The sequence below is a fragment of the Eupeodes corollae genome, chromosome 1, assembly GCF_945859685.1.
Source record: "Eupeodes corollae chromosome 1, idEupCoro1.1, whole genome shotgun sequence".
NCBI lineage: Eukaryota > Metazoa > Arthropoda > Insecta > Diptera > Syrphidae > Eupeodes > Eupeodes corollae.
The window spans coordinates 293937279-294225636 of record NC_079147.1 but is presented as its reverse complement, the minus strand read 5'-3'; the positions used below and the strand labels follow the sequence as shown (position 1 = coordinate 294225636).

General features: G+C 35.1%; 9 protein-coding genes across 16 annotated transcripts in view; 7 read left to right on the top strand and 2 right to left on the bottom strand.

Moving 5' to 3' along the window:
* The window catches only part of LOC129940526 (tyramine/octopamine receptor), a 239966-nt gene extending 207749 nt beyond the window's left edge, over nt 1-32217 (top strand). For both annotated transcript variants that reach the window (XM_056048891.1, XM_056048890.1), the window contains one exon: nt 29688-32217. In XM_056048891.1, the coding sequence (XP_055904866.1) occupies nt 29893-31446 (1554 nt within the window). In that variant the 5' untranslated portion in view covers nt 29688-29892 and the 3' untranslated portion in view covers nt 31447-32217. The remainder of the gene's footprint in view (nt 1-29687) is intronic.
* Nucleotides 32218-95063: 62846 nt separating this feature from the next.
* On the top strand, nt 95064-96068 carry LOC129940528 (uncharacterized). The gene is made up of 2 exons (XM_056048894.1): nt 95064-95169; nt 95235-96068. Exon 2 carries the CDS (start codon nt 95271-95273, stop codon nt 95928-95930), a length of 660 nt encoding a protein of 219 aa, XP_055904869.1. The 5' UTR covers nt 95064-95169; nt 95235-95270; the 3' UTR covers nt 95931-96068.
* Nucleotides 96069-106248: 10180 nt separating this feature from the next.
* Nucleotides 106249-110307, bottom strand: LOC129940486 (uncharacterized). 2 transcript variants are annotated; one of them, XM_056048839.1, is made up of 5 exons: nt 110002-110307; nt 109250-109935; nt 107162-109072; nt 106541-107106; nt 106249-106475 (listed from the first exon to the last, which is right to left on the bottom strand). In XM_056048839.1, the coding sequence occupies exons 1-5, from the start codon at nt 110141-110143 to the stop codon at nt 106403-106405; spliced, it is 3378 nt and encodes a 1125-aa protein (XP_055904814.1). In that variant the 5' UTR covers nt 110144-110307; the 3' UTR covers nt 106249-106402. The 2 variants fall into 2 exon arrangements, with proteins under 2 accessions (XP_055904814.1, XP_055904815.1); XM_056048840.1 differs by having other exon boundaries at nt 106541-107103.
* Nucleotides 110308-112752: 2445 nt separating this feature from the next.
* On the top strand, nt 112753-117987 carry LOC129940485 (guanine nucleotide exchange factor subunit Rich). The gene is made up of 2 exons (XM_056048838.1): nt 112753-113094; nt 113168-117987. The coding sequence occupies exon 2, from the start codon at nt 113184-113186 to the stop codon at nt 117483-117485; it is 4302 nt and encodes a 1433-aa protein (XP_055904813.1). The 5' UTR covers nt 112753-113094; nt 113168-113183; the 3' UTR covers nt 117486-117987.
* Nucleotides 117988-125756: 7769 nt separating this feature from the next.
* On the bottom strand, nt 125757-144171 carry LOC129940476 (DCN1-like protein 4). Of its 5 annotated transcripts, none has more exons than XM_056048824.1 (6): nt 144059-144171; nt 143112-143497; nt 135562-135653; nt 135183-135436; nt 134904-135111; nt 125757-129576 (listed from the first exon to the last, which is right to left on the bottom strand). In XM_056048824.1, the coding sequence occupies exons 2-6, from the start codon at nt 143201-143203 to the stop codon at nt 129506-129508; spliced, it is 717 nt and encodes a 238-aa protein (XP_055904799.1). In that variant the 5' UTR covers nt 143204-143497; nt 144059-144171; the 3' UTR covers nt 125757-129505. The 5 variants fall into 5 exon arrangements, with proteins under 5 accessions (XP_055904799.1, XP_055904800.1, XP_055904798.1 ...); XM_056048825.1 differs by lacking the exon at nt 144059-144171 and adding an exon at nt 143616-143859; XM_056048823.1 differs by lacking the exon at nt 144059-144171 and adding an exon at nt 143623-143859.
* Nucleotides 144172-145849: 1678 nt separating this feature from the next.
* On the top strand, nt 145850-146974 carry LOC129939754 (protein FRG1 homolog). The gene is made up of 4 exons (XM_056047876.1): nt 145850-145995; nt 146050-146431; nt 146487-146686; nt 146763-146974. Exons 1-4 carry the CDS (start codon nt 145937-145939, stop codon nt 146908-146910), a joined length of 789 nt encoding a protein of 262 aa, XP_055903851.1. The 5' UTR covers nt 145850-145936; the 3' UTR covers nt 146911-146974.
* Nucleotides 146975-170523: 23549 nt separating this feature from the next.
* Nucleotides 170524-278069, top strand: LOC129940590 (uncharacterized). Of its 2 annotated transcripts, XM_056048974.1 has the most exons (11): nt 170524-172079; nt 172186-172516; nt 232937-233134; nt 238009-239190; nt 239257-239387; nt 264832-265059; nt 274402-274657; nt 274740-274877; nt 274942-275218; nt 275271-275589; nt 275850-278069. In XM_056048974.1, the coding sequence occupies exons 3-11, from the start codon at nt 233059-233061 to the stop codon at nt 276612-276614; spliced, it is 3372 nt and encodes a 1123-aa protein (XP_055904949.1). In that variant the 5' UTR covers nt 170524-172079; nt 172186-172516; nt 232937-233058; the 3' UTR covers nt 276615-278069. The 2 variants fall into 2 exon arrangements, with proteins under 2 accessions (XP_055904949.1, XP_055904948.1); XM_056048973.1 differs by having other exon boundaries at nt 170524-172516.
* On the top strand, nt 251389-253287 carry LOC129940591 (cilia- and flagella-associated protein 157). The gene has a single exon (XM_056048975.1). It carries the CDS (start codon nt 251491-251493, stop codon nt 253222-253224), a length of 1734 nt encoding a protein of 577 aa, XP_055904950.1. The 5' UTR covers nt 251389-251490; the 3' UTR covers nt 253225-253287.
* A 2176-nt stretch (nt 278070-280245) lies between the features above and the next one.
* On the top strand, nt 280246-281502 carry LOC129951483 (uncharacterized protein K02A2.6-like). The gene is made up of 2 exons (XM_056063641.1): nt 280246-280588; nt 281351-281502. Exons 1-2 carry the CDS (start codon nt 280246-280248, stop codon nt 281500-281502), a joined length of 495 nt encoding a protein of 164 aa, XP_055919616.1.
* Nucleotides 281503-288358: the final 6856 nt, after the last annotated feature.

Sequence of the window (288358 nt, the reverse complement as noted above, 5' to 3'; positions counted from 1 at the left end):
GTCCGTTCCCCTGATCGTCTATACAGGTTTCGGTTTGTCGCTGGTGCCCTTGATAGGTTTTTTGTACCTTTTGGTAAAATTAACGAACCTCATTCCTGTTGTGACATCCCTCTATCTCCTCGAACGTGCGCTTCTCATGCTCTCTTTTTTTCCATCTAAGAAGCCTGTGTTCCTCTCTCCTCTTCTGCTGGTAGAGCTCACAAGCAGCTCTAGTCCTTTTATGCAGCGTCGGCCGTTTTGTATGCCTGTTGTTTCGCTGCGTGCGTTTGCTTGCATTCGTCGTCAAACCAGACGTTTCGCTATGGTGGTCATGTGAAACCTAGCACTTCAGAGGCAGCCTCTCTGGTGGCTGCAAGGCAATGTTGCCACTGGGTTTCAATGCTTAGTGCAGGTAACATATGACTCCTTAAGAAGTTTTTAGAGACTCGATCGGAAAAACACATGGCAATCTCTTGCGATTGTACCCGTCTAACGTAGAAACTTCGCACAGTACTTTCTTGTTTTGGCTTCGATCGGGATATCCGTGGCCATACCTTGGCTACAACAAGGTACTGGTATGAGTTAATGTTGGTTCCTCGGAATGTTCGGCCATCCATGATGCTGGAAGTGTGTCTATCGTCGATCGCAATGTGGTCAATCTGGTTGACGGTTGATTGATCAGGAGATTTCTATGTCCCCTTGTGGATATTAAGATGTGTGAATTGAGTTCTAGCTACTAGAACGTCTCGCCCTGCAGTGAAATTGATCAGCCTGAATCCATTGTCGGAGGTGGTGTCGTGCAGGCTGTATCTATCCGTATCCGAGGCGGGAGGTGAGAGTATATGTTGATAGACAGAAGTGGGTTTTGAGAAAAAACCTGTGGACGCTTGTGTCCTCTTGAATACACATGTCTACCATTTGAACATCAAACTGTACGAACTGTAAAAGAATAAAAGTCCAACGACTTACAAAGCTCAAGCCCGGAAGGTATTCGAATCCATTGGCTAGGGACGGCGGCGCATTAAATTATGTCCCCGACTATGGTGGAGCTCGCAAGTGGGAGAAGACCTCAACCAACTGGTGTGCGAAACTGCAGACAGCTAACTATGGAAATTAAGGTAGCTGAAGACGCACGTTGGCTAGGGCCCAGGTCAACCCCAGACTGTATCACCAGCTTAAGAAATTATGTACGTTTCACTGCTATCAACCGAGAATGTTCTTTATGTCAACCAAAAAGTGTTTATGTTTTCCAAACCTCAATGCAAAATCCTCACCTAATTTTTAATACAGATATTATTTTACTAGTTAAATATCAAAATATGACATCTTCCAAAGTAACGACTGTGCATGTACCGGGATAATTTCTATAAATATCTATAATTTGTTCCGTTGACACAAGAACAACCGACTCCTTCGTGCATAAGTAAAAAGTAAGATTTCATTACATCTTTTATTCTATGATTTATGTGAAATATCTTTCTGTTTGACAGATTGACACATTGAACATTTTCCAATTTCCAGAACATCAGAATAAAATTTCTTTGAAGATAGGACTGCATGCATTTCAGCCTTATAAACACAACTCAATTTCCTATTAAATAAAACTATTTCACAACATTACCTGGAATATGATAAATGGCTTTTATTTGAAAAGAGAAAGAAAGAAAAAATGAACACCATACTTGGAGCTCAATATTATAACGGCGGCGGTGGTTCCAACGATTTCTGCTGATGACAGTTATCCAACGAAATGACACAAGAAAAACATGCTGCCTTACCAAAGTAAGGGAATTAAGCTTTGACTACATCACAAATGTGTGACATTATTATATGAGGATCAGCATTCAGCAAAAGCTCCATATGAAGCCAATTATTTTACACACAACCGCATTCGTGTGGTGTCAAAGAGCAAGCAAAATATAAAAATAAATGTTACATAGGTAAAATACCGTTTTATACATGACATTGCTCTTGTAGGTTTATAACCTCTGTAAACGACATTATAATGGTCTCAGTTTAAGTTCAATGATTCTTTCTAACAGCGCGAGACATTCACAGAATCCCATAACGGTGTTTTGTGGAAAGCAGCAGCAGGAAACAAAAAAAAAGAAACAAAATTCAAAACACGCCCCGTGGCAGAAAAATTGCTGGCATTTAAGAAAAACGGCACAGCGAACAGCGACATGCGTTGCTAACGGTTCTTTTCTGTTGCCTATATTAACGTGTCCCAATCCCAACCCGCAAGCCGCAACCGGCATCATGTAATGTTGATGTGATTTACTCCCGACCGACATGAAACCATTTGCACTTCATCGCTACACTTTGGGTGGTATATGTCATTTCTTCGTGTAGTCCTTAAAGCATTATGGTGGCACGGGTGCCCAACTCACTCTTCTAGCATGTTTTTTTTTTATAACTTTATTATGAAACATGTCTCTTCAGCCCACCGCACAGCACCGTACCGCATCTCATTGACACGACTGAGCCTTATTTGTAGCCCGCAAACATGCCTCAAGCGAGGCACTTGCTTCCGGGCGCGTTCTTGAGTCTCATCTCTATAATATGCAGCTTTTTTTGTTAGGTATGTATATACCCTTGCCATGTCATCGCAGATGCATGAGTAGATTTTTCTAAATGAGAGACAAATGGCAAGGATTCGAGGTTACTTCCGTTTCCTGCTGCTAACGTTACTCCCACTCCCGCTCCTAACTCCCTCTACCGGCTCCCGCCCTCCTCCGCGAGCTTCTTGAAACGGATCTCGAGCTAAAACAAATTTGATATCTGCCTGCACACAGTGAGTCGTGTGTCTACGAAAGTTAAAAAAAAAATGGATGTCATGTCGCGTTTCGGTCGGAAACGAATGTGGAAGTATACTGTCAATTATGGGAGTTGACTGCCAGCGCCATGTATGTTTGTGACAGTTTGGGTTGAGTCAGGCGTTTGGGGACTTTGTATATCCGTCTGTATCTGTAGGTATAACGGTACGTGCTTGAAGCAAATTATTTTTCTTCTTAAATTATCTTCTTCCTTTTGTTGTTGTTTTGTTTTTGCCAAGAATCTTCACTGCACTTTGTTGTGTACTTCAAGTCAAGTCACTCACTTAGTTGACACTTATATGTCACTTTTCAACGTTTTCAAAGAAGTGTTGGGGGCGCCATTTTGAACAACGTTTTTGTCACAAAACCCATATAAATATTCATATATATGCATATATAGGGGAGATACCTATATGTATGTATGTATTTTGTTGCACTTCGAGAAATGTTTACGGAAGTATGAAATTGTTTTACTTTTAGTACCTACTTGGTTCAATAGAGGGAGCAACAAAAAATGGTATACAGCAATTGGGAAGTGTCAAGACTCTCAACTTAGTATACTCGTACCATCAACCAACTGGGAAATAAATAAAATTAAGTGCGATGTCACTTATATACTTTACACATACATACATATGATTTATATTTATCTTTATATTGTTTTTTATTTGCGTGAAGGGATTTTTATTTTCCATTTAAAGTACTGCGACAAAGTAGAAGTCAAAGTACCACTTTGGGAGGTTGCATTTTTTATATTTCCCTTGAATGGCGTAAAGAAAATTAATTATAGCCTTAACCAATTTAAGTCAAATGACGATGGTATAGGATGAGAAAATGTATCTATATTTCTACTTTTACCATCAGGCGGTAGATATGAGACGTTTTTGGGCCATCAATTATGTACAAGGTTTATTTTTCGACTTCGAAAATAAAGCTTAATGAAATTCATAAGAATACATTTTTAAATGATAATTTTAATTTCATTCAAATGACGGCCGCAGGAAGAAGCAACTTTTAACCACGTGCGTAGCTTATTAGAGAAAAATATGATATGAAGTCTCTGACATTGTCTGCAGTCTTGTCAGACTGGCTAAAATTAGGTGCAGACTTCAAAGTGAGTGTAGTAAATTTTTTTGCTCATTTACCATTAAAAATGACTTTATGTTATCGGTTGAAGCTTCCCAAAGAATTCCTAGTTAATTTCTCAAGCTCAAATGGAAAGAAAGTAATGATCATCTATACAAATCTCGTTTAAATTACAACTGCATTTCCTTGCCTTCTCCATCAACATCCGAAATATATGGTACAATAACGATTGTAAGAGCCTACGAAAATTATCTTTTGTGTATCTGAAGCTTTTTAGGTCTACAGATGCCTTGTTTTTCAAAAATATCTACCTTCGGGTCAACAAGGAATACAAAGGGGTGTCCATCTAAAAGAAAAGAGTATACTTTAAACACCTAGCTAAAAAGCTATCGGTAGCAAAAAATTCAAGAACATTCTAGAATAACGTTCGTGAACTGGGTGGTCGTAATCTAAAACCTTGGAGCTGGAACGCTAGCAGCACATTTTAAGACTCTTTTGTCGGCTGAGGTTAATCATCATTCTTTTTCTTATGCTTTATCCAACGTTGCATATGATGAACTGGATTGTCCAATATCTTTGTCTGAACTCGATGCTTTACTTCATAAGATGAAAAACAATAAAGCTCTTGGCATAGATGGTATTCCATTAGAATTCTACAAAAATAGTACAGTTAAATTCAAGAATTACTTTCTATCATACCTCTATAGATTATACAGCAATTCTTATGTGCCACACAACTTAAACAAAGCAGTTATTTTTGCAATTCACAAGAGCGGTAATGTCACCCTACCAGAAAACTATAGAGAAATGTCTATTGTTAGCATTTTGAGAAAGATTCGAAAGGCTTACCAAATGAATCGAAGAGAAAAAAAACCTTTTGAGTATGTTCCAAGGTGATTTTCGGTAGGGCTTCTCAACCGTGGATCAAATATTTGCATTGACAAGCATCGCTAGAAAATCCATTAATAAAAAAGAAAAAACTGTATGCTTGCTTTGTAGATTTCAAGGCAGCATTTGACAAAGTAAACAGAAAGGCTTTGCTGTACAAGCTTTCAACGATAGGAATCTCCCGAAAATTTGTGACCATGTACTATAAATTCCTTGCTTCATTTAGTGCATCTGTATGGGATGGAACGGACTTCTAAGAACAGTTTGAAACAACTGCAGGTGTTCCACAGGGCTGTATTCTAAGCCCATTACTTTTTGCTTTGTTTGTTGACGTTTGTGATATACTTCCAGGAGCGATATCGTTTGCTGATATACAAATTAAAATTCTGTTATATTTAGTTTTTAGTATTTATTTATTTTCTTGATAAGCTTACACTTTAAGATACAATATCTTATTTATAGTTTAGCTTTTAAAATGTACAATGCTACGTACATAATTGATTTTAATTCAAGTTTTACATATTTTACATATTTGTGAATATATCTTAATCTATGCATTATTAAAGTAAAGTTTAAGTTCCTTTCCCATTTGTTTCGTGTTATTAATACTTTTTATTTCTCGCGGCAATGAATTCCAATTTCTTACTGAGTTGACAAAGAACTGACGTTCAGATGTTAGACGATGAAAACGCGGAATTACTAGATCACGACATCTGTTAGAGTTGAAAAAGTTTAATTCATTGTAAAGATCCTCAGGTTGGCAGGTTAGAAGTATGTCAGAGAACAAGGTTATTGTGCGGAATTTTATAAAATTCTCAAACGACATCCCAAGAAGTTGGGATGTATATACTGCGAAACTCTATAGTAACATCGCAGCCCGTGAATATATCTTATTGCGCTATTAAATGCAACCGTTAATTTCCTTTTACTCTCGAAGTCTAACTTACAAAATATTTCACAACCGTAAGTAAGCAGAGGTAAAATCAGCGTTTTCACTAGCAGAATTCTAATTGTTAAAGGAATAAAGTGCTGTGTTGACCATAGCATGCGTAGGACACCATACGATTTCCCAATTGTGTTGTTTATATGATTTGTCCAGGTAAGGCTGCGGTTAAAAACTACACCTACATTTTTAGCTGAGTCGACATAAGCAATAGGACAGTTTTTCAAAAGGATTGCCGGAAAGTAAGACACATCAATTTTGTGTTTTGAAACCACGAGACATTTTGATTTCTTGGAAGTAAGCTTTTATCAACCGACCAACGCTCAATCAAGCTTAAGTCCTCATTTATAATAGCTGCAGAGTGTTCAATACGTCCCAATGGGCAGCTCAAATAGAGTTGGGTGTCATCAAAATACAGACGTATTGAACACTGTCTTACAATTGAAGGAAGTTCGTTAACATAGATTGAAAACAACAACGGACCAAGAATCGAACCTTACGGAACACCCCTAACGACAGGTAAGAAGTTGGAAAGAGTTCTGTTAACCTTTGCTCATCTTTACTTATCAGTAAGGTATGAAAATAAGAGCCTGACTACGGAGGAAGAAAAGTTAAAATGACGTAATAGTTTTTGCCATTTGCTCAATACTGCAGGAAATCCGTCGACTCTATTTTGATGAGAGCTACATTTCTTTAAGCAGACTTTACGAAATATTAAACTCAGGACAAGGATGGTGTACTTTATATAATTATTGCAAACATGCATTAACATTCCGCAACAGTTTCGATATTTAAATCCTTACAAAATCCAATTACTACAGTTTAATGCATTATATTTTTGTGTTTCAAATCATTTAAAAATTGCTCTTATTATTAAGAAATGAAATTTGTAAACCATTTTTTGTTTAAAGAATTAATCTAATCTAATCTATCTAAGGCTCCAAATATTACGCAACCAGAAAATTTAACAAGCAATATTTGGTTCTTTTATGCACTTTGTTGAACCACATACATATATCATCTTAGTTATAGTTTTCAATCACCCCGGGAAAAAATAGTCTGTTATAAGTCGATTATAACGCCCCGAAAATGCGTGAAAAGTCGCCGTATTTGAACTATCTAAAGTAGTGTTCGATTTTTAAACAATATCAGTTATTCAACTTATGTTATGACACTACAAATGACACCTCATATTAAATAATTCAAAACATTCATTTTTAAAGCTTCACAAGTCATTGTATCCTTTAAAGCCTTTCTAAAACATGTTTTGCATGTAAATATAAGTTTTCTTTTATATTTACCAACTTTAACCAAATTTAATTTTTAAACACTTTTATGAGAAAAACTTACCTTGACTTTGTACATAAAAAAAGCGATAACTTTTATCTCAAAGCACCTTTGAAATATACCTACTACAATCAGTTTAAATGGTTCACAAACTTCTAAAACTAATTAGTTTTATTATTAACAGGCAACTTCTACACTACCAGTTTTTTAACTGGACCTAAAAGATTTGCATTTAATAATTACCTCAACATTCGGAAGACTTAAAATATAAAATTCCATAAATCATAGAAGTTATCATATTAAAGCTAACCAACCAGAAAAGTGATTTTTTTATTTGAAAAAGAGTAAGGAGTAAGACTCCATCTTTGTAAAGGATTTTGGAATAACCTTCCTACCTACCTACCTGCCTAATATTTTAATTTTAGGTATATTCAAATAGAATACGAAATTAAAAGAATTGAAAAAGGAAATTTTGCCTCTTTCATGTGCTTTGCTCATTTTAATTTTTGTTTTTAATTGAATAATGTATGAGTCTATGAGTATACTCGTATATCCAATGTTATAAGTTGGTATTTTTGTGTGATTTAAATAAGATTTTCTGTTTAAGGAAAAAAGGTACGAGAAAATGCCTTTGATCATTTTTCACAGCATGTGGTAAAAGGAAATCAAAATTAATAATGATGGTAATTATTTTCTTATATGAAAAGATGCTATTTTAACAAATAGGACAAAGATTTTTGAGTATATTTAAATTGCTTTCTATAAAATATGTACATATTTTTAAAAAGGATGTAACATATGTACATGGAGGTTCCTTACTTTTTCAATTAAAATTTTGAGTTCAGTAAGCCATCATATAAAACTTAATTTATAAATAAATACATAAATTGGATGGCGCAAGAGTCCGTTGAGAACTAGAGCCTAGTGATTAATAACTCTCAAACATTCCTGTGTGCGACCACTGTTGTCAGGGATGGAGGGGACCTACAGTTTTTTAATACCGAATCTGAACGGCTAAATTGAGAAAGCACTTTTCATGACAAGAATTATTCTTGGAAAATTTGTCAATTCCTCGCAAGAGGCAGTACCCTTGCAAAAAAACTTTAGATGGCATAGACAGGGATCGAACTTAAGACCACTTGCATGATAGTCCAACTCACTAACCATCATGCCACGGGTGCTACAGAAAACTTAATTTATAGACAGTTTTTTTTGTGAAATTTGTATATATAACATCGTATTTTAGAGCAATTACAGTCTAGAACTAAAATAGAGCACGGAACATCTACTTTAACAATCTCAGTCAATTGTAATGACCTCTATATATCCCATTTCTTAGAAGACGTCCAAAATTATCCCTATCCCAAAACAAGGAAAGAAAAATGAGTACAAACCCATATCTTTCCTTCCTTTTTTATCTAAGGCTTTTAAAACTCTCATAAGTTACCGATTAAAAAAATATTGTAAAGACAAATAACTCTTAACTCTGTAGTCAGAATTCCGTTCTGGACATAGTTGCATTTCAGCTTTGCTTAATGTGTCCGATGACATTGGACAGACTTTAAACAAATTTACTACTGTGATAACCTTATTCACTTTTTGATGGTATTAGATTGCGTGAATTCTAATCTTCTCTATGATAAACTGCGGTAGAATCGTGTAAGCTGATTTTTGATAGTTGATTATCAAAATCAAGAAAATAGGACTGTGTAAGCTGATAGTCATAGTTGACCATCAAACTTTTGTTGATTTTTTTTTGTTTCCACTGTGGGTTTAGCTTTTCCGTTGAAATGAATATTTTTGTGCAGGTTCAATTGTTTTTACAACCACGTAACAGTCAAAATACAAATCACACGGAAAACAAGAGTCAGGGTCATCCGCATTAAGTTGAGGAATAAATTAAATATATTTGATCTCCCAACAGCAAAGGAAGTAAATATGTACATACCTACACAGGAATTAAATGATAAAATGTGTTATACAACTATTTTAATAATAATTTGTGTTTTCAAAAGATTCTATTCAAATTTTCGAGTATCTTTAGATACTTTTACAACTATCCTACAACTTTTGGATTTGCAAACTGGAGTGCGTTCAACACGTATTCCTCCTGTCCTCCAGTTGGCAGTAACATTAAATTTTCTTGGGACCGATGGTTACCAAAGACCAGTTGGTTCGGACTGAGCAGCTCTTTTAGGACAAAGTACAGTTTGTGAGGTGACAACTTTAACTCTCAAAATCATGGAGAGGAAACTATGTCCACTAAAAATTAAGTTCAACCTCTGAGATTCAAAGAGGTAAGCATGTTTAAGTTAGGATTTTGCGGGATTCCTTATAGTTATTTCCCTTTGAAGATAAGGATTTGGCGAAGTCTGTATGCTGCTCCATGAAAGCCGTCAATATTTTCATTTGTGCATAACTTTCGTGCACCAAATTACATTAATATTATTAAATAATGCATTTCAATCCGACTTTTTTGTAATATTCCAATTCTTCCGTTTTTATTATTAAATAAATATGAATTTGACACAAAATTCAAAATTGAAGTATGTATATATTTTTCTGAAGTGATACCAAGCTTTGAGAAAAAATTTATGATTTCAAAACAATCATCTTGCGTAAAATTATAAACGTAAAATTATAAACGATCAAATTTGGTATTCAAAAAAGATGATAGTCAACTATCAGCTTAGCCGAAATCACCCCTGACTTCTTATTTTAACATCTTTAAAACAACTTAAAACCTTATTTATTCATATTTGGCCAATCGAATGTAATGGTAAACTGTCTTCGTTTCTTTCTATTTATGCTGTAGGTCCTCAAGGATCATTCCTTGGACCTTTACTTTTTTGTTGTTTATAAAAACGAACACCGCCGCAATGTTTCATGCCTTTCGTTGTTCTACCGATATTTTTATAAACAGTGTTCTATCCAATTAGAGAGTTGCATTCTCCCCTCAAATAATTCAACCGTAATACTCGTACTTCTAGGAATGCACATCAGTTTAACCTTGAGCTCAATTTCGGACGTACTGTCAAGTAGAGAGATTCTTTTTTAACCACACATTGATTATGTAAAATGTTTTGCCTAGCTATGTTTTTCCTATCGTTTTCATATTCAAAACTTTAAGACCAATGTGAATCGGAATCTTCTCTTTAATCCTTCCATATTTTCCTAAAGCTCGCACTGTGTTTAAACTTTTAACATGTTAATTCTTATGCAAAAAAAAAGTTTTCCTGAGGGCATGATTACCTGGAATGTCTCTATGGCATGGCACCCAGCAAAGGTGAATATTAAACTGTTGCGCCATCTCCATTAGAGAATAGAGATGCTCGACAGTTATGGACTGTTATAGAGTTTGTAGAGACAGAGTCCAGAGATTTGATAGCGGCCTGGCTGTCGGAGAAAATACGGATATCAGATGTTGATATCACGTTTTCTTTGAGCCAAGACAAGACTTCCTTAAACGCCAAAAGTTCCGCCTGGAACACGCTACAATGATTGGGTAGGCGGAATGAGAGACTTAATTTCAGTCGTTCAAAGTACACACCACCACCAACCCCTTCTTTGGTTTTTGAGCCATCTGTGTAAAAGTGGATTGACTCATCCTCCAAGAATGTCCTATCCTCCCAAAAAGATCTGGTAGGTATAGAAATCTGGAAATTCCTGTCGAATTGTAGTTGGGGGATGGTGTAGTCTGTGTGCTTTGGAATTGATTCTAAGTACCTGAGAATTACGGTACGTTGCGTTTCCAATTTAGTTTTTTGTCTAAGACAAGACCTAGGTATTTAGCCTCGTCTGAGAATTTTAATTGGATTCCTTTAATATAAGGAGGGTTGACAAATGGAATTTTGTATCTCCTCGAAAATAAGACCAGATCGGTTTTGTGTGGGTTAACACCCAGTCCACGACGATCAGCCCAAAGTATTAGTCTGTCTAAGGCATTTTGTAAGAGTTCTTTTAGGATATTAAGATGCTTTCCTGAAACTGCAATAGCAACGTCGTCCGCATAAGCTATCACTCTGAAACCCTCCGCATCCAGACTAGTTAGGATTTCATTCACCACTAGGTTCCAGAGGAGAGGGGATAGAACACCACCTTGTGGTGTCCCTCTACTAACGAATCGTCTGCAAGAAGAGTTGCCCAGTTTTGAGTTAATTATTCTGCTAGTAAGCATTAAATGAATTAACTCCCGAAGCGAACTCTCTACATTTAGAGATGTCAGTGCAGATGTGATTGCAGATGTGTCCACGTTGTTAAAGGCACCTTCGATGTCAAGGAAAGCAACCAAAGTGAACTCTTTATGATGGAGGGAATATTCGATGGTGCATACTAAAGTGTGTAACGCTGTTTCCACCGATTTACATTTACAGTATGCATGTTGAGACGAAGACAGAAGTCTTGTATCGATACGTGCCCTTAAATGGATATCAATCAATCTTTCCAGGGTCTTAAGAAGAAATGATAATAGACTTATAGGTCGTAGATCTTTAGGATTGACTTGGGAGCATTTACCTTCTTTAGGTATAAAAACAACTTTAACTTCTCTCCATGCCAAGGGAACATGGACCAGGTAAAGACAGCTGGTAAAAATTGCCTCAAGAATTGGTGCAATTATATCAGAAGCCTTTTGTAATTAGACTGGTATTATACCATCTGGTCCTGCAGCTTTAAATGGTTTGAAGCTGTTGAGAGCCCATTGTAGCTTATCCTTTGTGATTAGACCTTGTGGATATGTTGAATTTGAACTTGAACGTATAAAACTGTTGCAAGTTTCGGTAAGAGAACTACCAGGAAAGTGAGTGTCCAATAGTAAGTTCAGCGATTCATTACTTGAATTTGTCCAGGAGCCGTCTGTATTTTTCAAGCAGCTTGGCATAGCTGGATTAGTTGAAAAAATTTTCCGTAACCTAGAGGCTTCAGAAGTTTGTTCTATCATGCCACAGAAGGATAAAAAAAAAACATCTGGCCAACACTGGATTCAAAACGTTCAAGGTGCTTGCTCTCTCTAAGCAGATCGCATATAAGCTCGATAATAGGTGTCATAACCGGACACTGTCTAATAGGAAAGCACGCCACGAGACTAGGCGTATTCTCAAATGACTTTTGCAGAAGGTGTATGGACTAGGAAGAGGAAGAAACGGTTCTTCATCTTCTCTGCACATGCCCTGCTCTAGCTCAAAAACACAAGAATTACCTACGAGAATTCTTCTTTAACTATCTAAACGATCTAAATCATATCAGTATAATCAGCCTCTCACGTTTCGTAAGAGACTCTAACTGGTTCCATTGAGCTTAGGAGGAAGCCTCAAGATTCATGTGGTATCACAATGGGCCATTAAACTGGCCTAAGTGTGTCCGTTCCATCTTGGACAGCCACTATAACCTAACCTAACCTAACATTCTAATAATTCCATAACTGATTATATTACACAAGTCAAAAACTTCGGATTTCTCTTTAACAACAGACTTGGGATAACCACGCCGATACTGCAGTGTCAAAGATGTATGCTTCGCTCAGAAAAATATCTGCTATAAGTTCAATTCTAACCACTCATATTAATTTAAAGTCTGTTATGTCACTTGTTCTGCCTATAATTTCGCGTGTGTACGAGCTGTGAACAAACCTTGACTTTCATTCTGCTCAGAAGGTAAACGTAGCATTCAATGCCACTGATCGATTTGTTTTTAACCTTCGTTGACTTATGCTTCCTTTTAGGCTTGTAAACAGCTATAACCTGGGAGCTTTCTTGAAGTATCGGCTTGTATCTTACTCTTTAATTTTATTGTAAAAAAGACTCCAAGTTAGACTTAATTATTGCACCTGTCCACCCATACGTGATTGGCAGTGCGCAGACATGTCCTTGTTCTAGAATCAAAAACAGAAGGTTTCAAAATATTTTTTTTTAATATTTCTCGAACATGAACTCAAATACACCTTTTGTAATCTTATTTTCTAAGCTACGAGTATGTTAAATGTAATGTAAGAATGTACTATTTTACTTGATATAAAGCTACTTTATAAATAAATAAATATCATTTGACTAATATTGTTTTCCATTGTACAATGACATATACAAATCAATTGATTTTGTTTAAATCTGGTTTAATTTAATATACTAAAACAAGACCTTTTATGGGAACTCACTGTACATCTGCGACCTTGACTCTTAATTCTTTGAAACCTACTTTAAAACAAAATGATTAGATTTCAATGACTTTATTGTCTTTTGTATTACCTTCGAACCATGAAGGCAGAAGAACTCAACAGAAATGGTAAATTATGAACCATTCTAGCACGTTTGGAAAATGCTAGCATACAAATCGCTACATGCAAACTAATTGTAATGCAAGACGCTATGAAGAAGGCAAACATTAAGTAGAATAACATTACCACGTGTCATGTCATGAAAAACATCTGGATATCTCTAAGTAGAACTCATATAATAACGTATATGGCTTTCAAATTATGAATTTTTCCATCAATAAAGTTGAAAACGCTAAAAGTTTATGAAAATGTACCTCAAGTCCCTTCTTTATACAAATGAAAATCGAACTTTGCTTCCACCCTTTAGAATTTGTATAAAGCTTCAATAACTCTAGCAAGTCCTTAAGTTTGAAATCACTTCGTTGACACAATTATTTATAATCACAGTTGAAAACAGCTCACAAAAACCGAATACTTGTCAAAGTATTTAAAAAATAATAATAATAATAAACAAGAATAAAATGTCCAATGTTACATTTTGTTGATTCCAAATTTATACACCAAATTTTACAACTAAATTTGGTGTCCAAACTTGCTATAAAGAACTTATTAAATTATAAAGAATCTTAAATCTTAATTAAGTTTACTATACAGTTTTTTTTTTTTTGAAAGTTTATATTAAGATTCATAAGTTTCGAACTTAACAAAATTAAAGGTTATTACATTCAAGTATGTGAACCAATTCACAAATCTCAAAATAATCCAAAATATATTTCCTAACTTATAAAAGAAAAATCAACCCTCATCTATCTGACACAATTAAATTTGTTGACTTCCAAGGAAAATGTATATGTATACAATAAAGCTAAATTTTGCTATCTCAACATCATCCTCAAAAAAAGTCATCCCTTCCAATTGCAAAATCAATTTTACATTCAAATTCAGCAACAAAAAAAAGGAAGAAAAAAGTCACATATCTCATCACAAACAATCTACCATCATCGCATCGCCATCATCGTCATCGTCAAACTTTTCTCTGTCTCTCTTGTGTGTGTCCAATTTCCACTTTCATTCAAAAGACGACGAAAAAATACAAAAAATAATCAAACTGTGGAAGTTAAATTTGAAATCTGGCACCGCAGAGCGAGCTCCAGGCTTCAGGTAAGGTATGTCCCTACAACCTACTTCATAGAAACCGTAAAGTAATTTCTGTTGGTTATGAGCACTTGACGAAGATTAAAAATCAAAACCAAAAAAACAACCCTTGACGTAGTTTTCTCCATGGGAAACAGAAATATGTACCTTAAAAATCACAGGATCAGATCTCCATTCCTGTGATGATGAAATTGAATCTTTTTGAGGGAATGTTTGGTGTTTTTTTAAACTTTTTTTATTTTGGTAATGAAATTGTTATTTATTTTCGGATTAAGCCTTAAGTTATTTAAGACCGAATAATACTGAAGTGGGTATAACTGACTTCCCGATACCAATAGAGATGGGATATTTTTATTTTGTACCTTTGTGGATATAACAAATAAATTTATACGAATGTATGTGAATATTTGACAACCGAAATGAATATAAATGGTTTGTTTTGATGCTTATATTTTCATACAAAGTCGAATAAAAACAAAATAAAAAATACCGATATTATTGAGAGCAAAATATTCTTTGTTTTTTCGTTTGTATTTTTATTTTTGTGTCCTTCGGGCAAACTCTCTGAATGAACATGTAAAAAGATGTATAGCTCAGAAAATGATAGAAAAACAAAAGTCTAGAGAATATATTGACACAAACAAGGTGCTTCTTCGAATACAAATTAATTCAAAAGCTATAAATATCTGTCAACCAATATAAACCTTTCTTTGTGGTATTTTTGTCTGTTATTTTGTGTTTGGATCCTCCTTGGAGTGTTGTTATGGTTCTTGAAAAATAAAAAATATTTGTTTTTCTATGTTAATTTCCCAATAGCTTTCTAAAGTTCAACTCTATAGTATCAGGAAATTGAAAAAAGACGAGGAATATTGTCAAGTTTGGATACGAGTTCATTTTTATTTCTTCAAGAGAATTTCTATTCAGGGTTTTGATTTGGGTAAAAATAATAAATTTTTATTTTTGTTTCTTAGATGAATATAAGGAAAAGTTGTTGATTTTAGTTTTTACCTTTTGTTATTTATCGTTATTTTTTTGTTTTCACACAGACTTTATCTATGACATGACACTCTCTCAATACTTGCAAATCCAGTTCCAATGAATTTTATGATTCGACATAATTATATTTATCTATTTTTGATATAATAATAATAATCGGAAATTGGTTTCGGTAGAAAATTATGCATCCCAAATCTCATTTCACACAATATTCAACCATACAATCTCGAATCACATCACACCGTTTCAATACTAAATTAAGATAACTGCATGTATTTTTTTAGTCGTATTTATTATAAGCTCAATGATAATTATGTTTATTTTGTACAGTTTGTAGAAACGAGCCATGACATTGATAAGAATTTGCGAGCACAGAAGGGGCTCTGCTTATAGTTATTTAGTTAAATTTTAAAGTTTTTTTTTTTTGTTTAAATATTCTATCTGAGACTAACATTATAACTTTAATTAGTTTTTAATGATGATCAACTGCGGATGGTGTGAGCAGTACCATGCGTTTTTGTCGGTTGTTGTAGGGTAGAATTAGGGAACGGATCCGGGGATTCCGGCTTCTCTGATTTTTTCAGCATCAGTTGTGTCGCGCCTGGCGGTTACGGAAAAAGTTCCGAAGCTTTCGTTTGTCGATATTCCAAGTGGGGCATCCATTATGGACAGCACATCTAGGTATCGGTCGTCTAGTGTTGAGTTGCCTGAAATTAAATTAACAAGAGGCTTGGGATGGGCATTGGCGCAATGCCGGCAGCTTCGTAAAGACGTGTATTGCTATAAAAGCGAACGGAATTTGGTTTCCTATAGAGAGAAGTGCAACTTCGGAGAACCTTACGTTCCAAAAACTTGAATCTTCTTCATGTAGGTGGGACTTATTTTATACCATATAGGAAAACCGTAGGTTAGAATAGGACGACTGAGTTGCTTGTAAAGCAAGTGCTTCGTCCGGGTTTGAAAACCGCCTCTTTTGCGTAAAAGGGGGCGTAAGAGATAGAAGGCACGTTTGCCTTCGAAGGGTGTATTTAGCGTGTTGGTTGCATTTGAATCTCTCAGAGAAATGGATTCCAAGATATTTCACGCTTTGGGCCGTATTGTGAGCGAAGTTTTCTGAGGATCAGCTGTTCAAGAAGTTTGCTGAGGTTAGGAAGGGTAAAAGTCATTTAAACTTCTTGCCCCTATCTTTTTTTGGGACTTTGACAATTTTTGCTTTTTTTTATTTGTCGGGGAAATAACTGTTGTTGATACAGTTATTTAGAATTATTGTGAGGAAAATAAGAGCAATAGACGGACGTCTTTTAATGACAAAATTGGAAATTTTATCAGGTCCAGACGATTTCTTGGCGCTTCCACATTGGATTGTCTCAAAGAGATCAAGTGGATTGATAAAAGAGTCGTCGATAATCGTGAAGACCGACGAGTTATCCTCAGAGAATGTTCAAGTGACTGAGAAGTTAGTTTAGAAACCTCACTATTGACGTTAGCCAGGAAGTCGGTCAGTTGAACGAGAAGGTTAGGAGGGAAATTGCTTTCAAATTTGTTAGAAAAGGCAGTAACCTTTTTTTGTCACACGATAGGAAAGTGCCATCGAGTTGTTGTTCACCATTTAGAGGATATTTCTTTTTTACTATTTTATTTATTTGCTTGAACGTATCTTGACGTGGTTTAATGACGTTGAGTCTTTTCCCAAAATTGTGAATCAATAAATGAATTTGTACTTTAATTTATAAGTGTGGTTAAGCATTTTAATCGGGAAAGAACACTTTGGTATTCATTTCCGTGTGTACTCATAGTACGATGAAATATTTTTTGAAAAATTTTCCTAAGTTTTTGCCGATACTGAAACAAATTAGATGCTCGGGAAGGTCTTTGTATTTTGAGTAGGAAACTTGGGGTTGTGCTTGTTCAGCAAGAGTGTCTGTTATGGAATTTTCTAAGAAATTGGTACCAGAATCGATTTCTAGATTGTCTAAATTGGAGGATTTACTAGTGGATTGATTTTTCAATTTGTCCATTAAGAAACCTTGGAAAATATCCCAATTAATTCTGCTGAGATTAATAAAATCTGGATCTGTGGTAGCTAGTATATTAATTTTGGACAGAGAACGGATAATAAACTTGACAGCTAGATGACCAGAGTCTGAAACAATAGCTGTGCAAGCGAAATTCCCAAAAGAAGGAATAATAAAAATGATGTTGGGTGAACAAGTAAAGAAATCGAGGGTCGAGGGTGTACTAGGGAATGTAGGAGTTGGTTGAGATATTATCTCAAAGGAGTGAGCGTGGGAGTAAGAGATGAGCCACTCAGAAATAGCTGCTTCTTGATTGTTGTTTTGGGAGTCGAGCCATAATTGGTGGCGGGCATTGAAATCGCCGCCGGTTATAAATTTAGAATGGTTTTGGCAGAATGCGTTTAGTAGATTAAGGTCATGCTTAATGTCCGTTTGGGAAGCGTTACATCTATTTTAAAGGGACACAAGGAGAATATTCTCATTGTTGTTCAAAGTGTGGACTACGCAAGTCACTTCAAAGGTGGTTAGACCGGGAAGAATGAGTTAACTAAAATGGAAGTGCCTTTTTTAGTCGAAGTATCTCTATCCATTCGAAATAGAGAATTTTTCGAAAAATGGCCGATGCCTTGAGGCTAATATAGTCTCGGAGAGCAAAACGGCGTCGGGTTATTTATTTTCTATTCCCATAGCATAAGAGCGAAACTGATTTATGAGAATCAACAAGAACGAAGTTTTTCGTCTATATTACTTCAATATTCAGTGCGAAAAAGATTACTATTTTAATTTTAACGTTCTTTGATCGAGGTAAGACCTCATAAAAAGATAAAAACTTAATTTTGTCAGCTTTTTTAGTTAGTGGAGGGGGGTTGGTATTGCAGGTTGTGTATTTTAAATAATTTTAATAAACTTTAATATTTCTAACAATAAACACAATTTTTTTTTAATAACTAAATTTTCTGTGAGATATAAAGCAACTAATTTTTCTGTAGTAAGAACGGCTTATTTGAGAAAGCGCTTTTCATGACCAGTTTTACTCCTGACAGCCACGCCTACTTGAACACAGTCTAACCTGGAGGTCCAATTTTCGTCGACAACAACGCGCTAAATATTGACCTTTAAGTTGTCAATTGTTTTGATTTTGTCGACGTAGACTATCGAATTCTTATATTTCCACAGAAAATAGTTAACAGTGTTTAGTCGCACTATCTCGGAGGCCAATTCACAGGTCCGTTTTATAAGTCTAAGCACATGGTACATACTTTGAATTTTATGAAAAATGAATCGCACTTAAAATTTTATAAAAAGTACTAAGGAGCGTAGAAACAATATTTCAAAAAAACATGTTGTTGGAATTTTTTAGTCTTTCGGCGGAATTATTTGTATGATTTAAGTAAAATTTGAGTTTGTTAAATTGAACTATTCAAAAATTCATGCGAATTACAGATTTGATGAGAAATATTTGAATATTACTTTAAAAAAAAAACATACGTATGCCCACGATTGTGCAATTAAAGTGTTTGATGTTTCCCTATTTCTTCGGAATCATAACACATACAAAAATCAACTTATGCAAATTAAATAAACCCCTCCATTTATTTCTGATAAAAAAGTGATTTTATGGACTATTTATCAATCATATAGAAACAAAACTCCGTTATTAAATTGACTACATTATTTACACTGCATAAGCTTCCGCAAGTTTATTATAAAACTCGTATTATGCATCAGTACCTATAAAAAATACTCTCATAATAAATTACGTATACACCACCAAGAGCATATTTTACAAAATTGAATCCCTTCAAGCTTCAATAAAGTGGCTTAATTTGACTTATAGCTATTTTGTAAAAGCAATAGCAAGCCATAAGCATTCAGTGTATTTCATTGTTCATTGCACATTCTATAGTACAGTACATATTTTTAGAGTACAAGTACTTATCTATATACTTAGGTAACTCTATAAAATGAGGTTCCTACATAAACGTATGTAGAAGTAGATTGAAGTTGCAATATTTCTGTTTCAGAATAAATTTTATATTATACTCGATATATTTTTGAATTAGTTACATCCCATTGAACATTGAAATAAAGTCAAAAAATCTGCATGCGGACTTGTTTTTACGGTACATTAAATTCTGAATTTAATGTGAGAAGCATATAGAGTGAGTGGGATGATGTTTTGCTGTTTTGCGTTGTGTTTATTTTATGCTTTTAGATGAGTACTATTGGTTTGCCATTTACAAATTACATTACAGTTTTCTGTTTCTGTTTATGAATTTACATAAAATCAATTTCTATCAATTTTTGTTATTCTGAGGTTTTTTTAACAACATACGTTTCAAATTGATTGAAATAAAAGCTTGTTTAGGTACCTATTAAAAAAGCCAATATTGAATGTATCAAAACGTAGTTTATTTTAATGTGGTGGAAAATAGTTTTGAAACTTGTTATTTTCTAGGTTGAAATTGATAAAATTGATTTAGACATGAATTTACGCACATCCTTTTTAAAGCAATAAATATAGAAACAAAACTTTACAAGTTTTCAGTTCAAATCATAAATTTAACGTGTTTCGTTTTTAAAAACAGAGTTTTTTCAACTAAAATTTTTTGAAGTTTAAATACCTTATGGTAAAAAGGGTTTTTATATAAGATATTGATATTTAAAAGCAAACAAACTTGCGGAATTCCATATTAAATTTCTTGAATTATTTGTATGGCATTAGGATGCACTTAATATTTTCAAAGAAAAAAAAACTAAAGGTGAAAACCCTTTCAAAAATGTCCATTTAATTAAAGTTGAAAGCCGAAATGCTTAAATTGTGCTTATTACTTACAACATTAAAACTATACTGAAACGAAATAAAAATAAGACTGACAACCTTGTTTTTGCACCAAGTTTGATCTGTATCATAAGCAATCTCTGCAAAATGGTGAATTTTCGTCGGGATTTTTTTCTTTTAATTCTTCAAACCATTAATTTATTTTTTTCGAAAAGAAGTGATTTCGGATCTTAAGAATGATGATATTTCCCCCTTGTCTCTGAAATTTCACACAAAATTCAGATTTTTTTTAATTTCGAGATAAAAAGTCGTTAAATATCGAGTAGGATAGAATTCCCATACATTTTTAATCAAATTTTAGAAAACATCGTAAACTTCAAAGACTTATATTTTGAAAACTATCAGTTTTATCAGCGCTTGTTTTAAATGACACTCCTTTCTTAAGAGCGATTTATAAAACCAATTTGCTGCAAGCACAGTTTGCTGTTAGTTCGATGCTGCCAATAAGTGACTTGACTCCTTCTATGCTTGAAAGCGTAAACGATTCTATGGGACGAATCTTCTTTTGCTCACGTTCGGTTGCTAGAGTACTTAAAGATCTTGACATTCACGAATCCCTTGGCCCGGATAGTATCAACGCTATTGTTCTGAAGAGGTGTTTATCAACGCTGACAAAACCACTGAATATTGTACAGGTCTCTATCCTAGTGGATGGAAAACGGAATTTGTCCAGCCTGTTCCTAGAAAGTCCTTCTTAGCCTCTAAATATCGTCCAATGGCACTTACAACCCTTCTTTACAAGGTCATGGAAAAGCTGATCAATGTTCAGCTTACGAAATATCTTGAAGAACAAAAGCTTTTTAATGATCAGCAGTATGGAATTCGTACCAATAGGTTCACTGGTGATTTCATGGTTTGTCTTACGGAACAGTGGAACAAATGTTAACATCCTTTTGGAGAAAGTAAGATTATTCCACTTGATATTTCAAAGACATTTGATAGAGTTGGTAATGAACCAATGGTATACTTTAGAAACGTCTTTATTCGTCCGAGTTTCACTTACTGCTGACTTAATACTAAGTTACTTACTAGAATGTATGTCAAAGTACACATCACAACACCTCCCACTTAATTTTACTAAATAGTATCAGTACAAAAATTTTACATTTCTCATTTTTTTTGTATGTTATTCATTTCATTTATAAATTATATTTAGTTCATATAGCTTTAATTCATATTTTTATTTTGTTGTTAAATATTTAATATTTCTTTAAAAAAATATGAATTGTTCACTGTTGTATAAAAAATAAATATTCAATTTACAATCAAAATTTAAAAAAAATTCAGTATTCATAAATTCAATTTATAACAATAATAGTAAGTTAAACCCTGGACTGTGAGAATTTTTTAAAAACATAACTGAACTGTCTGTTTTACAGCTCTGCCATATCTGGTTCTATAAGAACTGTTGTCGACTTGGTCATTTTTTGTTGGAGAGTTATGTGACGTTGTCATTTGTTTGATTTGTTTGAGTATTGCTGTTGATGTTTTCTGAATTTTCATTTGATATAAGTTTAGTTTCTGAGTGTTAATGTCAATCAAGTTCTTCCGATAAATATTTCCCGTTTCATCCTGAAGCATATATGACCTGGGGCTTATTTGAGGTGATACTATTTTTCCCTTATACCATAAATTATTTGGCTTCCTAAATCTGATATGTTCTCCTTTTTTAAAACCTGCTCTCTTTTTGGCAGTTTTATTATAATGTTTTCTTGATTTTGCTTTATTTTTTCAGAAATGTTATGAATTATTTTAGGTTCTAGTAATTCTTTTTTATCGGTTACAGAGTTCTACACAGCTTACTGAACAACATATGAGAGGGTGAAGCTCCTATTGAATTTATTGGGGTATTACGATATTCTAGTAAGGCATGATACAATTCTGTCATAGACTCCTGAGATTTTCTTATATTTTTTGCTTTTCCGACAAATTTCTCTGCGAGCCTATTGGCTAGTGAATGTTATTTTAAATTAGAGTTGTTTTGACAACTCGAAAATATTTTGGAATTAAATGGGTTACTATCACAAACAATCTCTTCAGGAATTCCATGAGTGCAAAATAGATTTTTTTAATGTTTTATGATTTCTTGCATACTTTTATGTTTTAGTTCTAAAATTTCAATCCATTTGGTTAAATAATCTCCTATGACTAAATAACATACTGAGCCATATTCCATTATATCCTTTCCTAATTTAAAAAAATCTATAGCGTGGTATAGAATGAAATATTATTGGTTATTTTATGTTTTTTTCTACTAAACTTACTGCATGCATTACATGCAAGAATAAAATTTTCAACATCGAGGTTTATGGTTGGCCAAAATAATAACTCTCTAGGCCTTTGTTTTGTTTTTTGTATTCCACAGTGTGATTGATGAAGGCAATCTAGAATTTCATGTTTCATGCTGTCAGCTATTATAATTCTATTTTGAAAGAAGAGAATGCCATTTTCTAATGAAATATCACTTCGAATTTTAAAGAACGGTAGTAAACAACTTTAAATTTTCAATTTATCTTTTGGCCATCCATTTTTACAGTACATCATTACTTTGTTTAAAATTATGTCTCATTTAAGTCTTCGTCTTCATCACAAGATGAATCTTTATCAAATGACCTTGATAACAAGTCGGCAATGTGAAGATATTTACCGGGTAGAAACTCCACATTTAAACGGTATTTTAATAAATTGAGTCGCATTCGCTGTAGCCTAGTGCTGTAAGCTTTTGTCAATGCATTTTTAAATATCGAAATAAGGGGTTTGTGATCAGTATGAACTAACACATCCCGCTTATATATGTAGGAAAATAAAAGAGCGATGAATTTATTAATTCATTACAATTTAATATTTATTAGAAATTCGTTTAATTAGTATAAGAAAGTTGATTAAAAAAAGGAAATCGTATTAGTAAGTACGTATGTAAGTAAGTATTATAAGTAAACTGCTTGTTCTTTACTGTTTGACGGCTGGTTCGCAAAAGAGAAAAATTTTAATATTTTAATAGTCAGGTAAACTAAACGTAAGTGGCTTCAAAGATTATTTTAAAGAAGCAAATAACAAAAGAATTTGGAGATAGATAAAAGGATAACAACGTTATTGATTTAGGGTTGAAACAGAATGCAATGTGTCCCGCCTTCGACTCTACACCCGGCCATCCTGCTAATCGTTCGACTCGGACGATGATAAGTCTTCATTGCCATTAGTCCAAGGCTTCATAAACTCGCAACTGGTTCTTGTTATGTTTGGACCCTCTGAAGATAGTGAACACTTTTTCACTGAATACCTATTGCCTCTACCTTTGGATGTCACTTCGTAAGGTCCTAGAAAGAGAGAAGCTAATTTGTTACCAGTTACAAATTGTGTCCTTTTAATTGCAACAATGTCTCCGATGGCGTATTCTTGTGGTATTTTTCGTTTCTTGTTAAATGTTATTTTGTTTTCGGCTTGAATTTTTTCAATCTGTTGACGAACGTCTAATCGAATCTGCTCTCTGTTGTCACAGAAATTGTTTGTAAATTCTTGTTGGATTAGTTCTCTGATCTCCAGATCTTCTTTTTTGCGGATGGGTACTCCAAATAAAACCTCGAACGATGTTCGATTAATAGAACGATGGTAGGTGCTATTTATGGCGATTTGTACGCTTCCAACAAATTTGTACCATTTTTCTGGTGATGCGGCTGATAATCTTTTGAGAACTTCCAAAATAACACGATTTGCTCTTTCAGCTTGGCCGTTACTTCTGGGCATACCAGTCGTGATCAAAATATGATCGATGTTCTCATCTCTGCGGTAACTCTTAAAAACTTCTGAGGTGAAAGCACTTCCACGATCGGTGATAATACGACGAGGGTTACCGAACACTTGTTGCTGCTCCTTCAGTCTTCTTAGCGTTTCATCTGCTGCTACGGTTTTGGTAGGGAAAATCCATGTGTACTTCGAAAATCCATCTATAGCTGTTAAAATGTACTTGTACTGTTTTTGTGTAATGTCAATAGGACCTATATGATCCAAGTGGAGAGTGTCAAGAGGCTTTTCTCCTTTATCTAGTTGTTCTATGTAACCTTCTTGTTTTCCACATTTGCGATTAGCTAAAATACACTTAACACAGCTATCTATGCAACTCTGGATCTTTTGTCTTAACCTTGGGATGTAAAAATTAAAGCGAATGTTTTAGCAACACCAAAATGACCTTGTTCGTGTTTTAATTTAATAATTTCCTTTTCCATAGTACGTGGAATTACTAAAAGTTCATAACCTTTTTCTTCTTTAAATAAGAGCTCACCTTTTACTAAGAAATTATCGTACGCCTTCTGCTTAAGAATTTCCTTTATGGACTTTATGAAATCATCTCCTTCTTGGTTTTTTCTTAACCTTGTCAATAGCTCAGGTTGCACTGCATAAACGACTGGATATCTACTCAAGGTATCGACGTGTGTCATGCGCTTACCCGGTCGATGCTCTACGAAATAATCGAAATCTTGTAAGTACATTATCCATCTACTTACGGAACTTGGTAAATCCGTCTTTGAAACGGTTTGTCGAAAAGCGATGAAATCTGTGACTACTCTGAATTTTTTTCCTTAAAGGTAGACTCGAAATTTCTCACATGCTTTGTAGACGGCATACACTTCTAGAATATAGGAATGCGTTTTCTCTTCTGCCGGAGAATTCTTCTTGCTGTAGTAAAATATAGGATGCACTTTTCCGTTGTTGTCTTCTTGCATTAGTACGGCACCTATGCCCAGCTGACATGCATCCGTGTGAATTTCTGTTGTGGCATCTTGTCTGTAAAGGGCGAGAAGAGGGTTATTAGTTAATGCATTTTTCAATGCTGTGAATGCTTGTCACTGAGATGTGCCAAACACAAATTTAGTCTCTTTTCTTGTCAAATCTGTAAGAGGTCGAGCCATTAGCGAACACCCAATTATGAATCGACGGAAAAATCCACTAAGGCCAAGAAATGCTTGGATGTCTTTTACTCTTTTCGGCTCAGGAAAGTTTTCTATTGCTTTAGTTTTTTCTAATGATGGACGCACAGTTCCCTTTTCGATAACATGACCCAAAAATTCAACTTTTCGCTGCAGAAATCTACACTTTGGCCAGTTGAATATGAGATTGAAATCTGCTGCAACTTTGAGAACCATATCCAATTTTCTTAAGTTTTCCTCTTCAGTTTCTGCCCAAATAATAAGGTCATCCACGTAAACTTCTAAGATTTTCTTACTTACCAGTTCACGAAAAATGGAACGTGAAAGTAGCCGTTCTTTAAATCCAATGTAGTGAAGACTGTAGCATCTGACAAATTATCTAAAACGACGTCAATTAATGGAAATGGAAAACTGTCTCTAATAGTCTTAATATTTAATTTTCTAAAATCGATGCAAACTCTGTGCGATCCATTTTTCTTTTTGACGACGACGACTCGACTACAATAATGTGAATTAGAATAGCGTATCACACCTTCATTCAGCCATGTTTTCACCTGCTGCTTAACCACTTGCTTTTCGGTCAAGTAGACTGGAACTTCATCGTCAAGCAATTTGTTCATTTCGATGGGACAGCGTTTCGTTTTAATGGGAACATAGTTTTGTATTCGGCGATGAATATCTTCGGCGTATTTCAGTGGGACTTCTATCTCTGAATTTTCGTCAATGGCAACTTGCATCATTAGGTTTTCGGGTTCTATTTCATGAAAAGTCGGACCATTTTTGTCTAAAACCGTCTTCGCTTGTGAAATTATGTCATTTCCAATTATGGCTTCAAAACGAGAAGGGGAGATTTGAAACTTATGTGGTCGACAACCACATCTGCATCGAAACTGCCAATAGATTGAGACTTTGCTGATTCTAATCCCACAGGTTTAATTTTGGTGTTATGCAACTGTGTTTTCCCTAATTTTTTAAAAGCGTTTTCTCTCAAGAGGGAAACCTGGGCACCCGTGTCGATCAATGCTTGGAAAGAGAAATTATTGATTAAAATAGTTTTGCAATTTGGCACTGATATTGAATAAGTTTCCTTTCGTACGTAACCTGCATTTTTAGTACACGTGTTAGACATATGGCCTTTTCCATTGCACATCGTTTCTTCCATACCATCTTTTCTCTGATGATCTCTAGCTCCACAATTGAAACAATGCGCTGAAGAGCTCCTGCCGTTGTTCTTCTCTAAGAATGATTGATTTTGAGGTCTTGAGCTTCTGTTGTTGCTGCTGCTGCCACCGAAACTGCTGCTGCTCTCACTGCTACTGCCGAAACCGCCAAAACTTGTAACACTTATTTTGTATTTATATTTTTCGTGTATTTCGTAAAGCTCTTTTAACTCAGAAATTGTTTTTGCGTTATATAACATTACTTTATGCTCTTCGCGCCCTGGAATACCATTTATAATGTAAAAAATTAAAGACTTTTCGTCAACGTCTGCCAATTGGCTAATTTCTTGGATTTTATAAATATATTCGCGGAATTTTTCTTTTTTTGCATTCTTCGACGTTGTAATTGATTATAAACGTCAGCTTTGCACACTTTTGACTCGAATTCACTGCTGAGCTTAGCTTTGAAATCTTCATACGAGGTGCACACACATGTTCTCATAAAGCTTTGTGCGGATCCTCTTAACTGTTTTTTCCCAATTATATATTTCTCTATGTCACACCATTGCATCAATTTAGAGAGTTCTTCGAATTCTTTAAACCACGATTTTACTGAGAGATTATCGTCTCCGCTGAACTTTGAAACCAAGTTGTCTATGTCCTTCACAGAAATTCGACATGATGTACTCGCTTCGTCACCTTCAGTTTTTGCATCGTTCACTGGCATGATTACTTCTCTTGTTAATTCTTCTGCGTCTTCGTACCCGTCTTCTAAACTTTCTGAACCCTCTGAATCGTCTTCTTTATTTTTTGTGTGCCTTCTTAAACGAGCAATCAATGTAGCTTTGTTACCTCTTGTGTCCAACGGTAAACTAAATAATTTTACATTTAATTGTTCGACGGTCAACTTATTAAGCATAATCAACTGAAAGACTAATTAAATAAGTTAGTTGAGCCCCCAAATATGTAGGAAAAGAAAAGAGCGATGAATTTATTAATTCATTACAATTTAATATTTATTAGAAATTCGTTTAATTAGTATAAGAAAGTTGATTTAAAAAAGGAAATCGTATTAGTAAGTACTTGAAATAAATAAATAAATAAATAAATATGTAAGTAAGTATTATAAGTAAACTGCTTGTTCTTTACTGCTTGACGGCTAGTTCGCAAAAGAGAAAGATTTTAATATTTTAATAGTCAGGTAAACTAAACGTAAGTGGCTTCAAAGATTATTTTAAAGAAGCAAATAACAAAAGAATTCGGAGATAGATAAAAGGATAACAACGTTATTGATTTAGGGTTGAAACAGAATGCAATGTGTCCCGCCTTCGACTCTACATATATGTAATAATGAATTTTATTTGCGGCAAAAATTATGCCAAGAAGCTCTTTCTCTATTTGCGAGTAATTTTTCTCTGCTTCACACAGACTTCAAGGAGCAAAGCATATTACGATGCATCAGTTTGTATAGTAACTTTCTCATTTTCTTTGAACAGTTTTGAAGTTGTTATGTATTTGAAATTAGTTGTTTTATTTTTTTAAACTCGCTATCATGTGCCGATAACTATTCAACCTCAACATTATTTTTAAAAAGCGCTCTCATTCATCAGATAACTTTGGATGAGCGATGGACTGTCATGCGAGAGGTCTTGGTTCGATCCCTGATCCTAAAGTTTTTTCACGGGAACTGCACCTTGCGAGGATTTGACTAATTTTCCAAGAGTAATTCTTGTCATGAAAAGTGCTTTCTCAAATTTACCGATCGGATTCGGCTTAAAACTGTAGGTCCCTTCCATCCCTGACAACAATACTCGAACACAGGAATGGTTGAGAGTTGTCAGTCACAAGGCCCTAGTTCGCAGACAGACTGTTGCGCCACCCAATTTATTTATTTATTTATCAACTCTGTACTGGAATTTATTCATGTTAAATTTTACGTTTAAATGCCTTGCCCTGTCGAATACCTTTTTTAATGTTGCATCGTGTTCTTCGGCAGTTTTACCTATAACCAAAAAATCGTCAATATAGATAAACGTTCCCGGAATATTTCCAAATGTTTTCGTCGCATACTCTTGAAAAACATCATAAGCAACTATTATTCCAAACGGCAAGCGATTGAATCTGAAACTTCCAAATGGTGTACTAAATGTACATAGATCATTTGATTGTTCGTCAAGCTTAATTTTCCAAAATCCCTGATTCATATCTAAGACTGAAACAATTTTTTATCAGAGAGCTCACAAGTAAGTTCTTCTAATTTAGGAACTAGGTATCCTTGACGAATTAGGGCTTTATTTAAGTCAACTGGCTTAAGATCCTCATTTAGTTTTTCAACAATAACGAGATTACTAACCCAGTTTTTAGGATGCTGTACTGGTTGAATAAACCCACGTTTAACAAGATCACCCAAACTTTTTGTATCTTTTTTTAAATGCCTAAAGCAACCCGATGAGGTGGCCTTGTAGTGGGAGTAATGTTTGAATCTACATCTAAATGAAATTCTTTTGGGAAAAACCCAAGTCCCTCAAATACATCTTTATAATCTTTAATAAAACTACATCTTTCTTTAACATTCATAAGATCTATTTTTTTCGTGAGCCCAAAATCACGGCATGCTTGGAGACCCATAATTGGAACTGAATCTGTTTTGACAACGATATAATCTTGCATCAATGTTTGGCTGATATACCTACTATTGAGTCGCACTACACCTTCCGGAATTAATTTGTTTCCACCGTAAGTCTCAATAACTACACGACAAGGCAATATTCGTATGTTTTTGTTCCTATTCATAATTTAAGAATATTATAAGGTAAAACATTTATGGAGAAGAACCCGTGTGTCGAATTATCTTACCAGACTCAATATTATCGAACTCACATTTTTCTGTGGGCCCTGTAATTTTTAAGAAGTTGATAGAAAAAGTGAATTTCCTGAAAAAAAAAAACATTAGGCTTAGAGAAAAACCCTTCGCTGCGCAACATGATATTTCTAAGATAAGAAAACAAAAAAATCAAGAAGTGTAATGTTTAATTTAAATAAAATAACAGCATGCAAAATTAAAAACTTAAAATAAGGCGCATAGCCTTTAGGGTTATTTTTAATGCCAGGCTGAGACCAAATAAACAAATGACAAAATTTACATTAAAATCGTCAATCTTATATATTTATATATAACTTATATCAAAAAAAACTTTGGAACGAAATTAACTGTACTGAAATTAATGAAAAATGCAGCTAGGCCACTATTGCACTGGCCGCCCATTCCATTTGAAGTTAAGGTCTATGCAGCTCATTATATAAAGGTTTCCCACAATTGTTTATATCACATTAACACCGTACAAAATATTTTTTAATTAATATTTGATTTAATTATTTTAATTTCAGATGAACAGCTCTAATTACTAGAACGAATAATCATCACCATCATCATCAAATGAACATAGTATACTTAAATGCATTAAAAGACTTTTCTGATGTTATATCAAACCCATTAACACATTCCAAAGCACCTGGCAAAAGGCAAAACAACAATAAAACAAAATTAACAAACAAATATACATAGTTATACGTGTAGGTACCTTACTATATAATGGAAACGTACCTTCCCAATTCAACGGCGGAAGCGGCGGAAATATTTCCCATTACATCAGCAACAGAATCCGTTGCCATCACTAATGGCAATGGCAACAGCAATGGCAATGGCTGCACAGTTCCTCCACCTGTTTTCAATCCCAGTCATATTGGTATTGATTTGGCGGTACCTGAGTGGGAAGCTATATTGACTGCCCTAATCCTATCGATAATCATAGTACTCACCATCATCGGCAACATCCTAGTCATTCTAAGTGTATTCACGTACAAACCACTGCGGATAGTGCAGAATTTCTTTATCGTATCCCTTGCTGTGGCAGATTTAACTGTGGCACTTCTCGTTCTGCCCTTTAATGTTGCCTACTCAATTCTGGGCAGATGGGAGTTTGGGATACATTTGTGCAAAATGTGGCTCACCTGTGATGTTCTCTGTTGTACGTCATCAATTCTAAATCTCTGTGCTATTGCACTGGACAGGTATTGGGCCATTACCGATCCCATTAACTACGCACAAAAGAGGACCGTTGGTCGGGTTCTACTACTCATAGCAGGTGTTTGGATCCTGTCACTACTTATAAGCTCACCACCCCTGCTCGGTTGGAATGACTGGCCAGAAGAGTTCACCAGCGCCACACCCTGCGAACTCACCTCGAATCGAGGATACGTGATATACTCGTCGCTGGGCTCGTTCTTCATTCCACTCGCCATCATGACCATCGTTTACATCGAAATTTACATTGCCACTAGGAGACGTCTGCGAGAACGCGCACGGGCATCAAAAATCAACACAATCGTCACGATGAAAGGCGCCACTCCCGGCGGCGGCGGTGGTGGCGTTGGAATGGGTGGCAATAATGCCATTGGTGACTCAAACAATCGCAAGGACATACCAACCGTGCACCAAGACCAGGACTCCATTAGCAGTGAAACAAATGTCAACGAAGCTCATAATAATTCCTCCGATCAGGCGGCCATCAATCCCAAGGAAGCGCACAATGGCAACGAAAAGGCGGCGAAAAAATCCCGCCGTCCCAAAATCAAAGACTCCATTAAGCACGGAAAAAATCGAAAAATAATCCAGGAACGGCTGCTGCCACCGCCCGATACCAACCAAGAGATCTCCAATGTTAGTGATAATCCTGAGAATTCCTCCGAATCCGGCCCCAATGCCAATAACAGCGTGACCGTAAATTCCGACAAGCTCGAAAAGAGTGTTCTGGTGGAGAGCACAAAGGGCTCCAAGGCTCCACCCAAGAAGGCCACCGGGGTGTATCAGTTCATAGAGGAAAAACAAAAGATATCCCTGTCGAAGGAACGACGAGCCGCTCGAACACTCGGCATCATCATGGGTGTGTTTGTTATATGCTGGCTGCCATTCTTCCTCATGTATGTTATTTTGCCATTCTGCATGTCCTGCTGTCCGACCGATAAGTTCAAGAACTTCATCACATGGCTGGGCTATATTAACTCCGGACTTAATCCGGTTATCTATACCATTTTCAATTTGGACTATAGGAGAGCCTTTAAACGACTTTTGGGCTTACGGAGTTAAGGCAAATGACAGTAGGTGAATTATTATTATTATATAACTGTGTATATTCTTGGCTTATGATATTCAAATAAATACAAAAACAAAACAAAAAGACCGAACAAAAATATATATCTAACAAATTAAAAATAATTAAATATAAAAGATTTGTTAAATAAGAAGAAAAATAAATTAAAAAAATACAAAAATGTTGTTCTCCAGTTTTCTACTATTAAATTTTAAGACGAATATTTGTTTACTATATTTTATGAGAATACAATTAAATATAAATGTACGTAGTCGTGTAAGGATACAAACTACTCTATAGTTGTTTACAATAAATTTAAATTTAATATATTAAATAAAAGAAACAAGTTTTACTATGCTTAAAATGTTTCGTTTTTAGTTCATAAGTAGACAATTTATTTGTTATTTTAATGAAATGATTTATTAAAAAAAAAACAAGACCTTTTGAAAACAAAAACTCACGCACATTCAAACAAAACAAAAATAAAACAAATGTGGTGAATAAAACAAAACCAAAAACCTATAAAATACTGTATAAATTAAATGTTTAAAAACTTGAATTCTCAAGTATAAAAAATAATCTTAATATTATTATTAAATAATAAAAATATATTTCATAAAATATGTTTTCATTCAAATCAAAAATGTGATAAGAAATGTAAGAAAATAAAATGAAAAAATAAAATTAAATCAAATGTAAATAGTATACCTACGCCAAAGGATCAAAAAATTTAAACAAAATGAAAATAAAAAAGAGAAACCATTAAAGAAAATTTAATAATCGTGAAATAAAATTGTTTTTTTGAAATAAATTTGGGGAAAGGAAAATTAAATTTTCCTTAGAACGGTGAGTTTTAGCAAACATTTTAAGGTGTGTTTAGACTTTTTACACCTCACATTTCACTGAAGGTATTATGACAGATAATATGTCAAAAATTCAATCTTATGAATTCAAACGGTCTCCGTGTAAATTGAGCATTATGTTCTGATCACACTGATTTGATTTTCTTTCCTTCGGTTCGTAATCGGTTCGGACCCGGTTTCAGTTTGGGTGTATGGATAGGATATGTTTTTAGTTTGAATTAAGTTGTTGTGTTTTTAAAGTAAAAATACATAATATTCTTAATATCCATTTAAGCTTTTTTATGATATAATATATATGTTTTCCGGCTACAAGTACAGCAGTGCTTTAACTTCTCCTGGAGCAACAAGATCCTTCCATCTATCCCGATCCACAGCAACTGACCTCAGCTGTGGCCATGATTGAATACCTTGAGATCGAGCCTCCTTCAAAACTGATGGACTCCAAGTTGTCTTTGGCCTTCCAACGCGTCCATCACACTGGGGATTCCATTGGACGGATTGTTTTGCTATTTTCTCATCAGGTTTCCTCAGTGTATGTTGCTTGATGTCTACGTTCAATTTTTTCTGTCCGGTCCTATTCCACAGCTCAACATTAGATATGGTTTGCGGCTATCAAATCTTCAGAATAGAGCGCAGACAACGGTTAACGAAAGCACTGAATTGATGATGGATTCGAAGAGTTTCAACTTAGTGCGTAGCGATATTTTGCTAAAGTTCCACACACGAGAAAGGATTCCAAATGCACTACGGGTTTTGTTTATTCTACTGTTAACATCCAGGTCCGTTCCGCCATCGAGAGCTATAAAGCTTCCCAGATAATTAAACTGCTCGACCTTGTATGCTTTGGCTTTTGGTATTTACTTTGGTCTTATTTGCGTTAATCCTTAAGCCAGCCACCTCTCCATTCAATTGCAGCAAATGTCACATCTGATTTAAGTCTGCCGTGTTGTTTGCCTTGAAGCCTATATCTTCAGCAAAATCTATGTGGCTAAGCTTGTCAAACAGACCGATTGGATACCGTGTCTTTCATTTGTACCCACCGTGGCAGTAAACACATCGTCAATCGCCAACAAAAACAGAATTTTTGACAAGACATCTCCTTGTCTTACTCCTTGCAACACAAAACACCTTGCGTTGTTGTACGACTTTTTAATAACAGCTACAATTTTTTCAGGGATTCCTCGCGCAGTAAGCGATATCCAGATGCATTCACGATTGACCCGATCAAACGCCTTCTCAAAATCTACAAACATTAGGTACAGCGGTGATTGGTACTCAGATTATTGTTCAAGTATGATTTGCAAGGTGTTGATGTGGTCGGCACACGATCGGCCATTGCGAAACCCCGCTTGGTGCCTATTGAGGGTACACTCGATCCCGGACTTAATCCTGTCGAGAATAATAGTTGCCATTAACTTCGGAAAAACGGAAAGAACTGTGATACCGCACCACTTATTACACTTTTTGAGATTTCCTTTCTTTGGTAACTTTACAATAACTCCATCCTTCCAGTCCCCTGGGGTAAGTTTCACTCTGACAGACAGCCTGCACGAGTATAAACAAAATACGGGAAACTGCCTCAGGGTCTGTTTTCAAGAATTCTGCGGGAATACCATCAAGTTCAGCCGCTTTGTTTTTCTTTAGAAGATGTATCGCATAACTTATCTCTGCACTTGTTGGAGAACTGGTGTCAATACCCCTAGAAGATCTGCTCAGCTCATGTTGTTCAATTGTGGACTCAATTCTTATTCTTCTAATAAGCTGTGAGTGATTTATTTTAAGGTTGAAAAGGATCAAATAGGTTATCGCAAACTGGGGTTAATCAACGAGGGGAAACTTCCGGTTTTCAATTTAAAAATTGTTGCCTGGTAAGAGGCATGCTTTTCTTTTTCATGTTTAAAAGACTGCCTACGCCTTAGAAGCATTTAATTTTATATTCCAATCATTGAATAACTCTTGTGTTGTATTTAAATCAAATTGCAGGTTGGTTTCAATTAAGAAACCAACTGAGTCTGATTCGTAAATACAGGTATCGTCTGAAAAAATTATCTTTTCACAGTACCTTAAACTCGAAAAATCAGATGTGAATAAAATATATAAGATCGGACCAAGAACTGATCCTTGAGACACACGTGACAACAAAAATGTGAGAGTAATTTTCAAACAAATATGTTTATTCCGAATAGAGCTCCAAGACGCTTAGACAAACGAGGGGAACATTTTCTTAGTTAGCTTTTTTTCATTAAAAAAAACATTCTTTTGACCGACAAAGCTTACGACAATCGAATGTAAGACAAGAAACGTAAGAATGTTATACAAAACCAACCAATTTGATACTTTTATTAAGATATTTCATAGGATTCAATTTAAAATTTAAATATGGCAATAATGAATTTGGACAATTCTAATCTTTTGTTCAATCGAATTGAATTGAGTTGAATCATCTTTCTCAGACGGAATTAAAATGATAGTCATTTTGACTATCAAAAATATGTCGATTCCACCTCAGATTTTTAACACTTTTGAACGATTTACACGACTAATTTATCACCTCATATTTCTTATTATGACACAAACAATCGGTTAAAAATTCAATCATTCGCATTTTACTGACAATACCAGTGTTTTGTTGGAAAATCTATCAATAGTATAGTAGAACTTTACACGAATAACAAAAACAATATCCGTATTTTGAATACTACCGATAAAAGCTAAAGCAGAATCTTACTTTACTACTGAGTCTCGAATGGATTATATGTGATTTCGTTCTCAAATGTAGATACGATTGATATTTCATTCGTATCTCGATGGCTGTGTTCGTTGAGTAGTTGTGCATTTGGAATCATGTATTTTCCATTGGCAACAAAAAATGAATCTGTTACTGTTGATATTATTTAGTTTTGTTAATGAAAATGGACTAAATGGGCTCATTTTGCAAGAGAAAACAATAGAAAAGATAGTAAAGTTTTGCAATGTTTTCATCAAAAATTTCTCTGAATTTAGATTAAATAAATCTTTTTGGTGTTTCCATTTCACAAGAAGATTTAAACATGAATAAGTTTAACAGCACTTTCTAAACTGCAAATGGTGTTTTGGTTTCTTATGAAGTGCAAGTGAGATAGTTTGATTAGTGTTAAACAATGAAGAACTGAATAGTTCAGTAAAATATAAGAATACGCTACCTACTCCATGCGCAATTTTTTTTTTTTAATTTGATTAAAATAAAACTATATTTTTTGTACACAAACATGCAAATAAACAGACCATAATGCATTTTCTGTAAAACCAACTCCTCCACACAGGTTTTTCTTTACAAATTTTAAATCGACTCCGATCCCCGACCAGAATCGAGTCAAATCAAGCTCACTTCAATTCGATTCAGTTATATAAAGAATTGAAACGATCTTCAAGCTCACTTCAATACCACATGTTAATGAAGTAGTCTACGAACAAACCCCCCTCTTGAAGTTCTTATTTTATGTCAAAGCTGCAATTGTTAAATGAAAAATTTTTATAAAATCTCAATTTCCAGATGTTTTGTTACCATTTCTTCTTGAAAATTTTCCATTTTATAAGTTTTAGTTAGTCTTTTTTGCTGAAGTAAATTTTTAACTTTTGACATTTCTCGACGTTTCAAAGTCCCTAGAGTCGAAATAAAAGATTTTTAGAAAGATGTCTGTGCGTGCGTGTGTACGTACGTTCGTACGTTCGTACGTTCGTACGTCCGTACGTTCGCGACGTTTTTTTCGTCGTCCATAGTTTTTAGTTTGAATTTAACTGATGGATGTTTTTATGATTATAGACATGTTCAAATATTCTTAACTTTAATTTAAGCTAGCCTGTCAAATAAGTTATGAGTGATTAATTATAAACCTGAAAGAAATCTAATCTAGGTTATCCTTAATCGGGGTTATTTAACCGGGAGACATTTGCGAAACAGCAACAACAATATGTACAGATAAACAATTTTTGAAAACAAAATAACTAATGGGTCGTTCACACTTTTGACTGGTTTACACGATTAATCTGTAACCTCACATTTCTTATTATGGAATATAATTTGTTAAAAAAGGGTCAGTGCAATTTTTTTGTTATGCATATAGAATTTAAAGGTCCTCAAGGACTTATTAATACCCTATATATGTATGTTTATACTTATTTGAACACAGTGCAAGCGTTAGGAAAATAGGGAAGGATTTAAGAAGAGATACCGATGCAGACTGGTCTTAAAGTTCTGAATACCAAAATGGAGGGGAAAACAGGATTCGTCAAAGCATTTTACATTCTCGATGTGCGGTTAATAAAAGAATCTCTATAGTTGAGAGTACTTCCGAAATTGAAATCAAGGGTTAAAAAAATGAGTATGAGTATTTGATAAAATGTTTGTAGAAGTATTGGTAAAATATCGGAAAGGCATGAAACAATTTCCAAACCCCTTTTTTTGGATTATATCCAATAGATTTAAATTTTTGGGACACCAACCCAGATATGCGAGTTATATTCAAGCTTTGGACGAATGAAGGCTTCGTAAATTACAGTCAGATCAGAAGGAGTGAACAATTTTTTGCACCATCGGAGGAACCTTAAGCACCAAGCATCATTTTTGGCAATGTCGAATATGTTATCATTCCATAATTTGTGATCAGTGAGTGGCATTGTGGGTGGGTAACGCTATAAAGGCATGAGACAGCATTAAGTTTGTGATGCAGGGAATTCTACACGATCAGAATTTTATAAGCCTTACATACGCTGCCATTAAAGTTAAGCATCCGAAGGAGAACAACGTTAATCTAGAAACGAATATGAAAAGCTGAGGGCACTGCTGTCAGCGAAAGAGTTTCATGGATTAGAAGTGATAGAGAAGAGATCGTTTATGAATATTAACAAGAGAGTCGGACATAAAACGGAGCCCTGTAATCACTCAATACAATTCGAATTGTACCAGTGAAAAACATTGAAAAACCTAAGGCGTATGGCATGACAGTGACAAGAAATATTATAAAATATCCTCAGGCACAATTCTCATATGAGTTGTGAAGTAAGAAGGGATTTAGTATAGGCCTGAAATTAAGCACATATAAGATCCCTCACAGAGGTAACTAAACGGGGAAAAAACAAAGCTTACGAAACTAACACATAACTTCTATCAATAGCAAAGATACAAACTTTAAATTTGTGAAGGTTAACATTTAATTTAAACCGGTACTGACTTAAAGTCTGGGACTAAAATTTACAATACAATGTTCATGGAAAACTTCATGAGAGCAGTGACTGGAAATTAATTTTCTGTTCCCATCGGTTGACAACTTTTATGTCAATGTCCTACAATTGTATTGCCAGTTAACTAACTCGATTTTAAGTCCGTGCCGAAGATTATTTATATAGGGTTTTCAAATTGGCGCGGGTAGATTTTGGTACCCCTGGTGGCCACTTTGTTATGGCAAGATACACGATTGAATTCAAAATGATAAAAATTTATTATCAAAATGAGTGTTCGTTAAGTCTTCCTTCACAGTAGACTCTTCAACGTTTCTTGACCAAATTTGAGACGACCGGTTCAGTAAACAATCAGCCAACACCCGCACCTTCAAGGAACTCAAGATCGCCTGAGAACATCGACGCGGTCCATGCAAGTGTACCGCAAAGCCAAAAGCTGTCTATTCTTTGCCGCGCACAAGAACTCGGCCTTTTACAGATTTTAACTTGCCGCATTTTGCGTCAGGTCTTTGGCCTATATTCGTACAAGATGAAACTTACCCAGGAGTTCAAAGTTCATGACCATAGACAACGACGTTCGTTCGCTGATTGGGCTTCGAATCGTTAAGAAGAGGACCCCAATTTTGGCCGAAAAATCATCTTTAGTGAGGACACGCGAGGTCCATCAGGTAATTAGACATCCTCAAAACGTTATCGTTTAGTGTGGATTTTGGGCCGGCGCACGGCGTAATTAAAATAAAATAAATTGAATGGCGCAACAGTCCGTTGAGAACTACGGTATAGTGACTTACAACTCTCAACCATTCCTGTCGGCAAGTACCGTTGTTAGGAATGTTGTATGACAATATCTGACATTGAAGTTTCATAAAGAACTGTCACAGAAAATTTGGTAGTTCTCAAGATTTTATAGCATTTCGTACAAGCTCTTTAATGACAGGTCTTACATTTATCTGTAGCACGCAAATTTATCTAGAGCTTCGTTGCTCGACTCATTAAGTTACATAATAGACGGTCCTCAAATCCATGAAAAGATCGTTACTAAACACCGTTTTGTACATTACTTTAAACACTACGCTATAGAAAACTTAAAATCTCAATTAAAGTATTAGCTTTAAGGCATAGACTGTATTTTAGTCAATTAATATCTTGAGCTAATAACTGTGTCACTCAAAATTGTTAAAAGGCTTATTTTATCCTTGATCTTCAAATTTGTGTGTCAAACCTAAAAATTATCTTTGTAACTGTCTTTTTCTAAAAAAAAAAAAAAAAAAAAAAAAAAAAAAAAATATGCCTATATCCATCTGACACGGTATCCATTAGCGAAAATCCTTTTTTCTGTCTTAATAACTTCCAAGTTCCTTTATCTTTATACGAGTATACTGTTATGCATAACCCTAATTACAAAATAACGAGTTAAGTAAGAAACAACGAAAAAAATATTGTACAGCTGATTATGACACATCATTCCTAAAAAGATAAGAAATCATGAAGAGATTTCCCTTTTTTTTAAATTATAACTTGCCTTGAAAATTTTCCACTGCCGCCAGTGAAATTGCCAGTTCCGCCTACTCCCACTTCCACTGCCAGTGCCATTGCCACCGACAACGAAAACGTCGACGACGAAAACGTTGACGGTGAAGCCTGAACGACGCTCAAGTGACGTTTCAGTAATTAACATGCACAATTAATATTTAAAATTAAGCATAATACCTAAATACCGTGATGAAGGTAATCTACGTCATGCGCTCAAAATCTTCCATAAACACGCTGCCAAAAATGTGTACACCTTGTAAAAGTCTGCCTTATTTTTATGTCTACAAGTTTAAGAAACGAAACGAAACAACACAATTTTGTACCTTTTTCCTGCATATGAGATGTGTCAAAAAATTGTCTGTCATCCACCGGAAACCGAAGCCAAACTTTTATGAACTGATGGAAATATTATAACAAAGAAGAACTTTTTTACGTTCGTCATCTTTTAATTAAAAAAGTGGTTATGAAGGTTCTTGTTTATTTTGTTTATACATGCAATCAAATATTTTCTATTTTCTATTTCTATTTGGGTCTAGCCCTTATTTATTTTCCTTTTTTTTTTTGAAGTGGGTGGAAATTGTGTTAAATTCCATTAGTTCAGCATTAACATTCCTATTTCCTGTTTATCGAATTCGAATGATGTCGATGGAGAATTTGGTCGCAAAGGGTTTTGTAGACGTTTTTATGTTTTTTTTTTAGGTATTTGACAAATTATACAATAGGGGCTTGAGAATGGTCTTGGAATAGTACCTTCTTTAAGGAGCGAAATTCAATCCATTTATGGGTACTTTGTTTTCATATACTATAAAATATAAATAGGCTGAAGTTTTGGGGAAAATAAACTTGAGTTGGGAAATAAAATTTAACCCTTAAGGAACTTTTATATAGAACAGCCATATAGGTTTGTACTATAAAGTTTTTATGAAATGATGATAAGGAATTTTTATAGCAATTGACAAAGAGTTTGAATGTTTTGCACAAAAATAAAATCTAAGAATAAATAGGATGAAGTTAAATGTTTAAAGTTGAGAAGCTTAAGATTGAAGATGTTGGTTTATCTATTCGAATAACATTCTTTTTAAATAAAAGGAAATAAACGAATAAAATTCTTTTTAAATAAAAGGAAATAAACATAAAGAAAGTTTTAAAAAATTATCAGCAACTGTATGCTTTCTATAAAATTGTTTTTATTGAAATTTAACTGAAGTTTTGAGAGAATACAATTTCATCCAAATTCTTTTTGATAAGCCGTTTTATGAGAAATGCAATAAAACTAAATCAAAATCTGTGGTTATTAGCTCAAATTACGGATGGTTTTAAGAGCTTGAGAACTTTCAATAATAAAACATTTCAGAGATATTGTTAGAATTATTATTATCTGATTATTTCATGGCATTTTATTTAAAAAAGTGGTTATATGAGTTTCATAGTCCATTCCATTTGTATACTACTTTTTCCAATAATTTTGTCCTTATAGCGTCAATGGTGGCTTGTAAGTAGCTGGTTTATTGGCATAAGCCTTATATAAAATTATCGAGAGGCATTAAGTCCATTGAACAAGGGGGTTAAAGAGTTATACACATCTGGAAGAAACTTGTCACCAAATTGATTCTGCATTGACAAGTTGAGCCGTCTTGTTAGAACCAAATGCTGTCAAAATGTAGTTAATTTATTTTTTGGAAATAAGAAATCAATCGGCAAGGCTTAAAGTAAGGGAAGCTCCTACCCTATTTTAATATTTGTATTGGAAGAAATTAAAACATTGTTATGTCGAGATACATTGGAGAAGTCAAATAAATATAGTAATATTTTTGTAAGACCTTTAAAAGTTTTAAAATACAATGTCCTAAACTGTTTTAAAGCATTGGCAACAATATTTATTTGGGATAAACAAAACTTTGACGTGAGTATGTCAGTCAGTCTTTGTTTTCATTCATTATATTGAAGTTCATTTTTTTAGGAATTTTTAATTTTTTTGTTTAAATGTTTTTATTTTTTTTACAATTTTTTTTACAAAATATAAAGAACAATATTTCGTACAAAATTAAAAAAACGCCAGTCTCTCTGTTTGTGCTACAAAAACATCTAAAAAGGGGTAACAATTGATTTCCTACTCAAGACGATTTTGAGCAGATTTAAGTTCTCTTTATAATAAAAAATTGTAATTTAAATTTTTCTTAGAAATTAACTAAATGAATAATATTTTCGATAAAATAAAATTTTATCTCAAATTAATTACGTGTCATGTTGTTTGTCCGTGATAGACTCCTAAACTACTTAACCGATTTTAATCAAAATTGTATACCGTGTGGATTTTGATCCAACTGGAAAAATATGATACCTTACATATTAATTTATGATGGTAACATTATTCACTTCCCATAGGAAGTTATTGTAATGAGTCTGATTTTTCGAATTGAAAATATTGACATATCTCGACGTTAAAAGGTCACTTGAATCGAAATAAAAGATTTTTCCGTACGTTCGTGACGTTTTTTTCGTCGTCCATAGCTCAAGAAGAAGAGATGTCGACGGGCGGTTTTTTTAACATACCAGTTTCAAAAAAAGAGGCTGGGATCGGGATGCGACCCACACTGATAACTTCTCATCCCGTATGTCGATTTGTCTTGCTTAAAAGTTTGTCTATATGTACTTGTATTAATTTAATTTTTATGAAAAAAACAGACTCTTGGATTTTTATATAAAAACTAGCATACCCGACAGACGTTGTCCTGTCTACACGTCTTTAATTTGAAAATTTCAAACTTTTTTTAATAAGCTAAAACATTCTGGACCATTTTGATGAAAATTATTATTCAAATGTTATGACAATATCTAATGTCATTACATGTAAATTTATTACAGTTAGACTAATCGATAGCGTGTGAGTATGTGTAATGAAATCTTCAACTTGTTTTAATTAAAGGTAAAAAGGCTTACACTCAAACTATTTTATTTAAAAAATATACTTTTTTATTTACAAAAACTTAATTTATCGTAATGCCATTGGATGTACAATATTTTTGGTTAAACCCTGAGGTGTATAAATAAATAAATTCGATGGTGTTCCAACTCTGGAACACGCAACATATAATTGGCGGTGAGAAAAACATGGGTTTTCTAAATCTTAGCCACAAATTGTCATTGTTTGGCCTTGTGACTTATTTAAAGTCATAGCATATGCCAAGCGGATTGAAAATTGTAAAAGTTTGAATGGTATAGGCGAATCTGAAGGAATCATTATGATCCGTGGTAAAAGTACAACTTCACCTTGAAATTTTGCTCTCAAAATAGTGGCTTCAAGAATGTTGCCCATGATTTTTTTTAAAACTAATCGCGTGCCAATACACAATTTTGGGGCATTTAAATTTCGAAGCAAAATTATAGGTGAGCCGATTTTCAGTCGCAAATTATGTGGTGGCATTCCAGGTAAATCTAGTGAATTTAGAAAGTCTACAGGATAGTTGACAACTTCGTCAGGATCAACAACAGTGTCAATCGATTTAAATATAATTTCATCACCAGGCAATGACTGTTGTATTTAATTAAAATTGATGGCGTCAACATTTAATTTTTTTGCGGCTAAAATAGCTCGCTCTCACAGCCATTCATGATTAGTATAATTATGTCTTAAATCTGGAAAGATACTTGTTATTAACTCATCTTTGGTAGCCACCATGTTGCAAAAACTCTCTGGAAGTCGAATATATTGTGTATCTTCATACAATTGAATTTTACCGTTGCCAATGTCCAACAATTGTTGATAGAATCCTGACGCTAATGGATCATTTTGAAGTCGAACGCGCATATTAATAGTAAGGCATAATTTAGTGACACTTGGCCATAGATAAGATTCTTTTAAACATGCGTTTATTTCGTCTGCATATATCGCGCGTGGAATGACTGGTAATTTTTGTCTGAAAACACCAGACAGCAGCAATAGAGCACCACCGAAAAGCCGAGCATTATTTTTGATATCTTTCAGGGACCTGTCGAGAGCTTCAAGCGAATGCTTGTGGGCCATTGTACATTCATCCCAGATAGTAATTTTACATTTTCTCAAAACTTCAGCCATGCCTGAATGCTTCTTTATGTTACACATTGCTTCGGGATTTGTATGAACGTTCAAAGGTAATTTAAGTGCTGAATGCGCAGTCCGTTCACCATCAAGTAACGTTGCTGCAATGCCTGATGAAGCAATGGCCAATGCAATATGATTTTGAGATCGAATCCGCGCAAGTATCAGTGCGATAAGAAATGTTTTACCAGTGACACCTGGAGCGTCTAAAAAAATGAATCCACCTTATTGTGCTGCAATTGAAACGTTAATTTGATCATATACGTACATTTCGTTGTTCAGCAGTAAGTCACGTTGAACAGCGCTGTTGATGATGTCTACTGCTGGGCGATTCGGCGCTGGCATTCCAAAATGGATGAGCGGAATGTTTGAAATAAGAATACAAATATCCTCAATCATTATTGATGACTCGTTGTATATTTCGGCGGAGAATTCAATATTAATATTTTGATTAGTAATTCTAGTCCGATGCAAAATATCCTCACTCATTGAGTCTTTATATTTGTTCCACAGAGCAGATGCATCAGACGGAAAACACGTTGTCAATATTATCGAAAATAATTGACGAATTTGTTGTGGAGATGAGCTTAGTGCTGCATCTGCTAGTGTGAGATTCCAATGGTTATCATCCTCCAATAAATGTAACTCACGACACGCATCGAAGAAAGGGTCGTATGAAGTACCATTGACTTTTCGCAAATATTGGAAGGACGTCGGTCCAGGGACGTTAATCAGTAATAAACGCAAAAAAAACATTCGCGTTGCTTAGGATGAACTGTATATAATCGACCTAAAGTTTTTGTCATAAATATATCAGCGAATCCTGTTACTGGAATGCCTCGTTTCCGCTGTTCCCAATTCCTTGATGTAAAATTCCCATGTAAAAAATTTAGGAACATCAGTGTACATCAACGTCCTTGCGAATTGACCAACAGCATCTTGTCGACTAAAAAGGTTAAAAAATTGAGTAAGAGTTGTTTTTGGAGCCGTCAAAGCCTGTTGTAGTGCAGTTTCTTCTGTATAGTAAACACGCTGTCCGACCCATTTGATAACGTGTTATTTCGTCATTGTCGTTAACATTTTGAACAGCAAATATAGCTTTATCACTACCCTTGTGAACATACTTACAAATGTATTTGATAGACTTCACCGAACTGCATAGTTCAACGTTTATGTGCGCTTTGTAGGTTTTGCACAGCAATGGCGAATATGGAACTACCCAGCGATTATCAATGTCTACTCTCACACCATTTGACAGACGCAATTCATATGATTGACCACCATTGTCTACGTCTCTACGTCGATAAGATGTATAAAAGTCCATATTGGTGATAGTATCAGTTTCACATGGTTTTGGAAAACGTTTTGTACATTTTCCATTATCCATACATGGCAACATCATGTTTAGAGTGCCACATGGACCATGGATCATATTTGTAGTAACAATGTTAAACAATTCTGGATCAACATTCGGATCTGGAATTTCCGCTGAAATAATTTTGTCAATTTCTTCTGCGCGTATTTTATCCACCAACCAAATTAAAATATGCGCATGGGGTAAACCTCGTTTTTGCCATTCAACAGAGTAAAGCCAACAACGCGTTTCACCAAATACCGAGTAATGTGTAATCAAATTCATCAAAGATTTTAATTTTTGTTTAAAGACACGTGCAGTGACATCATGACGGTGCATCGATGTTTGACCTGGCAACAGTAAATTTTTGATTTAATGCCAGTTTGAATTACACGTAAATGTGATAAAAAGATCAGGTCGGCCGTATGCACGTACATAAGTCATGGCGTCTTGAATATATTCCTGCATATGACGCGGGCTACCAGTGTATGATGATGGGAGGATATATGCGGTACCAATATTGTTGATGTCATTCATTGCATCTACATTGCCGATTACGGCGTCATGTATTGTAAATGAATGTACTCCTCAGCACGAAGTTTCGCTTGATTAAATTTTATGTATCGTAATCTCTCACTTTCGATAAAATCAACAAGTACTAATAAATTAAAAATTAATTAAAAAAACATTGTCCAGCGGACAAAATTGTGAATCTAAACCATTCTCATATCCCCTTGAACATATACAAAAAATTTCATCAAAATCGGTCCAGTCGTTTAAGAGAAGTTCAGTGACATACACACTCACAGAAGAATTATATATATTAAGATATTGTAACGTGATACAAAACAGGTATATTTTTTGAAAAAAATCAATATAACGTTTTTTTTATAAATCAATAAAACTGAAAAAAAAATTGTAACCTCGAAAATTTTACGACTGAAATATATGATTTCATCTCTAAAACAATTTTGTGCAACGAAGAATAATGTTTTTGACATCTGATAAAATTTTGAGAAAAATCTAATTGACAGTTTTTTTTATAAAAAATAAAAATCTAAAAAAAACATTACTCAAAGCTCGTAATAATTGAATATCGATTCAAATATTTTTTCAAAAACTAGAAATTTAGGCTTCAAGCTTATTTTATCTTATAAGAAACATTGTTTTCCACATTTTGAAAAATGTTGAGAAAAATCGAATTGACAGTTTTTTTTACAAAAAATAAAAACCTAAAAAAAATGTGTAAAAGTTTTTAAAAATTGATTTTCGACTCAAATTTCTTTTCAAAACATTGAGATATTGGCTTTAATTTACTTTTATCTTTCAAAAAATCTTGTTGCCAACATTCGATTAAATTTTGAAAAAAATCGAAGTGACAGTTTTTTTTACAAAAAATAAAACTCTAAAAAAAAAACGATACTAAAACTTGGTAAAAATTTACTTTCGGCTCAAATAGCTTTTCAAAAATTCAAAATATTGGCTTCAAAATTATTTTATTTCACAGAAAATATTGTTTTCGATATTTAGTCATTTGTATATAAAAATCCAGCAGTCCGTTTTTTCATAAACAATAAAATCTACAAAAAAATAGTACGCAAATTTGGAAAAAATTGATACGAGTACATATAGACAAACTTTAAAGCAAGACAAATCGACAGACGGGATGGGAAGTTATCAGTGTGGGTCGCATCCCAGCCTCTTTTTAATTTTTAAAAAAATAATTGAGTCGGAAATCAGTTTATTCGTTTTTGTATAGGTTTTTAATTTTTTGTAAACTGTCAATTCGATTTTTCTCAAAATGTTACTTAATGTTTGAAAGAATTTTTTTTTAAATAAAATTAGTTTAAGGTAAATGTCTCAAAGTTTTAAAACGTTATTTAAATCGAAAACCAATTTTTACCACCTTTTGTTATTTTTTTCGTTTTTGTTTTTATTTTTTGTGAAAAAAACTGTCAGTTCGATTTCCCTCAAAATTTTACTGAGTTTTTATTTTTTATAGAAAAAACTGAAAATTCGATTTTTCTCACAATTTTACCTGATATCAAAAACTTTATTTTTTGTTGCACAAAATTGTTTTGGAGATGAAAATTTTCGAGGTGACAAATTTTTTCTTCAGTTTTTTTGATTTATAAAAAAAAAAGTTAATTGGTTTTATTTCCAAAAACAAACTGGTTCGGTATATAGTACCCGTGGCATGATGGTTAGTGCGTTGGACTGTTCCCAGATGGAGAAGTTTCGGGTGTTCGAGCGGCAGTGTTTACAACACTGTACCGGCTTATATCGAACAGCCGAATATTCTTATGTGCATTACTATTCCAACGAGGTCCTATACAACGGGGCTCGAATCAAAAGAATTGACAATTTCGTGATAAAACTCGTTCGAGGTCACATTGCAAGAGCTATGTCTTCGACCAACAATTTAATTTTCGGGGCGTTCTATCCGAACGACGAGTATTTTGAAAGTGCACGCTTGAGCGGGTTCATTCCACCAGAGGCATTCCTCTTTTTAGACAAATGCGGTCTGATACAGGATAGATTGGCAGTTCTGTTAATCTACCACGTCAGACTAAGAACCGTGGATAGGCGACTCCCGTACAGTCGGGACGTCATGGCACAAGGCGGAGCGGAGCTCCTTCGGTTCAGTAGGGCTGTGTCCGAACGGGACCGAAGTGATAGGGTGAAGCAGGAGAACCAGTTTTGGTGGCTTCAATCGGCACTTGATATTGGGTAGTCGGGATGGGGTTTTAAGCCTTGGCCGGTTACATACTTGTTTTATAGTTTTAGGGTTTAGTTTTAAGAAGATAGGCATGGTGGCACAAAAAGAAATAAAAAAAAAAACAATACAAAAATACAAAAATAAAATTTAAAAAAAAAAGAACATTAAAATAAAAAAAAACATGGAATAAAAAAAAATAAAAAAAAGACAACAAAATATGAAAAACAAAAAAGTTAGATAGTTAGATTTGCTGCTGTGGTTGTTCTAGTTTTAAGTAGTTTATAGGTAGAATAGGTAGTTTAAGTTAGTTTTAATTTTTATATTAGGACTGATTTTAAGTAGTTTGTAAGTAAAAATAAAAAAGGATATTGATATTAGTTTTTTTTTTCAAATTTTCTAATAAATACAAAAATAAATAAAATTTAAATGAAGTAAATAGATCTTAGGGCCGAAAGGCATTAGTTTTAATTGTTATAGTTTAACTTAGAGTGTCCGTATGGGACCATTAAGTTAGTTGTAAGTTATGGATAATTAAGCTAGTTTTATGAATTTTTGTCTAGCTTTAAGATAGGTTTAAGATTGAATAAATAAAAAATGAATTTGAAAAAAAAAAAAAGTGCAATGGACTGTCATGCGAGAGGTCTTGGGTTCGATCCCTGCCTATGCCACCTAAAGTTTTTTTCACAGGTACTGCCTCTTGCGAGGAATTGACAAATTCTCCAAGAGTAACTCTTGTCATGAAAAGTGTTTTCTCAAATTTTCCGTTCGGATTCGACTTAAAATTGTAGGTCACTTCCATCCCTGACAACAGTACTCGCACACAGGAATGGTTGAGAGTTGTCGGTCACTAGGCCCTGGTTCACAACGGACTATTGTGCCACCCAAATTAATTTTTAACAGGTTCGATATCACGTTACAATATACATATAATATTAAATTTAATTCAAGTCTCTTTTATTTCGATTCGACAAATCGGACCCATTACAATAACTTCCTATGGGCAGTTAATAAACGTTTCATATTTATTGATATAAAAGCTTTGAATCTCTTGAATTTTTTGTGAGTGCCACAAAAACGTATCTTCCCTAATGATTTGTTAACCTTTATTTGTTTTGATTGGATTTTTTAGAAAAATGATGTCCTTAAATGCACCTTTATCCTCAAATTCAAGAACCAAGAATTTTTCTCTCTACAGTTTTTAAGTTTTGTTGACTCCAATACGGTCAAAATACGAGTAAGCAGACTGATAGCAATAGTAATAATAGACTCCCGAAAATTGAACCCGAAAAAAATACATAAAAAAAACCCGACAGTTCTTCATATCAGATCCTCTTTCTTGAATTTTTGTAGTGTTCTTCACATTAATAGAAATGGAAACAAGAAAATATTTTATTTTTCGAAAAAAGCTACGTTTCAAAACGATTTCTTACATTTCTGCACGATACTATTGGGTTTTAGCTTTTAAATATGGCATATTTAAAAAACTGTTGGAGTCTTGGTTTGTTTTCATATGTAGGGAGTAATCCAAATTAAATACTTAGACCATACCTTGCTGGACAACAGTGTTCTAAAATAATTTGATAACCGAAGTTCCCACTTTAGCCATTGAAATCTGTAAATGTATGATAAAGATGCACATTATGTTATTTAAATTTTGTTTGCCTCCTTTACAAAACATTAAAGAACATTTTAAAGCGGTGAATAAAAACTCATTTAAATGTGTGATTAAATACTGGATCAGTCCTTGATTAAAGCCCTATACAGAAATTAAGTGTATCTCGAGTTTCTTCTCACAGATAATCTCATGAGACTCCAAGCTTTTTTTCTATAAACATATTTTAATTTGAAACCAAACACTTAAATATAATTGAAAACATAAACCTATTCCCCAAAACAATTAATTTTTATTTAGATTATTCCGCAATAATATTGTTCTCTCAACTATACAACACAACACAACAAAACAATGAATTCATAGGCACTTGATACCTTAATTAAAAAACTATATATTGGTTAGGTTTGTACTGATTACATGGAGGACAATATCCGGACAAAAATCCAATAAAAATCCCTTCAATTATTGCGAAAGCAAATTCCCTTTTGAAACAGTATTTCCACATTTTTATGTAACGTATCCGAGGCTCAGATGATAGCAGATGTCGAAATATGAAACTAGGTCAAGTGCAGAATCCAGTTAATTTGCCACGTAGTACGGACGACACAAAATGTCTTCATTTCTAGATTGTCGTTATAGGAAAAAGTTATCCTATCGTATATAACTTCTTCCGGCTGTTACTTTGGATACAGTACATCCCCAAACCCCCGACCGTGTCAATATAACCACAAGCCCAAAACCACTAACAGTTATGGAAGTCAACTTTATTTTTCCCTTTTACCAGATATAACTTGATAGAGACATCCTTTTTGGATAAGGAACATACCATAACCTTTTTTTCTTCTTTTTTCCCTCTCTCTCTCTTTTCTTTTATCTTTATTACTCTTAACTGTAAATCACTTTGTGTTAATGCAATTTTCAGTTAAAAAAGATTGGAAACAACGGTTTTGGCAGCCTTGTATGTTCTTCCTTGGAAAATGCAATTGCAATAAAGACAGACAGAACTTAAAAACGATGATGACGGCACATTCGATTGCTCAATTCTGTACGTGAGTACTCCTTAGCTAGTACTCCATCATTTTATCTGTCTCCTGGGGTCCTGAAACTGGAAGTCTGAACAAAACGAATAAGATGCACATCACGTTGATTCAAAGTGTTGCTGGTTGTGAACGTTACGTTCAGTGCACGCGAACATGTTGCACAGAATGTACTTTTGAAAAATTTATAAGGATCTTCTCATAAGAACCTAAAACAAAAAACATACAGTTCTCCAGAAGAACAGATGGTATAACGATAATGAACTCAACGATGAAAAAATACGACTGATGGGAAAAGATAGGAATAAAAATTATCCTTTCAACGAAAGTTTTAGTATCTTTTTCGGTTCAAGCCCAGATCTGAGACTCCTCGAGGCCTCGAGAGGATAAATTCTCATCTTTATTAGATTTCCTTCTGTACTAATTTGTTGAATATAAGATCCTTCTCGGGATGTTATGTACATGTACAGACACACAGATATACGAGACTGTTCAAGAATATAAAAAGAAACATTTACATTTGCTGCCCCATACTCCTTGCTCCATCAGCCAGCAGCTTTCAGAGGTTTGGATGTGGGATGATGTCCTTTTGTGGCCGAGATATGAAGTACTCGGAAGGAATTCGATTACAGAATCTCTCTCTCAGTCTCACATTTAGCACCATACCAACGGGGAATGCTGAGGAATAAGTTATAGAATTTACCACAATTATCATTGTGCAGTTAGAGGATTCAAGTCGAGTCGGAGCTGAGACTCTTGTCTCACTCGGCTTTTGCCACTTTGAATCCCTTGAGGTAATTGTTGTAGCTGAAGAGTGGATACGATGGGAGGAGGATGAGGAAAAGGAGGTTTTGTCAGGACATATAGTTGAGAAAGTGAATTGTTTTTTCTTTTTTATTTCTAGGTATTTAAACCTTAAAAGTTATTAGAACAAAATTGGTACAAGGGTCGGTTGAGTTGTTTTACTAATTGAAATTTGTGTGAAATTAAGTTCTCCGGTGCTGTGCTGTGCTTTTCAGTGCGGTGCGGTAAAAATCATTGTGGACATTTGTTGTTAAAGTAAAGTAAGTATATTCCCCTAGAAACTATTATACACTAGACGTACTGACTGCACACATGACTACACAGCAAGAAAAAAGTGCTTAAGGATAAAGTTTTTGACATTTCCCAAAAGGTTTTCTATATATTGTTGTGAAGCAAGCATAATATACTTTAAGTGAAATAATGTTGTTTTTCTTAACAATGTCAAAAGATGTTGACATTTTATTTTATTGTATTTTTATTTTTATTGTTTTTGAAAAGTTTTTAAATACGTAACGAACATACTTCTATTATTTTATTAGTTTTTATAAGGATACAATTGGATACGTCATTCTAAATTAGAAGGTAAGTACCCAAGTTTTTTCTGTATAAAACTTTCTTCTTTTTAAGGGTTTTTGTTCAGTTAAAATTTGAAAAGACAATAAAAGTAAAGTTACTAAAAGAAACTGAACTTTTTTAAGTAAAAATATGAATTACTAAAAATATCAAATGAGAAAGTTAGTATTCCAGTAAACAATGATGAAAGTGTGGGCTCTCAAGTTTGTACATTACAAAATTAAAAACAATTTTTCTAATGGGACTATAAGTTCGTAGGTTTTAAGGAAATTGTGTTTATGGTATAAGGAGCAGAGTTAGGAAAATAAGAGATTACAAAAAATTTAATTGAAATTACTTGTAAGTGGAATCTTCACACACTTTTTCAATTACTTATCTACAATGTAATTGAAGAATTTCAATTACTAATTACATCTTATAAAAGAAATGCAATTGAAAGTAAAAGTAATGGAAGAATAAAGCAGTAATTATTGTTTTTAAAGTAAACACCACACAAGTTTTTCTCATAACACACATCTGTCTATTATCTCCTACCCACACCTCCCCGCTGTCAACATCGGTTGACTTGTACCTCAACTGGAGATGGGGTTCTAACTCCGGCCCCGGTAAAAAGTTGTTAAGAGTAGCAAACGAGAAACTTATTGAACACCTTATAGGGCTACTACGGCATATTCGGAGCCCAGGTCTGTAAGGCGCGGTTATGTCGGCTCTTGCCCTTGGAATTAAATCATAGACCCTGTCTTTCAGGTTGCCAGGATGACTTCCTGACTACGTAAGGAAAATCCATTTGCAAAGCACGCAAAACGAATTAAGGACAACGAATTCGGAATTTGGTGGAATTTTAGGTCCCCTAATAGACCACGTGCAGCCGAAGAATTAGCGAAGGCCCTAGACTACTATATAGCAGACATCACCACTTTCCAAGAAATGCGATGTGATGGGCCTGGCAAGAAGAAAAAAACTGCGTTATTCTCTTTGGTTGCGACTTTGTTCTTGGAGCCAGGCTTAGAAGTTTTAAGCTATAGGTGCATCAACGTGTGCCTCATGACCATTCGCATCAAAGCTTAATGTCGCAACAATAGTTTAATATGCGCACATGCCCACACAGAAGAGAAGGATGACAACACCAAGGATTGTTCTTCGAGCAGTGTCCTTGCTACGATGTTAAAATTTGTCCTGGGCGATTGTAATGCCAAGGACAGAAGGGAAGACATCTTTGGTGGAATAATCGGGAAAAACAGCCTGCACGATAACACTGCCGACAACGGATTCAGGCTCATAGATTTTACTGCGGGTCAAACGTCATGGTAGCAAGTACGCGTTTTCCACACCTCAACATAGATAAAGGAACTTGGTGATCTCCAGGTCAATCTACCGTCAACCAGATTGACCATATTGCGATCGACGCCAGACACGCTTCCAGTATCATGGATGTCCGAACTTTCCGAGGAGCTAACATCGACTCGGACCACTACCTCGTTGTAGCCAAGGTAGCAGTTCGGGTGTCCAGGCTGAAGGCAAAACAATGAGATGCTGGGATAAGGCACAACATCGAACGGCTACAATTCCAAGAAATCGCCAAATCCTTTTTTTACCTCTATTAATTAACCTCTCTTGAAGTTCTCTGCCGCCAACACCACGTATCGAAAACCAGTGGCAACATTGGCAAGATGCAATCAGAGAAGCCGCCTCTGATGTGCTGGGTTTCAAACAGCCACCAATAAGGAACCCCTGGTTTGATGAGGAATGTCGGCAGGCAAATGCAGCCAAACAACAGGCACGCAAAGCGGCGCTGCATAAAAGAACGAGAGCTGCTTATGAGCTTTATGAGCAGAAGAGGTGAGAGGAACACCGACTTCTCAGAAGGAAAAAGAGAGGGCATGAGAAGCGTGCGGTCGAAGATGTTGAGAGGTTTAAAAGCAGGAATGAAGTTCGAAAGGTGAAACGAAATTACATAGACCTTAAACCAAAGGCTGCAAAGACGAAAGTGGAAACATCATAGTGGAACCGCAGTCAATGCTGAGGATATGGAAGGTCCACTTCTGAAGACTGTATAATGGCGACGACGAACCGAATTCCGCTGTCAGACAGGATCATCAATTCAACATAGACGACGCAAGCCAACAATCCCGCCCTCCTATAAAGCCGCTGGAACGGATGGCTTGAATGTCGAGCTCTTTAAAGTAGCTGGAGATAAGTTGGTTAGGAGCATGCACCTACTCATCTCTTAGACATGGTCGGAAGAAAGCATGACCGATGAATGGAAAATCAGTCCCGATCCTGAAAAAAGGTGGCACTCTAAACTGCATCAACTATAGAGGAATCAGTCTACTTAACATCGCCTATAAAATCTTCCCTGCGCTAATATGTGAGCATCTAAAGCCTATCGTCAACAACCTGATAGGATGTGTGTGGTTTTAGACAATTAAAGTCCACAGTCGATCAAATATTCACATTACGGCAGATCCTGGAAAAAACATAAAATCGACACACACCATCTCTTCATCGATTTTAAGGCCGCATATGACAAAATCTACAGGCACGAGCTGTATAGAGCCATGTCTAGTTTTGACATCCCTGCCAAACTCGTTTGTTTGTGCAGGATGACCATGGAGAATTTACGCTGCTCCATAAAGGTTGGAAACAACTGAACAGAACCTTTCGATGTCAAAACAGGTTTTAGACAAGGCGAGATGCGCTGTCATGCGATTTTTTTAACATCGTACTTGAAAGAATAGTGCAGAGCTCACACGTCAACACTAGAGGCACTATCTTTCAAAAATCTGTCCAATTACTAGCATATGTTCATGACATTGACATAATCGGAAGAACTCGACGTGATTTTAATGGGGTTTTTGTAAGGGTAAAAGTCGAACGACAAAGACGGCTGGGTGACGTAGAGCGCATGGAAACCAATACTCCGGCCCGGAAAGTTTTTGAATCCACACCCACAGGACAGTGCAGTAGAAGACCGCGGATCTGGTGGTGCGCACAAGTGGAAAGTGACCTCAAGTAACTTGAAGCGCGTAACTGGAGACATCTAGCTAGGGACCGAGCTCACAGTTCACACAGAACCGTAGCGCCACCTTAAATAAGTAAGTGAGTTTTATTTTATAAACAAGTATTGTTTTCAACATTCGGTTACATTTTAAGAACAATCGAACTGACAGTTTTCCTAAATATCTTTTAAGAACCTTGAAATATTGGCTTCAAATCAATTTTATCTCAAAGAAAATATTGTTCTTGACATTTAGTAATTTTCCATAAAAAGTCCAACAGTCCGCTTTTCATAAAAAAAAATACAATTTACAAAAAATATTAAGCAAAAAGTGGTAAAAATTGATGTCCGGTTACCGAATTCTCGTGAACAATAGTATATATTTACTTTAAATTAATTTCATTCATCCAAGTAGTGCTTCTAAAATTGTTCAAACTGTTTCATCATATGCAAAATACTGTTGGTAATTTCTAAATTTTTAAGAATAATCCAATTGACAACTTTTTTAACGAAATCGAGAGACGGGATGGGAAGTATCAGCATCCCATCTTAATACAATGTAATTGAAATACTTCACATTATAATGACATGTAATTAAAACCTGTTTAATAGTTCGTTTATCTATAATATAAAAATAAGTCGAGTTTTCGGGTTTTGCATTCGTTGGAATGGTCTCGGGCTCTGTGAGGTTTATAGCAAACAAAATTCAGGAAAAATTTTAACAGAAAAGCGTTGAACTCATAGAAAGCTCTTGTAAGAGTTCCGATTTGTAGAATTGAAAAATTTTAATTTTTTTGCCGTTTTAGGGGCCCTATATTCGAAACCAAAGCTTACTTTTGGGAACCTATTTTAGTCAACCATATCACTAGAAGCTTCAGAGATATCGACTTCAAATAACGATTGTTTTAAAGATAATTGAACAATATGCAAAAACGACTTTTAAAAAAACTTAGTGATATTTTTTTTATCATAGAGCAATTTAAGAAAAAAGTGAAAAATTTTGGTTGAGCCCAAATTCACTTATATAAAATTCTGTATTACACATTCTGAGCAAATTTAATATAATTTCAAAATAATTAGTTATCTATTAGTTAAAACTGAAACAAAATATTTGTCACGTAAAATATTTTAAGAAAAAAAAAACTTATAATACAAAATGCCTGTAGTCCGAGGTGTTAAACATCGGCCTCCGCACAAGACATGCAAGTCAGTCAACAAAGAAATTCCAACGTCCAAAACAAGGAACCCCAGTTCCAAATTAGTCATAGGTGTGATAGGTCACATGTACACTTTTCATCCCAGAAATTAAGATTGTTTTAATTTTCGACTGCTGTTGGTAAATGTACGAGGACCAAAATCATTTGCGCTTTTGAAAACTGTGAATGGCCACCAATGCCAAACATATCGAGAAGCATGTCAACTATTGGGTTTGCTGGAGAATGATTCTCATTGGGATTCTGTTTTTTCATCAAATGCGTACCAAATACGAACGCTGTTCGCAATTATCATCACGGCAGGTGCCCCCAAAACAAGTTTAAATCTCTTGGATAGAATTAGAAAAAGGGCTTTGAAAATGATAGGCGACAGAACTATAATAGAAACATTTACATCGCTAGAACACCGCCGCAATGTTTCATGCCTTTCGTTGTTTTATAGATATTTTTACAAACAATGTTCTGTCGAATTAGCCAGTTGCTTTCCAACCCTCGCACTTCTAGGAATGCTCATCAGTTTACCCTTGAGCTCAATTTCTGGCGTACAGTCAAGTATAGAGATTCTTTCTTAAATCGCACATCGAGAATGTGGAATGCTTTGGCCAACTCTGTTTTTCCCTCCCATTTTGATGTTCAGAACTTTAAGACGAATATTCACCGGTATCTCCTTTTATATCCTTCCCTTTTTTCCTAACGCTCGCACTGTGTTTTAATATAAACATATAAAGGGTACTAATAACCCCTTGAGTACCTGTGAATTAAAAAAAAACGACATGTTTCTCTTGACAACCAATTCAATCGCTTGCGCATTGGAACGAATAATCCCGACATGCAAATAGCCGATGAAATCTACAATGAAGAAATGAGTCTGATTGAGGATCAATGCTTGACTATTGCAAACAAGAAGAATGATTGCGCCAAATCGATTAATGCACGATGCATTGAACCAGGAATTTAATCAAGAGCTGCAATACAATGTTGATACATTGCAGGAATTCGTTCGAAATAATGTGCGTTGCTGAATGAACAGCAAAAACAAGCATACGAAACATTAATGCAAGCGGTGGACAATAATACTGGTGGTCTATTCTTCCTGAACGCACATGGAGGAACTGGGAAAATTTTTGTCATTTCATTGATTTTGGCCACTATTCGATCAAGATGTGACAGCTTTGGCGTTAGCATCATCTGGAATTGCTGCAACTCTTCTAGATGGCGGTCGTACTACACATTCTGCGCTTAAGTTGCCACTAAATTTAAACACAACTGATACTCCAACATGCAATATTTCCCGATCCAGTGCAATGGATGCAATGCAAACTCATTTTTTGGGATGAGCACTTTACTTCACACTAAAGGATCCTCGACGAAGTAACAACATCTTTAGCGGGTTGATGATATTGTTGGCAGGCGATTTCAGGCAGATGTTGGCAGTAATTTTTCGTGGAACGCCTGCAGATGAATTAAATGCTTTCCTGAAAGCATCAATTTTGTGGAATAACATTAAAACATTATCGCTAACCACTAATATGAGAGTTCAACTTCAAAATTATCAAAGTGCTGCACAATTTTCCAAACAATTGTCAACTGGATTAATTACTCTTACCAACGACTTTTGCCAATTTGACTCTCAATTAGCTCTTATGTTTTCCCAAACATTCGTGAAAATTATCAGAGTTATGCCTGGTTAAGTCAACGAGCAATTCTCGCTGCAAGGAATAATGATGTACACGCATCGCTGAATTTCACCATTCAATCAAAAAATCGCTGGCGATTTGTTACATACAAATCCGTTGATTCCATAACAAATCTCTGGAGTTACCAGGATTTCCACCACTTAACTTGCAACTCAAAGTTTGTTCAGTTATTGTTATATTGCGTAATTTGACTTTAAACAATTGCAATTTCCGGTTCGCCTTGCGTTCGTAAAGACATTAAACAATTCGCAAGGCCAACCGCTTAGTGTTTGCGAGATAAATTAAGAAAATCATTGTTTTTCACATGGAAAAATAATTGTTTTTCACATACGCTTCGTGTTCACCAGTTGGGAAACCATCCGCTTTGTTGGTATTAACGTCGGACTAAAAAACAAAAATGTGGTGTACCAAATACTACTTCAATGAAACGGATAATTTGCTGACAAGTATAACGCTTCGATTCAGTATTTACTTTGCTTTCACTTTCATTTTTTACTTAAAGAAGTTTAACTAAATTACACTTCATTTTTGTAATCGAAATGAATTCATTACTGTTGTGAAATAAAATAAAAATTTTGCTTTTCAAATATAAAACAAAAAAATAATTGGTCTCCATCTTTTAAGCCCCAAACGGAATGTTACAAAAAACGAAGCCATCTGATTGCGAAACGGAGTTCGCCGGGTTTGGTAGTTTATGCTATAATAATCATATATTTCATTTCATGTTAGCAAACAAACAGTTTTCAATTATATGTAATTAGTAATTGAATATTCTATTACAATTACGTGTAATTCTAAAAAAAAAAAACAAAACAGAAGGGCCAATTACTAATTACGTGCAATCATTATTTCCCAATTCTGATGATAAGTTTTGCATGGCATTAAGTTACTCCGATATGAATAAAAAGTAAGCATCGCTTTCCAAATGTTGTTTTATATTTCTTATTTTACGTTATAAAACTTAAAATACCAGAAACTTGAAATTAATTTTCATCAAACGATGTTTGTTTCCATTTTCAAGCTTTATATGTATATTCCAGAACATTTGTCAATAACTTATTTTTGTAAACTAAAAATAGAACACCAAGTTTCAACTCAAAGTGTATAAGTAGAATTTTTCATTTTCTTGAATTTTAAACCATCAATTGATTTTCTCAAAAGCTGTTATGCTATATGATGCAGGTAGGATCGTTTATAGCTATAATTTATACGATTGAACAACTTCGATTTGAAAATAATTTCCTTTTCGTCCACTCAACCAGTTAAAATGCAAAACGATGGAAAATCTCTTACTTCTTTTTTATTACTTCTTTTTTATGACTTTTAGGTTTATTATTTGAAGTTTTCTTTCTGTAATCAATCATTCGTTTTCAAAGTAAAACATTGATTTGGATTAAAGGAAAGTTTTCTCTTTCTGCAGAAGCAACAACAAAAAACAACAAAGTAAATATTTTCTTCTTAAGGTTATGTTAATATACATATATGAAAATTTATGGAAACTAAGTATAATTAAAATTTTCTGTTTACTCAATTCAAGGAAAATGTTTATAAAGCTTGACTTTTAGGTGAGGGTTGCATGGGAAATGAAGCTAAGCTATACAGGGTCAATCATTTTTCATTTTTTATAATAAGCGTAGACCCAATTGGATTTTTAAAAGTCTTATTAAGCCACGACACTGTGTGACCTTAAGGAAAGTAAAAGAGAGCTCGGAAGTATGTTGGAAGGTGTAGGTGTAGGTGTAGACAAAGTTGTTAACTACCTCGAAGTTAAAGCTGTCCATGGTGACGTTTTGTCCAAGACGTTGTTCAATGTCCTTTCTTCATGACAGCATAAACTTGCTCGTGCCCTCATTGACCACTTAACCCATCTTCTTCGCTTCCGTTGCAATGCTCAAAAACGTTCCACTAACATCACGCTTGGATCTTTCAATTATATCAATATCATCTGCATATCCGAGTAATTGGATGGACCTTTGGAAGATTGTGCCTCCAGTGTTAACGGTTGATTTTTGCACAATTCTTTCCAGAACGATAATGAAGAAGTCGCATGACAGTGCATCGGTGAGATCTAGACATTGAGCTCTTCCCTATAGATCCTGTCGTACGCGGCTTTAAAATCGATAAAGATATGGTGAGTATCGATTTTAAGCTCCTGGGTTTTTTCCAAGTTCTGCCGAAGTGTGAATATTTGGTCGATAGTGGACTTTCCTGGTCTGAAGCCACACTGATAAGGAGCTATCAGGTTGTTGACGAAAGGCTTCAGACGTTCACATAATACGGCAGAGAGGATCTTATATGTAATGTTAAGGAGGCTGATGCCTCTGTAGTTGCCGCAATTTAAAGGGTCTCCTTTCTTATGTATCGGACACACTATGCTGAGATTCCACTCATCGGGCATGATTTCTTCCGAACATATTTTACAGATAAGTTGTTGCATGCTTCCTACCAAGTCATCGCCTGCTGCTTTGAATAGTTTGGCAGTGATGCCGTCAGCCCAGCAGCTTTGTTTGACTTAAGTTAAGATATAGCTATCTTCACTTCGTCAATTCAGGTAGGCGGAATTGTTGATCTGCGTCGCCTAGGTCGAGTAGTTCTATCTCCCTTACAGCGTAATTCTGTTCGTAATCGCCGTTATATAATTTGGAGAAGCGGTATTTCACATATTCTCAACATAGACTGCGGTTCTATTACGATGTTCCCCTGATCGTCTTTAAAGGCTTCGGTTCGTGGCTGGTACCCTTGGGAGGTTTTTTTTACCTTCTGGTAAAATTTACGAACCTCATTCCTGTTGTGACATCCCTCTATCTCCTTGATCGCGCGGTTCTCGTGCTCTCTTTTTTTCAATCTAAGAAGTCGGTGTTCCTCTCTTCTCTTCTGCTTATAGAGCGAGCAGCTCTGGTCCTTTTGTGCAGCGCCGTTTTGTATGCCTGCTGTTTCGCTGCGTGCGCTTGCCGGCATTCGTCGTCAAACCAGGGGTTTCGCTGTGTTGACCGTGTGAAACCTAGCACTTCAGAGGAGCAGCATCTCTGTTGGCTGCAAGGCGATGTTGCCATTGGTTTTCAATGCTTAATGCAGGCAGCATAGGACCCCTCAAGAGGTTATTAAAGACTCGATCGGAAAGGACATGGCAGTCTCTTGCGAGTGTAACGTCCAACGTCGAATCTTCTCACAGTACTTCCTTGTTTTGGCTTGGATCGGGATATCAGTACCCGTACCTTCGCTACAACGAGGTAGTGGTCCGAGTGAATATTGGCCCCTCGGAAAGTTCGGACATCCTGTATACTGTAGAAGTATCGGTCGTCGATCGCAATGTGGTCAATCTGGTTGACAGTTGATTGATCAGGAGATTTCTATGTCCGCTTGTGGATATTAAGATGTGCGAACTGCGTGCTAGCTACCAGAACGTCTCGCCCCGCAGCGAAATCGATCAGTCTGAATCCGTTGTCGGAGTTGGTGTCGTGCAGGCCGTATCTCCCGATTGTGCCACCAAAGATGTCTTCTCTTCCTAGCTTGGCATTAAAATCTCCTAAGATAATTTTAATGTCATAGCGAGGTTACTGCTCATAAATATCTTGTCCAAGAGCTCGGATAATATGTATTGGTGTCTTCATCTTTCTCCTCTGTTGGGGCATGCGCGCATATTAGGTTTATGTTGGCGAAATTAGCATTGATGCGGCTTGTCGTGATGCACTCGCTCACACTGTTGAAAATCAAGACTTTTTGCCTGAGTCTAGTTCCAACAACAAATCTACACCCAAATAGATGCTGTCCTTGCCCTCGGTAGCAATCGCCGTAGTATACATCGGAGTCTTGTAGTTTGCATTTGCCCGGTCCATCCCATCACACTTCTCCGATGGCGGTAATATCTGCCTTGCAGCAGTTTAGGGCTTCCGCTAATTGTTCGGCTGCGTATGGTCTGTTAAGGGATCTAACATTTCACGTAAAGATCCGAAGTTCGTTGTCATTATTTCGTTTGCCTGGGTTGTCAACAAATAATCCGTCCGTATTCTAGGCTTGTTGGTGCTTCGTAACTAAGGTATTTTTATGTAGTTAGGAAGTCACCCCGACGGCACAACCCTCAAACCTATACTTTAGTATAATACCAAGGACATGGAGCCGGATAAACCGCTCCTTATAGGCCTGGGCTCCGAATATGTCAAAGAAGCCCTATAAGGTGTTCACTATAAGTAGTGCAACCTTACTGGAACTGTAGACGCCACTGTTGATTCTATCTCTAGAATTCGTCCACTGCCGTTTGGATAAGGAGAGGTGCCTTAGTGGAAACACCTCTCCCCCCTCTATCGTTTGCTGTGGAAACATTTTAACATCAGCTCTGAAACACACCAATAATTATTTTGTGTTTCTTAGACTCAAATCCATCCAATACTTCTTGTATTGAACGGTCCGAAAGTTAATTGATAATATAAAGAAGAAGTCGATAAGAGAGCCTAATGTCAAACTCTATGAAATGCTTTTGAAATATCAAGTCCAATAATATTACTTTCTCCAAAACGATGCATGCAAGAGATTTGTTATATTGTTCGCTGAGATAAATCATCAGATCACTAGTAAACTTGCTTTGAAAGACTTCGATAATTAAACAGCGTTTCCCTGATAATTCGAGGTGGGAGGAGGAATCGCTGTTGGGTTTTAGCTGGACACATTTTTTTGTACATCTACTCGGAACGAGACCTGAAGAGTGTTCAACTTAGAGAGCAGGATAATTGTTAAATTTGAATCATCAACAAAATTTGCACTTTCAGCAGCAAATATTCAACTAATACTGTGATATTTCAAATGACAACTGAGTTTGACAGGTGTCAAATGAACAAGTATATCGCTTGCTCTTTATTATAAACAAAGGGTTAATTTCTTTTTTAAACGTTTTATTAATTTTTTGTAGTGAAATTAGTCGTGCAAGGTTCACACTCATAAGCATGGTTTAAAAACTAACCCGTGGCAGGGCAACTTTAACTTGATGATTTCAGTATGTCAAACTGGGTTCAACCGCTGTTCAAAGGTTCGTATATATATGGGAAGCTAAGCTAATTGAAATTTTAATCAGTGAGTTGAAAATTGTTCAACCAATTATGAAAAATCAATCAAAAACTGTGCAATAAGCTTAATAAATAAACTGTGTAAATATATTTACATATACAGTAGAGGCAGATTGATAATTTTCTACAAAAATAAAATTAAAATCATGTTTGTAAATATGTAAGTATCGCAATTGTTTTAAATGATTTTATTACCCATTTTTCATCATGATTTTCAAATAACTTCCATCTATGGATGTTTTATCTGAATGCAGCAGGCTTTGAAATAAGCTTTTTCATAATTCCCTTCCTCCAAATGTTGAATTTCGTTGTTCATTTATTTTGGTTTGTTGAATTTGACGTCTAAATTAATTTAAGCCTCGACCAACAACACTGTCATTGAATTGATATACATATCAAATTATTATCAATGGCATTAGTTTTTTGCACATATTCTGTCACGTCAATGTCAAAAACAGCCAAAATACAAATTCTCTAAAACCCAAAAAACAGATGTATTCCTATTTGCATAAATAACAGACCTAGGGTATAAATTTAAAAGCGAGGGATAGTAAGTTGGTATCGTAACCAAACGTTTGAAGTTGGGGATCCCTTTTTATGATATATGAATATTCAGTTTATTTTGTTTTGAAGGCTGTGGGAATAGTTTGGGAAAGTTATACCTGCCTATACCCAAAAATTATTCAAGCCTTTTTTCCCTAATTAAGGTGAATGGAAGCGTGTTAGGCTGTGAGATTTTAACAAATGCAATTAAGTTAAGTGTACATAAAATCCAGTCAGACTATTTATATGGTTGTGGTTTTGTTATGGCAATTTATTTCAAAATTTTTAATTAGTTTGCTCATTTGTTGCGTACATCGTATAAAGTATAGAACTTTGAAATTTAGCACATTTAGAGGACGGTTATTGTTTGGATTAGATTGCACGAAAATTCGAAATGATATATGTTCGGTAACAAGAGATAAAATGAAATATACTATGTACAAAAGTTTAGAAAATGCGTACGTTGTGTGTGTGATATTGATTTTCACGCTTTAACACCACGAACCCTATATATTTTTCAGGTGAGGGCATTTAATACGTTCAAGAGAGTATAGCCTTAACATGTATTCTTTGACCGCTATAATTTACAATTTAAACAAACGTAACTTTTTTGCCCATATTTCGTTTCATCCTAGGTACCCTTAATGGTTGTAGGAAATTATTGTTTAACTTTGTCCGTCAGTTCTTCAAAAACCAGGGCCTGGTGACATACAACTCTTGAACATTCTTGTTTACGAGTAATATCAAGATGGAAGGAGGGGAGAAGTGGTTTTTTTATTATTTTTTTTATTTTATCAAAATCTTAAAACCATCTTAAAGCCAGACAAAAATTCTTTTAAAAAACTAGCTTAAATTTCAAAAACTGAAAAAATATCTTACTGGCCCTATGCGGGCGCTCTAAGTTAATCCATTATCTTATAACTCCTGCCTTTCGGCCTTCGGATAAAAAAACTTGGTATCTTTAGCATTATTTTCTATTTTATATAAAACTTAAAACGAAATACAAAAAACCGAAACCCATTATAATACTTAAGCTACTTAAAACTAAACAAAAACAATTGTACTACTTAAATTACTTAATTAGGTGGCACAACAGTCCGTTTGAGAACTAGGGCCTAGTGACTTACAACACACAGGCATTTTTTTTGTGCCACCCTGACTGTCCCTAACCTAATCCTTAAACCTATGTAAGCCGGCCAAGACCAAACGCCCTAGACAACTTTAAATGACATTCTCGATTAGAAGCCACCAAAACTGGTTCTCCTGCCTCAACCTATATCTCTTCGGTCCCTTTCGGAAACAGTCGTACTGAACCGAAGGCGCTCGGCACCTTCAAGTGCGAGGAAGTCTCGACTGTCAAGGAGTCGCCTCTCTACAGTTTTACGGCTGCATGGTAGATTAGCAGCACCGCCTCTCTATCCTGTATCAGCCCTCGATTTTCTAAATACCTAGAGGAAAGCTTCGGGCGGTATGTTGTCACTTAAACGCGCACTTTCGTAATACTCATTGTTGGGGTAGTAAGGCCCAAAAATTAAGCTTTTTGTCGGCGACATCGCGGTTGCAATGTGACCCTTACCAAGCTTTAACAAGAAGTTATATATTCTGTTGTTGTTGGCTCTGTTGTATAGAACCTGGTTGGAATAGTAATGTTTGTACTCCGACTCTTGTGTTCTGGTTCTGGGTAGTCCAAGGCAACGTCGTAGACATTGTCTCTCAAACACCCCAAACTTTTTTATTTGAGATGGGGCAACGTTGATACATATCGGGCACTCATAGGCAATCATTGCCTTTTAGATTTGTTCCACTTGATATCAGGAACAAGATTGGACGCAGCATGATTAGTGTCATGTCTTGCCCTTAAGCCGAACAGATTATCTGGAATTATTTTGTTGTTCTCAGCCCACTTGGACAGAGCTCTACCTATAACCTTCTCGAATACCTTACTGATACTCGGCAGACTTATCGCCGTGATATTCGTTGGTTTGGAGTTGTCTTTTCCCTTTTTCGATAGAGGATGTACCACAGCTGTCCTCCAACGGACCGCATAATATGCATTATTCACAACGTTGTTAAACAGAGGTAAATGTCGTAGTACAATGTTGGATATTCAATCGAAACCTTCTGACTACTTTTTCTTTAATGAATCGAAGATGAGCTGGAGCTCCATTTTCGTGACTAATAGGGTATTAGTCCGTTTTGCTCAGCGATGATGGCATTTGCCAAATTTTCGACATTGAAACTGTTATAACCGAGGTTCTCGGATCGCAACTGCGTTATGTCGCTACGCAGGTAGAAGTGGTGCTGTAGGGCTTTATTCTTCAGGTCCTGGTTAGGGCGAATGCTAGAATTCACCTTGTACACTTACTACTGGAAAGTAACCCCACCGCCTCTGCGTTCTCCTGTGGATCTTCGGCAACAAAGAAGTCATCGTCCAAGACGGCGTGTTCTGGATCTATTCCTGCTGTCTGAAGTACGTCTCTGTTCTCTGTCATCCTCTGAAGCTTAAGACAAAGAAGGTCGTTCTGATCATTCTTCCTAAAGATCTTGTTAATTTGCAGAAACATACTCAGGTCCCTAGAATTAACGGAAAAAGTGAACATATTTTTGTATGCATTGTTTTTGAACAGGGACGCTATAAACATAGAGCGACAGGGACAGCAAACGACGACATATTTCTTTCCACTCTTTTGACATTTCTCTTCAATTAGGTTTGCCATTTTATGAGAGAAAGATATACGAGCCAATAACGAGTCGAAATTATTAAAATTTACTACCGAAATTCGAGGTCAGTGGCCTCAACGTAAAAAGCGGAACGTCCAATTTATGGTCGTCATAATCGTCCTAACAGATCAAAGATCAACAATTAACCGTCTATTGGCAAAATTTGAATCCACAGGCACAGTACAAAATGTCCCCGTGCTCACTGGCAGCAATATTTTCGATACTATGGGCAATTCTTTGTCTCACTGGACAAAGAAGTGCCCAGTATCGAAGATATTGCTGCCGCTGAGGCTATAATTGCAAAAACAACAAATGTGTCTCTCACACGTCGTTCTCAAGCGCTGGGCATCTCTGTGACGTCGTTGTGGCAAATTTTGCGAAAAAATCTTGCCCTACAAGATTAAATTGACGCATAAGAACTGAAGCCATATGTTGAGCTGAGCAACAACTTAAAAATGATTCGCATTTTCATCGGAAAACCATCTTCAGCGGTGAGGCTCATTTCTGGCTGAATGGCCATTTGGAGAACGTGTTATCTCACGAAATGGTCCAGTCACTTGGCTGCATCGGTCGTGCTATTTCCTGGGGGCTACGTCCAGTCAATGGTCTATGCTAACAAACCAGCGATTGATGAACGTGAAATTAGAGCAGTAGTACAAGCGTGCCCGTGGTGGTCCTGCAAAAGACATAATGACATCGAACAGGAATAAAGAATTGATATCCAAAACCATGCCAAGAAAGGTTTTTCTCACTTCTTTCAGGATTGGGCACTTTCCGATGAAATGCATAGTTCCGTTTCGCACCGACATGTTGCAAAGCGTGCAAATTATTGGAAGATCGTCTCTGTGCGGCAAGAAGTTCAATCTTACCAACTTTCATATTATTATAGCAGATAATTTTTGATTGTAATCAATCTTAAAATAATTTATCTCGCAAAGTTTCCGTTGAAGAACTCTGTAACTGGCTCTATGTACAGATAAAGTCCCTTGATGGATACATTCAATCCTGTTTTTTTGTCTTCTTAAGCGATGAGATCATATTTTATAAACATTAAGTCTTTTGGTTTGGCAATAAGCCGTCTACCAGATTGCCATTTTTGTATTGTTTAACATAGTTTAAAATAATTTAAATTCAAAAAATTAATTTAGTTTTTTCCAAATAAAGTATATATTTTCAAAAATCACCTTCTCTGACTCGTTTTCTATAATTTAGAACACTTGTAATGTATCTATGACTTATGACACATCCGTAGCAATTCGCCAGTTCTTGCAATTCTTCGAAGTAATGCGCGTTTTTGTCTCGCATATGCTTTAGGACAATTTTCGGCAGGCGTTCCTCTTCCAAAATGTATCCTTAATGTTTCCAATAGCAGTGGTGGACAACCTGTTTCCAGATGGATAATGTAGTTTGGGGTATTATCAGGTAGCCTAAAGATGCGTTTTATGCATTAACGTTGGAACTTTTCCACTGATTCAAAGTTACCATATCCCCATACTTGTGCTGCATATAGAAGAATGGTCTCGGAAGTCGCTGGGATATTTTTTTTGACAGTATTTGACATTCTGTCATTCCATTATTTCCATTATTTGCCAATTCGATTGTAACCTCTAAAGGCATATGATTCGAGAAAATCCGAAATCAGGTTATGCCAGCCTCCAGTTGGAAAGCAGTAATCTATAACAGAGCATGATGTTCCTCTAAGAAAAGTATATTCACCACGTAAATATCCATCACTTTTGAATAGTATACAGAGCTATAAATTTTGACAATTTGATTGGGCATGTTAAATACTCTCAAAAGATAGTCAATATGTAGCTTAAGCGTTTTAATAAAGAGCGGAGACAGTCTAGTTACAATGATGAAATATAATGTGGCATGTTTTTCGGTAGTTGAAAACATCTTTTGGCATAAAACCCTAGTAATTTTTCAACCGTATAATATCATCAAGTTTGCGCCGCATATAGCGGCAAATTTGGAGAAAAAAATTGGTACTTTTACTTTTATTCCAGAAAACTCGGTCCCCCCAAATAAATCGTCAATGATGTCGTCGATAAACAAGGAAAACAGATACGGGCTCAATCCTTGTTTTACTCCCATTGCTGTTTAAAACCAAACCGACCGTTCTTCAGAATTCCACACCACAGTTATATTTCCTTCATAAGGGTTTTCTAACACTTTTACAAATTTTATTGACATACCCTTGTTGAACAGCTTGTAACACAAGGCTCTTCTATCGATAGTATCGAAAACAGCCCTGAAATCTATGAGTAGGACATTTAGTTTTTTTCAGCAATAAGAGTGTTTGCGCAACGATTTTTATTACAAAAATGCTGTCGTTAGCCGCTTCGGAAACCCGCTTGAAATTCCTTAAGAATTTTTATATGGTTAATCCAAAATCTTAATCAATTCCTTAGAAATAACACAAATACTTTATAAGATGAATTAAGAAAGTATATTTCTCGTTAGTTGTCTGGATCACATAAATCTCCTCTATTATGGATTGATTATAATATCGCTTCCTCAATCCGGCACGATTCCAGATTGAAGATGTTATTAAAGGTTTGCATAAGTTTTTTCATCAATAATGCGGATCAAAGAAAATAAAAATGGTAATTAAACTACTTAGTCACTACATGGGTGAATCCTGTCACTAAAACTCTGAAACAACTTAGTTAAGTAGCCATTTATATATTTTGACATTTAATTTTGAAGGAAATAAAGCGGAATTGCACTTCTACAAACAACTTTTTAAGTGTCATTGTCGACACCTACTTCACTGACCTCAAACCACCAATAAAACCAATACAGCACAGAGATCCCTTTGGCCCTTAATTATACGAGTAAGTTATACAAATTCAGATATTAGAATCATCTTATCGGATAAACATTGTGTTTATACCCAAATAAATCATGTAATTTGATTAATTGCCTGTTAAATACCATATTATCTTGTTTTACTTGTCAATTTTAATACATGTATACGTATCTATATACAAAATTGTTATGAAAAATAATACCTAATTGGCTAATTGACATCCTGCTCTTAAAAAGAAGAAGAACAAGTAATAAGCAAACCATAGCCATGTTCCTTGTTAATTTATACACATTATGCCAACCCGCCTTAAAGCCCCCTGCCCATCCGTCCCAGCTTCCCAACATCACCTCAAAAAGTCAAATGTTTTAACGGTAATTTAATGGTTTCCACTATATACACTGAGCTGAGGACTGAGGGTAGGAAAATTCTTAAAGCTCGCAGGATTTGTAATTATTTTCTTTTTTTCTTCTTGTTGTTCGCCTTTATTTCTGGCCTTCCGGCTGAGTTGGTGTGTGTGTATTTTTTGTTTTTTTTTTTTTAATAATTATAATGGAAGTTAAGGAACCCTATTTCCTGTATATTTTCAGTCAAGAGTCTTTTTCGACGGTTTGGTGATAATTTTGTTTACAACCAAGGATAAGCTCGATTATATAAGGCTGATATCAAGAAGGCCTCCAGAAACTTTGACTTGAACTTGGCAAATTGGCGCGGCGTACACAAATCAAATATTACCCAACCATGATAATCTTTTGATTTTGTTCAAAAACACAAAAAATTATTTTAAGACTTGGGACTAATGGTTAAGACATCACTCCTCATAAATCGAACGTCATATCTTAATTATGAGGTCGGTGAGAATTTATTTTTATATTGTTACCTAATCCTTAAAATAGGTATTCAAAATTAACATGAATTTTAAAATGTCAAAAGTGAAATACCTACCAAAAGGACTTATTTTGAAAGGTATAAGTATTTTCTTATGTTTTCTTATTGCTTGCATTTTACATATACAAAAATGTAAAATGTAAAAAAGGTTAGGTAAATAAAAATGCAAAATAATGTTCTTTTGAGCTTAAAAGAAAATATAAAAATGAGCCAAATTAGCATCTTAAAAAAAAATGAATATAAATAGAAAAACCTTGCTGAATAAATGCTTTGGGCATGTAATATCGAATTAACATTTGACCCCAAAAGTCTTTCTAATTTTTTTTTTTCAAAATGAAAATACCTGTACCCGCCTTTATTTATAGAAATGTCCTTCTGCACGAGAACAGATCTGTAATTATCGCATTAAATTTGTTCGTTAAATGTTCGTTAATTTTGGCATTCATTTTTACCTCGACTACAAAGTATTTGACATTATATTGCAATAAATTATCAGCTAAAAACTTTTGTAATAATATTTAAAGCTTAGTTATTTAAGGATTTGTAATATAATAAAGAGTTTTCCAATAGAAAATATAAGTGCAAGTTTGAATAACCAACTTCATTGGGACCAGAAGGGAAACGTCAAACGAAATGACGTCTTGTCTGTCATTTATGAGTGGAGGGCAACAAGAAAAACTTTGTTTGCATTTATTTCTTTCAAGAAGTGACAAATATAAATCGTTGTTCTGTGTAATAATGATAATCAAAAGTTATTAGTTATTAAAGGTAGTACCCGTGGCATGATGGTTAGTGCGTTGGACTGTCATGCAAGGGGTCTTGGGTTCAATCCCTGCCTGTGCCAGCTTAATTTTAAAAAAATAATTTTCGCGGGTACTGCCTCTTGCGAGGAATTGACAAATATTTCAAGAGTAATTCTTGTCATGAAAAAGTGCTTTCTCAAAATAGCCGTTCGGATTCGGCCTTAAATTGTAGGTCCCTTCCATTCCTGACAACAGTACTCGCACACAGGAATGGTTGAGAGTTGTAAGTCACTAGGCCCTGGTTCACAACGGACTGTTGCGCCACCCCATTTGATTTTGATTTGATTAGTTATTAAAGTAAATACCTTCAGTGTGTTGCTCTTTTTTTAACTTCCCATAGGAAGTTATTGTAATGGGTCCGATTTGTCAAATTGAAATTTTTGACATTTCTCGACGTTTCAAGGTTCCTAGAGTCGAAATAAAAGATTTTTAGAAAGATGTCTGTGCGTGCGTGTGTACGTACGTTTGTACGTCCGTACGTTCGCGACGTTTTTTTCGTCGTCCATAGCTCAAGAACCAGAAGAGATATCGACTTCAAATAAATTTTGTTATACAGATAATAAGGCAGAAAGATGCAGAAAGGGCTCTCAAGAAATTTGCGTGGGTGGTTTTTTTACCATAGCAGTTTAAAAAAAAAGGTGAAAATTTTGGTTAATCCTAAATATCTTACGAACCAAAAACGCTAGAGACTTGAATTAAATTTTATATTATATATTGTAACATGATACCAAACAGGTATATTTTTTGAAAAAAAATCAATATAACGGTTTTTTTTAAAAATCAATAAAACTGAAAAAAAAAATTTGTCACCTCCAAAATTTTACGACTGAAATATGATTTCATCTCTAAAACAATTTCGTGCAATGAAGAATAATGTTTTTGACATCTGATAAAATTTTGAGAAAAATCTAATTGACAGTTTTTTTTTATAAAAAATAAAAATCTAAAAAAAAAAATTACTCAAAGTTGGTAAAAATTGAATATCGATTCAAATATCTTTTCAAAAACTTGAAATTTAGGCTTTAAACTTATTTTATCTTATAAGAAATATTGTATTCAACATTTTGAAAAATGTTGAGAAAAATCGAATTGACAGTTTTTTTAGAAAAAATAAAAACCTAAAAAAAAATGTATAAAAGTTGGTAAAAATTGATTTTCGACTCGAATATGTTTTCAAAATTTTGAGATATTGGCTTTAATTTACTTTTATTTTTCAAAAAATCTTGTTGTCAACATACAATTAAAGTTTGAAAAAAATCGAATTGACAGTTTTTTTACAAAAAATAAAAACCTAAAAAAGAATTTATAAAAGTTTTTAAAAATTGATTTTCGACTCAAATATCTTTTCAAAACTTTGAGATATTGGCTTTAATTTACTTTTACCTTTAAAAAAATCTTATTGTCAACATTCAGTTAAAGTTTGAAAAAAATCGGATTGACAGTTTTTTTTACAAAAAATAAAACTCTAAAAAAAAGCAATACTAAAACTTCGTAAAAATTTACTTTCGACTCAAATAGCTTTTCAAAACTTAAAAATATTGGCTTGAAACTTATTTTATTTCACAGAAAATATTGTTTTCGATGTTCAGTAATTTGTATATAAAAATCCAACAGTCCGTTTTTTCATAAAAAATAAAATCTACAAAAAATAGGACGCAAATTTGGTAAAAATTGATACGAGTACATATAGACAAACTTTTAAGCAAGACAAATCGACAGACGGGATGGGAAGTTATCAGTGTGGGTCGCATCCCAGCCTCTTTTTTCTTTAATCTTCTCTGTTTGTTGTTTGTGTTAAGTAAAAAATGCCTTCAACGTGCTGTGTTATTAGTTGTTCCAAAAGAGCAGAACAGGATCATACTTTTCGTTTTTTTGGCTTCCCGGCCGTCCACAAAAAACCAACCGAGATTGAAATCTCTAAAGCAAGGAAAACAGCATGGCTAAATGCCATTAAAAGAAAAGATTAAAAAAAGAGCTCACTAAAGTACACAAGAATATGTTCTCAACATTTTGTTACAAGTAAGATCGTATTTAACTTTCAGTAAAGTAAAAATAAAGCAAATTTTTTGAAGGTCGTCCAGCTAAGCTCAAAGACAAGCTACATCCAGATTGGATACCTTCTTTAAACATGGGACATCCGCAATTCTCGAAACCCGGAGTGTGACGATACCAAAGGTCAAAAAATCGAACGAAATTGAAAGATGATGTTATCCCTGAGGTAGAACCAATAGTTACACCAACAGTTACTGAGGAAGTAGAAGTGGAACTTAGTGAGCTGGAACAACTGAAACTAGAATGAAAACCTAAAGATGACACAATCAAGGCATGTGAGGTTAAAGCGAAGAAATTAGCAGATCAATTAAAGAAGGTAGGGTTATTTATATAACTTAAGTGAATAATCTTGCAACATTAAATATAATTTTCAGAGTACTGAAATGTATGAGCGGAAGTTGCAACTTATAACGAAAAGGGAATGAAAGCAATATCTGGACAGCTAAAAGTAAGGAACATGAATTTCACTGATTCTGAAAACAATTATTCTAAGGTTTTATACTTTACCAGTATCCCAAACTTCACAACATTAAGTCATTTTTTTGACTTTTTAAAGGACTAAAGGACTATTATCGAGTCCTATGAAGCAAATTAATATGTTTGATGCCTTTATGATTACCTTGATGAAGACTAGACCTACCATTTACTTATCTGTCTTTTAAGTACGGGGTTACAATCAAGACGTTGTCAAGAATTTTCCATGAAAATGTAATTGTGTTCCAACCGAAACTATCTGCATTTGTTCATTAACCTGAAAAAATGTAATTGCAGCAATAAAACCGTGGTTGAGAGTTGTGGTTTCACCAACAACATTGAACAAGGTGATATAATACTCTCCGATCGAGGAATGCTAGTGAATCGTGTAATTGTGGAAAAAGAAGCAAATCTTTTAATGCCCGCATTCCGAAACGTTAGAGACCAAATGGATGCTGATGAACTTGAGAGGACAAGATACCTTGCCAAGATAAGGGTTCATGTGGAAAGAGTGATTGGTCTTCTCCGACAAAAGTACCTGATTTTAACAAATCGTCAGCCAATAACAGCGACATCAAAAATAAACGGCGATGAAATGTACTTTGACTACATTGTCAAAATATGCTGTGCTTTGACTAATTTAAGTCATTCCATAATTAATATACATAGCATAAACAAATGATTTGATAAGTGATTTTTTTGTATTGAATATAAATTCAAAAACTTGAACACAAAAAATTATTAACGCAAACAAATTCATATTCATTTAAATAAATAATAATGTAATTAATTAAAAGAAATAAACATAAACTTATCAACTAAAAATTCACATTTCTTTTATCATGTATGTATATGTATAAAACTAGTGGTAGGTATATTTATCACATTCTAAGCTAATTTTTCCTGTTGGAATAATAGCGTGCTAAAAGTTCAAGCAGTACAATATTTTTAAAATATAAGTGTGTTTTTAAGACTTCAGTATCAAAAAACAATTTATCAAAAGGAACTTTAACTATTACCTTAAAAAAAAGGGGCATATATACAAAAAATGCAGTAATCAGATCTTAAAATTGCACATTGCATTTCTATTTGCCAGAAATATTGGTGCTGTTTTGAAATCCTCCATTCACCGTTCTCTTTAATGATGGTTCAGCTAGATGAGGATAAATAAGTTGCAACATCACCGTCTTTGAGGCAGAAGGACACTTGACTTCAACAGGCATTTCAGGCAGCCTGCTTAAATACGGATGCCGTTATTCGTCCAATTCGCAGTTTATGCCAATAGTGACCCTAACCCCTTATATTAAATTTTGAAGACGTTGGCCATGTACATTGGTATCATTTCTCGTTCTTCTACACTCAGACACAAGTCTTGCTCCGGAACTAGCGCAAATCTCTACCACTTGGGCACATGAAGCAGGTTGAACTTTTCTTTTGCCCTTCTTCGCAGACTGACTACTTTTGATCCATTTAATCTTTTCACATGACACCTGGAGTTTGAGCTTACATGAAGGAACTTTCCAATAAGCTTTCATATCAGTGACCGATATCTGGAATCAATTCAATTCAAATTTACATTCAAAACAATTTACATTTGCTAGAAAAGTTTATTTGTTTTTCAATATGTTTGTGTTCATATGTTTTTTATGACATTATTAATCTCCTGAAAGTGTAATATTTTCGAAAAAGGGGCAATCACAATTTTCCACCGAGATGTTGTTATTTAAGAGCTTTATGTCCAATTTCATAAACGAACACAAAAAGAACTTTTGTCTAAAAGCTTTTTAAATTTTATCAGACCTTTAAATTTTGTCAGTTTCACCAAGCTTAAAATGGGATATTTTTGTAAAAATAGATTCCTTTTTACAACCCTGTAAAAATAAAACCCCTTTTTTCTTTCTATTAAGTAAATTGTGTGAGAAAAAATGAGAAAGCATTATATGTTGAAATAAATGACTAGAATCGCAAAATTTCGCAATTTTCTTGAGAAAGTCGGATCTAATTTTGAAGTCAATATCACCATAGTCTGAAAATGGATTCTTGTGAACGCGGAATACTCTTGAATGGCGAATAACTATGCCTATGTTGTTCTTCTTCGTCAGATTAAGATGACGAATCTAATATTCTAATTAAAAAGCGGCTGGGATGCGACCCACACTGATAACTTCCCATCCCGTCTGTCGCTTTGTCTTGCTTAAAAGTTTGTCTATATGTACTCGTATCAATTTTTACCAAATATGCGTACTAATTTTTGTAGATTTTATTTTGTATGTGATTAGCAATAATAGAAAAACTCAAAATTTCATCAACGTTATAATAACTTTAATTTATTGTACTTTAACAAAACTATTTCTATTATCGATCAAGCCAAAATTTACTTTCAATAGTTACTATGACAAAATTTAAGTAGAGAAGATGAGCTGTTAACTCGTTGGTGGTTGCTGGCAAAAGGGGCGATCGATTGCGAAACAAGTGTACTCGATGCATCATAAATTTTTCCAACCATACAAAATTCTATGTATAAAAAATTAACCTTGGAATAAGAAGTCTAAGCATAAAACATCTTACATGCAATCATATGAGGTGTAAAGATTAAAAGATTAAGTTGTTTGTTTTCTTAGAAGATTAAGAGATTAGCTTAAGAAAGTAAATACATAGGGTATAATATTCTATGTTTGGCAATTGAATAATTTTAAGTTTAAGTTAAGTTATTAAGTTTTATGAAGCAAAATATAAATTAGGGAATTGATCAAATTGAAATAACAAATAATTAATGATGATTATTTATGTGAACATAAATATCTATAATAAAGCAAAAATAATTAATTTCATTTCTGAACAGTATGAAAAAACGGACTTTTGGATTTTTATATAAAAGTGACTGAATATCGAAAACAATATTTGCTATGAAATAAAATAAGTTTGAAGTCAATTTCTTTTAATTTTTAAAAAAACTATTTGAGTCGAAAGTAAATTTTTACCAAGTTTTAGTATTGTTTTTTTGTTAGAGTTTTATTTCTTGTAAAAAAACTGTCAATTCGATTTTTTTCAAAATTTTATCGAATGTTGAAAACAATATTTCTTATGAAATTTTGAACTTTTCTTAAATTTTTTGTACAAAGACTGACAATTCGATTTTTTCAAAATTTTACTGAATGTTACAAAAATATTTCTTAAAAGACGAAAGTATTTTAAAGTCAATATCTACAATTTTTGAAAAGATATTTAAGTCGAAAATCAATTTTTACAAACTTTTATTAATTTTTTTTTAGGTTTTTATTTTTTGTAAAAAAAAACTGTCAATTCGATTTTCACAACATTTTTCAGAATGTTGAAAACAATATTTCTTATAAGGTAAAATAAGTTCGAAGCCTAAATTTCAAGTTTTTGAAAAGATATTTGAATTGATATTCAATTTTTACCAATTTTGAGTCATGTTTTTTTTAGATTTTTATTTTTTATAAAAAAAATTGTCAATTCGATTTTTCTCAAAATGTTATCAGATGTCAAAAACATTATTTTTCCTTGCACGAAATTGTTTTGGAGATAAAATCATATTTTAGTCATAAAATTTTGGAGGTGACACATTTTTTTTCAGTTTTTTTGATTTATAAAAAAAACAGTTAAATGGATTTTTTTCAAAAAATATACTTCTTTGATATCACGTTACAATATATTATATAAAATTTAATTCAAGTCTCTAGCGTTTTTGGTTCGTAAGATATTTAGGGTTAACCAAAATGTTCACCTTTTTTCAAACTGCTATGGTAAAAAAACAGCCACTTAATTTTCTTGATAGCCCTTTCTGCATCTTTCTGCCTTATTATCTGTATAACAATATTTAATTGAAGTCGATATCTCTTCTGGTTCTTGAGCTATGGAGGACGAAAAAACGTCGCGAACGTACGGACGTACAAACGTACGTACACACGCACGCACAGACATCTTTCTATAAATCTTTTATTTCGACTCTAGGGACCTTGAAACGTCGATAAATGTCAAAATTTCAATTTGACAAATTGGACCCATTACAATAACTTCCTACTTGAAGTTAAACCATTATTCCATTCTCTTGAAAGGCATTATGAATAATTATAGGCCTATTTCACTGTTGGCTGTGTTTTTGAAAAAGCAATCAAAAAAAGAATGTTGAAGTTTCTTAATAAAAATAATTTTTTCATTTCATTCATTTGTTGTGAATTCTGGTGTCCCCCAGGGTAGTCAACTTGGTCCTATTCTATTTGTTTTATTTATAAATGACTTGGTTTCGATCATATTCATGGTTTCATGATATTCATACATTACCACCTTAACCACAAAGAATTTCTCTTATAAATCTTCTTTCTTTGACAAATCATAACTTGCAGTTTTGTTTCATTGTTGAAATAATAAACGGACAAATTTCATCACCATCAGTTCTTGGTAGTTTAAACTTTAGTATTAGTCGTTCAAGTATAAGGCTAAGGTATACATAGCCCCTTAAATCAATTAATTGAAATCTATACTGGTTTACTTAATTTCTGACATCAACTCAGGCTTTTATATCTTAAGACGCCAGTTGCAGTTAATAAAATGGTATTAAGCAATAAAACAAAACTAATGTACTTTATTCTGTCAGGATCTTCTAACTTAGTTGATTGCGATATATTTTAACATTCGTTAGATTGCCAAAAATTTAAATTCAGTGTTAATGAATCTGATAGTTTTGTCTCTAGAGAGCCCTGTTCAATGAGTTGCTTTCAGGTAGAATTTGTGAATATCTTTAAATAACTTGGTGTAATTCTTGATAACCACCAACGAAAGAACGAATATTTGTCGATTTTGACATTTCTTTCACATGAGAGTTTTTAATTCGTCGCGAATAAAGTTTGACTTTGACTACCGAAACCAAAACAAGAATGATTTTTTTAGGTTAAGTACGCACGATTATTTTTTTCGTTGGGAGTGTGGATAATGTGGAACGCGAATAAAGTTTGACAGTTCGTATCAACTTCAATTTTTTTCGCGACGAATATATTCGTTTCTTAAATTTATTAATATATGATATTGAAAATTAAAAGTCAATCAAATAGAAACTATATTGCTATCGTTTTGTTAAAAAATTTGTGTGGAAATATGTCTTCAAACGTATATAAACTGATATTTTGTAAGTCATTCGTCGTTCGTTGGTCGCGCTTATGTGAATGCTGCTGTAGAGTATTGTCCATTTTCCTACAATGTCTAAGGTCATTGCTGTTTGGTTACGATCAAGTACATATTGAAACCTTATTATATCAATATGAGCATTCGCCACTAGCTCTAGCTGTAAGCTTTGTAAGTTTTGTTAGGGTTACAAAGAAAACTATGGTTATTCGGAAGATCACTATGCTTTTTATTCTTTATTATACATTTTTTGTTGTAGTAGTGCCTGTGGCATTATGGTTAGTGCGATGGACTGTCAGTCGTTCTTTGACTTTCAAAGTGAGAAGTAATAAATAGTTAATTAAATAAAGTGCATTTGTAGTGTTTGAGAATCAAGAAGGCAGTTTGCAGCTATTTAAAATAACTAATCGGTAGCCCAGTGGAGGTGCCGTCCGGAAACCGTAAAAGGGAAAGGACAACTCCAACCCGTCAAATCTTCGGTCGATAAGTCTTCTTCCGAGCATCAGCAAAGTTTTCGAAAAGATCATTAATAGGGCTCTGACTAAGTGGGCTGCGGACAACAAAATAATTCCGGATAAACAGTTCGGGTTCAAGGCGGGTCATGACACAATTCATGCTGCGTCTAAACTCGTTTCTGATATCCAATGGAATAAATCAAAACAACAATGCACAGTGCTGTTCTGGTTGATTTGGAAAAGGCCTTTGACACCGTATGGTTGGAGGGTCTTTACCTAAAACTGAGCAGGCTTGGCATAAGCAAACCATTGTTGTATATACCTTATGATATGCTTAACGGTAGAAAGTTTGTTGTCAAAAGTGGCAATGTAACTTCTACCACAACATTCTCAATTAAAAATGGTCTTCAACAGGGAGCGGTGAATTCGCCGATTCTCTTCAGCATTTACACCAGCGATCTGATAGGTAGTCTTACAAAGGCAATTGCGTACAAAACGGCCCGAAAGGTTGAAGTTATTAGAATTCTCTTGCAACGTGATTTCGACAAGATTCAGCTACATTGCGACGACTGGAAACTGAAAATAAATGTCCAGAAGTCGGAGACAATTCTGTTCCGGACTCCGTTGGCTAGGGCCACGAGGGATACGTGTAAGAATTGGCGCAAGATGGTCATCGTTGATCTTCACGGGCAGCCATTAGCGAGCAAAAGTGTAGTGAAGTACCTCGGTATCTGGTTAGATCAGTATTTATATTTCGACAGACATATAAATGCTGCTCTGACCAGGGCCAGAGGAGCCTTCGCTCTGACGAAACGGCTGTTTTTTAGCCGTCGGCTTGACCCCAGAGTGAAGGTAATTTGCTACATGGCCCTCATACGGCCAATGATCGTGTATGGTTGTCCTGTGTGGTTCAACGTTGCCCCTTCCCAGATGGAGGAGTTTCGGGTGTTCGAGCGGCAGTGGTTACGACGCTGTACCGGCTTATATCGAACAGCCGAATCTTCTTATGTGCATTACTATTCCAACGAGGTCCTATACAACGGGGCTCGAATCAACAGAATTGACAATTTCGTGATAAAACTCGTTCGAGGTCACATTGCAAGACCTATGTCTTCGACCAACAATTTAATTTTCGGGGCGTTCTATCCGAACGACGAGTATTTTGAAAGTGCACGCTTGAGTGGGTTCATTCCACCAGAGGCATTCCTCTTTTTAGACAAATGCGGTTTGATACAGGATAGATTGGCAGTTCCGTTAATCTACCACGTCAGACTAAGAACCGTGGATAGGCGACTCCCGTACAGTCGGGACGTCATTGCACAAGGCGGAGCGGAGCTCCTTCGGTTCAGTAGGGCTGTGTCCGAACTTGACCGAACTGATAGGGTAAAGCAGGAGAACCAGTTTTGGTGGCTTCAATCGGCACTTCTACTCTCACCTCCCCGCGGTGAACATCGGGTGCCTAGTACCTCAACTGGAGATTGGGTTCCAACCCCAGTGGAAAGTTGTTGGGGGCAGCAAACGAGAGAGGGGGGGGAGAGGTGTTTCCACTAAGGCACCTCTCCTTATCCAGGCGGCAGCGGACGAATTCTCGAGATAGAATCAACGGTGGCGTCTACAGTTCCAGTAAGGTCGAACTACTTAGTGAACACCTTATAGGGCTTCTTCGACATATTCGGAGCCCAGGCCTATAAGGAGCGGTTCATCCGGCTCCCCTTCCTTGGAGTTATACTAAGGATCTGGCCCTCCAGGTTGGGGGTTGTGCCGTCGGGGTGACTTCCTGGCCACGTAAAAACATCATAGTTTCGAAGCAACAACAAGCCTCGGATACGGACGGATTCACTGTTGACAACCCACGCAAACGAAATAAGGACAACGAACTTCGGATATGTACGTGGAATGTTAGGTCCCTTAACAGACCACGTGCAGCCGAACAATTAGCGGAAGCCCTAAACTGCTGCAAGGCAGATATTACAGCCATCCAAGAAGTGCGATGGGATGGACCGGGTAAACGCAAACTAAAAGACTGCGATATCTACTACGGCGACTGCTACCGAGAACAAAGACAGCGTCTATTTGGGTGTGGATTTGTTGTTGGAACTAGGCTCAGGCAAAAAGTCTTGAGTTTCAACAGTGTGAGCGAGCGCATCACGACAATCCGCATCAAGGCTAAATTCGCCAACATAAGCCTAATATGCGCGCATGCCCCAACAGAGGAGAAAGATGAAGACACCAAAGATATGTTCTTCGAGCTCTTGGACAAGACATATGAGCAGTGCCCTGGCTATGACATTAAAATTGTCTTAGGAGATTTTAATGCCAAGCTAGGAAGAGAAGACATCTTTGGTGGCATAATCGGGAGATACAGCCTGCACGACACCACCTCCGACAACGGATTCAGGCTGGTCGATTTCGCTGCGGGGCGAGACGTTCTGGTAGCTAGTACGCAGTTCACGCATCTTAATATCCACAAGGGGACATGGAAATCTCCTGATCAATCAACCGTCAACCAGATTGACCACATTGCGATCGACGCACGACACTTCTCCAGTATCCAGGATATCCGAACATTCCGAGAGGCCAACATTGACTCGGACCACTACCTCGTTGTAGCCAAGGTACGTCTACGGATATCCCGATCCAGGCCAAAACAAGGAGGTACTGTGAGAAGATTCGACGTTAGACGGCTACAATCGCAAGAGACTGCCATGTCCTTTTCCGATCGAGTCTCTAGTAACCTCCTAAGGAGTCCTATGCTTCCTGCATTAAGCATTGAAAACCAGTGGCAACATTGCCTTGCAGCCATCAGAGATGCCGCCTCTGAAGTGCTAGGTTTCACAGGGCCACCACAGCGAAACCCCTGGTTTGACGACGAATGCCGGCAAGCTCACGCAGCGAAACAAGAGGCATACAAAACGGCGCTGCACAAAAGGACTAGAGCTGCTCGCGAGCTCTACGAGCAGAAGAGGAGAGAGGAACACCGGCTTCTTAGACGGAAAAAAAGAGAGCATGAGAAGCGCGCGATCGAGGAGATAGAGGGATGTCACAACAGGAATGAGGTTCGTAAGTTTTACCAAAAGGTAAAAAAAACCTCCCAAGGGTACCAGCCACGAACCGAAGCCTGTAAAGAGGGGAAGGGAACATCGTAGTAGAACCACAGTCGATGCTGAGAATATGGAAAGATCACTTCTCCAAATTATATAACGGCGATGACGAACCGAACTCCGCTGTAAGGGAGATAGAACCACTCAACCTCGGCGACGCAGATCAACAATTCCGCCTACCCGACCTTGACGAAGTGAAGATAGCTATATCTAAACTTAAGTCAAACAAAGCTGCTGGAGCTGACGGCATCACCGCCGAACTATTCAAAGCAGCAGGCGATGACTTGGTAGGGAGCATGCACCAACTCATCTGCAAAATTTGGTCGGAAGAAAGCATGCCCGATGAGTGGAATCTCAGCATAGTGTGCCCGATACATAAGAAAGGAGACCCTCTAAACTGCGCCAACTACAGAGGCATCAGTCTCCTTAACATTGCGTATAAGATCCTCTCTGCCGTATTATGTGAACGTCTGAAGCCATTCGTCAACAACCTGATTGGTCCTTATCAGTGTGGCTTCAGACCAGGAAAGTCCACTATCGACCAAATATTCACACTACGGCAGATCTTGGAAAAAACCCAGGAACTTCAAATCGATACCCACCATCTCTTTATCGATTTTAAAGCCGCGTATGACAGCATCTATAGGGAAGAGCTCTACCGAGCAATGTCTAGTTTTGGCATCCCTGTCAAACTTATCCGTTTGTGCAGAATGACGATGGAGAATGCACGATGCTCTATCAAGGTCGGAAAAGATCTTACCGATGCATTTGATGTCAAAAAAGGTTTTAGACAAGGCGATGCACTGTCATGCGACTTCTTTAACATCGTTCTGGAAAGAATTGTGCAAAACTCAACCGTAAACACTAGAGGCACAATCTTCCAAAGATCCATCCAATTACTCGGATACGCAGATGATATTGACATAATTGGAAGATCAAAGCGTGATGTCAGTGGAGCGTTTTTGAGCATTGCGACGGAAGCGAAGAAGATGGGTTTAGTGGTCAATGAGGGCAAGACCAAGTATATGCTGTCATCAAAAAAGGACACTGAACGACGACGTATTGGACAAAACGTCACCATGGACAGCTATAACTTTGAGGTAGTTAAGGACTTTGTCTACCTAGGCACCGCTATTAATGCAGACAACGATACCAGCGCTGAAATCAAACGAAGAATAACTCTTGCAAATCGCTGCTTCTTTGGACTTAGAAGGCAATTGAGAAGTAAAGTCCTCTCTCGAGCATGTAAAATCACCATCTATAAGACACTCATCATCCCGGTTCTCATTTATGGCGCTGAGGCCTGGACCCTGTCAAAGAAAGATGAGAGCGTCTTAGGATGCTTCGAGAGAAAAATTCTTCGGGCGATTTTTGGTCCCGTACGCATAGATGGAGAATGGAGGAGAAGATATAACGACGAGCTGTACGGGCTGTACAGCGACACTGACCTAGTTAGCAGTATCAAAGTCCAACGGCTTAGATGGCTAGGTCATGTAGAGCGGATGGACATCAACGCTCCAGCCCGGAAGGTCTTCGAATCCAATCCCGAGGGACGGCGCAGTAGAGGAAGACCGCGACTCAGGTGGCGCACCCAGGTGGGAGAGGACCTCAACCAACTTGGCGTGCGAAACTGGAGACAGCTAGCTAGGGACCGAGCTGGCTGGAGACGCTTGTTGGTTGAGGCCCAGGTCCGCCCCGGACTGTAGCGCCACCTTAAGTAAGTAAGTAAGTAATCGGCACTTGATATTGGGTAGTCGGGATGGGATTTTAAGCCTTGGCCGGCTTACATACTTGTTTTATAGTTTAAGGGTTTAGTTTTAAGAAGAATAGGCATTTTGGCACAAAAAGAAATAGAAAAAAAAAACAATAAAAAAAATACAAAAATAAAATTAAAACAAAAAGAACATTAAAATAAAAAAAAACATGGAATAAAAAAAATAGAAAAAGACAACAAAATATGAAAAACAAAAATGTTAGATAGTAAGATTTGCTGCTGTGGTTGTTCTAGTTTTAAGCAGTTTATAGGTAGAATAGGTAGTTTAAGTTAGAGAGAGTTGTCGGTCACTAGGCCCTAGTTCTCAAACGGACTGTTGCGCCACCCAATTTATTTTTTAATTTTTTTTATACATTTTTTGTTGTGTTAATTTTCAAGTACCTACTAAAATCACTTAATAAATAATTTTTTGTTTTAAATTCTTCTTAAGTTTTTTATATTATTAAGGCTGGGTTATTATAATTTGCCTTAGAAGTTACCTATTAGTTTTAATTAATTGAGATCAATGCTATGTTAATCTCCACCGTCTTCTACTTATATTAAAATGTAAGCATTGTAAACCTACCAAAATGAATTAATAAATACAAAATACAATACAATGGTGAGAAACTTTAAAATTAAATGAACATTCCTTGATGTATATATTGTTTAAACATTTTTGTTTTTTTTTTTTAACTTAAAATAACATCTCATGTATTAGAAAACCCTTCAACAACTCAAACAAATGCAAACTTATTTTGTTTTTAAGCGAAAAATAACCCCAGATTTGGCTAGTTTAAATTTCTCAGAATTATAAACAAAATTTCTCATACAAATTACCTACTCCTTATTGTTTTCAAAACTCTGAAATTAGAATTTTATGATTCGATTTCTCAAGTATTCTCATTGCACAATTCAAAGAGTTAGAAAGAAATGCAAAGCAAGTTTTGTTGCTATAGATAACTATGAATAGTGATTTCTGTTTGTATTTTATTCAACATCGCATTTGTCAATCTGACTGAGAAAATTCCAAGAAATCTAAGAAATATAAACTGGCCAAATAATAATAATAAATTAACCCTATCAATTCGGTCCCGTTCGGACACAGCCCTTATGAGCCGAAGGAGCTCTGCTCCGCCTTGTGCCATGACGTCCCGATTGTACAGGAGTCGCCTATCCACGGTTCTTCGTCTGACGTGGTAGATTAACGGAACTGCCAATCTATCCTGTATCAGACCGCATCTATCTAAAAAGAGGAATGCCTCTGGGGGAATGAAGCCGCTCAAGCGTGCACTCTCAAAATTCTCATCGTTCGGATAGAACGCCCCGAAAATTAAATTGTTGGTCGAAGACATAGCTCTTGCAATGTGACCTCGAACGAGTTTTATCACGAAATTTTCAATTCTGTTGATTCGAGCCCCGTTGTATAGGACCTCGTTGGAATAGTAATGCACATAAGAAGATTCGGCTGTTCGATATAAGCCGGTACAGCGTCGTAAACACTGCCGCTCGAACACCCGAAACTCCTCCATCTGGGAAGGGGCAACGTTGAACCACACAGGACAACCATACACGATCATTGGCCGTATGAGGGCCATGTAGCAAATTACCTTCACTCTGGGGTCAAGCCGACGGCTAAAAAACAGCCGTTTCGTCAGAGCGAAGGCTCCTCTGGCCCTGGTCAGAGCAGCATTTATATGTCTGTCGAAATATAAATACTGATCTAACCAGATACCGAGGTACTTCACTACACTTTTGCTCGCCAATGGCTGCCCGTGAAGATCAACGATGACCATCTTGCGCCAATTCTTACACGTATCCCTCGTGGCCCCAGCCAACGGAGTCCGGAACAGAATTGTCTCTGACTTCTGGACATTTATTTTCAGTTTCCAGTCGTCGCAATATCGCTGAATCTTGTCGAAATCACGCTGCAAGAGAATTCTAATAACCTCAACCTTTCGGGCCGTTCTGTACGCAATTAGATCGTCGGCGTACGCAATTGCCTTCGTAAGACTACCTATCAGATCGCTGGTGTAAATGTTGAAGAGAATCGGCGAATTCACCGCTCCCTGTTGAAGACCATTTTTAATTGAGAATGTTGTGGTAGAAGTTACATTGCCACTTTTGACAACAAACTTTCTACCATTAAGCATATCATAAAGTATATACAACAATGGCTTGCTTATGCCAAGCCCGCTCAGTTTTAGGTAAAGACCCTCTAACCATACGGTGTCAAAGGCCTTTTCCAAATCAACCAGAACAGCACCTGTGCACTGTTGTTTTTATTTATTCCATTGGATATCAGAAACGAGTTTAGACGCAGCATGAATTGTGTCATGACCCGCCTTGAACCCGAACTGTTTATCCGGAATTATTTTGTTGTCCGCAGCCCACTTAGTCAGAGCCCTATTAATGATCTTTTCGAAAACTTTGCTGATGCTGGGAAGAAGACTTATCGACCGAAGATTTGACGGTTTGGAGTTGTCCTTTCCCTTTTTCGGGAGAGGATGAACCACAGCGGTCTTCCAATGCACTGGATAATATGCATTATTCAGTGCATTGTTGAAGAGTGTGGTGTAAATGTAAATTGCTTCCGTCGGTAAATGTCTTAGTACAACGTTAGATATACCATCGACACCTGCTGACTTTTTGTTTTTTATTGAGTTGAAGATGTTGTTAGTGACGAAGGTTGAGCTTCAGCTCATCTTCAACTCAATAACCAAACAATGAATTCAGTGATATGTAAATTTTTAGAGGTCATAAAAGTTGTATCTAAAAATTCACATTACAACTTTTGTGTACAGAATTTTTAGTGTCGGTACAAATATTCAGTACAGAAACCAAAATTCGTTATCCAAGTTTAAAAAGTTGAACGAACCTATAAACTGCAGAGCGATGAACACAGCTAAATACTTTTACAAAGGATCGCCAACTTTACAATGGTCTCTTCTCTCGAAACCAAGCAGCCAACCATTTAACTACTCAGATATTTTTTCTTCTAATAAAATTAAAATAACTTTGTAAAACCTTTTTTACATTCAATAAAACATAACTTTTGCTAACAGTATAAACATTTAAATATCTTACAAGTGATTTGGGTTTTACTTTTCCAATAATATGCCTTCAATGTTGGCTTCCAATACTTCTAGAATTGCTAGGTTTTCAGCTGCTCTTAACATAGCCCAATTAAAAGTAATGGAAAGACCTTAAGTCGCACTAATGGCTGAAACACAAACACGCTTCAGCTTCGGCTTCGCCTGACGTTTAGGAGTTCAGCCATAGGAATTCAATGCATGCTATCACAATGGAGCTTCGACCTCACGTTTCATTCGACAATCGTAAGGAAAAGAACGTAATGTAACGGAATGTGACTCCAAACGGAAGCTCTAGTTCAATTATCTGAACATTTGCTTTGTCTGACAGCTCATCAGCTGTAAAAAAATGTCAACAAACAAAATATTTGCTCTTTGGAGGGATGAAATAATAGAAATGTCATTCAAAGCAACCTCGAGAAGTCCTAACGTAACGCAGACGAAGCCGAAGCTGTAGTATAAGCTGTCAATAAAAACGCTCACTAATGTAGCAAAGGTCGACAACAATGGTGTAGCGCAGGAAATTTATTCGGGCATGTTCAACGCATATGAAATTTATATTTGAACTGAAATTGTGTGGTAGCATACTATAAAAAAGTTACAAAACCAAGAAAAATTCTCAAATGCATTGAACGCTCTCAAAAAAAAAAGTGAAAAGTCAAAGAATGAAATGGGTTTCCCCCATCTGTCATCTCAAATGTAGCTTGTAGCTTCGCCAAAAGTTAAAGTTGAGTCAACTTGTGCTGCAGCTACTGCTACAGCTACAGCTACAGCTTCTCATTGTGTCGATGTATACTATTTTCGTATCTTTTAACTTTGACAGTGCTACAGGCAACAGCTACAGCTGCACCATTCTGTTCAAGCAGTAAAGAAAGGGCCACATGACAGGACTACTTCCCAAATGAAACTTTAATTTTGCAAAGATCGTTGTAAAGTTGTGCTGTCTTTTTTCTACAACTGGGAAGAGACATTCTTTGTGAACACTGTTTGACATTCTCATCTGTCAAACCATTGACAACAACATTGGCTGCGTTCAAACGCATGTTGGATAGGGTACCTTGGATAGGTGGATTTTTAGATACCTTGTTGAATGAGTTGGATAGATGTATTGAGATGAATTGATAGGTGCGTTACAATTTAATAAATAAGACATAACCTTAATCTGTAATCTATGTATGTATGTTAAATTTCCTCTTAGCTCAATTACAATTCTATACGAAATCTCCGGTTTTAAACGATTTACATATGTATGTATGTACGTTTAACAGAAAACTATCCTAACAGAAACGAGGACTATTATGAAGTGGCAATATCTAGATATAGTTTGGAAGAATTTCGATCTCATTTTCGAATGAGCAGAAGTTGCTTTGCGGTTTTGAGTTGGTTTGTTCACAATAGATAAAGTTTTAGCTTAATGGTGGAACTTTTGTTGCATGATATATCCGTTTGGTTATTCAACGCTTCTAAACCATTCAAAGGACACCATCAACTAGAATAACCAATAAAATGTGAACAAACTAGTCTTGATTTCAATATTGAATTGCTTATTAACGATTTCAAATTATTTTTTCTTTGGATCTTTGGATCAACTAAAATTTTGTATCTTTTTGTTTACCAACAAATACAAAAAGCTTAAATCCATCTTTAAGTTTCTTGAAATTCAACCGTGTGTTGAATCAGCTGTTCTGTCAGATACCTACATACTCCAGAAATTATTGAATACCTTTGGATTCCTTTTTTGACATCACAGCTGTTTTTGATCAGGTATCCGGATACCCTAACTGTCTGAGATTAGACCCAGCCATTAAAAACTTCGCATACGTCTAAAAAGAACACCCTTTATATCTTCATTTCCGAACATTAATGTTAAACTGCCCATATACGGACTCAGTCAAATAGTCTACCAAGGAAATTTGCAGGTGGTACTTTGGATATCTAGAAAATGAGACATGGACTTGGAGTTGCTTTAAACCTTGTTCGTGTGTGGACAGCTTTACGTTTTTATTCATCCTGACAAAAATATGTGAGGAGGTTAAAAATTACTGTGCTGGCTACAGGTCGGTTAAATTGGTTTTGGACTTAAAGCGGGTAGCGTAAGTTGGAAGTTTTACTGAGCTAACTAGTGAAGTTGCTTTTTAAAATCACATTTCTCTTCCCTAGAATAAAGCCCCCCACAACTGTAAGCTAAAAGTAAAACATAAAACCCGAAAGGTGTACTTTATGTACATAATCCTTATTTCCCAACAATGAAGTTTATAGACAAACAAAACAGGTATGGGTAAGCCTCTAAACGATACTTAAAGTGCTGCGAACGCTCCAATAATAATCTCTGTACCTAACTGAGGTATACACCACATTATCCAGTCTCGACAGAATCACAATCAGTATTACCCGTTTCAGCATCAGCCTTAGAAGCCATATTCAAGTAACAAGGAAGTTACAAGCTATACCCATACCTTCACCATCCTGGGTCTACCTATTCACCAACAATCTGCGGCTGAGTGGCGATGATGGCGCAACAGATTCCCCTAACTATAAACTACGAGTATAAAGGTACATACATCATCAACATCCAATTACCATTAACTTTTAATTACATCTTTGACTTGAACACGAAATGGAGAGTAAAGCGACGAGGAAAGTATACTAAGGCACCTTAGAACGTTACCTTTAAGCAAAAGGCTTATAAATATTCCTTTGAATTGTACGGCTTCTTTTTTGTAATATCCGAGTGCCATGTCGCGTCGCTTATACAGTGTGCAGTGCACGCTCCATTCATTTTGTAAAGCGGAACTGAAAGAAATTATCATCAGAATGTCGACTTCCGGTTTTAATATTGAACAAACTATAAATTTTCTGGTGTGTATGTTCGTCCTTTTAGTTTTAAGCTATTATCCGAGAGGCGAACATTTTGTTAGAGCCTTATAAGTTATTGTCTCGTTGGGATAGTTTGTATTTAAATGAAGGAATGTACGACAGGATATTAATTCAATCGAAAATGACCTTCCCTCCAGCAGCCCTCATTTTATCACTCGTTTCTTCATTTCCATTCCTTTTATCATTCCTGCATGCAGGCATATTTTAAATTCCCAAACAAATAAAACAAGAAGCATGTTATGGTACCTATCTGTCCTTAAATAGGATTCGAGTTCGCTTTATTGCTTCATGGTGAAAATATATGAAGGGGTAGGATACGCACGCAATTAAATTAGCAATTACCGTTACGAGTCTTAAAATTTCCAAGCTCGTCCTTGAAATCCAAAAGAACGTACATTTATATATGAGTAGGTATGCGTTTTCGTTTTGGGCTTTAAAAATTAAGTTCGTAAAGGAAAGTTTAATTTTGTTTTGTGCTTGGTTTTATTAACGTGTGGATAGCTCTGTGAAAGTTTCTTAAGAAAATGTAAGTTTCTTTTAAGTGCCTCCAAAAACAATTATGAAAAAGTATCACGTATAAAGTTTATTTTTTGGGACCGAGTGTATAAGAGGGTTACGGTATGCTTCCAGCTTCGGCAGTTGGCGTCGATTTCAATCTGAAGCGTAATATAATTAAATGGAGGTCAAATCGTGTTTTATTGAAATACAAGGTCACACAAATCTTTTATACTATTTTTGCAGTAAGAGATTTGTATTGTTGCCTTAGAGACTTACATAATTTTTGCGTGACTTTGATATTTTAAGAATTTGACATTTGAAGTGTTTTAAGGATGATGTTCAGATTGAGGAAATCTCTCATTTTGATGTTTCGTCATCTTAACTCATAGTATGCCATAATTGAAAGGAAATTAAAACAATTGTGAAACTGTGTAGTACCCGTAGCATGATGGTTAGTGCGTTGGACTGTCATGCAAGGGGTCTTGGGTTCAATCCCTGCCTGTGCCACCTTGCGAGAAATTGACAAATCCTTCAAGAGTAATTCTTTTCATGAAAAAGTGCTTTCTCAAACTAGCCGTTCGGATTCGGCCTAAAATTGTAGGTCCCTTCCATTCCTGACAACAGTACTCGCACACAGGAATGGTTGAGAGTTGTAAGTCACTAGGCCCTGGTTCACAACGGACTGTTGCGCCACACCATTTGATTTTTTTTTGTGAAATGTCAAAATGAATCGCCTTAAAATGTTTTTTGTCAAACTTTGTTTTTTTTTTCTTTACTGAAATTACATAATTTGTAACGTGATTTAAACGGCAGTCATGTCTTTTATTGAAAGCCGTTATGTTAAATGTCATCGTCAGTAATTATTTTTGTTGGATATTCAAGATTTTGATTTAAAAAACAATTTCAAAGTGTCATTTAAACAATTTCAAAGCGTCATGTTTTAAGACAAAATATTCGTTAAATATTCTACAACGATTAAATGTTGTCAGTTGCTTAAAATGAGGTCATATTTAGTTCAAAAGTCGACCTGAAATATGTAACAATTTCGCTTCCTTTATTTAGATTTGCATCGATAATTTCTTTAATCATACGAAAAAATCCCATTTTGGATATTTTGTTTAATCAGTCTTTAAACACTGTCACACTAGTCTTTAAACACTGGTTCGCAGCTGTAAGCAAATTCGATAAAAATAAACTTGGGGTCTCCATTGAACATTTCTGATGACAGGACTACATATCTGCCTGTCATCAGATAATCCAATAGAGACCAACAATCCAACATCCAGTCCATGATCCGGTCATCGCAGTTTGGATTTTTCTATCGGATCAAAATTCTGTCATCAAATTCGACGTTTGTATTGTATGTAGTGGTGAGCGTCCATTTTCCACCGTCTTTTTGAAGTTAAAATTTAATTTCGTTTAAATTGTCGTCGAGCGCCTAAATTCATTAACTCAAAGTTATCAAAGTTATCTCCGTCCACCCAACATGAAGTTTCCTTACTTCGAGAAATGGATTAACCCAAAACCAATAACTACCGACACTAAAGGCAAATCAACAAAAAAGTAACCAACAGATTAACTGTTTCTAATGTCAAATGTGGCATTTGAAGTTGCTCATTGCAAGACATAATATGTAAAAAAAACAATTTTTTTTTTGTATAATTAGCAAACACTAAAAGGGTTTTTTATACCTTTAATATGCCAAAGACACAGTGTGAGCATTAGGAAAAGAGGGAAGGGTTGGATAGGAGGTGTCGGTGTACATTGGTTTTAAATTTGACAGGGAAAGATAGAACGTGGCAAGGCGTTCCACATTCGCGTAGTACGGCTAAAAAAAGAATCTCTGTACTTCATAGTACGGCCGAAGTAGGGCACAAGGGTAAACTGATGGGCATTCCTAGAAGCGCGGGTACTACGGTAAAATTGTTTAAGGGGAGGAATGCAACTGGCTATTTCACTAGAGCATAGTCCGTTAAAATAACGGTAAAAAAAGGTGAGGCAAGAAACCTTGCGTCGATGTTCAAGTGATGAAACTAGTTGATGATGTTAATATCACCAATCAATTTAAAAGCTCTTGTATTGAACGGTTCGAAAGAAAATTTCTAATCCAACGAATAAGAGATTCGTCGATACCGAAAGCACGCATTTTCGATAAGAGAGCAAAATGCCAAACTTTATCAAATGCCTTTGAAATATCAAGTGCAATAATCTTACTTTCTTCAAAACGATGTAAAGATTTGTTCCACTGTTGGGTGAGATGAACCATGAGATCACCAGTGGACCTATTGCTACGAAAGCCGTATTGCCGGTCATTGAGAAGCTTCCGTTCCTCAAGATATTTCTTAAGCTGATAATTAATCAACGTTTCCATGACCTTAGAAAAAGGGACGTTAGTGCTATCGGTCGGTAATTTGTGGGAGAAGAAGATTTGCCTTTTTTTGGATTGGCTGAACAAATGCAGTTTTCCAACTACTCGGAACGAGTTTTCCAACTACTCGGAAAAACGCAGTGGTTTTGCTAGCGTGGAAGAACACCTCTTCAGAATAATAGCGGGGATACCATATGGGCCAGCGGATTTATGAATGTTGAGATCTTTAAGAACTCTCGCCACAGTTATCGAGTACGAAAAAAGATTGGTCCCATAGAATCATTTACGCGTTCAAAAATTGGGGGAGTCATGACACTATCTGGTAAGGTTGAATTTTCGGCAAACTGTCTTGCAAATAAGTTGGCTTCATCAATAGAGCTAACTAAAGGAGTGTCATTGACAAAAAGCGTAGCGAGGAAGAGGAATAATTCCTCATGTTTTTTACAAATGACCAAAAAATTCTTACTGCCTTTGGGACATTGCAGTATTTTTCGCCGTAATTTTAGGTCATGTAAAAATTTAGTCCTTCGAATATAGGCATTGCAGGCCTTCCTTGCAGGTTTTCCTCAGTTGGGTTGGCTTTAAAACACCGGAAGCTCACCTCTTTCTCCTTGATAACCTCTTTGCAGCTCGTATCGAACCATGATTTAACCTTGGGTTTAATACTTTTAACCCCATTCGGGATAAACGTTTCCATTCTCAGATGAATCATACTAGAAATCATATCTGCACTGGAGTCTACGTCGCTACCGAGGAAGCATAGCGACCAGTTAAAGATCCTGAAGAAATTATTGAGACCGTTCCAGCTCTGGGGTCTTAATCTTCTGCGCTGTCCTGTGGGTGTGGATTCGAAGACTTTACGGGTCGGAGCATTGGTTTCCATGCGCTCTACGTGACCCAGCCATCTTAGTCGTTGTACAGCCCGTACAACTCTTCGTTTCATCTTCTCCTCCACTTCCCATAGGCCATGCTTCTGAACCGTATAGCAGGACAGGGAATAGGGTCTTATATAGCGACACTTTGGTCCCTCGAGAGAGGACTTTACCACAAAATTGCTTTCTTAGCCCAGAGAAACAGCGGTTAGCAAGAGTTATTCTGCCTAGGTAGAAGAAGTCCTTGACTATCTCAAAGTTACGTCTGTCGATGGTGACGTTTTGATCAAGACGCCGGTGTTGTAGGTCCTTTCTTGACGACAGCATGAACTTTGTTTTGCCCTCATTAACTGTTAACCCCTTTTTTGCCGCCTCTGACTCGATACTCACAAAAGCCCCATTGACATCACGCTGAGTTATTGCGATTATGTCAATGTCATCAGCATATGCTAGTAATTGGACAAACATTTGAAAGATAGTGCCTCTAGTGTTGATGTAGGAGCTCTGTACTATTCTTCCAAGTACGAAGTTAAAAAAATCGCATGACAGCCATAACCTTGTCTAAAACCTTTTTGACATCGAAAGGTTCTGTTAAGATGTTTCCAACCTTTGTGGAGATGTTTGAATTTTCATCATCCTGCATAAACGGAAGAGTTTAGTAGGGAAGCCAATACTACACATGGCTCTATACAGTTTGTCTCTGTAGATGCTGTCATATGCGGCCTTGAAATCGATGAAGAGATGGTGGGTGTTGATTTGATGTTCTTCGGTTTTTTCCAGGATCTGCCGTAATACGAATATTTAATCGACTGTCGACTTTCCTCTTACGGACCTATTGTTGACGATGGGCATTAGACGTTTACATATTACGACAGAGAAGATTTTGTAATCGATGTTAAGTAGAAGAGTTCTTCTATAGTTGGTGCAGTTTAAAGGGTCTCCTTTTTCCGAATTGGGCAAACAATACTAAGGTTCCATTCATCGGACATGCTTTCGTCCGACCATATCTTACAAGTAAATTGGTACATAACCAAATTACATCCGGCTGCTTTGAAGAGTTCGGCATTCAAGCCATCTGCTGCAGCGGCTTTGTTAGACTTCAGCTTAGATATGGCAATCTTTACTTCGTATAAGTTGGGAGGACGAGATTGTTGGCTTACATCGTTTATGTTGAATGGATCATCCTACCTAACAGCGGAATAACTTCCGCATTGACTGCGGTTCTATTATGATGTTTCCAATTTCGTCTTTGCAGCCTTCGGTTCTAGGTTTTAGGAAATCCGAAGTGCTACCTTGGCTACAACGAGATAGTTATCCCTCCGATGTCAGCTCCTCGGAAAGTTCGGGCATTCATGATGCTGGAAGCGTGTCTAGCGTCAACCGCAATATGGTCAAACTGGTTGACGGTAGATTGGATTGATCTGGAGAACTCCAAGTTCCTTTGTGAATGTTGAGGTGTTGAAAACAAGTACTAGCTACCATGACCACGGTTGCCAGTTTGGTCGTTTACAACCAAATTTAGTCATAATTTTCTTACTTGGTGGCATGCTCATTTCTTATTCCATTTGGTCCCTTTTTTTAAATAAGTTGAAAAAAAACTCGAGTCTATTGTTAAAAATAAAATACAAGCCTAAAGTTGGTACTTTTCATTTGTAAACGGTACATAAATGTATTTGATTGAACGCACACCATAACAAATGTGCACGTTGAATAATTCATTTCACAATTCATTGACATATGGCTCAACATCTCATTATCGTCACATCTCAAGATCAAAAGTTACGGATAAAATGTACATGTCAGAATTTTGGAAAAAGGTCGGTTATCATTAAACGGTCTAAATGAATATTGTTTTCGAAATTTAGGTAAGTTCGTTTATAACTTGATGTTACTTCCTCAAAGCTCAGCTGCTGCTAAGTAGACACTTATTTTTTATTTACTTTGATTAAAACTAAAGGCAGACTTAATTTTGATACCATTAATAATATAATGCTGGCCAAAGAGCTTAAAACCGATAAAAATAACTAAAGCGTTTGGTCTGCAAAATCATTTTTTTAAATTAATTTTATATAAATTTTACTAAGCGATAGTATTCGATATTCTGACATAATGTTAACATATTATGTTTTTTGGATTTTATTCTGCCATCTGTAATTTTTATTACATTTATTTGTGTTTTATTTTTGAATAATTTGCTTTTGCAAATTGTGCTAAAAATATTTTAAAACAAAATAATCTTATTCAAATACAGAACATTTTTTAACGAATTAATTTAAGTGTAACGTTTAAGCAGACCCTTACATAAGGTTCACATCTTTGCTTAAGATAAAAATATATCCATTTTCTGAACACTTCCGACTGACCACCATCATTTTTATTTTATTTACTTTTTTTTCTTTCTCATGTTGCTAGCCCTGCTTTTATTAACTGTCAAAAATATTAAATGCATTTTTCGAAAAAAATTTATTTTTATTTTCACCTTTTGGTCATAATTCTTCAATAAAAAAACGTAATTTACTTAAAATGCAATCAATGTATACACAAATAAATTAAATGTACAATTATTCATTACAGAGCTACATTAATTTGAACAATATTCCAGCCAAAACCATGACCAACAAAGACTCAAACCTGACCACAGGCGACAGCTACTCCCTCCAAATCTCCACAAATTCCTCATTATCCTGCGAGAGTGATATTTCATCGTTTTCATTCGATAAAGAAGTCGACAGCTACACAAGTCGAATAGGCGAAGATGAGCTGCCCATCTTCGAAATACGTCTGCTCTCACCGCTCGGCCGATCCCCATCGCCCATAGACAGTGACCTGGAATTTCTCTCGTCGCCCACCAAAAGCTGCATTACCCCGACCAGAAACCGAAAACCACATGGCCAACCGAAGAACACCCAAGACTTTGTAACACTTCACGACATAAACGCCCAAATAAGCCCACCGAGTGATTCCGAGAGCGTCAGCAGCAACAGTAACAACCAATCGATGTGTGATAGCCCACTGCAAGGCAATCTCGAAACAATATTCGAAGGTGTATTCCTTCACACACCACCGAAGAAGCTAAGTAAAATAAAGAGAATCAGCAGCGGAGGCACAACGACGAAGCTGCGCAACAGCTTGCTCGAGAAAATCGCAATCAATCGCCTTAATTTTGTTCCATCCTCGGATTCCGATGATAAGGAGAATATCGATACCAATGAGGATGGTAGTGATAATTTTACAGCGGCGAATAGCACAACACTCACAGACGATGGATAAAGATCGAACATTGAACTCGAGAACTAGAAATAAAAAGCTGTATACTTTTTAGTTAGTTTATATATTTTTTTTATATTAATTTTAAGTTGTATTCGTACAAAGGTCAATAAAAAGAATTTTAGATTTCTTATGAAGAATGAGTTGAGTTTTCTCTATACATTCAACAGGTTGGTAGAAGGAAAGGAGACTTTAACAGTCGTCGGAGGGTCTGCTCCGTGTATCTAGGTGTGAAATCAGTACGCATTTTAATTCTAGAATACTTTTTATATTCGCATTCTCTCGGGCGGAGCATTGGTTTCCATGCGCTCTACCTGACCTTTTTGTTGTAATATCTTAAACCCAAAGGAAGTGTTTTTCATCAGGTTATGGGCCCAGACAGCGTAGTAGAATAAAGAATACGTGCAATAATGAATACAAAATGGAAAAGTTTGCAGATTTTGACAAATTAACAGGAAGAGATAATTTCCACAAATGGAAATTTTCTGTGGTACATGCGTTAAAACTTCAAACGTATTGGAAATCAGTTTTAGGTACTAAAACCAATAAAGAAACTACCTATAGAGAAAGCTACATCAAGATTAGTTTGAACGTATATCGTCGAATCTTTATGGACATATTCAATAAGCTTAACTGTACATATGATGATTCTAGTTTAACAAGGCGTTCTGATTTGCTTAGCAAATTAGACACAATTCCAGCGGTTTGCCGGAACGATTTAAACCTATGATAATGGCACTAGAGAGCAGTGGTAAGGAAATTACTGGTGAAACAAAAATAATATATCATGATAAGCCAACTCAACCTAGCACAGTGAGTACCATCATTCGCTTTCTCCTCTTCTCGTACAGTCGCATGGCTTAGCAGAATCAAATTGCATTGTGTTTAATAACTAATGCAATTGATACACAGACTACGTCATCGTTGATAACAGATTGTTGTCAACAAAAAATTTACTGTTTTGCATTAACAAGGCCGGATTCGATTCTTGTCACTGCTAAGGCATAACACTAGTAGTGGCGTGTATGGAATAGCATTCTGTGGTTCAAGTCTCAGTAATATTTTTCTTAAAGCCTTTGTCTGTTTTGGTTTTTTTTATTCTTTTATTTGCAATGGCTGGAACTTCAGGATAGATTATTGTAATATTCGTGGGCTTAGAGCTTATTTTCTTTCTGTGTACTCCCATACTGCTACAGGCCAGCTGTATTGGCACTAAGTAAAACCCAAGTGGTGAGGATTCCGATCCCACTGAATTCTTTATTCAAGGTTATAAGTTGGTGCCATTATTCCTTTCCCACCATTGTCTCGCCATATACATTAGGAATGATGTTGCTTATCAGTTTTTGCCACAATATGGTCTCTGCAACAATTCTTTTTTCAATTTTATGTGGTTTCCTTTATCGAAGCCCCAATCTAGACAGAGTGTCAACTTCTCATGAATTTGATGCTTTGTCTGATTCCATCCAAAGACTTGTTTCGTCCTATCCTCGCACTGAAATCGTTGTTACGGGCGATTTCAATGTACGCAATAATTCTTCATAGCTTTCACATTCGGGCCTGTCAACACCAGAAGGAGTGTGTGCTGAGAACTTCACTGAGTTAAACCACTTAGCTCAGCTGGTCAACGAACCCACTCGAATATCGGACGTGGTAGGTCGAGCAGAAAACACTCTTGACTTGTTTCTTACCTCTGACCCTGGTAAGTACACTGTTAGTGGTCATCTCCTCTAGGCACATCTGACCATTGTGTTATATCAGCAAATTTCTCGTGTCAAAACTGTTCAGTTAAAGAAAGAGCTCCTAAGAGAACAATAGGAAGGAATCTGTTCAACCGAACTTCAAACATTTCGCCTTAAGAGCTCCATGGTCTAAACCTTAAAAGCCTCCTTATTATTAACATCAGATAACGCTTTTTCAAATGTAGCCTCTATCGCAAGAGCGGGTTAATAATGACATTGTCTTTATTCACCAACTCTTAACTGGTGTAATTAATGCACCTGATTTATTAAATTATAACGCTTTATTCACTTTGCGATTTCAAAAACAGTCCATATTTCTGAGTAATCGACACTTTCGGGTCTTCGGCAACACTTTCACTTACAGCAGCGATATTTTCAGTAGAGCTGTAGCAAACCGTATGTATTCGTTACTTAGTAACGGGTATTTTAGTTTGTACCGAGTAACGTTTCGGTACTCTAAAATAAATGTCGTTACTTTTATGATCTAGTTACTTTTGTTTAGGTAGTTATTTCATACTAAATGACGCATTACATACCAGCATAGAAAGTGGTATTACACCGTGTCATATAATGTATCATGTGATAGTGTGCTGTGTTTCGTTTTTCTGTGAACTGTGTGTGTCATATGTGAGTTGAGTTAACATGTATATAGCTAAGTAGTTGAGTAGTAAAAGTTAAGTGTGCGTTTTTATTGTAATGGTAACGTCTCTTTTCATTTTTCGTATCTGTTGTAGGTTGTAGGATGAGAGATAGACAATGCGGAGTTCAAATTGAAATGAGAAAAAACAACATTCCGCTGCACTAGCTTCTAATTGTAGGCAAAATTTATTTTGACAGTTTGGTTTTCTATCTCCCTTTCTCTGATATATGGTATTGATATTATTTTTTCTTTTTTTGGTGTTATTGTTATTTGTATGTTTTGCATCATTTACTTATGTTAACGTTACTTTGTGCCAGTATTGATATTTTTTGAATTTAGTTACTTTGAAAGTCGTTACTTTTTTAGTTAGTGGGAAATCTCGAACTGAATTTAGGTACTTTGGCGTCGTTGTTTTTTAAGTGGAAAATCTCAAATTTAAATTAGTAAGTGCATTCCAATGGAGCGAAAAAGAAGTAAACTTTGGAACTTTTTTAGTCCAATTCAAGACAGTCGTGAACGCGACAAGATTAAGTGTGATTTGTGCCATTCATGTTATTCTGTTAAAGGTGGTTCAGTTAGAAATTAAAAAAAAACATTTACTATCTAAACATCAATCACCGTATGAATCTATTTCAATCCCAAATGTGCAACCTTCTCCAATGCTTTCTAGAAGTATCCCTATCGAAACGTGCGAAGATGTCCATAAGAAATTCCAAATATATCAGGTAACGAATGTAATGCAAATGCAAAGCCAATACAATGGAAGTATAATTTATAATGACAAAAATTTAAATATACATTTTTCAATTCAATACATTTAATATCTTTTATTTAAGTTTCTCTCAATATTTACTTCATATTTTCCGCTCACTGTGCTGAGAAAACTAATATCCTGATATCAGCTGCATTCAAATTAACACATACACAAACTATCTTTGTGTTTATGTACAATTTTAAACAAAAATGTATAATTTGGCTTGTGCTCTTGTGCATCTGAAATATGTACCTAATACACTTTTAACGAAAATACCAATTTCAATGAAAGTAACGAAAGTAACTAGTAACGATACATTTGTACCGAATATTTATACCAAAAGTAACGTATACATACGGGTACTCATTTTAACGTTACTTTGACAGCTCTAATTTTCAGTGGTCCTAGTGAAATGACGATGCTTATGCATTACCTTACAATATCTTCAAATTCCTTCACATTTTTGACAATTGCTTGCGTAGTTGGACGATTTTGTAAACCAATAATCTCCTCTTAAAACACGTTATGCGGCTTTGGCAAAATAACCATTTTTGTAGTTGGTTTTAACAATTTGTATGCGTTATGCCATAGTTAAGGGATCGATTTTTGTAAATGTCAGACTTTCAATTGAAAACAAAAATTGGTTTAATATCTCAGTTCAACAGATGTCTAATTCCAGTCCTTTAATTTTGAAACCGCAAAATGGATAAACTGTTATAAGCTTAAACTATCACAATACTTGTAGTTTGCAATTAATGTATCTTTTCCAACACCTTTCTTACATACTTATGGCATGTTTAAGCCGCATGTCTAAAATGTTAAAAATGAATTTAATATGATAAAATAGTTGATTTTTGTTTTTGCACTTCCTAAGAACTTGAGATTTATTTATTTATTGAATTCGTTAAACAAACTAACCATAGAACTTAAGACTAATATTACATTTATTCTTATATTTATAGATTTACAAAGCAATTTTTATTCTCTGGGTTTAGAAAGCGATGGAAGATTTATGAACGTGAGCCTATCTATGATTGTACTATGGAAGTTCTAGCCTATTGGAAAATGGGAAGAAACGGAAATTCCAATATTGGTCTTACAAATGTTATATATAGAGTATTTTAGGAATATAAGGGTCGCAAAAATCACGTGAAAACCGGATTATAAATCCGAGTGTCTTACTTGCCTTTTTAATATTATAATCATAATGATTTGTAAAAGTTAATTTTGAGTCAAGAATAATACCTTGGTCAGAGAAAATAGAGATTTTAGTCAAATAATAACAGTCTTAATGATAATTGAAAGTCACAACATTTTTTTTCCGTGTAAAACACTTTGATCTGCATTTGTCTATGTTAAGTAAAAGCTTATTTATAAAACACCATTCGCGAAAACTATTTAGATCATCTTGTAGGAGTAAACAGTCGTCAAGTGAGTCAATACGTTTGAAAATTTTAATGTCATCAGCGTAAATTAAAACAGATGCTTGTTTTATAATAGAAGGTAAGTCGTTAACGTACAAAATAAACAGTAAAGGACCTAAATGGCTACCTTGTGGTACGCCAGAGTTGGTATAGTTTAGTTTAAGTTTAGTTTAATTGACTTCTTTATTTCTTAGAATAATAACATTTCATAATATTAATTTCTAAAGCCTAATTGGTATGGCCTATTTGGCCGTCTACCAGAGTGACATATTATAATATGAATTCATTAAAAAAATACAGAAATTATTAAAATTTGTTTTGTTTACTATTTTATATAATTAAAAATCGTCTTCAAAAATAGCTTTTCTATAACGCAGAACATAGTGTAAAGTCCATTCCATCCCTGGTCACCGTTGAGTATGCTAAGCATTTCTCCTTCTTCCAAGTTGCGTTTGTTGAAGTATCTCAACCGAATTTCAATCAGAACAGGACATATTGCAATAAAATGAAATGTATCTTCACGCGGTTTCAAGTTACATAGACTACACAGATCTATGATCTGGCAGATCTGGTCGGTGGGGTACAAAGTTGAGACTGAGCAATTCTCCTCTTGCTTTGAAAATAATATTTATTTTATTTAATAAGTTCTTATTTAGAACGTACGAGTTCTGTTGAAGGTTATAGTTAAGACGATTATAGTAGCATCTAGACAGAGAAGAGCTGGCTTCCGATGCATATCTCTCAAACAAGATGCTTCCAAACTTTTCGAGGATCTCATTGAACTTTCTCCTTAGCATTGACGGTTGTTCCCTTGAGGATATGTTCATGATTGTACCACATGTTTCGGCGAGGTTAGTCCATTCTTCGAACATTGATCCTTTTCCTTGGATAGCTGCTCTTAGAACTTTTTAACTTCCCATAGGAAGTTATTGTAATGGGTCCGATTTGTCAAATTGAAAATTTTGACATTTCTCGACGTTTCAAGGTCCCTAGAGTCGAAATAAAAGATTTTTAGAAAGATGTCTGTGCGTGCGTGTGTACGAACGTTTGTACGTCCGTACGTCCGTACGTCCGTACGTTCGCGACGTTTTTTTCGTCGTCCATAGCTCAAGAACCAGAAGAGATATCGACTTCAAATAAATTTTGTTATACAGATAATAAGGCAGAAAGGGCTCTCAAGAAAATTGCGTGGGTGGTTTTTTTACCATAGCAGTTTGAAAAAAAGGTGCAAATTTTGGTTAACCCTAAATATCTTACGAACCAAAAACGCTAGAGACTTGAATTAAATTTTATAAAATATATTGTAACGTGATACTAAACAGATGTATTTTTTGAAAAAAATCAATATAACGGTTTTTTTTATAAATCAATAAAACTGAAAAAAAAAATTTGTCACCTCCAAAATTTTACGACTGAAATATGATTTCATCTCTAAAACAATTTTGTGCAACGAAGAATAATGTTTTTGACATCTGATAAAATTTTGACAAAAATTGAATTGACAGTTTTTATTACAAAAAATAAAAACCTAAAAGAAAATGTACAAAAGTTGGTAAAAATCGATTTTCGACTCAAATATCTTTTCAAAACTTTGAGATATTGGCTTTAATTTACTTTTATCTTTCAACACATCTAGTTGTCAACATTCAGTTAAAGTTTGAAAAAAATCGATTAGAGTTTTTGTACAAAAAATTAAAAACCGAAAAAAAAATTAACAAAAGTTCGTAAAAAATGATTTTCGACTCAAATATCTTTTAAAAACTTTGAGATAATAGATTTTAACTAATTTTTTCTTATAAGAAATATTGTTGTCAGCATTAGGACAAATTTTGAGAAAAATCGAATTTACAGTTTTTTTACAAAAAATAAAACTCTATAAAAACAATACCTACTAAAACTTGGTGAAAATTTACTTTCGGCTCAAATAGCTTTTCAAAAATTAAATATATTTGCATCAAACTTATCTTATTTCACAGAAAATATTGTTTTCAATATTCAGTAATTTTTATATAAAAATCCAACAGTCCGTTTTTTTCATAAAAATAAAATCTACAAAAAATAGAGCGCAAATTTGGTAAAAATACATATAGACAAACTTTTAAGCAAGACAAATCGACAGACAGGATGGGAAGTTATCAGTGTGGGTCGCATCCCAGCCTCTTTTTTTGGTATCCGATCACCATCCATTTCAAATACCTTTACTATATAGTTGAAGTGTATTGCGAGGGTGTCCATAATCAAAGGTGGTGTACCTGTTTCTAGGTAAACCATGTAGTTTGGGGTAGTTTTTGGTAGTCGAAGTATTCTTTTCACAAAATATCTTAGGAATTTTTTCACAGATTTAAAGGAGGAATATCCCCAAACTTGCGTTCCGTAGAGCAGGATTGACAGGGCTTTAGAGCGGAACAACTTTTGCTTAGCACTGTGCTCAACATACCTGTTTCTGAAGCACCTTTCCCATAACGAAGAGATTGCACGCTTGGCCTCCGCCAATTTTCCCTCCAGATGTTGTCTCATATTCAGGGTTGAGGTTACCAAAAGTCCTAGGTATTTGTACTCGCTCACAATGTCGATTGTCTGTCCGTTATATTTCCACTGCTCATTTCTTGAATATGTGCCACCCCCACCTCTGAAAATCATCATCTTCGATTTTTGCAAATTAACTTCCAGATTCCATCGATTGCAATATATCGCACGCCTGTTTATCATCAGCTTCATGCCATCTACTGTTTCGGAGAATAGCACGATGTCATCTGCATACATAAGCGCTGGAACAGTCAATCCTTCTACAGTGATTCCACCTCTCACTTCATCAGTATTATCATTTATGAAAATTATAAAAAGGAGGGCGCTAAGAATACAGCCTTGCTTAAGACCATGTTACTGTTGCAAACTCCTCGGATATAGACTCGCCGTCCCAAACGTAAGCTAAGTTGTTGTCGTACATCGCTCTTAGCACGTTTATAACTTTACTTGACACCTGATGCAGAGAGCTTGTAAAAGAGAGCTTGACGGTCGACAGAGTCAAAAGCTGCACAAAAGTCTATAAAGAAAGCGTAGAATTTCTTCTGCTTCCTTTTATAAAGATCAGCAATGTTCAGCAGTGATAAAATATGGTCTAGGGTTGAATAACTTTTCCTGAAACCAGCCTGGAATTCCGGTAGAATGTTCTTGTCCTCCACCCACTTCGACAGTCTGTTGTGTATAAGTCCAGGAAATAGCTTAGCGCAGGTGTTAAGAAAAGAAATCCCCCTGTAGTTTGCTGGGTCCTAGTAGCTACCTCGTAGCACTTTCAAAAATTCGGCTGAATTCGGATGTTAAAAGAAAGATACATTTTTCCGTGGCGTGTTTGAAGAATTCAAAGGGGATTCGGTCATTCCCTGGGGCTTTGTTTAATTTTGCATTTGTGACAACTTCTTTTACTTCTTGGAACGAAAAAGGGGCATCTAAGTACTCATCGAGGACCGAGGGACCATTTGTTGAGCGATTGAGAAGGCTGATGAAGTAGTCTCTAAGATCAGATGCCTGCAAACCCAGAGCGATAGTATTTATTTTTCCATTAAGATGCTTAACAGCTTTCCAAAACTCTGAAGATGAGCGGGTGTTATTTATAACGGCAATATTTAAATTTTCAAAGGAAACTCTCTTGGCATTACATAATCGTTTGAAGTTCCTATTCGTATCCGTATATAATTTTCTAAAAATCTGTAGGTTGTGGGTTCTTAAAAGATTGAGGTAATTAAACAATTTTCTTGCTTTCATGCATTCAACATCAAACCATTTTTGTTTAATTAATGCTTTATTTTTTTGGGGATTGTTTTACGGGTTTGGTATAAAAATATTATGACCGCTCATCCCTAAAAACTACGCTGTATGATCTATTATATAAGTACGACGAAACCAAACTAACAAATTTATCGTTAAAGCCTTGGGATTTAAGTTTGGAAGTTAATGTTTTATGGCACAATTTATCAAAGGCCTTACTGAAGTCTGTGAAGACACAGTCAACTTGTTTCCGTTTTTCAAACGAATCTAAACAAAATGAACTGAAATGAAAGAGGTTAGTAACTGTTGACTTATTTTGAACAAAACCATGTTGACTGTCACAAATTATAGACCTACTATTAAACAATATGACTTTACAAATAATATACTCAAATAACTTAGGGATGACGGACAGTTTTGCACCGGGACGATAATTTTGTATTTCATTTTTACTGCCCTTTTTATGTATCGGTGTTATGAACGCACTCTTCCAAATTTCAGGATGATTTGACCGATTTATTGAAAAGATAGGATGCGCATTTTTTCAAAATATAAGAAGGTATACCGTTTGGACCAGGGCTATAACAAACGTCAAGTTCTGAAGCTTTGCAAACGATTTCATCTTCAGAGATCCAAAGACTTATTGAATTCAAATGAGGGAAATTTCGTGAGAGGGTCAATAACTCGGGCGTTTGACAGGAGTTTGCTACTTCGAAAGCATCTTTGATCCATGCTAAGTTCGTTGTTGAAAGAAATGCACTTTGGATACACGTCAGTATTTCTCTTAACTCCATAACTCCAAAAGTTTTGTGTGTTGTTTTTTATGTCGGTTTCAGTATTTAAAATAAAGTCATTATAAAGAATATCTGAATAGTCAATTAACATATTTCTTAGCTCATTGTATATTACCAAGTTATTATCAGCTTTTGCTTTATTACATTTAATACAGAATTTTAAAGTTTTTTTAAACAAGAGTCAAACCATGGAGGAGATTTAGAAATATTGCGCGGTTTTCTCAAAGGTTTGGTCCCATAAAAAAGGTTAAAGAGAATACAGTAGAATTTATAGCACATAGCATTAATCACAGTTCTCAAACAAATGATTCCAGTTAACTTTACATAACAGGTTGAAAAGTTCATTAAGTCTGCATTTTTTGAAGTTAAATTCGAGATTTTCTTTGAAGCAATTAGGAACATTACATACATTTAAATTAAAAGATAGGTCTAATGCTGGGTGATGTCGGTCTTCTTCAACAAGTAGAGTATTGGCTGAATTTACAGCATTGAGTGTGTCCGAGAAGAATATAAGATCCAATATTTTGTTGAAGTTGTTGGCAATCCCATTAAATTGGCTTAGTCCACATGAGGAAAGACCGTCAATTGTCAAGAATTCGTTGGTAGAGGACATGTTAATAGGAGATTGATAGTTCTCATGCGTCTGTTTAGTCCAGATCAAGTTTGGAAGATTGAAATCTCCTAAAACTAGTAACTCGTCGTGTGGCTCAATTTGATCGTTTATTTTGTCTATGCAATTAATTAAGTCTTCATAAACGTTGTTAGGAGAACTTGGAGGTATATATGTGGCGATAATGTATAGCAGTCCCGTCTCAGTTTTAACTTTTATGCAAATCATTTATACATCAGATTGATGAAAGTCTTCAACCAAAGTGCATATCAAGCAATTTTTTACGGCAAGCAGAAGTCCACCTCCTACAGTTCTGATTCCATTTCAACAGTGTCTATCACGTCTGTACACAGTTCCAATTTAAGAATGTCGTGTGTTAGAATATATATTATTGTAGAACTTATTGATCTTTGTCCGTAGTCCGCAGATCCTGCCCTTTTGCAATTGACCATATTCAAATCCACTTTGGTCAAACCTTTTTTTCGATTTCTAAAACTTGTAATTTCCTTTTGAAAAACCACATTGAAGTTCTTCTAACTTTTTGCGATCATCGGCTTAAGATCGACTGAAACCCTCTTCACAAAAATATAAATAATTATAAAATATTTTTGTATATTTATTAAGAACAATACAAAATAAAACTGCTACTGTTACCTTCTTAGACAAGAACAAACAAAAATAAAAAAGAATATTTCAATATCGTTTTCGGTTTCAAGCTATTTGTCTTATTTTCTACACTAAAAAAAGCTTCATAAATTCTTAGAGTACTTGGACGCTGAGAATATCTTCACTTTAAGCAAACCCGGATTCACCTCGCTCCATCTGAAAAAAAAAACATGGAAATCATTTAAAAAGAAAATCAAAAAAATGAAATAAATAAAACGCACTTTAAATTCCTTTCTTTGAGCCTACTCTTGACTCTCGTCTTGATCATCGAGACCCCACCGGTGCTGTGCAATCCTCGACCTGTTATTATGAACACGTACTTAAAGCTACGAAATATACTCCGTAGCTTGGCTATGTGGCGATCCACGAATATGTCCAAGCAAGCCACAGCTTCCACCACGTGAAGATAATGCAGATCAATGAAATCGGGGTTGTTCTGGGTGAGGTCATGGACTTCCATGATGCAGTTGGCAGCACGATGGTTATAAATGTCGATTTTCCGCTTGTGGAGATTTGCAATCTGCGAATAGTAGACCGCAACTCCGCTGTTCCCTCGTTGAATGGCCTCCTTGGCTTTTTGATAGCACTCTGCGCGCAATTGACAATGGTGGGCAGCATAGTTGCGGGTCTCTTCGAATTCGGAGAGAGCCAAGCGTTTGGCCTCCTCCGGAGAGAGAGATCTCTGGCGAGCGGAAGTTTCCTGTTGCTTGGAATGCATCTTTTGGAAGCTCTGACCCGCCGAAGTGTTGATCTTCGACTCCTGCCTGTCTGCTTCTTCGTTGAGCTGCTGAAAAAATAGAACACCGTAAACAAAAATACACACACTTCTATAAATCGCTTACCTTTTCATTTTCATTTCGGGCCTTTTCAATGAGCACCTCAGCTGAAAGCTGGTGATCGACTGTGGCGGGCTGTATTGAACTCTTCAGCACCTCGACAGTGTCGCTGAACTTGTTGTTATGGGCGGCAAGGATGTCCAAGAGTGTATCTCGCGGGATATTAGGAAATATCTCACACAATTTCATTCGCGTCAGATGTGAGGCCAAATCGTTCGGGTGCTTCGAGGCCAAGCCATTGTACTGCTCCTGTTCAGTCTTGTAGATCATCCAAGCATATTCCATGTCGAGGAGTTCTTTGATGTTCTCCGGTGGCTGCTTAAGGTTTTGATACTTTGGGTTCTTCAATAGACGGGCGAATTCTTCGTCTTCCTTGAGCAGACTTTGGCGCTGTTCCTCCTGCTGATTGTACACCGATTCCATCCACAACACATACAACTCCCGGGCGAGGGTCTTCGGCATGAATACGTTGGTTTTGTACTTCTCAGGTGCTCCGAGCAGTGATGTTTCCGAAATGAAAATCTCCGACAACTGACCAATCAGATCCTCGCCAAGATTTATTTCTATCACTTCTGTACCCTCACCACCATCCTCCTCGCTGTTATTATCATTCTCGTCCACGTCCTCGGTTTGTATTTGAACATCTATGAATACCTTTCTGCCATTCGATGATTCTTCGGCGACGTTACGTTTGTTGCGAATTTTCTTCACATGACTAGAATAGTGCTCCTCGCCGAGCACGAAACTCTTCTCCACTGCTTCCTTTACTTCGAGAACCTGAGCCGAGGTTGCCATGCGATTGCGAGCTGGTTTTTGCCGCTGTGGTTTCACATTGACTTCAGGCAGTGGTGACGAAACAGCAGCCGCCGCCGCAAGAGGAGAAGGCGAAGAGATCTCAGGTCGATCGCAGTAACAGTTAAAGTTGTCGCAATCCTGCAGAGAATCTTGAAGAGCATTCTTGTTGGCGATGGAGTCTTCGTCTTTGATTAGAATGTCCACAGCCCAATCGATGCTGCCATTGCACTTCACAAACAGATCCCATAGCTCGGCGTTGGGCTTATTGGGGTAGATTTGTCGGAAGGCAACGAATGACTCGTTCTCATTCTCACAGCCAACACGATGGCGAACTAGCTTCACAGATTCCTCCCTTTCGCTTGTTGGCTTCTCTCGATTAGGCACGTTTATTGACTTGACGCCCTCTTTGAGGAGCTGCAGCAGGCCACAGTCGTTGTTGCTGCTGCTGCTGGTGGTCTCATCCAAGACCATTGGTTCGGATAAAGAGGCAGCTGCTGATGCTGCACTCACAGGAATACCCCAAAAGTTCGTAGCTTCCTGCTCGTAGGCTTGCCAAACATTTGGAACAGCTGGAAAAAGTTGCGTGGGCATGATCATTTCACTGTCATTGTCGCATGTCTTGTTTGCAGAGGGTGAAGTGAACGACACTCCCCAGAAACTTGGTGCATCTGGATTAAGAGGCTTGGGACTAACAACTGGGGTGTTGTTTACTTCGCTTTCTTGGTCTTGTGGGTTTACTTGTAGTTCGTAATCGTCGTCCTCTTGCTCGATGATGTTTTTCTTACTCTTTCTTGGGGATCTTGGAGGAGGCAATAGCTTTTCGAAAGACTCAATGCCTGGCCACATGTTGCTCGGGTCCGCAAAGGCCATGGGAGATGAACTTTGCTCCCTTTCAATTTCGATTGCAGCTTCTATAGTTGTTAGCGGAATAAACTCGTTGTTCACAGTTTTTGTTGGGGATTTTTGCATTTGCGGTGGCGGTGTTTGTGGCGGCGGCGGTGGTTGTGCTTCTGGTTCAGGAGCTGAAATTTGAGTTGGTCCTAATGATTCTTCAGGTTCTGGAGGTGGCGGATAAGTTCTCATTTGAGGCAGTGCTACGGTGTACTTTGTTTCCTTTAAAAGCTACAAATTGATTAAAAAACATTTTTAAGAATAAAAACAAAAACAATTTTTTTTAGAAAGTTGTTTTGGTTACCAACCTAAAAAATACCAATTAAATTCCAGCTTAAATTTAATTAGCATTTAAATGTTTAGAGTAATTTATTTAATTGCTGGAAAAACCAGTTTTAGGGAGCTTACCGCTAGCAAATCATTGGTTGTTGCAACTTCGTATCTATCTAACATGCGTTGGATTTTCTGCTTTGAGACGTTGTGGTTATTCTTCGCAGCCAATCTGCCCGCAGAATTACGCCATGGGGTAGTAGGTTCCATGATTTCGATCATGTAGCCGTTTTCGACGGCTGCCTTAACATAAGGCATCATCTCCCACATCGCATTGTTGGTGTTGTCAATGAAAATCGGGCTATAGCCGAGTGACATCTTCTCGCGGGCTCTGGTCTGGCAATATTCGTGAGCGTTTGAGAGTCGTTCGACATTATAGCGATACCGTCCACGCGCATCGTGGAAGTAATCATCGGCGCCTAGTACAAAATCCTTATAATCTTTACCTGGCAGCAGCTTCTTTACTATGGACTGTGATAAGTAAGACTTCCCACTTCCTGGTTGGCCACGCATTAGGACGAGGACCTTGTAGCCCTTGACAATATCATTATAGATGTGCGTATAGACCGAGGGGAGGTCTTGAAACCGTGATTTTGCAGATGGACTCGACGATGTACCTGAAACTGCTTTTGGAACAGCACCATTTGTCTTCTGCAGAGTCTCACTGTAGTTCAGATCTTTGGAATTGAATTGTTGAGTAGTTTTCGAATCTTGATCTATAATATCGGCATTGACGCCTATCAGCTTATCTATGCACAAATCCACTAAAGGCGGGCGCAAAGAAAAAATCTTAATTTATACTGCGTAGATAGATAAATTAACTAACTTACTATTCCATAAGCATGCTTCGCAAATACCACGGATATAAACCAGAGAATATCCACAGAACATATCACTCAGTTGACGGACTATGTTCTGTTTTTCAATGCTCAAACCTAAAGTTGCATTTATGTCGTACACTCGTTGATACATTGTGGCGGTAGTTTTCTTTTATTTTTGTAAATTATTGTTTACGAACGACAATAAAGGTCGGTGCTGTTTTAATATCTAAAAATTTCAAAGTGAAAGCTCTCAAAAAAATAAAATAAAATATTACGGCCAAATTTTTGTTCTTTGTTCTTTGTTTTGATCTGTCATCCGTTGTTGGACTATTCGTTTCTTTTGCTTTTTTAATTTGTTTGTCATTAGGAAGTGATAATTGATTTTAATCCCCTTTCACACGGAGCACTGCGCAACTAGTCGGCAATGAGTGCTTTGTTTTAGTTTCATCGGAGATTTCCAAAATAATAATGCTGATGCAGGAATTGGTAGGAGTCGGAGTGGCCTTTTGACACTTTAAAATGTTAGAAATATCTAAATTGGATATCTAATTGATTTAGAATAATAAGCGAAATAATAACGAATGTTGGTTTTAGCGGTATAGAACTTTGTGTTTGTAGCACTACATTTACTTGTGGCCATTTCGACAGCTGACAAGGGATTGATTTTTATTTTATATAATTGAACAATTTTTTTTTCATAAGAGAACTTTGTTTAGCGATAAAACTCACTTTAAGTTAATAATATTTGAAATGGTTATAATCATTAAGTGTATGTTTCTTGGGGTCTCCATTAAATATTTCCGATGACAGGACTATCGGCCTGTCATCAGATAGTCCAATAGAGACCAACAATCCAACATGCAGTCCATGAGCCGGTCATCGCAGTTTGGATTTTTCGAGCGGATCAAATCCTGTCATCAAATTTGACGTTTGTGTTGTATGTAGTGGTGAGCGTCCATTTTCCACAGTCTTTTTCAAATTAGAATCTCATTTCGTTTACATTGCAGTCGAGTGTCTAAATTAATTAATTCATAAGGCACAGAACAGCTTCAAAGTTGTCGACCGACATCCTACGAAAATTCGTAGAGTCTCCATCGTTCTTCCATAGTAAGACCTTGAGTAGGTGCACCTCCAAATCATGCAGTTGCCTTACTTCGAGAAATGGATTCACCCAAAACCTGTGTTTTCTTTTATCCTCTTGAATAGTTAGATGTTTTAGTTCCTCCAGCTTCTTAACCAGCATTCATTTTTTTTAAATGGTCTAATTTTTGTTTACTCATAGGCATTTTTTTGTATATAGTTTGTTTGAAATTTAATTTTGTAAAAAAACCAATAACTACCGAACAGCACTGCAAACAGCGCCGACCAGCTGGAACCACATGTCGTTTAGGTCCATGTGGTTCAATTTGAGCCATAAGAAATTAGTTATCATCGTTATGTAGCGCTCACTGTTGACGGTGACCGCCTCACTAACGTCGTAATCAAAAAAGTTCGGACCGATTATGCCGCCACCGGCCCAAAATCCACACCAAACGGTAACTTTTTTGAGGATGCATTATCACCTGGCGAACCTCGCGTGGGTTGGTGTTTTGCTTGTTAAAACAGCCGAAAATGCGACTAGTCACTAAAGATGAGTTTTGGCCTTGATTGGGGTCCTCTTCCAAGCGATTCGAAGCCCATTCAGCGAACAAAAGGCGTTAACTACATGGTCATGAACTTTGAGCTCCTGGGTCAGATGGATTTCGTACAAGTGTGACCTAAGTCCAGGTGCAAAATTCGCCAAGTTTTAGTCTGCGAAAAGCCGTGTTCTCTGTTGATCAGTCGTTAATTGAACGTACGGGTGTTGGCTGATTGTTTACTGAACCAGTCATCTCAAATTTGGTCACCAAACGTTGAAGAGTCGACTGTGAAGTGCATGGTTTGCTTTAACGAACACTCATTTTGATAATAAAGCTTTAAACTTTTAGCAATCTATTCAATTGTGTAACTTGCCATGATGATTTGGCAAAAGCAGCTGAATTATAAACGAAAGATTTGACAAATGTCACAAAAAAATGGCTGCCACTGGAAGCGAAAATCAGTGAAATCCGGATTTCAAATAACCATTTCAATACATTTTAAGATCAAAGATAAGACGCTAATAGTGACCGATTGGCTTAAATTCTTTTGGTAACTGAATATTAAAAACCTTAAATCCTTATGCAAAATACGATATAAGTTTTCGACAACTCTACGGTCGAAGTAGCAGTACTTTCAGTTGTTCTTGAGCTAATCACACATTACTGACTCCTCCCAACAGCTTAAATTTGTTCAGCCCGAAAATATACTTCACGATGACGCAAAGGAACTGTGACTGCAAATCATTTTTGAAGTGAATTTTCAGAATTTCAATGCGTATTTCCCATTTTTAATAATGGACTTGTTTGTACTTGAAATATGATGACAGTGACAGAAAAAAGCGGACTATCAAAAACAAATCGTCTTGTTTTATATTAACTGAACATTATACATCTTAAAAACTTAAATTTTTGGATAATTCTATTTCTTAACTTAATTTTTAAAAACATTTCCCTATCAAAAAGAGCAACCATTCAAAATAAGGAAATCGATTTTTTAAATTAAAACCAAAATTTTATCGATTACAATTTCATACTAAAGCTCAGCACTATACGCTTCTAACTTATCGACTATGAAACAACGCACCATCTCAAACGTCATCCATCCCCCACCCAACACATGACAGATGGTCATCATTTCATCTTTCTGTCAGTCACAAAGAGTAGAAAAAAAACACATCAAAAGAAAGAAAATTCACAACAAAAATTTATTATCAAATTTTCGCATTCTAAAACAATAATAAATAATAAAATTTTGTATCTTAAATGTCCTAAATGTGTTAATTTATTTTAAACTCTGTTTGTAAATGCTGTAAAAACCCGCTTCAATTTGTTATTCAATTACCAAAGCTGATATTCATCAAACTAAAAAGTCGAGTGAAATTTAATTGATTGAGAAAACCTTCTTTTTTTAATTAAATTAGAAAAACAAACAATGAAAATGAATTTCTAGTGTTTTTTCTCTTCCACTAAATCAATATTATACGTAAGTTATTTCCTTAGCTCAAGTGGTTTGGTCTTTTCTAAGATGTTTATCTTTTTATTTTAATTATTTAAAGATAACTTGGACATATCATGTACTTCCCTGTGGGCTGGCCAAAAGCCATAAATCTCTCCCTAAATTCGGAGAACAACACAATCCGCCACATCGCCTGTGATGCTGTAAAAATTCTCATCGCTGCGATTGGTGAAAGTTTTCTGGGCATTTGGTATGCCAATCCACTGATTCCCATCACATTCCATCAACGAAGCGAGGAGTCTATCGAGCAACACGGCAACAATAGGCTTATCGTGTGGAAACCGGACTCAAGTAAATTGGCCGTTGTCACGGATTACGGACACCTGCTGTTCTATAAAATAGAAGTCGATGGGAACAACGCTGGAGTGCTCACCCAGGTGGATTCTCCGCTAAGCAATTTGAAGCGCGATTCAGCAGAACTGTTTATTAAGGAGGTCATTCCGAGGTTGTATCTGAAGGAGATCTGCACGATTGCTATGGACTCCGTGATCACCACCTTCTGCTGTGTCAGTCTGGCCGAGATTGTAGTGACGACAGCTAATTGTGAGTTCGTCCGGACGCAGTGGGATGACTTCGAGGGGAACCACCAAGTCGCCGTCGATCTGAGAAGCATTCCCTTTTATTTGAATCAGAATAGCAACCTCAAGAACCTGCCACCGATTGGCAGGAACTCGTTTATATCAGCCATGGAGTATTCGCCGTTCATTGGCGGGTTCGCTGTCGTCTTCAACGATTGTCGAGCGGCCTTCCTCAGCGTCCACCAGAAGATGCATGGTTTTTGGGTGCCGGATGTGGACGATGCAACTGTTTGCAGTGTCAACCACAAGTTCAGGCTACTTGCATATGGAAGGAGGAACTCAGAGGTGGCGGTGTACGCAATTGAAGACAGCACTGGGGGGCTGGAATTTTGTCACAAACTTTCATTGAATTCCAAGGAGTTCCCTGGAACTCTGGGAGCCGTAAACGAACTCAAATGGTCCCCAGATGGGTGTGTGCTGATTGTAGCGTGGGACAATGGTGGCATATCGTTGTGGAGCACCTTTGGAACGATGCTAATGTCCTCGCTTAGTTGGGATTTCGGAATTCACGTCGATTTGCTTCGAAATAATCCGCTAGTGGTGGATCGGATGGAATGGTCGACTGAGGGATACCAACTGTTTTTGATTCGACGAGAAGGCACAGTCCTGCAGTTGAGTTTTGTGAAGAGTTCACTCACCATGAATCCAAGCATGACCTCAACATCCCACATCCTGCTGCAGTCAGATGACACTTTGTACTTGAATCAAGGCGACAACTTGGAGAAGATCTACTTCGGATCGAAATTCATCTTTCCCAACAATCAAGCCGACTTGAATGCGAATCCTCTGGACTCTGGGGACAATATGGAGGTCCAAAAGTCGGTCGATATTTCCAGCATCTTATCGGAAAGCAAGTACTGGAGTGTGTTGCAATTGCCCTTAACCTATGCTGCAACAAACTGGCCAATCAGATACTCGGCCATCGACAACGAAGGCATGCACGTGGCAGTGGCTGGGCGCACTGGCTTGGCTCACTACTCCCTGCTGACCAAGCGCTGGAAGCTCTTTGGAAATGAATCGCAGGAGAAAGATTTCGTTGTTACAGGAGGTCTGATGTGGTGGAGAGGCTTCGTTGTCCTCGGCTGCTTCAGCCTCCTCGATCGGACCGACGAGATTCGGTGCTATCCGGAGGAGTGCAAATTGGATAATCAGTTCGGCAACAAGATCCAAGTCCGGGCACCAGTTATATCGTTGAACATGTTCAAAAATCAGCTCATTTGCCTCACAGCCGACGGCATTGTCAGCACCTTCGCCCTGAAGAAGCTAAACGCCTACAACATGGATGTCTCGTGCCTCTACGAGATGGACATCAAGGGAATCTGCATCCATCCGGCGTGCATTGTCTCTCTGACAATCACAAATCTGAAGAACGAACTGGCTTCGAAGGCCAATGCCCCAGAAACCATAATTTTCAACGTCAGCGGGAGGATTCTCATGGTGCAAAGGGATGCTAGAACGAGTGTCATAAACCACCTTATGGCCACTTGCCTTGCGTCGTGTGTCGAGTGCTTCTGGCTGTCGAACTCTGAACGAAGCCCCATGGGCGACTGTCTATGGCTGTACAGTGGAGCCCATGGAATGCGCGTGTGGCTGCCAATCCTGCCCCCAAATGAGGAAGTTCGCGACTCACATCGCCTGCATTCGTTCATGTCGAAAAGGATTATGTTGTCCTTCCCACTCAAACTCTATCCGTTGGTGATTCTATTTGACAACGTCATCGTGCTAGGAGTCGAGAATGAGACGACTCTCTACACCAACGAATCTAGCTCCCACTTTTCACTGCCCTTTTGCTTGCTGGAGCGCAAGAGTCAAGTGTACCTCCACAAAATCCTTCGTCAATTGATTAAGCGAAATCTCGGATACAGTGCCTGGGAGATAGCTAAGTCCTGCAGTGCTCTCCCGTATTTCCCACACTCCCTGGAGCTGCTGTTGCACGAAGTCCTCGAGGAGGAAGCAACCAGCAAAGATCCCATTCCCGATGCTCTGCTGCCTAGTATTTTGGATTTTATTCGAGAATTTCCAGTGCATATGCAAACAATCGTCCAGTGCGCCAGGAAGACAGAGATCGCTCTGTGGCCATATCTGTTCTCGGTGGCCGGCAAGCCAAAGGATCTCTTCCAGCAGTGCTTGAAGAGCGAAGAGCTCGAAACTGCTGCCAGCTATTTGATAATTCTGCAAAATCTGGAACCTTCAGCTGTGAGCAAGCAATATGCCACTTTGCTTCTGGACATAGCGCTGGAGAACCGCAAATGGGAGCTGGCTAAGGATCTGATACGTTTCTTGAAGTCCATAGACCCCAACGAGATCGATTCGCCGCGCTCGTCAATGATCGTGAATCAGAAAATAGCCCCTACGCAACAGCCAAACCAAGTCAATCCCAATCCAGAGGTCTTCAATTTGATTCTCGGTTCCATAGCCCGCGAGCGGAGTTTCTCCACACCGATGGTCAATGCAAATCGCAACGAAAAGAAGGACAAGAAAGACAAGGAGAAGCGAGAGAGCATCTCTGGCAGTGTCCCGCCAACAACTCCGACCCTGACATCACAAAAAGAAACATCAAGCGGTGGAGGAGGCGCACCCACTGGCATTACATTCCGTCGCAAGTCCGAGCGAAGCATTTCCAAGGACAAACGTGAGACATTTTTCATCGAGACAATCCTCCAGCGTCAAGCACGAATGCTCCTCGAGAATTGCAAGCTCATCGATCTGGGCTATATGAGTGCTTTTCTGGACTTTCATCTGGTGAGCTGGCTGTCGCAGGAGAAGGATAGATCTGCGAAGCTCGATGACTTCGTATCGGCCCTGATACTCATGCACAAGGAGCTCAAACTTCCACCACCCTATGTTAATAACGGCAACGAACTACCACACGAAACAAACCTCTTGCCAAACAACGATCTATCAAAATGTCGCAACACATCGAGCCAGACCTCGGAATCTGGATACTTTAGTCTTCCTCTGATCGAAAATACTCATCACCATCACTCCATTCCGGCGATAAAGGAGAGCGAGGAACTCATCACCACCGTCTCCAATAAGTCGCGGTCCAACTCCCAGACCTTGGACGAGAACTATCCCGAGAGGCGGTTTTCCTCACTGCAACACGACGAGATGAACTTCGCTGCGTTTAATTTCCAGGCCGAGGCCCGGACGAAGATCCTGCCCGAGAAGCTGAGTGTCAAGATACGCTATTTGCTGCAACTGTTTATCGAAGCCAATTGCATCGACTACGCTCTGATTCTGTCGATATTGCTCTTCGATGCGGCGTCCATTGGTCGCATCATCAACTTCGTCGTCCGCAGTGAATCCATAACCTCTTGCAATCGCATCCAGACGGCTCTGAAAAAAATCACCCAATGGTCCCTGGAGGAGCAGTGCATCTATCGGGGATTCATGATTGCCCTCCAGCCGCAGGTCTACCTCCTCGATCAGTATGTCCTGGCATCGGCGGCCAAGAAGTCAGCGGCCGAGAATGAAGCTGCCGCATCGGAGAACTTGTCAATGGAGAGTAAGTCGTCGGTGGAGATCCTAGAAAATACTCCCTCAAATGTCAATAGCGGCGTCGGAACCACGTCCACTTGGATTGAATCGAAGAAACGCACCGAAACCGTGCGTCGCATGAGCAATACAGAACTAGCAATGGCTAACAACAGCATCTACAGTGGCATAAGCAATAACTTAAGGCACAATTCCGTCGCAACTTCGACAACAACACCGACGACGGCCCGAGACCAACAATTAGTCCTTAGGAACGATAATGCATTGTGTAGTATAATGTAAATTTTAAAATTTTTGTTTTTCTTTTTGTTTTGTTTTATTAACATAGCATAACTTCTTAGATAAAATTTAATTATTATTATTATTTTATTTGATGTAGAAAAGAAACGAGATATTATATCATTTTGTAGATTTTGTCCTTTCCTTTCCTTTCTTTTCCTTTTCTAATCTTAAATAATCTAATTATTTTGTTTTCTTTTTTCGTTTTTAATCTTAAACAATTTATTCCACACCCCAAAGGGAAAAGCGAGTGATGTTAGTTTAAATTTATATATTGTTGAAAATATTTGTATTTTATAGCAGAAAATTTTCTAAAAATTTCTAAAAATAATAAAAAACAAAAACAAAGTTAGGTAGAATTTTGAGTGAAAAATTGAACTTGTTTTGTATTTTTGTCTAATTCGAATTCCATAGTTTAAAAGGATACTTTATTTAGACTGGGCCGTCCGCAGGCGAGGTGGCCGTATGGATGAAATATAGCAATTTCTCTCATGAATACAAATTATTCATAGCGCTCTGTTTTATTGAAATTGTAGAAGATTTTTCGAATTATAAGGTAGAGTATTTTAGATTTTGCAAGGACGAATTTTTGAAGCGAGTGTTTTAACATATTCACAACCACCGAAGTTTTAGCTGTGTACAACTAATTACAAACATTGTTCTTATCTTGCTTAACTTCTTCACAATACTGTGAAGAATTCCCTAGCGGTGTATCAAAAATGTTTTCAGCTTATTTGTTGATTTAATTAAATAAGCACTTATCATTGCTGGTCAACTTATTACAAACAGTTATTTTAATTTTATTTGGTAAAGTTGTTACTGCAAACATACTACATTTTTTTTGGAAGGCTTTTGTAATGGGCAAATCTAAAAGCTACGATCTCGCTTCCGGAAGAGTTGTTGAACTTTAAAAGCTCAAATATTCTTATAGAGCGTCTCCATCCTAAATAAACTACTCTGTAAATAAATTTTCCAGTTCAATTAAGTATTTTCAGACATTTTACAAAAACCGAAAATGTATCGCGGAAAGAAGAGTTGGTAAAAGTTCCCACCGGGTTGATCGAAAAACTAGTAGTGTAGCTAAAATATGTTCCATTCCACATTTTTGATGCTCCAGCAGAATCTCCAATCTCTACTTGCACAATTAGAAGACGATTGGTTGAAGCTGGGTTGCATGTTCGAATTGGACGCAAGCTAACAATACAGTTCTCAAAATCACACATTAACTGGACAGCAAACAAATGAAAGTATAAAAAATAAATCAGATGTGTGGAAGTTTCAGTTAGAAAACGAAACGGAACGCACCTCTGGAAATAAAAAAAAATGTTTAGGAAAAATTATATCACTGTCCTTGAATTGCCATCGGCAAGTGCAGACCCATCTTAGGGTGGATGTGAAAAAGCTTTTGTAAGTTTTAGGTAATGATACTTACTTACTTAAGGTGGCGCTACAGTCCGGGGCGGACCTGGGCCTCAACCAACATGCGTCTGCAGCCAGCTCGGTCCCTAGCTAGCTGTCTCCAGTTTCGCACGCCAAGTTGGTTGAGGTCCTCTCCCACCTGGGTGCGCCACCTGAGTCGCGGTCTTCCTCTACTGCGCCGTCCCTCGGGAATGGATTCGAAGACCTTACGGGCTGGAGCGTTGATGTCCATCCGCTCTAAATGACCTAGCCATCTAAGCCGTTGGACTTTAATTCTGCTAACTAGGTCAGTGTCGCGGTACAGCCCGTACAGTTCGTCGTTATATCTTCTCCTCCTTACTCCATCTATGCGTACGGGACCAAAAATCACCCGAAGAATTTTTCTCTCGAAGCATCCTAAGACGCTCTCATCTTTGACAGGGTCCAGGCATCAGCGCCATAAATGAGAACCGGGATGATGAGTGTCTTATAGATGGTGATTTTAGATGCTCGAGAGAAGACTTTACTTCTCAATTACCTTCTAAGTCCAAAGCATCAGCGATTTGCAAGAGTTATTCTTCGTTTGATTTCAGCGCTGGTGTCGTTGTCTGTGTTTATAACGGTACCTAGGTAGACAAAGTCCTTAACTACCTCGGAAGTTATAGCTGTCCATGGTGACGTTTTGTCCAAGAGGTCGTTGTTCAATGTCGTTTTTGATGACAGCATATACTTGGTCTTACCCTCATTGACCACTAAACCTATCTTCTTCGCTTCCGTCGCAATGCTCAAAAACGCTCCACTGACATCACGCTTTGATCTTCCAATTATGTCAATATCATCTGCGTATCCGAGTAATTGGATGGACCTTTGGAAGATTGTGCCTCTAGTGTTGACGGTTGAGATTTGCACAATTCTTTCCAGAACGATGTTGAAGAAGTCGCATGACAGTGCATCGCTTTGTCTAAAACCTTTTTTGACATCAAATGAATTGGTAAGATCTTTTCCGACCTTGATAGAGCAGCGTGCGTTCTCCATCGTCATTCTGCACAAACGGATAAGTTTGACAGGGATGCCAAAACTAGACATTGGTCGGTAGAGCTCTTCCCTATAGATCCTGTCATACGCGGCTTAAAATTCGATAAAGAGATGGTGGGTATCGATTTGAAGCTCCTGGGTTTTTTCCAAGATCTGCCGTAGTGTGAATATTTGGTCGATAGTGGGCTTTTCTGGTCTAAAGCCACACTGATAAGGACCAATCCGGTTGTTGACGAATGGCTTCAGACGTTCACATAATACGGCAGAGAGGATCTTATACGCAATGTTAATGGGACTGATGCCTCTGTAGTTGGCGCAGTTTAGAGGGTCTCCTTTCTTATGTATCGGGCACACTATGCTGAGATTCCACTCATCGGGCATGCTTTCTTCCGACCATATTTTGCAGATGAGTTGGTGCATGCTCCGTATCAAGTCATCGCCTGCTGCTTTGAATAGTTCGGCAGCAATGCCGTCAGCTCCAGCAGCTTTGTTTGACTTAAGTTTAGATATAGCTTCTTCACTTCGTCAAGGTCGGGTAGGCGGAATTGTTGATCTGCGTCGCCGAGGTTGAGTGGTTCTATCTCCCTTACAGCGGAATTCGGTTCGTCATCGCCGTTATATAATTTGGAGAAGTGATCTTTCCATATTCTCAGCATCGACTGTGGTTCTACTACGATGTTCCCTTGATCGTCCTTACAGGCTTCGGTTCGTGGCTGGTACCCTTGGGAGGTTTTTTTTACCTTTTGGTAAAATTTACGAACCTCATTCCTGTTTTGACATCTCCTCGATCGCGCGCTTCTCATGCTCTCTTTTTTTCTGTCTAAGAAGCCGGTGTTCCTCTCTCCTCTTCTGCTCGTAGAGCTCGCGAGCAGCTCTAGTCCTTTTGTGCAGCGCCGTTTTGTATGCCTCTTGTTTCGCTGCGTGCGCTTGCCGGCATTCGTCGTCAAACCAACTTTCCACTGGGGTTGGAACCCAATCTCCAGTTGAGGTACTAGGCACCCGATGTTCACCGCGGGGAGGTGAGAGTAGAAGTACAATTTGTAATTATTCAATGGTTTAATCCAATTACACGGATAGGCAGATGATATTGAAATAATTGGAAGATCCAAACGTAATGTTTTGTTAGTGGAACGTTTATGAGTATTGGGCGCATTCATAAAGCTAGTGGCTACGTAGTCAAAATTCAACCAGCTTTGTGAATACAAAATTGCACTACAAAGTCAGTCAATTCGGAACTGTCATATAAATAACAAATGCAAATTCATAAAATAAGAAACACTTGTGTTTTCAGACCTTTAAATAGTTTTTTTTTTAAACTCAATAAACCGAAATAGGAGATATAACTACTACGGCACGGAGCTTAAATTAATCTCAAAATGTAGGTTTTCTTTTGTTTTTTATAATTGTTATACAAAGTTTTTTTAGGGTAAAAGTTACGAGTCAAAAACAAATGAAACGCTTTGTTGAGATGATGGAGGTAAATGAAAAACTCGCAAAAATGTTTAAAAGAGGTGCAATCGCAAATCAAGAAATAAAGTTGGGGTGGGAGTCCTTGGCAAAGGACTGAGACAGAACGTCTCTCAGGAAAATTACTTTCCATCAAGTTTAAAATATATAGAAAAGCTTCTTTATTGAGTCGGAAATACATTTTGAACCTGGAAAATATTTTAAATATTGAAGTTCCACAACTATGAGTACTTTTGATTGAGTGGATCGAATCCACCGCCTCTGCAAAACTAAATCTTTATTTCTTCGTCCTCACTGCTGCTCCATGAAAAATAGCTGGCCACACTATACATTCTTTTAAGAATTTGTATTTGTAAACAAAAATTTCACAAAATAACAAAAACATAATTAAATTAATTAAAATGTCTGTATCAAAATGTCAGCTGTTTAAGTGGATCGCATTTGGAACTTAATAGCGACGAGGAGTCTGGCGTTTAAGCTACTCAATACCGATTTAAAAACGACACGACTACAAAAACGACAATTGGCGTTTTAGTAAAACGACTATCGCAATAAGGGTGAATATGATTGATTTATATTTGTATTTAAATTCCGAAAGATTCATTTCATTTTGAATTCTTGTGTCTTTACCGAGCAGCTGATTGTGAAACGCCAAAACCAGTGCACTAACTTTGTAGCCGAAATTTTTAAACTACGTCGAAGGGGAAATTTCAACTACTTTTGTAGTTAGATTTAACCAATCAGTATCCCTTGAAGCGATGAAGATGGGTTTAGTGGTCAATGAGGGCAAGACCAAGTATATGCTGCCATCTAAAAAGGACATTGAACAACGTCTTGGACAATACGTCACCATGGACAGCTATAAGTTTGAGGTAGTTGCGGATTTTGCCTACCTAGGCAACTAAACTCAGACAACTATACCAGCCCTGAAATCAAACGAAGAATAACTCTTGCAAATCACTGCTTCTAAAAGACATTTGAGTAGTAAAGTCCCCTCTCGGGCATCTAAAATCACTATCTATAAGACACTCATCATCCCGATTCTCATTTATGGCGATGAGGCCTGGACCCTGTCAAAGAAAGATGAGAGCGTATTAGGATGCTTCAAGAGAAAAATTCTTCGGGTGATTTTTGGTCCCGTATGCATAGATGGAGAATGGAGGAGAAGATATAACGTCGAACTGTAGGGGCTGTACAGCGACACTTCCCTAGTTAACAGTATTAAAGTCCAACGAGTTAGATGGCAACGCTCCAGCCCAAAGGTCTTCGAATCTAATCCCGAGGGACGGTGCAGTAGAGAAAACCACTACTCAGGTGGCGCACGCAGGTGGGTGAAGACCTCAACCAACTTGGCGTGTGAAACTGGGGCCTGATTATGAGGTTCGTGACGGAATTCGCGGCGAAGCGAACATATTTCTTCCTATAATCCAGTGATTTCACACTTTTGGTTTGACTTTTTCTTCCTATATTCCAGTGATTTGATAGCTTTCCAAAGAAAATTTGTTTTATTTTGATTGAATTTGTGAAATTTACGGTGATTTGTGCAAAATTTTATATTTTACTGTGGATAGTGGATAAATTATAAGATAATTAAAATCAAGATAACTCACATTTATATAGAATTACAATCAAGAAAGAATCCACGAAATCGAACAGTGAACACTATTTCGCCTGTGAGTTCGCCAAAAAAAAAGCTATCGGATTTCAATTCGCCAACAAACATTATGACATTTTAAATTTGCCGAATTCAATTCAAAACGAAGAAGCAGAAAACGAAAGCAATGGGCAGGTTCAGACAACATAAGGACTTAGTTTGCAGTCAACTGCATTCTTTGAACGCACATTTTAAGCAAGGTCATGCATTTCAAACTCAGAACTTTACTTCACTAACTTCTACCTTCAGTTCATCGTACAAAAACTGCAAAAAAACAATATTGTCTACAAAACACTCCTCAGGCAAGCTACATGTCAATTAACATTTGTGTTTTGTATTGTAAGAATATATTACTTATATAACATTGGCTAGAAAATAAAAAAATCATAGAAAAATCAAGTTCAACTTTCAGTTGAAAGAAAAGACATGGTTTACTGTCATTTTGACATACATAAGCTGACTTGACTTGATAGTAAGGGAGATTTTTCTTGACTAACATTCCAGGCAACTTTTCATTAAGGTTGCCTTAATTGAAAGGTAATTTTTTTGGCAGCTAGCCAATCAGACACCAGAAACTTGTCTTACTCTTAAGTCCCTTATGTCGCCTTAACCTGCCCAATAATTGAAAATGGCATAACGATTCGCCGCGAATCCCATTATCAGGCCCCTGGAGACAGCTAGGGACCTAGCTGGCTGGAGATGCATGTTGGTTGAGGCCAAGGTCCGCCCGGACTGTAGCCACCTTAAGTAAGTTTTTAAATAAAGTAAATATAAAATATTAATGGCTTTTATTTGCATTGTGTTGATGCACACACCAGCTAGCTGTAGGTTTGCAGTTCTCACAGTTTGGGAAATTCTGGTGTCGAAGCTTAGTTTTTGAATGTGTCAGCTTTTTAAAGAATATTTTTTTATTCGAAATGTTATAAAAAATACATTTGGCTTGGTGAAAAATTATTTTAAATACTTTGTCCCTTCCCTCAACTACAAAGAAGAAGTTGCAACTTGTCACGAATCAAGTGCAGTGCATTTCATTTTCCTCTTGTCAAATTCAAATCTCACCAACTTACTCTGGTCGAATTCAAATCACTTAAAAATCGGAAATGTAGAACCTGAAAATGTTTTTTTTTCGTTTTGAGTTCGAAAAAATGAAATCGATAAAAGTGAATTTCAGAACTCCAATTTATGTTTATTTTGAATCAATTTCAATTCAAGTGCAAGTGAAATGTAGAACCTAGCTGATAAAATTGTTAAATTATTATTTTGTGTTTGCTACTTGAGAAAAGAACAAAATGTTAAATCGATCCATTTTCGTCATTCATAATCGGTCTAAGTGGGGGCTGTCGTTTTCTTTTTTAAATAGATTTCAGTTAATCTCTTAGACTAAGATAAAAGTACATAATTTAATTGTTGGTGGGAACTATGTTTTTAATACACATACGACTTGTAGTGCTTGCTATATTTATAACACATTCCAATCCCACGGGCAACTTAGTTGTTCGTTAGAAACGACGCTGACTATTCTGCTGAGTTAGTCCACGAGCAACTTATTTGCTCGTCATTGGAAACCACGCTCCATTAGTGTGGGAACATTTTTAGGTAAATAATTGATTGATTGAGAACTAATAAAGCAGTCAAACTTAAAAGACGTGTTTTTATATCAGACTATTACAAATAGAATGTTTTATTGTCTTACATTAAATAAAACATATTTAATTACAATTAGGAAAGAATTATTCAAATATTATTTAATACAAGAGATTTGAACATGTTTCTTGAACAATTAGAATAAAAATCAACCCTGCTAAAAATTAAATTAGCCTCCTTGATACAACGGGAAATAGGTTCATTTCGACCATAATTGCTACGATGAAACTGTTCATAAATAAGAAATCGACAACGTGTTGTTCTTGATGGAGCATTTCCTCCAGTTACTAATGATAGTAACGGGGGACAATTAATATGATACGTTATGATGTCTCTAATAAACATCACTGAAAAGTATACTCTACGATCTTGAAGAGATTGTATTCCAAACAGCAAACACCGAACACTATAGGACGGTCTTGGAATCCTCCATTTCAACTTAAAGAAAGCATATCTAGTAAAATTCTTTTGAACTCTCTCAATTCTATCCCTTGAATTATTATAATAAGGATTCAAGACTATGCTGCAATACTCTAGAACCGACCTTACAAAAGAATTATATAGTGATTTAATGTATATATCTGCAAATTCTCTGGTGTTGCTTTTGATAAAACCAAGCATTTGATTAGCTTTATTAATCATATAGTCGTAGTGAGGTAAAAATGACAAATTGGTATCTAAGATAACTCCTAGGTCTTTCTTTGCTCTCACTCTTTTTAGTTTTATGTGTTTGATGTTATAAACAAATAAAATTGGGTTGTAATTCCTGAAACACGTATCGTCCCTTGGCTTCATGTCACGTTATTCGTAATATTGGCTCTGAAGCTTGAAAAGTTCTTTGTCTTTAAAACATTCCCATAAAACGCACACCCTAGCCCGCTAGTGAAATAAAAATATAAGAAAACATAAAAATTTTTGTTTGTATTTGTGTTTATTTTTTTACTATTTTTTTGTTTTGATTTTTATATTTAAGTTTATTTGAAAATATCTTTTGTATTACTATACATTTTTCATTACATTTGTTTTTTATTATTATTATTTTTTGTTTGTTTTAATTATTAAATTTAAAGTAGGTATTTCTTTTTTTTTTAATTTTTTAGTGTTATACAGAAACAGCTCTTAATCTAGTTAAAAAAAAAAAAAACAAAAACTAAACTATTATCAATTAGCTTTAATCTTAAATCATACATAAATGTTGGTTGTATTTTGTTTTTGTTATTCATTTCTTTTGTTCTAGTTCCTATCAGTAGTTTGTTTTTAAATTATATTTTTGATTTATCCAATGCTTTCCTTTCGATGGTTTTTTTCTTTTGTTGTTGTTGTTGTATGGACACAATAAGCTATTTTTTAATCATGGCATTGGAAAACGTATTGGTTATATATATTTTTTGTGTGTGTTTTTTTTTTAAAAGATTGTTTGTATTTATTTTAATCTTGTTTGATTTTATTTCACTTTTATTTTTATTTTCATTTCTATTTTTCGAAAAATATAAATTAATATCACTTGAAAAATATGTTTTATTTTATTGTGTTTATTTGTTTTTGGTAATTTTGTTTATTTCATTATTTTACCTCCATTTGATTGAAATTTAAATGTTTCTTTTTATTCACGTTTTAAGTTAAACATAAAAGAAATTCCTAATAATTTTGCGCAAACAACTCTTACCTAACTTGAAAAATTTGTCGTCAGTATAGAATTGCAAGAAACTCAAGAGCAGAAATAAGTGTCGAATAAAAGATATATAAGAAATTTATAAATCAATTATAATCCTAAGTCTGATTTTTCAAGAATCTAAGAAACGTTTTGTTCGACTTCCCTTACAATTCTATTCCTTTTTTGTTTGAAAAGGATAACAAGCAATATCCAGAAATCTCAATGGCAGAAATACTGGTCTCTATCACGGGTTCAGTTTGAGACAATTTGTACTACGAATGCAAAGAATATGTATCATGTCCTCAGTCGTTGATAAATGGTTGCCACGGAATTTGAGTGATAGTAAATTTCACGGTCTCTACCATTTCAAAAATATTTTTGTTCAGAATGAAAATAGGACACTTTTTTGTTGCCATTGTTAATACAAATCAATTTCAAAAATCGACAAGTCAATCAAGAAATTCACCAACATTTTTTGAGAAGAATAATGTCCGGGTGGGTTTTTCAAGATAACATAACATTGTTTGTCATATTTTTTCGTCGACGATAACGATTGTCACGTATCTGTTATTTGCAAGTGTTATCACGCCATGATTTCCAATTTTTTGTGGTCTGAATTGCAAGAGAGATTTTGACCAAATGTGGTTTTAACAGGATGGAGCCACAAGCCACCACACAACACAAGTTATAATCAATTTGTTGAAGAGTAAGGTTGATGAGCGTGTTCTCTCAAGAAATTGGCCGCCTTGGTTTGGTGTGATTTAATACCTCTATTATATTTTCTTTTGGGGCTACGTTAAGCCATTCGTTTATGTCAACAAGCCTACGACGTTGGAAGAGTTCGGACTCACCATTGAATGCTTAATAGCGTCCGAAATGAGTGGCCAAGTCATCGAAAATTGGGTCCAACGAATCGACCGCTGCAAACGTGCTCGCATTGATCATATGAACGAACTCGAGTACCATTCATAAATGTTTCGAAAAAAGTTGTTCTAATTGGAAAACCCTTACGGCTAGCCTTCTGCTAACTTAGCGTCTCGTCACACGCAAACCAAAGAAAAAATTGGAATTCATTTCAAAAATACATTTCGACGCAGGAAATTCGTACTACGAATAGCAACAAAAAAGTGTCAAATCCAAAAATTGAGTTTGTGAAAAAAAAACTGATTAAGATGGCGCAACAGCTTGTAAAAAACCAGGTCCTATTGACTTACAACTCTCAACCTTTTCTATTTCTGTTTGGGAAAAATGTCAGAATGAAGGGGACCTACAGTTTTTATGCGATTCTATACTGATTGATTAATTTGAGAAAGAATCAAGAATGAAATGAATGAATGAAAAACTGCATCTTAATAATTGATCTACGACTAAAGTTGTGATAGTAGCTTGTTGCCATTCTAAACACGAATGTTCTCCGAACGGGTCTTTGAAAATATGAAGCTGACTTATTCAATTATCAACAAATACGATCGTCGTCGTGGAAAAATGCATACAATTTTCTATTATTGCAAACAGATTTGTTGATTGTTTTTTTCGATATTCGTTCAAGTTTCAGATTATGATGAAATTTTTGAAAGGGCACTTTGAAAACAATGTTCACAAGAGATGATTCACCTCAGAATGGAAGTCATACTATAATTGGGTCACAGTTTTATCCAATCGAGTCATGAAAATGTTTGTTTCCAGATTTAGAAAATGACTCCGAAATTCTCAACACTTTTGTTCTTTAATTCATTTCTTTTCAAAATATCCATTTTTGGTAAACCATTCATTTTATTTTATTTACTAAACCGTTTTTTTTTTCTGACTCGATTCGATTCAGCAGTTGGCACTCTAAATGAAGAATGTGTAATAGTCAACCACAGCCCTGTAGATAAAACGAAGCATGTTCTCAGAGCAGGTTACTCAGTAGAGTAGGGCTTAATAGCTTCTTGTACAAAATTACAAATTTGTTCCCTGTAAAAAATAGAGAACCTGCTCGGAGAAACTGATAAGAGCTCTGTTTTACTCATACAACCCTCAGTTACCTATATTGCAAGGCGTTTTATGCTTTGAGATGGATCAATGTTTTTTTCTCTTTATAAAGAAAGAAGAGAAGACCTCCTTAAGTTGTAAAACGAGATTTAGACTAAATCTACATTATTACTAGCGAATCGAACTCAAGAAAAGTTTTCGAAAAATTACTTGTGTTATGAAAAAACTCATTTCGAAAAAGTGGATATCTGAATTAAAGATATTTAATAATTTAGTAAGGTCGTTCGCAAATGGTGGTAGTAAAAAGGTCACTTACTTTACTTAACTGATGATTCGCTAATTCATAATATTGGTCATTATTTCATATGAGTTTTCTTTGCATTTTTGACCGAAGTTCTAATCAAATCTCATTATTCAATAAATTTCAATCAAATCGAAGATGTACGACATTAAAAACTTACAATTATTACATTTTTAGTTTCAATTGGAAAATTTGAGAAAACATACAAAAAAAATAATCTAAATTGTTTAACAAGAAGTCTTTAAAATTACTATTTGTTTCTTTTGTTTCATTTGTAATGGAAGATTCAACTGTTAATATGCATTTTATGTAATTTATCTAATATTGAATTGCAGAAAGTTATGAAAACAATTAAAAGTATTTATAATTATTATTGGAGCAGCTGCACACGTTTTTCAAGTCTTGATTTAAAGTTTGATATAACTTTTATCTTTTTGTTTTTTGTATTTCGTTCGTTATAAATAAATAAATAATACAAAACAAAAAAGATTGATATCGGACAGAAGAGGAGAGAGAATTACAACTTGTGTATTTTTTTTTTCTTTTAATATTTGCAGTACAAAAAAGATAAAAATAAAAAAATATAATGACGCGATTGACTGTTTTACACTTGAATTTATGTACAAGAGTTTGTTGAAAATGTGAATGACTTTTTAGTTTGTAATATATTTTTTTTTGTTTTTTTTTTTTTTTGTTTTATACACAAAACCAATTAAATATGTTTTAAAGTGATTTTTCTTTACTTTCTTTTCTTTCGATAGTATTTTTATAACATAATAGTTTTGTTTTCTTTTTTTTGTTGTTGTTTTTATTTTAATTTATTTCTTTTTTTGTATATATCCCGTAAATTTAAATAATTTTTCCTTGCGCTAGCGCACGGATAATTTGTTTTAATTTCAGCTTGTGGTACTTGAACAGATGCGTTGTTGCCTTAACCATTCCACGAATTCATCCAGCATGACGGGCCCTAAAATATAATTATATATATTGAATATTATCAATATAGATATTGGAATCATTATAAACTTAAAGCTAACTTAAGAAACTAAGGAAACTGGAAGATAGTTTTTAATTTTGTTTAATTCATACAAATTTAAGGGAATCGCAGGAGATAAACAACTTTTCTTAGAAAGAACAACATACGATCAAGTTTTACTTTAAGTAAACCGTTGAGTATCTAATGAACTCAAACATTATAGGGTGAGTCAGCGAATAATAAGGAAATTATATAAATTTTAAGTGCGTTTCCAGTTCTTAGTTAAACTAGAGTTAAAGCAATCGTCTTCACTCAAAAGGAAATAAGATAGTTGACTACTTAAATTTAGATTTTAAATTCTGGTGTTTGTTGCTAGTGTTATGTCCCGAAAAAAAAAGATTTTGAAAGAATTTTTCATATTAAACATTATCAATGATTTAAGAAAACTTATCAATGTAATACAATCTGTGATGTATATAGTTAAATATACACTACAACTTTCATAATGCAGTGTTCTCTACTTTATTTTAAAAAAATAAGAAATTTTGTGTTTAGTTTTATTTGTCAGTCCGTTGTGTTATTTAAATTTGAAATTCTTGCGAAATATCGCCGACTCAACGTCAAATCCCACTTTGAATTTTAATGTTGGTAATAAAGTTAGTTGCGGGTCGCACAATGGTCGCATTCACAAAGCTAGTGGCTACGTAGTCAATTGATAATGATTGGCTAAATCTCACTACAAGAGTAATTGAAATTTCCCCTCTGACGTAGTGTAAAAAATTGGGCTACAAAGTTAGTGGAGAATGATTTTGACTTTTCACAATCAGCTGCTCGGTAAAGTTTGACGAATTCAAAATGAAATAAATTGTTAAATATTTAAATACAAATATAAATCATTCAAATTGTTTCTTAAATTTGATTTTATTGAATCAAAAACACAAAAGATAAGTTAAAGTTATCAAATCAAAAATGTTTCTTATTTATATATTTGCATTCGTCAATAATATGACAGTTCCAAATTGACTAGCTTTGTAGTGTAGTTTTGCATTCACAAAGCTAGTTGAATTTTGACTACGTAGCCACTAGCTTTGTGAATGCAACCAATATGACGGCCACTATAACTGAACCAGAGCTTGGGTTATGTTTGTTGTCTATAAACGTGCTAGACCAGTCAACATGTCAGTCCTATGGTGATTTGTTTTTTCTTTTTTTTGTTAATCTAAAGTTTATTTTTATTTATACATATTAGACTTTGATTTGTTAAAATATAGTTTTTTGATATTCGAAATTACAAAAAAAACATTAATCCTGATTATAATCTCAAATTTCGTTTTTTCGTCAGTCCTGTGTCAGGTATATTATTATTGTTTTTCATTTCATGATCATTAATACTTTTAAGATGAATATTGATAGATTTGATTTGAATTGGTTTTGATTACTTAAAAATATTTAGAAAAACTATGTGAAAGTAATAAAAGATAAGATAAGATAAGAACGTTGCGTAAAATTTCAAAAGTCTGTTTTGCAAGCTGATATAGTATTTTCTCCCAGTATTACATATTAATAATTATTTTGAATTGTAACTAAGTGATTTTAATACTTTGAAACACACATGTGCCATTATTAAATCGTAAGAAATTTTAACTCATTTTTATTAAATTTCATTATAATACTTTCAAAACTGTGTATTTTATAAGTACTGTTCTACCTCGTCAGTCCCCTAGCAGTCAAGTTCTGAAATTTTTAAATATCTTACAATGTACTCAAAAAAGTGACTGGCCCGATTGGGAACTATATATTAATTAGATGAGCTATCATATACACCCGAATTTGTAGAAGTTTGATTTAATAACTATTATAAACAAAATGTCCTCAAAAGTAACCCAAATTTTGTATAATCACCCATGTATATAAGTTTATTATCTGTGATTATAGGTTGGTCGATGTAATAAAAGATTCTGTGCTTTAAAATGTGATGTGATCATAGACAAAGAAGCAGCCAATGGTTCTACAAAAAGCAAATGTTTAGTGATTGTGGCATAAATTTTATTCGAAAGTTATGCTATAACAACCTTTCAGTCAACGACAGACGTCCAGATTAACGTTAGACCATTTTCTTTTGCTGAAATTGAAGACATGGATTTGGGCGAACTTTGGATCATACAGGATGGCGCGTCGGTCGTGTCTCGCAGCTTATGCTACAATCGATTTTTTGGGCACTAAATTCCCAAACCGTTTATCAACTGTTTAGTGATGTAAATAAGCTTTTTAAGCTTAACCAAGCACATCAACAAAATCTTGAAGTAACAGAATAGGCTACTTAAATCTATCAACAAATCTAAAACCATAATTTTTGAATTATGAAAAATAATGTTTTTAAGTTTATAACAAAATTAATTTAATAAGTCATAAATTTCCCAAGGAAGGAACATTTTAGATCAACTTTCAAATTTTACTTCCTCAGCTTGACTTCCAGTTTTAAGTTTGCTTTTAACTCTATAGTTGGCCAACTGCGGACACTGAACACAATTAATTGTAAGGATAAATCAATGTAAGGACACTGGTTAAAACTCTTTTTAGGGGGATAAAGTTAAATTATTGTAACACAGGATATGAAATCCCGGGTCTAACATTTACCTATACATAAATAGCGGTAGTTTTATTGTAATCGCTTCTTTTACAGCTAATTAAGGGAATGAGATGTTTGCGCAAAGCAAGGAATCGTTGATGATTCTAAGGATCACATCCATCGTATTAGTTTTTAGTGACTACTGCCAGTAAGAATCTTCGCTCAATTGAAGGTCTTATCGCCGAAACTGAAAGCTTTTTATTGGGAAACAAATAAATCGTTTAACAAAAGTCGTATTGATATATTATTTGAAATTATTGCGTTGATCTTGATGCAGATTACGTTGATGAATAGATCCAATTTTCTTGGCTACACTGTGGACTTTTAAGACTATTTGTTAAATAGTTTATCTTTGATCTAACCTATAGAGATGTTATAGAATTACAGATGAAGCATTATACAAAGCATAGCAAAAAGTTGAGCCAAATGATCTGTTTCTTAACAAACAGGCAGATTTTTTGTATACGTTTCTGAAAAATGTCGCATTGCCAGAGTCAGAGAATTAAAGGTTGATACATTTTTTTATATCTAAAAGCCAAATAGGCCCTGTCACTTTTATTATTCTCTGAAATAAATTAAAATACCTGATTTTTATTTTAGATAAGAAGTTAAGATGAAAACCTAATATTTAAGGTGGTCAATAAAGCCACTGCCGCTCATTTCTTTTGCAAAAAAAAGTTGTACGCCGTCTAAGAAACCAAAAAACACACAGGGTTAACTGCTAGTTCATCAGACCGATCCCTTAGTAGACTCTTATTACAATTATCCTAGTGATCTAAGAAATTCCAACATTTAATGTTTCAAACCCTTTACCAATTGGTTAAATGAGTAAGGTAAATCTTTAGATTCTATACTATTGATCTAAGTGTCTTGGTTTTTCGGCTCAGCAGCTACCTTGACTTAACCTTAGGCTTTACAGCCAGACCAGAACAGGTACAATAGACAGTATTTAGTTTTGGAAGCATCATTCGGTTATTAATTCTCAATTGAACAGTGTTACCGAGATCGGAATTTAAAGAGAATTTTATACCCTAGCGTTGAAATTTTACATTTGAAGGGCGAGGATGTGAAACTAGAAACGAATATGAAAAACTGGAGGTTTTGTCATCGGCTAAACAGTTGAACAATTTTAAACTATTAGAAAGGTTATTTCTAATCCAAAAAATATTAATTAATACCAAAAGCAAGTATTCCAGATAAGATGACTTAGTGCCAAACTCTATTAAATGTTTTTACAAAATCAAGTGCAATAATCGTCCATTATCTAAAACGATTTAAAGATTTGTTCCATTGTTCGTTTAAATAAGCCATCAAATGGGATTATTGTTAGGAATACCATAATGTCGCTTAATTAGAAGCTGTCGTTCTTCAAGGTATTTCCTGAGCTGATGGTTAAGCGTTTCTATGAGCTTGAAATGAGAAGACATAAGTGCGATTTTCCAATAGTTGCAGGCAGATGAAGGTACTGTCGTACATCCATTCAGAAAGAAAGATTAATGTAGAAGAAATTGAAAAGCTTACGCAATGGCCAAACCAGCATTGAAGAAGACCTCTTCAGAATAATAGGAGGAATATTATCCGGGCAAGTGAATTTGTGGTTGTCAAGATCTTTCAATACTTTTACACCTACACGAATACGGAAAAAGATTCGTTCCATACAATCGTTTACGCTCTTAAGTACAGGCACTCTCTGGCAGCGTCGAATTAACAGCAAACTAATTCTGTGTTACCTACAGGTCTAAAAAAAGTGGCGTTATTGTATAGAAGAGTTAAAACCTACGACGACGTATTGTTACGCTAAGTGGGTTTTCAAGTTTATTTGAACTTATTTCGGTTGAGGTGAGGCTGGCTTTGTAATTCCAAAAACATACGTCTTTGATTGTAATAACATCTTTACAGCTCAAATCAAACCTTGACTTTTCTTTTGGCTTATTAGATTTCCCTATTCAGGATAAAATTTCTCATTCCTCAAAGAATTACATTTGTCATCTGATCTATGCTGCAATCCATGTCAATATCAAGGAAGCATGGTGAACAGTTAAAGTTCCTGAAGAAGTCGTCGAGACTGTCCAAGTTGGCTTTTTTATATTGTACACATTTTCAGATATGAAGCAATGGTCTCATGTGCCTAAAAGTTATAATACACTGATCACAAATTTAGCTAGGGTGTTGACAGATTGACCTAAGTCAGAAATCGGAGTTAGCTCATCTATTTATATACCATTGGCCTATGTTAAAAGTGTTTCTTATGCGTTTATGATGGTTTTCAGTTGTTACTTTGTAACCGGAATGCACTTTAGGTCGCTAGATCGAATAGAGTGCGGCTAACGAAAGGAATGTTTTTAGAGCAGTGGTGGTGTATTTCATTATTTTAGACTTTTCTAGGCCCTCTAGAAAAATCTGTTAAAGCCCCACTCTACAGATAATGTTAATCAATTTTCAAGCATTGAAAGTTGCGCTACTTATGATTCCCTATACAAATCTATTACTTTTTCTCAAACGGCTTTCAGTGCTTAAACGTCTTTTTAAGACTTTCCCCGAAAATCTTTTTTTTTCAATTCAGTTTTCGTTTACTATTTTATATATATTGTTATATTTAAGAATCAATTTTTTACTCAGACATGAATTCAAACCCTTTTATTTGAATATGTAGCACCTAATTAAATAAAGAAGAAATAGTTATACTTACATGCCCCATCGATGTCATAATTTAACAAATCGTTGCTTATTGTTCTTGAGAACTCCAATATATTACACCATTGATCTTTATTTATTACTTTGTACTTTGACTGGTCTAGAAATTGTGCGAATTGTGGATATAATGGCCAGTGTTTGCCTAAAAGTAATTGTAGCATTGCCTTGGCTGTCACTATATCCATACTTCTTTGATCTGAGTCCTATAATAAATAAATAAACATTTTTAACTCAGGACCTAAGTAACAACTATAAATAATAAAAATATACTTACCTTAGCAAAGTCATAGGCATATCTGTATATGCTTTTAAATATATTCGAGTCATTTAGTATACTTTTTAAATATTCCAATTTTGATTGCATTTTAGCTGGAGAATCACACTCCAATTCAGTTAAGCCTTTTAACCATTCATATTGACTAAAGAATCCCATTTGTGTGGCGCCCATTTTATAGGCCAAAACTAACATTACTACATTTTCTGGCTCAACGCCAATGTCCTCACAGAATTTTTCCATACCATCCGGACCTTAAATTAACAACAAAACACAAACAACAAGTAGTTGTTGTTCAAAAAAAAAAATAAATAAATCAATATCAATTAATTGAAAAAACAAAATCGAAAATCAATTAAAACAAAAGAAAAAAGATTACCTAATGTGTCTGGTTCGTCGGGACTTGTGTATTCTCTGAACCACGCAATGCATTTTTTTGAGCTAAATGAATCCTCGGCTTTTATGTGGCGTCTGAAAAATGTAATTGAATAATATTTAAAAATAACCAACGTAACATAAGTGACAACAAGAAAATAGATCAAAACTATATTAAAATCTTTAAAAGGCATTTGAAATAGCACAAAAACAAAAAACCAATAACTTTCAAAATAATAATAGAAAATAATGCATTTATTTATATCACTGCTGCGGATGCGGCTGGGAATTACTTTTCTTCATCCATTTGATATGTTCCACGGTAAATTTATGTTCTCCGTTTAATTAAAAAAACAATTTGACAATAAAACAAATAAAAAATGATTTGTATATATTCACTTTTTTTGACATTCTTTCTTTTTCTTCCCAAACCGAAGAGACAGAGTTCTCACAGAATCACACAGCGACGACACGGAGGCTATAAATAGATTGTCAAAGAAAAAACTTTGGCCCACCTTCGAGTTTTGTGATAGATTCTGAATAAAGAACAATGCAGAGAGCGCACATCTGGCTGCGCTGATGGAAGGAACTTTCTGTATCGGTGTCAACATTAAAACAAAATCATAAATACAAAAAATACAATACGGTGTTTATTGTATCGTCCAAACAGTAGTGGACCATATCAAACATAAAATAATAGTACTGCTGTCAATTTTATCGATAAAAGATTTTGTTTTTGTAACAATTTGAGAATTGAAGAAGGCTTGCTTAGCATACAGTTTTTTTTTTTCAAGCATTGAAAGCGAATCATCAGTGATGCTTGAAATTAATGTTCTATGTCTGTGGAAAACACATTTAAAAATCAATTCAGTCATCATGTGGGGATGTTTTCAAACTAAATCTTAAACATCGGTTATAATCAATGGGTTAGGTCAGGTTTTACATACTACGTACTAGGATCACTCTGGGTTCATTGTGCTCCTTTGGATATGATAGGGATAAGAGAATGAAGCGGAAGGTTGGTGTAGATTTAGATTAGGGGCACCTTTCTAAACCATTCTGATTTTTAGAAAAATTTCAAAATGTCTGCCTTAGTGTTGTAATTCTTCTTTTAGCTAAGATTGGACAATTGAAAGCTGTCGTCTTTCGTCTCCTAGTAATCGCATTATATAAGCAGATCAGCTGATAACCATTCTAAACTGTTTGTATACCTATCAATTGGAATAATTAATGTCTGCTTAGTTGTTAACAGTGTCTTAGAAAACCTGCAAGTTTCAAATTCTTTCCCATTTATTGCTAAGACATGATGCGGACGAAGTATTGACTCTGGGTAATTTTGTGATGTTATTATATTTCGAGACGAAAATTCTCCGGGTGAATTGTGGAGGAGAAGATACAACGTTGAACTGTACGGGCTGTACAGCGACATTTATCTAGTCAAAAGCATTAGAATCAAACCAATTAGATGTCGATTCGATCTACACGATCTAGTAAAGCGAAAGAATGTTTTTAAATGCCATCTTGAGGGATGGTGTATTAAATGAAAAGAAAGCAGGGCTCAGCTGGGGTATGCAGGTGGGACAGTCCCTACACCAAGTTGGGGTGCAAAAGATAGGTCGATAGAGACCGAGCTGACTGGAGACATATGTTTATACCTTATTAAACAAAATTACTTACTTAATTAAAATAAAAGTACCTCAGCTTGAAATACATTGCAATAATCTGAAAGCTTTATTGGTTCTTCTAGAAGATGGTTAGATTGAAAGATACAAGACCCTCCTTGCTATTTATAAACTGTCCGTATAAATTTGTTTTGTATGGTTATATGACCAAAAGAAGCCATTTTCCAGTTTTTACACTGTATTGACACTTTCGCAGATAGATCGAAAGGGGCTAGCGAAAGGAATATAATCTATAACCCAAAATATAATAGCATGTATACTATACATAGAATAACGGATTTGTATATTGTATTATTTAAAAACTGAAGAAAAAACTACTGATGTTGATGGCAAAATATTTAATTAAAACTTGAACATATTCTATTCATACATGAAGCATCAAAAGTATAGAGTGAAATGTAGGTTTTAAGGTTTGTGTCATACAATACACTTAAAATGCCTGTGACCCCGAAGATGGAGATAATTTGGTTGGGACCATACTCCAACTTTTTTTTTTTTTAAGTATTGTCGGATACTAAAAAATAGACCCTCCAAACTGCACCCACTATGGAGAAATCAGTCTATTCAACAACGCATACAAGATTTACCCTGCTGTGGACTACACGTAAGATGTATGCTTGCTTATTTTCTTCATCAAATGTCATAAAGGGTAGAGAGAGACTATATCGTACACTAAGATAACTCGGTAAAAACTTAAAAGATCAGCCTTGGAACTTTCTTATTAATTGAAATCAATATTTCTAGACAAACAGAAACAGCCGTAGCAGAAAAACAAAGGCGAAATCATGTCCAAAATATAGAGAAAAAACTGTTGTAGCTTAAAGAACAAGCTACAACCGTTGCGTTCAGCACTTTTAAAGTCAGACACTGTCACAAGAAAACTGCAAATTTTGGTCAATAGATTTTTTTGTAGCATCTTAATAATGTTCGGTCCCAATCGTTTCTCTAATACTGAGGTACATGTGAGAACTGGTCAGGAACCAACAACGAAAGTAGCAGCGATATGGTCAAACGATTCAAAAAGGCGAGATGTGCAGACAAGTGTGGCAGCCTAGAAGTACGTTGCAGAGAGCGGCCGAGCAAGTATCAGGCATGGAGGAGTTGGAAAGGGCTGATATATAGTGAGTAATGGGATACATGACCTAAGTAATTACTTACTTTCTTAAGGTGGCGCTACAGTCCGGGGCGGACCTGGGCTTCAACCAACATGCGTCTCCAGCCAGCTCTGTCACTAGCTAGCTGTCTCCAGTTTCGCACGCCAAGTTGGTTGAGGTCTTTATCCACCTGAGTGCGCCACCTGCGTCGCGGTCTTCCTGAACTGCGCTGTCCCTCGGGATTGGATTCGAAGACCTTCCGGGCTGAAGCGTTGCTGTCCATTCGCTCTACATCACCCAGCCATCGAAGCCGTTTGACTTTAATTCTGTTAACTAGGTCAGTGTCGCTGTACAGCCCGTACAGTTCGTCGTTATATCTTCTCCTCCATTCTCCATCTATGCATACGGGACCAAAAATCAACTGAAGAATTTTTCTCTCGAAACATCCTAAGACGCTCTCATCTTTCTTTGGCAGGGTCCAGGCCTCAGCGCTCGAGAGAAGACTTTACTTCTCAATTGCCTTCTAAGTCCAAAGAAGCAGCGCTTTGCAAGAGTTATTCTTCGTTTGATTTCAAAAACGCTCCACTGACATCACGCTTTGATTTTCCAATTATGTTAATATAATCTGCGTATTCGAGTAATTGGATGTACCTTTGCAAGATTGTGCCTCTAGTGTTAACGGTTGAGTTTTGCACAATTCTTTCCAGAACGATATTGAAGAATTGAAGAAGTCGCATGACAGTGCATCGCCTTGTCTTAAACCTTTTTTGACATCAAATGTATCGGTGATATCTTTTCCAACCTTGAAAGAGCAGCGTGCATTCTCCATCGTCATTCTGCACAAACGGATAAGTTTGACATGGATGCCAAAACTAGACATTGCTCGGTAGAGGTCTTTCTTATAGATGCTGTCATACGCGGTTTTAAAATCGATAAAGGGATGGTGGGTATCGATTTGAAGCTCCTGGGTTTTTTCCAAGATCAGCCGTAGTGTGAATATTTGGTCGATAGTGGGCTTTTCCGGTCTGAAGCCATATTGATTAGGACCTATCAGGTTGTTGACGAACGTATCTCTTTTTTTATGTAACGGCAGACTATGCTGAGATTCCACTCATGGGGCATGCTTTCTTCCGACCATATTTTGCAGATGAGTTGGTGCATGCTCCCTACCAAGTCATCGCCTGCTGCTTTAAATAGTTCGGCAGCGATGCCGTCAGCTCCAGCAGCTTTGTTTGACTTCAGTTTAGATATAGCTATCTTCACTTCGTCGAGGTCAGGTAGGCGGAATTGTTGATCTGCGTCGTCTAGGTAGAGTGGTTCTATCTCCCTTACAACGTAATTCGGTTCGTCATCGCCGTTATATAATTTGGAGAAGCGGTCTTTCACATATTCTAAACATAGACTGCGGTTCTACTACGATGTTCCCCTAATCGTCTTTAAAGGCTTGGGTTCGTGGCTGGTACCCTTGGGAGGTGTTTTTTGCCTTCTGGTAAAATTTACGAACCTCATTCCTGTTGTGACATCCCTCTATCTCTTCGATCGCGCGCTTTTCGTGCTCTCTTTTTTTCAATCTAAGAAGCCGGTGTTCCTCTCTTCTCTTCTGCTTGTAGAGCTCGCGAGCAGCTCTGGTCCTTCTGTGCAGTGCCGTTGTGTATGCCTTTCGTTTCGCTGCGTGCGCTTTTCGCAAACCAGGGGTTTCGCTGATTTGGCCGTGTGAAACCTAGCACTTCAGAGGCGTCATCTTTAAAGGCTGCAAGGCAATGTTGCCACTGGTTTTCAATGCTTAATGCCGGCAGTATAGGGCTCCTTAAGATGTTATTAGAGACTCGATCAGAAAAGGACATGGCAGTCACTTGCGATTGTAGCCGTCTAACGTCGAATCTTCTCACAGTACTTAATTGTTAGGCTTGGATCGGGATATCCGTAGCCGTACCTTGGCTACAACGACGTAGTGGTCCGAGTCAATGTTGGCCCCTCGGAATGTTCGGTTATCCCGTATACTGGAGAAGTGTCTTGCGTTGATCGCAATGTGGTCAATCTGGTTGACAGTTGATTGATCAGGAGATTTCCATGTCCCCTTGTGGATATTAAGATATGTGAACTGCGTACTACCTACCAGAACGTCTCGGCCCGCAGCGAAATCGATCAGCTTGAATCCGTTGTCGAAGGTGGTGTCGTGCAGGCTATATATCCCGATTGTGCCACCAAAGATGACTTCTCTTTCTAGCTTGGCGTTAAAATCTCCTTAGATAATTTTAATGTCATAGCGAAGGCACTGCTCATAAGTCTTGTCCAAGAGCTCGAAGAATATGTCTTGGTGTCTTCATATTTCTCTTCTTCTGGGGCATGCGCGCATATTAGGCTTATGTTGGCGAATTTAGCCTTGATGCGGATTGTCGTGATGCACTCGCTTACACTGTTAAGAGACGTTGTCCTTATTTCGTTTGCGTGGGTTGTCAACAGTAAATACGTCCATATCCGAGGCTTGTTGGTGCTTCGCAAGTAAGGTATTTTTAACGTGGTCAGGAAGTCACCCGGCACAGGACGGCACAATCCCCAGCACAACTATGCACCCAATGTTCACCGCGGGGTAGTGCGAGTAGGAGTTGATAGACAGCCGTGGGTTTTGATAAAAACCTGTGGACGCTTGTGTCCTCTTGAATGAACATGTCTACCATTTGAAGAACCTAAGGAATTAAGTAAGATAAAAAAAGAGCAGCTCTTTCTAACCGCTGATCTATGCTTCTGTATGCATGAACGAGGGATACAGAAGAAGGATGGATTAGCTATACGATCGCTACAGTTACGCAGACTTTACTAGGAATAAATTATAAGAAGTCCAACGTCTGAGATGGCTGGGTCACGTACAGTGCGTGGAAACCAACGCCCCGGTCCGGTCTTCGAATCCATCCCCACAGGACAGTGCAGATGAAGACTATAAATCCATGATGGCAAATAAAATTAGAAAGTGACCTCACTCATGTTGGAGATATATAGAGACGGACCGAGCTAGATCGATAAGTTTATGGCCCCTTAAAACAAAATTCAGATTAAATTATACTATTTTTAAATTCTAAGCAAAAATGGTTTATAATAGGTACTAGTTTTCAACCCCCCGCCTCTCCTGATTCCAACAAAAAAAACGTGTCACAAGTCTTATTTCAAAATCAACACTCTAACTCTTCGAGCCAAAATTTTTCTATCAGCTCTTAGACTATTTGGTGACTGATCGCGAAATAAAAGTATAATTGGATTGCCACTTACAAAAGCTTGTTCCCCGGTGTAAAAAGCTACAATTTGACTTGAAAAATCTTAATCGCTATCGACCAACCTTATGAACCTTTACTCCTAGGGGTCTGAAAGAGGGATGATCTTACTCGGTGAACGGAAATGAGAGAAGCAAACCGAAGAATAGACACAGGTGCGTTAACATCTTCTGAAGCAAGCGAATATTTCAACTGACACCTTCTAATAATTTCGGGCTGTTGCTCACTGAAACAACACCCACGCTCTTAACGGGCTATGTCTCAAGTTTTAAGGATATGACAATGGATTTACATTAATTAAAGTGTGACTATTACAAGACTTACCGTCACATCAACCCACTAACCTACCCTAACCTCACTAGTGTAATTGGTATCTGTTATATTATTTAAAACATGTCATTTAAGTGCCACAAGATAATTGGTGTCAGTAGAGTTACTTGGAAATTGAGCATTTAGAGATTTTGGCAATAATCCCTTGAATCCCTTGAGTTTAATTCCATTTAATTTTTCTACTGAGAGATAATTACAAGCTGGGATATTGCTTTAAAGACTTATTTTTAAGAGAATTCGTACACCTTAAGATTTAAAAGCTTTATCGCTGATTTGAAATTTCGCTCAATTTGCATTTTAAAAGTCACAACATCATAACACAACAAAATTACCTGTGACTAGGAAAAGACCCTCTCTTTCAATATCGAACAAGTCGTAAAATTGATAAACATATTGTTCTCACTTCTCATTGCTGAAATTGTCAAATTAAGCATAAACATAAGGACTATTCCAGGCCACATTATTTCTTCATTAACAGTCCTAGAATCACATGAATACCTAATTTAATTTTTGTTGCAATAAGAAAATCTACATTGTATTTTATTCCAAAGCACCGCTCCTATCTTCCAAATTAAATACATATGTACTTTTTATATACGCCTCAGTCAGAATATAATTTCACAATTGACTCCTCAAAATTACTTGCAATTTCGTGCAATTTCAAAGAAAACAGAGAAATTACACTACAAAATAAGTAGGTACCTAGAACTAGCATCAATCAAATCAAACCCTCTTAGATAAAAACAATTTCTTAGATTTTACATTAACAACTTGTGTCCCATAATATTGTCATGAATGAGACGACAACAATCATGCAACCAAACCGGACACAAGCAAAAATACATATTTTCGCATAGAAAATTGATAACAAGTGATTTCCTTTTTACAATAAAAATAACAACAACAAAAACAGAAACAGAGCAAAAACCGGGTTAATTGTCCTCACCTCTGACTCAATCGATTATCCGGTAAAAATCTTAAGAAAATCAAGAAGCAGACACAAAAAACTATCCTTGAGGAGAAGAGAAACTTGAAAAACCCGAAAAAATACGACAAATTACAAAATGAAATTAAAGCAAAAATATCAACAACAACAAAAATAAAAATGAAAAACCAATACGGGAAGGGAATGGAAGGGACTTTTGTGTATAGTTTTTTTTATTTGTTACTATAAATTCCTACCTTGAGTAATTATTTCTCTGTCTCTTGGAGGTTTGACGTTCTTCTTCGCCGGGGACCATCTCAAGGTTCGATCGTCTTTTGCCGCGGGGCATGGCAAGAAGCAGATACACTAAATGTGTGTTGTTGTCCTCTTAATTGAATCCAAATTCGTCGTCTTCGTCGTCGTCGTAGTCGCCGTAGTAGGTGAAGAAGAAGAAGGTGGTGTAGTACTCTGCTTCGGCAACTGACTTCCTCCCGTTCTCGTACTCACTCTCGTCCTCCGCACGTTCACCACAAAAAATATTATCAAAAGAAAAGATTTTCTATCCAAATAGATGATTGTATGTCTCCAGCTTCCCAAACAGCACAATTATATGAATATCAAAATACAAAAAGAAAAACGCAATCTGAAATTAAAAAAGAAAATATGATTTTTTCTTCTCTCAAGCCAAGGAAAAAAGGGTTCCAAATCTTTTTGTTTTGGAAATGGAATATTCGAGGAATAATTTATATGAAAAAAAAGACCATTTACTGTGTAGGTTAGGTTTTGATTTGCCTCTAGATTGGGACCACTTTTCTCTCGGGACTTAATTTAGTTTTGGGAAAATTGATTCAACGTTCGACTTGACAATTTATAATTCACAGAAAGTTATCAAATTTATTGTACAAAGAAAAATATTCAGATTAATGAAAAAAAAATATCTTTGGGGCGAAGCCGAAATTTGTGTGAATTTGACAGAAGCACAAGCGAACACAGCAGCAGCAGGGGCGAGAAGTGAAATTTTGTTTGATTTGTTCGAGCTCTTGGTAGGGACACGGTACGGGGTAGAAAAAAAGGCAAGTTGGGAATTCTTAGGAAATTATTTTCATGAACGAAAAAGAAAGTTTTTTAGGTGGATTTTGGGAGAGCTTGGGAGTTGTGGGTATTCTTTTTGAGTGAAATTTAATTTATTTATAAATTTAATTACCTTTTGAATGCAGAAAAATTGTTAAAACAGCAACAAATTAGACAGAAAGTTTTCTTCACTTTTTTTTGGTTTTGGTTTGGTTGAGGGGAGTTTGTGTGTGTGTTGTGTGAAAAATGATGGTTTTTGTTCCGAAAATAATTATGAACTCGAACGAGACTCGCTAAAAGAAGGTTTGTTTAATTTCACAACTTAAGTTTAGTGTTCAGTAGGTAATGCAGTGTATTTTTTGGTAGAATAAGGGCAAAGCCACACAAAGTCCTTTTTGTAAAAATCACTCTACTGAAGTGAAAAATTCAATCCGTTTACATTCTAGATACGATTTAGGAGTCAATTAATAGGTTCGGTGGAAAAATAATAATTTCATTTTAAAACGTTATCTCTAGTTTCTAGGACTCAACAGACTTTTTTTTTCGAAAAAAACCTAGGGTCATCTATTATTATAAAAGTTGAGCAAATAAACAAAATACAAAAATCATGAAGGGCGTGAAGGAATGAATGATATGACTTCCAGAAGTCTCTATCTAGTAGGCCAATGATGTAGTTACTCGCTAATAGCCCATTGAAATCATGCATTATAATTATTGTGACGGGTGTATTTTTTAGACGCGAGTTAAATAATAGAATTGTTTACGTTTGAATTTTGAATCAACTTTATTATTAAAACTGTCAACTACGACTGGCAGAACATCTAAGTCTCTTGCCTTCGTATGCCTAGTTTTAAGGTAAATACAGGGTCCTGCAAAAAAACATCCCGTATTTTTAGACGTTTATACTTAAAGCTATTTATAGATAAAATGGTATTCCGGGTGTAGATAGATAGAGGTCTACGTGCCGTTTTTAGTAATCATAATGGCGTGGCGCGGTGAGCATCGCGCATTTGTCGTAGAGGAAAGTTACAGTTAATGCGGATCGCTACTGTTACATGATTGAGACCTTCCTCCAACCAAACTTAAATCAGTTTACTAGGAACAACAAAGAAGTCTGGTTCCAACAAGATGGAGCCACAGCACACATTTCACGGTGTTCACTTTTAAAATATGAGAGATCTTTTTGCCGGACTCTGTACTTACAAAATGTTGATGATTTACTTTCCCGTGGCCTTCAAATGTTGAGAAGTTTTCATAGGAAAGTAATGCATCGACATTTTATGGGTTGCGAAGCAACACAAATATGCTGTCATCAAGTTTGGTTACTTGCGTTTGTACTCCTTTAGAGTCGGTTTTCCTGACGGCTGTCTCTTCATTTATGATTTGGTTTGCCATTTCATAATGAATAGATTTACTGCTGAACAACATTTGCAAATTTGTTACCATATTTATTGAAGGAAACTTTTGGTGAGCTCATTTTTCGCGTAGTAAGCTTATAGCGTAGCTTCAAAGATCGGGCGATTTAACACCTCTGAACTTTTTTTGTCGGGTTATGCAAAATTTCTTGTCTATGCAGATGAGCCTGAGGCAACTGAAAACTTGAAATCAGAAATTCGGCGTGTTATTGATGACATAAAGTAAAAAGTGGGGCTTCTTGGCCAAAAACCGGGCCACTTGGCCAGAATAATTTTTAAAATATAATGGTAAGCCCTTATCTTCATAAAAAAGCTTAACTCTTTTGGCCGCATCGTTCCATTTCTTCATGAAAACCACACGTCAAATACTGACCCTTTAGTTAGGTTTGGAACAGACCTATTATGTATCTCAACATCTCTGTTTGCCATCATCTGTAGATAAGGTAGTTTTTAATTTTATATAACGTTACTGCTTTAGATTTATTTTCTGATCTCTTCCCAAATTTTGTTTGACATTTCAAATTTCAATGAAAATAAAAACACAAATTTTAGAAGGAATTTTACTATTTTAATAAAATCCTAATTTTTTACTTAAAATGTCTGAATATGAAGGTGTTCGCATAGGAAAACTCGTCCTTAAAGGAGAAAAGACCAAGTTAATACCACAAATGACTTATAATTTCTTCATTTAACCTCTCAATTTCTCTAGACAAACCAAAAAGCGAAAAAAGAAGGACAAAGAACACAAGCAAGAAAAACAACGCAAAATTGAAGTCGATGAAGATGCCCTGAAAAACGGTGGATGGTGGAAAGCAAAGGCTCTTGCAGACATCACTGGAACTGTAGGAATTCAGTTTGGTGAACGAGCATACGTTCGTGCCATGGACAATGGTTTGTTCACTCTAGGAGCTCCGCACAACGATGGCGAAGGACCAGATCCTGAGGAGATTTTCACAGCTTTTCCAATCAATGACACAAAAGTAGCCTTTAAGTCGGGTTATGGGAAGTATTTGAAAATCGAAAAGGATGGTGTTGTGACGGGAAGATCAGATGCAGTCGGTAGTATGGAACAATGGGAACCTATTTTTGAGGTAAGTCAAAAACACCACTCGAAAAGTCCTTTCACTCAAAAGTTTCTGTAACTAGGACGGCAAAATGGCTCTATTAAGTGAAACGGGACACTTCATGTCCATCGATCCAGAAGACGACGCTTGTGTGGCTTTGAGAAAGAAAGTCGGAGAAATGGAAGTCACTGTAATTCGTTGCAATGCCCCAAAACAATTAGTTGTCGACGAAGGTCCAAAGGAGGAAAAAGGAGATTTGAACGAAGTCGAAAAGAATTATGTGTAAGTGTAGAAGATTTAACGTACGAAAATTAAAGAAAAACAAAACTTAAGTTTCTTCTTTCTTTCAATACTCTAGGAAAAAATTCCAGAAATTCCAAGATAAAAAGTTGAGAATAAACAAAACCGATATCAAAGAGTTGGAAAGCGCTAAAGAATCTGGTACCCTGCACGAAGCACTTCTCGATCGAAGGAGTAAAATGAAAGCTGACAGATATTGTAAATAAAAAGAAATCAATTAAAGTTTTTATATTTGAATAAAATAAAAATAAGTCCGAAAGTAAAATTAAAGCAGTAAGATTTTTTCTTTTTACGATTAAGACATACAAAACAATGGACCATGGATAAATGCTCATTACAGCCAAATCTGTTTTCTTTGAAATATAAACTCAGTATTCTAGATGGAACCTAAGGAACTAGTGCAAGAAGTGATTGACATTTTATGTTATTACAGAGAAGTCTAATGACCATTACAATATGTACTTTTCGACGGCATTTTCGATTTTATGGCAAGTAATTGGCACCCACTCTTATATTCTGGACATATCGCATTTGTTGGATTATATATTTAGTGAAACGTGTCTGAACTTTTTCAAGTCGGTTATAAAGACACTCCCTACGTAAGCTCGATCGATAAAGCCAATTTGCTTGCGGCATAGTTTGCTATTAATTCGACGCTACCGGAAAGTGTCATGACAATTTAGATGAATCTTCTTTCGCACTCCTGCAGTTGCAAGAGAACTGAAAGACCTCGACATACACAAATCCGCTGGCCCGGATATTATCTCCCCAACCACTGCGTAAACTTTTCCATCTTTCCTACTCTACAGGTCTCTTTCCGAGCGGATGGCATTTGTCCAGCCTGTCCCTAAAAAAAGCGAATCCTCCTTTCAATCCAATTATCGTCCAATAGAACTCACGTCCCTTGTTTTTAAGGTCATGGAAACGCTGATTATTTATCAGCTTAAAAAATATTTCGAAGAACGAAAGCTTCTTAATGACCGGCAGTATGGCTTTCGTAGCAATAGGTCCACTGGTGATCCACCGTACGTTGGAACAAACATTTACATCGTTTTGGAGAAAGTAAGATAATTGCAAAATGCTCTCTTATCGAAAATGCGTGCTTTTGGTATTGACGAATCTCTTCTTCGTTGGAATAGATATTTTCTTTCGAACCGCTCAATTCAAGATGAAATCCATAAAAAAATGCTGGTGTCCCCCAGGGCTTCGTTTTGTCTATGACTCTCTTCCTTATATTCATAAATGGTCTTATGTCTGCCACTTCTAATCCATTAAACTATTTCGCCGACGACAGTACCCTCAGTTTTTCATATTCGTTTCTAGATTCACAGCCTTGTCCTTGGGATGTGGAATTTCAACGGCAGCGTATGATAAACTTATTAAATTCTGATCTTGACAGCAATGGGGAGTCAGAAACCGTGTAGAATTTAATGCTTCGAAAACATACCCCCGATGCCGCTATCTATGAGTGGCACTTACATCCAAGAAACTAATCAACTGTCAGTACTCGGTATGTCTATCACATATTCGATATCACCAAAAACGCTTTTAAGTGCTTAGGATTTCTCCGACGGTGCAAGACATTTTTCACCCCTTCTGATCTGGCTCTAATTTACAAAGCCTTCATTCGTCCAAAGCTTGAATATAACTCGAATATCTGGGTTGGTGCCTCAAAAACAAGTTTAAGTCTATTGGATAGAAATTAAAAAAGGGCTGTGAAAATGATAGGTGATAGAACTATAGCTAAAACATTGGGCAGGTTCAGGCAACATAAGGGAATTCATTTGCAGTCAACTTCATTCTTTGAACGTACATTTTGACAAAGGCAACTAGTTAGGTTTCCAAGTGTCATGAATTTCAATTTCAGAACTTTACTTCACAAATTTTTACTTTAAGTTCATAGTCCAAACAATTTATTGTCTAAAAAACACTCCTCAGACAAGCTACATGTCGATTACGATTTGTCTTTTGTATTGTAAAGAAATAATTCTTATTCCTTTTTTAAATTGAAAAGGAACCCTTTTCCAGAAAACATTAAATGGAATTGTGCAAAAAATAAATAAGTTATAGAGTAGTAAAGCTCAGCTTTCACTTGAATGAAAAAACATGATCAGTTGTCATTTTGAAATAAGTTGACTTTACTTGCCTTAATTGGAAGTCCTTTTTTGGCAGCTGGCCAATCAGATACTAAAAACTTGCTTACTTTCAAGTCCCTTATGTCGCCTGAACCTGCCCTTTTGTACCCGGACAAAAATTGGTTTCTGGAATGTGAGGACAATTCTGGAGTGAAGGTCCACAAAATGTCAGATTCCTCCAATTAGAGAGAGAACAGGATAGATATCTAAGGGTTAAGCGAAGTGCGATAGTTGGGATAGAGCAAATACAAGTCACCGACGCGTAACACTATTCTGCTCTACTCTTGTCACGCTCCCGGAAGCGCTCGAGAAGCTGGAGTTGGCTTATTAAAGCAAGGTTGCAATTACAATGGTAATGGGTTCCTTGACTTCTACAAATCCAATGGCCTTGTAATTAGTGGCACTATGTTTGAACACAAACTGTGTCATACAATAAGCCTTGTCGACGGACAGGCAAGTGTCTTCCAACCAAATTGCCCACTTTGCGATTAGTCGAGACTTTAGAAGCAGTATCTTAAATGTCCGAAATAGAAGAGGCGCTGACCTTGCCCGTGACCACCACTTAATGATAGGCACCCAAAGATTGTGTAGAGCTACACTTCGAAGATCGAACACAATAACACCAGCCCCAAATTCAACATCGCTACCTTAAAGGATCTCACGACCCGTCAGCAGTTCAGGGACCTCCTGTCTCACGAAATGAGAACAATCAGCAGCCAGTACAAGACGACATCGAACACCAATTGAATGCTGTGAAAAATGTTTTTTCGTTTCAAGTGCTAACAGAATAGTCGGTAGGAAAGAAGGAAGCAACAACACCTGGCTTTCAAAAGAATCTTTGGCAAGAATCAACAAACGCAAACAGTAAAGAGCTCGAATAACTGCTGCTCAAGGGGAAGAAATAAAGGAGCTGGAATCCTCGTACCACATGAAAAAGAGTGTGCGCCGCGCCGGCCGTGTCGAAGCAGAAGGTACTACAAACAGGTGCGACAGTAGGACCGTTTACAGAATAAACAAAGAACAAAGACCTGGTGAAAGAAAAAGACGGTAGAACAAGTCAGAAAGTGGAAAGAACACTTTTTCTGAGTGTTAAGCGGAGTGTTTGCAAACAACGTGCAGCCGATGTCTACTAAAGAGCCCGAACAAAACTAATCCCCGAATTAGCACCACAAAGCGGTAGGACTCGATGGAAATTCCGCAGAGTTTGTAGAAGCAGCGCCAACGTAATCTAGTAAACTGCTCCATGATCCTACAAAAGAAGCCTGGACTTCAAAAGCTTCCCCGATTAGTGGAAGAAATGAATAATCGTCAAGCTAAAAAAAAGGAGATCTTACAAAGTGCAAAAATTTGCTTTTTACCTGCCGCATCAGAGAACACCTTGAGGCCACTCGATGCCGAACAAGCGGGATTCTGCCATGGATCCTACTGATCACCCTGCGGATCATTATTGAGCAGTGTGTTGAGCACCAATACACCTGCTGTTCATCGACTTCGAGAAGGCCTTTGATAGCGTCAACAGGGAGTACATCTGGTTAGTTTTGCGGAGGAGAGGTATCCTAGAAAAACTAATTTCTATTATGAAAGCAACATATGATGGATCCAAGTGTCACGTTCTGTACGATGGTAGGTTATCAGAGGAATTTGAAATCCATAGAGGAGTCAGACAGGGCAGTATTCTGTCGCCGATATTGTTTTTGCTGGTGATGGCGTCAAGCTTTGTCAGGTAGCGGAGGGATCCAATGGACTTTGACGATGTTGCTTACTCTCATACTCATACAGCCTCGGAACCCGGCCATCCTCTCAAATACATATTTTCTCACACCCGTTGAAAAACAGGAGAGCTTTCAATATTATCTCAATCGAAGGCGGAACCGAACAAGACGTCATCTGCAGAATCGGCAAAGCAAAATGCATTCGATATGTTGTCGAAAATTTGGAGGAATAACTCTATCAGCTTAAGGAAAAAGCTACGACTGTTTCACACAAATATCGAATCTGTACTTCTAGCACCTGGAAGGTTACTTCAGCTATTACAAGGAAGCTAAGAATTTCCTGGCCAAAGCGAGCTTACATATAAAGGAAGAAGAGCTGGACGACCGAAAAGAACATGGCGCAGTACAGTCGAGGAGGAATCAGCGTCACTAGGCAAGAGTTGGAGGGAGCTGAAAAATATTTCCGGAAATTGAACACGTTGGCGCGTAGGCGTAGTAGAGGCCCTATGCCTCTATGCTTAAGGGGCCTCCAACAGACTTAACAGGCAAGGGACATAAGCAAGTAAATCGCAACTCATTTAAGGAGTTACCCTCCGGGTATGGTATCTGGATTGATTAATAGATAGATCTTGTCGGACAGCTATAATTATTCCACCTCCACGTTCCTTTGAAGAACTGCAGCGATCACGACGGTAAACGTTACAAAGTTTACAATCAAAAAGATCAGTAGAAGCAATTGCATTGTACAGCCAAGATTTTACAACAACAATAACGCCATAATTCATGTGGCAAGAGTTATTAAAAAGATCGACTATTTTTGTTCGAAGACCATTACCATTATTTAAATGAAAATTGTTAACGACGAAATGTTCACGTTTAGCTTATTAGGATTTATTGATATTAAGTCATTGTTATTGGAGCTTTTAACATTGATAAGCTTTTTGGTTTGTAATTTCTTCAAATTTGAACGTCAAACTTGTCAAGTTGTAGAAGCTGAGTAAGGTCAATGATTCTCGAGAATCTTCTCCAGATGAGTCCTGAAACTAAATGACGTTCTTATCAGTCTACTTTCCCAGCATCATCACCCCTTTCCACATAAGCAAGGCATACAAGCCAAAGTTTATGTCACCAACTCCTATCCCACCTCCCACGTTGTAATGGCGAAAAAGCTAGACAGCGCTCCTCTCTCCGATGCTCCTTCTCACTCTAGGTAACCTAGCTAAATTGCTTGTACCGAGTCCTAATCTTTTCCTCACATATCAGAATGATGTTCCTAACATCAACTAACTCCACATTCTATCTGTTCTTCTTCTTCTCCAACCACCCCTTATCCTTATTAGGCTGGATCTAAGGTGCTAAACGACAGGTGCCGATGATCAGCCTGGCTGGGGACCCAATTCAAAAATAGCCCAGTCTCTAACGGAGTATCTGGCGACCTCCGGATTAACTAGCCTTATCTGTATATGCGTATCTCTGTACAGACGGACCTCTCATTCTTCACAACGCGTGGGACCAAAAATGAAAAACAACAACAAAAAAAAATGATAAGACCGGTATCTCTTCAATACCAGGCGGCAGTTTGGCGTTAAAGCCTGTTGCCGTATCTCCTGCGGCCAAGACAGAGAAGGAAGTAGTGGCATTCCATGGTACCTCCTCTGCTGTTGGTAGCAACGAGAGTAGGAAGGTAGCGATACCTGATTCCAGTAGTGGCAGGGTTGCGAATAATGGCCCTACCACTACTAATGAGAGTACATCCAGAAATGGAAAAGGGAAACTCTCAAAAAGCCTATATAGAGATAGGCGGCAAGCTGCGAAAATCCTAAAGGCCTCTCGTGAATTATTGGAGGCTACCGCTCTCGTTGAATGGGCAAACAGTGTTCTTGCTGCAGCAAGGACCAGTAAAGACTTTATGTCTAAACGCGAAAGGTCTCTTGAGAGGCCATATCTACACCAAAACGGCCTCTTGTGCACAACACTAGCACTCCCCTAAATCTCATTAGAAAACAAGCCAGTTTCAGTGACGTCACGAAGGGCAAAGTCGTAGTTGCGTTCATTGACAGAAGCGATGATGATGGCACCGTATCGGCTGAATGTTGGCAGCTGCTCAAGGTTAAGCTCTCGGGTGGCTTTTTAAGCATTATAAGAGCTTTCAGGACCACTTCCTTCCATAAACGATGGGGATTGGCATCATGGTCATGTCAAACTCATGGTTTGTGGCGATCAGAGGTCTTGTGACTTGTATAAGCTTGCTGGCAGCCGGTTTGGTGAAATTTATCCAGGGGAAAAACATTCCTAGCAGACCTAGAACCTTTATTTGGATTCCAATCGAACCTCCTTAACAGGACATTCAAAAGATCAAGGTTTGTAATCCATCCCTGCCGACGCATAACTGGAAGATCGCCAAGCTAGAAGAAGTCAAGGGTCTTTATAGGAGTGCTATTGTGGTACTCAATAAAGAATCTTTGGCTCCTTTACCCCTGACCAATGGCTCTATAAATTATGGTTTCGAATCCATCAAAATTCGAATATAAACAAAGATGTGGCTATCACGGATAGCGGGTATCAACAACAACATTGGCCACTCCGTAATTCTTAGGTATTTAGAATCAATTCCAAATCACACTGACTACACCATCCACCAACTGCAATTCAACAGAAACTTCTAGATTTCTATACCTTCCAGATCTTTTTGGGAGCATAGGGCATTCCTGCAAGACGAGTCAATCCATTTTTATACAGATGGTTTAAAACCAAAAGAAGGAGTTGGTGGAGGTGTATACTTTGAACGAGAGAAATTGAGTCTCTCATTCCGCCTTCCCAATCATTGTAGCGTGTTGAAGCCGAACATTTTTGGCGATAAAAGAAGTCTTGTCCTGGCTTAAGTCAAACGTGATATAAACATCTGATATCCGTATTTTCTCAGATAGTCAAGCTGCTATCAAATCTCTGGACTCTGTCTCTACAAACTCTATAACAGTCCATAACTGTCGATCATCTCTAATGGAGATGGCACAACAATTTAATATTCTCCTTTGCTGGGTGCCGGGCCATAGGGACATTACAGGTAACTGTAAGGCAGATGAACTCGCCAGGAACGGTACAGTACAGCCAATCCAACACTGGATTTAAAACGTTCAAGGTGCTTGCTGTCTCTAAGCAGATCGCATATATAAGCTCGATGATAGGTGTCATTACCGGACACTGTCTAATAGGAAAGCACGCCACGCGACTAGGCGTATTCTCAAATGACTTTTGCAGAAGCTGTATGGACGAGGAAGAGGAGGAAACAGTTCTTTATCTTCTCTGTACATGCCCTGCTCTGGCTCGACAACGCAAGAATTACCTAGGAGGATTTTTCTTTAACGATCTAAATCATATCAGCATTATCATCCTCTCACATTTTGTAAGGGACTTAAACTGGTTCCATTGAGAATAGGAGGAAGCCTCAAGATTCATGTGGTATCACAATGGGCCATTAAACTGGCCTGAGTGTGTCCGTTTCCATCATGGGCAGCCACTTCAACCTAACCTAACCTTGGTTTGTAAACAAATGGTTGGATTTTAACCCCCGTTGGCCAGAAAGTGTCAATAAAGACCAAGCCGTCAACCTCAACTGATGGGACACCGATTTAAAAATTTACAAAATTTAGCTTACGATCGTTATCTTCGAGTCGGATTAGTTTATGGCACAATATCAGAGAAGAGCATATTTCAAGACTAATAGACTTAAAATTAAGTTAAGTTGTTGTCCAGATAAACGTAAAAACTTAAATTATAGCTTGAATTTTTGTTGCTAACCTAACTTTATGCAATTCGAAGTTCTTCGTTTACGATTATGTGCACTTGAAGGCATTTCTCTTCTTTTTTTTCTCGAAATAGTGGATAGCCAAATATTCAACTTCTACAACATAGTTCAGAAATATTATTATCTACATTATTATGTAAACATGCATTTATTCTGTTTTGAAATAATCAAGTGTTTGAAAAGTATGCTACAAACTACAGGCTACAGACATGCTATCAAAAATCATTTCCTCATGAGATACTTGCATTCCATTTACTTGAACTTCGCGATTTTCTGAAACCTAAGCGTATATTATTTATACACCCGCACAGACAAGAATACATTAATTAAAAAACTTTATCCTTCATAATCCGTGATCTCTTTTCTAGCAATGGATGAATGTGCTATAAATACAAACGTTTTGAAAGGGTGTTTTTTTGTATAGACCTGTAGAGAGGAGTCACTAAAGAATTGGAAGAATTAAATGCAGGATTTTCCATCAAACATTTAAGCTCCACATAATCAAATCATAGTTTTCATATAAATTACATCCCAGAACTTTTTTAAAAATTCTCCAGATTTAACATTTAATATTGATAGTAATCTTAATCTATTTAAAAAAAACACCCTCTAAAAAGTATATGAATATTCAAATTTCAGAATTCGAATATTTTTGCATTTACGTTAATTAATTCATATATTTGCTGCTTGTGAAAAGGGTTTCACCCTCCCATAATGGATCAAATAATAAGGAGTCATTGGAGAGATGTGGACTAGATAAAGTCTTTAAAACTATAGGAACGTACATAAAACTTTGAAAAATAATTTTCAAAATATAAGTTGATAAACTTAAGGGACTGAAATCATCAAGGCACATCCAAATGAAATTTTTAAAGTTGGATTTTGTTGTGGAGGATTTTTTAGAATGGCTATGAATATGGAAGGATATACAGTATCATATTTTTGTAGGATCATTGAATAAAAATAAAATGTAAATTTGTTGTTTAGTTTCACTGTAAATTGGTTATAAATATAGATAAAACTTCCTTAAACTATTGTCCTTAAAAATGTCACTTGCAAGCCTGTGAAAATTCAATTCTAATACAAAATACATAATATATGTGAGGTACACATCCTACACAGACGGTATACCTTCAAATATGCGCAAATATGTTTGCTAGGCACTCAAGGCAAAACTTAAGTACCTACACGTAATCTGATGCTTAACAAAAATCTTTAGGGCACACAAAACACAACTAATTGTCGGTATATATTCCAGCTTCAAAACGGCCACATCAGTTGAAGGTGCATAATACCTTTGAAACATACAGTTACAGGCAAAATAATAGAGACATTTATTGCTTACGAGTTTATGCAGGGTTTTTCAGGAACGATACAAAAGCTGAGTGACAGGGACAGCAAACAACGCCATATTTCTCGCCGCTCTTTTGACATTTCTCTTCAGTAAAGTTTGCGATTTAATGATGGAAAGATATACGAGCCAACGACGAGTCGAAATTATCACAATTTAACGTTGATAGCGCTTCGTTCAATGTATGGTCGTCATAATCGTCCTAGCAGATCAACAATTGAGCGTCTAGTGGAAACATTTTAATCCACAGGAACAGTACAATATGTTCCCGTGCCAGTGAGACAAAGAAGTGCCCGTAGTATCGAGAATATTGCTGCCGCTGAGGCTTCAGTTGCAGAAAGCCCAAATATGTCTCTCACACTTCACTTGTGATGTCGTTGTGGAGAATTTTTCGAATTTTTGGCCCACATCTTTATAAGATTAAATTGACGCAAGAACTGAAGACCGATTTATGCTTGAAAACCGTCGATAATTGGGTTCAGCGTCTGGACTTCTGCTAGCGTGCCCACATCTTTACAAGATTATTGACGCAAGAACTGAAGACCGATTTATACTTGTAAACCGTCGATAATTGGGTTCAGCGTCTGGACTTCTGCTAGCGTGTCTGTGATGGCCATGCAAAAGAAATCGAGTTCCATACATAATGGCATCAATTGTTCTTTCACACGAATAAAGAATTTCATTGATATCCAAAGCCGTTTTTGTTTTATTTAAAAAACCTTTTTAGCCCTCTTATTGGAAAATCCGATACAATTAATAATTGTTTTATTGATGACGATATGGCCTCACTTAGATTAATTTATATCCATTTTGATACCCTGCAGTATTGAAATTCACTAGGAGTAATGAATAAACCTATGATATTATGGGTTGCCTTGTTTAAGCCGTTTGGAAGCTTTGTGAAGACTAATATTCCTGCAATACGAGGTCTGAACTGAAAGTACCCGGAATTTTTAAATGTCGCGGGTCTGGAGAGTCCGAAGGTCAGTTTTTGTATTGTGTTAGTATACATGCCACTAAAGTATGATGCAATTTACACTTATATTCACTGTTTACTTTGTCTGTGGGAGTGGCTAAGTTACGACGTGTTTTTATAAGCTAGGCGATTTTCGCTTGTTTAAAAAATGGAAGAATTGAAGAGTCAAAGAATTTGTATTAAATTTTGCGTTTTAAATGAAATAAATTGTAATAAAGTGTGTAAAATGTTACAAAGAGCCTATGGTGAGTCTGCTATGAGAAAAACAAGTGTTTACGAGTAGTATAAGCGATTCCAAGATGGCCGCGAACACGTTGAAGATGACGAATGCTCCGGTCGACACAGCACTTCAATAATCGATGAAAATGTGAAAAAAGTGGAACAAATGGTTATGACTTATGAATGATCGCGCGCCGAATCATTGGCATATCAATTGGCTCATCTCATAACATTTTTTTGAATGTTTTGGGCATGAAACGATTGGCAGCAAAATTCATTCCAAAACTGCTGATTTTTTACGAAAAAAACATAGTAGTCATGCCCCAACCTCTATATTCACCAGATATGGCTTCGTGTGACTTTTTCCTTTTTCCAAAGATGAAGAGACCCATGAAAGGAAGGCGTTTTCCTCGATTAAGGAAATAAAGGCCGAATCGTTGAGAATGCGCAAGGACATATTGAAAACTGAATATCAAGAGTGCTTCGAAAATTGGAAAAAAACGCTGGCCTAAGTGTATTATATCTGGGGGGACTACTTTGTTTGAAGGGGACCACATCGATGTAAACGAATAAGTAAATATTTGTTTGAAAAACGAAAATTCCGAGTACTTTTTGAACAGGCCTCGTATTTTCGATTTCTTTAAGAATATAGAAATGTCTGCCCTTTGAATTTTGAGCATAGTTTCCTGGCTGTTTCATAAGTTTCTTGGAGGAACTTGTTACTAATGATATGTTTTAATTCACAGACACCCAGTCTATAGTTGAGTTAAGTTTTCAAATAAAAATTAATTTATTTGGTATGAATTGAAAATGTTTGTTCGTAGCCCAATTTTAGAATTGTTAAACCTCGAGCTCACAAGACCAATGTTGAAACTTAAAGCTGACCGCATATAATACTAAAGAATTACTTCATTTAGATGACCTTGTGTCCAATTTCTGTTATGGATGAAATCATTTGGAAAAAGTTATCGTTTTCAGCAGTATAAGGATCTAAAGAGTTTTATAATAAGTGAACACTTAAGGGGTTTACACAAGCCAATGTAAATTTGTGTCTGTGAAGTGACTAGACCATGCAAGTTTGCTCTTTTAGTCAAGAGGGAATTTTTTAAATATATATTGTTCTATTAAAAAAAATCAATTACCCGTGTGTTAATTTCCTGAAAACAAGAGATTGGTCATAGTCATCTCAATACTAGGAACTGGGATAGTTAATAAAATGGTGGGACACATTTGAACGCGGAGTTTGCGATATTTTTAAAAAATACTTTCAAGAAATCAGGACAAGAAAACCTTTTTAAAAATATTATTCGGCGTAAAAAATAAAACTCCGAAAATCTGATATTATAGATACTATTACATATAGCACTCAATAGATCCTTTTTTTTATTATGACCTGAAATTTTCTTTGAAAAAATGCAACACAAAATTGTACTAAATTAAATTCTCTTAAAAATTACAACCGCTCATTGCATTGTTTAAATTTTGTTTTCTTGCCAAAACAAATTTGAAACAAAAATTGTAGAACTCAATAATTTTTAAACTTTGCCTTGTAACCTCCTTAAACAGAATTACTGGTGATTTTAACACATTTTTCTATCACTGTGAGCCCTAAATAAATAAAATAAACTCAAACATAGATAGAGATAGAGATAGGGTTTTAAAAGGTTTTAAAAGAGGTATCGGTAAACATTGGTTTTGAATTCCTGATTGTGGTAAAGCCGTACACATTCGCGTAATATTGCACAAGAACGATTCTCTGTACTTGACAGTAAAAACGAAGTTGCGCCGACCGCATAGTAATGACTAATGAGCATTTCTGGGGAGCGAGTTTGGTGGATACTGCTTGAAAGGGCGAATGCAACTAGGCACTGGCTACTTTAATGGAGCGTAATCCGTTAAAATGACTCTAGAAAAGGGTAATACTAAATACCGTACAACGACGGTGTCCAAGCGACCTAAAGTTCAAAAGTCACAATTGACAATTTTCTATCAACTAAAAATTGTCAGTTTTTGTCAGTTTGTTGATTTTATACAAATATTAGACAATTTTTTGTTAAAAATTTGTAGACTCATTGCAAGACAATTTCTCGACAGATGACAGATTATATGAAATTTTTTTTAGAAGTGAAAACAACAGGTCGTTCAAAACCCTTTTAAAAAATATACATACACAGCTCTTCAAAAAAATAGGTGCGATAAATAATTTTGTATTAAATCATTTTTTAACACATTTGTTTTGTTAAATATTAATTTTACGTAGATATTTTAAAAACTCTTATATTAATTAAATAAAAAACAATTTAAGGCTTTGAAATACATTACAATTATAGACAATATAGACCCAAAATACAGATGGAGTATTTTTTCACTTGGACAAAATAATAGGTTTGTCTTCCTACAGTACTAATATTATCGTTTTTAATAATAATTTCAGTATCTTATCACAACCAAAACTTATTGGAGTCGTCGCGGCATTGACTATTAGCTTTTGGCATGTTTACTGAGGTATGGAATACCATTCTCTTGAACCGCTTCCCACAATTGGTTTCCATTAGTGAAATATTGACCCCCTAACTTACGCTTAAGCTCTTTCCACAAGTTCTCAAAAGGATTGACATCAGGAGATTGAGTTGGCCATGGGACAACGGATACTTGTTTCTCTCAAAACCAATCTTTCACAAGACCTGCGGTATATTAAGGATTTTTGTTAAAAGTGCCAAAAGTGCCATCTGCCCCTGCGTTCCTAAGAAAACGGTAACATGACATCTTGCAAAATATCCCTATATCCGTATTTTGTTAAGATGTTATTACAATTACAAAGGAATATAGGACCTACACCGTATGAGGTCCCCACACCATTATATTCCCTTCTGCTGTTGCGAAGACTTGGCCTCATTTTAGACACTCTAGATATCTGTCTCTTTTTGTATTTACAATCTCTGAAAACGGAAGGCAACAGATGCCATTTTTGATTCGATTCGATTAACCAAACTTATAGTCTCTATTTCCTTTATTATAACCGGGTCTTATGCCGCCAGCTACAAACGTCCTTTTCAACCATTTTTTTAATAACTTTTTCTTTATTTTTCCAATCAATGACTTCTCATTTCTTTTGTTTTTCGTAGTAATTAAAAATTGGATGAAGTTGTTAAGAGGAACATCAAATTACAAAAAATTGGTTGATAGAAAATTGGTTAAAATGTTTTGCGAAAAATTTGCCAATATTGGAAAACCTTCCAAACCTTCCAATCGTGTATACTTCTTAAGAAAGAGTGTCTAAGACAGGACAGAACCTTGTGGTAGAACCGCATTTATTTTGCGGTTTTAAGACTTTAATATATCCAGGAAGGAGAACTTTGTTTTATTCCCAACATCTCGAGCGGAATCTGACCGAGAAATGAGAACGATTCTATTGAACGCAAGATTGAAGAGAGTAGACATAAACTTTTTAAAAAACTATTTGCTAGAGAACTTTTTCTGAAACGTGGTTCCACCAACTTCTCAAGAAAAATGAAAAAAAATTAAGAACTTCTCAAATAAATATCAATAATATATCAACAAATAAAGTTAATTTCCTTTTTTGTCGAAATATTTTGCTGTTTTAAAGTTGAAATCAAGTTTTACTATTTTTTGGCAAGCTTTATAAATGAACTCCAAAACCTTGACAAACAATATTTATGTAACTTTTTAAAAATAACAAATTAAGAATTATAAACGATTTTTTTATTATCAAACAATATTTATGTAACTTTTTAAAAATAACAAATTGAGAATTATAAACAAAATATTTACCATTAAAATGTATTTATTAAGTTTAAGATTATTTGCCTTAATTAATGCTAAATACAAAATCACCAAAAATAAAGTGTTGTTCCTATTATTTTGGCCATGCCTGTATTTTATGTTAATATAGTAGTGTTTTGATCCCGAGAGTAGGTACTTCTATGAGGGAAAACAATTTACCGGAAAAGCCCTCTCTGTTAAGTCCATGCAGATGAACAAAACCAAAAAAAAAAACACAAAACCAACGGAAGCCATAATGCTCTAAGCCAAGCATTTTCCCAAAAATAATATACCTAAACTCCAGGATGATAATTCTGCTATATGTGAGCTTGTTTAATTGCACCAGAGCACACGTTGTCCCTGAATATAAAGTTCGGCGACCATTTTGACCTTTTTATATATTTATAAACAAATGAAGAAAACAAAAACATACCTATACCTACCTATTTTTTTAAAATAATTTTAATCACCTTAAACCTTTTAAAGACAAAAGCGACATAACACATATAAAACATTGCATGAAAAATTAACACGCTGTCCTTCGGCTTAATTTATCATCTGACACAGGTGTGTGTCTTCTTTTTTTTTTCTTTGTATATATGTTAACTACTGTTGGTTAGTGTTGTGGTTGTGCTTTGCTTTCAAGGATGCTTCTCATTTTTCATGGTAACACTTCTAACGACCTCCTTTAGAAAACCGCATGTAAGAGGTAAGTTTTTAGAGATAGATGTTGGATGTTCTTATTTAGAAGTAGGTACCTACCTATCTACGTACCTACACTTTCTTTGCTCTCCAACCTATCATCACTGAAAATAAGTATCGCTGTGGAGAGCACCCATCATCCAAGCCCACTCTGGCTATCGTGCTTCTTTCTGCTACAACCTTTACAACCTACATCTCGGCAAAAAAAAAATAAAACCATAAATCTACACCCAAACTGAGCAAAAGTGCCCAAAGTTCTTCTATATAGTTGCAGGATAACACGAAAAAAGAACCATGAGCTATAAACACATAATTTGGTTTAAAAATTGAAAAAACTTTCAGAATTTTATTTTGCTTGCTTCATGTTTATTTCAAAATTACTTTTCTTAGCATAAGTTGGTTTAACGTTTAAGTCAAAAATCGTTAAAAATGTTAACATTTTATATTAACCGCCAAACATCTCGTTCTTCTGACAGCTTAAGAAGGGACAAGGTTTCAGGAGGTGAATGTAAAACTTAAGGAAATTCGAAAACACATTTCTCAAAACGCTTTCTACGAACATTTCTACCTTGTAAAGGTATATTAATTAAAAACGCAATTAACCTGTCACAACTATTAAGAAAATTGCGTCTCATTTAAAATTACATTTTTCTTTCCCCAATGTGACAAGTTACGAACCATCAACTACATCTACATACATAAAAAGTCAAAAACTAAAGAAATGTCCTTACAGTTTATGATTGGTACATCCTTTACGCTTTCGTTTTGAAGCATAAAAATATAAAAAAACATTGTTACACTTTCTCTCAAAATTGAATATAAAAATTATCCATACAATGAAATGACCTATGAAATATAATCTTATGGATCGACGACGGACGATTCGTTTCATTTGTTAATAAATCGACAAAGGGATATGCGTTTAAGCTTAAAAAATTTTCAAAATCTATAATTCAATTCAAATTCAATATTATTTCCATTTCATTCATAGTAAAAAGGGGAATTCCTCGTAGTGCAATTTAAACGTATCCCACAATTTCTCTTTATAAATATATAATGCGGTTTATGGCTTGAGGAACAGTTGCGACAAAAAATTATCGAACGTTTTTTTTTAAAGAATTAAAATATGTATATGTTTGCAAAATGTTGAGAATAGAACATAATGGACCATAATTAGATTAGTTGGGTGTGTCTTAAAATATGTAAAGTGGTTAAAAAAGGAAAGGATTTTAGGAGAAAATTTGGGCTGTTAATACCATATTTTCTTGGAGAGGTTCAATAGGGTTTTCTAATAACAACATATGAAGCATATGAGCGCCAATCTTGCAGCACTGCATTTTTTTCATGGAATTTTCTACAGCGAATTCCCACATTTGCGGCTGTATGTTCTTAATAACTTCATAAATTCCATCTTTACGGTATGAAATCGATCCAATGTAAAATCAATGGAAGACCTTTTACGATTATGTTTCATTTATTATGCTTTACAATACAAACTTATTATTGTTATTAATTTTATTAAATACGTTTTTTATTGTTCAGTAGTAAAGTTAAATTCAGTCTGTTTTAAACTTCAGAGATCAAGATCTTAACTCACAAGGAGTTTTATATGAATATCAATTATAAGATTGATCCCATAGGAAGTTATTGTAATGGGTCCGATTTGTCAAATTGAAAATTTTGACATTTCTCGACGTTTCAAGGTCCCTAGAGTCGAAATAAAAGATTTTTAGAAAGATATCTGTGCGTGCTTGTGTACGTACGTTTGTACGTCCGTACGTCCGTACGTTCGTGACGTTTTTTCGTCGTCCATAGCTCAAGAACCAGAAGAGATATCGACTTCAAATAAATTTTGTTATATTGGCAACGGCCTAGTCACTGATAAAGCTTCGGTTCCCGATATGACACAATGGCGATCTGAGAACCGCGGTTTCATGCGGTTCAATGACGATTCCTTGGCAAATGCCATAATCGCCGAGCAAACGGGACCAAGTCCCTTGTTAGTGACGAAGGTTGAGCTTCAGCTCATCTTTAACTCAATAAAAAACAAAAAGTCACCAGGTGTCGATGGTATATCCAACGTTGTACTAAGACATTTACCGACGGAAGCAATTGACATTTACACCACACTCTTCAACAATGCACTGAATAATGCATATTATCCAGTGCATTGGAAGACCGCTGTGGTTCATCCTCTCCCGAAAAAGGGAAAGGACAACTCCAACCCGTCAAATCTTCGGTCGATAAGTCTTCTTCCGACCATCAGCAAAGTTTTCGAAAAGATCATTAATAGGGCTCTGAACTCGTTTCTGATATCCAATGGAATAAATCCAAACAACAATGCACAGGTGCTGTTCTGGTTGATTTGGAAAAGGCCTTTGACACCGTATGGTTAGAGGGTCTTTACCTAAAACTGAGCAGGCTTGGAATAAGCAAGCCATTGTTGTATATACTTTATGATATGCTTAACGGTAGAAAGTTTGTTGTCAAAAGTGGCAATGTAACTTCTACCACAACATTCTCAATTAAAAATGGTCTTCAACAGGGAGCGGTGAATTCGCCGATTCTCTTCAGCATTTACACCAGCGATCTGATAGGTAGTCTTACAAAGGCAATTGCGTACGCCGACGATCTAATTGCGTACAGAACGGCCCGAAAGGTTGAGGTTATTAGAATTCTCTTGCAGCGTGATTTCGACAAGATTCAGCGATATTGCGACGACTGGAAACTGAAAATAAATGTCCAGAAGTCAGAGACAATTCTGTTCCGAACTCCGTTGGCTAGGGCCACGAGGGATACGTGCAAGAATTGGCGCAAGATGGTCATCGTTGATCTTCACGGGCAGCCATTAGCGAGCAAAAGTGTAGTGAAGTACCTCGGTATCTGGTTAGATCAGTATTTATATTTCGACGGACATATAAATGCTGCTCTGACCAGGGCCAGAGGAGCCTTCGCTCTGACGAAACGGCTGTTTTTTAGCAGTCGGCTTGACCCCAGAGTGAAGGTAATTTGCTACATGGCCCTCATACGGCCAATGATCGTTTATGGTTGTCCTGTGTGGTTCAACGTTGCACCTTTTCAGATGGAAAGGTTTCGGGTGTTCGAGCGGCAGTGTTTACGACGCTGTACCGGCTTATATCGAACAGCCGAATCTTCTTATGTGCATTATTATTCAAACGAGGTCCTATACAACGGGGCTCGAATCAATAGAATTGACAATTTCGTGATAAAACTCGTTCGAGGTCACATTGCAAGAGCTATGTCTTCGACCAACAATTTAATTTTCGGGGCGTTCTATCCGAACGACGAGTATTTTGAGAGTGCACGCTTGAGCGGCTTCATTCCCCCAGAGGCATTTCTCTTTTTAGATAGATGCGGTCTGATACAGTTTAGATTGGCAGTTCCGTTAATCTACCACGTCAGACGAAGAACCGTGGATAGGCGACTCCTGTACAATCGGGACGTCATGGCACAAGGCGGAGCAGAGCTCCTTCGGTTCAGTAGGGCTGTGTCCGAACGGGACCGAACTGATAGGGTGAAGCAGGAGAACCAGTTTTGGTGGCTTCAATCGGCACTTGATATTGGGTAGTCGGGATGGGGCTTTAAGCCTTGGCCGGCTTACATACTTGTTTTATAGTTTTAGGGTTTAGTTTTAAGTAGAATAGGCATGGTGGCACGAAAAAAAAAAATAAAAAAAAACAAAAAACAAGAAATTAAAAAAAAAAAATTAAAAAAACATTAAAAAAAAAAATAAATAAAAATACAAAAAAAAAAAAAAAAGAAAAGACAACGAAATATGAAAAACAAAAATGTTAGATAGTTAGATTTGCTGCTGTGGTTGTTCTAGTTTTAAGTAGTTTATAGGTAGAATAGGTAGTTTAAGTTAGTTTTTAAGTTTTATTTAAGGACCTTATTTTAAGTAGTTTGTAAGTAAAAATAAATAAAAAAGGTTATTGATATTAGTTTTTTCAAAATTTTCTAATAAAAACAAAACAAATAAAATTTAAATTGAAGTAAAATAGATCTTAAGGCCGAAAGGCATTAGTAATTAGTGTTATAGTTTAGCTTAGAGTGTCCGTATGGGACCATTAAGTTAGTTGTAAGTTATGGATAATTTAGGCTAGTTTTATGAATTTTTGTCTAGCTTTAAGATAGGTTTAAGATTGAATTAAATAAAAATGAATTTGAAAAAAAAAAAAAAAAAAAGCTTCGGTTCCCATCGATCACCGAGATCAAGCATCAGTGAGCGTGGTTAGTAGAAAGATGGGGGACCGTCTCGAAACCTACCGCGTGCTGTTGTCATGTGTTCTTTCGTTCTTTCTTTCTGTTGTTCTTTCTCTTCTGTCCTTCTGTCTTGTATTAATGTCTTGTGTTGTTATCACCTTACATAGCCTTAGTTGCTCAAGGTGCTGTGCTCTCTAGTCTGAACATTTATGTGCAGAGTAGTGTGAAATGTAATGTAATGTAAATTTTGTTATACAGATAATAAGGCAGAAAGATGCAGAAAGGGCTCTCAAGAAAATTGCGTGGGTGGTTTTTTTACCATAGCAGTTTGAAAAAAAGGTGAAAATTTTGGATAACCCTAAATATCTTACGAACCAAAAACGCTAGAGACTTGAATTAAATTGTATATAATATATTGTAACATGATACCAAACAGGTATATTTTTTGAAAAAAATCAATATAACGGTTTTTTTTAAGTCAATAAAACTGAAAAAAAAAAATTTGTCACCTCCAAAATTTTACGACTGAAATATGATTTTATCTTTAAAACAATTTTGTGCAACGAAGAATAATGTTTTTGACATCTGATAAAATTTTGAGAAAAATCTAATTGACAGTTTTTCTTATAAAAAATAAATATCTAAAAAAAAACATTACTCAAAGTTCGTAAAAATTAAATATCTTTTCAAATATCTTTTCAAAAACTTGAAATTTAGGCTTCAAGCTTATTTTTTCTTATAAGAAATATTGTTTTCAACATTTTGAAAAATGTTGAGAAAAATCGAATTGACAGTTTTTTTACAAAAAATAATAACCTAAAAAGAAATTTATAAAAGTTGGTAAAAATTGATTTTCGACTCAAATATCTTTTCAAAACTTTGAGATATTGGCTTTAATTTACTTTTATCTTTCAAAAAATCTTGTTGTCAATATTTAGTTAAAGTTTGAAAAAATCGCATTGACAGTTTTTTTTACAAAAAATAAAAACCTAAAAAAAAATTTATAAAAGTTGGTAAAAATTGATTTTCGACTCAAATATCTTTTCAAAACTTTGAGATACTGGCTTTAATTTACTTTTATATTTTAAAAAATCTTGTTGTCAACATTCAGTTAAAGTTTGAAAAAAATCGAATTGACAGTTTTTTTACAAAAAATAAAAACCTAAAAAAAAATGTATAAAAGTTGGTAAAAATTGATTTTCGACTCAAATATCTTTTCAAAAATTTTAAATATTGGCTTCAAAGTAATTTTATCTCATAAGAAATATTGTTTTCAACATTTGGTAAAATTTTTAAAAAATCGAATTGACAGTTTTTTTTACAAAAAATAAAACTCTAAAAAAAAACAATACTAAAACTTGGTAAAAATTTACTTTCGACTCAAATAGCTTTTCAAAACTTAAAAATATTTCCTTGAAACTTATTTTATTTCACAGAAAATATTGTTTTCGATATTCAGGAATTTTTATATAAAAATCCAACAGTCCGTTTTTTCATAAAAAATAAAATCTACAAAAAATAGTACGCAAATTTGGTAAAAATTGATAAGAGTACATATAGACAAACTTTAAAGCAAGACAAATCGACAGACGGGATGGGAAGTTATCAGTGTGGGTCGCATCCCAGCCTCTTTTATAATATGCAATGGAACACGTAGAACTAGTTTTTTGTGTCAATGTAAAATTTTCAAAAAGTGCATAAGACAAATGTATATACTTAATGAAAACTATGAAATGTTTTAATTTGTTAGTTTAAAACTTGGAAGTCATGTTTAAATCCCAATTAGTGTCCCAATTAAATTTGAGTCCAGGGGCATAATTGGGACATTTTCGAAAATGATCAAGGAGTGGTCGTTACAGTCAATGGCGATCGTTATCGGGCCATGTTGAACGAATTTTTGTTCACAAGAGTTGAAGAGGATGATATTGGCAACATTTAGTTTCACGAGGAGGGCGGCGGTGGAGCTACTTGCCCAACAGTAGGAGCTCCATTCGATGTTTTGCGCCTTGTTTAAAAAAGAAATTATTTGGTAGACCCTATATATGGCATTTGTATTATTCTAGTTTTACTTAATGTCTTAAAATAAGTGTGGATACAAATTATTGTAAAGCCAATTCTTTCAAAGTCAAATGCTCTTTCAATTCGAATCAAAAAAATAACATGAAATTTTGATTGTAACATGAATAATTTAATTATTTTGGTGGAAAAACTATTCCTAGGGTGTATTTCAATCAGGGGGGGGGGGGGTGGTTGACACACTCAAAATAAAGAGAAGTTTTTGAGCACCGCTTATATTCTTAAATTTTCTCAAAGGAGGCTGTCAATATTTAAAATAACATACATTTTAAGGGGTAAAGAGACAACTTTAGTTATTCGATTATTTTAAAACACTCTTTTTCAGCAAAATATGGTCCAAGTATTTTATATCTACGATTCTGTGCATATGAAATCATTCTAAGATTCCAACGAGATTCTTAATACATATACCATATTTAAGAGGTAAAATACAATAGTTTAGAGGGTTGTGGTGCATTTCACGCAGAAATGTTAAAATTTGTGCTGAAATGTAGTTTTCTCAAATATAATTTATACAGCTCTTATCGGCACTTATACAGCTCTTATCGGCACTTCTATAAATGCGAAGGACGCTACAGAAATATAAATGCAGGAATATAGACAATGAGAAAGTTCGCCAGAAATATGATCTTTCTTCATAGGAAGAGAAAAAAAGATCTCTGACATATGCCCACCATGTATGGATTGGACGTAGTCTTATCTGAAGTTCTAACTTTTCATGACATTTTCCAACATTTGGGGCTATACATCGGCAATATCGTAGTAAATGTTGTCCTCCAAGTGGTCAATTTTTTCGAGCTTATATGCTAGTCTACCCAGATCACATATTCCCACAGCAAAATAGTCCAGGGGCGGCGGTGTTAAATATCACGAAATGATAGCAATAAAGTTTCTATTTCATTTATGATGCATACTTTTACTTTTCAATACCTATCATATATTTATAAATTTAAGAAAACAAATTTATTCGTCGCGAAAAAAAAATGAAGTAGATACGAACTGTCAAACTTTATTCGCGTTCCACATTATCCACACTCGCTACGTATAAAATAATCGCGCGTACTTAACCTAAAACATTCATTCTTGTTTTGGTTTCGGTGATCAAAGTCAAACTTTATTCGCGACGAATTAAAAACTTTCATGTCAAATGTCAAAATCGACGAATATTTGTTCATTCGTTGGTCGTTGGTCGTGCTCATGTAAATAATGCTTTAGACTAACTCCACGACCGTAATCGCAACTTTAAACGCTTACCAAATGTCACGCCGCCAGCCGTTTTGTTGAAACCACATCTCCTGGATGTTATGATTCTTCAATTGATAAACGAAAAAGTTAGTTATCATGGCTCTGTAGCGGTCACCATTGACTGTTACGTTGTGGCCAACATCATTTTTAAAAAAAGTACGAATAAAGCACACCAAACTGTTCAGCGGTTTTCTGTCCATTTATTATTGAAATGCTAAACCAAACATAAAAGAAATAAATTGACAGCTGTCAAAATCACCGCCAGTAAAAAAGCAGTAATGCCAGCTTTAAATAAATTCTTACTTATTAACCACGCATTAGATACGTTGTCGGTACTTTTCTCAAATTTCACGAGTTATCTACTTTATTCGTTTTTAAAAGGCACCAAAAGCAATTTAACTCCCAAAATACGAGGTATTAAATTTTTACTAAAGTACCTTTAGCTAGACACTTAGCATATGGCTGCAATTTCAAAACCAAAAAATTCACGTGTCCAAACACATATTCACCCCACACTCCTTAAAGTCGCGTGTCCTTAATAGGTACCTACATCGGTTTCTTGTTTGTCCGCCGCTGTTAAAGTCAGCCATAAATACAATATTTTATATGTATCGCTAGCGGAATTGACTTAATTACTGGGTTAGAATAAGTCACAAATCCCAACCCTAATAGTTAACCTTTTTAAAATATATGAAGTTCGATTTATAGGTACAAACCTATGTGCCATTAGTGAGAAACACAATAGAAAAAATAATTTCGAAACCCAAAATTTCAATTGAACAACAAACTTAAATAAAAAGAAGACATTTTTCAACTCTACTGTTAATATCCATATCAGTTCGACAACACACATATCTTATGCATCCAACCAGAAAGGCATGCGCGCAAAATTTTCCACCCTCTTTACGTCACATTGCAATTATCATCATAGACTATACGACTACAACAACCCCCTTGCCTTATGGCAATATCATAAGGAGGTTTACACTTCGAACTATGACTATCAACGTACACACAACACACAACAAGCGAAAAACACAAAATAACACAAACATCACAGCCAGAGCTAAAACTAGAGCCAGAGTCGTAGCCTTATACCAAACAAAACAACCCTTAAAATTTATAGCTTTCACTAGCAGCACAGTACAGTAGAGCACAGCACAGCAACATAGAGCATTACCAACATGAACAGGAGACAGGACATCCACCCCCTAGCGCAATATAACAAGAATAACATGAACATGAACAGAGAACATTGAACATCCCACCACCACCCAATTGAAGCAGCAAGCAGCACACACCCGATACCGATACGGCGGCGGCTACGGACGACGACGACGACGGCGAGCGATACCAGAAGCATAGTAGAGTAGCACATCGGGCAAAAACTCCAAAGAAGCATCAGCCACAGTACAGTACAGCTATGAAAATGATGTTTCCCTTCAAACAAAAATTACACTTTCACCACCAACCAACCCTGAGCCTTAGAGTTGTCGTCTGTCTGTCGCTTGCTTCACATTCAGAATTTCCGACTCAGAGTAACTGTAAAGCGCCTTTAGTTTAGTTCTTTGCTAGCATTCGGTGATGCCAGTTTAGGAGCGCTTGTATTTTACCGTTGCTATTCGCATTAAAATTTCGAGTGATTTTTCGAATTATTCGTAAGAAGTTACACCGACTATACCGACAACATACAGTGATACCGAGACCGACTCTACTCGACTCGTATTATTGGGGGAGGCATAAATTAATTAATGTCCGCGTCCCGTCCTAACCGTACCGTTTCTACATAAATATACCTACATATATACCGTATAGCATTCCGTTTCTGGTATTCTGATTAAAAACAGGATTTTGCCGATGTGAATGTCCTTGGCCAAAGGAGATTTCGAATTAAAATTCGAAATTTTTGAATTATTCAACCGCGGGCGAGGGAGATTACAGGATTACACCCCTAGTAGATGCGATGCTCTTTCACTCCGTCAGTCGTCAGTCGTGATCATCATCAGAGCATCATATCGGTCGGTTCTACAGTTCTACAGTTCCACTGCCATTTCCAATTTGAATATTTATCATTTTGTGTGTGCATATTTTTATTTGAGTGTACATTTTGGACGGTCGCGTTCCCGTTCGTGTTAGTGGTATAAATATAATGCCGGTATTGGCACCGTCATCCGAATAAACATCAGTGTAGTCCTTTTTGGCTTGTTGTTTTTTGATGCCAAAAAAGCAGCATGGAATATTATCCCGTGGTAAACACATCGCATGTGCAGTAAAACAAACTTCTGGCTTGTCATTTCACCGCTATTCCTCTTCGTTGTCGTTACCATTACTGTAATCGTCACCGGCCCGTCGCCACTTGTTTTCATTTTTCATGTATAAAAATTAACAAAAATCTTACCGACTCCGACACCGACTTGTGGACTTTTTTTGTGGAGGCTTTCCTTGTTTGTAGTTTTGTAATTGTAATCGGGGTTATACGTATAAAGTTCATATTATATGAATACATAATACGCAGAGGTCATATCGAGTTACACTACCGACTTCGTTAGACGCATTCGTACATTCGCAGAACAATAAAATTGTTTCAAAAGTAAATAAAAGTGAAATTTATTCCAAACCGAAAGTAAAACGTACATCAAAAACAAAAAGCTCCCTTACGCCCCATTCCACCTGACTCAGCATAAGTAGGTAGGTAAGCGTAAGGTACATCATAGTGTAGTGTGGTGCTGGCCTGGCGATACCTTAAAGTGAAGACCTTTTAGTCAACATCCCCTCGCTTAAAATTTTTGCTCTGCTGGTCGGTACTCGGTGGGCTGTGCCTGTGCCCCCTTAAACTGTGTACCGCGCGCGAGAGTTTATAGAGTACTTTGTGCATATTCGACTGAATAATCATTGCAAAAAGGAGTTTTTTCAACTAGAACGGCTTCGGCTCCAGCTTTAGCTTCGTCGTCGTAATGTATCGTAGGTATCGGATTGCAGAATAGATACCCGCTCGAGCTCGTACAACGAACGTAACGTACAAGACTATGCAACTACTTTATACGGTTTAAAAACGGTCGGTCCCGCTACCCCAGAATGAACAAGTGAATTAGTGCGCTCAGGTGTGATTACAGCATTAAATCCGCTTGTACCTTCTGTGTGTGCAAGGTACCTATACCACCCTACCTTACCTACCTTACCTTAGCGCTACATTCACTCGTATTCTTGTTCTCTCGGTGCTTGGTGTTTATTTCAGTAATTTTTCTTTTTTTAGTTCCATTTTCTTAAAGCTGTTTACCTTACTAAAGCGTTTGAAGTGTAATCCGTGGTCTTGACGAGATTTTTAAACTTTTTTGCTTTTCATTCTTTGTTTTGGAGTGCATTTTGCGAAACGTAAAGAGATTTCTTCTTGGTTTTTTGTTTTTAAGTGAGATAGTTGGAGCATCTGCGGGGGATTGTGGTTAAGAGGGTGCGAGGACGTTATCGTCGTTCGACGGCTTAGGTAGAAGAAGGAGGGCTTTCATTCCTTAAAAAGCTAAGCCTGTTTTAAGTGGCATCTATTCGTGTCGTTGAGATTAAATGGATACAAAAAAGAGACGATTTATGTAAGTTTCAATTTTTCAGTTTTTTCTTATTTTAATAATTTGCAAATATTTACAAAAAGGTTTAACAGTTGTTGGGTATCGTTGGTTTTAGTTTTTATTTCAAAACATAAGTTGGATATGGTAATTTGTTTCATATCCAATTGATGGATGTTTGTATTGGATTCACTTAGGTACCTATGAGTTATTTTGAAAAAGATATTGGGGTTGTTTGGGGTCAAACTTTAAATAGGCTTAAATAGCTTAAAACGTAACGTATATCAACTTATAGAGAAGAAAATCTGGATTTAAATACAAAAATTGATTTATTTCTGAAGAATAGATTTTTTTTAAATAATTGTTTTTGTTATTGTGTTGTGCTTAAACATTTATGGTCGGTTAAATACTCACGAGATATCGAAAAAAAGACTGTTAGATTTTAATACAAAAATTACTGAATGTTGAAAACATTATTATAAAATAAAATTAATTTGAAGCCTTTATTTTAAATAATATCAATTTTTACCGACTTTTGTTAATTATTTTAGGTGTGTGTTTTTTTTTTAAACTGTCTATTTAATTATTCTCAAAATTGTGTCGAATGTTCAAAACAAGATATCTTATAATATAATATTAGTTTAAAGCAAATATTATTAATTTTTAAGAAGATAATTGATTTGAAAATCTATTTTTACCATCTTTTATTAATTTTTGTTTGTTTAAAAGATAAAATAAGTTTGAACAAATTGTTGAAAAGATATTTGAGTCGAAACATATGTATATTAATTTTGTTTAAGTTTTTATTTAAAAAAAAACTGTCAATTTAATTTTACTTAAAATTTTACCAGATATTGAAAACGTTATTCTTTGTTGCACAAAATTGTTTTGAAGATAAAATCTTTTATTCGTAAAATTTTCGAGGTGACAACATTTTTTTTTTTTCAATTTTTTTGACTTTTTGGATTTTTTTCCTTAAAAATATATTTTTGTTTGGTATTACGTTCAGATATATGTTTTACAATTGTTTACAAGTCTCTAACATTTTTGGTTCGTGAGAAATTTTTGGTTAACCAAAATTTTCACCTTTTTTTAAACTGCTAAGGTAAAAAAAACTATGAACGCAATTTTCTTGAGAGCCCTTCCTGCATTATTGTCTGTACAACAAAATTTGTTTGAAGTCGATATCGTTCTTGAGCTATGGACGACAAAAAAACGTAGCGAACTTACGGACGTACAAACGTACGTACACACGCACGCACATAGATCTTTCTAAAAACCTTTTATTTCGACTCTTGGGACCTTGAAACGTCGAGAAATGTCAAAATTTTCAATTCGACAAATCGGACTCATTACAATAACTTCCTATGGGAAGTTTAAAATAAACAATATTTATTAAACTTAACAAATGTAATTCTGGATGTTAAATTATACTTTTTCTAAGTTTTCTAAGGAGTTTCATAGGTAGATAGTTAAAAAAAGGTTGTTATATACATTTTGAGGTTATATACATTTCGGAAGAATTATTTCTTAAGTAAAACTTGTGATGATTTTACAAGTCTTTGATCCCTTTTTTAATATTTCTTTCAAACATTTTTGAAAATCTTATTTACTTTTCAAAAACAGCTTTAGTTGTTAAAATTCATTTTGACCTTGATAAACCTTAAAGCTTAAAGGAACATTTAATCATTTTCACCGAAGCAGTTTTTAACAGAAAAACGCAAATTGATCGCCTAGGCAAAGTTTTTGAAATAAATACATTGAAACAAATATAAAAATAATGTTGAAAAATGATATTTTCAAATATGAACATGTGTTTGTATATAGCTAAAATTTCAGTTTGGATTCGGAATTAGCACAAACAATTAATCCTAAAACGCATTTCAAAACTGTTCAAACATAACATTTAAGGTTTACAAAATAATTCATAGAAACAAAAAAGACTGATAAGCAGAGGTGGGAAATAATGATACCTTTTCGTAATTAATTTTAATTACAAGAAATCATTACAATTAAATATTGTATTTTTTTTTATAATTAGCGAACACTAAAAATGACTTGTATACTTTTAATATGCCAAACACATAGACAAAGAGCATAAGGAAAAGAAGGAATGGTTGGATAGGAGCTGTCGGTGTACATTGGTTTTAAATTTCTGAACATTGCAATGACAGGGAAAGATAGAACGTGGCGAGGCGTTATATATTCGCGTAGTACGGCTAAAAAAAGAATCTCTGTACTTCATAGTACGGCCGAAGTTGGGCTAAATGGTAAACTGATGGGCATTCCTAGAAGGGCGGGTATTACGGTTAGATTGTTTAAAGGGAGGAATGCAACTGGCTATTTCACTAGAGCATAGTCCGTTAAAATAACGGTAAAAAAGTGTGAAGCAAGAAACCTTGCGTCGATGTTCGAGTGATGATGTTAATGTCACCAATCATTTTAAAAGCTCTTTTTTTAATACTTTCCAAGAAAATAAGTTACTAGAGCACCAGCCCAGAGATGAGAGTTATATTCAAGTTTCGGACGTATATAGGTTTTGTAGATTGTAGCCAGATCAGACGGAGCGAAAAATTTCTTGCAACGTCTCAAAAAACCTAGACATCTTGCGACATTTTTGGCAACATCGCGTATGTGATCGCTCCACAAAAGGTGGTTGCTGATGCTCATTCCGAGGAAAAATGAGAAAGAAGGTCGGAGACAAAACGAAGCCCTGAGGCACACCAACATTTATTTTATGAGTTTCAGACTTGAATCCGTCCAAAACAACTTGTACTGAACGGTCCGAAAAAAAATTTCTAAAGATTTGTTCCACTGTTCGGTGAGATGAACCATGAGATCAACAGTGGACCTATAGCTACGAAAGCCGTAATTAAAAGAATATAAATTTTAATTTACTGTAATAAATGTACATTTTAATTACTTTTAATGTAAATTTGAATTGAAAAATGATCACTACATCATGAGCTTATTCAATTTCAAGTAATTGATTTAAATAATTCAATTTCAAGTAAGTGACGCAAGTACATGTGATTAGTAACTAAAATTAAAATTGTTTGTAATCATTTTTTCCCAACTTTGCATATAACACTTCTTATAACTAATGAGAATTTTTAAAAATTTTTTTGGCAACAGGCTCTCTTATCGAAAATGTGTTCTTTCGGTTTTCATGAATCCCTCCTTCATTGGATTAGTAATTACCTTTCTAATCGTTTAATACAAGTTGTATTGGATGGATTCAAGTCTGAAAACCACAAAATAAATGCTGGTGTGCCCAGGGCTCTGTTTTATCTCCAACACTCTTTCTCGTTTTTATTAATGATCTCCTGTCTGCAACATCTAATCCAATACATTGTTTCGCTGACGATAGTACTCTTAGCTTTTCATACCCGTTTTCAGATTCACACCCCTCTTCTTCGGATGTGGAACTGCAACGACAAAATATGATAAGCTCATTAAATTCCAGCCTAAACAGCATTGTACAATGGGGAATAAGGAACCGCGTGGAATTTAATGCTTCGAAAACGCAATGCTGTCTTGTATCGTTAAAGCGAAATATACCCCCCTGCCATTATCCAGAAATGGCACTTGCATCGAGGAAACTCAACATCTCGATATTCTCGGTATGTGTATCACCAACCACCTTTTGTGGAACGATCACATACGTGATGTCGCCAAAAATGCCGCAAGATGTTTGGGTTTTCTAAGGCGAAGCAAGAAGATTTTCTCACCATCTGATCTGGCTGTTATTTATAAGACTTGTATGCGTCCAAAGCTTGAGTATAACTCCCATATCTGGGCTGGTGCTCCTGCAACTTACTTAAGCCTCTTGGATAGTATTGAACGTACAGCATTTAGATTGATTGGTAATATTGCCATCATGAAATCATTTACGTCACTTGAACATCGTCAAAATGTTTCTTGTCTCACCCTCTTTTACCGTTATTTTAATGGTTTATGCTCTAGAGAAATAGCCAGCTGCATTCCTCCCCTTTAACAGTTCAACCGTAATACTCGCGCTTCTAAGAATGCTCATCAATATACCCTCGAGCCCAACTTTGGTCGTATTGTCAAGTATAGAGATTCGTTCTTTAGCCGTACTATGCGAATGTGGAATGCCTTGCCACACTCTGTCTTTCCCAGCTATTGCAATTCAGGAATTCAAAACCAATGTGCACCGACATCTCTTTTCAAACCCTCTCATTTCAAGTTAAAACTCGTGGAAATCACTTTTAACTTATATGTAAAAAGTCAAAGAATCATGACTTTACTGTAGTCACTCAAAGGCTTTAGTTTTTACAATTCTGTTAAAATATTAAGCATTATTATTGGATTATTTCATATACTATAAAAATGTACATTGCTCTTCTTCAATATTAATTCAATATTAAAACCAATAAATGGTTCAATTAACATTCTCGCCAATATACTTATTTTAATATTCTCCATGAAAGTATTTTCCTGACATATACGGACATTAACAACATTGAGGCTGTTTATAAAACTGTTTATACCAAATCTTTAAAAAGATAAGTTTATACAATGTTTTGCATTAATAAGTTTCATTTAATTCTCTGAATAATCATAAATGTATTCTATTTTTGAACACTCCCAATGCTCACCGACGTTTGAGAATACGTTTGTATATAAATACATTGTTAGTTTTTCTCACCAATATCATAAGTTAAACCTTAACCTTTTCCCATTCCAAATTTGACAGTTCATTAACTAAAACCAATAGAAGAACTTATCCAAATAGTAAACTTGCTTTGTGTCTTGCGACATCGTATGAAAATTAAACGCCCTTAGTTAATAAGCCATATCGAATCGATAGTCCAAGTCTTTATCAATTAATCCACTTACCCAAGCATTTTTCTTTGATTGAATATTACTAACAAATAAAGGGTGTTTTTTAGTGGTACATAAAGTTAAAATGAAATTATACAAAGATGGCATATGACTGCCACGGCGGGCGGGCTAAGACTTATTTTTATATCCAATGTCGGGAAGAAAACTGGTAATGTTGTTCTCCAAATGGTCAATCGTTTTTCCTTATCTGCATAGACTAGCGACTTAACATATCCACACAGAAAATAGCCAAGCGGCGCACATTGGGGAAATAGCGGAAAAAACCTGTTTACCAAAGTAGGATTTTAAAAAATTTAAAAACATTTTCCCAAAGTAAAAATGAAGGAGAATTCAGAAATAGATTTACAAAAAAATTGCAGCCGATATTTTCGATTAAAGTTGAAAAACAAGGACATTTCTCAATAATATGAGTAGTTTTAAATTGCTTATTTCTGAAAGTTTTGTACCTTTTAAAATGTTCTTTTTTGTAAATATGTTTGAAATAGTGCAGGCACATGAAATCATAGGTTTTTTTTCAAATTTGAAATTGGATAGTATTTTTTTTTTACGAAAAACGGTATTTTAAAGGTTTTTTAAACTCAAATAATGTTTTGACTGTTAGCGCTGTTTGGCGCGGTAAGCTAGTTAATAGCGTTTGAAAGTCTTGGGTCTCAGCTATTTTTTTAAAGCAAAAATTCAGATTTTATAGCCATTTGAATCTGAAAAGTCAGGTACAAATAATGAGTTTCGCTGGTAGATAAAAAGAATGTGTTTGATGATACAACGTTTTTTAAAATATTTTTTGGAATTCTGAATCAGATTTTGATAATACTTTACACTATCTACCCCGAATAAAAAAAAATGTTCCAGTTTTATGTTAAATGTGAAGGAATTTTAAACTTTTTTTTGACAGGTAGAAAGCAAAGTGGAAACTGCAAATATTGCTGTTAAATTATATCCTTTGTACTTCTTACCAGCAAGTTTTCATAAGATTCTTTTACACGGAAAGGAAATTATAGAATCTTGTGAAATTCCCATTGGTACCTTGTCTCAAGAAAGCCGAAATAAGGATTATAGATATTTTTGATCCAACAGTAGCAAGAAAATTTCAAGGGCGGCTACAAACGAAGATATCCTGCATATGTTCCTCATATCGTCAGATCCCTTTATTTCATTTTTAAGGCCTGAGCCAAAGTCCAAAAATTATTCGATGAGTGAAGAAGCTAAACACTTCATAATATAATTATGAACAAAATAGTCATCACAAAAACTCTAAATTGTTTGAGAAAAATTTCTTCAAAAATGGCCCTTTTGCCTTCAAAACGGCCCCAAATATTAAATAAAAGATATATAAACTATATTTCAATAAAATGAAAAAATAAAAACTCCTCTTCTCTCTGGCGTTTTAACTGGAAGTTTGTCAATTTTTCCAAAAAAAAAGTAATAATATTATTTTCAATATTAATATTTAATAACCATGTTTTGGTCAAAAGCCATTTCTTCTTCTTGTGGGAGTGGTAGTGGGCGGTTATTTGTATAGATATTTTTTCTTGCATTATTCAATCTTCTCCGAAAATTTCATGAAAATCAATCCAGTGGCTCAGATTTTATGGAGCTTTTTCCGATTCCCCATGCAAGGTGCGCCACTATACGGCGTTATGTTGCAAATTTATGGATCCGTAACGTGATACAATGTGGTTATCAAATAGTTTAATCGATTAATTATCTATGGCAGAAAATTATGTTACAATTATATATATATACATATATATATTACAAGCCAATTTGTGTGGATGTAACGGTGTCTCACCGCGTACTTGAGGATTATCATCATTCCAAGTCCAGCCGTTCTATTTATTGACGTTACACTAGAGACTTAAATTAAATTTTGTATTATATATTGTAACGTGATACCAAACCATTATATTTTTAGAAAAAAATCCAACTAATACAAAAAAACTGAAAACTTTCACCTCGAAAATTTTACGAATAAAAAATAATTTTATCTCCAAAAAACAATTTTGTGCAGCAAAAATAACGTTTTTAATATTTGGTAAAATTTTGAGAAAAATCGAATTGACAGTATTTTTTGTAAAAAAATAAAAACTTAAACAAAATAATTAATAAAAGTTCGTAAAAATTGATTTGTTACTTAAATATCTTTTCAAAAATTTAAGATAAAAGCTTACAACTAACTTAAACTTATAAAATATATTGGTTTCAACATTTTGACAAATTTTAAGAAAAATAAAATTGACAGTTTTTTTTACAAAATATAACAAAAAAATTAATAAAAGTTGGTAAAAATTGATTTTCAACTCAAATATCTTTTCAAAAATTTGAGATTGTGGCTTCAAACTTATTTTATATTATAAGAAATATTGTTTTCAACATTCAAGAAAATTTTGAGAAAAATCTAATTGACAGTTTTTTTTACAAAAAAAAAAAAAAAACAATACTTAAACTTAGAAAAAATTTACGTTTGACTCAAATAGCTTTTCAAAAATTAAAAATATTGGTTTCAGACTTTTTCTATTTCACAGAAAATATTGTTTTTCAAATTCAGTAGTTTTCTTTTTCACACAAAAATAAAATCTACACAAAATAGTAGGCAAATTTGGTAAAAATAAGTCTTGTTTTTTGGTATTCCATATATATTACAGTAGTCCAATTTTTATATTTGAAAGTTGATACAATTGAATATTTCCCAGAATAATTTATCAAAAAATTCAAAACAAAAATAGCGAAATTCAGGCCAGGCGTGATATCGTGTGAGCTTATTTTTTATAGTTGACTATCAATATTAAGAAAATACGTCTGTGTAAGGTGATGATCGATTTAAGAGTTTTAACAAAACAATTTGACATAAAATAAAAATTTCAAGAAGGGGGTTTGTTCGTAGACCACTACATTAATATGTGGTGTTGCAGTGAAGAAAACCTTGTGTGGAGGATAATTGTTTTCTCTTGCAAAATAAGCCCTGTTAGTCCAATTTCATTAACAAAACTAAATAATAATATAAATAATGGAAAACACATGATTCCAAATGCATAACTACTCAATGAACACAGCCATCGAGATACAAATGCAATATCAATCGTACCACCATTTGAGAACAAAATCACATATGGTTTATTCGAGACTCGTATAAATGTCAAAAACCCATCCGTAGTAAGATTCTACTTAAACTTTTATCGGTAGTATTCATGCTGCGGATATTGTTTAGTTATTCATGTAAAGTCCTACTATACTTTTGATATATTTTCCAACAAAACACGGGTATTGATGTTCGGTTCTTAATATCTCTCAAGTTAATTTCATTCATCCGATTTGTAAAAATTTAAGAAATGCTATTAAAATTGGTAAAAATTTGTTATCGACTAAAAATCTATTTAACAAAACTAGATTTCCAAACTCAACTATTTCTTCATATGAAAAATATTGTTGATAATTTTGAAATTTTTAGAGTAATTCAACTGACAACGCATCACAGCCTCTTTTTATTAACTTCCTATAAGAAGTTATTGTAATGGGTCCGATTTGTCAAATTGAAAATGTTGCCATTTCTCGACGTTTCAAGGTCCCTAGATTCGAAATAAAAGATTTTTAGAAAGATGTCTGTGCGTGCGTGTGTACGTACGTTCGTACGTCCGTACGTCCGTACGTTCGCGACGTTTTTTTCGTCGTCCATAGCTCAAGAACCGGAAGAGATATCGATTTCAAATAAATTTTGTTATACAGATAATAAGACAAAAAGATGCAGAAAGGGCTCTCAAGAAAATTGCGTGGGTGGTTTTTTTACCATAGCAGTTTGAAAAAAAGGTGAAAATTTAGGTTAACCCTAAATAACTTACGAACCAAAAACGCTAGAGACTTGATTCAAATGTTATATAATATATTGTAACGTGATATCAAAGAAATATATTTTTTGAAAAAAATCCATTTAACGGTTTAAACTTAAAACTGAAAAAAAAATTTGTCACTTTTAAAATTTTAAGACTAAAATATGATTTCATCTCCAAAACAATGTTGTGCAACGAAGAATAATGTTTTTGATAAAATTTTGAGAAAAATCAAATTGACAGTTTTTTCATAAAATATATAAATCTAATAAAACATTACTCAAAGTTGGTAAAAATTGAATATCGATTCAAATATCTTTTCAAAAACTTGAAATTTAGTCTTCAAACTTATTTTATCTTTTAAGAAATATGGTTTTCAACATTCTGAAAAATGTTGAGAAAAATCGAATTGACAGTTGTTTTACAAAAAAATAAAAACCTACAAAAAAATTAATAAAAGTTGATAAAAATTGATTTTCGACTCAAATATCTTTTCAAAACATTGAGATAATAGCTTCTAACTAAGTTTTCTTATAAGAAATATTGTTTTCAACATTAGGACAAATTTTGAGAAAAATCGAATTCACAGTTTTTTTACAAAAAATAAAAACCTAAAAAAAATTTTTAAAAGTTGGTAAAAATTGATTTTCGACTCAAATATTTTTTCAGAAATTTAGAATATTGGCTTCAAGCTAATTTTATCTTATAAGAAATATTGTTTTTAACATTCTGAAAAATGTTGAGAAAAATCGAATTGACAGTTGTTTTACAAAAAAATAAAAACCTAAAAAAAAATTAATAAAAGTTGATAAAAATTGATTTTCGACTCAAATATCTTTTCAAAACATTGAGATAATAGCTTCTAACTAATTTTTCTTATAAGCAATATTGTTTTCAACATTAGGACAAATTTTTGAGAAATATCGAATTTACAGTTTTTTTACAAAAAATAAAAACCTAAAAAAAATTTATAAAAGTTGGTAACAATTAATTTTCGACTCAAATATTTTTTTTTTTAAATTTAGAATATTGGCTTCAAGCTAATTTTATCTTATAAGAAATCTTGAAAAAATCGAATTGACAGTTTTTTTTAAAAAAATTAAAAACCGACAAAATATTAACAAAAGTTGGTAAAAAATGATTTTCGACTCAAATATCTCTTCAAAAATTTGAGATAATAGCTTGCAACTAATTTCACTAATAAGAAATGTTGTTTACAATATTAGAACAAATTTTGAAAAAAATCGAATTCACAGTTTTTTTTACAAAAAATAAAAACCTAAAAAAAATTTTTAAAAGTTGGTAAAAATTGATTTTTGACTCAAATATTTTTTCAGAAATTTAGAATATTGGCTTCAAGCTAATTTTATCTTATAAGAAATATTGTTTTCAATATTCCATAAAATTTTGAAAGAAATCGAATTGACAGTTTTTTTTACAAAAATAAAATTAAACAAAAAAAAAAAAAAAAAAAAACAATACTAAAACTTCATAAAAATTTATTTTAGACTCAAATATCTTTTCAAAAATTAAAAATATTGGCTTCTAACTGATTTATTTCTTAGAAAATATTGTTTTCGATATTCAGTAATTTTTATAAAATCTACAAAAAAATAGTATGCAAATTTGGTAAAAATTGATACGAGTACATATGTATAGACAAACTTTTAAGAAAGACAAATCGACAGACGTTATGGAAAGTTATCAGTGTGGGTCGCATCCCAGCCTCTTTTTATTTTCCAAAATTACTTTGATCAACAAATTATGATTAGAATAGAAAAAAATCTCTTCTCTGATGAGTAGCGAAGATATTTTTAATAGTCATTTTCTGTCCAAAGACTAGAATTACACGTTAACTAACTTTATTCTTCAAACCTAAAGAACATGTAACAATAAATCAAATATAAAGCCATTATAATTAAACAAAGAAGGTCTTTCATAGTCTGTTGTCCTTATAAATCACTGATTTTTGTCGTATCAAAAAGAGAACCTTCCATAAGAAACTAAGTGTCGACTGGGTGATCCATTTTATTTATATTATTACCCTTAGCAAGTTAGAGAGTTGTGAAAAAAACACCTGCAAACTTTCGAAGAAAATGTTCCACCTGTTTCTAGCCCTCCGAAGTAAGTTGAATGATTTACTCGCTCGCTTAAAGCTATTTCCAAGAAGTGAAAATATTAAAGAAACCAAAACTTTTATCCGCCCAAAGTTTTAAAATCAACAGATTTCAAATTCGTGGGTCCCACTGGCAACTAGCTCCACTACCTTACCATATTTATTTAATTACAAAATACAAAAATCATGGGAAAACAAAAGTAATTTTCTCAAAACAATTATTTCCTTTTTTTTAATTATTAAAGACAACACGCGTTCATTGCTCTTAATTCAGCCTTAATTAAGAATCACTGCGGTTGTATATGTATAGGTATAACTGTACAAGCGTTGCGTTGTTACAAACAATGGAAAATTAAATCTTATACCACAAGAATTTCATCAACATAAAGAATTCATTACAATGTAAATATATAAATGTACCTTAAAAATAATAAGTATGAAAACGAATATAGAAATCTGTAAATTCTTAATTAACAAAGAAAAGATTCAAAACTCAAAAACTCAGTCAGTCAGAATTATTATACCTTCTTTGCTTTCCTATATAACGGTAATGGTTGTTATAAATAAGTAATCACTGTTATTATTTCACTCAATCTATCTCGTTCTCATTCTGTCGCTATCTCTCTCACTTTAATAGAGACAAAATATTACTTATCGTATTTATTTTATATGCACATATGTGTCACTTCATTGACTTATCCTTGCTTGCACCGGTGCACAATAACTGTTTTTGTTAATCACCGTTACATATGTGCATGTTTTAGCATATAATATGCGTATTTATGTCTATAAATATCCTCGTATATATAATGTATATGTAAATCCCCTGACGACGACCTCGACAACCCCTTTCGGCTACGCGTTCGTGTGTTGTGTCGGTATAGCAGTGGCTGTCACTGTGGCTGTATGTCGGTAGCAAGAAAAACACCTTATTGAAGAATCCTCTTAAAACAGCGCACTCTACTCTAAGCACAATGTTCCTTATCAGATTGATGTGTTTTTCTCAAATTAAACACGTACATTTTAATTTTGAAAATTATCGCCATTCACGGGATAAATTGCATGCTCGTGCCTTGTGGTTCCTGTGGGAGGAGGTTTGTAATATGGAGGACTTGGTTGTTGGTTATGTTGGGTTGGATATATCTTAAATAAACAACACACACGATACACTTCAATGGAGCTCTTCCCGTTCCCTTACCATTCGTCCTTAAGACGCAACATTTTAGATGCTGCTTCTGCTATAGCGCGAAAGTGCGGCGCGGTATGGTTTTCGGTAGGTATAGGTCGGTATATAGGAAGGTAGTTTTCAGAGCTCTGTTGTGACTGATATAATCAAGGAAGGAAGCAGGAGCTCCTCGAAATCGCCGAGTGCGATTGAGAGTCGGCAAAACAACCACCCCCCGCGCGCTTATTTCTTCTTTCTTTCTTTTTTTACTAAATGCTTATTTACAACGTAAGTCATTGGGTAGGGAAATTGCGTTTTATTATGGTGTTTTAAGGATAAGGAATATTTCTTGTTTCTTTCCGCAGACGAAGACGTAGCGGCAAGTAGGAATATGTACATGTGGTTGCCACTTTTGTGCTAAATTGTTTTCATTCCTTTAACCTCTTTTAATATTAAGTTGTTTATTATTTGAGATTCTGAACACAAAATGACATTTGACAGTGACTGTCATTGTAAAATTTCATTTGCAATGACATCTCACAGTTTCCTACTCAATGGCAATGCCCTAAATGTCTAATAAGATTTTAAAAAAGGTCTGTTCAGACTATTGTCAAAAATAGTTGACTTTTTATTGATAGGTGTGTCGTATACAAAATGTGTTAAGACAAAACTGTACATAAAGATGCCGTTTTTATTATTAATTGTGGTAATAAATTAAATAGGAATTGAACGTTCTAGGGTTTGAACGCATCTAACCGATTATGAACTATGGTGAGGTCCTCTCCCACCTGGGTGCGCCACCGGAGTCGCGGTCTTCCTCTACTGCGCTGTCCCTCGGGATTGGATTCGAAGACCTTCCGGGCTGGAGCGTTGATGTCCATCCGGTCTACATGACCTAGCCATCTAAGCCGTTGGACTTTAATTCTGCTAACATCCATCTTTTCATCGATTTCCGTTTGTGCAGGATGACCATGGAGAATTCACGCTGCTCCATAAAGGTTGGAAAGCACTTAACAGAACCTTTCGATGTCAAAAAAGGTTTTAGGTTTAGACGAAGACAACGCATCAGGTGGCGCCCACAAGTGGAAGGTGACCTCACCCAACTTGGAGCGCGAAACTGGAGACATCTAGCTAGGGACCGAGCTAGATGGAGAAGTTTGTTGGGTGAGGCCCTAGTTCACACAGGACTGTAGCGCCACCTTCAGTAAGTAAGTAAACGATTTTGAAACTTTTTTCAAATTCTGCTTCTACCTAGGGCTTTATCGAGGTCAATATTATTCAAAAGCTCTTAGAAATATACTGCACTTGTCATATTTGTAACACAAAATTAATTTTTATTAGTTGGTTTAGTTTGTTCAGTTGACTGAAAACATTTCAAGTATGTCAACCATTGCGAAATCTTCCATAGGTCATTCCCCCACAAAACAATTTGCTTATACTTTACATTATGCAATTTTGATAATTGATAGCCTAGAACTTTTATTATTAATGTAGGGTTTGTCCTCGCTGCGAGAGCCGTTAAATATTTAATTTAGCTTTTTAAATTGAAGTTTTCAAAAACATTAAAATTTGTATTTTTTCGCTAAACATTTTTGAATCAAGTTCAAAATTAGAATTAAATGTCAAGGACAGCTTTCAATGTGACAGTGTTATTTTTCAACGGGCAATTTCAGACAACATAGGGTACTTCATTTGTAGTCAACTGCATTCTTTGGTCGTACATTTTCACCAGCGCAAGTAGTTACTTTTTCAATCGTCATACATTTTAAACTCATAACTTTACTTCACAAGCCTCTATCTTCTGTACATGATTCAAAAATTACAAAAAACATTGTCTACAACACTCCTCGAGCAAGCTACAAGTCCATCACGATTTCTATTTTGCGCTGTAAGCAAATATTACTTATTTCTTTTTCAGGTTGACGAGGGGCCCTTTTACACAAAACATTAAATGGAAATGTTCAGAAAATAAACAAATCAAAGAGTATTAAAGGTCAGCTTTCAGTTAAATAAAAAAACATGATCAACTGTCATTTTGACATAAGTAAACCTGACTTCATAGTAAGAGAGATTAGTCTTGATTAACTTTTCAGTCAACTTTCCAATTGGATGGCAATCAGATACTAGAAACTTGCCTTACTTTTAAGTTCATTATGTCGAGAAATTAAATACAAACTTATGAAGTAAATAATGCATGTTTGAAACGTCATTCTCAATCTAATATTTATTATTTAAAAAAAAGGCTAAAAAGCAAAGAGAGGAATGAACGAATGACATTTGTTTATTTAGTAATGAAATTTTGTGTATTGATTTAGATGAGAAATTGCATTTAAATTCTCACAAACAAATCTTTTACTTTGACAGTTCAATACTTTCAAATCATCTCCCCAGCTGAGTTGTAGATTGTTAAAACTACAATTCTTAATAATTTGACACTTGAAGAATGAGTTTAGAAATGATGTGATGGCATCATATCGTAACGAACTGTAAGAATCTCGATTTTTAGAAACGACAATAGTTAAAGATTTTTAACAGTTGTTAAAAAAGCAAAGGCCTCAGACTTTAAATGCCATATCAAACCGATATTTTTAATTTTAGTTCATATATGATAGCTTTTAAATGTCATCCTAAACCTTTATTCTTTGGTGGAAACACTTCGAGATTTAGTGAAATCATTGTAGAATGAAATCTTTAATATTAACATCATACGTACTTCAATGGCTGCGTTCAATCTCAGAGAGATAGGGTATCCGGATACCTTTTTGTTAGTGTTTAACGAGTAAAATAACAGCCGATCAAAAACAGCTGAGATGTCAAAAAAGGAGTCCAAAGGTATCCAAGCATTTCTGGAGGTATTTGACAGAAGAGCTGATGCAACACATTGTTGAATTTCAAGAAACTTGAAAATTGATTTCAGCTTTTTGTATTTGTTGGTAAACAAAAAGATACAAAATGTTAGTTGAAGTTGTATTTGAGGATGTTCACTTCTATTATACATGGCACTTGGAGAATTTCGCTGAATGCAAAATGAGCAGAACTCTTAGCTAAATTAAACCTGTCTACAGGAACAGTTTTTTCTCCAAGTCAAAAGTTCTTTTATTTTGCTGCACTTTGTGCAAGAGATCGTAAAAATTTGAAGTCGTTAATAAGCAATTCATTTTAGATAGCAAGACTAGTTTGTTCACATTTTATTGGCTATTCTAGTTGATGGCACCCCTGTAACGGTTTTAAAGAAGCGTTGGATAGCGAAACGGATATATCATGCAACAAAAGTTCTTGCGCTGGTTTCACCATTAAGCTTAAACTTTATCTTCTGTGAGCAGCCAACACAAAATCTTACCGCAAAGCAAGATGCGCATTCGGAAATTCTTCCAAACTCTATCTAGGTATTGTCTCTTCATAATAGTCCCCGTTTCTGTTAGGATAGTTTTCTGTTGAACGTAAATCGTTTAAAACCGGAGATTTCGCAAGTAAATTATTAATCGTAAAGAATTCCAATTGAGTTTAGAGGAAATTTAACATAGATTACAAACAAAGGTTATCTCTCATTTATTAAATTGTTACGCACCTATCAATTCATCATCCTTCGACGAATCAGTTGAATTATCCATTAAATGTTTTATCTTACAACAATTTTGACATCGAACCCTAAATGTTTCTCTGATTTTTGTGAACAGTTGAAAGTTGTTTTTGTTTTTTGACAGCTATCTCAATACAGCTATCCAACTAGTTTAACAAGGTATCGGAAAAATCCACCTATCCAGGATACCCTAACCAACACGAGATTGAACGCAGCCAATGTTTGACTTTTAAGATTTTACCTCTCTGTGGGTCAAACTCTGGTGAAATCAATAATTATAAAAATCGTGGTAAATATAATTGATTTCATCACAGTTTCAAGACACCACATCTTTCTTTTTCTCACCACTTATTTTACTTCATTAAGAAAACTGTAATTTCAAAACATATTTTGTTAACTTTTTTACACAATCAAAGGTTTTATCCTGGTTCCTGCAGGTGACTTGATAATTTACGGCAGCAGCGTCAATCTCTTCAAACTAATTGACGTTTAAGGTTTTAAAACAAATATAAGCCTTCAGTCAATTCGAAAAGATATGAAATACTTTTGTCTTTGACACCTGAGACTTTTTTTATATTTTAACATTTAGGCTTAGTATTTGTTTTAATTTAAAAATGGCAACCATGCTCAGCCGTCTAGAGCGGAAGCCTTGTCGTCATTTTCTATCAAACAAGAACGAGCCGAGAAAATGCAAATTAAATACGCCAAAACGAAACGAAACGTTGTATATGGATTATTTTGAGTTTCTGTATATCCTTTTATGACGCAATGAATATAAACCTGTCGTCGTGTCGTTGCCGCTGAAGCTAGCGCTGTCGCTGTCGTCCTTGTTGGTCGGTCATATAGTTCTCGCCATTGCTTGCCACCCACTGTCGGCAACGACGGTGGCGATAGCAACGGCGACGACGAAAACGCAACCCAACATCAACGTGCTAAGCTAAGCAATGAAAATTACTATGAAACACTCTTGGAAATATAAATCATAAATTTTGGAGAGCTTGGAAAAATTTTTAATCAAAGATCCACAGATGGCGGGCGTTCTTTCGTTCGTCGCTCGTCGCTCGTCGTCGAGAGCCCAGAGGTGAATATATTTTTTGCATATAGCACCTTGAGCTTGCAAGAAGCTCTTTGTTTGTGTAGTGTTCTGTTTTCTTCTTTTTTCTCACAGTAGTAGGTATTTATTATTTTTATTTTTATTTTTCGTTCTAAACGGGAAGCCATGTCAGCCTGGCCTGAAGGTTGTTAGTTTCCTGTTTTTTTTTGTAGTTGAATGGGAAAGTTTGTTTCCGTTTCTTCTGCTGCTTTCTGTTTGTTCGTTTTTAAATTAATAACTTCTTTAGATGGATACCTAAGGAGATACGACAAGAGTCACTCCAAGTCGCGAAAAAGGGTGTTCTACTATTCCTGGTGCTGTTTCTGTTTCCACATGTTATGAGGACACAACGTGGGGGAGCTCTGAGGAGTATCAAGCCTTAACTATATGTGATGGGATCAGAGTATAAATATTGACATCTCCTGTTGGGGGTTGGTAAGGAAGCTATTAAGGTTTTTTTTTTTTTTAACTTTGTCACTGATAGATTGAAAAAATGAAGTCGGAGTGCTATTTTGTTTGACATTTACCCTGAAGTTTTTTGTATGTGTGTGAGAATGTTGAGCTTTCGAGAAGATCAAACTCTGTAAGGAGGGTCGCGTACCCATCATAGTCCTCGGATTAATTCACGGAGTCATCAAAGTTTATTTTGAACTTTGACATGAAGCATTTTTTGAACTTAAGTATATTAGGTAATTATTTACCTGTCTGCATCCATGAATGTTCCAAAAGGTGAAAATACGATAGTGGGATGGGTGCAGGTGGGCTGTGATGTGGAGACGGATATTTGCATTTAATAATCTTGCGGTTGATTGGGTTTATGTGCGATGTGATGGATGAAAAAGAGATAACTTTGAGTGTGCTTCGTATAAATCTTATACCTCCAACATATACCTCCTACGGAACGGATGCTGATGGCTGGGTTGAAGATAACATCAAGGAAAAGGGTTGGTTTTTTTATTTGCTTGTTTGCTTAGAAAATTGCAATTTCCGTATAAAATCGGCATCTTTAAAAGCTGCATAATGAGATTGACTGTGAGTTATGATATACATATCTCCATATTTTATTTATGTACACATCTACATATCTTCTTGAGGTTTAATCTTTAATCTTTTTTCGTTTAAAGGTAGTCCTTGAATTTAAATAATGTACTACATTATAAGAACGTAAGAATACTTCATAAATGATTTTAGATTTCCTTATAATGTAGTATGTACCTATGTACTTGAATTAAGGGGGGGGGGGGGGTGATTCTTTTATTCATCAATCTATTTATGTACCCCACAAACAGTCATTAATTTAAAAGGAAAACAACATTTTTGTTTTCTGACGTTGCCGTTGTACCTTCGTCGTAAAGAGCATATGTATGTATTTTTTGGGTCGGGGTATAAAACATCAAGATGATTTATTATTTTATTGTATGATTTCTTTTTTATCAAGAAATTCAATTAAAAGAATCCAATTTGTTTTTAAAGTTGCCATCAAAAAACGTTCATGTGCATATTCATGTATTTTGTGGGAATCTTTACAATGTACAGGATTATTCATTTAACGGTTGCGAAATCAAAGCTTTAAAAGAGGCTAGGATAACTTCGCAATTGTATTTTTCGTAAAACGTCAATTTTTTCATTCAAAGTAATTGAACGTTTCATCTGTTTTCTGTCGAGATATATTAAAGAAGTTAAATCAACATAAATAGTAGTAGTTTTGGTACAGATTTGGTTTTTGTAAGAAACGCTGTCTTCAAATGTTACAAAATATTGACACAATATTGAAACAATATTTATTTATATTTTAGGCAATAACTCTTAAGTCAGAATGTTTCTTTGTTCTCTTGGTGTTCAAGTCAAAATTCTATTTTAAGCACTTTTTTGTGTCAGGTTCTTATTTAACTATCAAAAGTATATTTCTCAAAGTTTTACAAAATTCTTATAACAACATTTTGTAAAAGATAAAAATGATAAACTTTCTTCGTTCGAAATATAATTAAATCAATTTGTAACAATTTTAGTTGTTTTTTGTAAATAAGTTTGATTTCAATTTTATTCTTTTCCTGAGATGTTTAGTGGAAAATCAATTTTTAGCAACTTTTGGTTGTATTTGTAATATGTCTTTATTCTTTAAGAAAAAAAAGTGTTGTTAGAAATTTATTAATGTAAACAACAATATTTTTTTTAAAGAAATTTCGAATTTTGAAATCAGTACCATTTTAATTACGAGATATTCAAATTAAAAATCAATTTTTAAGAATTTTTAGCAGTATATTTTTGATAGGTTTCTATTCTTTGAAAACTGCCAAGTGGATTTTTCTTAATATTTACCAAATGTTAAAAACAATGGCCTGAAATTTTATACGATTACGTTATTTGTTCAATCCAGTTTTAGCAACTCACTAAGCAAAAAAGTGAGTTAGCTAATTTTAAACGAGTTTATTATATTACTTTTTCTTAAAATTTTGCTCATATAAGAGCAGTTTATGAAATGGTCCAGTCTATAGTTGGGAATTGCAATTAATAGGTCCGTTTAATCCTGTTTGCGTGTTTTCTCGAACTGTCACTATTGAGGCATGTTTCGATGATTGTTCATAAAAGGGAATCAATAATGTACTAAAAAAATGTACCCTTATAAAGCAGATTTTAAAATGGAAAAAGAGTCTTGCTTCAAAGTTTGTAGGTTTTCGTGTTGGTTTAAAAAAGTTGTCAGTTGAATTATTCTTAAAAAATTTAAAATTACCAACAATATTTTTTATATAAAGTAATAGTTAAGCTTGAAAATCTAGTTTTGTTGAATAGATTTTTATTCGAAAACAAATTTTTTGCCAATGATTAGATGAATGAAATTAATTTGAGAGATGTCAACCGAACATCAATTTTTACCAAATTTGCGTATTATTTTTTGTAGATTTTAGCAGACTGTTCGATTTTTATAAAAAAAAACTACTGAATATCGAAAACAATATTTTCTGTGAATTAAAAAAAAATTGAAAACAATATTTTTAATTTTTGAAAAGATATTTCAGCCGAAAATCAATTTTTACCAACTTTTATAATTTTTTTTGTTTTGGTTTTTATTTTTTGTAAAAAACTGTCAATTCAATTTTTCTAAAAGTTGTTCTGGATGTTGAAAACAATATTTCTTATAAGTTAAAATTAGTTGAAAGCCATAATCTCAAATTTTTGAAAAGATATTTGAGTCGAAATTCAATTTTTACCAACTTTGCATAATGTTTTTTTAGGTTTTTACTTTTTATAAAAATACTGTGAATTCGATTTTTCTCAAAATTTTACTAGATGTTAAATGATGTTTTTTCGTTGCGAGATAAAATCATTTTGTATTCGTACAATTTTCGAGGTGACAAATTTTTTTTTAGTTTTTTGATTTAATTTGAAGTCTCAAGCGTCATTGGTTCGTAAGATATTAAGGGTTAACCAAAATGTTCACCTTTTTTTAAACTGCTATGGTAAAAAAACCACCCACGCAATTCTCTTGAGAACCCTTGCATCATCTTTCTGCCTTATTATCTGTATAATAAAATTTATTTTAAGTTGATATCTCTTCTGGTTCTTGAGCTATGGAAGACGAAAAAACTTCGCGAACGTACACCGCACCACAGACCCCTTTCTAAAAATCGTTTATATCGACTCTAGGGACCTTGAAACGTCGAGAAATGTCAAAAATTTCAATTTGACAAATTGGACCCATTACAATAACTTCCTATGGGAAGTTAATAAAACAAGCTTTGTGTAAGGAATTAACAAAACTATTTAATTATTTAAAGGGCGCATTAATGCCATTAAGTGTGGAATATGACATCATTTAAATGCCCGAATCGGTTTCTTACGGTAGCATGGATCCGAGTGGTCCAATTTTCAATTACTCTTTTGCATAGATCCGGCTGAATTTTTAGCGATGGCCTGTGTTATGTTCACCTTTAGGGCATCGGTCGATTGTGTTGTGGTTTATTTGCATAGACCTGTGACAAGAAACCGTACAGAAAAAAGTCAAGCTGGGTCAAATATCTTGCCCTTGGTGGCCTATTCACATCACCCCTGCGAGAGATAACCTTACCCTCAAATAGTTCATGCAAAATGTAAATCATGGCGTTTGTTGTGTGGCAAGTAGCGCCGTCGTCTTGGTCCATATGGTTAAATTTGGGCCATAAGTTAATAAGTAATTAGTTATCATCTTATGTTGCGCTCGCTGTTGACGGTGGCCGCCTCACTTACGTCGATTTAAAAAAAGTACGCACCAATTACGCCGCCGCCGCCGCCGCAGTGCTGTCCCAAAATCCACACCAGACAGAAAACTTTTGAGAATGCATAATCACCTGGCCAACCTCGGTTGGGTCAGTTTTGTCCCATATACGACAATTTTGCTTTTCACTAAAGATTATTTTTCGGCCAAAATTCCGAAGTTCGAAGCCCAGTCAGCGAACGAACGGCGTTGTCTCTGTTCATGAACTTTGAGCTCCTGGGTCAGTTTGATCTTGTATGGGTGTAGGCCCAAGTCCCAACGCAAAATGCGTCACGGCGATGTTCTTGGCCGATCTTGCGTTCCTTGAACGTACGGGTGTTGGCTGATTGTTTACTGAACCAGTCGTCTCAAATTTGGCCACCAAACGTTGAAGAGTCGACTGTGAAAACTACCCGAGCCAATTTAAAAAAAAAACACTTTAGTTAGAAAAAAGAAAAAGATGGGTTTAACATTTCGGATTAACTTAGTAAATTACTAAATATGTAGAGAATTCCTACTTGGTAAAATACTAATCCCTTAAAAATAGGTTTCTTTAAAAGTGTGTTAACGACGAACGCACGTTCAGACGCACATACAGAAATTTCATTAAAATCTTTTACTTTAGATTCTTGGGAAGAGGAATGTCAAAATGTTCATTTTGACAGATCGGTGCGATAACAATATCTTATTCCTATTGAATGAATTGAAGGTTGTACTCGGCCCGATTTATCGAATTGAAAATTTTGACATTTCTCGGCGTTTTAAGGTCTCTAGAGTCTAAATAAAAATTGATTTTCTAATTTAGTATCTTTTTAAAAATTAAAGATAACTAATTTCATCTTAAAGAAAATATTGTGTACGACATTTAGCAGTTTTTTTTTTATAAAAATCCGACAGTCAGTTACTTTCATACAAATTTAAATCTACATCCCAGCCTCTTTTTTACTTTTTATTTTTATACACAATTTTTACTTTTCCCCATTAGTGTGAACATACAACGGGGAAATGGAATGTTGCCTTGAAATTGTTTTTTGAGTAGCCCGGCAGAAACTAATTTAATGGTGTTAAATCGAATGATCTTAGTTTCTATTTCAATTTGCCAAAATGTGGATACTCGTAACCTGGAAACTGTTCACACAGTAATAATTGGCCATGTTATGTGGCTTGTTTCCTCGTCTTGTTTGAACTACATAAAATAACAGTCATGATCTTTAATCTCAGGCCAAAAAAGGGATGTAGGATAAATTGAACTAACGCTGTTAAATCGATAAATACGGATCATCCGTCGAACTTGAATGTAGAGTAAAAACCATGTCGTTTTCAAAATTCTAAGAATTTTACTCCCGGTGAGTCAATGCGATCTACTGACCTTTCGTATTGGTTGTTAAACTTAACTTACCAAAGACTATTTTATCATTTCCGAACTTGACTATTGACGCTGTCAGTTTCTAGCTTTCTCTATATTGCGGTCGTTAAGATGAATATTTAATGCATATACGATTGATGGATACAACAAAAACTCCTGTCAAACCCCTGTGTCATTGGCCTTTTCACAAAATTTTCCTCATTTGAATTCAATTAGTCTTTGGATCTCTGAAGATGAAATCGTTCGCAAAGCTTCAGATCTTGACGTTGTTTGTTATAGCCCTGATCCAGATGGTGCGCCTTCTGTTATTTTGAAAAAATGCGCATCCTATTTATCCTATCCTCTACATATTCTTTTAAATGAATCGCTTAAATCTTCAATTTTTCCTGAAATTTAAAACACCGATACATAAAAAGGGTAGTAAAAATGAAATACAAAATGATCGTCCCGTTGCAAAACTGTCCGTCATCCCTAAGTTATTTAAGTTCATTATTTGTAAAGTCATATTGTTTAATAGTAAGTCTATAATTTGTGACACTCAACATGGTTTTGTTCAAAATAAGTCAACAGTTACTAAGGTCTTTCAGTTCAGTTCTTTTTGTTTAGATTCGTTTGAAAAACGGAAACAAGTTGACTGTGTCTTCACAGACTTCAGTAAGGTCTCCGATAAATTGCGCAATAAAACGTTACCTTCCAAACTTAAATCCCAAGGCTCTAACGATATATTTGTTAGTTGGGTTTCCTCGTACTTATATAATAGATCATACAGCGTAGTTTTTAGGAATGAGCGGTCATCATATTTTTATACCAACTCTGGCGTACCACAAGGTAGCCACTCAGGACCTTAACTGTTTATTTTGTAGGTTGACGACTTGTCTTCTATTATAAATCTCATCTGTTTTAATTGTTTTAATTTACGCTGATGACATTAAAATTTTCAAACGTATTAACTCAATTGACGACTGTTTACTCATACAAGATGGTCTAAATAGTTTTCGCGAATGGTGCTTTATAAATATGCTTTTACTAAACATAGACAAATGAAGATCAATGTGTTTTACACGCAGACAAAATGTTTTGACTTTCAATTATCAATAAGACTCTTCTTATTTGACTAAACTCTTTTGTTTTTTTTTTAATAAATATGATTTAAAATTATGAAAAATTAATATAAAAATAGACCAGCATGGTGTTCAAATATACGCCCCGATGTAATGGTTGGGCTCATCAGAAGATGACCATTACACGTCTTGACGCATATTTTCTCGAATAAATCGTGAATCCATATAATATGAGCAACATAGAGCTACTGTGAATTATATGGTTGCTACAAGTCTTCTCTGACCAAGGTATTATTCTCGACTCAAAATTAACTTTTACAAATCATTACGACTTTATTATTAAAAAAGCAAGTAAGACATTCGGATTAATAAAACGGTTTTCACGTGATTTTCGCGACCCTTATATTCTTAAACTTCTTTATATGTGTAACATTTGTAAGACCAATATTGAAATATGGCTGCATAATATGGGCTTCCCTATATTTAGTCCATATAAACAGAATAGGAGTACAAAGAAGATTCATGCGCTTCTGCCTCCGTTTTTTCCCATGGTCCATTAGGCTCGAATTTCCATCCTACAATCATAGGCTTACGCTCATAAATCTTCCATCACTTTCTAAACACAGTACATTCAGCTATGCTTTATTATAAAATGAATCAATGGGTCAGTCATATCACCATCAATTTTGGAACAATTAAACTTTATTTATAGCCGTTCAAGTAAACGGTGATTTTTTAAGAGCTTGAGAACTTTTTAAAAAAAAAAAAACGCATAAAATTTGCAAAATCTCATCGATTCTTTATTTGAAACGTTAGATTGGTCCATGACATTTACTTTTTGAAGATAATTTCATTTAAATGTTGACCGCAGCTGCGTCTTAGGTGGTCCATTCGGAAAGTCCAATTTTGGGTAACTTTTTCGAGCATTTCGGCCGGAATAGCCCGAATTTCTTCGGAAATGTTGTCTTCCAAAGCTGGAATAATTGCTGGCTTATTTGTGTAGCCTTTAGACTTGACGTAGCCGAACAAAAAATAGTCTAAAGGCGTCAAATCGCATGATCTTGGTGGCCAACTTACCGGTCCATTCCTTGAGATGAATTGTTCTCCGAATTTTTTCCTCAAAATGGCCATAGAATCGCGAGCTGTGTGGCATGTAGTGCCATATTGTTGAAACCACATGTCAACCAAGTTCAGTTCTTCCATTTTTGGCAACAAAAAGTTTGTTAGCATTGAACGATAGCGATCGCCATTCACCGTAACGTTGCGTCCAACAGCATCTTTGAAAAAATACGGTCCAATGATTCCACCAGCGTACAAACCACACCAAACAGTGCATTTTTCGGGATGCATGGGCAGTTCTTGAACGGCTTCTGGTTGCTCATCACTCCAAATGCGCCAATTTTGCTCATTTACGTAGCCATTCAACCAGAAATGAGCCTCATCGCTGAACAAAATTTGTCGATAAAAAAGCGGATTTTCTGCCAACTTTTCTAGGGCCCATTCACTGAAAGTTCGACGTTGTGGCAGATCGTTCGGCTTCAGTTCTTGCACGAGCTGTATTTTATACGGTTTTACACCAAGATCTTTGCGTAAAATCTTCCATGTGGTCGAATAACACAAACCCAATTGCTGCGAACGGCGACGAATCGACATTTCACGGTCTTCAGCAACACTCTCAGAAACAGACGCAATATTCTCTTCTGTACGCACTGTACGCATTCGTGTGGTTGGTTTAATGTCCAATAAAGTAAACTGAGTGCAAAACTTGGTCACAATCGTATTAATTGTTTGCTCACTTGGTCGATTATGTAGACCATAAATCGGACGTAAGGCGCGAAACACATTTCGAACCGAACACTGATTTTGGTAATAAAATTCAATGATTTGCAAGCGTTGCTCGTTAGTAAGTCTATTCATGATGAAATGTCAAAGCACACTGTGCATCTTTCTCTTTGACACCATGTCTGAAATCCCGCGTGATCTGTCAAATACTAATGCATGAAAATCCTAACCTCAAAAAAATCACCTTTTATAAGAAGACAAGTTCCTTTACGTCCTACATCAAGCAGATCGAACTATGGTTAAAACAGTCCCCTCAACTAATTGATTTCAGTTTACAACAAGTATTACTTCTTGGTATATTCTCAACACTTCAGTTTAGCTTTTATTTTGCAAATTGCTTAAAGCATTGTAAATCTATTAATCTAAGAATAAATTTAATATTAGTCTTAAGTTCTAACGTTAGTTTGTTTAACGAATTCAATAAATAAATAAAGATCTTTCTCAGTTTTAGTCAGTTTTACCTTCTTATTGAAATGTTTCGTCTTTTTTGAAATCAGTCAATGATGTCTAAAAATTAGGCTTACAAAAATCAACTTTTCGAATTCGCATATTGGCACCTGTATGGTTGGTTGCTACTTTTAACAGTATTAAGTATTGATTCCAAAAAGGTACCAATCATTTCTGTACGATTTACTGTTGGCCAAACAAATGTTAAGCTTGTACCCAGCAGCAGCGCCATTGTTGTTGTTGTGCTGCTAATTACCTTCTAAAATTCTGAGGCAAATAGCTTCTTCGTTGTCTATTATGTAGAAAACATCCTCAAATACAACTTCAACTAACATTTTGTAGCTTTTTGTTTACCAACAAATACAAAAAGCTGAAATCAATTTTCAAGTTTCTTGAAATTCAACCATATGTTGAATCAGCTGTTCTGTCAGATAACTTCATACCCCATAAATTCTTGGATACCTTTGGATTCCTTTTTTGACATTTTAGCTGTTTTTGATCAGTTTTTATTTTATACGTACAACACTAACAAAATGGTATCCCGATACTCGAACGATTAAACGCAGCCATTGAGCAAAACGTCAGTGACAGTGCATGTTGCCGACATTCGTTCAGTTTTCTTTCGTTAGATTTTAAAATGGCAAACGTTTGGAAATAAATTAAACTGTCACTTTCGAACATTTACCAAATTCTGTAATTGGTGTCAACTTTTGACTGCGCGACAGCAGTAAGGCTTTCATACTTGTCAAATTTCTTCACAATTTTAATAATAGTTTGCGATTATGGTGACTGATGACCTTAATCACCACCTAATATGCGAAAAGTGGCTACATTGGAATCACCACTTGTGTAGCAGGATTTAGTAATTTAAACGTTGTTGTTGTTCACATTTAAGTTTGACAGGTGTCAATTCTCATCGCTATTAACTTGAAACCAATAAATGATGGACTCTGTATTGTTCCAAATAAATACATTTTAATAAGAATTTCTAAAAAGAAATTCTGAAAAAAAGTTCAGTTAGAAAATGAACGCTAAAAATTAATTTTATTATAAAATTGCACTAAAATCGCAAATGTGTTGTTGAACAAACCCAATAATGACAGCCTTGTTCTCATAACGAGTGTCTTAGAAACCCATACAAAATCAAAATGCCACCATTTCTCCTTTCTCAAAAAAGAATTCAAGCGACTTTATATCATAAACGAAAAAAAGGAAGGATTTTGTTTTATATCGAAAAACAAGTAGTTTCCTCCAGAGGACTCAAACAACTCGAACATTTCCGTTTCCGATTATAACTATAGATGAGTATATAACAAAACAAGAACTGTTAATCTTGGGAACATATATAAATAGATACAAAGATGTAACATACACGTGTATGTGTCTACACACAAATCTACTTAAGTTTACACTACCGATGATAATTACATCATCTAAAGTCAATTCTCCAGAGTAAGGGAAAGGTATGTTTGGAAACTTCTTTCTACAAAATGTCAGAATCATAAAAAGAGACTTAATATTAAAGCCACAAAAGTAACGGTCCAAGCTTTAGCAATTATTCTCAAGAGCTTAACGAACTATACTATGAACCTAACTCATTTCATCAGCATCCCAGCATCAGCTGTTAACGTCAATTCTTATACCCTTTTCACTCTATAAACCTACCATAACTTTTGTATAGACTTTGGCGATGGATGTCTATGGAATTAACTTCAAAGCTGGGTTCAGGGCATTAAGATTTTTTTTTTGTTTGTTGTTTTACAGTTTCCTCATAAATTCTTGGGCGACGATGCGATGGTAACTGGTAAAGGATAAATTATATGAAATAATGGTGAAAATAACACTTTGCCTCCTTATAAAGCAAACATAATATTTCCCCTTAAAACAACTCATAATCAGAATCGAGGACATTTTCGGTTTGGTTTGGTTTTTGGTAAAGTTATAGCTTCGGGGCAGGCTTGGCTTTGCTTGGCCCTTCTTTTCAGCTTTACTGCTTTTTAATTAGTAATAATTTTGGAAAACCCTTAAAAATATCAAATTACTGACTCTAATCGGCCAGAGTTTATGTTTCGTATTTATTAATTAGTAAACAAACCTAATTTCGCCCTTTAACATGTATCTATATATATGTATGTATTTTGTGTAATATGTTATTGAAAGGGTGCTCTTGAATGTAGGGGCATGGAATGTCTGCACTCACTGTTCCTAATTTCACAAAAAATGGTATGAGATGTAAGGGTGTTTTTTTTAGATGTACCTATAAGTTAGCAACAATATTTTAACTGGCAGGTATTTTGACAGCTGTCAAGTGATTTTTTTTCACTTTGGTTTAGCATTTAAGGGATTTGAATAGGCATACGCAACGATTTTAAATTGGTAAACTTGAAAATCACGGATTTTTTTCTTACACGAATTTCGCTCAAAGTCAAAAACAAAAGTCAAATCGTAAAATGTCAAAACTGACAGTTAAGTGTCATAATTGGTCTGTGCTTGTTTAAAAATAATGCTGACTAGAACTTTACAGTCAATGGGTTACCGATATAAAGCTATGATCATTGACTTTTTTTCGTTTATCAATTCATGAACCAAGATGTCCACGAGTTGTGGTTTCATCAAGATGGCGGCCGCGGCGAAACATGTCACACAGACCGTGACACAATTAATTCATTGAAGGATAGATTTACGAGTAGTAGCATGGTTTGGCGTTACAGACCAGTGAATTGTCCTCCAAGATCATATTTAAATAAGAATGACCGAAAAAAGTGAGTCTATGTTTTAAAGTTCTACACCCCAGAAAAAACACCCTTTATTTTGTATAACTAATATGTTATCGAAAGGGTGCTTTTAGATAGGTGCACGGAATGCAAAACAAACTTATAAGAGTTACAAACATAAGTAGAAATGTAGTTACATATCCACTGTGAGGGTTGACAAAAAATAAAGAAATCATAGCCGTCCCTTCCGACAGATACCGCCACTATAGACGTCAGCGCCATACACAAAATGTCTCGCATTTCACTCAGAAAATGAAATGCATTTCTACCCCGTTTTTAATGGCTAGTCAAATAATTTTTGTTTTCGGTAACACAAATGCACATAAATTACACTTCTTTTCAACACAAAAAGAAACATAAAGCTGCATACACAATGTAAATGTATATGTTTTTTTTTTACATAAAACAAAGTAGGAAGAACAAAAGCCAAAATAAAGAAGCGAAAAAAAAGAAAAGAATTCACGACCAAATAATGTAAAAGTAGGATAAGGATATGAGAAGAGTATTCCCTTTAAGGTATGCAGGACGACGACGACGAGTATATACGAGACGACATGCAAGCACGCGACAGACAGAGGGTAATAGCACTTAATAATTTAAAACAAAGCGTCCGGGGCTATACTCGTATTTATCTATGTATGTATGAACCTAGGGGGTGGTTGATGTTGGGTGCACCATCATCAGAGAGTTTCCAAGATACACCTTATATGCATGCCTTCATATGTCCAGGATAATAATCTCTTTTGGAATGAATGTATTTTGTGTGTCTATCTACCTTATGGTCGTTCTTCGGTGGGTGTGTGAAGGAGTGAATCTGAATAGGTTTATCCACTTCTTTACCTTTTTATTTTTCAAAGGGGGTAGGTTGATGGTAGTTCTTTTCCTGGGGTTGAAATAATGAACACAAAAAAAATCTATCATCCTTAGAGAATTTCATGTATCGTGATGGTGGTGATGGTGGTGGTGAAGGTGTCTCAAAGGACCTGTTTCTGTGCACTAGAAAAGCTAGAACTTAGAAATAAATAACATACACGAATTTCTATTGCCGTGCTGCACCGCACAACCAATATACTGAACTGAACATAGATTCTATCGCCACCACCGCCATCAATGAGGTTATACCTTTGTACATACCTAGACGCTAGTCGTTGTTGTCGTTATCGTCAGAATGGAGAAATGGATTTTGGCTCTAGGTACTTTATATTGGTCATGAGAGAGTAAATTTAGCACGCCAGACAGCAGCCAGCAGCCAGAAGCGGGGTGGTATTTGCCTGCAGTTGTTCCTGTGTTGTGGATAGACAGTGCTGGATTTGATATGAAGGCGACACAGAAAATTGAAATTTATAGTCATAAATGTTATTAAATAAATGTTTTATTCCAAAACTTATATTGAACTATTGTGTAGAGGTATTTTATTTCAATTAAATCCTAAATAAAAAAAGATTAAATACGATCATCGCCATTAACGCCATAATGAAAATATTGAGTTCCATGGCAAGAATTATATAAAAATTAGAGTTTTCGAGTGAAAATGTATTTAATATTTAAACTTAGTCGATGCCTTGAAAGCTGTAAACAGTGAAACTCCAAGACTCAAGAAACTGCTATTAATCAAAAATGTTATGAGAAAAACAAGAAGACTAAACCTATAATTGTGAGCTGCATATCTGACAATTACTACGAATACGCCAAAGATACAGAATCTGAAAAAGATATGTGAAAAGGCCCTTAAAGATGCTTTTTGAAGACTCGAGTCAGAAAATTGTGAGGAAAAAACCTGTCCAAGTCTGTTACAAGTCTTCGAAGGGACCATGTTGAAGAATCATTTCCTTATTAGTAGTTTGAAGTCATCATGGACAACTTAACTAGAGTGATTTTGTATTTTTCCTGACACTTCCAGAGAGCTATGATCTTAAAGTAACAGCTCACGACAAAATTAAGGGAGGATGGATATTAAGAAAAACAAGGATTACAAGCTCAATGAATGTCAGACAGATTTAGACTTCATCAATCATCTATTATATAGTTTTTAAGAACCAGATAAAAATTGACGTGGCTAAGATGAAGAAGAATTGATTGCGAAAGCAATTGGGCAAATTTTGTGGATATATGCAAATGAAGGTACCAAAGTAAACTTAAAGGGTGTTTTAAATAAATAAAATATGAGAGAAAATTGAATTTCTATTAGCGAGATCACAACTGACAACTTTAGTAGTCAATATGACAACTTTGATTAAAGGAAATTAAAACTACGATTGTTGTATTGACTAATGTGGTCTTCAATATGACAACTACGGAAAGCAATATGGAAACTGCGGTAGTCAACAGGACAATTGCGGTAGTCAAAATGACAACTTCGGTAGTCAATAGGACAAATGCGGTAGTCAATGTAACAATTCTCGATAGTCAATTTTGGTAATCAATATGACAACCAAATTGTCATATTGACTACCAAAGTTGTTCTATTGACTACTTTTGTTGTCATATTGACTACCAGAAATTGACAATCGAAAATTGTTCTATTGACTATCCAGTAGTCAATTTTTAAAAATATAAGGTTGTCACATTGACTATTTTGGTAGCCAATGCCATATTTGACCAAATTTCAGGTTGACTATCGACGATTGTTAATATGACAACTTTTTTTTCTGTGTATGAACTCAGCTAATAATGTGTGCTTCTGAAGAAGAAAACAAGTTGTGGCACACAGGGTTTGAGCATATCAAACTAGAAACGTTAGTGGACATGAGTCGAAGGAGAACTTTTAAGCGCCAGTTGTAGCTACTCGTATCATTGATTTTCATCATTGAAAACAAACATTGGAATTTTCTTGACAGGTCGTTTATAGCTATCATTAAAAATGTCTGTCATTGAAAAAAATTTCCTGATTGAAAACTACCGAAAAATGTTTATTGACAGAAATCTGTCATTGGAATTGTGTGAAATAAGAACACAAATCAGTGGAACAATTTGTTTCACTTTCCACACGGAAAAAAGAAGAATACATTTTTAGAAAAAATAAATACGAAATTACAATTTTTTTTTCATAACAAAAATTCTTTGTGTGATTTCCGATCGATATAAGTATATAACTTTCATTTCTAATCAAAGGAAACAACGTCATATATCGATTCAAACATTTTTCCGGATCGATTTTAATGATAGCTATAACTTGCGCCTTACTGTGATGAATCGATTGAACAGTTCTTGTGTTTGTCATACACGAAGTTTTGAAAATTTTCAAATATATGATACCTAATTCATGATATTTCTTTTTATTATAAAGTTTGAATGTTGACATCATTTATTAAATGAACCACCACGCGAATTGTTGCAAGCATCTATTCTTTTGAGGTAATTTTCCACAACTTTTTGACACATATTGGGTGGTATCTCAGCCATAATATGACGAATGTTGGTTTTAAGTGGTCAAGAGTTAAAGGTTTATCTGCATAAACATGGTCTTTCACATAGCCCCAAGTTATACCTCGAAGCTGGACAAACAAGTCCAGCGGTGTCAAATCGCATGATCTTTGTGCCCAGTTAATATACCGCCGTCTATTGCAATAAAGCAATATTCGCTGGAATTGTGTGGCATGTGGAACCGTCCTGTTGAAACCACATATTCTCCAAGCAGTATTCTTCAATAAAAAGGCGAAAAAAGTCCGTTATCATATGACTATAACGCTCCGAATGGTCTGTGATATAGTCCTTCCATCGTCGTTTTCGAAGAAGGTCGAATGTTCAATCACACCTCCGGACCAAAGAGCGCACCAAAAAGTGACTTTTTTGTAGATGTATTGGCTTTTTTTTAATAACTTGAGGATTCTCAAGACTTCAAATACGTCAATTTAGTTTGTTAACATACCCGCAAGTGAGAAATGTGCTTTTTTTCGAAAACCGCTTGTCGTTCAAGCACCTATTCGACATACATACATATGTACGACTTTCAACTGAAAAAAAATTGGTTAAACAACTTAGTTTGACATATGTATGTCGAATTTCAACCCTATACTTTTGATAGTTTTTAATTTGTTTGATGTTTTGAATTTCACTATTTCTCTTAAAAATCTACTCTAAGCCCGATACACTTACTTTTTCCAGTGTTAAGTTCCTCAAAATAGCCATAAACTGCAGACTCCATCTCTCCATTATTGGCAAATCTTTTACACCAAGCCATTTTTTTTTAGTTTTGAAACAGAAAATAATTAGAAGGGGCTAAATCTGGCTAATAGGGTGCGTGAGAAAACAATTCGACCTTTAACTTATTGATTTTGCCCATCGCGATAACGGCTGCGTATAATGATGCATTGTCTTGATGAAAGAAAACATTCTTTTTCGCGAAATGCGACCGCTTTTTTTTGATTTCTTCATTCAAACACTGCAATAAGTTCGCATAATAATCGCCGTTAATTGTCTTTACTTTCCCAAGATAATCAATGAAAATTATCCTACGCAAACCCCAAAAAAATTGACGCCGTGAACTTGCCCGCAGATGGAACTTTTTTCGCCTTCCTTGGAGCCGATTCTGCCTTTTCAGTCCATTGTTTTGACTGTTCCTTCGTCTCAGGTATGAAGTGATTTACCCATGTTTCATTAATGGTCATGAATCGACGAACAAATTTGCTGCATTGCTTTAAAACTTCGCTAAGCACTCGTTTAAAAAATCCTAACGACGCCACGATGCAGTTTTTGTTTCATTGTGAGTAATCGCTGCAGTGATCTTGCGCACAGCTTTTTCATGTTCAAAGTTTTAGTCAATATTTTGTTCAAACTCCCCCAGAGTACAATCTAGCTCTGCTTTGATATTGGTTGGACTGGGCCTTTCAAATGAAAGTATAGATGACCAAATTTGTCCGTGTTTACAAACTTATGCTTTACAAAGTTGATATTCTCGACCATATTTATTCATTCACATATCAACGGCCATCTATACATCGTCAGGTCAGGTACTTCTATATAAAGTCAAAAACTGGTTTCTATGTGTTCCTAAAATAGAAATTATGTGTATTCAATATTTTGACAACTTATGTAGCTACAACCGTAGTTGCCAATAACAATATTCACACTTCACTCTTAAACTTATTTCAAAAAAAGTCTGTCCACTTCTATATCTAATTTAATTAACAAGAAGAACGAGAAGCAGTGATTAGACGTCAAATTAAATCACATTGAAACAGTCCAATGTGCACACAGTTGGTCCTTCGAGCCGGATTAAATGTTTGTCAAGTAAAATTTCTTGTGTGAATACATCCAAATACTCAACACTTTGTCATTCAAGCCGCATTTTAGTAGTCGCAGTTGGATTCAGAAGCCGAATTTAACTCAACGTTTATTCCCTCAAGTAGGATTCTAGTATTCAGTAAGATTTACACATAGCCTTTTATTTAAAAACCTAAGAATTCATTTGAGCTAAAAGTAATTTTTTCTAGACATAATATCCATTTTTTTCTCTAGATCCAGTTCAAAAATTCAACTTGCAACACTTTTGATTTTCTGAAAAGAGTACCAAAGAAATACAAAATTGCGCCCATATTTTCATCTGACACAAGTTCAGCCCTTAATTTTTGTCTAGGAAACTCGGTGCTGTGACAAAAAGTGATAAGAAAAATGTGCAGCTCGTTATTATTATTTAGACTGGTGATATCGTGATTTTTTAAAATCGCGTGTACTCGAACTAACCCTACATAACCCCTGACCATATTCTAAAACTACCCCCATACCATTCATCAACCTACCCGACTATACTTACTTCTAGCCCTCGGGTGGCGGCGGCGAAGATACATATATGAAGTCTCACTCCGCTCTATACGCCATTTGGTGTTTTATTTTGTGTGTTCGGTGTGTGGACTTCTAATGGCATTTAAATCTTTTTCGTTTCTTGGGAAAGCATTGGCGGCAATTCTTGAATTTCTTTTTCCAAGAGAGGGCGCTTACTATGGTGTGGAAAGTAAGTTGTATTCTAGGGCAAAGGGGGATGAAGAATGATCGATATTAAGTATTTCCTTCAATTTTGTTTGTTTTCTATTTTCTTCCGGGACTCAAATATCCATCCATTCAATGTAGGGTAATAGCTTTAAGTTGTTGGTAGGTTTCATATGTCTATGTCGTCCACCTCCACCCCTTGATTTGAGACGGACAGGCGACACCAATGTCGGTCGATGGTGGTGGTGGCAGTGGCGTCTAGGATTTTTTGTTTTCCTCACTCACTAACCCCACCCTCATCGAAGTAATCCAATGTCTGGGCTGCTGCCATATCACTAAAGGCCAAAGGGATGTTAATAATAATTGTAGAGCAAATAAATTATAATATTGTTGCTTATTTTTTTCTTATTTTTGTGTTCAATTTAGAAAATATAAAAGGCCCAAAATTTGTGCGTCCTTGTTCGATAATGATAATGGATGTGCGATGTGCGTTGTGCGTTGTGAGTTTTGTGCGTTTGTGCGGCGTATGTGGGCCTTGTTTCACAAAACATGCAATTTGAATGTGATGACTTATTTGTGTAAATAATTTATCGTGTATATTCACAGATGAAAAGAACTTGATATGGTTTACTGATGAATGGAATCACATTAGGGTTACATTTTCGATTCTATATTCTTGGGAATACCATGCAATGTGAGAGAGCAGGAGCTATTTCTGAAAAATACCATCAGAGCTTGATTTATTGAGATATACATGGGTGTGCTTGAGATTTATTCCAGAACGAAAAGAACCAAATGCCTTTACCAATATACAAAATAAATGCGTAAAAGGCATCAGCGACTGATGAATTGAAAAAGGTGGTTATGTAGTACCTTAAGCAGAGAGGTTTGGAAAAGTGAACAAATTATAAGGAATCTCACCAGGTCCAGGACACCTGATTGATTGACGTTGTGTTTGAGGTTCATAATGCCTATAAGGAATTTCAAAGACTCTCTCTGTATAGTCATAAATTGTTATATTTTATGTACCTTCTATGTTGTTCTCGAACATAAAAACAATTGCCAGCTCCAGACCAAGACCCAACTTTTTTTGGAATGATTGATAATAGACTAAACTTTTACTATAAGGTGAAGAAATGCTTTTAGAAAAATCACCTTATTATTGTTGGGACATAAAATCCAAAATAAAAAAAAGGGATAAATTCTTGGGTAACGTTCCTATCGGGGAAATGAAATTCTCAGTGATTTTATGGGTGTTTTTGTTTTTATTGCTGAGCTTTAAAGTTTTGAATTAATTTACTACACGACTTTGTGTCGCCTTCTTACTCTTAAAATTTATAGTTACTCAAGAAAAGAGAGAGTATCTCGTATTTATTTTCGGTCGTACAAATTTGTTAACCTGTTGTAAAGTTTTAAGGACCGTGAGACAGTTTTTCAGTTGCGAGTGATATCAAGGTACTGATTTTTTTAAATATTTGGAACAAATTTTTAACTTTTCATGGAAAGTTATTGTAAACGGTCCGATTTGTGGAATAGAATTTTGTTTTATTTTTAAACATTTCAAGGTCTCCAGAATCTAAAGAAAATTTTTTTTAAAGGGGACTGGACCAAATACTATTTTTCAGAACTGTTTAAATTCTGTTCGATACTTTTTTTAAGAATTAACACAAAATGACGTTTCTACCTTTATTATGTTAAACAAAGTGTTGGTATTCATTTTAATTTTGTTTGTTCACAATGCTGTAAATTGTAAATCTTAATTTTTTCAAACCACTGCAAATTGATAAAAAAGATAATCAGTTCGATGTAACGTAAGCTACATGTTACCAATTATATAAAAATTCAAATTAACAAAGACACTAAGGAAGAAAATTATTGATAAAAGTCACTGAACGCGTTTAAACTACCAACTTTTAAGGAACACACAAATTTCATGTTTTCATGTTTGCGACATTCTACTGTTTTAAAATGGTTTGTAAAAATTGTGTAGAGGCGCAAAATTTAGGAATTTGCTAAATATTAAGCAATTTTTTAAGATAGTCATAAGTTTTAAACTTTTCTTTTCTATTTGCTAAGTAGTAATCGGCTTTTATTACAAAAAAAAAAACAATGTTCAAACATGTCTACAAAGTGACAGTTCGCGAAAACAAACAAACCAAATACGCTTAAACGGACCTATTAGTTTCCAACCTTTAACTGGACGTTCCATCCACTGTTCTTATAATAATTGTGCGGATGTCATATGGATTTTAACTTTAACAAAAAGTTAAGAGATAGTAAGATGTTAAAAGTCGTTTAAAAATAGTTTAATCATCTTTTAAGCTTAGTTAATTGTTGAATATGACTTTAAGAAGTTTCTAAACCGTTTTAAATGTTTCGCCATTCTATTTTAAAAATTCTGTTCTTCAAAATGTATTTAATAACCTAAAAATAGGAAATCATAAGCTTGGATTACCCTTTTCAGTCAGCACTATCTGAAGAACTAGTAGAAGTATCGACTTAAAATTTCTTTTTACTTATTTCTATATGTTTAATAGAGGCAGAAAAGACCTTTCAAAAAAAAATAAGTGGATGGTTTTTTTACTTTCAGCTATTTGAAAAAATGGAAACAATTTGGTTGCACCTAAATATCTCACGCATCAAAAAAGTTAGCGACTTTATTTTAATTTTGTTGATACTTTGTGATGCGGAAAATTCTAACTACCGGTTTATGTATATTATTATTCGCACCTGGAATATTTTACGTAACCAACTATATTACCCCCATAATAATTGTATGTAGTACAAACAAACGTTTTGGATATCTGGTAGATTTTTTAGAAAAATCGAAAGATACTTTTTTTGAAAAATATAAATACCTTAAAAAATAAAATTGGAAAAAAGTCATTTTCGATTCAATATATTGACAACAATAAAAAAGCATTGTTTTTCACATTTGGTAAATTGTTTAGAAAAAATGTATAGTCGTTTTACAAGAATGAAAACCTAGGAAAAACACTATACTACAATCTTATTTGTGACTCGAATATCTCGAAAATAAATATTGTAATTTATTTCAAAACACTTTGAGTCTTTACAAAATATGAACCTTGAGCGACTAGTGTAAGGTGATAACAACACAAGACATTAATATAAGACAGACAGAAGAGAAAGAACAACAGACAGAAAGAACACATGACAACAGAACGCGGTAGGTTTCGAGACGGTCCTCCCTCTGTCTACTAACCACCGCTCATTGATGCTTAATTTCGGTGATCGATGGGAACCGAAGCTTTATCATTGACGAGGCCGTTGCCCTTTATTGAAACAGTATAAGAGCTTGTTTAAAAAAACAAAGATTCAAATCGGTTGATTAGTACTTGCATACATACTTAAGGTGGCGCTACAGTCCTGTGTGAACTAGCGCCTTCTCCATCTAGGTTGGTTCCTAACTAGATGTCTCCAGTTTCAAGCTCTAAGTTGGGTGAGGTCACTTTCCACTTGTGCGCACCACCTGATTCGCGGTCTACCTCTAATGCGCTGTCCTGAGGGTATGGATTCGAAGACTTTCCGGGCCGGAGCATTGGTTTCCATGCGCTCTACGTGACCCTTTTGTCATAGTCCATGCTTCAACACCGACATGGCGACACTTTGGTCTTTCGAGAGAGGACTTTACCACTACCAATTGATTTTTTAGCCCAAAGAAACAGCGGTTAGCAAGAGTTATTCTTCGTTTGATCTCAGCGCTGGTGTTGTTTTCTGTGTTCATAGCGGAGCCTAGGTAGACGAAGTCCTTAACTACCTCAAAGTTACGTCTGTGGATGGTGACGTTTTGACCAAGACGTCGTCGGTGTTGTAGGTCCTTTTTTGACGACAGCATGCACTTTGCTTTGCCCTCATTAACAGTAAAACCCATGACATAAGCTGAGTTCTTCCGATTATGTCAATGTCATCAGTAATTGGACAGACTTTTGAAAGATAGTGCCTCTAGTGTTGACGTGTGAGCCTGCACTATTCTTTCAAGTACGGTGTTAAAAAAAACGCATGACAGCGCATCGTCTTGTCTAAAACCTTTTTTGACATGGAAAGCTGCTATTAAGTTGTTTCCAACCTTTATTAAGCAACGTGAATTCTCCATGGTCATCTTGCTCAAATGGACGAGTTTGGCAGGGATGCACAAAACTAGACATGGCTCTATACAGCACGTCCCTTTAGATGATGTCGTATGAGAAATCGATGTAGAGTGTCGATTTGAGGTTGTTGGGTTTTTTTCCAGACTCTCCCGTAATGTGAATATTTAATCGACTTAGGCTTTCCTCTTCTAAATCCACACTAATAAGGACCCATCAGGTTTTTGACGATGGTCCTTAGACGTTCACATATTACGGCAAAAAATATTTTGTAAGCGATGTTAAGTAGGCTGATGCCTCTTCATTTGGTGCAGTTTTGAAGGTCTCCTTTTTCAGAATCATTAGAACATAAGAAAACTTATAAACAAAATAACGATTTTATGGGGAATACTCTTCTGAAGCAATACAAATCTATCGGTTCGGTTTTGAGAAAATTTGAATTTTCGATTTTGCCCAAAAAATGTGTATGCAAAATACTGTTATTTTTAGTCTTTAAAAAAAATTTCAAAAATGCCTTACTCGTAAAACCTTAATTTCGGAGTTTGAATTCAACTGACTCGATGGTTTAGGCTGTAGAGGCGAGCACAGGCAGACAGGCATACAGAATTGGTGGACTTCCCTACCATCGAAATGTCATGATTGATTAAAATCTGTAGTTCGAAATTTTTAACGCATTCAATAATTGCCATATATGTCACAATTAAAAATATTCAAGTTGGCTCAGATTTAACTTTAATTTCATAACGAAAAACTGAGCTTTAGTAAATTATACAAGATTTTAAAATTTTAATGCGATATTTATGCGGTTTTCGAATCTGAAGTGTATTGTGCCACATGTTGTCTGCCGATGGAAATTTCTACGAACCTTATACGACAAACCACATATAATTCTTGCTATTTAACAAATTTCACTGTTATATATTACCGGTGTTTTTATACATAGTTCAGTAGAAACTTGTATAATTTTCTAGTCCGATACTTAATGGCTTTGGTTGTATTATAAGCATACTAAACATTAAAGGTAAATTCGGATAATGTGACAGAACTTCTTCTCAATTCATTTTGCTAATTTGATTGTGTATTTTTGTAATGACCTGATGAAATACTTTTGTCCAATCTTTTTTGGAAATGGATGCTTTCGAAATATTATTATTTCTATAAAATTCTATGGTGACTCCGTATCAATTGAAACAAGACTACCAATAAGAATTTGCCTGTCCTATACAAAGTTCAATCTTTTTTCAATAAAATACAACACATAAGTTCTGATTTGTTACAATTTTGTTATGATTCTTCTTCTATAGATCAACGCCTCGGTGGTTTATTCTTGGATCAGCAACCAATCTTCTCCATTTAGGTAACTTACGAGTACTATTTCATTGTCGCTACGTTAGCTTTTTCAAAAAAAGAGTCTTCTTAGCTCCTTTAATATTGGACATGCACCGATGAAGTGGATAGTGTTTTCGTTCACTCCCATATTGCATAAGGAGCAAGAAGAAGTTCACCTCTTACTTTAAAAATAGTTCCAATAGTTTTTCTTGAAAAATCAAGCCTAAAGTAATTATGTTCATTAAGATTATAGTTAAGTTTCGAATATATGTCCCTTTCCGTAGATGTTCTCGAATTTTCTATGAATGTGTTCCTTTCATTTTCATCGATCGATTAGATAACCTCGTACAGTGCTTTTTTCATCTGGAGACCAGTACATCCATTCAGTTCTAGATCAATCCAATCCTTGTAGAAACCAGTTTTTCGACGCATGACACTTCTCAACATTGATACATATACTTAGGCGTACTTAAAAAATCGAAGCAAATTTTGAACAAATTTCGTATTTCCGAACACCCTAGATCTGTACTACATAAAGCAGAACTGCTTTTGCGGTTGCGTTAATAACTTCATATTTGGCGTTTGTTGATATGTAGTTATAAATGAAAATTTTCTTCCAGTTCGAGCAAATAGCCGTTCTAGCAGCATAAGTCTTGGCTTTGAGGTGTTTGTCCATATTCAAATTAAACGTAAAAGTCATTCCCAGATAAACATAATCCTTGACTACTTCGAATCCTACTCCATCATACCTCCAGTTTCCTACTCTTGCGGTCCGAACTGCACCATTTTGGAATACAATTATCTTAGATTTTGCAGAATTTACTCCAGTCCCCATTTTGTACAGTAATCATATAGCCTATTGATCATAAGCTGCATTGAACCTGGAGACTCTGCCAAAATGACAATGTCATTAGCATACATAATTACTTTTATTTTAAAGCTTTCAAACTTCATTCCACAAGGAAGCCAATCAACCAAGTCATCAAGAAATGACGCAAATAGCAATGGGCTGAGATTGCATTCTTGACGTAGTCCTCGATTTATTTGGATCTCTTTTGATTTGCCACATCTATTATGAACGCTAGCTGTCGTTTGATTGTAAAGTTTTTCCAGTGCTTTAACAAACTTGGATGATACACCTAACTTGTAAAGTTTATAGAACAGCGTTTTTCAGTCAACGGTATCAAATGCAGCTTTCAAGTCAACGAAAAAGGTATAACGTTTAGCATTACGATTGAGTTTGCTTCGTATTATACATCCAAGAATAAAAATGTTATCGGCTGTAGAATACCCTTTCTGGAACCCTGACTGATTCTCGCTCAATTTGTTGTTTAAATTTACCCAGTTAATAAGCCTTCTATTTAGTATGGAAGTGTAAATCTTCAAACTTGCATTAAAAAATGATATTCCCCTATAGTTTTCTTTGTCATTTGGGTCATCTTTTTTAAGTTTTGGTCATATACTAGCCTCATCGAAGCAATCGAGATGTACAGCAAAACTAATGGTGATATTGAGTGCTTGTGCCAGTTTTTGCTTAAATTCGGTGGAAGTTTATTTGAAGAACTCTGCGGGAATCCCGTCTGCGCTAGCTGCTTTTTAACAATTACCCTTTTCAATTGAGATAGATGAATTCTTCTAAAAGGATCGGGTGAGACAAAGCCAAGGCAACACAAAAGTGTCTTTGGGTCAATATGCATAGGTTATAAAGAAGTAGGTCGGAAAGTTCATATTTTAATCCCTAAGATTATTTTTTACGGTCAGAATTGGAGAAAGACTTCTGACGTGAACTTTTTAACTGAAAAAGTGTCAAAAATATCGAAAGGTTTGTAGGTTTTGTAGATGTTTTGCTAAAAAAGTTGTCAATTGAATGATTCTAAGAAATTTAAAAATTAATAACAATATTTTGCATATGATATAATAGTTTGATTTTAATTTTTTTTTTGTTAATGTGATGTTTTAGACGTTAACCAATTTTTACCAATTGTTTTTTGTAAATTTTATTTTTTTATGAAAAAACGGACTGTTGGATTCTTAACAAAAATTCACTGAATGTTGAAAACAATATTTTATGTGAGATAAAATAATTTTAAACCAATATTTTTTGAGAAGCTTTTTGAGTCGAAAGTAAATATTTAGCAAGTTTTAGTATTATTTTTTGTAGATTTTTATTTTTCTCAAATTTTATCAAATGTTGAAAACAATATTTATAAGTTTGAAGTTAATATCTCAAAGTTTTGAAAAGATATTGAAGTCGCAAATCGATTTTTACCAACTTTTGTTTATTTTAGTTTCGGTTTTTATTTTTTTGTAAAAAAAACTGTCAAATCGATTTTTCTCAAAAATTTTCCGAATGTTTTTAGAAAGATGTCAGTGCGTGCGTGTTTTCGTACGTTCGTTCGTCCGTGCGTAAACACGCACGCACAGACATCTTTCTAAAAATCTTTTATTTCAACTATAGGGAAATCTCAAAATTTTCAATTTGACAAATGGGACCCATTACAAGAACTTCGTATGGGAAGGTAACTATTCCTAAAAAATATTATATAATTCTTCGTAGTTTATGCTTGTTGCAGAACGATTTGTTCATTCTGCTCTTGATCTTTCCTTTGGAAGAGATTAAAAAATTATTACATTCAAATCAACTTACGATTTAAATCAAACTAATTTGTTGGTGAAAGACTTAAAAAGAACAAATTAGTTACAATAGACACAAATCTAGTTTCTGTTGGTCATTCCGTGAGCCACTTTTCCCTTCTACTTCAAACTTATTTCCCCTCTAATTAATTAAACTTCAAAATACTTTATATTTTTAACTACTTAAAAGAAAGAACGAAGAAATCAGGAAAATATATGTCATCTCTTAAAGCCATTCATTTTTTTCCGGAACCACCAATATGTTAGTCACAGTGTCCAACTTTAAATATGACTATCAAAAACTAACAACTTTCGCAAAGAACTATACCCTCAAACGAACACACTTTTTCAAATGAAACACTTCAAGAAACTTGTGGGGACTTGGAAAGTTTTCAAACGTCCGTGATGTATCTTGAACCTCTGAAAACTGTCAAGTTTTTTTTTTAGATAGATAAAATTTCTTTTCAACTAATGAACCTGATTCAACATTAGGAATGAAGTTGAAAACCATGTTCAAATCAACTGAAAACAGTTCTCTAATATTCTTCTATTTTTTATTGCAAGTCTTTAAAAAAAGCAACAAATAAAAATATATCCACAAGTTGGCAAACCAAAGAAGATGGTAAAACACAATCAACCCAAAACTCTCAACTCAACTCAAAGCACCCATCAGAGGAAGTTGAACTTTTTTAAAAAAGGAGTAATGAACTATAACTACACACACTTCCCTTTTCAAATATCAACTACTCGTTCCAACCAAAACGAAGGAATATCTGATGCTCAGAGATTGTCTGAAAAGTTCTATGATTATTTTTCATTTCTCTCAAGTGTTCTTTACCGCACTTTTCTAACTTTTTAATTTAATTTGCATAAATTACACTAATAGACAATTTTTCCAGTCAAAATAGTTTTTATCTTTAAAAATAATAAAATAAAAGAATAAAACATAAAACATAAAAAGCTATTCAGCTAAAATCAACAATTTTAAAACAAAAACGCACTTCTTCATTTTCAAAGTTGACTCAAAGATTAAACCCATTTGGAATGCAAACAGAGTCTCCTGCTCCTCCGGTGGAGTTTCAATAAAGAACATTGAAAAAGGATCCTTCATTTACGTCGTTCGTCGTTCGTAGTTGTAGTCGTAGTCGTAGTCGTTGTCTTCATCGTCCTAACAACTCAGTCATTCATCGTCTGTGATTTTAGTGTTTTTCCAGACGTTTATAGAGAATAATTCGCTTCCTTGGTCACCTCCTTTATGCAATCAAAATGAAAGCATCCTCACTGGAACGAACATCAGACAATTGAAAGGACACAAAACCATATTGCTTTAGTATAAGTATTTTACCTATGTTCAATGTTCATATCGTTTATATATATTTTTGCAATTGCTGAAAGGTTAAACAAATATTTCAATGTTGCATTCCACTTGAATTGGTTCCATGAAATATGCAAAACATCTCAATAACGTTATCCATTTTGATTGTGCTAGCAATACATTCGATTATCCTTTGTGATGATCAGAGGCAGGGAGACAGAGTTAGAGAAGTGATGAGCTGGATCTGATGGGGCTATATGATGCTGGGATGCTGGAGGCTTTAATCTATAGCTGTGTGGAGCTAGCTAGTGCCATAGCTGAAGCTGAAGCAGCTAGCCAGAAGAATTTGCATATTTATGAAATGGTATTCAGAATATTTTGCCTGCAAAAACCTTATATAGGTTCACCATTTTCTTTTTGTGTTTTTATTTCTGCATATCTTTTATTTTTGTATTTTGTATTTTAATTTTCATACAAAACACACTTTAGTGGCAACCCGTTTTGATGTTTCTTCAAGGAGAAGACAACTCATAACTCTTAGAGAAGTCACAACTTCTACAAATGCGGATGCGGGTACGGGCACGGGTACGGGACGGGCGTGCTCTTGAAACACTTATGTGCCATAAGCCATCATCAGGAGGACGTTGAAAACGTTGAAATGTGGGTGAATGTGAATTGTTATGGAAATTTTCTTTTCCAGATGTTTGCACAATTTCAGTTTATTCCTCTTCCTTTATTTTTCTGATAGAAATATTTTTGTTATATAGAAAAGTGGAAGAAATTCCATATTGTATATTTTATATATATAATTCGTATGTATGTCTGAATGTGAAGTTATATATGTTTGATGGATTTCTGGAGATATGAAGTGTTTAATAAATATTTATATTTATTTATTTACTCTTAGATCTTTGGTATTTTTATATTGAGTTAAGTGATGTTAACAAAAACTCCCGCCGAATCTGAATGTGACTTTATTAAATGTGGTGTGGACTTAATTCTCTGATATTAGTTAGGGATATACTCGTATTCACTTCACTGTACAAACAGGAAATTGCATTTTATCAATTGAATACATTTTGTCAATGAGTTAGAATATATTTTTTGAGATAAAATATGTGGAATATATTTACTCTTATGTATATTTCGTTTTCTGAAATAAGAATAATATTATTTAAATTGAAATAAGATACAAGAAATAGAATTGTATTATTTTCTTCAACTTCAAGAACTGTTATTTGAATTCTTTGCAAATTAAGTCAACTGGAAATGTGGTGAAGATTGAGATTTCGAAACATACTCATGTGGTTTGTGACAGACCGAAGTTTTGCTTTGACTTTTATGAATCTATGAAATACAACAAATAATTTTGATAGTGGTTTGGAAAATAGATGTGGTTTTAAGCTAACTTGATTTGAGACGTTATCATATATAGTCCAGTACAATTAGACGGAAATACGGGTTAACCTCGGATTGAGAGATAGTAAACTGGAATCTCGTGAAAAAACAGTGAAGCCTACAATAAAGTAATATTTGTTGTCTTAAACATTTGTGCACAAGATAAAGTTTCTGGGACAAAAAGATCCTATCAATTTTTTTAGAATAAAGAAATAGTGAAAAAATTATATTTTTTAAAAAAGAACAATTTGTTTAAGCTTTTAACAGGTCGTCTAATATTCCACCAATAAGTGCAGCATATTTACTGCATACCTTTTCAAAAACAAAATGGTTTGAGCATGATTTAGAAACCCAGGAATGGGGCTTACTTACTTACCTACTTAAGGTGGCGCTACAGTCCTGTGTGAACTAGGGCCTCACCCAACAAGCTTCTAGATCTAGCTCGGTCCCTAGCTAAATGTCTCCAGTTTCGTACAGTTCGTCGTTCCATCTTCTCCTCCACTCCCCTTAGATGCATACGGGACCGCAGATCACACGAAGAACTTTTCTCTCGAAGCGACCCAAGGTGCTTTCATCTGCTTTTGTCATGGTCCATGCTTCTGCACCGTATAGCAGGACGGGGATGATAAGGGTCTTATATAGCAACACTTTGGTCCCTCGAGAGAGGACTTTAAAACTCGATTGCTTTCTTAGTCCAAAGAAACAGCGGTTAGCAAGAGTTATTCTGCATTTGATCTCAGCGCTGGTGTTGTTTTCTGCGTTTACAGCGGAGCCTAGGTAGACGAAGTCCTTGACTACCTCAAAGTTACGTCTGTCGATTGTGACGTTTTGACCAAAACGTCGGTGTTGTATGTCCTTTCTAGACGACAGCATGTACTTTGTTTTGCCCTCATTAACCGTTAAACCCATTTTTGCTGCCGCTGCCTCAATACTCACAAAAGCCCCATCGACATCACGCTTAGTTCATCCGATTATGTCAATGTCATCAGCATATGCCAGCAATTGGACAGACTTTTGAAGAAAGTGCCTCTAGTGTTGACGTGTGAGCTCTGCACTATTCTTTCAAGTACGATGACAAAAATCGCATGACAGCGCATCGCCTTGTCTAAAACCTTTTTTGACATCGAAAGGTTCTGTTAAGTTGTTTCCAACCTTTATGGAGCAGCGTGAATTCTCCATGGTCATCCTGCACAAACGGACGAGTTTGGCAGGGATGCCAAAACTAGACATGGCTCTATACAGCTCGTCCCTGTAGATGCTGGCATATGCGGCCTTGAAATCGATGAAAAGATGGTGGGTGTCGATTTGGTGTTTTTGAGTTTTTTCCAGGATCTGCCGTAATGTGAATATTTGATCAACTGTGAACTTTCCTGGTCTAAAACCACACTGATAAGGACCTATCAGGTTGTTGACGATGGGCTTTAGACGTTCACATATTACGGCAGAGAAGATTTTATAGGCGATGTTAAGTAGACTTATTCCTCTATAGTTGGTGCAGTTTAGAGGGTCTCCTTTTTTCAGGATCGGGCAAACAATACTGAGGTTCCATTCATCGGGCATGCTTTCTTCCGACCATATCTTAAAGACAAGTTGGTGCATGCTCCTAACCAACTTATCTCCAGCTGCTTTAAAGAGCTCGGCATTCAAGCCATCTTCTCCAGCGGCTTTATTAGACTTCAGCTTAGATATGGCAATCTTTACTTCGTCTACTTCCCGTCGACGGGATTGTTGGCTTTTGTCGTCTATGTTGAATGGATCATCCTGCCTGGCAGCGGAATTCAGTTCTTCGTCGCCGTTATACAGTCTGCAGAAGTGGTCCTTCCATATCCTCAGCATTGATGGCATCTTGGCAATGTTGCCACAAGTTTTCGATACATTGTGTTGGCTGCAGATAACTTCGAGAGAGGTTACTTGTAACTCGGTCGGAAAAGGATTTGGCGATCTCTGGCGATTGTAGCCGTTCGACGTTGTACCTTCTCCCAGCACCTCCCTGTTTTGCCTTGGGTCTCGAAATCCTAAGTGCTACCTTGGCTAAAACGAGATAGTGGTCCGAGTCGATGTTAGCTCCTCGGAAAGTTCGTACATCCATAATGCTGGAAGCGTGTCTGGCGTCGATCGCAATATGGTCAACCTGGTTGACGGTAGATTGATCTGGAGAAGTCCAAGTTCCTTTGTGGATGTTGAGGTGTGGAAAACGCGTACTGGCTACCATGACGTTTTGCCCCGCAGCAAAATCTATGAGCCTGAATCCATTGTCGGAAGTGTTGTCGTGCAGGCTGTTCTTCCCGATTATTCCACCAAAGATGTCTTCCCTTCCTAACTTGGCATTAAAATCGCCCAGGACTATTTTAATATCGTAGCTAGGACACTGCTCATATGTTTTGTCTAGGAGCTCGAAGAACATATCTTTGGTTTTGTCGTCTTTGTCTTCTGTGGGGGCGTGCGGGCATATCATGCTAATGTTGCCGAATTTAGCATTGATGCGTATGGTCATGAGGCGCTCATTGATGCACCTATAGCTCAAGACTTCTTGCTTAAGTCTGGCTCCAATGACAAAGCCGCATCCGAATAAGCGCTGTTGGTTTTCGTGGTAGCAGTCACCATAGTAAATATCGCAGTTTTTCATCCTCTTTTTGCCCGGCCCATCCCATCGTATTTCCTGGATGGCGGTGATATCTGCTTTATATCGTTCTAGGGCCTCCGCTAATTCTTCGGCCGCACGTGGTCTGTTAAGGGACCTAACATTCCACGTGAATATCCGAAGTTCGTTGTCCTTTATTCGTTTGCGTTGGTTGTCAACAGTAAATCCGTCCGTATCCGAGGCTTGTTGGTGCTTCGCAACTATGAAAGGTTTTACGTGGCCAGGAAGTCACCCCGACGCACAACCCCCAACCTGGAGGGCCAGATCCTAAGTATAACTCCAAGGATGGGGAGCTGGATAAAACAGATCCTTAAAGGCCTGGGCTCCGAATAAGTCGAAGAAGCCCTATAAGGTGTTCACTAAGTATTTCAACCTTACTGGAACTGTAGACGCCACCGTTGATTCCATCTCGGGAATTCCTCCGCTGCCGTCTGGATAAGGAGGGTTGGAACCCAATCTCCAGTTGAGGTACTAGGCACCCGATGTTCACCGCGGGGAGGTGAGATTAGGAGTTGATAGACAGAGGTTGGTTTTAAGAAAAACCTGTGGACGCTTGTGTCCTCTTGAATGCACATGTCTACCATTTGAATGGGGCTGGGTGCTCAAAAACTAATTTCTATTCCCTTTTTCCCGCAACAACAACAAATCATAACATAATTACTTAAAATATTTATGATTTTAAGTAAATCATATGGATTAAGTGTTCAAATTTTTGTTACTGACTCCAGTAATCCATTTTGGAGCTACCAGCCTCATAACTTTGATTCTAAATTGTCCATTTATTATTGCATTTGATAACACGTCTTAGATTAAATAATAATTTGTAGAGCTTACTATTTTAAAGAAAACTTACTTTTCACTAAATCAATTTTTTTACTACAATTTTAATGTTGGAAAAGAGGCTGAGTGAAACACATACTGATATCTTTCCATTTCCATTGAAGCCCTTAAAATTAGCAAATGATAATATTTTTGTATGCCAAATTTTTGGTAAGATTGCATTTTACTTTAATTAGATTTTTTTTGTTTACAAAATGTTGTCAACATTATTTTATATAAATACTGTTTTGAAGACAATTTGAGTTGAAAACTTTGTTTGAAACAACTTAGGGAAAAGTAAATAAGCTAAATATGCGATTTTCGGTGGATCTTAGTTTACGAATCAGATACGGGATCTTATGATTATGCGACTTTCTATACAATGTGAAGAACACTTAAAAATTTTAAACAAAAACGTAGAGATATGTCAAAATGTTAAATTCGGGCAAATAACCTCCTATGGGAAGTTAGTTAACTGAGTATTATATGGAGTTTAGAATACGTAATAAAAGTTTAGCTCAAATTTAAAGTAATAAATTATAAACATATTTCTACATGGAATCAGCTTGTGTGATAACTGATAGTTAAATTTTTGGTAGGCAAACGTAACGAGCACAAAGCTTCAGTATATGTAAACTTATTTAATTCAAATAGATTGAAAAATTTCCAATTAGCTTCGGTTGTTATATTTAAATTTTTAAGTGGTTCTAATAATACATGGTCGGGCAAAAAGATCTCCCATATTCATCTTGTTGGAACCAGACTTCTTTGTGGTTCCTAGTAAACTGATTTTTAGTTTGGTTGGAGGAAGGTCTCAATCAAGTGACAGTAGCGATCCGCATTAACTGTAACTTTTTGTCCAATTTCTTTAAGGACCTAACACACCATATTCAGCAATAGCACACCAAACTGTCACATAAGGGCTGTAAATTAATTTATAATCCCTACATTTTGAATCAGATTTAATACATTTCCTTTGTAAACATTAAGGTAAGGTACGCACTTTCAAATTCGTTTTTTTTTTTTAATTTTCATACTCTTTGAACACTTTCACCAATTCGTGGAAAATTGATATTAGCTGTGAACGTGTGCTTTAAAAAAGACATTTAATCTTGTAGGAAAACCAGAGTTAAAGATAGGATTCCGGTCTTCAAATGAAGTGTCTTTGATTTTAAACCTTTTTATGAATCATTTCGAGGTGAAAAACTATAAAATCATATGATGATTTTAAAAGCATCAGTAACTACTTTTTTTCAGGTTTGAATATTATACGTAACCCTAAACCAAGAATTCTTTCCACACAGTACATCCCAGCATTCAATTTGTGCGTTCCTTAATTGAATGCATTGTTGTATTGTAATACAACTGAATAACAACAGGTTCCTCGAACATCAGGATTTTGGAACGTTCGGCGGCGCAACTTAAACACAATATTGGAAGTGTAATAAAAGTGTTTAACTTTTGCGACCATGTTTTTTACCTTCCCATATGAAGTTATTGTAATGGGTCCGATTTGTTAAATTGAAAATTTTGACATTTCTCGACGTTTCAAGGTCCCTAGAGTCGAAATAAATGATTTTTAGAAAGATGTCTGTGCGTGCGTATGTACATAAGTTTGTACGTCCGAACGTTCGCGACGTTTTTTCGTCGTCCATAGCTCAAGAACCAGAAGAGATATCGACTTCAAATATAATTTAATTATACAAATAATAAGGCAGAAAGATGCAGAAAAGGCTCTCACGAAAATTGCGTGGTTGTTTTTTTTACCAGAGCAGTTTAAAAAAGGGTAAAAATTTTGATTAAACCTAAATATCTCATGATCCAATGACGCTAGAGACTTGAATTGAATTTTATATTATTATATTGTAACGTAATACAAAACAATTATATGTTTAGATAAATTCCAAATAACTGAAAAAAAAAAATGTGTCACCTCGAAAATTTTACGACTAAAATATGATTTCATCGACAAAACAATTTTGTGCAGCGAAGAATAATGGTTTTGACGTCTTATAAAATTTTGAGAAAAATCGAATTGACAGTTTTCTTAAAAAAAAAATAAAAACCTAAAAAAAAATAATAAAAGTTGGTAAAAATTGATTTTCGACTCAAATATCTTTTCAAAACTTTGAGATATTGGCCTTAAACTACTACTTTTATCTTTTAAAAAAATATTGTTGTTGACATTTATTAAAGTTTTGAAAAAAAATCGAATCAACAGTTTTTTTACCAAAAATAAAAACCTAAAAAAAAAAAACAATACTAAAACTTATTAAAAATATACTTTTGACTCAAATAGCTTTTCAAAAATTAAAAATATTGTCTTCAAACTGTTTTTATTTCACAGAAAATATCAGGCTATCAGCATGTGATTCTTTTCAAATAAATTTTAATCATATTTCTCATAAGCTAACGTCGCCCAAAACCTAAAATAATGTAACCAGAAAACTTCTCACGCAATAAAGCCATAATTTGTTGGGTTATGTGGCCTGTTGCCTCGGCTTGTTGGAACCACGTCAAAAAGAGGTTATATCAAAAAGAGGTGTGAGTTTGAGCTGATAAAACTTGAGCGATGATATACAGTTCTAACGACATCAGTAATCTTCCACTCTCTTATAATTTCTTCAAAATTTTACCAAACCTAACGAGTAATTCGCGAAAATATACATTTCATCCAACACCTTAGGTTTTAATAATTTAATGAGTTGTTCAATTATCAAGCGATCCAGTATCGTATAAATGGCAAGCCTTGAACTAAGATTATGACACTTAAAATGACACCTAAGTTTCGCGGGTGTCATATTTTATGCAATGAACTGAAGCTCCATATTATTGATATTGCGAATATTCGCATCCGCATCCGCAATTGCGGGTTATTCGCAATAATTACATCATCAGCATCCGCATGCGCATAAACTGATGAGGAGTTTGTTGGGGATGCGGATGTATTTTAACGCTATTTTCAAATTCGAAAAATAGCACGACCTTTCACCCTTAGTAAACATTTTAAATTCAAAAATCTCGGTCCCAAGTAGGGGACGGCAAAAGCAACAATAAGTCATATGCAATGGTCGTCACAGATTTGAGGATATAAAAGCTCTTGCTAAGTGGCCAGAGCACACAGTTTATTTTATATATTAAGTGAAAAATTGATACGAATACAGAACATAAATGCCGACACCAACAAAAAGCAGCATCTCGATCTATTTTAATTTAAATAAAAATGATCCTGACAAGTCCGAATTCAAAATATATCGTTAAACATACTCACGAAAAAAACGCAAGACTTCTTCAAGTCAAAGTCAAAGCATCCAGAAGAGTTTGTTTTATTTGAGAGTGCCAACAATGAAAATCCTTAAAAAAAAATAAAGAAGATGCAGGATATATTTTTATAAACATAAAACAGAAGCGATGTGGAAATGATGCTAGATTCATCAACTGACGACGAAGGTGAAGTAGAATCTGATAACGCTAGTCACGAAGCACTTCCCCGAAGGCAGTTAGCATGTTACCGAAATTAAAAAGGACTAGAATTGGATAATAATCCACTTGATTGGTGGAAAGTCCATCAAACAGTCTTAAAAAGGCTCTTCAAAGTCGCACTGATGTATTTATCACTTCCAAAAGCCAGTGTTCCCAGCGAACAACTATTTAGCGGAGCTGGATAAGTATACGATCCACTAAGAAACAGATTACTGTCTGAGAAGGCTGCTCATCCATTTTTTAATTAATTTAATTTTAAACGCAAAGATAATCAATACAATTTTCTTTTATTTACGGACTTAAAACTATTTTTATGTAATGCATCCGCCGATGTGAGTCTCAAAAAATCCGCATCCGCATTCGCTTCCGCGAATGTCAAAATTTATACATCTGCAACAACCCTGCTCCATATATAAACTGTCATTTAAATTATGACAGCTTAAAAAATTACTATCTGTTTTCCAGTTTTTTTGACTTAATATTATTTTCTTAACTTCTGTTATAATTTTTACAATTAATAAAGTGTCTGAGCTTTTCTTACGTTGCATGGTTCAAGAAGGCCTGTTGCTTTCAATGTGATTTTTTAATGGAATTTGTTCTCTAGAAAACAGCTTTGTAATCCCTTAAGAATTTGGATGACAGGTTTTTTAGGAACTAAATAACTTAAGCTCTGAATACATTCAACACTCGTGAAAATGTGCTTTAATGGTCGCTTTAAACATTCTAAATACGTCAAAAATTCTGTTCTTCTGAGTTCTGAGTTCTAGCTTCAAAATTAAGTTTTAATTGAAACGAATATTTGAATAGATTTGTTTCATTACTTTTAATTTCGGCAATTTTCTGTACATTTTTATCCAAAGTACTGACAAGTTAATATCCAAGCAAATTAGCTTTAAATAATTTGGGCCTAAAATGTAAAGAAAAACAGATTAAAGGCTGTTAAGTAATCATAGTAAGAAATTCAGTTGAAATTATTTCTACAGTATTTTAATATTTATATTTTTTAATATTTTTCTAATAAATAATGGAATCATAATTTATTTAGTATGCAACCAATAAATTAATTTAATGTTATAAGTTTCAGTTAAGGAAAATTTGTAATTAATTAATTTTCAGGCTAAAAAATAGGCTTTTATTACACAGGGTGTCAGATTTATGTTTTTAAATACGATTATTTAAAAAGAAGTAATAAACGGTACGGGGGAATGGTGTAATTGGAATCAGTGATTGTGCTGATTTCTTGGTCAGCGCATTCTATTTCAAAAACCTATACTTTTAAATGTTAAATCTCAGAACTATTATAAAATTTTTAACCTTCAAAGGCACAATAAGCAGAATCATCTTTCATTAGACATTAACTTTCCCAATGCAGGATTTCAAACCACTCTCTTTTAAATAATTTCCATAGAATTTCAAAACCATGTAAAAGTCACCTTTTCAAAAAAATTTGCTTTGTATATTTAAAATAAAAATTATCAAGCTCCTTTTTTAATCTTTAAATGGACCTTATTTTCTTCCTTTATTTTCTTGTAGGTATATTCTAGAACCCAGCGCTTCTTTTTTTTGTCTATACATAACTTAGTTAATTGACTGACTCTCATATAAGCCGATATCCAGGATGATGAGATTTTCGTTATTATCGACTTAAATATTTTTCCTTTTGCTTCAATTTTCTTCTCAGAACAAAATCACCTCACCTTCCCTCTTACCAAGCCTATAGTCATCTTTTACCTCAGTTGATGTGGATCTATCAACTTTTAAAAGATACCAGGAAAGATAATTAATAAATTTAACTGAAAAAATTAACTTTTTTTAGCTAATCGATTACTTTACTTACCAAAAGGTAAATTATTATAGAGGCTTATGTATATACATAGGTAAAAGTTGATTTTTCATCACATTGGAATTTCAAAAGTTATCCCATTTTATTTTCCATAAAGCAGGTACAGAAAAAAAAAACAATTGTAACGCTTTATTGAATAAATAAACAACATTCTGTAAGCAAGAACAACAAAAACAACAACAAATTAAATAGATAAATAATACAAACTTTTCTTTATAGGTACCTCTACGAATTACCTTATTTTCAGCTTCAAAAACTTTGTTTTAAATTTTCTTATTTCTGTTTATCAACCAACCTTTTCGCAGAAACTTTGTCATTTCACCACTTTTGCGTGCCTTTCAAATATTTTGCACCTTTTTCACGGAATATCATTTACAAAATAGATAATATAAGTTTGTGAACAGAATACAAATGAGGTACACAAACGAGGATACCCCCTCGTAGAATTCCTCTAAAAGACATTCTACAAATTTAAATGGCTAAAAGGATATGTAGTGTAGGTAAGGTAGGTTTAGGTAAGGTACCTCGAAACAGATATAGTTAAATAAATTGACATTAGGAAACGCGTTCTTGTACTACACATAATATGTAAATGTTTTGTTGTGAAAACTAAGTTCACAAAAACATAAACCCGTGTCCGTGACCTGTTTATGTTTATTAAGAAACAAATTACATAAATACCATTGGTACATGCGATGGAAGTGCAATTAGCACTCGCGGGCGTGATACTAATAATCATAAATATTTCGTCTGCTGTACTGCCATACGATTAGAACCCCAAACCTCAAACGGAACAAGAACATACTCCACCCATTTTAGGTATGTTAATTATTATTTTAATATTTTAAAGGATCCCTGCTGAGAGAGAAAGGACATTCACCCATAGACATACAATGAGTGGTGTGCAAGTAAAATCGAAGTCCCCATTCCCCAATAGAAGATTTAATTTTTGATGTAAGACTAGAACTTGAAGTTTTCGAACTACAATACAATGTTAAATTGACTAAATACACTTCAATTCATCCATTAAAGTTAAAGGAGATTTGGAGAAAAGATTTAAGAACTTTATGAAAGAAACAACCCGGTGCTTGAGGTTGGATATACTTTTAAGAAAGCAAATTTGATCTAATTGAAGAAGTTACGAACACAATATTTTAAATTGTTTCGGAACTATTTGCATTACTTCTTATTCAATTATATAAAGGGTGTTTTTAATGACTAAACTTGAGGCGAATTAACTTAACAGTTTAAGATTTTTGGTAACTGTTTTTTTATCGCTTATTTTATCTCGCTTCCACTTCTTTCTTTTAAAAGTTTAAAAGTGCCTACATCACTCTGCTTTCTCTCTTTTTAACCATCATGTGGTATCTGAACAAGGAACTATTAGTATTTAATACTCAACAGTATGTTATACTTTACAATTCTCAATCAAGTTAACAAACTATGTCTATATTATTATTTGTCACTCTGATTTTATAGTTTTCACTAATTATCACTTTTTGTACAAACGTGAAATCAAAAAGACGTATCATAAATAAAGCAATTTAGTTCTTTTGTAAACGAAGGATTTTCTTTATTTCTTACAATACAACAATTGGCGACGAGCACGGTTAACCCAATATTTGAGAATAAACGTGGAACGTGTACACTACATATACGATAGAAAATGAAAATTTTGTGTGCTTAATTACATAATCAAATCATGCAGAGTTTACAAGCAGCATTTTCGATTGAGCCATTCGAGCCTTAAAACATTAAATGGAACCGATGGGTGAATAGATTCGTAACGGCTATCGCTCTGTTTAACAACGCTATAAATAAAAAAGTTCACGTCATTTTACACTACATAGGAAACGATGCTTACAACACATTGTGCGACAAACTTTCACCTTCAAAACCATTGGAGAAGACATACGAAGAAATCGTCTCAACCTTGACATCATTTAACGATCCCGAACCAAATGAAATTATGGAAAATTATAGATTTCATCTTCGGAAACAAAAGGATTTCGAGACGGTGGATGAGTTCGTCATTGCGTTAGGAAGACTGTCGGCGACTTGCAAGTTTGGAACGTATTGGAGACAGCACTTCGGAATCAATTTGTTTTTGGATGACGTAACCAACGGAGTCAGAATCGATGTATGGAAAAGAAATGTTTGACGTTAGATGTAGCCCTAGAATTGGCCAAATCTATTGAATTATCTGAAAAATATAGTGCTGAAATTCAGAAGGTGAAGGAAGCCGATTTTAACTTCGTCAAAGAGAAAAACTAATACCAAATTTGTAGAAAGTGCTTTCGATGTGGAGATACAAGTCATTTGGCGAATAATTTTAGATTTGGAGACCCAGTGTGTCATGGTTGTGGCCAAAAAGAACATCTGAAGCAGGTACAAGGTATTGCATACTGCTTGTTATCTAACAGTGCTGGCAGGTGCCTCTATAAAGAGCTATAGTCTTTAGGACAAAATCCAAAAATGAAGATATGACTATAACTCGCAGATCATAAAAAATGTTCTTTAATTTGTACACTTTAATTGTAAAGAATAGTGTAGTGAATCGTGTTTTCAGCCGCACATCAGGAATGTCGAATGCTTTGTCCAATTACATTTTTTTAGTCTAGTTTATTTCATCAACTTTTGTGGAATGGAGTTTTAAAAACAATCGGTTCCTAAGCAACCCCGTAGGAATATTGAAATAAATTAAGGCTACGGAACAATAAATATAATTTCCCAATACGTCAAGAATGAACAAACGCCAGAGGACTTTCTTCAACTGTTGAGAACGATTCTAAATAATTTAGATCTTTTTTCTTAGGACATTTCATTCTTTAAATTAAGCCTTTTCATCAATGCTTTTTTGGATTTTTGTAATTCTTAAAGAGTGAACTTCATATGAAAGCCACTAAATAGCACTTCAATACTCAAGACTCGATCCTAGATCACAGAATTATTTTGAATTGCGTAAGATAAATCCCAACTTAGACTTACATTTTGCAACTAACAAATCAGTATGTTTTAAGAAATCAAGCTTTTGGTCAAAAGTAACACCAAGGTCCATTTTTAGAGGTTACTGCTGAAAGAAATGTATTGTGTATTTTATAGGAATAGTTTATTGAATTGCGATTTAGAGGGATAGTAAAACTTTGACATTTTGCAATGTTTAAGGTTAAGGAGTTAGTCAAACCTCCCTCGAAGTTCTCTGCCGCCAACACAATGTATCGAAAACCAGTATCAAAATTAGCAAGATGCAATCAGAGATGTGCTGGGTTTCAAGCAGCCACCAACAAAGAAACCCCTAGTTTGATGAGGAATGTTGGCAGGCAAATGCAGCCAAACAACAGCGCACAAAGCCGCGTTGCATAAAAGGACGAGACCTGATCATGATCTCTATGAACAGAAGAGGCGAGAGGAACACCGACTTCTCAGAAGGAAAAACAGAGGGCATGAGAAGCGTGCGGTCGAAGATACTGAGAGGTTTAAAAGCAGGAATGAGGTTCGAAAGTTTTATGAACAGGTGAAACGAAATTCACAGGTATATAAACCTAGAACCGAAGGCTGCAAAGATAAAAGTGGAAACATCATAGTAGAACCGCAGTCAATGCTGAGGATATGGAAGGATCACTTCTGCAGACTATATATTGGCGACGACGAACCGAATTCAGTTGTCAGGCAGGATTATCCATTCAACATAGACGACCAAAGCCAACAATTCCGTCCTCCCGACTTAGACGAATAAAGTCGCTGGAGCGGATGGCTTGAATGCCGAGCTCCTTAAAGAAGCTGGAGATAAGTTAGTTAGGAGCATGCACCAACTTATCTGTAAGATATGGTCGGAAGAAAGCATGCCCGATGAATGGAACCTCAGTATTGTTTGCCCGATCCTGAAAAAAGGAGACCCTCTAAACTGCATCAACTATAGAGGAATCAGTCTAATTAACATCGCCTATAAAATCTTTTCTGCCGTAATATGTGAACGGCTAAGGCCCATCGTCAAAAACCTGATAGGTCCTTATCAGTGTGGTTTTAGACTAGGAAAGTCCACAGTCGATCAAATGTTCACATTACGGCAGATCCTGGAAAAAAACCCAAGAACACCAAATCGACACCCACCATCTTTTAATCGATTTCAAGGCCGCATATGACAGCATCTACAGGGACGAGCTGTATAGAACCATGTCTAGTTTTGGCATCCCTTCCAAACTCGTTCGTTTGTGCAGGATGACCATGGAGAATTCACGCTGCTCCATAAACGTTGTCAAAAAAGGTTTTAGACAAGGTGATGCGCTGTCATGTGATTTTTTTAACATTGTGCTTGAAAAAATATTGGAGAGTTCACAACTGGCACTATCTTTCAAAAGTCTGTCCAATTACTAGCATATGCTGATGACATTGACATAATCGGAAGAACTCAGCGTGATGTCAATGGGGCTCTTGTGAGAATTGAGTCAGCGGCGGCAAAAATAGGTTAATGAAGGCAAAACAAAGTAATTGCTGACGTCAATAAAGGCCATATAACACCGACGTCTTGGTCAAAACGTCACCATCGACAGACGTAACTTTGAGGTAGTCAAGGACTTCGTTTACCTAGGCTCCGCTGTAAACGCAGAAAACAACGCCAGCGCTGAGATCAAACGCAGAATAACTCTTTCTAACCGCTGTTTCTTTGGGCTAAAAAAGCAACAGAGTGGTAAAGTCCTCTCTCGAGGGACCAAAGTGCCGCTATATAAGACTTTCTTCATAGCCGTCCTGCTAAACGGTGCAGAAGCATGGACTATGACAAAATCGGATGCGTTGGTTCGAGAGAAAAGTTTTTTTGCGTGATCTACGGTCCGTATGCATCGAAGGGGAGTGGAGGAGAAGATGGAACGGCGAGCTATACGGGCTGTACAGCGACTTACACTTAGCCATAAGTTTAAAAGTCCACCGACTAAGATGGCTGGGTCACGTAGAGCCCATGGAAACCAATGCTCAGGCCCGGAAAGTCTTCGAATCCACACCCACAGGACAGCGCAGTAGAGGAAGATCGCGGATCAGGTGGCGCGCACAAGTTTAAAGTGACTTCACCCAACTTGGAGCGCGAAACTGAAGACATCTAGCTAGGGACCGAGCTAGATAGAGAAGTTTGTTCAGTGAGGCCCTAGTTCACACAGGACTGTAGCGCCACCTTAAGTAAGTAAGTAAGTAATTTGACAGTTTTGTAGAATTTTAGGTAAATAACCGACAATGGTCATCTTTTCATTTCATAAAAAAGTTGTCATGAAAATGAATTGTCAAGAATTTTTCCACAATTGTCAGGAATTTTCGAAGAAATTTGTAATGACAATTTTTTTTATGAAATAAAAAAATAAAACAAATTTCCTGCTGCCATGTCATGCCAAATTTGTAATTGTTCCCTGTTCTCCTTAGATGTGTCCACTTGCGGACTCCAAGTTGAATAAGGCCACTTTCCACTTGTATTCCCGTATATTTTTATACTTTCTGAGCCGGAGAGCTTCCTTAGCACTTAAGTAGGTTGAACATAGCTATTATTTCTAAAATATTTCATCCCTTTTTTCACAATAAATAAACAAATGACAAATCACATCTGTCAAATGACAGCTGTTTGTCTAAGGAGGAGTAAATCTCTCAAAAATGTATCATAGGCGTTCTTCTATTTTTCATATGAACAGAGCCTGAACTGTCAAATTGAAAATTGTGGTTGTGTATTTCGTGCGTTCGGAAGATGGTTCAGAGGGCCAAAAACAAGCTTAGAAAAAAGACCGATTTTTACAATTTAAATGCTGCACACAACAAATTTTAAGCGTGTATAAATTAAAATTAACAAAAACTCAGAGCAGACTTTCTTCCAAGCGTGTTCAGTTCAAAACTTTGTTAATTTTTCTAACAAAATGGAAATCTACTAAACAAAAAGCTGTTTTGAAAGCTTTATATTAAAAATGAAAACTTCCATTAAATTCATTAGCAATATATTTAAAATATTTCAAAAGGTGGAATAACTTTACTTAATAGACGATAAAAAAAATGAGTGTATCTAATCAAATGAACCGCATTGTTATAATAAATCTTCTATAAATTCTGCCTTTTTTGCCAACACCCTGATCTTAAATTATTGGATAACAGCCAAAAGGATGCAATAAATTCTCATCCTTTCCATCTCAAGTAATCGGCATGGCAGAGTCCAGTGTGATGATTCATTGAGCAAGTCCTATAGTATATAAACAGACAGTGCGATGCGATGCTTCTCCTTTAAGCCCTTTCCATACGTATTTAAGGATTATGAACAATCCCATTTAGTATTATTATCATCACTTTTCATTGATATAATGGCTTCAGAATTAGAATTTATGGTCTTGTAATAAAATAATATAAAAAAAGAAAAACAAAGAGTAAAAGATTCATCATAAGCCATTGTCCTTATCAAAATTCCAGTAGGATTAAATAATTAGTTATTCAAATAATATTCTCTCCTTTTATTGTTCCTATAATACTTTACAAAAGGTACTCATATAGATATAAGTAAAATTATTGTTTTATATATATGTACAACTAATTTCTTAAATTTTCTTTGTTTTATATTTAATTTTAGATTCAAGTAAATTTTTGTAAAATATAATGGCACACCAAAAGAGGTTACTATTGTGAATCGAAGACTTAGAAGAGCAGAAAGGATATCTGGGAGATCTAGGAGATCTGGTGAGCGCACACGAAATGTGCTGCTTCTACAAAACTCCACTAAAATGGACTGTGATACTATCATCAATTATCTTTGCTCTATGTCGAATAGGTAAGGAAATGTTTTCTTATAATATACGAGTTTCTATAACCAAGAGTAAAATAAAATAATAAAACAAAAAATAAAAGTAGAGAAACACAAAATGGGAAACAATACGAAAAAAAAATATATAAAAGAAGGCAATGATTCCTTTGAATAAGTTTTATTTCTAAAGATAAGAGAAATTTTAGAGATAGAATCTTTTTCTGTTCGTATTGTACAATGTCCAGCTAAAGGATTTACGAGGAGAAAGAAATTTTCGCAGGGCTACCAATGTAGAAATTTAAATCTGATGAAGTCAGTTGCTATGTTGGTAATGTAGTTCGGTTCTGTGTTTAAGGTTGACGTTTACAATTTAAAGAAGAGTGTCAAAATTTTGACTTTTCCTTGATTGCAGAGAGTATTACAAAATTATCAACAACTAAGAGGATCTCAAAGAAAAAATATGCCAAGGACTGTCAAAACAATTATTTTCATTTCCTAACCATCCAATATACAGAATTACGTATCTTACGAACATAATTTGATTTCTTGATTCCTTTGAACAAGTTTTTTTTCCTACGATAAAGGAATTTTTAGGTATAGAATCATTTTTTGTCTATATTTTACAATGTCCATCTAACGGATTTACAAGGAGAAACATATTAAGCATCACAACTGGTAATGTAAAAATTTAAAAGTATGAGAAATCAGTTATTATGTTGGTAATGTAGTTTGATATTTTCTTTAATATTTACGTGGGAATGTAAGGTGTCAAACTTTGAATTTCATTGATTTCAAAGACATCTAGTAGACATTAAAAATCTGCGTTAGTATCGTAATCGTCGGTCTGCAGTATTGCGTAAATGAACACACCAATATGGTTTAAAAAGTTTGTAGGCCTGTTTGAGTACAATTTTAACGAGTCAGTTAATGTTCATAAACGATAGACGAAAATAAGAAATGCCCGCAGCCAGAGATTTTTATTTCCAAGGCATCAAACGGGAAGAATGGATCAACTTTCTAAGTTCCAAAGAGCAGTGCAGTATCATACACATTTCTTTTTACCAAAATTATGAATTTTCTTTTAAATTCAAAGTTTAATCTGCTATTTATTGGGTGGAATTTTACTTGAATTTTCACTGATCATTATTCTGCTATTCATTCGAAGTGAATCTGTGTATGTCGGTAACGTCGGTAATACTGCGCGACATTCTTCTATTTCTGTGAAAGCATTCATTCTATATAATTCAGCTCCGCATATAAAAGGCAGCGGATTTTTCATTTGATGTCCGGTTTGCTAATTTTTTTAAGCAAAATGTAAGTGAAAACTTGTTTCTTTTCAAATTTAGAATATTTGTTTTATAAATGAAAGAATATTAACATTTTTAGGAGAAGGAAGACACTTTTTAACATTTCTCCGAAGCTCTCTGTTTGAGGATTCTTTTATTAATCTGCTTACAATTGGAATAAAAAGTCAAATACTGACCATTTCCAAAAATTACACAAATTATTCTTTTTAGGTGGATTGACAAAACTTAATTTTGGTATGAATCAAAACAATTTATCCAACATTCCCAAGACTTTTACATGAACAGCTGTTTATTTGAATGTCAAACTGGTTTGGGATAATGTAGTTCACCCAATGGATAGCAGAATGCAAAGGCAGTGTGAAAGGGAATCAAATGGGTGAATCGAATATACGATCCACGTAAATAGCAGAATAGGGTTATTAGACTCATTTCAAACTGCTTGTTCTTCTCTTTAAAAACATAATAAATTTAACTGCAAATAAGAAATTTATTTAAAAAATCAATAGTAAAAACTCAAACTGTTTGGTCTTTATATTTTAATTTTATCTTCCGCACTTTCTTCGGTCAAAAACATTTGGATGCAGAATTACCGAAAACAATGGTATCATTTATGGCGTTTATGGACATTTTTTCTTCCATTTATCTGCGTATTTTTCGATCGCAAATCTGATCATTTCTAACCCAGGTCGAATTTAGCAGACTTTTATGAAAACCCCCATTCAATAGAAGTAAAACAAAAAGAGGTTTGACGGTAATAAGTTTCATTTCTAAAGATAAGATAAATTCTAGAGATTTATGGCTGAATCACAAACACGATTCAGATTCGGCTTCACCTGACGTTTACGAGGTCAATGCATACGCATGTTATCACAATGGATCTTCGACCTCACGTTTCGTTTGACAATCGTAAGGAAAAAAACGTAATGTGACTCCAAACGGAAGCTCTACTTCAATTATCCGAATATTTGCTTTGTCTGACGGCTCAAGCAAAAAAATGTCAACAAACAAAATATTTGCTTTTTGGAGAGATGAAATAATAGGAATATCATTCAAAGCAACCTCGAAGCAGGCCCACCGTAAGGCAGACGAAGGGGGAGCTGAAGCGTGTTTGTGATTCAGCCATTAATCTTTTCCTGTTTGTAGTATACAAAGATTTACAGGAAGAAATACAATTTTGAAGTGTGTTGGCAACGTAGATTGATACTTTCTTAAGATTGGCGTTTCTTTCCAATTTAAAGTGTCAAATTTTGACTTTCATTGATTTCAAAGAATATTTCAACATTATTTTCCATGCTTAAGCAAAAGCTGACCAGATATTCAAAAAAAATGTGGTAGACTGTCAAAAAAATGAATCAATCGATTGTTGACTTCGATTTCCAAGACATCAAGTGTTTGAATAAATTTACGTCGAAAATCTGAAATGGCTGCCGCGAGGGGATATCCAAGACATGAAAAGGAAAGAATGGCTGAATTTTCTTAATTCCAAAGACCACTTTCCTTCACATTTATATTTTTTTTGCCCGAATTAAATTCTTTTTTAATAACAATTTTGTTTGAATTACAAAAAAAGAAAATTTCCCACTGTAATGGCAATGTAGTTCAATACTATTTTATGATTGACGTTTTTTTCCAATTTAATGTGTCAAATTTTGACTTTAAACGATTTAAAAGAGAATTGCTACATCATACCTAAGTTTAACAAGAAGCAACAAAAATACAAAAAAAAAAAACAGAATTACGTAAAAACACTATTTGTTTTTATTTTAAGCCTTTAACTGAAGTCTATTTCAACAATATCCACCTAAAAGTTTTACGAGGAGAAGAAATTTTCACAGGGCTGCCAATGTAAGAATAACAATTTATTAAATGTCAGTTACCACGTAGTTGGATATTTAAAACTTGTAATTCAAACAAAAATGTCAGTTAAATGTTGGTAATGTAGTTCGTTATTTGTTGTTGTTTAAGATTCATGTTTCCAATATAAAGTGGAGAAATTTAAACTTTTTGGTTTCAAAGAGTATTGCAAAACAATTGTCCATGTTTGAAAATAAACTGACCAGATGTTCTCTAAACAGTCAGCAGTGTACTGTCAAAAAAAAATATTTTTATTTTCTAGACAACTAATATACATACGCATGTGTAACTTTTACAAGAAGAACAAATATAAAAAAAACTGAATTACGTTTTGTATATTTTTATTTATTTATTTCTCAGTGTAAGAAAAATTGTATAAATAGAATCCTTGTCTAGCTAAAAGATTAACGAGAAGAACGAAACTTTTACAGGTCTGAAAATGTAAGAATTTAAATTTATGAAATGTCAGTTTTATGTTGTTAATGTAGTTCGATATTTTGTTTGAGATTGTCGTTTGCAATTTAAAATTGAGATGTTAAAAAACATTTTTCATTTAATAGCCATCCAATATGAGATGTAACTAAAATATAAAAAAAAAAACAGAATTACATATTTCAATTTTTATTTCTTAAGATAAAAAATTTTCAAGACTGTATAATGTCCAGAGAAATTATTAAAGCCTAGTACATACTTGTGAACCATCTCGTGAACCCATACAAATTTCAGTTTTTGGTTCACCCGTGAACTTGCTCGTGAAGCTGAGTGGAGAACAAAGTGGAGAGTTTTCGTTCACGGGCAATTCACGTGCAAAATGTACGGGAACTGTTGGTGAAGCTTTGACATTTGGTTTGTTCATGTTCACAACGTGTACTCACAAGTGTGTACCAGTGAGCAATGTCTAAAGTTCACTTTCTCCACTGGCGAACGTTCACTTCACGAGGAAGTATGTACTAGGCTTAAAGAGGAAAATTGGCAGGGCTACCAATGTATAAATGTTGGCAATGTAGTTTGGTACTTTTTTAAGTTTTAGGTTTATAATTTAAAATGAAGGTGAAAGATGTCAAAAATTGACAGTCAGTGACTTAAAAAAGGACTAAGAGAAACAAAAAATACAAACGCAGAATTATAAATCTTATTTACAAAAGTCATTGGCTTAAAGTCTTAAGTAGAGCATTTAACTTTATCACAATTTACTCCCTACCAACAAAGTATGAACACCTATTATTCTGACTTTAAACTTCCTAATCCTAGAATCTTAAAATCCCATGTCACATTTAACAGACTTTAGATTTGACAGCCATCAGTTAAAAAGTTATTGCTCTCCTTTTTCTTACTGTCCGCATTTTGTCACTTTTCGATTGTTTGAATTAATTTTGAATAAATGCAGAATTTCAACAATTATTTTTGAATTAAAAGCACCTTTCAAAACGAGCCCATCCGGATGTTGTTAGATTTTTATAATGGTTGTTATTTTATGGCATACTCTATATTTTCGTTATGTGATGTGTGGTTGGTAGCCCTAAAAAAGTGTATAAGCACAGTGCTCAGGTTCACCCGCCATGCCAGCAGGAAAACGGAAACTCCAACGAAACACTCGCAATTATAAAATCACAAAAGAAATTTATGTTTTCCCATTTTTGTTCTATTCATAAACTCTCGACTACAATTTTCCTCTTCTTTAACTTTTCTTCTTTTATGTTTTATTTCTTTTGCTTTTTTTCCATCACCGATTATCCTTAGGTCACGTGCTGGCAATACGAAAAGGGCGGCTAATGTGCCCCAGCTCGTTCGTAGCTCTAAGTGGAGATTTACATGTGCAACTGCAATATACGAGCATCACGGAATATGTGAATCGAACGAATGCCACGCAACAGCAGCAGGAACAGGAGCACCACCAACAACCGAATACCTCCGCTACACCGTCATTAACCACAAGCCGAAGCACAGTTGGTGTGCTAGAGGAGCAGGATAATGCGCTAACGAACCTTGTCATTAGCATAATGACAAAAAATGGAACCGAGACCGTAAGCAATATAAGTCTTTACCCCGACCCGAGAAATAATGTTACACAAATCTCGGTGCCTTGTCAGACATTCTATCGGGGTGGCGAGTACACCCTGCAAGTAATATCCAAAACAAATAATAGCGGTAGTGGTAGTTCCATCATAGATGATGAACGCTTGAAACAACAATTAGACGTCCGGTGGCCTGTGGCCAACATGCAAGTCACTCCAAACCGACTCGTCACTTACCCTGAGATTCCGGTCGAAGTCAAACTATCCTTCGACCAAGTACAATGTGACCTTAGTGCTGGCATGATGACTCTGATGAATCTGCCCGAGTTCTGGTTGGAATTAATTTACTGCGGTAAGGAGCTTACGTGTGCCAGTCATAATGACTCGAGAAGTAATATCCTTTATGCCGAGGAGATCCGAGGTTTTCCCAAACACAAACTAATTAAGTTGCGTTGTGAGCTTTTCGGATTAGCCGGCAATTATGCGGTCCGGCTGAGGCCTATACCTCCGACCCCTGCCGAAGCGGTTACGTCAGCAGCCATACAGTACATCAGCGTTGATTGGAGTAACAAGTTTGTGTTCAACGTCTATGCCAGGAGTATATTCCCTTGCGACCCGCACACCGGCATCGGAGTACTGTATGAATATCCAGCGTGCATCCTGGAACAGGGCGACCGGGTGAGGTTGTTTGCAAAACTTCGTGCCGATGTGGCATCGTTAAAACCACCTACATCACTGCATTACGTGGCCGAGCAACGTGTGGTCAAAAGTCAGTACTCGCTGTATTTTAATTGCGAACTTTTTTCAGAAAAATACGTCGAATACTGCTTCGTGTATGTCAGCCAGGGCATTTCGGGGGCCGTGGCCGACGTTCGGATGGACTGTGTGCCAACATTGCCCGTTAAAGGTGAATTCTTTCCCACGAAAAAGGCCAACTTGCGAGTGTTTTAATTACTTTGTTGTTTATTTGCAGAATCGGACACTGGTGGCTGGGGACCGTGGAGCGACTGGACGGCATGCTCGACTAATTGTTTGGGAGGCACTAGGAATCGGTATCGATTCTGTGATTCTCCACCACCCCGCTATGGAGCAAAGTTTTGCGAGGTAAGTTTTTTCAGTTTTATTTCTTTTATTTTTCATTTTTCAGCAAGTTTTCAGAATGTGTGGAATTTTTATATGTTTTAGACTTCGATGTTGAGTCTGATAGGTACTCAATAGTGGTGGTGGTGGCAGCGATGGCGGCGTCAGCGGAGGCGGTGCTCGCTAGTTGTGAATTTATTGTTTCTGCATGGAGCACATTTTTTCTCATAAAGTTAGCTGCAGGAAGAGGAACAAGCATACATTATTTGCCATAGGGATTGTGGCAGGTTTATGTTGTTGTTGTCATTGTCGTTGTCGTTGGGTTGTTGTTGTTGTGATGTTGCATTGGAAACAGATTTCGGGGAGGAAGTATTTGACTTGCGGCTCAGTCACAAACTTGTACGGGGAGGTTAGGTGTAATTTGGAATGAAAGAACTATGTTATAGAGAGTCGGTTGCATTAAATACGTGCCAAACGATGGTTTTGTCAGGAATTTTATTCGACGTGCATATATAAGTTGGAAACTATGAGGTTTTGTAGGAAGGGGAAGGGGGGGGGGGGGTGGTTGATGCGATTCAAGTTGAGAGAGAAAAGGCTAAAATTCAAAACTTTTGATGGTAGAGCTATACTTAAATGGGGTTAATGTTTCAATGAGAAATGCGAAAATAATAATTTAAAACTGCATTATTTTTGTTTTGCTGGAATGTCACCCGTTTTCGAGTTGTTAATAGAAAACTTTTCCAATTTATTTTGAATAGTAGGTATAACTTTTAATCGTCCCGTTTACAAGGATAATATAGCAATATACAGATCTCTATAGCACGCGCAATGTATTGAAAGTTTTGGGTGGTTAAATAACGATTTGACAAATTTGAATTCCTAAAATTGTTAAATACGAGGTCGTTGTTTTGCGTTTTTGAAAGTGGTTAAATGGTGTGTGATGATGGGTTATGAGGAAATTGTTTGCATATTACACCTTGAATATGGAAACAGTGGTTTTTGGGTGAAGAGTGTGTTTCAAAACACCGTTTTCATCCATTAAACGTTCAAAAACTATATCAAGAAACAATCTTTTAATTAGAACATATTTAATTATGTACGCATCCTTTTATTTAATTGGAGTTGTAGGATATTTGCTATAAAATGACTCATGTTCAGAATATGTGTAGGAATGTATACTTTGGTGTGCCAAAAAAACGAAAATAAAATCGGAACTGAATATGTATTTCTGATATTTATTCATGGAACAAAATGACTCATGCCAACCATTTGTTGGTTCAGTGTTAAAAAATTAAACCAATTAGAGGATATACACTCCCGGGAGAAACTTTTGCTGCTGTTGCAGTTTTTTTTGTTTTGTTAAACGACGAACAATTTAAAAATTATATAAAGTCACGAGCCGCAAAATTATTATTCAAAAAATCCGTTTTATTCCCTCTTAAACGAACGATTTTACAGAGGTGCACTCAGGCGTATACGTACTTTTTGTTTTGTATTTTATTGATTTTTGTTTAAATAAATTTTGTTTCATTTTTGTTCGTGCATAGAATAAAGGCTCTGGAGACCTTTACATCGATCTTGTGACTCCATCTTATAATTATTATTATTCATAGAGTATTATTTCCAGTACACTTAAGTTTCACCAAAGACTATAGACCATATACAAAGAGAATAAAAAAGTCTTTACCATTATGATCCCTCTCGCTATTATAAATTATTTGCGGATTCTTTTTTTGGTGCAAATAAAAAAGTATAACTATGATTTTAGTATCCATCCATAGAGAAGATGCATTCTTTTCAAAACATAAACCATCAAATGTGTTTTTCTATCCCTTATCCCGATGGATGTCTAAAAAATAAAAAGGAGCTTTAAGCGCATAGTGAGAGCTGAAAGGAAAAATAGTCGAAGTAGCATAGTTATTATACAACAACAACAGCAGCAACAACAAAAAAGTAGGTATTATCCAAAAAAAATATGATGAAAGTGCTTTGTAGTGAAAAATATTTTGCGTGCCATCGTCGTCGTCGACAGAGATGCCAAACAATGCTTTTGTGTTTATGTTTTTTATTCGGGGCACTAGACAATGCTTTTGGATCTTATTTTTATTTTTATTATTATTTTCTTCATCCATTCAACCTTTTATCTATTTCCTGTAAACTATGCTAGTATGATTCTATAGTGCAAAATATTCAGTTAGATAAGATTGTCTATCAACTATGAATATATATGTATTTTTATACATTCATGAATGTTTATACGCAGAATTATGAAATTTCCTTGAATTTGCGATACCTACACAACGAAAAAAAAAGACTGACTTTTTTCTATTTAATTCAAAAAGTTTTGTTTTTTTTTGAGAAGTTTATCCCACTCATATTTTCAACAATGAAATATAAAACTCGGTCGTATGTTTAAAACGCATTTTTTTCGACAAAATGTGGTTTTTTCACTTGTTAAAGTTTTAACAAGACCCAGATTTTAAGTTACGAAAAGACTTCATACATTTTTCACACTTTCGAACATTTTTATTTTATTTATTCTTTAAAGCATACACTAACTTACCGACTAAAATAACCAACTTTATTGTCGGTGTGATGTCGGTAATTGTTGACATTGAATTCGAGATTGACGTTTAATGAGTTTGAGCTCATGATTGGGCAGGTGACATAAGGGACTAACAACTAAGTCAAGGTTTTAGTATTCGCCAGCTGCCAAAAAATTAAAACAAATGTAATGGAGAGTTGACTAACTCAAGTATACTTATGTCAAAATGACAGTTGATCATGTTTTTTTCATTCAATTAAAAGGTGAACTTTATTATTCTATGATTTATTTATTTCATGCACAATTCCATTTAATGTTTTCTGTAAGAGTGTTCCTTGGAAAATTGGAAAAGAAATAAGTAACAATTCTTTACAGTACAAAATAAAAATTGTGATGCAATTGTAACATGTCTGGAGAGGTCTGGATTAGGTCTCTAATCTTTGTCTCAGATAGCTCATCAAGTTCGTGAAAGAATGCTTTTCCAAAGTATTTCATTCTAGTGTTTGCCAAAGCAGGACATTTGCAGAGGAAATGGATTATCGTTTCACTTTCTCTTTGGTCACTACAACTACGGAAAAAGGTGTTGTAAGAGATATCCAACTTCTCTGCATGAACTCCCAAAGGCCAATGTCCGGTACAAACCACAACAATCCTGGCTATGTCTTGCCTTGGCCTGCATAGAGATCGTTTGTACGGGTTTTGTTATAGGTGGGCCATATCTTCCTAGATATAATGCAGTTGGGTAAATTGCTCCACCTTCGATTTGATTCAGTTTGGTAGATAGAAAAGATTTTACCCATCATAGCACCAAGGGGAATATTAACCATTTCCGCAAGTGAGCTATGAAGAGCCGATCCTTGCCTGGCTAGCTCGTCAGCCCGTTCATTTCCCAAGATACCACTATGGGCCGAAACCCAGATCAGGGTGAAAATATCCCAGAACCAACTCCACACTCCATCTTTGAGCCGTCAGTAAAGATGGTTGTGTCGAAACCTATCGACTCGATGTCATCCTCCCAATCTTCTCTCGATGGGAAAATAACATTAAAACCCTTACTAAGGCTCAAAGTAGGAGTGCAGTAGTCAGTGTCTACCGAGATAATATCGGAGGGAATCAATTTCGTTGTGTTGCTGTGACCATAAGGTTTTGACAACCAGCTGTTTGATTCCTTTAGCCTAATAGCCCTGCAGGAAACTATCTATTTAATCAAAAGGTCGATTGGTAGAAGATCCAAAATAACGTTTAAGGCGTCCGTGGGCAAGTACGCATGGCCCCTGTGGTGCCCACGCAAGCTGTTCTCTGAACCTTCTTTAGCTTATCAATATTATAGGCTTTGCTAAGAGCAGGCCACCACACAATCGAACCATATGTAAAGATTGGACGTACTACGGCTGTGTACGTCCATAAAATCATCTTCGACTGAAGTACCCACTTTTTGCCGAAAGTTTTGCTGCAGGCGTAGAAGGCAACACAGGCCTTCTTAACCCGTTAGGGTCGAGTATAACTCCCAAATATTTTGCATTGGAAGATAATGATAGGATTTGACCGTTGAATCGAGGTAGCGTGAAGGGCGGTACTTTAGTTTTGGTATTAAAAAGCAATAGTTCAGTTTTACTTTGGTTAACTCCTAGTTTTTAACTCGTGGCCCAGTTGCTAACTTTCTTCAAAGCTGACTGCGTGATTTTACTAATCATAGAGGTGTACTTTCCTGACACTAATAGCACCAAATCATCCGCATAGACTACCGCCTTCACTCCACATCTCTAATTCAACGAGAATTGTATCCATGACCAGAAGCCATAGAAGAGGCGAAAGGACACCACCCTGGGGTATTCCCCTACTCACGTGTTTTGTTGCGATTGTATTGCCTAGAGTAGCTCGAATCTTCCTACCACTGAGCATGGAAATAATCCATTCTCGAATGAAGTCTTCTACACCGAACTTAACGAGCGAGTCTTCTATGGATTCGGTAAGGACGTTGTTAAAAGCAGCAATGAAGCTGCCACATCATGCAACTTTTGAAGCATAACTGGCAGTATGCCATCCATGCATGGGGATTTATTTGGAGAAAAAGTATTGATGGCCCACAAAATATTTTCTCTGGTAATAACGGAATTGACTTGCTCCACATGAGCTACGTTTACGAGTAGCTCTGTGGTTTCAAGCGATTCGGGGTTATCACTCTCGCAACCCGGAAAGTGCGTCTTGATCAGTAGCTCAAGAGATTCGGATGGAGAGGCTGTTCAGGTTCCATCAGGCTTTTTTAGAAATAAAGGATTACAATGTTCCTTCGATAAAACTTTGCTGAGCCTTGCGGAGTCCTTTATGTCTTCGATTGATTGACAGTATTCTCTTCAGCCTTGTCTTTTGGCTGATGACAGGGCTTGCTTGTAAATTTTAAGAGAGTCGTTATACGATTGATAAAACTTATGTTTGTGGCAGATATTGAAAATTGTTCTCGTCATTTTCCTAAGACTCGACAGTTCTACATTCCACCAAGAAGGAAGGGTTTTATGGCTATATTTAACTGGGCAAGAGACTCTAAAAGCTTTACCTATAGAAGTTTCAAAGATTTTCACCTTTCATTCAAGGTCTCCTATCGATTCAGTAAGATTCGGTAAGTTGCTTAGTTTGGAATTAGCAATTTGACTGAATTTCGTCCAGTCAGTTCTTTTGGGATTTCTGTAAGGCGGAGGGTTTTTCGACTCGAAATTAATTTGAAAAAAAATCCACTTGTGATCCGAAAACGAATTCAAGGGGGAAACTCTCCAATTCTCCACTAATCAATTATGGTTGTGTACTAAAGTAACATCAAGCACATCCTCCCATCCATCATAATTTTTCGAGTTCGGAAAGACGAAAGTGGGAGCATTGCCTCAGTTACAAATGGTCACATTATTTTCAATAATAAAACCAAAAAGTGACTCACCTCGTTCGTTGATCTCAGAACTTCCCCGAAGGGTATGCCGAGCATTTGCGTTGCTTGGCCTTATGCTCATGAGCGGCAACCAAATGCGGTTGTCTAGGGATGTCCTTAGGTGGGATAAGCTTGAGGTTCAAGCCTTCTCAGTCATTGCTAACCTTAGCAATGCTTTCAATAAGGAAATCCCTAGAAAATCCTCACTAAGAGTACGCAGTTTCGCTGCTCCAGAAGATGGTGCTTTCACTATCTTTGTCCGGTCGTCAAGCTTGCTCTTTTTCTGAGACGTGCAGACCTCTACATGAGATCTGTTTGAATGTGAGAGGCCGATTTGAAGCGGTTCCTGAGAAGAGCGTCTTCTGATTGTTTTTTGGTTGCTCGAGTTGCACTGCTACTCGAGGATTTCGATTTTGTATACGGTTTAGGAAGAATAGGTTTGCAATGAATAGCACTGCCTATACTTTCTGTGGTTTTGGGTCGCTCACAAGTGCTGGAACTACTAGCGCTAAATGAGCTCTACTTCAAAGTCTCCTGGCTGGAGGCCAAGAGTTCATCCTCCAAGTCTGTGGAGGGTTCTACGTTCGTCTTGTCTATTTCGTCCATTTTGTTTAAATTTATTGTATTTTGGTCCCACGAATAGGTCGGAAAAAAGAGGTCAGCCCCGCCAGAGCCGATATACCGGGGTAAGGCAGAAGATAAGACGGACCCTGCCAAGTCATCCGAATGAGCTCGTTAGCGACTGGTTTGGCCCCCAGCCTTTCATTCTTCGGCACGGATTATGTAAGACGCTCACACCACCACTGAAATTAGGGACCCCGTATCTATGGTCAAATTGCATTGCTAAAGCTTGCTACTATTAAGGAGTAGGAAACTTCAGCAATTTAACCTGACGTACAAGACAACTGTGGTGATCATTGCCCCCCGGCACCCACTGGGAGGGTTTGAAACGAGGATTTTTTGCCAGGCTGACAGTTTATAGATTTTGAAGTTTTGAAAAGACTTCAAACATTTTCTTCACTTTCGGACACTTTATATTTTATTTCTTTTGGTCTAGAGCATTTACTAATTTACCGACTTAAATATCCAATTTTATTTTTGATGTCGATATTTTTTTAAATGATTTCAAGTTATATTAATAATATTGAGCTTATAATATTTTGATTCTGAATTAGAATTGGGATGTTATCTCTGTCTTTTTTCAAAAAAAAAAATACCAATCCATTCCAGAAACTTCAAAAGTCTATCGGACAACAAATGGTTTCTTGTGGGATCTACTGCACATTTATATAAATACGATATCAAAAACTCTCAATCATTCACATAGTATATTCCAAAGTATTAAATTAACAATTATTCTTAATTAACTGCATTATTTTATAAATACGATCAATTCTTGAAGTCTGGTTTCAATCACAGTGGATGTCTCAACGGATTTAATTTTTGACACCAGAATATCAGCTGTCAGGAGTTCTCACAATAGAGCAAATAACTATAAACCTTGTTGGTTGACGAAGAATGTAGGAAAAGTAGAACCAAATCTTTCGTGTTACTTGAAATCTTTAGTAAAAAAACAATAATTGGGCCTCTAAGTCCCTATTTCTTCCCAGCTCACAATTTCTAGAAAAAAATTTACTTTTAATAAACAAGATGTTTATAGATGAGACAATTCCAAATAGCTTTCGATCTTTATGCCTATGCCTGTGATCTTTAAAAAGAGAGATCCTTACCTACCGGAAAATCTCTGTTTTCATATCCCTGCTGAAAAATTTCACTCAATTACTGTACCTAAGGCTTGTTTCCTGGGGTGAAAGGAATAATGAAATAAGTTGTTTTCAAGCTGGTTACCGAGCAAATCTCTACAATAGACCAAATTTTTACTTTAAATAGTGTTGTTAGACGTTTTATGGATAAAAAAAAGAATATTATGCATTTTTTGCAGATTTCAAAGCCGCCTTTAACACTATAAACAGAAGGTTACTACTTTTCAAACTTACAGATATATGTTTGTCTACAAAGTTCATAAGAATATATGAACAACTTATATCAAATACAAGTTCAGTAGTAAAAATTGGTATGAGATTGTCAAATCAATTTAAATCTAAAAAGGAGTTCCACAGGGATGCATTTTGAGTCCCTTAATGTTTTTCCCTCTTCATTAATGACATTGAAGATCAAATTCCAGGTGGTGTTATTATTTGAAATGTTCTTATCAAGGTGCTTTTATATGCAGATGATCTTGTAATATTATTGTAATGTAATAATCCAGAGGCTTTGCAGCTCCAGATTAACAAATTAAAACAATATTGCGATACTTGGGAGCTTAATATATAAACGTCAAAGTCAAAGATAATGGTTTTCAGATCTCAAATACGCAGTAACAGTACTAATCGCAACTGGCACCATGACAGCTCAAACATAGAAGTAGTGACTGATTACAAATACCTAGGATTTACTATAGTACATAACTTAAAACTTGGAGTTATTTTAAAGACAAAGTGAAGGTAGCAAAAGCTGCTATCAATTGTATGTGGTCAAACTTCTTCAAAAGTGACTCTAAAGATAAAGATAATCGAATTAGTCCAACGGTATTTTTTCAAACGTATTTTTAGATTCCCTTCTAATACACCAAACTACGCTATTTACATTGAATCTGGCCTGCCTCCAGTTTACTTAAAAAACCTGAAAACTAACGCAGACTATACTGTTAAAATCATGCTTAGACCTAATAATTTTTTTTTTGACAGGAGGAAATCTTCAAAAGACACTTGGCAGTATTCGACACCAAGAAGTGTGGGACTCTTAACCACTAAAACCACCTCTTCATCAGGACCAATCTTGAAGGATCGACTTCCGATTTTTCTTTCTTAATTTTGTACAATCACTTTGGGGGAAGTTTAAACTTTTAATACTTTCCCATGTTTTTTTTAGACCATAAGCTCATGACGCTTGGTTCTTCTTAATCTCCGAACATGGTTTCTTCTATTCAAGACGGACTCCATTTCAGAGTTAGTAGGACTTTGCAGTCTCTGGTTGTGCGATACAGCGTATTTTTTTAACAACTTCTGTTACCATTTCTATTTGTAAGTCACGATGTAGATCGGTATTTCTTATGTACCAAGGTGCATTAACTTTTCCACGAAGGACTTTGTTTTGGAATTTTGGATGATTTCGGTATTTGTTTTCTTTGTATATTTTTCTATATTTCAAGTTTAGTTCTTCTCTTTTCTTTTTGATGTGCTCTTTCAACTTTAGCGTTGCATCCAAAGTCATTCCAAGGTATTTGGCCGTATTGGCGTAAGGTACAGATTGATTATAAATGATTATTGGAATATTGTTTATCTTTTTATTTGTAAAGTTTATATGTGAAGATTTTGTTTCATTGAGTTTGATACGCCGTTTTTCGATCCAAGCTCTCACTGTGTCAACGGCATTTTGTAGATTTACTGCTGCCTTAGAGACACATTTGTCGCGTACCAAAATTGCGGTATCATCTGCAAAAGTACCCATTATGGTGTGATTACCAACTGGAATATCCCTTGTGTATAGTAAATACAGGGTAGGACCTAGGACACTTCCTAGGGGTACACCGGCTTCTATTTTCTTCAATTCCGAGTGTTCTTGATCGTACCTTCCTTTAAACAATCGGTCTGAGATGTACGATTTTAATATTTCAAAGTACTGCCTGAGAAGATCCTTTGCAGTTTGTACTCAAGTCCCTAATGCCAAACCTTGTCAAAAGCTTGAGCAACATCTAAGAAAATAGCTGAACATACTTGTTTTTCTTCTAATGCTTTTTCTATCCATACTTTTTATTTCTTTAAGTCTTACAATTGGTATTTCACTTTCATCTATCTTATCAACAAAATGTAAGTTATTTTTAGCCGCGTTTAATGATTATGGCTTAAAAACAAGATGTTCAGCGAAAAGGAAAGCTTTTTCTTTCGGATTACCGAACCATTTCCCATCTTGAGATTTCAAGGGCGAGTTTTGTAATTGCGGTCTTTTCAGGCGCTTGGCTGCTTTCCATAGCGAAAAATCGGTTGAAGCATCAGTCTTTAAATTCCTTAGGAATGTACTGAGTGAATCATTTTTGAATTTGTAAATTTGTTTTTTAAGATTGTTGCTTAAACTGTTAAACGTTGTTTTATCATCTGGAAATCTAGTATTTTCCCCTTTTCTTCGAGCTCTTCTTTTCTCTGTTATCAACTCCCTTATCTCTAAAGGATTTTTTATTTCCTTTTGTCTTCTATTAGAAAATGTTGGAGTACTTTCTTCAGCGGCCTGTTGCACATCAGCAATAAATTGTTCCACTTCATGGTCAATTTGCTCGATTGTATCCATGGGAGATCTTTAATTTATAAAACTTAAAAGCCTTTCTCTAAAATCATTCCAGTTTGTTTTCTTATTTACAAGATTTGGATTACTTTTTTCTTTCACTGGAGTATGATCTGATGACAGGTCATAATTACCTTCGACACTAATGTGGATTCGTTTGATTCCTTAAGCTACGAAAAAGTCAATAAGGTCTAGGATTTTGTAAGTATCGGATGGCCAGTAAGTTGGCGACCTGGAGAAATAGAATTCGCAATTGTATTTACGGCCTGCTTGGAAAAGTCTTTTGCCTTTTGTTGATATAAGTCTTGAACCCCAATGGGTGTGTATCGCATTGAAGTCTCCGCCAACAAGAAAGTTATGCCCAAGAAGATTAAATAGATCTGTATAGTCATCTTCTATCGGTCTTGGCCTTGGTGGGCAGTATATAGCTGCTATCTTAAACTCTTGCTTTTTTATACCAATACTAATAGTTGTTACTTGCATATTTTCACTAGTAAACTTGGCTACTTCATAATGTTTTAAGCTTTCTTTTATAAGAATCGTCGATCCACCTCTTGCCTTGTCAGCTGGATGGACTTCGCCCATTGGAGAAATGAGTTTCGGGCACCAGGCAAATATCGATATGTTCTAGATCTTAAAAGATTTTTAATTCGGATGAATGTTGTATAAGACCGTTTGCATTCCATGTAGCGATTTTAAGTGTTCTTTCCATCATTGTTTTTTAAGAGCGACTTTTTCTTAGCTTAGCAGTTTGATATTCAAATCCTGTTTATCAATTCTTTTAAGAATAAGTTGTAGCATTTCTTTTATGGAAGTCTCTTAATTCTTCCGCACATTTTTAACAATCTGAGAATAGCCTTTCTTTTCATCGCATTTACTTTGAACAGCCTTTTTAGGCGGTTCCTTCTAAGTAATGTTCTCAGCAGTTAAATCGTTACTTACTGTGTTTCTGGGTTTGTCAACGACAAGACCTAATAATAATATTCAGTAAAAGATTATTTTAATAGCTTTACGAGGTCGGTACTCTCCTTTTAAATACTGGTTTGATTTGGCATCAGAATATAACTATACGTTGTCACTAAGTATTTATAATTTATGAGCACTTAGAAACGAACTTTATGAACTTATTTCTATTATAGTTGAAACAATGTACTCTAAACTCAACTTATATCTCGGATATGACAACTATTTCCGAAACGAGTTTACTGGCAAATGAGATAAGTCTAATTTTTAAAATGCGCGTTGAAATGCTTGAGCTCAACTATAGACCTCACAGAAATGATTTGAATCCGAATTGATCACTATGTAAACTTAATCAGGCTGAAAATATTTCGCATTTATTAGTTTTTTGTCCAATAATGCAGAAAATCCGAAGATTATATTTTAATAAAAGTTTTTTTACAACTGAAGAATGTTTTGCAATTTTAAAGAAAGTGGATGGAAAACTCTAATTCGATTTGTTTCAGAGGCTCTAGCATAAAGAAACTTGTATATTAACTTTTAATACTTGCGGTCTAATGATAAATTTTGTTTTAGCCAAACTAAAAGCCCAATTTGTGTATTGAAACACTTTAATTTATATTGTATATTTGCATTTCCCGCAGACCGCTTTCAAGACATGCATGTAAATTTTGTATACTAATTCTGTTAAATATATTATATAGAAAAAATAAAGAATACAAAAAATTAACTGCGTTGTCGATTTTGTAAACTACCTTATCATTTTTAATTTTCTTATCGTCACTGTCAGTTCAAATCTTTCAAAGTGAACATTTGCTAACCTTTATCTTGTGTAACTTTCAAATTTTGACAGATAAGATATTTTTAATTATGCTTTAAACTCTCTGCTCTGTACCACTTTATGCTTACTCAGAGATAAGGAAGTGTGGCAGACATTTTGAATTCATTTTCAAATGAATAAAACCGAGTCAAAAAAAAAACATTCTCTTATAACTCTTCCTTAGGCATATGCAATAACATTACCAATAGTTTGTTTAATTTTTTAAAGTCTTCTTTTTATCTCTGTCGTGAAACTCTGTTTTTATATACATTATTGCTTTCCTGCTACGTTAATTGGTTATACTGTATGAAGAACTACCATTTTTGTTTATTATGAAACCATGCACCTCCTGGCAACCACCTTAGCAACTCAAAAATATGGAAGAAAATATTCCTGGCATGCGTTTAATTAACTTTTATTTCTGTTAAAGTTTAGTTAGTCTTATTCTCAAAGTAGGAAGCAAGTTCTGAAATAGTCTTCAATAAAGACTTTATTTTTTTCTTTACTATACACAAAACTTAAATTAAATTTATTTAAAAATAGTAAAATGCCTCCCAAAAAAGGTGGTGGAAAGAAAAAAGGCAAAAAGGATAAAGTTGATAAAGACAAACTAACTCAAGTGGATAGGACATTCTATGAACTTACAATAACCGATTTGAATAATAAACTATCCCGTTTACGATCGCATTTGGCGAAAACCGATGAAATCAATGAAGATTTAACTGAAAAACTTCGTCATTTAAATGAAGACCGAACTGATGTTACAGCTCATTTGGATCGAACGCTAGTGGAAAAAGTCGAAACAATCCATGAACTCGATGAACGTCTTACGGAACTTTCTAAAGTTCGTGATTCCGAGACTTTGTCATTCACCGAAAAAATCAAAGAATGGGAGACGAAATATAAATCTATGCATGAGCAGTTGACTTCTGAAATAAAATTGTTAAATGGAAAGTTGAACTCCTTGGAGGAGTTTCGTGTTCAACGAGATACGCTTTTGGCAAAATTCGACGAACAGGAACAAGCCTTAAAGGAACATCAGAGAATGCACAAGGAAGCTATGTACGAAATGGAAAACAAAGCTATGATTGAAAAGGATGCTTTGAAGAAAGAGGTCCAAAATAAGCTTTTGCAGCTTTCCGAAGACTTTACAAGATCCAGTGAGATACGCAACGCTGGTTATACTCGACGTTTGATAAGAGAAAACATTGCACTGACCAAAGAAATTGGTAACTTAATTAAAGCCCAACTTAAAATGATGGAAGAACACAGTGAGATGAAAGCTAAAACCAAAAGTATTGTTGAAGAGTTCAAGGCTAATGAGGAAATGAAGCGACATCTGATATTAACTTGTCAGAATAAAATCGAAATCATAGAACAACTAACATCATCTTATGAAAAATTAAAGATTAAGTTCATCAATTTGCAGAAGTATCGTCAGTTGTATGAAACTTCTGTCAAACGGGACATCTGCGACAGATTTACCTACAATGATCTGTCTAATAAGTTGAGAATCCTTAAACAACGGGTTGATACTTTGAAGAATGAAAAAGTCAAGTTGATCGGGATGCATCAACAGCACGAAGTCTTAATTATAAATCTCCGTGAAATCATCAAAACCATTCGACACACGGTCCAAGTTGCCATCGATGAGCAACAACCTATTGAGGGAGTCTCACGTAAGAATCTTCTCTGTGAGTTGTTGGCAATTCTTGCCTCGTATTCAGAGACTCCAGAAGGTGTTAAATCAGTGGAAACTATGTCCTCCGAAATATCAACTTATCGCCCTGGAAAAATGGGATTTCTGCAGCGCTCTGCATCGAGTTTAGTGGATATTTTCAAGCGGGAAGCTCGTAAAATTGCTTCAGCCGAACGCATTTCACCCGAATTCAAACAAAAAAAACTCGATGGAAAGATTCTTCCCAAAGCTCGTAGTGTCGAGGGTGATATACTTGTAGATGTCGAATATGGATCAACTTATTATATGTCCTCATCGGCTGATGAACTTGGTATCCCCGATGAAGAAGAAAAGGTCGAAGACGATGAAGGTGCTGATTATGGTTCTTCATCGACTGGAGAAAGTAATATTTCTACGCATCATTCACAACATTCACATCTGAGTATTGATAGAAAATTAACCAAAGATTTATCAACAAAATCGTCAGAATTAATCGATGAGGCTTCAGCGGTATCAGAAGAAGCCCCAGAAGAAGAAGTAGAAGATGATGAAGAGTCCGAAGGAGAAGATGAAGATGAAGATTCTATAAATTTATTTTATTGATTTTCTTCTTGTCAATGAATAATGTATCGAAAATTCAATCAAATATTAAATAAAATCCTATTGCTGACTAAATCTTCTAGTTTTTACTTTATTTATCTGAAGTTCAAAAGAAAGGTTTATACTCACAAACTCTGGAAAACTTCTTGTAAGGTTTTATTAGGAATCAAATCAGCCATTAATCACGTACAGATAATTGTGTGAAGAAGCAAATGTTAAAGGTTCAGCTTTGTTATTATGATAACATCCAAGAAGAAGTTGATTTCTGGAGGACTTATTTTTAACAAGATTTTCCCTTAAATTGATCAAAGTTCAGTCGTGTTTTCTTTGAATGTCTATTCTATTTATATTAAATAACATTTTCCTCTATTAGGCTTGAAGAGTTAAATTAAATTTCGGTACAAAGAGTAAAAATATCCAGATTCTATGAAACATAAACAAACGCAACATACAAAATTATAATAACTTAATAAAGAACTTCCTTCTCCTCAAAACACTTATAATAAAATTCTTGTTGAAATCCCAAATATTTTAAAGAGGTCCTATTTCTAAAATCTAAAATGAGCCTGAACCTTTTCTTTAGCAAAAGTCCAAGCACAAACACATACATACCTTCAACCTTCAACTTTTATTCTTTCAAATGTAGATAATTGACATAGTTCTGAATTGATTCGTTTAGATAGTTACACTTTTCATTGATACTTTTATGGCGTATATCTAAATATCTTTTCGATACTATAGAGCACATCCCCAAAAACAACATCTTATACTGAAAATCTAGACACCTATTGCCTTGTAGTCTTATATTCCGTCAATCAAAAAAGTTCTTTTGTTATTCTTTCAATATAAAGATATAAAGAGGAACCATCGAAATAAATCTATTTATTTTCTAAATTTTATTTGAATTCGGAAATTGAGAAATAAAATCCAACTGAACTTTTATAGCACTTCCAACTCACAAAGTATACAATCTAAAATCTCCATTACAACCAGAGCGGACGTTAAGGAAAAACAACCAACTAAAGAAACTTCAATATACCGATTTGGCAACATAAGAAGCAACAACAACAACAACAGCAACAACGTGTAACGACAACGACTCAAATTCTTTTATCAATATCCCAGAGATAAACATTCGAATAATATGTCCATTGATTGTGTGTATCTTGATATATATTTATACAGTTGTGGCCAAAATAATTGGAACATTTCTTAACTTTGCATTTAACTCAAATAATTTTTACACGCTAAAGGGTTTATTACTACCCTTAACATGCTTAACATGTTTAAAGACCTGATTAAAGCATTTGGTTTCTTTTTTGTATTAATTAATTTTTCTTATAACAATTTTAAAGCTAGTAAGTCGACCAAGACACTACGCTCAGACAATTTTAAGTAACGTTTTCCGTTTGCAGTCAACAAAATAGATTCTCCTGCATCATCTTAACCCTCCAGTCCCTATCGGATACAGTCCTACTGAACCAAAGGCTCTCAACTTTGTCCAGTCCGGGAACGTCTCGGCTTTAAAGAAATCGCCTATCTACAGTTTTACAGTTGACGTACTAGATTATTGGAACCGCCTCTCTATCCTGTATCAGCCCTCGATTGTTTAAATAGAAGGAAGCATCGGGAGGGATAGAGCCCCTTGAACACGAATTTTCGTAGGATTCGTTGTTAAGCTGTTGGTCGAGGACATTGTTTGTGCAACGTGCCACCGATCAAGCTGTTTATGTTGGCTCTGTTGTATAGAACCTGGTTGAAATGTTTGAACTCCGACTCTTACAAAAATCCAATCTTTTTCATTTGAGATGGGGCAACGCACCTATAGGCAATCATCAGGGAGGTGAGGTCCATATAGAAGATCACCTTCAGCCTGCTGCGTCAAGACGGTTGCTCCGCCATCTCTGACCAGAGCAGCACTCATATGTCTAGCGAAATACAAATACTGATTTAACCAGATGCCAAGGTACTTTACTGAACTTCTATTCGCCAATGGCTATTGATTTAGTCCCACGATTACTAGATTTTTCTAGTTCTGTCTAGTATCCCTAAGACCTATTAGCCTATCACCATTCATTCTCAAAACTGTAGAACGATTGATTGATATCCATGTACTTAATAGCATTGATAAGAAACTATTGATGTCTCAGCATGCTTAATGCAAAGGGAAACCGGTAGAAACAGCCTTAATAAGAACTATCGAATACTCCCTAGAGCAAAAGGAATATACCATGGTGGCCTTCCTGGATATTGAGGGCGCTTTCAACAACGTTGACACATTCGCTTTCACTTCTGCTATGACGACCCTAAACGTTGAACACTCACTCTGTGAGTTGATTAATCTTATGCTAAAAAGCAGGATCATCAACTCTAAGATGTCGGATTTTTGAACGAAAAGGTCTGGCGGTAGAGGCACTCCGCAAGGTGGTGTTCTGTCCCCTCTACTGTGGACCATAGTGGTTAACGAACTGCTTATATACCTTGAAAGGGAAGGCTACAGAGTGGTTGCGTACGCCGATGATGTTGCTGTCGCCGTCACAGGAGAACATCCTTAAACACTGAGATACCTCCTCCAAAACGCTGCGGACTTAGTATTTATCCTGAAAAAACAGACCTCGTACTTTTTACACGGAAATGCAATATCTCAGTAATTGTACCTCCTTCAATAATAATTTTTGCCAATGATGCCAAATATCTTGGTCTGATATTGGACAAAAAATTGAGTTGAAAATACAATATTCAAGAAAGAGTTAAAAAATCTACAGCAGCTCTTTTCCTTTGCAAGAGCGCCATAGGAAGCAAATGGGTTTTTTAGTCCATCGCACTGCATGTTTCTGCATAAGCGGGGCATTGAGGACTACACCCTTAGCAGCACTCTCCTCCATCTGACACCCCTCGACATTTTCAGCACACAAGTAGCAGCATCTAAATAACGTGGGGCACCCCATCATTTTCAACCTCTTCGGTTCTATACCAAAGTACATAGACTACACTAATCCAAGCCCCAATTTGGAAAAAACTGCAAGGTATCCATTTCATCCAGAGATGAATGGGAAGACAAAAAAACTCCTGGATGAAATGCAGGATCGTCTTTTATGGATATGGCGCAGCAAGTTAACATTCATCTAATTTGGGTGCCGGGCCACAGAGACATCACGTGAAATTGTAAAGCCGATGAACTCGCTAAAAATGGAATCGTCGAGCCTATTTCACCTGAAAGGGAGAAGATAGGTATACTGATAGCTACATGTAAACTTCTGCTAAAAGAAACAGCTTTTGCGATAGCAAACTTCAGGTGGCACAATTTACCAACATGCGCAGCCACACAACTCATATGGCCTTCACTGGACCTAAAGTGCTCTAAGGACTTGTTATCTCAAAGGAGACTTCATATTAGCTCCCTAACAGGTTTCCTTAAGGGGCACTGTCTGTAGACACGCAATACGAATTGGTGTAGGCTCAAATGACTTCTGTAGGAGCTGTATGGACGAAGAAGAAGAGGAAACAATCTCTTACCTTCTCTGCACTTGCCCTGCTCTTTCACTCAGACGTAAACTTCATCTGGAAGACTACTCTTTTGATAATCCTAGTGAACTAGCTAAAAAGGATATCAAATATCTTCTTCGATTTATAAAAAGCTCAAAATGGTTCGACTAGTAAGAAGTGATTCTCTAGATTAATGTGGTATAAGTGTGCAGATTCTGAATGCGCAGCCACTTTAACCTAACCTAACCTAGTATTCCTTGAGGCTCCACACAACAGAGCCCTGAAGAGAATAATTTCTCATATCTGAAAGTTTTTTTTTTTAACTCTCAGTCATCGCAATATTACTGAATCTTGTTGAGGTCACACTGGAAAAGTGTTCCGATTACCTCAATTTGTGGGTCGTCCGCGTCGGCGTACGCAATTGCCTGTTTTTGGGCTGCCTTTCACATCTCTGGTGTAAATGCTGAACAAGATCAGTGTGCTAACCGCTCTCTGCTAAAGACCATTTTGTAAGTCATTGATTTTAGTAGAAGTTACATTGCCACTTTCGACTCATGATGGCATTTGCATTTGGTTAAAGCATTTCACATTCTTGATGTACGGGTAAAAAGAGAATCTCTACACTTCACAGTAAACTGATAAGCATTCCTGAAAGTCCGTGTATTATGGCTTATTGTCCGAGGAGGGGAATGCAACTAATTCAATGATTCCATCCAAAGGACTTAAACTTGTTTTATAGGTATCTTTCCAAATAATTGAGTTATATTCAAATTTTGGACGAATGAAGGTTTTTTAAATTACAGAAGAGGTGAACAATTTCTTCCACCGTAAATTCTACACGGTTAATAATTCCGCATAAAACAACGCTGTCAATATCCTGTCATGTAGAATAGAGAAGATGAAAAGCTTTCGCAGTGGTTTTGACAGCATAGAAGAACACCTATTTATATGGGAGGGATACTATCGAGGCCTCTTACAACGTCATGAATGCAAAAGAAAATTCGTCCCATGAAATCGTTTACGTTCTCAAGTTTAGGTGTTAAATTGACTTTAGCAATTCTAAGGAATCTTCTATTGAGTGTCATTGTGGACGAGTGTTGGAGCCGAGAATAATGTGATGTTACCAACGTACATCAATATATTTGAGAAACCAACAACAAATACAAAGGTCATTTGACAACACAACATCAAAGTATTGACAGCTCAGATTTTGTTCGGTCCTTGCTTTTTGCCGTGTTCATACATATACTCCTTTTTACTTTTTTTTCATCGAAAACATCAGTTTTAAGCTTTAGTTTTGTTGTTACTATGATTTGCTATAAAACAGCTCACACAACATCATTTATGTATAATAAGTTCATAAATTAATAACAATCAGCATTCAACTCGAATTCCATGGTCCACCTCGGTAAATTGTATCAAGGGTGTGTTCGAAATATCATAAAGCTAAAGGCGAGTTCACAATTTATTGCCACTGAATTAAATTTTCAATATCATCGCATAAAATGGAAATTTTATTCTAATTTGACGCAGTTCTGTTTAATTCTCATAAGGTAATTACTTCTTTAAAAAAGAGGCTGGGATGCGACCCACACTGATAACTTCCCATCCCGTCTGTCGATTTGTCTTGATTAAAAGTTTGTCTATATGTACTAGTATCGATTTTACCAAATTTGTATAGATTTTATTTTTTATGAAAAAACGGACTGTTGGGTTTTTATATAAAAATCACTGAATATTGAAAACAATATTTTCTGTAAAATAAAATAAGTTTGAAGCCAATATTTTGAATTTGAGTCGAAAGTAAATGTTTACCAAGTTTTAGTATTGTTTTTTTTAGAGTTTTATTTTTTGTAAAAAAACCGTCAATTCGCATTTCTTCAAAATTCTATCGAATGTTGCAAACAATATTTTCTATAAGATAAAATTAGTTTGAAGCCAATATTTTATAGATTTGAAAAGATATTTGAGTCGAAAATCAATTTTTACCAACTTTTGTTAAATTTTTTTTTAGGTATTTAATTTTTTGTACAAAAACTGTCAATTCAATTTTTTTAAAAATTTTACTAAATGTTAACAACAATATTTTTTGAAAGATAAAAGTAGTTAAAAGCCCATATCTACAATTTTTGAAAAGATATTTGAGTCGAAAATCAATTTTTACCAACTTTTATACATTTTTTTTAAGGTTTTTATTTTTTGTAAAAAATCTGTCAATTCGATTTTTCTCAACATCTTTCAGAATGCTTAAAACAATATTTTTTATAAGATAAAATAAGTTTAAAGTCTAACTTTCAAGTTTTTGAAAAGATATTTGAGTCCATATTCAATTTTTACCAACTTTTGTTAATTTTTGTTCGGTTTTTAATTTTTTATAAAAAAAACTGTCAATTCGCTTTTGTTCAAAATTTTACTGAATGTTGACAACAATATTTTTTGAAAGATAAAAGTAAATTAAAGCCAATATCTCAAAGTTTTGAAAAGATATTTGAGTCGAAAATCAATTTTTACCAACTTTTATTAATTTTTTTTAGGTTTTTATTTTTTGTAAAAAAAACTGTCAATTCGATTTTTCTCAAAATTTTATTGAATGTTGAAAACAATATTTCTTATAAGATAAAATAAGCTTGAAGCCTAAATTTCAAGTTTTTGAGAAGATATTTGAATCGATATTAAATTTTTACGAACTTTGAGTAATGTTTTTTTTAGATTTTTATTTTTTATAAAAAAAACTGTCAATTCGGTTTTTCTCAAAATTTTATCACATTTTTAAAACATTATTCTCCGTTGCTCAAAATTGTTTTGGAGATGAAATCATATGTTAGTCGTTAAATTTAGGAGGTGACAAATTTTTTTTTCAGTTTTTTTGATTTATAAAAAAAACCGTTAAATAGATTTTTTTCAAAAAATATATTTCTTTGAGATCACGTTACAGTCTATTATATAAAATTTAATTCAAGTCTCTAGCGTTTTTGGTTCGTAAGATATTAAGGGTTAACCAAAATTTTCACCTTTTTTTTAAACTGCTATGGTAAAAAAACCACCCACGCAATTTTGTTGAGAGCCCTTTCTGCATCTTTCTGCCTTATTATCTGTATAACAAAATTTATTTGAAGTCGATATCTCTTCTGGTTCTTGAGCTATGGACCACGAAAAAAACGTCGCGAACGTACGGACGTACGGACGTACAGACGTACGGACGTACGAACGTACGTACACACGCACGCACAGACATCTTTCTAAAAATCTTTTATTTCGACTCTAGGGACCTTGAAACGTCGAGAAATGTCAAAATTTTCAATTTGACAAATCGGACCCATTACAATAACTTTCTATGGGAAGTTAAAAATGTCACATAATCAGCATGAAACCATAATATATTTGAACAGAATTATTACTCTAATGGCTTGTATTTTAAATGTGCATAGAAAAAACTCCAAATGGTTTGTTGTCTATACTTATTTATTTCGAGATGTGTTTTTTTGTTGCAGTAGTATTGTGAAATGGTACTCAACCAAAAATAACTAAACCACTAAAAAATTACCAAATGTGATTTTTATTCGACTTTAAAACATTTTTGTTTAGTTGAAATAAAAAAAAAATATAAAATCAATTTAAAACCATGTCAACACCAGAGATTCTTTTGGTTAGTTTTGCTTAGTTCTTGAACACGCCCATGTTAAATTTTCAAAAATAAGCAATTTGATTGGTGGAAATACTTAAAGCGAGAATGTGTTTGGTTTTTGCATGATTTTACAGACACTTTTTCTCATATAAAATAAGCGAAATGTCATATTTGTATATATAACCTTTATTAATTATTATTATCTAGCATTTTGGCGTAGAAGGTTTTATATTCATAAAGATAAAGCAAAGAAAAACTGCACAAGCTTATGACGCTATGGCCACTAGGTGTCACCTTGTAATATAGTATATATATAGGACTATATTTTTTACATTCATAGACGTCATACAAAAGCTTTATTAGCTGCGTTTATTACCGTTAATAACCCATATAGGTTATCTCTCCAGCGAAAATATGCGATATTAATCCAAGTCATAAACGTTTATAAAGCTATCTCTATTTTCCTTATGTTTGTTGACTTTTCAAATGTTTTCTGACACTTTGTTATTAACTAAGGTTCACACTACCTTACCATTTGAAACACAAAACAACAAATGTATGTACAACGTATTATGGGTTATTTTCGATCATAAAGCGCAGCTATTATATTAACTGTTAGTATGTTGTGAAACAACACAAGTCGTGGAGTCGTTTTAGCAGTGCATGATAAAGACTTTAGTGACATCGTGAAAGTAGACCAAAGTTCTGCAACAATATTACCTAGTGACATCTTTGTATATAAAAAAATAGGTTTTATATACAAAGGTGTCACACAAATTTAAAACAAATCCAATAAAACCAAAACATGTCTGTTTAAAATGACTTTTAGAAACATTGAAATTTTTTAAAAATCTAAAGTTAATCTATGCACATTGCACATGTCATAAAAAATCTGAAATGTGATTAAATAAGTCATCTTTAGAACGGTTCTCCGTATCCTGTAGAAGGCTTACTTAAACGAACAATCTTCATAGAGGTACAATTGAAAAGGCATCCATAAATATACGTTAAGGGGGGGGGTGGTGTTGAATGCACTTGAAAGTTGCACTTGAAAGTGTTAAAACAAAAATGTAATATAACAAATGGAATTGATTCCAAAGCAACAAAATGTTTGTTTTTAATACTTACATACTTACTTAAGGTGGCGCTACAGTCCGCGGCGGACCTGTGCCTCAATCAACATGCGTCTCCAATCAGCTTGGTCCCTAGGCTAGCTGTCTCTAGTTTCACACGCCAAGTTAATTGAGGTCTTCACCCACCTGCGTGCGCCACCTGAGTCGCGGGCTTTCTCTACTGCGCCGTCCCTCGGGATTGGATTCGAAGACCTTTCGGAACGTAGATGTCCATACGATCTACATGACCCAGCCATCTATGTTATTCGTTAGACTTTGTTTTTGAATAGTTTTCTCAAAAACCCGACCTGAATCTCATTGAGAAGAGAGATAGTAAACGTCGAAAATATGGTTTCGTGCAATCATCTTTCTGGTGTGTTGCATTAATGAACATACCCAATTCAGCATAACGTTTACTCACGTAGCTTTAAAGCAGTATTCACATGAGCGCGACCAACGAACCACAAATGAATTACAAAATGTGAGTTTTTATACGTTTAAAAACATATTTTCACACAATTTTTTAACAAAACAATAGCAATAAAGTTTCTATTTGATTTATGATGCATGCATTATATATTAATAAATTTTAGAAAACAAATTTATTCGTCGCGAAAAAAATTGTAGTTGATACGAACTGTCAAACTTTATTCGCGTTCCACATTATCCACACTTGCAACGAATGATTTAAAAACTCTCATGTGAAAGAAATGTCAAAATCGACGAATATTCGTCCATTCTTTGGTCGTCCTCTTGTGAATAGTGCTTAAGTAGTCACTGAATGTTCATAAACGTCAGTTAAAAATCAGAAATGGCCGCCGCGTCGCGGAAAATTTTTATTTTGATATCCAAGTCATCAGAGGAGAAGAATTAATGAAGAATGAATGAAAGGAGCACCGTCCTCCACAATTACTTTTTTCAGGAACTAAAATTCTTCTTTTAAATAGAAATTCTGAGCCATATTCCTTCAAAAAATTTAAATTCAATTACAAACAAAAATATACATACATACATATGTACACACATATGTATAAACAAAATATCAATCAAAATTTAATTTTTCGCAATTTACATCTCGCGCTTTATTTGGTCAAAGAATGTGGATGTAAACTTTTACCGACGCTGACGTCAGTTCAGTTATGACGTTTCTGCACTTAATTTGTTCTGTTCGTTTCTTTAAACGCAAATCTGTCATTAAAAAACTGGTTTTTCGGCAAAAAGTTTTCGAAAACCCGAAAACGTTCACACCGAACACACGTATCTATTTGACATTTCAATTTGTTTAACACTGGCTGTCAAATTTTGTACTGATGAAAAAAACATTTTGGAATGAGCCGCAAAACTTCCGATATACTCTGCAATGAACTAAAGGATCTGAAAAGCAAGATACAAACTTTAGCCTTATGTAGGTACTTATCAAGTTGATTTTCAGGAAGGTAAAGATCTATACGAGCTCCAAAAGAATGAATGGGATCCCGTCATTGAGTGGTTTAACAAACGTTCAAAACTCCTGGTATATCACCACCCACCGTGTCGGATGCGGATAAAATGAAAATATCCAATTACTTCTTTTCCTATGAAGATGTTCTATATGGTATGTATTCTCTCAAGATTTTTTTTTTGAAAATTCTTGAAGTGCAAATATTCTCCTAAGGATTTTTCTTTTCCGTCGACACCCTTGAGTCGATAATATTTTCCTCTGCTGTGATAGAGCAGCATATCAGCACAGACAAGGCCGTGACACTAGATGGTCTCGAAGAAGAGTTTCAACTGAATTTCTGGGGACGTGGTGGAATGGGCTCACGACATGAACCAACAAAAACTAGAAGGTCGCTTGGCTGCAGCTATCTTCTTTGTTCACTTCAACCGGTCAGAACAATTTACTAAAGAGAACCTAATGGTCTCGAAAATATATCAAGAATCAACAACAAACAAAACTGTTACAATAAAAATTAATTAATTCCAAGTTCCAGATTTGTACCAAAATCACATTTATCCAAGGCGATCACTGAAGCTGTTGTGATGGGCTGCCATTTCTCCATGACTATCTCTTTGGTTTCTTTCTTTGAGGACTTGATTGACTTGTCCAAAGGACTGAGGATCTTCTTGATGTTGGCATCGCTGTCCATCAAGGGGCGATAGCCCACTGTTGTGGTTTTATTTACTGGAACAACGATTCATACATTGTGGAATGTTCGACTTAGCCTCCACCAGAAATTTTCTTTCATACTTATTCTCCTCCACAAATGAACTTATCGCCTTTCTCATAACTCCCAAATTCTTGTGATTGAACGGAGTTACCAGAAAGATTTTCTCCAGGTAGTAAGCGAAAGCGTCGAACATATTTGTGGCGACGAGTTCGAATATGCATACCTTGGAAACGTCATTACGAACTATGAGCAATTCTTCTCGTACTTGGGGTCGTCACAGTAGCCATAGTGAACTCCGGTTCCTCGCCAGTGACGCAAATTGTCACCGGGGCTTTTATTCTCGGCGTTGGCAAATTCTACCGCAATTGTTTCTGTTTCAACGCAGCCCAAAGTTTCCTTTTTTTTGTTTTATTTTTCTCTTCCATATTCTGCAAATAAAAAATAAAAAGAAATAATTCTTATTTTGTAAGGCAATTCTATAAATAATATGTATTTCAAAATGAAATATTTGTTTTGACAGCAGCAGTCAGCTGTTTTGTTTACATTAATTTGAGCGCTGAATGTTTCGAAAGGTTTGTTTGTTTAGTTCAACTTTGAATTGCAACTGGTTTTCGAGAGGTTTTATATAAAACTTGTGGTTTACCAAAAATGTATGGGAAAACTTGAGTCTTCGATGAAGGTTTTCGGCGAAAGCCGATAACTTCTCGAAAACCGGGTCTTGGACCCTATAAGCCTATAAGGGAGTTTATGATAAAGCCCCTACTAAACTCCTCAAGAAAATTGCTAGCTCTACGAAAAAAAGAATTAATTTCATTAAATAAAAATAAAACTTTTTAAACAAAAAATTAAATATCAAAGTTCTGAAATTATGGAAAATTGTATGATTACATTTTAGATTTCTTGACTTACGTCAGGAGAGTTAACATAACATAGATACCAAAAATTAAGTTGTGTTTCTATTATTTTGTCCGTCACTTTTTGTATATATGTATGTATGTATGAGTACATCTACTTTCGTAACAGAAAAATTCAACACACTTAACCTCTTTTAAAGGACCAAAGCCCTTAATCTACTTATTTTTCAATTTGTCGTCCATATACGAACTTACAAAATTTATCTTCCATTCTTCTTGATTCCTTCTTTTTTTTCTCTCTCTTCTTTTCTCCCTCAAAACGAACGAAATGTATAAAAATATACGTATATATTTACACGTGTATAAACATCTCTCTTTTGTAGGGTCCCTCAGTTGAAACAGCAAAATGCGGGAAATCCATATCAGACACTTGGGATTGTATCTACGAATCAACAGGAAAATCCTCAACAGCGAATCGCACCGATGTCTCACAGGAAATCGGTCCTGGTTGTCGGTGTGGCTGCATAGTTCATTTGGGATCGTCAAAGCCAAAGCGAATTATTGCTGGAGCTACACAGAGCTGTCCTGGGCGTTCGTTTTGGTTAATTCAAGTGAGTATATTTATTACATAGTATAACCTAAAGCATTTTAAATTTATTGAATTTATTTTCCAAGAAAAATTTACCAGTGTTTGCAAAATATCGCATAGCTGTGAGCTGCTGCTTCAAAACTTCCTTGTAGCTTGTATCCTCCACCTATAAATTGCCATTTTGCCACCCTCTTAAAAGAATTATGTTGTCGATTTATTTTTTGAGAATCCCCAAATTTTGTAAATATTTTCCATATGACCGGAAAAAATGTCACAGATTCACATTACGAGGATATTGTTTTTCTCCACACCACCCTAGAAAACACCACCTCACCGAACAACCAATGCCAATGTCCTCTATTGTGATTGTATTTAACTTTCCGAACGATAAAAATCGCATTAAGGCGTCTTCGTCTTGGGCAACTGATTTCCAAGAAGTGTCAAACAGCTACCCTTATCCTGGGTTATATACTATAATATAGGGAACAACCAAAGCCAACGGTCTACTACTTGGACTATATCCGGGTTTGTTAAGATGGTGCGAGTAGTTTGAGATTTTTTAATACAATTAAGTGTCCTTCTGGATGATGTCTGTCGCAATGGCACCGCAAAAAGGCTCTGCTTTCTGGCGACAACGTGATAATTATAAGTTTAATGCGTCGTCGTTCGTTGGGTTGTTTGGTAATAGAAATAAGAAAAAAAGGACAAAGAACGTAAATATCCTTAAGCAAAGTCGTTAAGTAAAAACTAGTTTTTATTTTATATTTTTTCCCCATTAAAAAGGTGTGGACAAAAAGACAAAAAGGATCTTAAATATCCTGTCTACTCACTACTCTCTATATAAATTGGTTTGAATAAACTTTTGACAATTTTACTTTGTACTGAGACTCAGTCTAACTGAAGCTGACTTACTGAAGTGGGTTTTTTTTCGTATAACTAAAGGGTGTTTCTTTAGAGTCGAAGAACTTTGAAATCGAACAAAACAAAAATGGTCTTCTGACATAAATTTTAAATATGATTGACGGCATATGACCGCCACCACTTTTTTGATGACTTTTTCCAACATCTGGAGTCCTTAACGTTCGGTTACTAAACGTTTTCTTCAATCAATCAATTGTGGCAACATATTGCCATTTTGTTGAAACCCACAGCTCCTGCAGATCATAGTTGTTCAATTGATAACCGAAAAAGTCAGCAATCTTAATGTAACGTAACATCAAATTGTCAGCTTTTGTAGATCCAACGGGGTATCAATTTTCACTTGAGAATTATAATGACTCCAAATACGGCAATTTTGTTTATTGACGTATCCATTCAACCAAAATGAACTTCAGCGCTGAACAAAATTCGCGCGATACGTACTCGAACAGAACCATTTGGTGGCTTTGTTCAGGTGTCATCCATGTAGAAATGTCAAACCAAACTTAAAGTAAATAAAAAAGAGGCTGGGATGCAACCCACACTGATAACTTCCCATCCCGTCTGTCGATTTGTCTTACTTAAAATTTTTACCAAATTTGCGTTCTATTTTTTGTAGATTTTATTTTTTATGAAAAAACGGACTGTTGGATTTTTATATAAAAATTACTGAATATCGAAAACAATATTTTCTGTGAAGTAAAATAAGTTAAAAAGCCAACATTTTTAATTTTTGAAAAGCTATTTGAATTTAAAGTAAATTTTTACCAACTTTTAGTATTGTTTTTCTTTAGAGTTTTATTTTTTGTAAAAAAACTGTCAATTCCATTTTTTTTCAAAATTGTATCGAATGTTGAAAATAATATTTCTTATAAGATAAAATTAGTTTGAAGCCAATATTTTAAACATTTGAAAAGATATTTGAGTCAAAAATCAATTTTTACCAACTTTTTTTAAATTATTTTTTAAGGTTTTTAATTTTTTGTACAAAAACTGTCAATTCGATTCTTTTAAAAATTTTACTGAATGTCAACAACAATAATTTTTGAAAGATCAAAGTAGTTTAAAGCTAAGATCTACAATTTTTGAAAAGATATTTGAGTCGAAAATCAATTTTTACCAACTTTTATACATTTTTTTTTTAGGTTTTTATTTAAAAAAAAAAAAAAACTGTCTGTTAGATTTTTCTCAAAATTTATCCTAATGTTGAAAACAATATTTCTCATAATTAAAAATTAGTTAGAAGCTATTATCTCAAAGTTTTGAAAAGATATTTGAGTCGAAATTCAATTTTTATCAACTTTTATTAATTTTTTTAGATTTATATTTTTTGTAGAAAAACTGTCAATTTGATTTTTCTCAAAATTTTATCAGATGTCAAAAACATTATTTTTCGTTGCACAAAATTGTTTTGGAGATGAAATCATATTTCAGTCGTAAAATTTTGGAGGTGACAAATTTTTTTTTCAGATTTTTTGATTTATAAAAGAACCGTTAAATGAATTTTTTTTTTTAAATATACTTCTTTGATATCACGCTACAATATATTATATAAATTTTAATTTAAGTCTCTAGCGTTTTTGGTTCGTAAGATATTTAGGGTTAACCAAAATTTTCACCTTTTTTCGAACTGCTATGGTGAAAAAACCACCCACGCAATTTTCTTGAGAACTCTTTCTGCATCTTTTTGCCATATTTTCTATATAAAAAAATTTATTTGAAATCGATATGTCTTCTGGTTCTTGAGATATGGACGACGAAAAACACGTAGCGAACGTACGGACGTACGTACACACGCACGCACAGACATCTTTCTAAAAATCTTTCATTTCGACTCTAGGGACCTTGAAACGTCGAGAAATGTCAAAATTTTCAATAACTTCCTATGGGAAGTTAGTAACAAAAACACTCTAATAAAGATATAAATCCCCGGTAGCCATCTTAGTTTGCATACAAGCTAATCCGGAAATCAGATTCCTAAATTCATTTAAGTAAGCGGGACATTTCTCCTCTAAATTATGGGGCCTATTATGTAAGACAACTAAGAACAAAGTTGAGTTGTAATCCGGCAATCGGTATTACCGATCACAACTAGTTGACTGTCACAAGTCAACCAGTAGTCAACTAAAAAATGGTCGACTTTTTAAGTATGTTCGGGGTATTATGTAAGCCAGTTGAGTTGTCTCTCAGTTGTGATTGTTGTCAAAATTCAGCAACTGATATTTACTAATTGTGTAGTGCATTTGTGTGTACAAAAAAATAACGATAGGCATCAACAGTTCATTGAAAACCAATTTTTTTTAAGAAAATGGAGAAAAAACTGTAGGTTTTACAAATAATAATATAAACATCTGTAAGAAAATATTTTTTTTAGATTAAAAATAACTAAACCTGCCTAATTCGAGACAATTCGGTTCCACAAGGGACAATTCGGTTCAACAAAAAGAACCCAAGACGAAGAATGGGAAAATATAGCTGTTCAACTGAATAGCATTGGGCCAACATCAAGACCACCATTTTTTGGTGCTATGTTTCGAACATGAGTTCCATCGAACTGTTGGCTGAGCAAGGCCTAAATTAAAATTATTACCACTGTACTTTTGGTAACTTCCTTCTGCCATGAAACGTAGGGCAGTGCAGAGTTTGAGAATTGGTGGGATTGCGGAGGAACGCTGTGGTTGTTTCAAATGATCTTTGATTTCATTTAGCACATAAACAAATGCGTCTTTGTTGAGTCTAAAATAACTTATAAATCTGAAACAAAACAAAGACATTAAAATCAACACTCATCAAAGAATTCGTTTATAAATAATACTTTTTGTTTGGAAGTTCCAATGTGATCTCGAATATTTTTTCTCATCAGCGCAACATTCAGGGGATTTTCTTTTTCCGAATTTCCAAGAAACAAATCAATAGAACTCTCCATTTCCTATTATTTTGCCTTTTTTATAAAATTTTGCACTGAATTCAAAATTTTGAAATTTCTACGTATTTTACTTTACACAGCTGATTTTGACACGAAACAAGCACATAAAAGTAGGCACTTCTATTCGTCCAAATTACAAATACAACAACGTAATCAAATGGGTTTTGGGGCTGATACTTACAAAGGATTTATATCTTCATATAGAGTGTTTTTGATAAGTAACTTGACAGCTGTCAAAATGATCGCTAGTTAAAATACGAGTAGTGTGCTAAATTTAAGTTCTACACGTCTTAAAATATAAACACCCGTTATACATACGATACGATGATGCTGATGATACTTCGAAGTAAATTTGATTACCAGGTGGAAAATAAGAGGAGGTATACTCGATTAGGGATTTGATAGAGTTTCCCAAATGGGAAAAGTTAACTGGACATTTTTGGTTTACTAGCTTTCTTTTTTAGCTCATTTTTGTTTTCTTTTGTACATTTTATTTTAAGAAAATGATGCACAAAAAAAAACAGAACAGGAGCATAGAGCAAGGATATACTCGATGGGGCTATATGTACGTACTTATAGAAAGAGTTTAAAATCCTCAAGTAAAGACACTTGTTATCTTATTTTTGTTATTCTATTTTGAATAAAACAGAAACAAAACAAAAAAAAGAAGAACAACAAGATATGCAAACAATATAGAGTTTTCATTTTTGTGTTTTTTTATTTTTGTGCAACAAAAGTTCGTTTCCATTTCCGGAAGGAAGGACGCTAAACAGAGGAGATATTTTTCATTGCGATGAAATTGGCAGAGGGAAGTTACAGATGGCATTGCAATATGTATGCATACACATACATATACATTGAAGTAACATGAGAGAAATGAAGTCAATAGACAGACTAAAGGAGCTGTCAGAATTGTTAAGAAGTTGTTAAATGTAAATATATGCATTTTAATGGCAAAAAGTCAATGGATTTTTGAAAGCTATCCTACTTGTGATATTGATAGTTGAGTGTCTATAGAATGTTTGTATGTAACGAGTGTCTGTTGTGTTTTTAAATGTCATTCTTATTTATGTCGATGTCATATAATTCACTCGTAATCACATCACACAGTAGGAAATTTGTAAAATTTTGATGACAAAAATTATTTACAAACAAGTTTTTGACGGAAATTAATAAATTTTGTATAATATTCTTAAAATCGAAACCTATTCCAGAGATTTGATTTAATTTTAAAAACTGCATAGGATGAGAAATGGTAAATATGTGGAGATGTAGACGGCGCCTAATTCGAGTTCAGAAAAATATATGTCTTGGAAAAGTTGGTATCTGTATCTTAGTTGTTTTCTCTTGTATTTAATAAAGGAAAAGACGTTCATAAGATCTAAAATTTAGATGGATTGAAAAACTGTGGAAATATCGCAATTTTTCCTCTAAAAATTCAAAATTTTTCATATTATAGCATATTATTATTATTCTTGGGAAAGTTTGGCCTATTCGTGCTGATGAATATGGTGAATTTACATTTATCAGCGGTTGAGGAAAATCAGGGCAATATAATAAGAGATTTTAAGGTGCTACTGGTCAATTTCTTGGCTCACTTGCCAATTGTTGTTGAAACAGACTTCGAAGAACGAGATCAAAAAAGTGTTTCAGACAATTTCCGGAAACTAAAATGGATGCTGAACAAAGCTGACGGGTACAAAGCTCTTCTAAATCACAAATTTAATTATCTTCCACGACAGCCAAAGCCAGAATAGAAGAAATTGAAAACAATATTATAGGAGTAGTATACGCCTCGGTACCAGCAGGGAACAACCTTTTTGTTAATTCTATTCCAAAAAACAAATAGTTTGATAGCGATTGCAATAAATTGCGCAAACTCTCATTTAAATATTTAAAGCTTTTTAGAGCAACAAATTCCGAGTAATATAAAAATACATATGTACCTTAGAGCCAACAAAGATTTAAAACAGCTTTGCGCTACTAGACAATAATCTACAGCAAACTCCTTGCACATTAGCTACAGCTTAGTCAAAATTCATAGGAATTTTGGCAAAACGTTCGTGAAGTTAGCGGGGGCGGCAAAGTATGAATATAACTCTCGAAGCTCAGACTCTAGGAGCTAATTTTAAAACTCTGTTTTCGGCTGAAGAGAATCTTCATACTTTCAGCTTGGCGTTACAGAACACGTGTGTTTCCGACTTGAACTGCTCAATATCGTTAAGTGAATTGAAAATAACTCTTACGAAAATCAACAAAGCACCTGAAAGCGATGGAATTCCATTTCCAGTAGAGCTTTTCAAAAATTCGAACAATAGCTTAAAGACCTACATTCTGGATTTCTTCAACCGCCTCTATGAAAATGCTTGTGTTCCTTCAAATTTAAAGCCCTCATTTTTACAATATTTAAGAATATTTGCTTTGACTAAACAGACAGGCTTTGCTTTATAAGCTCTCAAATATGGGAATATCACGAACATTTTTGATGCTGTATTTTCAATTTCTGAAATCTTCAAGCGCAGCTGTATGGGATGGATCTAAACTTTCAGAATGGTTCGAAACAACGGCAGGCGTGCATTTTGAGCGATCTGATATTCGCTCTGTTTATTGATGATATTTCTGATATTCTACCTGGTGGCGTAATCTTTGCAGGAACTCTCATCAAAGTTTTGCTCTATGCTGACGATTTATTATTACTAGCCGACCTTTTCACTACAACTTTAAATTAATAAATTACAGTCGTAGTGTCAAACATGGGATCTGAAAATTAACGTTCAAAAAACAAAAGCAATGATATTTGAAAACCGACAGTGTATGAGAGCTCCTGAAGAAGCCTGAAGACTTGTTAGTGAACGTGTACATGAACTTAAGTATCTAGGAGTTCTGTTTACGTATAACTTAAACTTTTGCAAGCACGCCAAGAAAAAAAGCAGCGAACCTAAGTTAGCATTGAATTCAATGTGGCCGATATTGAATTCAATTCAGACTATTATAAGTGATTGATGAGAAGAAGTGATACCAGTCTTCATAAAATGATATTGGTTAGACTATTGCAAACAAATGCATCATCTTTCAGGGAATGGAACCAGCTGGCCCTTTCTCATTACATTGTGTTTTCAATAACTGAACGAAATCTGCATGAGTGGCATGATTTTTCTGCGAATGTAATCTCAAAAATAGATGACGCAATATTCGATCAACACTTGACCAGAACATTATCGTCTTCTTCTAGAAATATTTAAAGTTAACTCAATCACCGAATACCTACGGAAGAAAGCTATTTTAATGTTAAAAACACAGCCGATTTAATAAGTACAATTTTTAAAGCAATAATGGTGGAAATTCTCAACCTTAATTTCATCCCCCATAGAGTTGATTTGCAGAGTTGATTTGTAACCTGTGTAACAGAAGAGGACTAGAAGATGTTTACCAATTTTGCAAGAAATTCGGTGATTGTATTTCCAAGAAAGTTCTTTGTCGAACAATTGTCTTCACGAAATATTAAATAGTGCTCGGGGTTGGTATAAATTGTACAAATTTTGTAAACATGCTCAAATGTACCGTAATCGTTTCTAAAATAACACGTACGCTATACAATCCTTTTTTGTTTTAAATCATTAAAATTATTTCTTTTTTTGTTTCAAATTACCATTAAAATTGTCTTTTTTATTTATGTGTCAAATCATTAAAATTGTAAAAAAAAATCAAAACTTACGCTTCTCATCCGAAATTGTAATAATTTAATTTAACTTAACTATATTAAAAATCTTTTTTGTTAATTTCTGTTTAAGTTTAGTAATTTTAATTATATTTCCTCCTTTTTTCTTATTGTTTATTAGTTAACTTTGTAATGTAAACTCCGGCAGACAGCAAAAGTAAATACACAATTCATGATAAATTGCTAAATCTTTTTGAACTGAAATATCAACACAGTTTGACATTTACAACTGTCAAATTATATGCAATAACAAACGAAACTTCTCATACAGCTATGAAACACCCTTTGTCTCTTCATTTTTATCTTGACTTTTAGGACTTAAAATACTTGAGATATTATTACACGTTTGGTCGGTATTTCGACCATAACTTGAGTATTGTTGGTTTTTAACGCATATAGAATGCGGAGATTATTCACGAAGGCATGATCTTTTGCGTGTATTCACAGAAAGAAAAAACTTGCAGTGTAATATCGCATGATATTGGCAGCCAATGTGCGCTACCAGGAAACTTTTCACGCAACAAAACCATACTTTGTCTTCTTCTGTGGCTTTTTAACCCGTCTTGTTCGAATCAGGTATCGAAAAAGTGATGATCTGATACTACTATAACTGCCTTTGGAATCATCCGCATCGCTTGCTGAAAAATTATAAACGACATCAATAAAGTTTCCATCAAATTTGTACCAAATGTTTGTGTAGTTGGTCGATAATGAAGAACATAGACTTGTCAATTTTTGAATCGCCACTTTTGTTATAAATTGGCTGCGTTCAATCTCAGACAGATAAGATTTCCGGAAACCTTCTTGTTAGTGTTTTACGTGTAAGATAACAGCTGATCAAAAACAGCTGAGATGTCAAAAAAGGAATCCAAAGGTATCCAAGAATTTCTGGGGTATGTATGTATCTGGCAGATCAGCTGATTCACCACATAGTTGCACCAGCTCCGAGACCCAAAAACCCGGCGAAGATCATTTTTTTAAGAAATTGTAAAAGTTCTTGAAGAACACGGGTCAATTTTTGATTAGATGGAATTAAAAATAAAATTCAAAAATATGAAAAAGCCCTACAACGTTATCATAGAAAATAACAACAAACGCCGACTTGTCGATGGCTAATGAATTGGCCATATTTTGCGATGATGACTGAAATTTACCTCAACGAGGCACAAGTTAGTGACACCGAAACAATAAGTTCCCTTGTGCTATCCTCTGGGGTCTATCACTCGACCACATCTTCGGTTGAGAGCCCTCGTCTATATTCAAGAAAAAGAAGCAGTGGAATGTCCGATTTCAAAAGAAAAATTCTCGACATCGAAGACAAAAAATTAAAAGTAGCCGAATCAGTTGAATTATCCATTAAATGTTTTATCTTATAACAATTTTTACTTCGAAGCTTAAATGTTTTTCTGCTTTTTGTGAACACCTGAAAGTTGTTTTTATTTTTTGACAGCTATCTCAATACAGCTATCCAACACGTTCAACAAGGTATCTAAAAATCCATCTATGCAAGATACCCTATCCAGCACGAGATTGAACGCAGCCATTAAGCGATTTTAAGCGATACATTGTGACATTTGAAATTGCAGCTAAATTTGGTTGGTGTCAAATGCCAAAACTTAAAACTTAAAACCATGATATCAATGACATTATATAAAACAATTAAAGAGTGCATATGCCTTTAAAGCACTCAACTACCGAAGTACTTATTACTATTAAAAATGCCCTTCCACATCCTAATTATTCGTTTCAATATTTGTTCCTACTAAATTATAAATATTATTTTATTTTTATATTCAATTTAGGTCGATGGTGATGATACAATATCATTCGAAATAAGTTTCCTTCGCCTTCCATGTGTTAGTCAATATATAAAAATACGAAATGGACCGTCTCTATCATCAGCACTTCTAACCGAGTTAATAAGTAATGATGATATTGAAACACAATCGACTTGGGAATCAACAGGCCAGCATATTTTAGTAGAATTTTACTCTGGAGATAGTAATTTGATTGAAGCATCATGTACAGGAGGTTTTCTAGCAAATATCGAACAGATACGTGAGCAAATTGAGAAACAAAAAAATATTAAATAATGAATAAACTCCTAAAATATGTAAATTTGTATTTTTCATTATTGTAGAACCATCAAATCAAACAAATAAAATTGTTGTAAGAAGTCGAGCTGTCATCCAGGCTAAGATGAAAACCAACTTCACTCTAGTACATTTGTCAGCTGTTGTATTTGCTAGTATAATAATTCTAATAAGTGCACTTTTAGGTCTGTTTAATAATATGAAACAAATTAAAGAATGAAATAAAGATTGATATTTGTTTTCTTGTAGGAGCACAATATATTGTACGATATAGGAAATACCATCTAGCTATTAGTGAAAGACATGATCATACATCCCCGATTCACACTCCCATGACGTCGATGGGATCACTCCATAATCCTCCATCAAGGGCAGTTTCGACAACAACTTTACTTTCTGAAGTCATATACATGGTCAAAATTCGTCCTAAGAGACAGTTGAGACACTCAATATTGAGGGAAAGCATAGATGCTGAGAATCTTGCCAAAGAAACCGAGATGAATGATACAGAATTACTCACGAAATGGTAAGCCTCGAAAAATTTGTATGCACTCTTTTTCACAGTTTCTTTCTGTCAGTGATGAAATGGGAAGCAATTCGAGCATAGTGACGTTACGTAACGAGATCAATACTGAAGACAGTCTAACCAATAGCCCTGAGGATCAGAAGGACTCAGCATCAATGCTATCAGGAGTGAGTTCATCTGCTAGCACATTCTTACGCCTTAGTAAACATTCCAAATATCCCGACAGGGACGATGGAACATTAAAACGAAAAAGCCTTTCACCAAACGATGACTCCATCATCGAGTGTTCCTCGATCCGATCACATTCGATCAGAGACAGTGATCGATTCAGTCAAATGGACACAAAAAGTATATCAGCTTCTTTAACTAATGTGAGTGTGAAAATATTGGTCGGTTTTGACGTAAGTTAGAAATTAATAGAGATGATTACACCCCACTTGGAAATTTACTGCCTCAACCCTGTATTTGCTTCCAATTCGAGAACAACACTATATCCCGAGCTAAAAACACCACAACAACTCCCTTTGAAGTTATCAAAATTAGTCTGGTATCTAACCTAACTTTCGTTGAAATTGGCCACGATGAGAATTATGCAAAAGTTCTAACTCAAAATTCTTGATTTTACTTACAGGGGTGTTATTCACCAGCAGCAAGTATCGTAAGTAGAGCCACTATCCGTACAACAAATCAAAAAGAAAGCAAAGAAAAGCAGAATCGTAGGAAACTTCTAGCACGTCCAGGATCAGAATTCTCTCTGGGAAATCCAGAAGATTTTGAGCTGGACTATTATGATTATGATGTTATCAACGCCGGAGCAGCACCTGGTTCATACTTGGGTATGGATCCGGCTTATTTAGTGTGGATTCCTCCAATGGACGAAGAAACGAACATCGACGAAGTAAATAAAACCCCTGAACCGATCTACGAGGAAATTCTTCCCCGACCAACTAGTGTTAGCCCAGAAAGCAACACTGAAACACCCGAATCAGAATTAAGTCGAAGTAATAGCGTATCAAAAGTTGCTCGATCGCCTTCCGAGACAAATCTAAAGAATGTCCTCATCCAGAAGTCAATAGCTGCTGCTGCTTCAGTTTCCCATGAAGGAACTCCAATATTGAGTGTGCGGCGAATAAGAACTCAGAAGCCCAACAATCAAGAGAAGTCAACAGCGCGTCTATCATCGGAATCTAATTCGGAGAAGGAGACATCCGTAGTCAAATCTCCAAGTGATTTACAGGATTTCTATGAATTGGATGACATTCAGTTTGCCGATGAGGAAAGTGAATCGTCAGAGCATCAGCAAATCAAAGCTTTAGCGCCGAGGGTAAGTTACTTAAAAACTGTCGCCATTGATAATCAATCGATTGCGTCGAGTACGGAACAGATAGCATTATAAATGTATAAAAATTAGTCTTAGGTCGTAAGCTTAAGTCATTAATAAAATTATATATTTATTATGTAAATAAGAGAATTTAACTTTTAAGTAAAAACATTATATGTATGTAGATTAATCTTAGAAAAGCACAAAATATTATTTACACATTATACACCAAATGCAATAACTTAAGAAGTGGAAAGAACCGGAAACAGTATGGGGAGCTAAGCGGAAGTTAATCTTAAAAACACTTCGTTTTATTTTTGGCTAAGCTCCTAACCATGGATACCTTTCACATTTCAATCCTCCAATCATCAAAAACAATTCCATCATAATATCATTTCAATAACTGTGTACCTTTAAGAAAAACTTTAAAACTATAAAATTATACTCCAAAATCAATAAACAATCATCACTTGCATATACCAAAAATGTATAATAGATTTTAATAAAATAAAAACTAACTTTGTCGTCATAATGTATAAACTAGCTATAGCCTAATGGCTGAATCACAAACACGCTTCAGCTTCGTCTGCGTTACGGTGGATCTGCTTCGAGGTTGCTTTGAATGACATTTCTATTATTTCATCCATCCAAAAAGCAAATATTTTGTTTTTTGACATTTTTTACAGCTATTTAGCTGTCAGAGAAAGCAAATGTTCAGATAATTGAACTAGAGCTTCCGTTTGGAGTCACATTACGTTCTTTTCCTTACGATTGTCAGACGAAACGTGAGGTCGAAGCTCCATTGTGATAGCATGCATTAAATTCTTATGGCTGAACTCGTAAACGTCAGGTGAAGCCGAATCTGAAGCGTGTTTGTGATTCAGCCAATAAATCATTTTGAGTGTGAAGTTAGCGAAGCAACATTCGCCGGTCCAAAGTTTTTAGATGAATGACTTTCAGGCTTGTAGAAGATATATATGTAGATTGTATTCTTTGAGTTTACCAACCCATTATTTAAGACTTTATACATTCTTCTGCATATTATTGCAGTCTGCATTCTTTTACAGTCTTTGCATTCTTTTGAAGTATTTAAGTGAATGTCTCAAATGATTCCAATCAAATGAGTAGGCACAAAATTATTGCAATGTTTTTAAGGTCAAATGTTTGGTGATGGTAAAATGAAGTCACAATTTCTGCGTGAAGTCAATAAATGCAATCTTTAAGTTGAGTTCGGTAAATGATTTATATTGATAAGAAGACTGATAATTGGTCACTAAATAGTCTTAAATTTATCAGCCACATTTTAACTGTCACAACGACTTATCAATCGGTAAATATTGATTTGCTAATTTGACACTCATCGTTTGCAAATATGTTTCACTGCCAAGTTTAAAAAATCTCATAAATTTTATTTGTTCATATTTATGCCAAAGATATTAATAAATTTAAAAATAAAACATCTGCATTTTATATATTAAGATTAAGAATTTTCGGACCACTTAAAACAAGTGCTTTATTTAAAAAAAGAAATGCAAATGCTAATATTATGCCCTTAAAATGTTAATTAGATTATTTTTGATTAAAAATGTTTGGTTTTGTTAAACTTTCAGAATACTTGCTTTAGAATTATTGAATCTGCTTCTCATGAATTTAATTAACTTTAATTTTGGCAAACTTATGTATAAAAACAATATAGAATTAAATCAACAAAAAAGAAATAATGTATACTTCAAAATTATTGTTAGTTGTGAATACTAAAAAAATATACGCTTCTAAATTTGTAAAACTTAGAAAAATATTAGCTAAATGTCATCAGTTAGAATTTAGAACAAAACTTTAATTAAATGTCAAATGTCTATATATTTATGTAGCATGTTTAAATTAAATTAATTATTGCAAAATTTTGTTTCATCGTTAAATTCTGACAGGTTTATTTTTATTATCTGCTTCAATTTTTGGTTATATCTTTTTTTAGAACTTTAAGGACTAAACATTTCAAAAATAAGAACTGTCTCAAACTTAAAAAAACTTTTCGCAGGGCGCTGTTCACACGGGATACTTTTGACATTTCATCATTTTATTTATCTCATAAATTAAAATTTCTTATTCAAGTGGGAAAGAGGTGTAAATGGGAGCGTTCAATAATGTAGTCACTACGTAGTGAAGTCATTCTGATTGGCTACTTCCAGCTACAAAATGAGTTAACATTTCCCCTCCGACGTAGTGTACAAATTTTGTTCAGTATTTAAATACAAACATAAATCACATAAATTATGTCTTAAATTTGATTTTATTGAATTTGAAAAACAGCAAGGATTATTTAAAGTTATCAAATCAAAAATGTTTCTTATTTTATATATTTGCATTTGTCAGTAATATGACAGTTCCGGATTGACTAGCTTTGTGGCACAACGCTTGTTAAATTTTGACTACGTAGTCACTAGATTTATGAATGCGCCCAATATGAGTAACATCAAGAATACAATGTGAACATCGTCCAGAATTTTAATAAAATGCTTAATGCCAAAAACAAATTCAGTTATATTTGAATAAATACAATATACGTAATGTATTAGAATGTATAGCAAACAATAACCAAAATAATATATACTTAAATGTAAACCATAAACCTATTCATATAATTCAAAATGCACTTTCGCATTAAGAAATCAAAAAAAGATTTTATTTTAAGAAATAAGAAAACTATTTATACGAAATGTAATATTTTTTATGTAAATAAATTGAATAAGTTTATGAAGAAAAAAATAAAGAAGAATAAAGTTATTTAAAACAATACTTGCCATACAAACAGAATTTTTTCCAAACTACAAACCCGACGGATGTACATTAAGACATCTCAAAACTGTTCAGAAAGGTAAGGACCATAAAATATCCACCAAGAAATTCAAAATTGTAAATGCAATCTTCTTTTAAGATCAAGACTGTTCAAAAACGAAAGACCAATCTAAAATGTTCGAAAAATCCTTTTAAATGGTCCCCTAAGATCTGAAAAATTAAGAGGTGTTTTTCAATCTTACAGTAACTTTTCCGGAGTTGGACTTTTTGATAGCTGTTAATTGATTCATTCATAGTTTGGTTTTCAATTTAATAATAAATAGATTTACTCCTGAATAAGAGGCCGATTATAGCTATGAGTAAAACCTATCAGTAAAATGTTTGTTTTTAGTTTTTGAACATGTTACAGATTGATGCAATAAGTTGAAACCTATTTTCAAGTATTTTTTTTCAAAAAAAAAAAAACAATGCATTTAAGGTTTTATTTAATTTATAAATCCATTTTAATTTTTTTAATGATGAAATTTCATTTTACTGAACAGCTGACTGCCAAAATCAAAACAAAAAATTCCATTTAGTTCTACTGTTAGTGTTCCAATTTTTTACTGTTTTATTCCTTCTTCAAAACCACACGGCTAGGAAAATCCCCTTTATCAGTTTATTTCCAAATAAGAATAAAAGGTGAACTGACAGCTATCTACTGCCACTTTCAAAACAATCAAGTTAAACCTAAAATGTTTTGTCACCGAATTGCGACAACTTTCATTGTTCGCAATCGACTGGATGGACAAGTTTGGAATGTGAAACCTGCCTCTCGATTAAGTATGTAGTGCAGTCAAAGTAGAAGGTATTGATCTCATATATTGTTTTTAAAGGCACCATGGGCCACTGTACAAAATTAAAAGCCAAAATGTACCTGAAAGAGAATGTCGTACCAGCATTCCGCGCGAAACGTCCTGTTCCCTATGCATCATTACCAGCCATCGACGAAGAGCTCTCCAGATCAGAACAGTCAGGATTTCTAACACCTGTCAATTTCTCAGACTGGGCAACACCCGTCGTAGCAGTAAGAAAGGCCAATGGCAGTTTAAGAATCTGTGCGGACTATTCAACAGGTCTCAACGACGCGCTTCAACCGCATCATCATCCTCTTCCACTTCCCGAGGATATTTTCATCAAGCATGCAGGTGGAAAGATTTTCAGCCACATAGACTTGTCGGATACATACTTGCAAGTAGAAATTGAAGACGAATGTAAGAATTGACTTCCCATTAACACTCAGCGAGGATTGTTCTGTGTGAATCGTCTTTCCCCTGGGCCTTTATTATGAAATACGAAACCAACGGCAGAAAAAACGAAACCCAGAAAAACGAAACTCATGGCGTAGAGCGATTATGAGAAACGAAAATGGAATCAAGATAATGTTGCCAGCCAAAAATGAAAAATAGTATTTTTTTAAACGAAACTAACTTCACACCTATTTACAACTGTCAAAATGTGTGCTTAAATATTATAAATATCTTAATTTTTTGTTTTTCACTATTATATTTATTATTTAAATTACATTTTTTCTCCCTCATCAAAATGAAAACCAAACGAAAAAAAAACAATAATGTTTGACACTGGACAGTAACCCACCAAAATAAAAGCTAAACGAGTGCTTGAAGGCACTCGTAAATAAAAATACGAGTAGTATAGTTTTTTTTACAATACTTTTTTCTTGTAATCGCAATTTTAAAAATACGTGTTGATGTTCACAAATACTCCGTATTAAAAACCGTTTATCCTTTTTCATAATAACCCCCCTGGTATCAAACCGGCACCTATAGCATTCCAATAGTTGATGGATCCAGTCCTTAAAGGAATTGATGGTGTGTCTCCATACCTTGACGACATCCTGATACCAGCCAATAATAAAGAGGAACATTTACTGAGACTCAAACAAGTCTTCACCCATTTTCGTGAGTATGGTTTACAGATAAAACTTGAAAAATGTTCTTTCTTTCAAAGCACAGTACGTTATCTGGGTCACGAGTTAACGGGTGATGGTTTACAACCCGATCCAGAAAAGGCGAAGGCAATCATGACAATGCCAGAACCTCAAAACATCTCACAGCTTCGTTCGTGGGAGCAGTCAATTTCTATGGCCGTTTCATCTCAAACATAAACAGGGACAGCGCTCCACTCAAAGCGCTTCTTAAAAAAGACACCAAATGGAATTGGACCTCAAGTTGTCAAAACGCCTTTAGAGAATTTAAAAAAATTCTTTAATCGGATCTGGGTTTAATGCATTACAACCCGCAGTTTCCTATCATCGAGTCAGCCGACGCATCAAACCTAGGAGTAGGAGCCTGCATTTCACATCGGCTCTCAGACGGATCTATCAAAGCTGTGCAACATGCTTCGCGTTTTCTCACACAATCAGAGTAGAACTACATCCAGGTTTAGAAGGAAGGACTGGCTATCGTCTTAGCAATAAAAAAATTTCATAAGATGCTTCTGGGTCGACAGTTTCATCTACAAACTGACCATAAGCCCCTGTTATCTATTTTCGGATCAAAGAAGGGTATCCCAGTGCATACAGCCAACCGACTGCAACGTTGGGCCTTGACACTGCTGGGTTACGATTATGTAATCTAGTATGTGAACACCAAGGACTTTGGAAACGCAGATGTTCTCTCACGTCTTATAAGTCAATACGATAAGACCAATGAAGATTTCGTCATCGCTCAAATTTCATCAAGCTAAGAATTCGAAATTGGCTTGAAAATCATCACAAGCAACTTGTCTGTTTCATTTAAAATGATTCATGAAGAAACGCAAAAAGATCCATCCTTCACCAAAAGGATTCTCTTCTCATTGTTAAAGACTGTCTGATGTTTGGTGACCGATTAATTGTACCTAACAAATTTCGTTCCAGGTTACTCAATCAACTTCATCGTGGACACCCGGGCATTGAGAAAATGAAATCAATTACACGCAGCTATGTGTACTGGCCTCAACTAAATCTTGACATTGAGACCTACGTAAAAAATTGCGCTAATTGTCAGTCCGTTGCAAAATCTCCAGTCAAGTGTACATTTAAATCCTGGTCAATTCCAAGTGGATCTTGGGAGAGACTGCACGTTGACTACGCGGGACCTATACAAGTCCAATGGTATCTAGTCATCATCGATACATTTTCTAAATGGCAAGAGATTATTGCCACACCAACAACAACATCGGCCACGATAAATATTTTGACATTATGTTTGCTCGACATGGATACCCTTGCACACTGGTGTCAGATAATGGAACGCAGTTCTGCAGTAAGGAGTTATAACAATTTTGCGAATCTGGTGGCGTAGGGCAGGCTGAGAGATTCGTTGATACTTTAAAACGTTCCCTGAAGAAAGTTAAGGAGGAGGAAACTCAGCAACATGCATTACAACAATTCCTCAGCATTTATAGAACAGCTCAAAATCGAAACAATCCAAATGGACTATCACCAGCTGAGCTGACCTTTTACGAAACTACCCAAAACATTCTTCATCGATGAAAAATGATAAACAAGAAATACAGTTCAATCGTCATCATGGAGCTTAATTTTGAAGTTTTAAACCCGGAGATCTAGTTTTCGTAAAAACATATCGTCTTAACAAATGTAATTTCTTCAGTTCTTGAACAGATGGGTAAGGTAAATTACAAAATTCTTGTTCCCAGTAAATCAAGACTTGTTAGAGCTCATATAAGCAATTGCGTTCAAGATCCTAGCTACCAGAACTACAAAAACAGCCAAAGGTTTCACTGCAATTGAATCCCTTGCACATTTTGTTGGAAGAATTTTCATTATCAACATTAAGGCCAACTTTCTCCGACGCATCGCTCAACGGAAGAATTGACGTTGCCCCTGTTGATTAACAAATTATTGATGATGCTTCTCCAGTTTATTCACAAACAGTTGACCAACATCAGACGCCGCTTCGACGCTCCACCAGAGTTCGAAGAACCCCTGACAGATATAGCCCACCATAAGCAGCAACGTAAAGGCGGAGGTGTTACAACCACAATGTATTACCTGTATAAAACGCAACAAGTAGTTAGCGGCAACATAAATTACTTACCAGTTAAATCCTCCAGTTAGCGAATTGTGCATTTCACTCCCATCCTTCTTTTTAATGTATGTATTGGGTAACTGTCAGTTATTCCAATTTTCCTGTTGGAAAAAAGATCGTTCGTTGTTTCTGCCGTTGTGTTTTAATTACCAATTCGGATTTTTCAAAGCATTACAAAATGTCAAAAAGAAAAGAACGAACTTTAATTTTTTCAATGGATGAAACTAATCTCAGTGGTCCAAAAGAATATCATTGCATTTATTTCTTTTAGCTGTCAGTTATCTTCTTTATTGGGTACTTCATCTAGTCCATAAGTTGTTTGAAACGTTTACTTCTTAGACCTGCGCTATTTCACCTTCGGATTATCTTCCAAGTAGCTTAACTGCAACTTTACTTTTACATTGTGAAACAGACCCTTAAATGAGTAAAATATAATTAAATTAAAAGTAATTCTCATTTAGTGTAAGAAAACAACAATAAGTGGAAAAAGCGCTTGAGTGTACATATTTAAACTAAATATTGAAGATAAGGATTATTGATTGAAAACTATCATGAATTTTATTTAAATAAAGTGCACGAATTCTGTTTACAAATAATACTTATCTTTTAATTATGAAATGAGTTCGTCTTCAAAAATTTAAATGTCATTTCATTAACCAAAAAAATTTTATTTTATTAAATTTTGTTTCGAATATCGTTAGAACGGGTTCTTGTAAACTAATTTTGTATATTTATTTATTTATTTATTTATTTATTAACGTCTATAAGTATTATGACTCTCTTAGACTAAGTACAATATTTCTTAAAAATAATAAAATATAATATATATATATACAAGATACAAATTTATACAAACAAGAAAAAAGATTGACATACATAACTTTAGACAATGCTTTCCAAAATAATAGCTTTAAAACTATTTCTATTTTGATTAAGATCGAAAACATTTGCATACTTGTTGAAATTTATGCAAGCATTAGTAACTGGTTCATTTTGACCATAATTTGTAACATGCCGAGGAATATGCAAAAAATCATTACTTCTTGGTCTTAAGAATCTAGAAGGAGCATATATACCGAACAAGGCCAAAAGAGGGGGACAGTCAATATGTCCCGTGATTACATCTCTTGCGAATATTACCGAATAATAAGTTCATCTACAAGATAAAGGTTTTAAACCAATTAGTAAGCACCTACTATTATAAGATGGCATTGAATTAGACCAGTTCAGTTTTCGAATCGCATATTTAGAGAATCGTTTTTGAATTTTTTCGATACGTATAAAATCTTTTTTAAAAAGAGGAGACCATACAATACTACAATATTCCAAAATGGGACGAACTAAAGCTACGTATAAGGATTTCAGTGTGTAAGGATCTCGAAATTCTTGAGAGTTCCTGAACACAAATCCAGACATAGCGTTAGCTCTCGATATGACATAATCAATATGAACATTGAAAGATAAGTGTGGATCAAAAATGACCCCTAAATCCTTTTGGCTTACAACCCTTTGCAATGAAACGTTAGCAATATTATATACGAACATTATAGGCACGACGGACCTTGAAAAAGACATAAGTGCACATTTATTTGTATTTAAGCACAAGGAGTTAATAGTACACCATTCGTTCAATTTATCAATATCTCTTTGTAAATCCAAACAATCAGCAACTGACTTGATTGACTTGAAAATTTTTACATCATCTGCAAACATCAGAGATTGTGAACAATTAATCACTACAGGAAGATCATTAATAAAGAGTAGGAATAACAAGGGTCCAAGGTGACTGCCCTGAGGCACACCAGAATAATTATGAATTTTAAAAGATAATTTAGATCCAATTTTTACAAACTGTGAGCGATTGCATAAGTAATTACTGAACCATTTAAGGAGTGTTGAGTGAAATCCCAAGAAGGAAAGTTTTTTTAATAAAATTTTATGGCTTACCCTATCAAATGCTTTTGAAAAATCTGTGAAAACTACATCGGTTTGACGTTTGTTTTCCATGTTATTCAAGCAAAAGTTTACAAAAATAGTCAAATTAGTTGCAGTAGATCGCCCGTGAACAAAACCATGTTGGTAAACCGATATATGATTTTTCACTACTTCATAGATTTTCTTCTTCACAATCGATTCAAAAATCTTTGGAATCAGTTGCAACTTTGCAATGGGTCTATAATTTTCCACAGATTGCTTAGAGCCAGATTTATATATGGGAGTAATATAGGAAAATTTCCATGTATCCAAAAACTCACCACTTCGAAGAGATAGGTTGAATATGTAACACAAGGGCTTCGACAAATTACATGCGCACTCTTTCAAAAACTTTGCGGGTATATTGTCGGGTCCCATGCTTAAACTACAATCTAAGCTAGAAAGTTCAGCATATACCTCTTTCTCATATATGAACATAGAACCCATATCAATTATTTGCGAATAAGTTGGCAAAACATCATGATTAGAGGCATCAGCCACAAAATTCGATTGAAAAAAAGTTGCAAACATGTCACAGATTTCAGATATATCACTGCTTACGTTACCCATGTAATTCATATTTGAGGGAATCCCCACCGATTTCCTTTTTACATTATAAAAATGCCAAAACGATTTAGAATCATTTTTGATCTTCGATTCAATGGACCATAAATACTTATTATGTAAAAACTTTTTTAAATAATTATATTCCTTAAGCAGACGACAATAATTGTCTCGAAAATTTGAATTGATTTTGCTTCTTTTTTGAGCCTTAAGTAATGCATTTTTTAAGCGTAATAAGCCTTTTGAAAACCAAACTGGTTTATTCGATCCCCGTCTCAAAGCCTTCTTAGGTATAAACTTATCAAACAAATCATGGACTATATTTATGAAAGTAGAAAAGCACAAAGACAATTCATATTGAGGCAAAAGAGAATTCCAATCTAAACTTTGAATATAATTTTTAATGCAATTGTAATCGGCCTTATTAAAGTCTAATTTAACTCCATTAATAGATAGTGAATCAGATAAAGATCGAAACTGATAAATTAAATACTATATTTAAGGCTTTATGATGAACACTATTACTTAATAATGGATTCTCATCTTCAATAATTAAAACATCAAACTCATTATGAATATAAACTAAATCTAAAATTCTACCTATATCATTTACAACATTGTTAACTTGAGATAAATTTAAAGCAGAAAAAGTATCAGTTACAACAGCTTCAAAATCTTTTAAAACATGAATCGGAAATAAACATTTATCATCTTGAGAATAAAGCCATTTAATACTACAAAGGTTAAAATCTCCTAATACTACAGCAAAGCAATAATCATCAAATTTAGAAACAATATTTTTTATATTATTAACATGTGCATTATAAACAATAAATTCAGAATTAGGAGGTATATATGAAACAAAAACATAAATTTTAATTTTATTTAAAGTTGTATCATGAGATCTAATAGACAGTTCAATGCAAACACATATTTGTTCGATCATACCCGAGCAGTCTGACAACTCAATTTCCTTACTATTAAATTCAGAGTTCACCGCAACCAGCACTCCACCCCCTCTATTGAATCCAGTACATATTGGATTACGGTCTCTTCTGAAGACGACAAAACTTGAATCAAATAATTCTGTTGAAAGTAAGCCATCATAGAGCCATGTTTCCGTGAGTGCAATCAAATCATGTGTGCAATCCACTACGGATGTATAGAATTGATTTGTTTTCGTGCGTATGCCACCCACATTCTGATAATAGAGAGAAAATTTGTCTAAAGCAGTAACAGCAGCAGCATGCCTGGCCGCAACATCAGCAGCAGGAACAACAACAACATCAGCAGGTGAAACGTCAAATACAGGAGATCTCTCAACTGAGTTGAAATCATCAACGGCATGGACGACATTAGCAACAGCAACATCAACAACATCAGCAACAGCAACAACATCAGCAGCAAGAACATCAACAGCGAAAACAGGTTTTGTTGTTGAACTTTTTATGAAGAGATTATTGGTTTCGCTCGCTCGTCGTTTTTTGGGAATTGAATAAATTCTCTCACACGAACACCAGTAGGCCAAATCGAAGCATCCATAATTTTATCAATGCAGTTCTCCGGAACTGCAGCTTTAAAGTTGATAAAAGAGAAATCAGATGTGTCAGCACCTTTCTTTACAAGCAAAGTACACTTAATAAGATTTGGTGAGATGTCAAGCACACCGGCAATAAATGAAGTAAGAGAATCTGGCGATGTATTTGTGCCAAGGTAAGACAAATGTAACCATTTAGATTTGGGAACAGAAACACCTTCAAGCAGTGTGGAGGTACTGTTTCCAATGATATGTTTGCGAGTAGGTCGACTTTTCTGGTGGTCAAGAGCAATCTCCGGGGAAAGGGTAACCTTACTCTCGTTGGTTGCGTTCTCTTCATTTATTCCAGAAGAAATTATACATTTTTAACTTCCCATAGGAAGTTATTGTAATGGGTCCGATTTGTCAAATTGAAACTTTTGACATTTCTCGACGTTTCAAGGTCCCTAGAGTCGAAATAAAAGATTTTTAGAAAGATGTCTGTGCGTGCGTGTGTACGTACGTTCGTACGTCCGTACGTTCGCGACGTTTTTTTCGTCGTCCATAGCTCAAGAACCAGAAGATATAACAGCTTCAAATAAATTTTGTTATACAGATAATAAGGTAGAAAGATGCAGAAAGGGCTCTCAAGAAAATTGCGTGTGTGGTTTTTTTACCATAGCAGTTTAAAAAAAAGGTGAAAATTTTGGTTAACTAGACTTGAATTTAATTTTATATAATAAACTGTAACGTGATCTCAAAGAAGTATACTTTTTGAAAAAAAATTTATCAAACGGTTTTTTTTCTAAATCAAAAAAATTAAAAAAAAAAATTGTCACCTCCTAAATTTAACGACTAACATATGATTTTATCTC

Excerpts from the sequence above, each read along its gene's own strand:
- LOC129940485 (XM_056048838.1), top strand. The coding sequence starts at position 113,184 with ATGTACTTCCCTGTGGGCTGGCCAAAAGCCATAAATCTCTCCCTAAAT.
- LOC129951483 (XM_056063641.1), top strand. The coding sequence starts at position 280,246 with ATGTACCTGAAAGAGAATGTCGTACCAGCATTCCGCGCGAAACGTCCT. Across the intron at positions 280,589-281,350 it reads AGTAGAAATTGAAGACGAAT|TACGTTATCTGGGTCACGAG; the intron begins GTAAGAATTGAC and ends TTCAAAGCACAG.
- LOC129940591 (XM_056048975.1), top strand. The coding sequence starts at position 251,491 with ATGCCTCCCAAAAAAGGTGGTGGAAAGAAAAAAGGCAAAAAGGATAAA.
- LOC129940590 (XM_056048974.1), top strand. The coding sequence starts at position 233,059 with ATGTGCTGCTTCTACAAAACTCCACTAAAATGGACTGTGATACTATCA. Across the intron at positions 239,388-264,831 it reads ATGGAGCAAAGTTTTGCGAG|GGTCCCTCAGTTGAAACAGC; the intron begins GTAAGTTTTTTC and ends TCTCTTTTGTAG. Across the intron at positions 274,658-274,739 it reads AGCAAATATCGAACAGATAC|AACCATCAAATCAAACAAAT; the intron begins GTGAGCAAATTG and ends TCATTATTGTAG.
- LOC129939754 (XM_056047876.1), top strand. The coding sequence starts at position 145,937 with ATGTCTGAATATGAAGGTGTTCGCATAGGAAAACTCGTCCTTAAAGGA. Across the intron at positions 145,996-146,049 it reads CTTAAAGGAGAAAAGACCAA|ACAAACCAAAAAGCGAAAAA; the intron begins GTTAATACCACA and ends CAATTTCTCTAG. Across the intron at positions 146,687-146,762 it reads GAAGTCGAAAAGAATTATGT|GAAAAAATTCCAGAAATTCC; the intron begins GTAAGTGTAGAA and ends TCAATACTCTAG.
- LOC129940528 (XM_056048894.1), top strand. The coding sequence starts at position 95,271 with ATGACCAACAAAGACTCAAACCTGACCACAGGCGACAGCTACTCCCTC.
- LOC129940476 (XM_056048822.1), bottom strand. The coding sequence starts at position 136,168 with ATGTTGACACCGATACAGAAAGTTCCTTCCATCAGCGCAGCCAGATGT. Across the intron at positions 135,437-135,561 it reads CGACGAACCAGACACATTAG|GTCCGGATGGTATGGAAAAA; the intron begins GTAATCTTTTTT and ends TGTTAATTTAAG. Across the intron at positions 135,112-135,182 it reads ATGCCTATGACTTTGCTAAG|GACTCAGATCAAAGAAGTAT; the intron begins GTAAGTATATTT and ends TATTTATTATAG.
- LOC129940486 (XM_056048839.1), bottom strand. The coding sequence starts at position 110,143 with ATGTATCAACGAGTGTACGACATAAATGCAACTTTAGGTTTGAGCATT. Across the intron at positions 109,936-110,001 it reads CGAAGCATGCTTATGGAATA|TGGATTTGTGCATAGATAAG; the intron begins GTAAGTTAGTTA and ends GCCCGCCTTTAG. Across the intron at positions 107,107-107,161 it reads CCCGAAATGAAAATGAAAAG|CAGCTCAACGAAGAAGCAGA; the intron begins GTAAGCGATTTA and ends CTATTTTTTCAG.